The sequence below is a fragment of the Pelmatolapia mariae genome, linkage group LG16_19 (genome assembly GCF_036321145.2).
Source record: "Pelmatolapia mariae isolate MD_Pm_ZW linkage group LG16_19, Pm_UMD_F_2, whole genome shotgun sequence".
In the NCBI taxonomy this organism is placed as follows: domain Eukaryota; kingdom Metazoa; phylum Chordata; class Actinopteri; order Cichliformes; family Cichlidae; genus Pelmatolapia; species Pelmatolapia mariae.
The window spans coordinates 15,492,607-15,780,964 of NC_086241.1; the positions used below are offsets into that span (position 1 = coordinate 15,492,607).

At 38.0% G+C, this 288,358-nt stretch overlaps 8 protein-coding genes and 1 pseudogene across 21 annotated transcripts; 4 read left to right on the top strand and 5 right to left on the bottom strand.

Annotated features, from left to right (window-relative positions):
• Window positions 1-31,263: 31,263 nt before the first annotated feature.
• On the bottom strand, window positions 31,264-53,863 carry fign (fidgetin). Of its 3 annotated transcripts, XM_063498904.1 has the most exons (3): window positions 53,737-53,863; window positions 52,855-52,889; window positions 31,264-33,817 (listed from the first exon to the last, which is right to left on the bottom strand). In XM_063498904.1, the coding sequence occupies exons 2-3, from the start codon at window positions 52,877-52,879 to the stop codon at window positions 31,581-31,583; spliced, it is 2,262 nt and encodes a 753-aa protein (XP_063354974.1). In that variant the 5' UTR covers window positions 52,880-52,889; window positions 53,737-53,863; the 3' UTR covers window positions 31,264-31,580. The 3 variants fall into 3 exon arrangements, with proteins under 3 accessions (XP_063354974.1, XP_063354976.1, XP_063354975.1); XM_063498906.1 differs by lacking the exon at window positions 52,855-52,889; XM_063498905.1 differs by lacking the exon at window positions 53,737-53,863 and having other exon boundaries at window positions 52,855-53,202.
• A 36,628-nt stretch (window positions 53,864-90,491) lies between these two features.
• On the bottom strand, window positions 90,492-118,566 carry grb14 (growth factor receptor-bound protein 14). The gene is made up of 14 exons (XM_063499714.1): window positions 118,310-118,566; window positions 117,328-117,445; window positions 106,433-106,589; window positions 104,977-105,098; window positions 104,776-104,850; window positions 104,515-104,652; window positions 102,111-102,221; window positions 101,882-101,977; window positions 101,457-101,519; window positions 93,301-93,417; window positions 92,920-92,989; window positions 92,758-92,845; window positions 92,428-92,521; window positions 90,492-91,872 (listed from the first exon to the last, which is right to left on the bottom strand). Exons 1-14 carry the CDS (start codon window positions 118,495-118,497, stop codon window positions 91,726-91,728), a joined length of 1,584 nt encoding a protein of 527 aa, XP_063355784.1. The 5' UTR covers window positions 118,498-118,566; the 3' UTR covers window positions 90,492-91,725.
• Window positions 118,567-122,262: 3,696 nt separating this feature from the next.
• cobll1b (cordon-bleu WH2 repeat protein-like 1b) lies at window positions 122,263-144,643 on the bottom strand. Of its 7 annotated transcripts, none has more exons than XM_063499428.1 (14): window positions 144,216-144,643; window positions 143,904-143,984; window positions 131,620-131,808; window positions 129,479-129,683; window positions 129,168-129,393; window positions 128,971-129,015; window positions 128,776-128,870; window positions 128,359-128,595; window positions 128,100-128,229; window positions 126,152-126,359; window positions 125,982-126,067; window positions 124,459-125,858; window positions 122,831-122,974; window positions 122,263-122,749 (listed from the first exon to the last, which is right to left on the bottom strand). In XM_063499428.1, the coding sequence occupies exons 1-13, from the start codon at window positions 144,254-144,256 to the stop codon at window positions 122,867-122,869; spliced, it is 3,051 nt and encodes a 1,016-aa protein (XP_063355498.1). In that variant the 5' UTR covers window positions 144,257-144,643; the 3' UTR covers window positions 122,263-122,749; window positions 122,831-122,866. The 7 variants fall into 7 exon arrangements, with proteins under 7 accessions (XP_063355498.1, XP_063355493.1, XP_063355492.1 ...); XM_063499423.1 differs by having other exon boundaries at window positions 126,152-126,362; XM_063499422.1 differs by having other exon boundaries at window positions 128,776-128,891.
• A 6,546-nt stretch (window positions 144,644-151,189) lies between these two features.
• Window positions 151,190-187,021, top strand: LOC134644087 (sodium channel protein type 3 subunit alpha-like; annotated as a pseudogene).
• Window positions 187,022-195,072: 8,051 nt separating this feature from the next.
• slc38a11 (solute carrier family 38 member 11) lies at window positions 195,073-199,394 on the bottom strand. 2 transcript variants are annotated; one of them, XM_063498631.1, is made up of 12 exons: window positions 199,273-199,394; window positions 199,046-199,166; window positions 198,530-198,604; window positions 198,274-198,408; window positions 198,057-198,122; window positions 197,856-197,962; window positions 197,696-197,775; window positions 197,458-197,528; window positions 196,541-196,702; window positions 196,336-196,448; window positions 195,935-196,066; window positions 195,073-195,846 (listed from the first exon to the last, which is right to left on the bottom strand). In XM_063498631.1, the coding sequence occupies exons 1-12, from the start codon at window positions 199,282-199,284 to the stop codon at window positions 195,607-195,609; spliced, it is 1,314 nt and encodes a 437-aa protein (XP_063354701.1). In that variant the 5' UTR covers window positions 199,285-199,394; the 3' UTR covers window positions 195,073-195,606. The 2 variants fall into 2 exon arrangements, with proteins under 2 accessions (XP_063354701.1, XP_063354702.1); XM_063498632.1 differs by lacking the exon at window positions 198,274-198,408 and having other exon boundaries at window positions 195,074-195,846.
• Window positions 199,395-200,529: 1,135 nt separating this feature from the next.
• Window positions 200,530-230,438, top strand: LOC134644319 (sodium channel protein type 2 subunit alpha-like). 2 transcript variants are annotated; one of them, XM_063497244.1, is made up of 27 exons: window positions 200,530-200,649; window positions 205,483-205,799; window positions 206,194-206,312; window positions 206,480-206,569; window positions 206,649-206,777; window positions 207,182-207,273; window positions 207,741-207,944; window positions 208,201-208,267; window positions 208,550-208,691; window positions 210,462-210,668; window positions 211,269-211,538; window positions 213,011-213,382; window positions 214,032-214,164; window positions 214,265-214,503; window positions 214,696-214,869; window positions 215,744-216,100; window positions 216,257-216,712; window positions 222,994-223,132; window positions 223,221-223,375; window positions 223,664-223,837; window positions 223,977-224,099; window positions 225,435-225,701; window positions 225,808-225,864; window positions 226,404-226,541; window positions 226,634-226,738; window positions 226,844-227,114; window positions 227,211-230,438. In XM_063497244.1, the coding sequence occupies exons 2-27, from the start codon at window positions 205,536-205,538 to the stop codon at window positions 228,407-228,409; spliced, it is 5,943 nt and encodes a 1,980-aa protein (XP_063353314.1). In that variant the 5' UTR covers window positions 200,530-200,649; window positions 205,483-205,535; the 3' UTR covers window positions 228,410-230,438. The 2 variants fall into 2 exon arrangements, with proteins under 2 accessions (XP_063353314.1, XP_063353313.1); XM_063497243.1 differs by lacking the exons at window positions 200,530-200,649; window positions 205,483-205,799; window positions 206,194-206,312; window positions 213,011-213,382 and having other exon boundaries at window positions 206,478-206,569.
• Window positions 230,439-238,134: 7,696 nt separating this feature from the next.
• On the top strand, window positions 238,135-248,618 carry ttc21b (tetratricopeptide repeat domain 21B). 2 transcript variants are annotated; one of them, XM_063499231.1, is made up of 29 exons: window positions 238,135-238,290; window positions 238,592-238,721; window positions 238,808-238,918; window positions 239,023-239,189; window positions 239,326-239,448; window positions 239,699-239,856; window positions 240,526-240,610; window positions 240,729-240,827; window positions 240,926-241,121; window positions 241,220-241,317; window positions 241,557-241,757; window positions 241,962-242,091; window positions 242,171-242,328; window positions 242,576-242,800; window positions 242,919-243,157; window positions 243,584-243,656; window positions 244,767-244,877; window positions 244,962-245,100; window positions 245,347-245,453; window positions 245,609-245,797; window positions 246,022-246,132; window positions 246,232-246,313; window positions 246,415-246,565; window positions 246,646-246,807; window positions 246,924-247,119; window positions 247,423-247,647; window positions 247,820-247,940; window positions 248,030-248,097; window positions 248,177-248,618. In XM_063499231.1, the coding sequence occupies exons 1-29, from the start codon at window positions 238,267-238,269 to the stop codon at window positions 248,252-248,254; spliced, it is 3,957 nt and encodes a 1,318-aa protein (XP_063355301.1). In that variant the 5' UTR covers window positions 238,135-238,266; the 3' UTR covers window positions 248,255-248,618. The 2 variants fall into 2 exon arrangements, with proteins under 2 accessions (XP_063355301.1, XP_063355303.1); XM_063499233.1 differs by lacking the exons at window positions 238,135-238,290; window positions 238,592-238,721; window positions 238,808-238,918; window positions 239,023-239,189; window positions 239,699-239,856 and having other exon boundaries at window positions 239,423-239,448; window positions 248,177-248,617.
• A 333-nt stretch (window positions 248,619-248,951) lies between these two features.
• galnt3 (UDP-N-acetyl-alpha-D-galactosamine:polypeptide N-acetylgalactosaminyltransferase 3 (GalNAc-T3)) lies at window positions 248,952-256,746 on the top strand. Its single transcript, XM_063498390.1, has 12 exons — window positions 248,952-249,072; window positions 249,564-249,986; window positions 250,134-250,673; window positions 251,370-251,542; window positions 252,143-252,292; window positions 252,496-252,730; window positions 252,827-252,944; window positions 253,062-253,262; window positions 254,707-254,838; window positions 255,064-255,165; window positions 255,250-255,402; window positions 255,511-256,746. The coding sequence occupies exons 3-12, from the start codon at window positions 250,177-250,179 to the stop codon at window positions 255,622-255,624; spliced, it is 1,875 nt and encodes a 624-aa protein (XP_063354460.1). The 5' UTR covers window positions 248,952-249,072; window positions 249,564-249,986; window positions 250,134-250,176; the 3' UTR covers window positions 255,625-256,746.
• A 678-nt stretch (window positions 256,747-257,424) lies between these two features.
• Window positions 257,425-282,282, bottom strand: csrnp3 (cysteine-serine-rich nuclear protein 3). 3 transcript variants are annotated; one of them, XM_063499890.1, is made up of 6 exons: window positions 282,053-282,282; window positions 281,109-281,148; window positions 264,002-264,170; window positions 261,178-261,437; window positions 260,697-260,993; window positions 257,425-260,502 (listed from the first exon to the last, which is right to left on the bottom strand). In XM_063499890.1, the coding sequence occupies exons 3-6, from the start codon at window positions 264,162-264,164 to the stop codon at window positions 259,366-259,368; spliced, it is 1,857 nt and encodes a 618-aa protein (XP_063355960.1). In that variant the 5' UTR covers window positions 264,165-264,170; window positions 281,109-281,148; window positions 282,053-282,282; the 3' UTR covers window positions 257,425-259,365. The 3 variants fall into 3 exon arrangements, with proteins under 3 accessions (XP_063355960.1, XP_063355959.1, XP_063355963.1); XM_063499889.1 differs by lacking the exon at window positions 281,109-281,148; XM_063499893.1 differs by lacking the exons at window positions 281,109-281,148; window positions 282,053-282,282 and adding an exon at window positions 267,517-267,873.
• Window positions 282,283-288,358: the final 6,076 nt, after the last annotated feature.

The window sequence follows — 288,358 nt, forward strand, 5'->3', positions numbered from 1 at the left end:
AATCCAGACACTTTGCTCTATCAGTTTAACATGACACTAATGTGTTTTTATTCCTGTTTAACCCAGCCAGAGATGAATCTGTTGGCAGGCCAAGAAGGAGATGGCGAGAAGCAGACTGCCCTTGATTAGCTGGGGAACACATGTCAACATGCAGAGGCTGATGCAGTGGCGTGTCATGAAGGCAGTGACCTATCAGTTTTCAAGTTTCCTGCTGGGGATTGTTTATCCACTGTTTATTCATTCCGAGAGAAATCGGCAAATTTAATCGCAGTGCCTGATAGTGTATCAAATGAAATAATGGCAGTGTACTTGAATGTGTATCCCACTCATTGCTGTCTTAAGCAAATTAGAATGAATTCAGGTTTCTTCAGTTCGGCCCGTGGGGAGTGTTCACTAGCCAACCTAAGCGGCCCACTTTATTCTTGATGCCATCAGCTCTGATTTCATTAATGTTGCTTGTCAACCATACGCAAAAAAAGGACACACACCTGGCAGAACACTCACTGCAAACAATTCCAGAGTAAATTGTTGTACAGTAGGAATCCTCTTACAAGCTGGCAGGCCAATAATGTAAAATTTGTTTAATGTCTTCCCCGCTTTCCATGTTAAAGGGGGAAATTGGAAAGTGACATGAGTGACGGGTGGTATTCTCTGAGCATTGACCAGCAGGCACAATAGAGGAGTTGAGTCTGGTGCCAAGTTCTATTTCAGGGGCTGCATTCCAATTGATTAGGAGGCTTGTGAAACAAACGGTGGTGACAGAAACAAGAGTATGGCCTTGGCAACTGTTGGGCAGAATGCCAGGTGTGCAGTCTTTCCTTGCAGCAACTCTCTTACTCGCTCTGTCTCTCATACACACATTAACAGCACATTAACGACACCCACAATGTGACCATTGGGATAACTTAGCGGCATTATCTCTCTGCATGTCATTATGCATTGGGCCAGCTTTTGCTTATTTTCTCTCACCGGCACAAAATGCGATTGCTAGGACTCTTCAAATGAACAACCTCTATTTTAAGAGAAAAAACTATTTTGCAGGACTCATGAAATGCACAAATATTTCCAGAATTGCATAAAACTTGGTCCTTCACAGTGAGTACTGAATTATGCTTCAGTCAAGTATAGTTCTGAAGTACTTTGAGTACTTTTGCACTAAACTTCAAACTATATAAATTTTTGTATGTGTATGAGTGTGTGAATATGTGTGCGCGAGGGCAAGTGGGTGCATTTGTCCGTGCATATGCCTGGTCTTAGCGGCAGCACCCTGTAAACCCCAGCTTGTCTTTATAGTGAAGTTGATGATTGGATAAACAGTCTGAGTCTGGATTATTGTACTGGAAAATGAAAGCATATGCACAATTTGCATTTTAATGAGCAAGTAAGCATTATAAAACAAATTGTCCTGGCAACAGCAACTCTTACAATAAAGCTGTGGCTTAGTATAGCAATGAAATATTTTATTAACCCATTTATAGATAAGTTATCATCATAATTCTATTTTAAAGTGCTTTTAGAGTTTATTTAAAATTAATTTGAGTGCGCAAAAGCTTTTTTCTTTTTGATTTCTGTTTTGGCTCATTGTATGTTCAACCTACACCCAGTCACGTGTTGAGTCTTGCTCTTTGTAAATCTGCTTTGATTGGGACACGTATGAGGAAGCCATGCATAAAATTTATGCATGACTGATGCAAAGTTCAGTAGGCCTGGGCCAAACAAAACACTGTTCAATTAAAAGGGAAGTAATGGCATCCTATATAATAAAGGATATCTGAGCATACATAAACTGACAGAAAAGCATGATGGCTTATTCATGTCATGCTATGTAATTTAGTTAATGCATTTCCCCTTGCTCTTTAAAACACTTGCACATTCAAATTTGCCATCATAATCTCTATGACAGAGGACATTAATTATGTTCGTCGGCTGATCTCTGTTTCTTCACAACATCTCTGATTAAAATTTCACACACTGTAATGATGTGCTTCAGAGGTAGAAGCTGTGAAATTTACAAAGCAGTCAGTGGGCTCGCGTTCCTATTCTTGGGAGGTTCATTCAGCACACAAAATTTACACATGCACACACACATTCACACAAAGTATTTTTAAAAAAAAAAGAAGCAGTGCAAAAAACAATGCATATAATACAAATCAAAGCTGTTAAGTGCTTGAGGAAAAGCTTTATTTACATGCAAATGGCAATATATCTTAGCAACTTGTTCATTAAAATATTGTGCAAATGAGGGAACAACAAAGCAGTAACTTCTCTCCAGATATGTGGGTTCAAATTTCATATTTGGGAAGTTTAATTAAGCAATAGATTATATTTTGAAAGGAGTGTTCACTTTAATGAATCCCTAGGGACTGTAGATAAACACTGCAATGGTATCAAAGCATTCATCTATTTAATGGATGTGAAAATTAGGGATGTAAATGGCTTTGAGCCTTTATTCTCATTGCTCGTGGGAATATTTACCAGGTAAAGACGACACTTATGTAACCCACATTATACATATACTTTCATTTTTGGAAACCATATGAATACTGCTGAACCATTTTCAAGGACAAACAGCAAACACTTATTTAAAGCATGCTTTTAACAGCCGCACCTGACAAAAAAATTGAAGCTAGCAGTTATTTTTTTTCCTTTTACCATTAAAAAAACAAAACAAAACCCAGTTCCATGTAGATTAAATTACGCATACTTATCTTTAACATCACGGTACAACAACACTACTGCTACAGTATCTGATTTTCACTCTTCTGTTTGGGTGAACTGTTGTCCGAGCGAAGAGCATATCTTCACAGAACCACTGGTCATTTCAGCTTTCTCAATAAGATGTTTGCCTGAGTGTGGCTCTCTATTCTGCAATCCCGAAACAGTGCAGAGTCAGTGAACCCTGGTACATTGTGTGATGGAGGAGTGCTACGTGCCCAACATTCACCTCTGTGAGGCCGGCTGTTGTTTATCCCTGTAATGTCCATTTTATTGGGAATCTCAGCGAGCCTTCACACTACCTGCTGTGCTCAGCAGTGTGGAGAAGCCAGGGCCAGTAGAGTGGTGGTCAGTGTCTGTCAATCACAATCACAAGGATCAGTTAGCAGCCATCATTCTGAGAAGCCGTACCCAGATGTTGCCTGTCTTCCATCTCCTCATGCTCTACCTCCACATTCTATCCATTTTCCATTATTTGCAGTTTGAGCTTTCTGCCTTTACAGATCATAAACTAATGTGGTCTGACACTTTTGATCATTTTATTATGTGTTTGCGTTGGGTTATTTATTATTTAGAAATATAGAATGAAACATATTCCTGCTCCTAAAACGGCTGCAGACAATGTGTTATTTTCGACCTCATGGGAGGCTGTTTGTTTCTATGTTTGTGTTGGAGTCTATAAAAGGGAGGGCTGATGTTGGGGAAGAGAGCAGTCAGAGGTGATAAGACGGGAACACCACAATATACTCCAGCTGTTAGAAAACAAACACAAAACATTGATTTTATCATCTTTACAGACACCCAAAGCTCACAGTGGTTGATGTTTACGTGACACGAAGTAAACAGCATATTGGACTGTAGACTTCTACTCTGCATTTCATTTGCTGCCTTGCCCTCAGTATATGTATGTCTTTGACCTGTTCCCGCCCCTAATTTTCCCCATCACATTCAGAACAGACCTGCCAACGGTCAGCTTCATTACAGCCAATATCTTAAATCACCTCTCATGTGTTACCCACCAGTTTGGAGCTTGGTCTCCTCTGAATCGCAGTCATTTAAATGTTCCTGTGCTGATTGTGGGTGCAGGTGGTAATACATTAAGGGACTGAGACAGCCAGCGGCACAGTGCTGAAAGACCTTTATCCATTTGCACTAAGTTTTCCCTCACATTCGGAGGCATGTCGGTCTAATTAGGCCAATGGTTTTGACTGTGGCCATATTCATATGGGACAGCTCACTTTAAGTTGTACAACAAGGTGATTCTACATCATATATACTCTACCAGGCCAATAGATTATGCCATAGTCTAGGGAATTTTAAGAAGAAATTGAACATTAATGAAAGCAGAGAATGGCTGTGGAGAAGCATTGTGACAGGGTTATTGCTCTTTTCCTCAACATCCTTTTAGTAGACGAGTCTCAGATCTCACGAGAGGTGAAGATGTCTGCGGTACAAAACATTAGTTTTCTATTTGTGTAGATGAAAAAATGAAAATTGCTTCAAACTACTTCAGCAGAAGGTCAATTTAAAGTATATAAAATTAAATTTCTGCACCTTAATAAAAAGAGAGATGAATGTTTTACAGTGCTGAGTGTCAAGCCAATGGCGCTGGTTCAGTTTTATAAAAACAACTTGTCTCTGTGTTTGAAGCACATTGAGTTCTCAGTATGTCTCTGTCTCTCAATGATGAGCTCTTCAAGCAGGTAAAAGCTTCAGAAAGCCCTCGGTCCATTTCCATTCTTGCTTCCAGCAGTGTGAGTGGTGTGACAGCCTCTTGGGGCAAAGGGATTATTGAGATCAGGCCTCCCCCAGCTCTATGCCTCTGGCCCAGCCAGCCAAGCCAACCCAGTCAGTTCCTTGAGCCCCCCGGTGCCTTACGGAGCAGCCCACCAGGCGCACAGAGAGCAAAGAGGCACCAGGGACCCCTCTAATTGTCCATGCTTTGGGCAGCTCTCCGGCAAGCCAGCATGAAGAAGGCCCCCAGTCCCAAGGCTGTTCCACTGCTCCCCACTCAACCCTCACTCAGAGATTCTGAGGACGATATAGCGTCTGCTTTGAGGCTTTACGTTTCTGTGGCTGTCTTATAGCACAGCTGGCAATTTAAAATGTCTTTGAAAGGCTGCTTTCAACATGACCAGTGCTAGTATTACTATATAGCCCCATATAAACATATATATATTGTAGCTAAGAGGAACACTAAACCTGGTACTTAATTGATTATTAATTTTTTACATTGATACTTGTTTACCCAACTTATTTTTTAATAAGAAGTACAAATATATTGTGGAACACTACCAGCAGAAAAAGTAGGACCCTAATAATTGAGAAATCAGTAAAAGTTGTCTCGTGGTATAGTTATGTATTTCTTTTTTTCATCAGTCTTTAAATATTGCATATACATTTGTGCTTTTTGTAAGTGGAGCGCTAAAGCCTTGAGCAGCTCATATAATTAAACCACATATCCACATGCTATAAGGAAAAAAAAATGTTAATTTAATATATCTCTTTGTATTGTATCTTGGAAAACACGTTTTCAAGAGAAGCGGCTGTTAACCTACTGGAGGAATAGTAGAGGCCATGGCTGCTGGAAACTGGATGACAAGGCCACCCAGACAAAGAAAGGGGCAGCGTGTAGTCAGTCGGTGGGGGGATGGGCTGGAAAATGAACGTGTACAGAACACAGTAAACAGAAAATTACTTTGATACCCACTGAGTGGTTCATTTATGACTGTGGTTCTTTATCAGTCTCAATGGGTGTGAAACTATTGTCTTTATTTAATAGCATCAGAATATTAGAAAATGACGTTTCTAATAACTTCTGTTAACAGTTTAGAGATTCTAATTATTAAATCATTTTCTGTATTCAGGGAGTACTGGACAGTGCTCTAAAAAGAAATTGGTGAATATATATATATATATTTTTATAGGTGCAGATTAAAAATATCGAGTCATATGCTAAGAGTGACACAAAATACACAAACACAGTGGTAAACACTTAAGCACTTTGTTATGCTTAAGCAATTATTGTGTATGCTCTAGCAGCTCATTAGCAACACAACATCAGTCAGTTAAAATGATTTCAGCATTTACAATGTTGAATTTATAAATAGAAAAACCTTGCACCTCACACGACATGCAGCATGTTTCTGATGTTGTTTCACTTCTGTCATTTCCTTTCCAAACCCTTCATTGGGTATTGCACACACACAGTATTAAAAGGTGTTTGGGCAGGGCTGTGCTTTCTGTTTTTTTTTGCCTTTATCTTTCGTTCTTTCTCTACATAATGTCTACATAATAGCAAATGCGCCTGTGCTTTGAATATTGTGCAACTATTGGAAAAGTTATGAGCTCACTAAATAGGTAGTTAAGCATGCTGGTCATGCCAGTAAGAGCTACGCAAAGGATAGCTAGACAATAGCCCCTAACTGGACTGTGACAGGGTAATTACCGAGCTCACATAATAAAATTCTCTTTACATAGGTCACTCGGAAAGTGTAATTTAAAAAGCGTTATAGATTATTTTTATTGAAGCAATTAAATCAAAAAGCAAAAAAAGTAATTAAGTGTGGAGGTAATAATAGTGTTGGTCAACAGCATTTGTTTTGAAAGAGGGATTTGTCAGCCTCACCTCTCTAATGCAGTACAGACATCCTTTAATTTGCAATCTAGCATTTTATTATATTAAACCCTTTTTTTTATTGTAATTACAAGTATGTTATAATGCCAAAAACTAAGCAGGATTTAATGAAATCATTATCATGGGTGATAATTGTGAGTAAATGCTAGATGTGAATTTTCTTCCTCTAAATTAATGAATCGTTACTATTCATACTACTGGTTTATAATTATGTTAAATTGGCTGTCTTATCAGCAGTCAAAGACTTAGGATTATCAGCGTCTTGACTATGTGGACTGTGCCAAATTCCTTGTGGATATACGCCTGTTCCCTGCACAAAGAAAAAAGGAGAGATAATATTGGGAGGTTAAACTCCACAATTTTCTTTTAAAAGATGTAAGGAGAGCTATTGCACAAATGCTCTCCTGCGTTATGAGGGAAATCAGACTGACGGGTCTGTGGGGCATTAACATCCACTTGACTTTCAGTGCAGCCTATTTTACGTACCAACACATACATGTAGCTGACACATCAACAGTGTTGATCTCTGCAATTGTGTCAGGTAACCGAATTCAGATTATATGTTAATGTGAAGGGGAAATATTTTGCCCTCGTTAGCATATGGGCCACTTGCATTTCAGGAACATATTATCATTCAGCCTGCACATTTGTGAAATAACAGTAATAATCTAGTTGTCATAGAAAAAAATATTTAATGGACTAGGGGCCAAAGATAAATTGGTAGAAAAAAAAGTCTTTGTTAATCAAACTCAAAGAATTTTTGCTTGGTGGAATATTATTTTACATGTTTCATTTCTGTTATAAAGGACATAGCTTTGCTGAAATGTATTAAAAAATGTGACTGTTTAACACTGGGAAGCTCTATATGTATACAACACTAATATCAGATCTTCCGATGCTTGAAAATACCAGGAAAGCTTTACCAGCTGTGTAGCTTCCACTTTATGTTTATATTACCCACCTCTTCAACCTCAGTGTTGCCAATCACATGAAGAAAAACAGGTGTAAAGTGTCACGTGCCTTTTGATTGCTCTACATTTAAGTAACTGTGACACACAGTAATAGAAGCTTAACATAGCTCAATACAATATTTTTTAAAAATCGTGAATCAAGCTAAGGAACAGGAAAGAAAGCTGAAGACTGCTAAATATTTCACATGTCAGACTTTGGACATAATAGTTGTGATTTCACGCAAAACTTTGTGATATCCCTTTGTTCCATCTGCTGTCATTGGTAATGCGAACAGCAGAGGGCAGCTTGAATACATAAATACAAACTAGAAGGGCGCATCTCCCAGTTATCAAAGGCATGCTCTCTTTTACATCGCTGGTTTCCCAGCACACAGATCAGCTCCTGTCTGACAGCTGGCTGGTCCGCAGAGAGCCAGGGACTCTGATCAGCATCAGCCCTATCACAATACCACACTGGGGACACAGTGGAGGAAGTGGAGAATAAAAGAATTGAGAAATGTCAGGTAATTGACCAACACCGTCCAAGTAGCAGGTAATATTTTGAAAGCCCTGTGTCAATTTGGAAGGCATATCAAATCTCGAGCTCTCTCTGTTGTTTTCTCGCTCTCTCTCTCTCTTCCTCTCACTCTCCACCTCACTCTTTCCTGCAGGTTGCAGAGAGTTACAGCACCTGCTGCTGAAGAACAAACCTCAAAGACAACACTCTATGCTGCTTTTTTTGTTAAACCTGTGTTCAGCCATTGTCTACCCCCCTCCTCCCCCTTCCTGAGCTTCAACTCTCCTCCTCCTCCCTCTCTCTCACTCCCTCTCTTTCTCTCAAACACACACACCACCTCTCTCTAACCCTCTCTCCCTCTCTCACTGTGGCTCAAGATGAATCTGCCAGCATGTGCCCATGCTCTTCATCACTGTCAGGTGCCCCATGGTGGTCCTCCTCCTCTTTCTCAAACTGGGCACCAACCGCTGGCTAGAATTATTCCTCACCTCCAAAACTCTCCCCACTGTTTCTAAATAAATGTGGCTGTAGTAACCGAGGAGTGTTGCTCATCCATCTTTACCATGTTGTGTGTGGAGTGTGCAGTGTTTACTGAACTAGACAGAGACCCTAATAAGCCACACAGTAAGTGTAAAGACACAAAGTAAAGAACGCAGCACAAAGTATCAGATTTTTGGCATTGGCTTAGAGTACTCATTTGTTCCACATGACAATTTAAAGAAATTAGATTTATTTATTAGTGCCAGCAGCCGAATTTGCATTGCGATCCTTTAAAAAATGATACAGAGACATCCACAGTGACTATCAGGTTCGTAGCAGCTCATTAGCAGATATTTGACCAGTTATATTAGACTCATCGAAAGGGTTTATTGATAGATAAGAGACTGTTTTTGTTACATTTGACACGAGAATAACTGCTAATGTTAAATTTGTAATTAAGGCACAAAACATAGCTGCACCATCTGTTGTCAGAATTTGTAAGTGTCAGAATGCCCGATAAAGATGCAACACTGTGCCCCAGCTTAATGTTTAAGCAGAAGACACCTACACATGATGTATCATGGTGCATGCAGCTGTTGAACAATGTGTGCAGCGATTTCTTTCTTCTGTGCCGATGATCAGCAGACAATTAAAGCGGAAGCATTAATTTGTTTTTCTTTGAGGTAATTAAGCTCTTCCACTTGAGTGGTATTGTCTTTATTGTCTCCAGCTTCACGCAAATGTGCTTTCCTTTCAATCTTTTGTTGCATTTACTGTAACGTCTTTCATGCAGCCAACATTAAATAATGAGGGAATGCAGACAACACAAACGATTTTGTATTTTACCTAAAAAATAAAACGAACAGGGGTTCCGAGTCGCTTAAATGAGCAAAGCACCTGGAATGCAACTTAACTTGCAGTTAAGTCAAATGACCTGCAGTACCAGACCTTTAGTTGATCTCTGGTGGAGCACATTAGCTGGGATTCTTTTTCTTTTCAGAGTGAATCTCATTCCTCAACACAAATGCACATACTAAGTTCCTAAAGTTCAATTTTAAATGGTTTCGTAATTAACAAGTAAGCCAAGCTTTAAAATGTCACATTTATTGTATTTTCATATCTCTGAAATTCAGTCCTGAAACAGAATGATGTGTGTTTTATAGTGGTTATGATAAGAGGCTTACACAGTCAAAATCTCAATATAGATCATTTTGACAAACGTCTTTGGTGGCCACTCGTTAAATTGGTTTCACCCGCATATTTGGGCCTTATTTAAAAGATATCTTTGAATAATGGTAAGCAGTTTAGCTCCTCTGAAAAGAGGAGGGTGAAGCAAATGAACTCCATTTCAGTCTGTTTTGTTTAATCTATAACGTTGTAGGTTTTCTGCAGTCTTTTCTCACTGAGTTTATAGCTTCCATATTCTAGTACAGATTAATACGGCTTAGGCATACCTATCTCGAATTTAAGGCAGTCAAATACTCCTTGTTGCATATCAAGGACGCAAGAACATATTATCTGATCACTCCTTGCATTCATTATATTAATGAATCAAACATGAATAAGTGTTCCTCTTCAAAAAAACAAAAAAAAAAAAAAGCGCATTACCATAAACATTAATATTAATGCCATTATGTGGTGATGCTGAGCTAAAATATCTAATGACATGTTTCAATATGCCAGTGTTTGCAAAAATAGAAAGAAATTCAAATAAATATAATTGCTTCTTCAGCATTTATGACAATGATGTCTTTTTGTGAACGCAAACATGTTTTACTCATCTTTAAAAAAATGCTACAATGTGTTGTTTGTCAGGCAGGTAAGATCTACAATATATTCTCCACCTTCAGTGTTTTTGCTTCTCACAGGCATAGCTGTTTAGAATAACAATGTACATCTGCTAGAACTTAACAGATTTTAAAATGCTGCATTTTGGTTGTACATGGGAGCAAAAAAAAAAGGACCAAACAAAAAAACCCCATTAAATATTCTGTGAAAATATATCATGACATTTCTAGAGGGCGAATAAAAAAGTATACCATATATTTCAGCAACATGGAGCCACACGTTGATATCGACACACAGTGACTGCGTTATATATCTTTAGCTTTTCCTCTGGAGAGAACAAGAAAAACTCTGTGCAGTTAATCATAAAGAAAACAACAAACTGTGGCATACATCTGAAGAATGTGGCCCAAATATTTTGAAAAGCTGTTGCATGGTCACTTTTTTGGTACCAACAGGCTGGTTGTATTTTACTCCTGCTGCAACGTTGGCTGTCAACAGAGCTCCCATCAAAAGCAGCAGTACCATCCAGCGCCTAGAGCGTCTGGCTCTGTCCTCTTTTTCAGCCAGACCGGTCTCTGGCAGCTGCACGCATGCACACTGGCCGAGGTCAAAGCTGTCACTTCAGAGGGCACTGTCAAATCTCAGCCAACGCTGGATGATGTGGGAGTGCTCCCTACAATCACCCAGATGTTTCCAATCAGCTGGACTTCTCCAATACTCCTCCACCACTTTCTGTACTGAGTGTGGAGTGTCACCCTCTACCACTGGAAACATTTTATGAAAGTGTGTGAATGAGAAAATCAGATTAATTGAAAGCTCTGGTGACATTTCAAATAATAATTTGCATTTTTCCCCCCAACTCATCACCTGATCCCTTGCCACATTCCACTCCTTTAAAAGAATAAAAAGCCACAGTTAATACAAGTTTTCAGTGTAATGTTTCAGTGTAAGATTTTTAACCAATAACGGTGACGAGAATATAATAACTCACTGACAGAATTTCAGGTGCCTTATATTGCTTTATCTCTTCTTAACCCTATTATTTAACTGAACTATATTTGTTTTCTGTCCATTTTAATAAATGGTAAGACAAATAATTTTACATCCTTCAAGGCTATTTTCAAAAGGACTGATAATTAATTGGCTTAATTAATATAACTGTTGTGCTGTAGTATGTATGGCTGCACAGTAAAAAAAAAAGCCACATGTTTTTACAGCTTGTAGTATCTAAAACATAAAATATGATAACAGAAAATCTGTTAGTTTACAACTTCGCACTTAAGTAGGAAAACTGACATATTCTGCTTTGTCACCTTGTCTCCATGTCAGACGAAAATAGCACATGTACTTATAAATTAGAATAGCAGGATAAAAGGAACCAGGACAGATGTAGAGGACTTTGGTGTTAACCAGTTTTCACAATAAACTGGAAGAGACAAACTGTAGCTATATAGGCAAATGAGTGTTAGATTGTAAAGTGTTTAGAGAACTGTAAGGTCCTTTGTGTCCAAAAGTAATAAAAAATAATGAGCACTGAGAAGAAAAGACACAAAGTAAATCTTTGATTAGGCACAAATTGGGCAACTTTTAGGATTAAAACCCCCCAAAAAAGACGAAAAGGGAAAAAATCAGAATATTTGTAATTAAAAGCCAATTTTTTATGTCAAAAATGACTGGTCTTAATTTTGGTTGGGCTGTATTGCATTACCTTTAAAGGCATTTCATTTAGTTTAACTCATGGTGTATATGCCAAACCAAAGTTACAAAAAACCCCTATTTTAATATAAATCCCAGACCATTATTTGGCATAGGTAAAGTGGCGTAAGTCAGTAGGTCAGATATATAGTCCAGTGTGTCCAGTGTGCTTCAGAGTGGACCAAGTAAGGGGATTTAGGATCTGAGAAGCAGGTTTCCCCCTATGGGCTTTAACAGGTTATTCTAGTTATTCAAAAAACCACACAAGCTTGCCTATTACAGTTTGTCAGTTGCTCTGAAACTCAAAGTGAATCCACAAGTCTTTTATTTATTTTAACTGTAGGAATTACACCCCCTGCAAAAGCAAATGTGTTAAACGTGCCGAATGGCATTATTTAATTCTAGATGTTTGTACCTCGAGGAGCAAAAATGAATGATCCTTGACTTCGCAACAGCACAACAGCGAGACAAGGCGTGCCTCAACCATCCAATGCAAATTACCACAATTTAGAGTGTTATATTCAGCGGGAGACCATTGCTAAATGGTCAGACAAGCTAGTCACAGATATTAAAATAAATTATGTCTAATTTGAATTTTAGTCACGCTACATTAACTAATAGAAAGTTATTAACATTTCAAAAGACAGAAAAAAAGCTTTTGCCTGCAAAATTAACAGTGGCTGGGCTGACCTGTAAGCCATGCTGTCTGATCACTGTAATGACAGTGTAATGGCATATTTACATTAAAATCTGGTCTGCTAATATGGGATTCAAAATGGGAGGCTCAGTCAAGGATTATTTAGTCTGCCCTGTTGGCCTCTCGCTGAATGTTTCTTCCTTAACTTCAATACAAAGCAAAAAGTTCTCATTTCATGACTATTTATGTGGCTGGTCTCTGTGCTTTGCCTTCCCTCTCACCACCCTAATGTTCTCTTTAGTTCCAACCTTTTATCTTTCATCTCCTCTCTCTTTCCTCTCCTTGGTCTTTAAAGGCAATAATTATTTCACTTCAGAAATGTCAAAATACTATACTTCAGTTGTATCTTAAGGAGCCTTGTTGGGATGAATGGAATTCTTCACCGACACAGATGAGTAGCCCTCTCCCACCATCCCTGAACCGTCTGATATTGCAGTCTTTGAAACAAGAGAATTTCTTTGCATTTTAAATATTCCCAATTCATTTCCCTCTACTTTGATATTCTCCAAGAAACCGCTGCGCTATTTCAAGATAGAGGATGTGAGCAAAGCAGTGATAGGATCACAGTGGTGGAGAGGCTTTAGGTTTAAGGTTTAATTGGTGTGAAAGCAGTGATGGAATGAATTTCTTGTAATGTTGACTATATTTTAGCTTTGAATTAGCCCGGCTCTGCACGAGTGCAAGGCTGAATATGAACGGAAACAACTTGGGCTGCAATTAATGATTAACCTGCAGATTTCTTTAGTTAATTAATCAAATCTTTAGATGAAAAAGAGTCAGAAAAAGCTGTGAGAAATACTGAAGACAGGTTCGAACAACACACCATGACCTTTTCAGATGTTTAATTTAAAATTTTGAGAAGCTTGGATTTGCAAATGTTAAAAAACATTAAAAAAAAGTTCAGTATTTATATTTGACAGTTTATATCCAAAATGATTTTATTGACCATACATGGTTGTTTCATTTTCCCTAAAACAAAACAAATAAAAATAATGATAAAAAAACGCTCGATATGACTACTAAAGCTAGAGTCATACTAAGGACAGTGGTCTGAGAGTGTGGATTGACCAAAATTAGTATTTGAGTATGCAAAAAACTTGCATTCTCATTTCTTTAAAATAATTGTGTTGAAGATGGAAACCAGGTTTGTAATCACCTGCACTGAGTTGACATCTTAAAAACAACTTTGGTGGATCAAGACAGCGATAAAACAGCATTATGAAGGAATTAGTCTGTTATCTGTTTATGACTAAATATATTCAAGTTGGCATTTACAGTGATTTATTTTTTCTTTATTTTCACACTTCATTAAACAAATTGTAAAGTTAGACAAAGATGACCCAGTGACCCTCTTATATGATAATTTTATGTATTAAAAGAAAAAAAATGTTTCCAGACTTACCGGCCACAATGTTAAGGAGTAATTTGCCCCAATCTAAAGACAACATCTAAGGAACAGCAGGTCTCAATTATCTCAAGGCCAACGCTCATGATTTAACAATAAGAAAGAGGCTGAAAATGACATTTATGGAGGAGTTCCAGGGCAAAAACTACTGCTCACCAATAAGAACAATAAGGACTCATTTTACCCCCCCTGTTACATGTGACGTAAAACTAACATTGCATTTCATAAAAAGAACATCACACCAGCAGTCAAACAAGGTGCTGATATTGTGAGCGGGGCTGCTTTGCTGGTTCAGAACCGTAATTGATGGAACCATGAATTCTGATGTCTACCAGAAAATCCTGAAGCAGAATGTCCGGCCATCAGTTTGTGTCTAATGAATTGAATTAATGCTCAAAACCCCTTAAATGTAGTTTAATTAAAACTATTCTGCAAGGAAGAGTGGTCTAATATTCCTCCACAGCAGTGTAAAAGACTCACTGCCAGTTATCAAAAATACAAAATTTCAGTTCTTGCTGCCTAATAACAAATCAGGCTATTAGGTTTACAGGGGAAATGATGTTTACACATGGGCAAGGTAGGTCTGGTAGCTTTTTTCCTTAATCATTTTAAAACTGCATTTTGTATTTACATGCTAAAAATTGTAACTCTATTGCCATCTACGTATACAGAAATTCATATTAGACAGAAAATCACACTGTTTACAATCAGAAATTCTGAAATTTTTCCATGAATAGTGACACAAATAGTTGCTGCAGGATATTTAAGAGCAAAACCATGCACTTGGCAATCCTGCTTTTATATGGGAATAGAACCAGAATAAAACCAGATGCCAACCAGCTGATGTGAGTCTCTTATTGCAAAGAGACAGATGGGTTGAGCTCATCAGTGCAGACTGACTCAGACTGATTGCAATGTGTTGCCAATCTGTTTTTGTTTATTAGTATGATGACAGTTATTTGCAAATCTTTGCCAATCTATCTGAGAGCGATTGTTTGGAGATAGGTTTCCCACCAGGTGACATGTGTGATCACTTTGCAATTGAGAGTTGGAACCCAGAGTTTGAGGGTGTTACATGCTTAACTTCTGAGCAACCGGTTGCTCTACTACATACAGTCGGTTATTTCTAGTTGCAAGGAGGTTGCTGACTTATTTTTAATCCAGAACGATTGAGTATTAAAATACTGCACTAAGATATGATTACAGCATGGAAAATAATCAAATAAAAAGCTACTCGAGTCATGTTTACTTTGTAACAGTAAGGAAAATATAAACTAATTACTAGCCCATACAACAGAGTATTGGAGACTGAAAACAAAGGCAGAATCCATTCATTTAAAAGCATGCATCAAAGCCAGAATCAATGGTATTTAACACTCCACAAGTAAAAAAAATGGATATGTCAATCAAAATAGCAAATTTCTGAACGTTGAGTAAATTTAACTAAAAGCATTAAATAGATCTTAAATCTTATAATCATTTGAATTCCTATTAGAGGGAAAACAATTGCCTTTGTTTTATTTGTGCAAGAGTTTTTACATTCAATAAATGCTTTATAAAAACCTTCATCTACATCATATCATATTCTTGTGTACATAATTTCCACAGCTTTGTTATGTGTACTTAACTACAAATAGGTAAGCTTGAGTGCTTTAAAAAAGTCTTTGTTATTTTATTAACTTTTTAGGATTTAGAATTTATTTTCTGCTTTATTTATACTGGATACTTCAACTGAACACTAACAGGAGGTGTTAAAATAAAATGTTACTCAGAAGACTTTAATGGTGCTTTGACTTTGCTGTCCTTGCTTTACTTTGTTGCCTTTTAGAAACAAATCCATTATTGCCACATGGACTCCACATGACTGTTGGCTGTGAATGTTGGACTCTTCCTTCCTGCAGGTGGGAGGAGGTGATATGTATTTAAAAAAGCAAAATGACATCTAATATTTAGCATTAGTGCTTGTTTCCCAGACCCAGAGTGGACCTGACCATCTGCTCCCCTGGTCAGATGGAGCTATGATTTTTGGCAGTACTCAGAGCTATTCCATTGGCCTCCATCTCAAAGGACACCAAGTATTATCAGATTTCTCTTTCCTAGAAAAACTGAGACAGTGGCACTATAAGAATAACAATATGCTTAGAGGAGGAAGGGGGTGGAGGATAAAATGGGTAGAACGGAGGGAGTGGGACAACAATAACAACAAGTTGTCTTGGTAGCAGCCAGATACAGTCACATTACGGATGGATTCACTTCAGAAACGGGGAGAATTAATATCCTAATGAAGCTTCGAGTGGCTATTAGGTGTGTGTAATGTGGCTCCAGGGGGCTGGGATAGATGTCCAGCAGCTTTAGGCCCTTATTTGCGCGCGGTCACCTCAGCGGTTGCTTTTATTAGGGTAACATTAGAGGAAAAGGGAGAATGCCACAGAAAGATAGCGTTTTATTACTCTGGTTCCCAGGGAGCCATGCTCTACCTGTCAGAGGCACACAAAGCATGCTGTTTTAGTTCATTTTACAGCTAAATATCTCTGTTACAAATGTTTCTGTCTGTGGAACAACATTTGGGCTATTATCACCAAAGTGGTCCGGTGTTGCAGAAATGAGTTATTTGGTGTAATGTTTCAAACTGTGCGAAAGGATTTCGGTGCCGACAGCTGTGAATAAAAATTTCATTCACATTTTTCATTCGCATTAATATACTCACTTTCTCTCTTTTCTCCACCTCTCTCTCCCTCTCTTTCTCCTTCTTTTGACAGGCCAATTGCATGCCTCTGCTTTTTATCTCTTTACATTTTCGGGGAACGAATTGCTCTCCACTGTCACTGGGCTCTGGCCAAGAATTCATTTTTAGTGGGTCAAATGTTTCAGAATGTCATTTTTGACAGGAACCAACCAGCACAATGAATACAAGGGAAGACACGGCCTGCTGAGTTTTTTTTTTTTCTTTCTCGATCACTGCATACACTTACAGCATGGCAACCATGTACTACACAAAGCACAGGCACAAATTGTCTATGTAGAAATCAATATTGAATTAAAACACTCCCCACTCATGAATAAAAAAAAATGAATAATGGTAAGTGGCTATTGGAACAGCAGGACTCTACAGTCAGCTAATGAAGGTTATGTTGCATGGCAGAATTCAGTAATTGCGAAGCACAAGTGAGGTATTAGACAGGATGTAGCTAATGGAAAACAATCACATTTAACATGGCTCCTTGGTTCTAGCTGTTCAATAAGTGAGCAGCAGGCTGGCTCACAGCAAACAGTAGGCAGGGGGAGGGTGGGGGGGTGTTCTCAGACAGCACAGGGTTTTAATGTGATCGGACTATAACAGACAATCTATTTACAGTGTGCTCTGGGGAGCTAATAAACAAATGTTGAGTAATTTCAGCCAGCAGTAATTACCCTTGCAGCTGACAAGGAGAGTGTGATACTCTCTCCTTCACCTCCGGCTCAGTCCACGAGGTGTGGGCTCTTTGGAGCGGTCCTCCTCACCTCATAGATGTGGCTGCTGGCCAACAGTTAAACATACAGGATCATTTACAGTACACTTCTCTCTGAGCAGTGGAGTGTCATATCTTACACGCCTCAGTTCTTGGTAATTGCAATGCAGAAAGGAACAGTATGTACAGCAAGGTAGAGATTCACAAATTACAGAAAATTTAAAAGCATGTGTTTCCATATAATCCAAATAGCCACAGAGTTGTGGAGAAGGTTGCGAGATAATTAATACTGGTCCGTGTTTTCATTGAGACTCCTCAGTTTAGCCACATGCTAATGCACTCTAACCTCATTTATAAATCAGCCATGGAAGAAAACAAATATTAAGTTTAGAAAGCAAATAAATTACTTTGCAGGTTAGAATGGAGCGAAGGCCAAAGGCATCTTTATCCAGAGAGCACGGACTTGACACTAACAGTTAGGTGAAATAGATTTTTATGCAAATATGTCTATTGATCTCTCTGCCTATCTTTGACAGAAAGGGATGGAGAGACTGCTTGTAGTTGGATCGAGATAATCATTATGGAATAAACATTAATGTGCCATGTTTACAACGGCATATAAAGGTAGCTGTGTTTCATATAGATTCCCAAAATTTGGAACACTCTTGACAATTATTACCCGTTTGAGCACATTTGAACACAGATTAAACATACAACAAATTTCCTGTTCAGTTATTTACTGTGTGTGTTGCGAGCAACTTGTATCAAACACTGATGTTTCCTGTTGCAGATAGTGCCTACAGTGCATTAGCCTTAGCCCCCTCTGTCTTTCTGACCAGTCTGCCACAAACAATGCCGCATATCAGATCCCTGCGTTCTCTCCAGAATAACAAGGAGGGAGTGGAGCAGTGACGTGAGGGGTCCAGTCTGAGGGGCTGACAGACGGATAGTGAGCCAGCCTGTCCCTTATCCTCAGACAGGCAGATGTCCCCTCTCCCCGCGTGGCCGGCTGCTGACCAGGGGAGAGCCAGGCGGCTGCTGAAATGAAGAAACTTGAGAGCTCCTCAGGGGGTGAGCTGGTCATTTGATGTCCAGCACAAGGGCAGAGTGTGATGCTGAATGAGCTGAGAGAGAGAGACGCAGCCTCTGCAGTCTGTTACAAAGGCCGGTCTGATAGGTTGGGAAGGAGGGAAAAATACTGTGCACAGACAGACCATTACTACATTTCATCCATTTTGTCAGAGAAAATGGTCACATAGAACTTGTGAGAATTTGGTGTGAGGCAAACATGGATAAACATTACAGAAAATGATTTCACAAAATCAATTAAGAAAAATTTCTAACTCTGTATGTTTCACAACTGTTTTATCTATTAGCCTTTGTAAAACTTTACCAATTATCAGCTTTGTTATGGCTCATGATAACTCACTGGGCAGGGGGGAGTGATACTAACACAATCTACAACTGAAGTCCCATTGAAATATGTGAAGTACAGTCACTGAGGAACCATGGCATCTTTCTTACCTGGCCTAGGTTCAGTCTTGCAGGCAGTAGAGAGTCCTTTGAAAGCTACAGAGGGGAGATGAGAGGAAGCCCTGCCTGTAGAGGGATCAGCTCTGCCTAAGTGCCAGCACCACAGTGCTGTAATTAATCGCCAGCAATGGTAGTCTCAGTCTTGCAGCCTCGCTCAACTTTTCCCTCACGACAAAACCTGCGGTCAGGAGATGTTAGGCAACATTAACTGCCTGTACCATTTCCATTTTCTGAGACAGGGCGGGGGTATGTAGCGGGGGCGTCTGGTGTTGTGGGGTAGGTCTGTAGATATAGGACTACTGCGGGGGCTCAGGTGAGAAGAGCGACGGTGCATAAGCCATGGCTATGTACCTTTCATCTTGGAGGAGATTTGGAGAGGTTTCAGACCACAGAGACTTCTTAATTCTCACTAATTCATTTGCGTTCCAGATTCACTGGGCCTGGGATAACCTGAGAATGATAATGAACTCGCAAGGGGAGTGCATGGTCCCTTGCCTTTGAATGTGCTCAGAATAGATTCAGATAATCTTTCCTTTTGAATCTTTCTCGAGGAGAAGAATCCTATTAAGAGTGATTGCTTGTCATGAGATGTTCTCTAAGTTGGGGAGGTTTGGCCACAGATACACCCTGCTCTCTGAAGATATAACCTTAACTTTGCGCTTCTTTTAAATCACAGAAATACAATATATCTGTGCTAAGTTTTCGATTTGAAAATCATACTTTATAATGAATATTTACTTGCAAGCAGCACAATCCTCAATCAATACATTCTACCCACCAGCTCATAGAAAAAGTCTGGCTGTTTTTTTCCTCCCTGGAAATCCAGCCTCAACCAAACACTATATTATCATTACAAATGAGGTAGCTATCTATTTACAATTATGGATTAAAAATGCCACATTTTCAATACTGTACACAAACAACTAGGCTTGTCTGTTTAATGGCAAGAAAAGTTTGCTCTTCAGAAATTACTTGCGCCATTTTTTCCCTGTGTTTCTTCTGCATTTACCATTGAAATACAGAATGTTTACAGTTACAGTTGTTCAATAGAAAAAAAAAAATCCTTTACAAATAAAACTCTTTTTTTTTTGCAACTGCACTCCTGACATTCACAAGCAAACAGTGTTTGTCCTTTGCTGTCAGATCATGACTGATATTTGGATTGAAAGAATTTTTTATATGCTTCTTTATAGCAGGCTGACAATGAATAGAGAGATTTTCAAGAGATTTATAGGTCTGTGGAGTTCTGAGGGATAGATCGCAAACTCTTGTGAAAAAAGGGAGGGAAAGCTGCCTTACTTCAGGGCTGGTCTCATCTTTGGTCAAACAGAAGTGAGCTTAATTTGTGGGTCTGCCTGGGGAATTTCAAAGGAAAAAGGCTTTGAGTGACGCCAAGCTTGAGCTCCCTGATGTTAGTGAGATGAATGAAAGCAGGGTCTAGAGGCTACGGGCCTTCTCACACTCTCACATTAACAAAGGTCTTTTAAATTCTCATCAGGGTAATTGTATAGGATGCAGTAATATGCAAACCAACGCTTTTGAGGAGACAGGGAGCACTTGTCTTATGTGTGATAATACTGACACATTAGAAAGTAACCAGCGACAACACACAGTATATTGTAATAGATTACTGGTTTAAAATAACTAGTGGTTATAAACAGCCAAAACATGTCACAACACTAGTCGCACATAAACTCACATTGTGTCACATAACTTTTGAAGCTATGCACATTAACTATACATTAAAATGCAGTTTAACTGGATATCTGATCATGCACAACACAACAGTTTTTCTAATTTTGTCCTTTATGTACATTTGGCGGAGAAATGACCTGATCTAAAATATAGCAGACTTTTATGATTTACTCACAATAAAGCTATAATATCTAGTTGTCAAAATAAAACAACTCTTATTTCCTAGCTGGTTCGTATTGCTGAGAATACAAAAAATTCATTCTTTGGCTCTTGGTGTTTTTCAACAGAAGACTTACTGTGCTATTGTATAGAACTGACTGGCCTTGATAGAATGACCTAACATTTTGACAGGACAAAATATAAAGCTGCTCTTTATTCTGTGGACAATTCACCAGATGCAGGCATGTGAATAGTTTTAATCAATAGAAATGTGGGTGTACTCTATGATTTATTCCAGGCTTTGCTTTATGTACAAAGAAACCGCGGACATTGCTAAGAGTGCAAGCTGTAATGGGACCCACTCAATTTTCCCTGAAAGCTCGTGTTGTGATGGTTGTTGCCGTGAAGTATTTACAAGTGCTATCTGATCAGCCTCAGAAGGTTGCCAACGTGACAGATGATTAGGTATGGCAAACGAGCCTCATCACCAGCTAAATTGATGACTCAATGCTCGATGACAGACAACTCTATTTGTATCTAGATAAGGCCCTGGCAGCCCTGTAACAATCAAAATGGAGTTATTATTGAGCATAAAGAAAAGCATTTGTAATATCATTAAATCCAGATATGCCTCTCTTCACATCTGGCAGGCAGCCATGCATGTGAAGAAAGGGTGGAGGGAGAGGGGGGCTTTAAGGGACAGAAAGAGAAAAGCAAGGCAAGAAAAAAACACTCGGGGCAATCATTCCTGGCAGTGTGCTGGCAGCTGCAGTGTTTTTTTGTAATTTCAATATGTTTCTCTGCACCTCAAGCGTGGGTGCAATAACTGCTTACAGATTGCTTATGTCATCAAATTTTGACAAACTTCTCAATTGCTTTTGGCCTTCGTCTGTAGCCATCTGCTTTCTCCTCTTCCTCCTTATCTCCCCCTGACCTCCATAGTCTATTTCACCTGACAGTAACTATACTTGAAATGGGAAATGGTTGAAAACAAACCATTTTTGAAAGCAACAATTAGTTGTTATTTATCTTAGACTTGCAATGACTGGTGCAGGCGCAACAGAGAAAAGCTAACACAAGAACTGACATCTGATCCATGTGCTCAACTTTTAAGCACAGTTGAATTAGACTTGATTTGAAGCTCGGGATCAACACAACACCCTTGCAATCATTTTGTGATCAAAATAAATTATAGTTGAGCATAAAAATGGGTAAACTCATCAAATCCAATTAAACCAAAATCAAACCCTAGGTTACTGTTTTACAGATATACAGAAAGCATTGATATGGAGAAAATTTGGTTTTGGGAAATTGTCTTATGCACCAAACAGCTGAAAAATGCAGTTTGCTTGGTTTGTGATCTTCAGCATCGTCTGAGGGCAACATCTCAAAGTTAAATTGTAGCCAATTCCAGGTAGCTGCTTGTTACCTCCTGTAATGGAATATGAACTATAAAAGCAGCAAGGCTAAAGTTGTAGGTTAAAATCCAAAATAATAAGCTTTAATACCCTAAAAATCCCTGTAGGGTTGAGTGGAATTGCAGGTCAGTCGATTGCTGGCTCACGCAAATTATTATGGCTGCTTTAGTATGATTATATATATGTAAGAGCCCTTTACATTACTTGTCTATATTCCTGTTAATCAAGTCAGTCAGTTTATTCCAATGTCGGAGATTTCCCGTACTTGCACAGACTCAAAGCGTAATAGAGACCTCTTAAATTGTAAACTCACCATGCGGCATTAAGATGTATCTTGTTCCATGAGCCGGTGATCAGAGTAAACAACACGTTCCGTATAATATAGTCAATCCACAGTTTGACATTTCCCTCTGCTTTTCATATCTTTGCTTGAAATGACAGTCTGTGTAACATGTGGAGGCTTTAAAAATGCCATGGCTGATATGAAATCAATTTGCATTTCCCCAGTGCCTGGATAACATGGCCCTGTCAGAGGACCCTGCAGATCTGCTGGAGATAATGACGTTATAGAGGGCGGCTTGCACTGTGAAGAGGATGAAATTGAAAGAGTGACGCTCTGTGTTTCCCATGATTGCCTTGACAGGGGGATGTGTGGCTATTGGACATGTACTCTTCTGTCTTTGCTCCCCATTAGGTCCACTTGTTCCCAGTCAGGGGTTAAGACAGACTAAAGAGATCCACCAATCTGACCAGTCAAAGGCTCTGTGTGTCAGTGATGGTATTTCAACAATATGAACTTTTATCCAAAGGAATGGTAAAAAACTGTCAACCTTATTAATGTTACAGTGCTGATTGTCGCTCAACAAATATCACAAATAATTATTTAAAATCAGAATTTAGACAGCTTTCAGCATTATATACTATGGATGTAACTTAATACACTGACTAGTGAGCACTGAAAAAGAAAAGAATCTCAGGAGCTAAGGCCAGTTTAAAGGTATTACTGTTTAATGGTTAAAAGAGAAGAGAAAAATAAAAAGGGTCTCTCCCTTCTGCTCACTGTTATCCCACTGATTTTAGACAGCTTTATAGCTAGCCTGGTATTCCAGGAGTAATTTGTGAGCCCATCATTATATTTTTCAAAAGAACTCCTCTAATGGCAATACCAGTTTGGCTACTTTATGAAAATGTGTAAAGAAATTATCCACATACAGAGGTATACAACAGTATGCAACCTAGAATTTGTTTTGGAAACTGGAAGCAGAGAGCTGATGATACTGACCTGAGGACATGTAAACTTGATGACACCTGTGCAGGGGGTCTGCTTGTTATCGAGCCCAGTGTATGGTAAAACAGAGGGACATCTCTCCCACTGCTGCAACACTAATTTAAATTGATATAAACTATAGGTAATTCCAGCTGAGTTTTTCCTCACTTTGCCCGTTTCAGGCCACCGAATCTGAAAAACTCTGACCTCAACACTGGAGTCAGCCTCTCTCTCTCTCTGCGGTGGCTGAAAAAGAAAATGTTATGATCGCTTCAGCTGCTATCTATTGTCAGCATCGATTAATGCGCTTTAGCAAAGAATCAAATGCTATTTGTTTCTCATGTGTGTGCATTCTTCTTACCACCATTAATAATCATAACCATCATCAACACGTAAATTCATGACAATCACAAATGTTAGACCAACTGGCAAATGCAGAGCCTTCAAAAATCATCCAATGGGATGATGTTACAGAGTTTATTTATTCAAATGTTACTTGTTTTTTTTCTTTATTTATATTGCTTCCTCGGTTCCACTGAAGTCACGACTGTCCTTTGCAATCAGTTTTTTCAAATGCAAAGCATGAGAGAACTGATAAACCAAAGCAAAACAGCTAAAAGTCATTTCTTGATAATTAGAACTGACAGTCTGAAAAGCTTCTATAGTAAATATTAGGAGTTCAAAATGTTTGCAAAAAAAAAAAAAAAAAAGAAATCACATGGAAGACATACACATGCTAATTATATTTGTGCATTGCAGACCAACTTATTTTCTGGGTTTCCATACGCCCAATTATTATTGCTATTATTTTTTTCAAATCGAGACAGAAATGCGTTGAATGCCTGGGGATTAAAAGGGTCATAGTATAAGTATTTAAGAGTGTATGGTGGGTGTGATGCAGCAGTGGGATCAGTGAAGTAGAAAATGTGATGCGCTATTACAATAAATACAAAAAGTCGACAATGTATGCACAAGTGGTCCGCTGGGCCTTATGTCTACCTTTGGCAAGCTGTCATCTATATTTAAAATACACTGCAGTACACTGGGATGCCAATGTATAATAAGGAGTATACTTACAATATATGAGGGAGACAGGCTTATAATGAGACATCCTGGCTCTAATCAACCTTATAAAAGTCTGAAGAGGAACAGAGCTGCGTCTGCCACACCAACAGTTTTCACACCCAGTTTTCAATTAATGAAAACATAATTTTGTTCAGTCCTCCAGGACGGGGATAACTTGAGGGCCTTCCATGTGGTGTGAACAAACCTTTGCGCTCTGTAGCTCTGTTGGTGTGTGCGAGACACATACACAGTCTTACCCAATTGTACTCAAAGACACACACATGCGCGTACACACAAAGCAAGAATTTATACTTGTCTGTATGGTTTGTTAGCACTCAAGAGATAAAACTTTACATGTTGCTCCCAATTAGCACAGCAGTGACCGTGCACTGTCTCCTGTGCTCAGCTTCCCTTCTGAAGAGGGTCTATTTATGTGAAGACTCATGAGAATGTGAGAATTGAGGCGAGAGAGAGGAGATATGGACTGTGTGAGATAGAGGGTGTGTGTGTGTGTGTGTGTGTGTGTGTGTGTGTGTGTGTGTGTGTGTGTGTGTGTGTGTGTGTTATGAAGGAAACAGGGTGAGAGAGAGGGAGTGAAAGAACGAGATAGAGAGAAAGGGAGAATTGAAATGGCTTAAGCATTCATTTTGAGTGGAGAGACAGGTCCTATTAACATTTAACAGCATTTGTGCAACTTGGTGCCGAGGTTATGATGCAAATGAGGAGGAATTAAAACTGGCCAGAGGTTTGTCATTGATGGATTGCAGTCTGGCAGTGTTCACACTTCCTCGTGTCCATCAGAAGCGATTACTGTGTAATTAAACCTTATTTCTGGACTTTCTAGTGCATAATTACTTTGTGAATGTAACCATCATCTAAAAGCTACAAAAATGCTTTACCATTTACTCTAGCAGTCAGTTTCATGGGCTTGTGTCAGATATAGCCATCAGACAGAGCAAAAGAACTGTCACTTTTAATAAGAGGAAAAAAATTAAATGAAACAGTATGCTTATTACAGAAAAATTAGGCTTTCAAGAGTCCTTTCTGTTATTTGCATAATTTATCCCCCACCCCACCTACCACACATACACACACTGCAAGCTTTAGGCAATTTCCCTCACATTTAAATAGATTGCACATTTAAGGCTACTTAAGGAAAATTATCACTTTGCATATTTTAATTGTTATGAAGGAAGTGATTTGAGAGAGGTCTGTGGCTCATCCTCTTGAGCCATGCGGTTGCGAAGCTGTCTGATTCGGCTGCTCAGCGCTGCAGCTCCACAGATAACCTCCGAGTTCACACACATCCACTCCAGTTTCATCAGAATGCAAATGAAGCACAGAACACTGGGACAAGTGGATCTTTGATATTTACAAAATAGCCACTAATAACTTGAGTGTAATTTGTTTGACTCAACTTTATTTTTCTCTTATCTGTCCTGATTTTTTTTTTCCTGGTCAAATGCCTCTTGTTTAAAAATTCAGAGGGAAGAAACAAAGGGCATGTTTGGTGCTAGAATTTCAGAGCTCACAACACTCTATCTATCTATCTATCTATCTATCTATCTATCTATCTATCTATCTATCTATCTATCTATCTATCTATCCATCCATCCATCCATCCATCCATCCATCCATCCAATTAAACAAAGAGGGCACAATAAATGAGGCAAAGGAAATAAATCTGAAGAGTATTTTTGTCATTCAGCCATAAATTAGATAAAATTATCTTGACTAAATTACTAAAGAATTATTTCCAGGTAATGTGCTAAAGCATAAGACCCATGCTGAATAATGCCTGAAAACAATTCCGTCCTCCAAGGACAGTTCTCCATGGGAGACTGCAGTGTTTTAAGTGTTAGTATTCTTGCCTTGACAAGCTTATCAGTCCTTATGAAGTCAGATAGTGACAGGCACTGATAATACGAAATTCATTTTTTTTAAAAAACATCTTTTTGTTGGGTAATTTTACTAATTTAAATAACGCAAATCTCAAATCTTCATTTAGAACAGCTATATGGAAATTTACAAAATGTATGTTTCTCCAAATAATAAGGAATGAAGGACATAATACAAGCAGAATGTTTTTCACCCTGTAAAACCAGTGTTACTATCTTTATGTTTATAGTAATGAGAAAGACACATGTTAGATTTCATGATAAACTCACACACAAATAATATTAACATGCATACACAATTTAAAAAAAGAGAAAATAACCAGTGCTAATAAAGTATCTTTCCTCATTCATGTTAATTGCACAGAACCTTCCCACGCATGTACCACCTACATCTTAATGACACCATAAAGTGGAACTTTAGCATACCTGTTTGCTTTCTACTAAAAAAACATCAATTATGAATTTATAAATGTTCATGGATCACGAAAGGTGTTATTGATGGGCGGAGCGTAATAAAAAAGTAAGTTTTGAACTGCTGCTAACTGATTTATTTTACTCTAAAACACCAGTTAACTTAAAAAAATTATCACGCTGTAATTGATTTAACATTGTCTTTCAAAATGAATAACTCGAAAAAGAAATAGCACAGTCTATCACACCGTTGCAAATTTAATCAAGTAAGTTTAAGTACAAAATGCATTCAGAGTTCAGGAAAAAAAGAAAACACCTTTATTCAGTATTCAATAACCTTTATGTACCTTGAAATTAAAATACATTTAAATCGACTGTACTGTAAGTATGGCAATACATACACACATATAAACATGTATGTGGTGCACTTCCGTATGTACGCTGTATATCATTAGCAAATGTACAATACATACAGCTATGTGCAAGTTTGTTTTCTGTACAGGTATATGAAAAGTAAAAATTCAGAACTTTCATATTTTAATGTTATCCCTCACACTTGCATGTAGAATTGCAAGTGCACAGATATACACAATAACATGCGCACTACAACAATTCACAAAAGATTAAAGCAAGTCGTTATTTTTTAGGAAAAGAATTTGCATTGGGGACCTTGCAAGAGACAAGGTTAATGGAAACATGATATTGTGAATATACTGAACGTCAGTACTGTATGTGCAGGTTAACGTCATCTTTGTTTTCAAGGTGCCTTTTTTTTTCTGTGACTAGTTCTTGACAGCGTAAAGACAGTCTCTTTGAGGTAGACTGCTCAAATTCAAGGGCAAGCTTTTATTTTATGCATTTTTTTGTTTGTTTTAAATTTTTATCCACAAATGCATGACATTCAAAATGACAGGACATGAGTACTACATGTAAAATATGTAGCAATGAGGTAGAAAAGGTTATAAAGAATGCCAGACTGAAAAAACTCATGATGGAAACACCATTTTAAGCAGTTCAGCAAAATCAAATCACAGAAAAACTGAAAGATATCGAAAAAGATGATACAAGTGACTGAGAGTCAATGTGCTTATCAAAGGTTCTGCTGACATGTTGTGACTGTATACCCACATCACCTTCAATACTGAATGATTTATAATAACATCTACAACATCTGAACTTTACAATGTATTTTGATAAATGTGTCTAAGTTTTCCTCATATCAGATCTTTGTCAAAGAATGTTTACCGTTTAGCTGTCATGACAAATAAAAACATAGAAATGTAACATTTTATGTGCCTTGTGTTACATTGTGCTCTATTACACATTGTTTGGGAGACAGCTTTCTCTAAAATGCACGAAAGATTACCTACATACAACTTAATTTGAGTGGACTATTCCCCCTTTCAATGTACATCTCTGCTGCTTGTGAACAGTTGATCTTTTGTACTTGTGAAATCTGTGCTTGTAAATCGTGCTTCTTAGTACCTACTTGTTAAAAAAACACAACAACAACAACAACAAGAAAAAAACTTCTATATTCAGTCTCATATTCCAGTGTGTCATTTTCTACCAAACTCTGTAATAAACAAGTTAACCATATTTGTATTTGTCTTTCATGCAGATATGATATGTCCATTCACTTTGATGGGGTGAGACTTGAAACTTATTATTTCACAAGCTCATGTATCTCTTAAACATTTAACATACTGTGATTCTGTAACTTAACAATGCCCAGTGAGATGGCTAGAGATTTTCCAATTATACATAAATACATCCGGCAATAAAGGTAAATTCGCAGCTTCCTTAAAACTGTTTTCATCTTATATAGGAGAGAAAAGAGATGTTTTAATCTGAATTTTTAAACAAAACAAAACAAAACCAACAGACGCATAAAAGGCAGTAAATACTTGATGTGTAAGGGCTTTTATGAGTAGCATCAACTTTTTCCAATTTCATGTGTTTGCCCTGAGCAGTGGCCGAATTTCATGTAACAATGTTACAATGTTTTAGGATCATTTCATTTGAGAAAAATTGCATGTGACTGGTGAGTATGACTGTTACAATTGACATAATGCGACAATTATTACTACTAGTGTACTTACAATGAATGTATGTTTATTTTTTTTTATAACTTCAGGGTAATTCCAGTCCCTTCAAAGAACTGGTGTTGGAAATTACCATTGGTATTACATGTAGAGAACATGATTGATCCTGACTGTAGTCGTCCGTTACAAACAAACTACTGAATATAATAAATAAGTGAAGAGGGCATGAATATTCTTTATTACTGTTTCTCCAAATATGTGTAGGTCTACAATTTTCAAACTTAACAAATGCAATGATTCTGTCCCTAAGTTGATCAAAATGTGTCGGGTTTAGTTACCGTTTTACCAGTTACAATGACTTGTATGGATTTAATTAAACTGCCTAGATTACTCTTCTGTAAAGTGTTACATAGATTATATGAAACTAGAAACAGACTTTTGGTGCAGCTTGTAGATTTCTTGCTCTGTAATTGTTCTAAATGCTTTAAAAACATCCTGATATGGATCTTCAAAAATTAATGATATCATACCAGGTAGCAGTGATCATTGTGAATGTTGTCTAATAAAAGATAAAAGATAAAATATGTGCAATAGACAACAACAAAAAAATACGGTCCTTAAGTGCCTCTACGCACCTACATCTACATCTACTTCAGTGGCATTTGTCAATGTGCGAGTGCTTTGCTTTCCTTACTACTATGAGTACATAATACATTCAATACTTTTACTTGCCAATTCAGCTACCAGATTGGCTCTTTTATTGTTGGAAATGTTGCATGGGCATGTACTGATAAATGGCAGCAAATAGTGATTGAAAACATTGTACCAGTTTAAGTGTGAAAATGATAATGAAATAAAAACAATTTACCAGACAATGCAAGACTAGCCTTCGAAAAATGTCCCTAAAAGGGAATGCCACTCAATTCATGGATGTTACAGTTATAGCTTAAGAAGGAAAAGTAAACTTCAAAATAATGGAATCATTTTTAAGACAAAACATGTGCAGGCTTACACACGTCTATGTTAGAGACAGATTCAGGGGTCTAGCAAGGTACAGCAACAAGATCACTGGTGAATCTTGGCTAACACAGAGCAAAGTATCCTTAAGGCAAAGGCATAGTGTATCACAAACCTGACATTCAGTGGCATTCCCCTTTACGTATATCATAGGGTGAGTAACAAGGTTCTTGGCAGTTATCAAAATGTAAAGCTAATGGATTTTTTTTTTCAGAAACTGTTTTGTTTGTTTTCAAAGGGTTTTCTAATCGAACAAGCAGAAGAGATGCTGACATTTTGCTGTCCCTATGAATTTGTCTTTCAGAGATAACAAAGAAACTGAGGTAGAAAGAAACTTGGGCTATACATAATCCTTAGGTTTCATTAATGATAAAACAGCAGCAAGATGGAATGAAATAGCTTGGGGCAGTCGTCATTCTCAACCCCAAGATGTTTGTCTACACCCTTTGTATTTCTTTCAGTTCTGCATAACCACAAGCTGGGAATTTGTGTCTGCAAACTGGGAACTAAACAACAGGATCATTTTATTTGATGTAAATGAAGATTTTTTTTTTCTTATGACAGCCAAAAGGGGAAAAAATGCTCCAAACAGAAATTTCTTTAAGGCTATAATTCAAGATACACAATGATTCCATTATTTTCAAAGGCAATTGTCTGATCATAGAACAAGTTTCCATTTCAAACTAATTTCAAAGTTAAAGAATCCTAGACAAATAAATGAGAATTACTCTCAAACATTCATTGCAGGAAACTTCTCATTTTGAGGTATTAAATAGCCTTTCATGGTTAGATGATGCGATTTTAAATGCAAGTCAGATGCTTGTGTATTGTGTAGTGCTTTGATACAAGCTCATGAGGTACTAGACATATCATCAACATCATCATCACTTTCCTGAGTTGTCAAATAGAGAACATCAAAAGAAAAAATGGTAGAATTTTACATTGTGACTATTCTGATATTTTAACAAGAATTACATAGTAATTTAATGTTGAAATTGAATTCACTGTGTCAGCTTTTTTTCAAAAAATTTAACTGTCATTTTTATTTATAGCACATCAACCAAATTTAAGTTGAGTGAAAAACAAACAAACAAACATATTCTCCACCAAAAAATAATGGATATACCAAAGTTATGGTAAGTAAATGACTTACACATGCATAAAATCTGTGTAAGGTAATGAACCCCAACTAAAATTATGCCAGTAAATTTAATTCAGCTCAAATTAACCACGAGTGTTCACAGAGAGCACAAAACAGACACAGCTGAAGAACACTGTTCAATAATAAAGAGAAAGCAAGGTTTTGTCACATTGTAAAGCTTTTTTTTGTATTAGCACATTTCACCAATGAAGATTGTGAGGCAAAAAAATACAACAAAAAACTTAAACAGCACCACCTCAGGCACTTGATAGCAACTAAATCTCAAGATCAGCAGAATAGTATATATATATTTAAATATATATATATGTATATACAAAAATGTGGGGCATCTTCTCCAAGCTGTTTGAGTTGTCGTTAACACATGGATTTAGCCATATAAAGTGTTTTTCTGATTTTAACCAAAGTCTGACGTCCAGACTGATAACTTCTGTCAGAAGCCAAAAAAGGAAATTTCCTTTACTCTATATAGCATGTTCATGTCATCACTGTTTGGGTTTTTTTTCTTCCTCACTGAAGGCTAAACACTTATTTGTACTCAACAACTGGTTTTAAAGAAACTGTGTTTGATAGATTGATTTCATTGACTACAACCAAACATTTTATTCCACTCAGTGTACATATCAAGTTCTTTTTGTGATATGCTGGGCTGGAATTTGCAAAACACATTGTCAAAGTCTTGGTAAGAGATTGGCCTCATCTGACTGGGGTGGATATTTGACAGGTCAGTACCAGGCATGCCATGGAGTGGACCTACGACAGCCTCTTGACAGAGTTGGACCACATCCAGTCCTGAAAAGCCTTCTGTCCTTTGAACAAGTAGTGACATCTCTTTGTCACTAAGACAGTAGTTATGCTGTGAGAGCAACTGACTGATTATCTGATGGCGTGCAGATCCATCAGGCAAGGGAATTAACAATCTCTTGGTAAAGTACCTCCGCAGGGACTCTGGGATCTCTTCAGGCTTACTTGTGGAGCAGACCACAAGAACATGGTCCTCTGTAGAGGTCAAAATACTGTCAAGCTGTATGAGAAGCTCAGCCTTCAGGTGATTCACAGGACTCTCCTCACTGAGCTGGGCTGACAGCAGTAGGTCCACCTCACTGATGAAGACTACTGCTGGTTGGCGACAACGTGCCATGAGAAAAGAAGCCTGGATGATCTTGTCCCCTTCTCCCAACCACTTGGTCACCAGTGCTGAACTGCTTAATCGCAAGAAGGCAGCCCCCAGTTGGTTGGCCATGCAGCGTGCCAGAAGTGTCCTACCAGTTCCCTGAGGTCCAAATAAAAGGAGGCTCCGAGGTAACGTGGCCAGTCCGCTGAACATATCTGGCCTTAAAATGGGCCATAGTATCTCCTCTTTTATGGCTGCTTTGGCCATATCCAGACCTGCAATGTCACTCCAGTCCACTGGGGAGCCTTGCTGAAGGATTTCTGTGGTTACCAGCTCTACAAGGTTGGAATCACTATTCTTCAGCTGTTCCTCTGCAGCATGGATAGAGGAGGTAGCTGTACCTATATCAGACCCCGTTAGGGAGTGAGAGAGGTGCTGTCTGTGCTCTTCGGTTTGCTCGCTCATCATGGGAGATTCAAACTTGCTGTAGGGCTCAGTAGTTCTAAGATCACCTGCAGAGCTTTTTGTTGAGCCGTATGATGGAGGAGTTAGTGCTCTGCCAGAGTGCAAGTTAAATTTTCTTTGCTGATCAGAAGATATTGGCTGTTTCGTTGGTTTAAAAGCTAAAGATGTCGCTTCAGCATTTCTTTCAAAGCCACTGCCCCTGTTTGAGTCTGAGATGCTGCTATCTACTATTCTGTACATGGGGCTCTGTGCAGAGCGCTGTTGGTTGTAGCTGAAATTACCATAGCTTGAGTCCATATCTCCATGTCCACTCATGTAGAAAGCTTTTCGTTTTAATGAGTTGGATGTGCTGCCATTCAAAGGTGTTGGTGCAATTGGGGTATGATTATTGGACTGGTAGGTGTAGCCAGGCAATGTGGAGGGAGGGATTGGTGTAGGAGCTGCAATACCAGACGGCAGATAAGCAGAAGGAGGGGGTGCTCCCCCAGGGCTATAACCAGGGCCAACTGCAGCCTGCGAAGCATACCCTGTTGGAGGATAATTGTAGTTGGGAAGGTTTGGAGACCCAGTGTTGTAGCTCGGCACTAAACTAGGAGGAGGAGGCGGGGGAGGGGGTTGTAATAGCCCAGCGCTGTGCAAAGGAGAAGGATGTGGGGATGGGAGGGCGGGGGTACTCTGGCCGCTGTAGCTAGAATGCAGGTAGGAACCGTTGTAGCTGGCAGTATATTCCTGAGAGGGGAGGCCCGAGTGGAGAGTAGTGGCTGTGTGACTTCCACAGTTACTACTGGAATAGCTAGGCTCAGACAAACTGCTGGCCACCCCTGGGGAGCTGCCTATGCTAGCTGACACATCTGTAGGGGGTAGGGCAGCTGTCATTCCAGCTTTGCTCACAGATATAACATCTGGAGCACAGTTCATTGGGTAAATCCCCTCCTGCCAGGACTCATTCTCTGACTTTCGTCCATTCATGAGTCCAGTAGTGCTATCAGAGTAGGAGCACAGCAGGGTTCTTTCATTTGGGCCTTCTAGGATCCCAGAGTACTTCTCTGCATATTTCTTAAGCAGATTGGAGGCAGTCAGCGCAGAGATGTCATCATTTGCCCACGCATACTGGTATGTTCGCTGTAAGTGCCCCCGGTAGGCCTCTACTTTGTGTGCTGGCGAGCGAGTAGTGGATGAGATGTCAAAGTGTTGCTCTGCCCATTGTGTGTGCTCTGGGGTCCACTGCATCTTTAGACCTGGATATTTCACATAGGGAAGAAATATATCAATGTAAGCACTGAATTGTGGTTTATCATCATTTAAATGCAATAATATTCTACAGTCAAATTGTAAAAATTCAAACACACTGAAGTCCATAGGTGTTTTTCTGAACATTTTGTAAGAGGAGTAAAAAAAACGTACAAAGTAAAAAAAAGAAAGAAGAAGATATATTTGTTTAACCTATGTACTAAGTACATTTTATACAATATCAGAAATATAATTTTTAATACTATTTGCTTCGTAATCTCTACATGTCTCTTATGACAGAAAACACTATCTGAATACACATCACAGACACTATGAGGATGTGGGACCCATCACTTGGTAACAGTGGTATAATCCACCCAACACAGAGCAGAATGACACAGACATTGCAGGTCAGTCTATAATCCAACTCTCATCTGAGGCATTCTGAGACAGTTTCAAATCTGCTTGGAGGACAGCAGCAAAGCAATCTTCCTTGGCAGCGCTCTGTTGCTTTCATCACACAAACCCCTCAGCCCAGCATGAATTACATCCACATCGAGTCTGCCTACTGCTCCCTCATCGGCAGAGTGAGGATGAGGGAAAAAAAAACAAAAAAACCCCCATGCTTCACTTGTCTTTTTCTCCCCAGCCTCTCTATATAGCTTTAAAGGTTTGAATGACAGAAATAATCAAGTTAAATACTAAAGTAAATCTGCAAATAAAAGTTTTTACTCACGCTGTCATCTATTACTCTGAGATTATCAGAGGACGTACTATATCCCCAAAGAATTTAGACTACTAGAGATTACAGCTCAAGACAATCTGATAGTGTACACAGTCTCACATCTCTCATGAACACTAATCTGACCAAATGCCACAAGAAGATATGAGAGAGGATGCATTCAACTCAACTGTTTCTGCCCATTAGAATGTCTGTCTTTGTTAAAGAGGCAGTGTAGTGTTATACTGTATATTTCAGTAGGTTAAGTCCATACCACAGGATTTGAGCAACAATCAGCTAATGTCCAGATTACAAATGCTGTTGATTCCCTTCTGACTCCCTCCCAGCTATTTGCCCACCAGCAACTCTAGACACCAGCAGCTAATTAGCTGGATGATGCTGCACTAATTGTGTTAATTTACAAGGTTTTAGTCAAAGAGATCCATGCTATAGCTCACATGGTTGTCAACCATCCAAGCTAATCATAAAGGAAAGAAAACCTGAGGCAAAAAGCCAATACATAAAAATAGCATAGCTATACTGTAGTTGAATAGAAATGTTTACCAATATGCAGAAAATGACAAGTAAAAACAAATCCTGTTACTATGGAGAACAGTGATAAACTTTAAAATCTGAAACAATAAAATAAAAAAAGTCATACATGTCATACCACAAAATCTCGCAAAAAGTGTATTTAATCTAATATTTCTAATATTAATGAACTTAAAATGAAGCGTCTACACTCTTGAGAATTCCAAAAGTAGTTACTGACTAACACTACTGTGTTAGTCACTCATTATATTCCAGATCAACTGTTTTGCTAGGTATGTAGGTGGGTCAAATGCAAATTAAAGAGTCAGAGGAAAAAATATTTTTCCATTACAGTCTGACACCCCTTTTCTTTATTCCTCTCTGCTAATGTGTTTTCTACTATATATATATATATACATATATATATATATATATATGTATACATATATATATATTTTTCTTTTTCTAAAGAAAATATCACATAATGAAGACCTTGTTTTGAAAGTAGCAACTACCACTGCAGTAACCACAAGTATCATGACGATGGTCTCTGTAAAATCATTCAGTAGATTTCTTTAACACTCAAGGCACATTTTGTCAATAACAAAATTGCACGCAGCTTATTGAGTGAGCCTTTTCTATTACAGCTAATCCTCTCTGAACAATGTGCCACTTTGGACAAGCAAAGAAGTGCTTCTAGCGAAGCATACTTGAGATCACTGAACATCAAGTATTTTATAAAAAGGAGACCATTCAAGATGATCAAAATTCAACGCACTGCTAAAATAAAGTAGATTTGCACTTACAAAAAAAAGAAAAAGAAAAACTTACACCTAAACCTGGCCTAAATAAATGGGTATTACATACACAAGCAATAACACGACACATTCCAGTCTTAATTGGTATCACTGGGTGTCTAAATTGTTTGAATGCATCAACCAGTTTAATTATACTGAGACATTTATAAAGAATAGTATTTTAACAAAAATCAGAGAATGGCTTGATAAAGAACAAATGTTATAGAATGGATGATCAATGCATCCCAAGAGAAAGCATATGAATAAATACTATATATAAATAAACACAGGCAAATAATTACACATATAGACACTAATCCATCAAGAGGCATAAATTCATGTGTACACACACATAGCAAATTAATATAATAAGCTCCTACTTTGGTTTTACATTACAACGTTGTTCTTTATTCTACCCTCATAGAAATTCAAATACAACATCCACAAGATCCTTTGTCCTTCTTTGAAATGGTATAATTACAGAGAACTCTATTAGAGGAATGTTTTCAGATAGCCTCAGGGCTTGAGCTCAAATTCCACTCATCAGCGACTCACAAATAAGGCCTTTGTTAGACTTTTCTCTGTTTGTTAATTCATTGGTTTCAATAATCCTCTATGTTATATTTAAGATGATCATTGTAAGTAAACATTTGTATTGAAAATGTGTCCAATTCTGGAGTTATTTAGTTCATAAGACATCTGACTGACCCCATGATAAAAGCAAGAATTATCTGATAAAAAACATAATTGTCCTGCACAGAATAATATAGAACAATTTTAGTTATACATTATAAATAAAATATCATCAGAGAAGATCAGAAAATACATTCGGCATGTTATGCCATGCTGCGTTATGGTGTTTAATTTCAAGTTGAGTGATCATCATCGATGAAACAGAGATGCTGACCTTTTTGGGAACTATTAATCTGGTAGCCTAGGCCGTTTTTAAGCAAACAAGAGTGGGCCTCCACTCTGTCCATCCAATTTCCTAGTGCGTAAATTGGACCACCGCTTGCACAATTCTCTATTCATTACTGTGCTGCTGAAAGGAAGCACAGAGGTGGCAGAGTGGTTTTCTTTTCCTTTTTCTGTCTATGTGTGTGAGTGTGAGCGAGAGAGAGAAAGCAAAATGCCTTCCAGGAGGGTTCCCAAGCATAAAGAGCTGGACTTTCCTTCCTCTTTTTGGTTTTGGGGGAGGGGAAATCAGGGGGTTGGGGAGGTGGGGGGGGGGGGGGGGGGGGGTGAAAGCTGTCGTAATTGAAACGCAGCCTAATCAGACTCATTACCATTTTTACCAATTTGCACCACCAAAGATGCTTATTAGGTAACTGTGTTTAATAAGCCGCTCTTTAGAAAACTAACTGTAATGAGCTCTTTAAAGTCAAACTTGAGTGTGATTATGCACTGGAAGTGTTTTGCAGAGCTAAAGCAGACTGGTACATTTAGTCATGTACAATGTCATAATTAAGCTGCACAAACTCTGCACTTCACACCACACAATAGTCCCAGCTGAGGCAGTAGACATGCTGAAAAGTATTTATAATTACTGATCATTACAACCCTGGGGTTTTCATCGCTGGACGTAAACATAATTATGGGAGCTTTTGCTTTTATTCTGCACACAGAGCTCTCTACTTGACAAGCGTGAAAATATTGCAGACAGACAGTAATTATGTTTATAAATAAAAACAAGCTGATATTCATATTCAAATTCACTGGAGATATTCTAAGTAGGGGTGGGGCAAAACATTCTAATACAATGTGAAATGGTAATCGGTATAGCTACAGTCATTCATCTCACATATCAAGTTAAGACTATTTAAACTCAATTTAGAGCTCCATGTAGCAGTAGCTCCAATCTGTGGATGGCAGAGTGCCATTTAACCCCTCATTTAGAAACGATATGCCTTCGTCAGTCACCGTCTTTTCCGCAGCTACTGCCTATACATTTCAGTCTGTCCATCCATAGTAGCAAATTACTACAGGTCTCCAGACTATCAAAGTCAAATGATGCCATATGATTCTATTCTACTCCAAACTTAAAAGGAGGAAAATGACTGTACAATGCGCTTATAGTATGTTTATGGCATCTTTTGAAAGAGTGTTTTTATAATGCCAATAATACAGGAAGATATGAGCTTGAAACCCATTGCAACAGAGCAAGCACCATTTCAAAGTAGCAAACAGGAAAACGTGTCTGACTTTAGCCTGAGCACATGTATTAACATTATCTATCTAAAACTACCCAATGCTGAGCCATTTGCACAGTTCAGATAACTAGAAACAATGTAATTTATCAATGAACCAGCTGATTTGATAGATTAACAATGAATGAGATAATTTATGTATATTACAATAATACATAATATATTATATCTCCTGTCAAAATAAAATAAATAATGGAAAAAAACAGGTTTAAAGGAGGATTTTTAAAATTCACATTTTATTATTTATTATACTACTTTTTATCCATTTATTATTGTACTTAACTGGGTTGTTTCTGGAATATCAAAAAAAGACACTGACACCGAAAATTTAAAGAAAATGTATTGAATCGTGTTAAGAATCAAATTTTAAAAGGCAATAAAAATGTAGAAACATCTTCCACACAAAAAGTTTTGCAAATTAAGTTTATTATTAAGTACTGAAATTAATTTGATATTTATTAAAAAATGTTGTAACTGAAATTACTAGGGCAAGTTGTCTTATGAGCTGGTCAGTAATTCAAACAGCTACCCTAACTTCACATGAAATAGTCTTTATTAACAAGAATTAAGAATTAATGTAATGTGGATAACACACACACACACACACACACACACACACACACACACACACACACACACACACACACACACACACACACACACACACACACACACACAAGTTGCCATAATTCAAATTGCAAGTTTCTTTAAATAGGAGTAGTAGCATTTAAGAAAATTAAACTTGTGTGATTTAATTTCAGTCACGTATTATTCAGATAAATTAAGTACAAAGATATAAAACACTTCACTTTACTTAGAGAAAAACATTTAATGCATCCAGGACATTTAACTTGAAATACTTTATAAAGGCCGGCAATGAGAACTCAAAGAAATTAAAACTTTAATATAATGTTGGTGAAGTAATATATAAATATGGCATCAAGAATACATTTCATATATAAATTAATTATGCCATTATTATAACTTATGGGACAAACAATTCTTTCTCGTATATGTCCATAGACATCTAATATGAAATTTAGAGGTACAAGATTAGTTAACATTTTCTTAGTTTCGAAATTGCACAAAGACTTCTCTAGGCTTTTTTTTCATAATTTAGTTTTCTATTGACCTTGTCACTGCTAGCTCCTCCCGGGAAGGGCAGCAAACAGACAGCTTACCTCCTTCACACATAACTACAAAGTCATCTTTTTCTTTGCACCTGCAAAAAGGGCACTTCACCAAAGGCTTAACACACACACAAAATTCATTTTACTCCATAAGATCTCAGTCCACTCTGTTCAGGCATCCTCACCTACCACAAAGAGTTTGTTGCGCATCATCATCATCATCCCTCACTGGTGTCCCACATGTAATCACTGCCTATCGTGAAAACACATAACCAAACTGCATGTACTATTCCCCCCACTGAGTGACATTGTCTGTGGTGGGCAAAATAACATGTGGCCTTGAATAGGAATTCACCCAAAACAATAAGATCCATCCATTTTCTTGATCGCTTGTACAGCTTAGGTTTGTGGGAAGCCTGGAGCCTGTCCTTGTTGTCACAGGCGGGGTACACCCTAGACAGGTCATCGGTCCATTAGAGGCCTAACATAGAGAGACAGACAGCCACACATCTACACACCAACTCACTTGTATTAGCTAGTGTAGAGATGGCTGTCTGCTAAGATTACTTGGAATTAAGACTGTCATTACCAGTAGATTTTAATTAATAAAACTTTCAAATCTAGAATTTTTGTAACTTATCAAAACTATTTTATGTCTGACAATTTCTAAATTGCAAAGTCATGTGGTGCACCAAAGCAAACCCTCTTTTGGACTATTGCTAGGTCCAAGTCTGCATGTTTTGCACCCCTAATCTAATGCACTGGTTGCTTATTAGGTTTTTACATAAGATTATCGGATTACCATTATGAGCCAGGCATGTTAGCTAAATTATCTCAAACACTGGTGTGGTCTATTTTGCAGAGATATAAACTAGCTGAACAAATGTGGGGCATGCTACTTGTCTTTAAAGTCATACATAATATTTAATTTAAAAAACGGTATTAATGCCAGGCATAAAATTACCATTATAATACTAGTAGACCACCTATCAATAGTCATCACTACAGTAATAGCTTAACCAAAGTGGCCTCAGTAGTTGCAATCACCATTACTGAGGTAGCATTCATTGTATGTTACTAACACTAAAGCAGACATTTAAAAACTACATCTTTCTCTATTGCTGTTATAATTGACAGTAAATTTGTCGCTTACAACAAAATCACCGGTGTTGTGATTTGGCACTATATAAATAAAACTGAACTGAACTGAACTAAGTCTAGACCTTCAAATCTGTCCATTCCATTACTCATTTGGGATCATAACATGGAACAGCGGTTTCTTAATCATGTAACTAGTGGTCTAGTGAGGGCTTTTAACATGAAGCCAGTCAGGATTGTCAAATATTTTGTCTTTACAGCTACATTTCAAACAACCAGTGGTCACTTGATTTCTGCATTACCAAGGCATGTAGAAGAACAAATGGAAGAACACCTCGTACCATCTTTACTTCCATGAAATATTGAAAATCCCAGCAAAACCAGGATTTCAAATTACAAAAACATTTTATATAAGTGCATATGTATCACTTTAACAGCATCAGACAAAGCAATTGTTAAAAGGAGCAAGAGTTTGTACTTGATGACATCTGAGTAAATGGATGGATCAACAAAACAATTAAAATAGACTGTTGGTTTTTTTCTGCTTTGAACCAGAATTTGAAGCTTCTTTTGAATACATGTTTATTAACGTAACCATAAAAAAGGTCAATAATGTCATCTGATCTGTATTCCCTGCTTACATGGCATGATGACATAATCGTCACATGTTTATCTTTATTCAGTGTAAATCTCTATAATTTTGAAATTCAAATCTAAAAGCGTAATGCATTTTTACTATGTACTCTAAATATTCGCTCTAGGGTAACATGTATTCCACATATTTCTTTGCAATTCAGTAAATCATAGGTTGAGAAAATCTCTGAGCTGTCATTTCTTCGTCTAAATGATGCTCATTAAACCATAAGTCTTCAGGCCAAGAAGCCCCTGAGGCTACATCTTCCATTACTACCCTAAGTATAGCTAAATCCACACATATGCTAAACTAACAGCCCTCCATGCACAAGTAAAACTTGTACAGTGAATATAACTAAGACAATTACAGGAGAGAGCCTTCATAGTGTTCTGTAGTGCATAATACTGATGAATACTCAAATGGCTTGTTAGCCAAAAGAACACAGTCATTGAACTCAAGCACTGGGTGAAGCTTGTTTAACCATAGAGCACACATACAGTAGAAGCAGTGATCTTGCAAGCCTATATGAACTTGGCTACTCCACTCCTCAAGGGATCACTTACACACTTCAAAAGAGAAGAGAGGCAGATTGTGACCTTGCTACACGAAGGCTCATTGACCAAAAGCTATTCAGTAACATTTTCATTCCCAAAAGTCCTGTTACCCCAAGGAACTCCCCAGTCAAAGAGGAACAAGTGTATGGAAAAAAGCAAACAGGAAGGTGTAAATTTGGGTTATTTATTTATTAGCTTGTTTTCTTGTTTCTGGGATTTTTATCACTTGTACTTTACTGTAAGGTATTGAATAGGTCTCGCCGAAAACCTGCTACTTGAATTACAAACCAACAAGCTAAGCCCCTTTGGAAATTAACAGATTATCTTGTTCACTGGTCCAGTCACAACTGTGATTGCTTTCCACTTCCAAATATTAGGCTTTTAGCCATATTAACCTGGTTAAGACATCAATGCAATGACATTATTAAAAAAAGGTCATTGTTCCCAATGCTGCGGCACAAATCAGAATTGTTTTTTGTTTTCCTTTTGATCAAATTCCAAATGACACAATCAGTTGGAGTATTTGAACCATTCATTGGATGGCCGCTGTTTCAAATCGCTAGACTGCCAATGGAGAGCCATCCATTTTGTATATATTACTGCTCAAAAAAACCAAAAAACAAACCAAAAATCAAAACCCTAAAACAAATCAAAAAAGGAGCGACAAAACGTATTTAAATTTGCCCCAAGTCATTCCCTACAGAATTCAATCCAAAAGCACTTATGGAAAAGGAAATGGCCGTTATTTTTGCATACACTAGAAATCCAAGGCCATCTGTTGTTCTATTTACCATTTCTTACACATTGAAGTGATTAAAAGTTCAAATTGAACTCTAATTGAAAATACCCAAGTGAACAGAAAAAGGATGTTTGCCTGTAACTGCTGTCAGCCTTTCGCTGAAGCATTCTGAAGCATTCTGTGATATCGACTGCAAGTCTCAAAGAAGGTCACTTCTCCAACACAGGCCAGACAAAAGGTGAAATGAGACAACTGAAGCAATCTTAGGTCAATATGAAATAGAAATCTCTCAGCTATACTGTAATAAAGTTACTGAAGTGAAGTAGTGAAGGGGAACTTTTACAAGGAAAGAGCTGTCCAGGAGATTGGTTCGCCCACTGGCAAACAATGGCTTCTACTGTAAGAGCTAAGGTGGCATGGTGAGCACAGTACCCTGGAAATGCAATAGGACATTTGTTTTTAAAAGTGTGTTTGAATTCAAATGGAATTTGGAAGTTTTATGCAAGTGTAGAAAGCAATGCTCTGGAAAAAAAAGGGTGTAAATCTTTTAATATTCCACTGTAGTGGTTTTAAAGTGACAAACCAAGAATACCTGCTTAGATCAGCACTTATTGCAGCTGCACCGTAAAAACAAATCCAATGACAGTATAGGAGACATTTTGTTCAGTGTTTTATACAAATAACTTTAATATGACTGCTATATTTAAATATTGGTAATATTTACAGTGATGCGAGGGAGGATACCAACATCTTTCACTTAACAGCAAACAAATATTGGAACAAGCAAAACATAAAGACACTGACAACTTTATGAAGTATCCATTCCTCCTTATAGAGTTCAGAACTTGAAACGTGAAAAATAAAAGACAGCACAACTATTTTTATCTTCAAGCATATTCAGCTTAGATTATATACACAAACACCTGATGAGTAAAATGCAGAGACACTGAGTGAACGTGATTTTCAACCTGCCCTTTGATGCACAGTGTTCTCCAACATACTTCCAGAATAAAATTCTATGGCTTGTTCATAACCAGAGTTTTGTAAGTTTTCAAGCTGGCCTTGACACGACCTCTTTAAGTAATCCAATGTGAAACAAATGAAAAAGGAAGAACTTTTTTAAAAAATCAAGTGAAGAAAATAGTTCTTTTTTAAAATCTGATATCAATTTAGAAAACACCTAAAATCCTTTTGCTGCCAGATCTCTGGATTGTTTGTTATGTGTTAGGGTTTCTCCATAAAGCAGCATCATATTTCGTCAAATGACATTTTTAAATCTTCTTGCTTTAATATAAAAATCAATTTAGAAAAAAAACATTTTGATATAATTTTTGCACGTGACAATAGTAGGATAATATGACTTTCGACATAAGGTAACGTTACAGAAAACGCATTTTGGATTATTGAAAAAGTCCATATTAGCATTCATTTTGTGTCTCTGTACAGTACATATCATCATTTAAAATGCCCATTACAATGGTACTACGGAAATTTCATGACATCAAATGAAGATCAGCCCTGTAAAACTCAAAATCATGAAATTATTTTATAGGGCTTAGACGTTTATAATAGGGTTTAAATCCCAGATATCTGTGGTTGGAATAAATGCTTATCTTCTGTATAGATGACTGTTGCAACTATATCCATGCTTAAGAAGGGTAATAGTGTAGTGTAGTTTAGTGTAATTCTAATACTTTACTTTTTATAAATGGCAAAAATGAGTGAGGCAGTATAGTGCAAGCAATTGTAAACCAGTGTGAGGAAAGTGGGAGATGGGGAGCCTTCAGAGTGTTTTGACATAAATGAGACATAAATGCAGAAAGGGATGTGAAATGAGAATTATTCCAGAGCATTCCTTAATAGATTATGAAATGAAGGAAAGAAAAAAGGTCAATCTGTGTCACAAAGCAACTGTGAAAAATAAATGAGGTAATTAATAGAAATTGAGAGCTGCGCATTAAAAATATTTCTACATTTTCTTTGTTCGACTAACACTTTTCAAGGGTTATAAATCCATTCCTTGAGAAAGTTCAGAGATGTGAATTATACACTACAATGCGTTAAGTATCACAAACAGGATAAACAGACACAAAGATCTCCAGCATTTCATTATGTCGACTTAATATGCGGTTCTTTATACCGTTTAAAATAATGATTGTTCCGCATTGTGCTGTATTCGCATGTTCAGAGTTCAACCAATTTAAAGCTAATTAATTAGACACAATTCTATTAAGAAACAAATCCCACTCATCAATATACACAACCTAGGGTCACCCATTGCTCAAATGTGAATTGGATCTTTGGACCACACGGACTAGAGAATAGCACAATAGCACTATTAGACCTCACAATAAACAGTTTGGCATGGATATATTCGATGGAGCACGAACTCATCAGTGCTGATGGATTTTACTTCCCTTGACATAAAGCAGAACCGTCGCTTGGAAATATAGCTTTCTCTCCAATGGTCACTGTAAGGAAATTGGCGAGGAGTTTGATATCCAAGCTAACAAATGGCCGTGTCTTACTATATACATAACAGCAGTACTGTGCTTTATGTTATTCATCATCAAATATTGAGAGACAACTGTTCGTCCCTCTGCTATTGTAAACATGTGCTAAGATTCTTCCTGCAATGTGCCAAACTACACAAAGAGCATTACATTTAAAAAGAAAGAAATGAGTTAATTAATTGAATTAATGTTAATTCAAGTTAAACACCTTAATTAATTTGCACATATTGTTATAATGTGTCTGAATTTAGAAAAGATGGGTGACTAAAAGTCTTTTCAAAAAATACTGAGGATATATTCAATAATCTGCGTGATGTTGTGTCTTACGTCTTTTGTTCTTAAGTTTTTCTTAACAACTATTGTGTCCTAAAATATAATTAATCTGATTTATGTTGATACAGCCAAAAAAAATAAATAAATAACTAAACAAACAAGCAAACAACAAAAAAACAGCTTTGATTGTTAAATGTTCTCTGCTTTTGCCCATCGCCCATGTGCTGCTTGTTCTATTCCAATGAATGTTTGAAAGAGGAAAGTAGGCACAAGTCCTTCTGGCAGAAATGTGCAATAAAAAAACATTTACTCCTCTGTTTATTTGTTTTATTTTTGTTTGTTTTTTTCTTTTTTTTTCTCCTTTTTTCCAGGTTTATGTGTGGATAGTTAAATAAATCTGCCTCTGGCTAGTATGAGCTCCCATGATGAATGGTGCACAGAGTGAACATACAGTAAAGTATACTGGTCCACTTTGTAGAAGGCAGATTGTACAGCCGTGCTCATTTGGGTATGCATGAAATAACATACTCTACTGGGAGCATTCTAACTTTCAAACACTTGGGGTCAACTACATGAGCAGATTCCACATGTGCAGCCTGTGGCCACTGAGGTCTGGAATCTACCTCCCTCCTGGCTGGGTGACGTTGCATGTTCTATTTCAAGACCGAGGGTTGAAGTGAGGCTGCAGGGAGTGTAACACTGACCCATATGACCTGTGGCCTAGAAAAGCTGCCTGAAGCTCTGCACACTAAAAACTCCTCACTCCTTTGCTACAGCTTTTCAAAGGCAAACAAAACCTTTGCACATAGCATGTGTCTTTTCATGCCAAATGATTTGCATCCTTTTTATTCACATCTTTGAACTGTTGTCACTGTATTCCGCGCTGTTGTGGAGCCTGATGCTCACTCTCTGAGGTCTCAAGTGGGAAGAAAGAAAGGAAGCCAAAGCAAAACTGCTTTACTTTCAGGCTCAGTGTCTACAGGCCACATGTCTCCAGTCATCTGTCACTAGTTTACATACATACTATGACACTTCCTCTCTCTGTGGGAACCCGTTGTCACCACTTGGCCGCCAGCAGAGGCTGACTGGGTGCTAGATGGGTCTCCCCCAGGTACCTCTAGGGAGCCACATTAGGCCTAACTGACAGACTGACAGGCGCGCGCGCACACATACACACACACACGCGCATACACACATACAGTCCATCCCTTGCCCAAAACACTCCCTCCTCCTACAGTACACCAGCTCGCATGCTCCCAAGGCATGGCACACTTTGCATGAAGCAGTGACTTTGCTTTACATCAATTTTTTCAGACATAAAATTATTTTTTCACCCCTCTAGCCTCTCCATGCTACATGGAAGTTTTGAAATGAATAATGGAAACAACAGAGCTGAAGACTCATGGGATCCATTTAAAGATGTGGGAGAGGCGATGCAGTCAGGGGCTTGTGCTGCAGAAACATCACGCTCCAAGTAAATGAATTTACTATTGTTCCGTACCATATAGAAATGCTGCGTGCAGGTCGAATAAAGCCAACAATGATATAATAATATATTTTCCTTCCAAAGGACAACATTAGAGTAAATATATATCAATAAAAACACTTCAAACTTATATTTCCACCAATTAAAAAGATAATCTGTGACTTGGATCCAGTGCAGCAAACGCCATCTAAAAGTATGAAACCATTCTGCCGTCTACAGTAACAAGACTATACTACAAGCAGGTATCACAAACAGAACACAAGGTTTTCTTTACTGACAGCAACATCCTAGACAGACAAATGGACAAATGGCTTGATTTCCGTTGCAAAAGTGGGAGTTTCAACTATGTTTAGCTATTCTCAGCGAAACCTTCGTTTGGCATTTCCACCTTGCCTCCCCAGATACTTGCGGTGGAAGTGAGCAAGCGAGTGTGGGGCAGTCCACTATAACAGCTATTTTAGAGCATGCAAAGTCAACACGACTCCCTGAGGTGATTTCCTGATAATGAACACAAAAGAAGTGTCAGCCCTCATAAAGCTCAGTGATGATGCTGAACTCTTGAACGTTCATTTCTTGCGCTCCTTCGTCTCCTGATTTAAATTAATCTAATACCAGGCGGACTCTAAGAGGGACTGTCAAATAGGCCATATGCAAGACAACAAGGCTTTCCGGGACTATTCACTTAAGAGTTAGAAACAGCTTTATGAATTTAACTTATCTACATTTATTATTAAACAATAGTCACACAACCAGTATTTTTTTTTCTTTCTTTCCCCACGTATCCAGTCTTCCTGATTTACTTCTGCGCAGACTGCTGTGGTCGCACTACAGTGTCACTGCAGACACCTGCTGCCTTTGCCGCAGCCTGACACCTTAAACCTTCATGGCAGCATATACTCAACCTTCTATCCCCCCTTCCCCTTCCCTCCACTCATCCTCATCTCCCTCCTCTCCACATCATCAGGCAAACTTCAACGCGCGCTCTCGACCCTGGCACTCAAGGCTCCCACTGCTAGCTCCTGGCACAATGCCAGCCCGGCAGTCACCGGACTCCACGGAGGATGAATGAGTCGCTAAGAACTTTAAGGAAACCACTGATAGCTCACATCTCATCTGATCATCGTTTTAGCTAAATGCCTCAAATTGATATCTGAGACAATTAGCCTGAGGTGTGATGAAAAGGGGATGAAAAAAAAAAACAGTAAAAAAGATGAACTTTTATATTCAGAGCGAATGTGTGCATGCTCTTGAATATAAATTTTGAAGTTAATACAAGGATGTATTCCAGTCTATGAATTATAACACTATTATATTGTCATTATGACAATTGCAAAGTAAAATGGTTTTGACACATTGTTAGTCTGTGAGAGAAATGTATTTAAAATGACTTAAAAAAAAGAAATCCAAATTAAATTTAGAGCAAGCTACATTTAGAATCACAGTAGCAGGATCAAAGCCAGTCAGCTGTTATCACAATTAAATATTGATTAAGACAAGCCAACACCAAGACAAATGTGACAATTTACATAAAACAAGTAGGGTATTTACCACTAGGAATAACCTATAATGAGTCTGACAAACGTGGTGAAATGAAATAGTATTTAAGGTTGTCTAGTTGCATGGGCTTTCAGTGAAATCAGTAGAATGATGGCCTCGATTACCAGTTTAATCAGACACTGGTTTGTGAGAACACAAGTGGAATTTCAATACAGCAAAAATATTGAGTTTTTTTCTTATCCTCTAGTGAAAGCCTTGCTCCTCTTTCACAATAAAAAAAACTCCCCAACAGCAAGCACAAAAAAGAAAACACCTTGGAAGAAGGACAGGAACAAACACCACTCTTCACCAAGGTTATTCAGTGATAAGCAACAGTACTCAGGCACACAATGACAGCTCAGAGTGCCAGCTATTTTCAAAAGTCATAGAATTGTAGATTTTGTTAATCATACTCCTTGAGTGTTGGGTATTCACTGCCTCTGAGTAGCAGTAAATTATCTGGCTAAAGAAATAAATTAAAGTTATGGAAGCAGATTCAGTCATAAGGACATAATGTTGTTATTTCTCAGAGATGAATAACATCCTCGAGCTGTCATCCAGAGTTGTCTGCTGCCTCTTCATTCAGACCTTGCTCATAAAGCACCTGAATGACATTCTCAGTCAATCAATTATAATTTGTATTATAAATGTAATTATAAAACACTTTTAAAAAGATGTAAAGAAAGCTACATTAAGAGATGGAAAACGTGGGAAAGCAACAGTTCTCTTTGCAAGACGCAGACACTATTCAGAAAGAGCCACAAAACAGTCTGGGCAGAAACCAAATCTTTTTGGTCAGTTAGAAATAAAGAATTTTGCATGACTAATTAAAATGTAAACAGTGTAATGAGGACATCAGTGATTTAGGCAAACGTCTCTGTGGCTGCCACTGGGGGTATGATAATTACAAAGGCAAATCTATGAATGCACATGAATCTCCTACAAGTCCAGATTAAAAGCCTTAGTGCTAAACCTAGTTTAGTACACCTGGGAATTGTCTATTCTAGCCAATCCCCAACAGGCGCTGAACTGCCTTCTCTTCTTATGAGTGTAGAGACACCTCATGTGAAGGAGATGAAACAAAGCCCTTGTTTCAGTGTGCTGGAAATGAGAAGAACAAGGACTTTAAGGCAACAAATGCTATACTGTGTAAATAAGATGCCTGGCAATGAGGGCCTAGACAAACCTGCCCCTGCAACGTACCCTATGAAAGTGTTGCCATTATAATTAGCCATTTGCTGAATCCTAAGCTCTGTAATCATATTATGCTTTATGGTATGGATCATAATGATATTATAGCATGTATATGTGAGGGACCAGTATCTTTAAAGATAGAACAGGGCACCGTGTCCATCCTCAAACTGGTCCTCAATATACACAAAGAAAAACAGGCTGGCTGACCTGCAAGCACACAGACACACAAAAGCGCCACTGCACATTTTTTTTTTGACTGAAAAAATAAAACAAGCTGCAATAAACAAAGGAACTCTAAAGGGCCATTTAAATTACAGACAGTAGTAAAGCAGACTCTGAATATCTGTTCGCTTCTTTAATATAAAGCCAGCATTGTTTTATCAATTACTACCTGTTAAACTAAATTAATGTCAGAGTATTTTGTTAGAATTAGAAAAAAATGTGACAGGCCTGCAGCTAAGAGACATATGAAGGGTAAGTACAAGCAGCCAATAGTAGGCACATGCATTTTAGAAAATGTCTATGCCATATGCTGTCACTCAGAGGGAAAAAAAACAAGTCTGAGCAGACAGTCACTGTGTCTAAATGAGATGGTAGGAGGAGGAGGAGGGAAGAGAGAGGGAGGATGTCAAGGATTCACGGTCCTTCATCTTTGCAGTAGAGCAAACACGTCCCTCAGTATAGCAACAGACAGCTGCCTCCACCTTCTAATGCAGTCCAACTTAAATCACTGCAAGAATTGTCAGTGTAGAGTGAAACACACACAGATAACATAGCAAGCTGCCATAAGGGAAACGACAGAGATGTGGATACAAGTGAGGAGACGAACAGAGAAAGAAACAAAGAGAGAGGAGGGGGAACATGTTAAAGATTGGAGGGATTTTTTTTCTGTCCCTTTGGCTTGAGTCTTACTCCGTTGGGGACTCCCTTGCTTTTTATATGAAAAACAGGAAAGACACCACTTAACATATTTTCTGAAAGATGACAATCCTGCACTGATCTGGTACAACACACTGTAGTCAAGGGGCTGAATGGGATTTCATCTAGTTACCGACAAATAGATCAGTCTGTAAAGATGAGCATTTCATCTATTTACAAAAGCCCTGCAGACATCCCACGGGGTGTTTACAGAGAGTCAGCTCAAGGTATTCAAGAGCTGGCTTTAATTGTTGTGATTAGTACATATATAAAGTGTCAGTTCCACCACACACCACTTCCCTAAGGTAATAGTTTAAACCGTGCTGTCAATTTTAGTGATCACTAGTAATGTTACACACTTTAGATTATAGACAGAACATTTAGAGATTTAGAGAAGCTAAATTGATTCACAAGGACAAGATGCATTCACAAGATGCACAGTCATAATTATTTTTTGCTTTATGTTTGTGTACTTATATTACTTAATTATAGATGTACTCAACAAGAAATCAAGAAATCACCTGTTGTTTTAATTTGTTTACACTGTGTTTCAGGAAACCTGTTTAGATTTATGTGACGCTATTAGCACATATAAAGAAGCAGCAGTAAAATAAGCAAGAAAAAAAAAGTGAAATATCCAAGTTGTTTTTAAAGTATGATTAAAAAACCCAAACATTTTATTACATTGCACTGCAGTGTGGAAAAGAAATGTATTTCTTTGACCACCATTAGCAAGGAATCCTTTTGTCAATATTCCTATATCCTTCGGTCATAAAGTACATGCAGTTTTTTTTAGTTTACTTCATGCAACTTCTTGTTATTCTTTGCACTCACTCTTAAAAGTGTGAACATGTGTGACATAAGGCAAAGTAGGTGATGAAAACAGGAGTCAAAACTGAGACTTGTGTCAAATAGCAGCTTAGGTTGTTATCATAAGTGCTATCCTATCAGAAATAAACAGAGCTGTCAGCTTCTTTTCCATGCACAACAGAGGTGTCTGGGGTTAAGTAAGGATCTGCAAGAATCGGCTAACACGCTGCAGGAGCTCATACATGGAACCCTTCCAGGGTTTGAATTCTGATAAGTATGCTCAGGGCGAGTAAGAAGGCCATTTTGTGTGTATAAATACTGTAAATTTATCAAGATAAAACCATAAACCCACCTCTGAAGTCATAACATCCACAAAAATTATACTGTAGGTGTAAACCTCCAGGAAAATGCACGTGTTGCAATATATATATTTTTTTAAATTGTCAGTTAAATTAAACAAGTCTATCATTTGAAATCATACATTTAAAGATCATATACACTGTAAATGGCATTTAGATTACAAGCTCTGGCTACAGATTAAATAAAATATATTTTTTAATGTTTAAAACAAAGTGTAGTCTCAGCCAGTGTGCTTGTCAGAGAAGCTCAGACCAAAAGTCTGCAATAAAAATACCTACCACACATGGGGTATAAATATGAAAAACATTTTTTAAAAAAATCAAACCGACAAAATTAATACCCACTTAAAAAAAACCACATTACAACCAAACACTCAAACATAATGAACGTGGCGGTAATGTACATTTTTTCCACTGAGTGACGGATGCTGGAATGCTGTTATTTTTGAAGAGGAATGAAAACATACTTCAGCTCACTGCTGATGATGTTAATTTCCTCTCAAAGCAAAACATGCAAATGAAATGTGCGAACACAATTAAGTAAATTGTTCTATGGAGGTGGAAAAGGTTCACTTAGGACAAAGTGTTTGCAAAAGAGAGAAAGCACACAACTTGTTACTTCACTGACTTTGCGTCCATTTACTGGCTTTTCACAAATCATTTCCACTTTATCATAAATGACAGCATTTTTTTATACATTGCTTGTGAACTAATTTGTGAGGAAATACGATATTGTTTCACCTGTAGGTCTTTTTGGATTGTGACAGCTAAAGATAAAAGCAGTGTGTGTTTTCCTTAAACTTGGGTTACTTGGGTTATCTCATCAGGTATTTGTAATGTTGAAACAAGACAGCAAGCTTGTATTACCAGTAGTTTTGTTGTATAAATTATTTTAGATCATGCTTCATAACAATAGTATATTTGTGATGCAACCTGATTACTGTGGAACCATGACAATATATTTATGTTCTAACAACTCTAAAGACACCCATTAATTCAATGCCATGTCATAAATCTGAAAATAAACTATGTTTAAAAAAATGCAATTTTCTAGAAAAATCTTTATGGGCAAATATTTCTATTTATGGTTAAACTATACTATAAAATCAGACTCCATATAAGAATTGCTGGTAGGTTTGAAATGAGAGCTCTTAATACTAATTTGTAACCCTAACAAAAGAAGTCAAATTGTTAGAGTTAAGCATGCAAGGAAATGAAAGCAGGGAAAGGACAAAGAAAAATGAAAACTGGACATCAAGTATGTCAATTACAGAAACCAAACCAATTAAAAAGGGGGCAAATTTCTTAACCTACACAAGGCACTTTGAACTTAATTGATAATGCCACTTGTACAAAATTAATATCACAATGTGCCCTCGTCTATGATCTACAGTCATTAAATTATTTAACCTAAATCAAGTAAACTTCTGTAGATGAACCAGGCATGCACAAAGAAAAAAACACACATTTACTGCAATGGAAGCCATTTTTCAAATATGACAATTAAAAATAATAATATTAAAGATAATTACAAATTGAACATACCATATATACTGGTGCTAGTGATCATGTCTTCAAGCCTAAAAACAAGAGGAGAGGGAAAACAGCAGAAACGGAATTTTCACGAGGAGGAATTCCAAAGGTTGCTTCTCATTACAGCCACTTTTTGCTCAGCTATCGGATTTCACAACTTTCAAAACGCACGGTCCCTTTTTCTTCCTGTAGGTATTCATTTAGAGCGTATAATTAAGAATAAGAAAAACGAAGAAGAACGCATCGTGCGACTCATATTTTTCGAAGCAAAAAAAAAAGAAAAGAAAAAAAGAAAAAGCCCTGGAAGGAGACGCAAAAGCCACACAGGCGCGGCTGGAGACTGTCACTTCTTGCGCGAGTTGAAACAAGAGAATAGGAAGCATGTGAGAGACTGTGGATGACACAAAACACACATTCTTCATGCCGCCCATTAGAGGAAGAGGCTAAACCAGCGTGATGCCCCCTCCCTTTACTTTTAAAATAGATTACTTGCCAGCAGTTGTCCCACTAAGCGCGCAATGACAACCCATCTATTAACCACCCGCCTGCGGTTATCGCGGCAAGTTTTATTCAGGCTGACATGCAAAAACTTCTCGTTGCAGGGAAGTTATTTTGGAGACTGGATTCAGCCGTGCGTGTAACCTTCGCTTCACACAACGGAGTGTTGCACGTTAATTGTAAAGTCCCTTTCCAACTTCATAATCTTCTTTTGGTATTTTCTAAAGCAGCGGCCGGTAATTTTGCTTCGAAGAACGCAGAATGATTGGCCACAGACTGCGCTGCAGCTCTGTGACGCGCGACACCGTCTCTCTCGCTGCGAGCATTTGTGCGTGCAGAGCTGCTCCGTTTCTCTTTTTAATTGTTCGCATCACTGAGAGACATAACAGGACTTACCTGTGTAGGTGACAGGGCAGCGTCAGGGTTTATAGTACCATCGATCCAGTGAGCGTGCAGATGAATGGCTCGCTGGGGTTAAGCGTGGCTGCTCACGATTTGAAACCATTCCAAGTTAGTGAGGTGAAGACTGACCACAGCCTCTGCCATGTTGGAATTCCAAACCCTGGACAGCTGCTCCACTGACTGAAGGCAGTACGCTGCACACTGCGCATGTTCTGTCCGGCGAGAGCCAAATTCAAAGAGAATGAGCCTTAATGAGCAGCAGTTCACTTGTAGCCTATCATGGCAAAAATTTTGCTTTGGGGCAATTTGACGTATTAACTATCTAATTATACTTCTGCAAGCGCTGCTGAGAACTCGTTGGCACTGTGTATGTGTGCTGCTGTAAACACTCTTCTGAGCCACATGTGTATTTGCACATTTATTCAGCTGTAGGTATGATGCGTCATTCGTTTGGCTTTGCATACATTTTACATATACACAGTCAACAGTGAGAATGAAGAGCATCTGTTGTTTTCCAGGTCATACACCAAGTGTTGTTTTAAAAGTATCAGCTGCTATTTCTGCCATTGTTGATCCAAATGATGGGATGATAACTGCATGTTCCTCAGTGTGAATAACCACATGCAGTGCATTAACAGTGCATTGGTTTAGGGTAAGAAAATATTAAGCAATACGTAGACATATGCATGTTTGCTGGGAGTACGAATTTACAGCCAGCAGCAGGTAGTTGGACACTGTAGTCTATGCAAAGTGCCTTGCAACCCCACACTGAAAAGAAGACTGGAAACCATTACATCAAGCCTAGAAGAAATCACATCTTTACCCTTCACATAAAACCCCATGAAACTGAAATTAATTTACACTATTAGGTATATATAGAGATCTATATATCGTATATATATATATATATATATCGTATATAGATATATAGATCGATACAAATCAATGAGCAATCAGTGCTGGTGCTGGTAAATCTTTTTAATTTCAAACAGAACTAACATAGTTGCTTCCCCTTGTTTCCTAAAATGAACTAAAAGCCATCTTATTGTAATTTTGTATCAAACTGGCAACTACCAAGGCATGTTTTTGTGTGGCGTAACTCTAAAAAACTGGCGTATAAATCTTAAAACTGTCATCTTCCTTTCATTGTCATGATGTATATTTTAGCAGGTTACTCTCAAACTATTCACTATGATCTGTACTATCTGTGGCCTTGAAAAAGGAAGGTGATCTCTTTCCGTTGGGGTAGTGCTGCAGAAAGACCCTGGTTAGACACATGATATGAGGTTTGGCACCAGAAGTCGCATTATGCCCTCTCATCTCCATACTCAAGGCCCTGGGAGTGATGCATTGATTTAGCCTTCAGTACTCCCTTGACTGCACCATGCTAATTCCAACTGCATAAACTCTTTGGAGAAATCCTACCCATAAGGCAGGACATGGAGCAGCCACTTAAATTCTCTGGTGAAATGTCAGTTTAAGCTCATACACTCCAGAATCGTTTGCTACTGCTGCACTGAAGTCTATTCTGTTAGAGATGATATGAAGAAAAATGCCTTGATGACAGAATTCAATTCAAATACATTCTGCTGCTGATTATTGACAGAGGGGGCTCAGATAATTTTCTAATAATAGGAGAACAATGTCTCAGATTACCAAAACTGAGTGTCCATGCTTGTAGGAGCGGCCAGTGAAAATCTCTGTGTGTTGTGGAGGTCACGGTGAAAACAACAGCAGTGCATATCCATGTGTAGCTTTGTCCGGTGTCTCCTTCCTCATATGGGCATGTTCAGTATGTGCCTTTGTCCTTGTGTCAGCAGGCAGGACATTCTAAATTATTTTGCTCAGCTGCCTCCCTGAACTCTTGCTACAGCACGTCAATACACACATCATGCAGACACCTGCACATACAGCTACATGGAGCACAGTTCATGTCCATCACACACTTGAATCCTTGACACATATCAAACCCTCAGAAAAAATAAGGTTAGCCAGATATGATTTTATCTATCTATCTATCTATCTATCTATCTATCTATCTATCTATCTATCTATCTATCTATCTATCTATCTATCTATCTATCTATCTATCTATCTATCTATCTATCTATCTATCTATCTATCTATCTATCTATCTATCTATCTATCTATCTATCTATCTATCTATCTATCTATCTATCTATCTATCTATCTAATTTATAATGCTATAAATTTGTATGGATGTATTTGAGTTTCTAAAAAGGATATATTCAATATATTCATTTATCTCACAGATTAACATCAGTTTAAAAATTATTATGCTCATGCTTGAACACTTTTGAAGTATAAAAAGTTTATAAATTTAACATGCTCACACAGACACACAAAAATGCACACACACACATAAGTGCACGCACGCACACGCACACACACACATGCAAGCTGAAATTGTTCATTTCCCCAGGAATGAGGTTAGGGGTTTACATGGCATGTGACTGGCTGTTTTTTAACCTTCTGCCTACAGACTCTTATGTCATGTGTGATCACTTCAGCAATGTTGCTGGGCATTTATTTTTCTCTGCCATGAAACACTGACTCTGGAGAAACCAGCTGCATGCACTGGGGCATACAACTTGATGTAACAGTTTAAATTCCCCAGATCAGTGGTTTGGAGAGTTATTGACTGAGCTTTACTGCGATTGTTGTTTCACAATAACCATAGAAGCCACGGTAGTGTCACATCTTCTAACAAATGTAAAAATATACTGAGTTCTTCTACCAGCTCTCAAACAAAATGTTTTCCTTGCTTCACACTGTGTTTATGTTCTCTATCATTACACGAATTAACCAAATTTGATTTGGGGCTCTTCATAGTGTAAACAACATAATTTGCAGAGCTACTGTACAATATCTCTGGGCTATCAGAGTCAGTAATTCTCATCTTCAGTAGAGATTTTACACACACTTAAGATGCTGTAGTCCATTTGCAGCATTGAAACATTTGGCTATTATAGGGAGAAAGATGTGTAAATAGTGAAAAATTACAGACTTGATTTCCCACAATATTTCAAGATGTGTATCCAAGCCCCTTTATAGACTTAGGCTAAAATCCTAATAGCGACAAGCTTGAAGTGAATAGAGCCCACAAGAGGATAAGCTACTAAATCTTGCAATAAAAGCAATGTGATTTACAGTAAATTCCGCAAGGCTGACAGTGCCAAAGCTGAGGGCATAAACACTCTTTTCAATGCTGCGCCTCAGTTCTGTCTGCTGTGAACTACAATCACACAGGCATGCTGCTCAGCAGCAGTGACTTTGATAAATCACCAGGAAGTCCCACTGTTGGCTTAAAACTAGAACTTGTTCAGTTGCAATTCTGCATTTGTCCCTCTTTAATGTGTATGGAAGTGGCTTTAGCAGTAATCTGTCAGTGATTGATTAGGTGTGGCCAAATCCCCTTTCCGTTCTCCTCTGTTGACTAACTGTTCAGCTACTGCAGTGTATTTACAGAAAGATGGCAATATTAAGGAAGAGACTGCCTTATTTACCTGCAGCATAAACAGAGTTACTTCCACTTGGGGGACTATACACTCAAGATGCCTACAAGTTAAAGAAGAAACAAAGAGTGACATGTGTTGTTGTTGCTAAATTTATGCACCAATAGATAAAGAAATAGGCTTATAGACCTATGACTCAGTTCCTTTGGGAAGCAATAGAGTCTGAAGCTGTCATTCATGCTTGTAACAGCAGAAAAAGTTCAAATTATATCTCAGTGCGTCACAACCACGGTTTATCCTGTGTTATAAAAACAGAAGTGGAACATGTATGCAAAGACTGAAATATATTTATTTTGTATGTGACTCGAGAGGTTGAAAAAGCAATTTAGACAGGGTGCTGGATATTGATCACACTTACCAGCAGATCCATTTTAATTAAATATTAAGAGAGTGTGCTGCATTGATAGCAACTGAGCAGCAACTGTTTCTCGCTTTTCTTTTGTCATCACTTAAAAAAAAATAAAAAAACATACAAACTAAAAAAGACTGCATTCTAATAGCATCCATGTAATTATTTTTGAAGTGTGAAAGCAAGGCTGTGTTATATCTGATGCATTTTGTATTCAATGAATACTTTAGTTATTTTTAAAAGAAGGTCTGAGTATGAACATCCGTGCATGAATTTTAATGGAGATACTTAAATGGTAATTATTCCACTCAGGCTCAAACGTAGGTAACAAATGGAATTCAATCAGTGTCCGTGCATAATGATGGTCATTAGGAGAAAGAAAATAATAATGACATCCTATCTGCATTAAACCTGCAGACACTTTACACAATGATCCTGCAGCCATTATTGATCTCCATGGAGATAAGCAATTGTCACTTTTCAACATTGTGCCTGAATGTTAAATACAGCTCATTTTGTTTTTCCCGCAAACTATTTCAGCCAACACTAAATTTTCATTTAATTTACTTCACTACTTGAAATCTGTGGTCTAGTTTCACATGATTGTAATTTGGGTTCATTGTCACAGCTACCTCTCCAGTTCTCACTAGTTTTTTTCCCTCGAATTCAAGGCTTACATGAAAAGAACATCACACCTGTATGTGGCTGTAGTCATATTTCATGATCTACTCTTGTGTGTTCGAAAAATGTTCGTATGTTATATGCAATGCAATGCTGCTTTCACAAAATCAATGCACACATAGGAAATGCTGTAGCTCCCTCCTACTCACTGCTGAATTATGTTTTGCTAAGTAAAAGTGAAGACAAAATGCCAAATGGTTAAACCAGCAATCATTAGCGCTTAAATTGGGATTTAAAAATGAAGCAAGAGCACATTTCCAGCATTTTATGTTTGCTTTTTTAAATATATACTCCCCCCCCCAAGAAAAAAAAACAGTGCATAAAACACAATTAGTTTTAAGTAACTCATTATTAGTTGAAGATTGTAACAGTTGCTTACACATATTGTACAGTAGACAGCATGTATTGAGTCTTAGCCAAAACGGCCACTTGGTTGAATAATTAAATAAGAACTCCAATCAAATGATCCATGATTTGCATGCCTTCTGTTGCCAACTAGCTCCATCTGTTTGGTTTTCAGAGCTCTGACACAGTGGCTCGTGTGAGTGAAACAGCAATAATGTAATTGTGGATGTGACAGATACACCAGATGATGCAGGGACTGTTTGGAAGTCTGGTCCAAGGCATACTGTACAGCATGGTGTCATATGGTCTGCAAGAAAGCATGACAAAAACAGTTTCATAAAGACTCTCTACTGTCTACTGATCCTGATTAACTTTAAAGAGCCTCTACAGTGACTGGCTCATTCATTCAAATGCACAGTCCTAATATTGGAACTGCGCTTAAAGCCTCTCTTGAAGCATGCATTACAAAGTTACTGTATCTTAATTGAATAGCAGGCTTCAGAGCTTGGAGGGTGAAGGACAATAGGAGTAGGGCCAGTCTGGCTGGGTGCCAGTGGACAATGCAGAGCCGGCCTCAGCTCTCAGCAGCAGGCAGAACCCACGCTGAAGTCCACATCAGGAGAGACAGCCTCTGCTGCTTTGATGGATCTGTCATAGCAGCCAGTGTCTGCCCTCAGCTGGAGTTCAGGTATTCACCACCAATAACATGTTACTATAGTAGGATAGGCTCTTATTCAGTATTCAGTATTTTTTTTTTCACATATCATGATGTGTTTGGAGGACAGCGTGGCATCTCTGATTATATTATTATTAAGACATCCTGTTAGCGATCTTATTAGCAGTCCATTAAAACTGGTGTTCACTCAGTTTTAACCCAGTTTCATCTGAACATTAAGACACTCTTGTGTCATAAATTACTGAAATCTACACTAACATTTCTATATTTTTTCCGATCACACAACAATTAAACAAAGCTTTCACCGACAATAAACAACATTCAAGACACTGTCAAAGACCTCAGTGATAAAATAGCCAATGAGGCACAACTTTCTCCAGTTTTATTCTTTTTCCATTGAAGTGCATTTGCTTAATAAACCAGTAATGCCAAGGTCATTCAATTAATGTCTCTCCCTTTTTATCAGCTTCAGAGTAACTGAGTGCCACTTTGCCCATCACACTTAAGTGCTTTTGTGTCCAAGTAGAATGATCATACAGTGCAATTTTTCTTTATTCTGGCTGATGGAAATGGAGTGAAATAATTAAGATATCTGAATTGAAATTTTTCTCCTTTTGTACAAACTGGGTGTTATTTTCACAGCTATCATTTGTATTTGCCATGAAAACATTTGAATCAGGAGATACACAAAATGAGATACAACGCCATGTTTTTTTTATATCTTATTTCATGGTTGTTTTTTTTTGGAAAATCATAGATGATATTAAAATTATGACAATAATTTCTCAGTCCACATGTTCAACCCTGTATGCTGACAATAGCTCTTGTAGATATTTGTCATTCACTTTGCAGATTATGCTCAAAAACATATGACATCATAACTAGTTTGCAAGCTAAAGGTCACGTAAGCAAATAAGCATTAGTTAAATATGGAATGGAGACCCAGATAATACATTGAGGATGGTCTTTTTTATCTAGTAGTTATATTTTGACAAGTAGTTAAACAAATGTGTAAGGAGTGGTAGTTTTTAAAACTTTACACGCATACTTTAGATCATACTCCATGCGCCACAAACAATTATGTCATTTTAGAAAAAACTCACAATATTCCAGTTTATTTATTTATTTATTTTTAAAAGCCCTTTCTGTGACCCTGACACAATGAATAAAGACAATTTCTTTAACAGCACATTGTCACAAGAATAATATGCCAGGTTCACTGTAGAGTTACACTTTTTTTTCCTTTTTTGGATGCCTCTGTTAACAGGAACTCTGAAAATGAAGATAAGGCTGAAGCACGTGATAATGAGGATTATACTTTTTGTGAAAAGTAATCAGTCAAATATTTCAGACATACTTGGTGTTGGAGAATGAGTATTTTAATACTAGCTCAAAGGTCAAGAGTTTAAAACTGTCAAAAACTGCAACCCACATATGCACAACAAGTAATGTGACAATAAGTGTGATTTGTCATTATGCAGACAAAATTTAATTGGCTCTATCTATCTATCTATCTATCTATCTATCTATCTATCTATCTATCTATCTATCTATCTATCTATCTATCTATCTATCTATCTATCTATCTATCTATCTATCTATCTATCTATCTATCTATCTATCTATCTATCTATCTATCTATCTATCTATCTGCCTGCCAGACCATATCCACAGCTGCCTACTATAGTGCAGACAAATGTAAGAGAAGCAGATATTAGTGAAACACAGTGCCCAGAGTTGGATTCATTTTGCAAGGCAATGCTTTTCCAAACAGCTCCAAGACTTCCTGATCAGCTGTAATCCCCAGCTTTCACACATAAGTCATTGAGAGCGATGGAGTCCCCTCTGTTTACTCACTCCAAACCAAATGATCTTTCACAAGTAGACCACTTCAGATGTGAAATGGAATTTGCCAGGGTGTTCTATCCCAGGTCCATTTCTCTGTACGCTTTACCAATTCCCAAATAGGGTTCAGTCGCTCACAGATAATGTCTGTGAGGATTGAGCCTGGCTCCTCTGTTGTTTTAATGGCCCACGGGAAAAGGTATTTGACGGAAGTAAAGAAGTTCTTTTAAGCACATACACGGCGTTGAATTTCATTTTGTTTTAGTTGCTGTAATGCTTTTGTTCATGGGACAGTAGGGAATGTTTATGATAGTGAGTGAGCTTATTATAATATAGCATTATTGTTCACACTGAGTAACTATATATATATATATATATATATATATATATATATATATATATATATATATATATATATATACATATTTATATATCAGTATATATATATAGAAACAGTAGGTGTTTACTCTAGCTTATACTCTTATACTTGCATGTTAGAGTTTAGAGCATTTAGAACTGATGGCTTTATCTTCGCAGTCATTGACAGTGTTATTGCTGTGGTACATAGTTATGATAAATGGTTGTTTTAGGAGGGCTGCATTTACTTTGTGGAGTCATTATGAGAATATTATGTATGAGAAAACAGTCATTAATATTCATTATAATTGCAAACTACTGAGCTGAATGCTGATGGAGTCTGCTCAGTTGCCAACACGGTCCTGCTTTTTCACTCATTGCATTTGTATGGCATTCAGTGTAGGTGTTTAAGAAGATGTCTGTAACATAATATGACTTTTTTTCCCCCGTAAGCTCATGACACCCTTGTGGGAAGTAGAAATTAATACAGTTATCATACCATTCTCTTGCAGTACACTGCAGTTCAGAAAGATGACATGAGATTATCAGAAAAAGATCCGTTTTTCTTTTTTTCTTAAATTGTTTTGTGATATATTTGACTGACTTTTGTGAAAATCAGTGCATTAGCTGCCTCATATTCTCCAAAGGATTCAGTGTTCCTATTCCAGTTGATAAGGGCTCCAATTTTGTTTGTGTCTGGTAATTGGAGCAATGTTGAAGCGAGGAGCACTGATACATTTCCCAGTCTATGTGTGAATGAGGCTGGCTATGGAAGGGAAAGGTCAGGCCCTGGACTTGCCTTCCTCCCTCAGGGCCCTGAGCAGTAGGGGCCGGAGAACACCACAAACAATTAAACATGTTGCTTCTCAGGGTAGAGCAGTCCGACTCCTGTTGGTTAGAGAAGTTTTTACCTCAGCGGGTTGTTGTTGGTCACTCTTCAGAGCAATAATCTGCAGGTCTGAGCAATCAATACAGCTACGACAGCTTCAGCCTCCATTAGTGCAGGCATCTCTTGAGTGCCTGTGCATGAGCAGAAGAGCACAGAATAGACATCAACAAGCACTTCCGTGCACGAAAACACATATACACATACAAACATATATTCAAGCTCATGCTCTGAATTGCTCTTCACACATGTACGCACACTCACACACAGACACTGATACAGGGATACAGGGATGCAAAGACCCTTCACAAATTCACATTACATTTATATTCAACTGCAGCATTTTAATTCAATTTCCACAACATTTTGATGCAACGCATCAAACACATGCATCAGATGGCAGATTATTTAGATTTATATTTGTTTAGATTAGGTTTAGTTTAACAACATAAGATTTTCTCCATCATAATTCCTCTTCACTGCACTGGCTGAACTCGACTGTAACAATGCATTATCCTGAGCACAGAATGAAATTACTGATGCTGTCGTTTTCTTGGAGGGGCAGCCTTTTTTTCCTCTGGTGTAAGGAAAGATTGCGGTCGTTATTAATAGCTATACGAGTCAAACAACATGAGATTACATTATCACCCTTATTTAAACAAAAGCACAATTCTGTAACCAAGCCCTTATCAAATGGCTTTTGTTTGTTCTGTCCCACCCCTCACTCTGAAAAGATTTTCTGTAGTATCTACCTCAACACATTCCTGTGAATTCCTGTGCACATTTACTACAAGACTCTTTATTTCATCAGTACTATAAAAACTCAATAGAAAATCTAAGCGCATAAAAAGTACAAAATTAACCAAATCTAAAGACTGAAATAATAACAATAATGATAATAATTAATGGGCCAATACAAAACCTTAAGCACTGGACCCAAGACCATAACAATTTTTGAAAACCATTATCTGTTCTCCTATTCCTGCTCTTGGCTGCTTTTTAGGTAGAACAATTATAGACTCAACAAGTGGAACGGCACTAGAATATCTCCAGCAAAATCTAGTACAACAGTAACTTTACATTTATGCAAACACAGACACACCCTGCTAAATGCTTCCTAGTTGAAAATCACAAAAAAGACATTTTTTCTTTAGTCCTTGACATGAGAGAAAATACCGGTTTCTCTGCCTTTAATTCTTGCTACTTGTAAGGTCCAAAGGCTAACTATTACAATAACATTATTACTGCAACAGCAACAAAGAGTAAGAATAGGATGCACCACATGTTTCAATGGCAGACCTTGCTGATCACGTAAATAATATAAGCACAATGAAAAAATAATTTTAAAAAATATGTTTCCTTTATTTTGGGGGTCTTTCGTTTTTCTTTCATTAACAGCACGGCATGCTAACGAACAGAAGAACACATTTTGGGCAAAATTCATTGCAATTGATTGTTGGAGACAAATCCTGTATGTGGAAAATTCTCAAGGTTGGTTTAAAAGAGAGATTTTTTTTTCATTTGCATTCTTCTTTATACTTGGTGATGAAAAAAGCCCTTTAGCAAGGCGATCAACGATCTGGGTGTATGCATCAGAATGACACGTTTACATAGTGCAGAACAGATAATGATTAACAAGAGATTAATAGAGTCAATAGATCCAAACACACCTTACAAATCTATTTTGAGAGGACAGGTGTGACCGCAGATTTTAAGGAAGCCAGCTCTCTTTTTTGTCATTATATACTCATTGTCCAAGAATTACCTTAAGGAAACTGTAGCTTTAAATGTCAAAAGATACATGGGGTAAAACCAATGTGATTGCTTTAAAAATTGTTTGTGATTTGTGTCAGTGTAGTTGTCTCTTTTTTGATTTCATTCAATTCTTAAGATACTGCAGTTTTTATTTTTCTCGCTTAAGACGAGTCAGCCTTTGTCTTTTGACTTTTTCCCCCTATCAGCTGTGTGTAGTCACAGTTCCCTGCAGGTTCAATTTCCCTTAATTGTTCAGTGACCTTTCTATATACCCTTAGCAATTAGCTGATGAGTTTGTCTGTACAGTGGGTCAGTATCACCGAGTTGTAATCAACACAAACGCAAGGAGGTTGCTCAGAAGAGAGACGAGCTTGGCATTCAATGGCTCTTACCTCACTATACTTTATTAATTACAAAACAATAATCAAATGGTTTTTGATGAAAGGGAGGTACATAACAAATGCTAACCAAAATGGCGGATAGAAAAAATACAAGCAGAATAATCAGAATTAACCCTACATGTTGTCCCTGTAATTATTTGCCACTCCAAATGTGTGTATGATCAAGAATGCTTCAACTCATAATCATACACACTGATATCCATTACCATCAACATTCTTGTAGCAAAAATACTTCAAAATGTTTTACATCTCTGGCCTCATGTTTAAAATCTAAGGAACATAAGGAATCGTGCATTTACTTTCAGGTAAATAGTTGTGAAATGACACACAACCAAACTTTTTAAAAAAAGAAAGAAAGAAAAAAAGAACAACAATTTTATAACTCAATTCCATTCAGTTTTTATTTATAAAGCACCAAATCACAACAACATCGTCTCAAGGTGCTTTATAATGTAAGGTAAAGACCCTACATGATTCCCTGTATCACTTCTCGTGGCGGCACAGCTGAATGAGTGAGCTAGAAAGGGTGCTCTGCTGCCTGTCCAGTCAGTTGTGCAGAGGATGGTCACTTTATCTATGATAAATAACAATATTTTCAGTGACTTTCTCTCCACCACAGCTTCAAAAGTGTCCAGTTTGCAATCAAAGAGCTGCCTCACTCATTAGTTTATTCAGTCTGTTGGTGTCACCAGGTCAGATGCTGCTCCCCCAACAGACCCCAACACACGCCGCTCGCCACAACTGAGTGATGGAAAATCAACATTTTGCTGCACACACTGAATGATCTCTTTAGGAAATAGAACCTGCTCGTCCCCTTTATCTATACAGCTTCTTGATCTGAACGCCCAGTTGTCTCAGCATCCAGATCAACAAAAGGCTGAAGTGGCAACTGGGAGATATTTCTTCCCAGACCACTCCATTGTATAGTAAATAATAATACTAAAACCATTTTACAGATAATTTTACTTTCTTGTAGTTGTAATTTATTGTTGTGTTCGATTTGTAGAGTTTCATCATAAATTTTCTTGTTGGTAGTGTGCTATGTCCTGAGGCCAACACACTGATCCCTGACAAAAACATACTATGAATAAGAAACACGTGTTCTGGAGTGATACTAGTACCAGTTTGGAGTTGAACTGGCTCATTCTCCATTTACTAGAGAGCCACCATGAAAGCACATCATTATTTCACCCTATATGTGTATTTGAAAGCTCGTTAGGTTATTGAAGCCCACTTTCGTTTATTTTATTTTCCCTTCTGTTAAATGTTTTAATATCACCAGTTGGCATTTATAAACGCTGTTGCAAAGGGTGCCTTCCATTTGCATAAACACCGACTGGTGATATTTAAACAAGACAATCCCGCTCCCAGTCCCTGACATAAGTGGTTCTTGGTTCTAGACCAACAAAGTGTTTGTGCCGCTCTCGAAATAGTTTTCCTGGCCCAGAGCCATCAAAATGTGAAGGACTGGTTCAAGAACAGGCTGTACTCATTATTGACTAATTCAGCATTTACCATTTTGTACAGTGATAGAATTGATTATTCAAATCAAGCCTTTGGCAGCAGAAAGAGAGTGGTCATGGTTTCCAGATTTCCTCTTTGGGGCTCTGGAATCTGGCACATAGTGTCACCACATAGTACCTTACTCCTACTTGAAGGGCACCAAACACACACTGTTCTGGTTCTGGTGAGACAGCGAGATACTCATTTATGTGTAACCATTGAAAATGGATTTTAAATGGATTTAACAAGGATGTACAGCTGTAGAAACTATTAACTGAGCTACTGTAACCAAGCCAAACTGCAGTACTGCAGCCAACATATAATTGTCTACATTCCATAAAATATCACTTACTAAATATATATATAAAACTTTTGGTTATTAGACATGGGGAGATGTTTGTCAACGTGACACACTGTGATCAAGTACACCGGTAGTTCTCCCACCACCTGAGTTGTGATATTCCTTTAAAGCTGCAATTATCAGAAGATTAACAAGTTCATGCTGCTACAACAGAATGCTGTGGGAATGGATTTTGGTTCCAAGAGAACTTGGCTGTTTGCCATCGCTGAAGGTGACAGAAATCTTGCCGATCTTGCACGACTCTGAAGGGGGATGGACAGAGCTGGCTGGGTGGAGCTTATGAATTTGAAAGTCATTACTGTTTGGGCTTCCACTCTGCCCTGACTGCCCCAGTCCACCAGATCAGCTTTACTCAGCAGATTCTTTTCCTGTGGGAAACAGAGGAGAGGCAGCAGACAGCTCAAAGCGCTCTAACCTAACACGTGGCTAAAGCTCCTACTGTCCTAACGCTAATTATTGATCAGATGATTAAGGCAGATGAAGAGATATTTTTTTTTGAAAGCGAGAGCTGTGATTGTGCATCTCACAGTTGTCTAGAGCTGCAAAACATCAATACTTTCAATCAAGCCAGAGACCTCTTCTGTCAGTCACACTGAGTGAGATGATTACAACTGAGTCTTAAGACAATGAAGAACTTTATGGGGCTTCCTTAGGCACACTTTGACTCCTTGCAGGGATTCTAATGAACTCAGACCTGCTAAAGAGGTCTTCAAACCACTTCAAAGATCCTGAGATACTGGCCCAGCAGCACTACTTCCAAATTCACAAGCTCTCCTTTGAGGATATGCATTGCACACACACACTGAGCACACACAAAGAGAAGAAGCAGCTAAACTGCATCCTTTCATGATTAAAAAAGAGAAATAGCACCAGTGTGTATTGAAACATAAAGTGCTGCCAACATTTGAAATGCTAAGAAACAGAAATAAAAAAAAGAAAAAAAGAAAAGAAATTAGATAGAATGACTGAAATTGCACATTTGTAGAACGGTTAAAGCAACCACTATTGTTTTTCTATTTGCTAAAGTAATAAGTAGACAAACAGAGTATTGGGATTTCTTTTTCTATTCAAGCCCATGGCTGCTGTGCTTTCACTTGTTTTGACCTGAAATGGAATGTATCCAGGCAGTGGACAATTTAAAATAAGGTAAAAAATAAAACAAACAAAAACATTAAGGGTTAGGGGGGAAAATTGTTACATTTTTCCCTCTGGAAAGATATTAAATGATTTTGCGTCACTGGAATCTCAAGTATTATAGGTTTGCTTTTTACTTTTTTTCTTTCTGGGAAGGAAAAATGCTTTTCCACTTTTCGGCGCAGAAAAAAGTCTATGCAATGATTTAAGAAATTTAAAACGACATTCCTTTGTTGCACACATTTTTAATTTACCATCATGCTGAGTAAAGACACCTGCAAGTTTTGTGTTGGGAATCTTTCTGTCTTTAACAGGCCACATGTAACAGCATTCATCCCTCTGTGGCTGACACCAGCCTTTCAGGGAGCAGGTGACTTGTTAGTACTCTAAGCAACAACGGGAACAGATGTGTCCCTGACAGTGGATGGATGGTCAGGGTCCATCTGGTCAGTGCAGCCCTGGACAGGAATGATGAATACAGCTTCATCAGTGAATAGCTGTCATCAATCGCATAGCGTAGCGATGGCCGGTGACAGCCACACGCCAGCCCTGGGCCCCAGGTGTGGTGAGGAGAGAGCTGGCTGGCTCTGGAATGCAGGTCAATCAGGCAAGTCTGAGCCAATGATACATATTGCAATGTAAAGTGCATGCGTTACAAAGCGGATAAGTGCATTGCTTAGTTGGAGTGCAACGAATCTGCTAGTTCTTTGATGCATATAGGCAGAATGGGTCACAGATTTATTTCACCACAGGGCTGTTACTGAGCCATTGAGCTAAGGACGAGTACCAGGCGTCTAGACAAGTCATGGCTCTACATTGTCTTCCCTGGCGGTCCCAGATGAAATGTGCTGCATCCTTGTCTGCTTCAGCGCATAGACATGGAGAGGTACTAAAGCACTGACCTTGCTCCAGACCATTCTGAATATGTTATGGCTTTCGGTTCCCTTGAACTGTCACAACTTTAAATCGACCACTTCTAATGGTTTCATACACTGTATGGTAATATCCGAACAGAACTCGTACTGTACATCCTTGCAGTGGTTTTAAAAAATAATTATTTAATAAATGATAGTTGTAAAAAAAGTGGATAATGTTTCCCACTAAAAGCACAAGGAAGTAAAGAATGAACACTGAACATAAAGAAAAGATCTGAAACAAATCCCTCTACACAGAAACTTGAATGCTCATTCATTTATTTATTTTTTTCAGTCACAGATTGATAGTTATCTTTACACAGCTGTCACTGATGATAGATCTCAGTGTGAGGATATAAATAGCCTGGCCATGTGGCACACTGTCGAGGAGAGGGCCTAAACACAAGTGCACATATGAATGGCCTATTAGAGAGCAGAGAAGTAATACATATTTATTGGCACATTTCACCTTTACTCTTGCTGAACACAAGGCTCAGCTACTTCTAATGCCTTCACATGTGTTGAAAGGCTCAATCATTTCATGATAACCCAAATGACAGTTATACAGTTAAATCAATACAGACTTTAAAAAGCCTTTTTTCATGTGTTGTTTGTTAATATTGAAACGTAAGCCTCTCTTGTTCTTATGTATATGTATATATGTATAAGGGCCAGGTTTGTTGATAATTGGGTTTTCTCAATTATCTAAATATTTATTCATTAACCTAGTGAGATTTGTGTTTAACACCATCACTGTCCATTTTATTCCGAATGAAAATACTCAAAAACCACTTAACAGTAAAGCAATTGTTCGAAGCAACAGCACACTCTCTATTACATTACAGGGGAAGCATATTTTCTCACAAATATAAGAATTTTACAATTAAAAACCAACAAAGCTGATATTAGCAGAAGTGACATAATTCATAAGATTTTCACCCAGGAGAACAGGGTTTGACTCCCATGGGTATTACGTTTCAGCTACTTTAAAGTTATTATAATATATACCAAATGAGGTCAGGTAACTGTTGCTCAAGCCTGCTTTGAAATGCATGCTTAATGTTTTTTATTGTAACTGAATGATGTCAATATATAATACAGATGGCAAAATCCCTTAATAAATTACTGTTGTGTGATTACTAAATTATATAATAAAGACATTTGATTACAGTATAAAATACATTACTTTGTAATGTTTTATGTCTATAGATAGATAGATAGATAGATAGATAGACAGATAGATAGATAGATAGATAGATAGATAGATAGATAGATAGATAGATAGATAGATAGATAGATAGATAGATAGATAGATAGATAGATAGATAGATGACAGGGAAAAGGGTTGCCCATCCTTTTTTATTCCCGTGGTTTGATTCTCTTTTAGCAAAGAAAGGTGGCGTAAGCCGGCAGAGAGCCTGTTTTGTACGTTTTAGCTGCCCTGTCCTTTCCTCAGCAGGGTGTCTCTTGGGAAAATCAAGGGGAGGAGAAGGCCATGGGGGAGGGTCTCGGAGAAAACATACACACAAGCATTACATCTCCAAAGCACATTGAGGTGTCGGTTGTCTGATGCCGCTTACATTTAATTAAACCCCTTCTCTTAACATGCTAGTTTGGTTATTATGCAGCTGGTGTGTTGTATTGTCTCCCCATTTCTCTCTGTCTTCCTCTGTTTTTCCCTTCCCTCTTACAGATGCTGCAGATGACCATCTCAACAAGAATCACTCTCATGTTTAAAGCTACACTTTGCTTTGTGAGGCTCCTTGGAACTGACATTAATCCACTTTTTCTTCTATAGACTGACAAGAGCATGGAATGGAGGTGTCACACTTGCAGACAGTGGAGGGGGCAGTTCAGCTTTGACGGCCCTGCTAAAGCACTGCAGCTGCCTGTAACAGTCAGAGCGCTGCAAATTGGAAATCCAGAGGAGATCATCTGTAAAGAACACGTCTACCAGTGGTGTAGGATACAGCCATATCAGAGAGGGAAGATGAGAAAAAGGCACAGCAAAGCAAGCAGGCTGGTATAAAACAAATAAAAGCATTCCGCTCATTCTTGCAGAATAGAAAAATAATTTTGCACATAAGTGTCATTGTGTCAAGACCAGCCATTCTTGCACTCATCAAGAATGTGCGGTTCACATCTTGCTGATCTTGACAAAGAAATTACTTACGTTCGCTGGAGTCTATAGTTTTGCCAGGATACTCAAGTATTTATTGGAGCAAATAGAACATGTGGAGCAAATTGCATTACTTAAAGTAATTTGACCAGGTCAGATGCAAAGATTGACTACACGTATTAAAGTAATTCTTTTCTTTGGAAGGAACATATTGGCTTCTTAGCAGGAATGCTCGTTATGAGTTCATTCAATCACTGACCAGTATCTTGGGATTTCTGAGGCTTCACTTTTCTCTTACAGGATGTTATACAGCTTGTTGGCTTGATAAAAGGGTCAAAAGTGTTGCTTATTCATACCTCACATCAGTAAAACACACTGCATCTTAGACTTGTTGAAAACAAAGTGTAAAATTTTTTTTAAAAAATTAAAAAAAAAAATTAGAAAATTTGTCATTCACTGATTTATAAAAATATTTAACAAACAACAATGACAGTTTCACTGTGCGACTACAGTTTTAAATTTCCATTAAATATTTACTTTTAAAAATAATTTAAAAAAGTTTTTCAATACAGGAAATCCTTTGTTTCTAGCAAATCTATTCTGTGGTTTGATTCCCTGTGTCTTGTGGACCACCAGCTACAGTGACAGCTTTCGTCTGTGATCTAGGTCGAGATCTTTGCTGTTGGGTAGAATCAGTTGAATCATTTGGATGCCTTGCTTATCTAATGGTTTGGTGATGGCAGAAGCCTTCAGCTTGCATTAAAGTAGACATCAGCCTACAAGAGAGACTGGCCCGGGAGAGAGAACTACAGTACAAACTAACAATGGCAGCTCCAGTTTTTTTATATTTATAGCGCCCAGCAGGTGTCAGCCACAGCAGTCTCTCTGCCCCCTTTGACACCCCATGGCTGCTGTGCTCCACCATATGAAAGAAAAGCGAGGGGGAGGGTGGGCAGCTGCCGCCTGGGATTAGGTACCTGAATCCAATCTTGAGGAGCAGTGGGCTCCAGTGGCGTTAAAGTGTTTTCTGGAGAATTTCTCATGTTCCCCACTAGCTGATTATTTCCAGATTTTAGTTCTGCCTCAACGGAGATGAGCTCCACACAGTTTTGCCAGTTGTGGTTAAGATGTAGCTTGACACTCACAGGGCACAATCAGATGAGTTGTGTAATCCCACTTAAGGAACGTCCCACAGGCAAAAAAAGAAAACAAATCCTGATATTAGTATTTGTCAACACACCTGAGTACATTAAATGTTAATATTACATTTAAGGTATATAGAAAATAAGTTAGCATTTTTTTTTACCATTCATTTCTTCTTCAACCAAAAACAAAACAAAACAAAGGCTTTCCTCTTCACCCCTCTTTGCCTTCGTCTTTCAGTGTCAGCACTGCTCTGTCTACTCTTGCTCATTAACCTTGCTTGTTCTTCCACTTCATAGCCCAGCTAATATGACCCCCCTCTTCCACCCCTAACTCTTAGAAGACCCTCAAACCCTTTGAATAACCAAAGGAAAGGGGGTAGTTTTGCAGTATTTTGAAGCAACTTCTTTCTATGTTTTTGTTTTAGTTTGATTTCATCCTGAAGTGTAATTACACAGGACCATTTCTGGGAATGTGTTTACATAGATTTGTTTAGCTAAAACTTGAATCATAAGACTGCATGTGCTGCATGAACTGTATTTTGGCATTTAAATTACTGACATTATGGCAGATTGCATCCATTTGAAGAGGTATCTTTACATAGTATTTTTCAATACAACTGCAGACGTTTTCACATGTTAAAGGATGAAAACCACAGCTGTTAGCAATATTAATTATGGCTCTGTTAAGTGCCAAAGTGTTTGGAGTGTTAAAGTTAGCTAGCAGAACTAGATTACCAAAATAGAAATACACAAATATCGATTAGAAGACATTTGCATTTTTGAAACCTTTTTGAAGCTTTTCTACTAAATGATAACAAAATGTCTTATTTGAAAAGAGCTGACCACATGTTAATGACAGTGCAGCCTTTTGTCATTTATCATTTTATAACTTACCATGTGGATTGACATTAATATTTTACTGGTCTCATTTGATAACCAATCTTTCTAAAAATAGAAAGAAAGTAACAAATAATTTTAAGCAGAGGTTTATGGCCCTACATCTATCAGTTTACCTCAGAATATCTTTTTGATATATGACAAATAATTACATTTGATCTTGGTAACTTGCCGCATTGATCAAAAGTTCAGGACCATTCGAGTGAACTGTGACTATCATTATCATTTTCTAATTTGCTTGTTTGTTTTTCTAATTTTTATGTCTTTTTGTTTGTTTTATTTTGCATGAGCAAAATTTCCAACTAGGGTGAGCAGACAAAGAGTATAATGACACCTATAGGCAGTTAAACAGTTCTGTGTAATTGCCAAGCCAAGTGATTGTAAAGGAAACTCTAAGTAGGTGTAAAACATCATTGCTCATGTGTTGGGTAGCATGGCAACTGCATAACCTAGACCTGGGAGCTGTCATTACAATTAACCTCTTTCAGCTTTTTACATTTAGAAAATTTCTTATTGTGTAATAAGATGTAGCCCTTTCACCTTTTGAATTCATTAGCATGTCTTTCATTTATACATTTGGTTTGTTAGATGTACATACATGCTATTCTTGAAAGATCAGACACCTGGAATAGAAAATGTGAAATACTCATGACACAACTAAACCTTGTTAGACCTTGTAGCTTTAAATTATTTCCATTACCTGAGTGTGACTGAAAGCAGAATAACAAAAACATTTTTTATACACAATTAATTTGGAAAGAAACATTGCTGATGATTGCTATAAATCCTAATTATTAGTAATACAATTATTTTTCATGACATCCTGGAACCTTCCTGTCCTCACTTTATTAGCTTCAGCTACCTGCTATTTCAGTCAAACAGAGAAAGTAAAACAGGCAAAATACCTTACTGGCACTCAAATTAAATATAATTATTGTAGCATAGTGGGAAAATATTATATTAGCCCTGTTTAGTCAAGGTCAATTTTGTCTTGTACATTTACAATTCCTCTTGTTGCCAGTGTATTTTTGTAATTTTAATAACTTTATGATAATTTGTGATTTTAACATAAAACACAATCCGAAACCTTTAAACACCTAAAATTACTTTAGTCCAAGCCACAAACCAGAGAATGTGTTACAACACATCTATGGAATGAGCCATCGTTCTTGATGAGCGGTCACATTAATGAAATAGTTAGCCACACTTGTACATTTCAAGTTGTACAATGCATATTGCTGTAGTTTCTCACTTCTAATGAAATGAATCGAAGAAATGCTCAATGATCTGTCCAAGTGCTAGACAGACCACCTTCGCATTCAACTGCCCAGTAATAATAAGTTTAGCTCTAGCTTACTGGTTTTGTTTAGAAAATAGTTTTAAATCTACATCATTTGTATTCACATGCATTACTTCGCACTTACAGTTCATCATTCAAACATTGTATAAAATAACACTTAAAGAGCTCCCTGTAATTCTTTTAGAAATAGGAAAGCCTTGAGGAACATTTGTGTTATTAAAGGAGCTTTTCTCACTTTGGGGTTTCCCTGAGGAACCTTTAAGTCTCAATTTAGAGGAAAATATTGCTTTTAAAAGGGGACTCTTAATAATTGCCAATGTACACGTGTTTCATGGGTTTTTTTTTATTAAATTTTTGCTTTAGGCATTGAAGTATAAATAAAGATCACAGTAATAACTATAGTGTTGAACCTATATACATAACTGCTGTTTTTGACTGTAACCGACAGGTGCAATCAGTAAAAAATTTCCAAAAGGTATGCAGTGGACTCAAGTGAACACAGTAAAGGACTGAGATTCATCAAGTGGACAGAAATATGACTTTTATGTGCAAAAAAGGAATTATTTGCAAACTATTTCAGCACACCAGCTTAAAATGTGCTAAAATATTGATCGCGTACTTCACACACTTGCAAGAATTTATAGTCTCATCTCACCAAAAAAAAAAAAAACTGTTTGAAGAAACATTAACAATACTATTTTCTTCACACAGCTGGCCGACATACGCAGTTATTTTACCTATTTGCTGTAGAGCTGAACACTAATTTGATATTGCAGCTTTAGCGTTAACCGTTTGATTTCCATGTCATATGTTCTTTTCCATGAGCCGTTGACTCCCACACATTGCTTCATTTTCTGTTGGTAAGTGTGCAGGAGATTTAATCGTTTTGTTTTTTTTAGTTTTTTCTGTCACCCATTAAGGCATGTATATATTGCATCAGATGTTTGTAAGACAAGCGGTGGAGAAAATGGATGGATGAATGCTTGGTTTTAATGCAGTTTAATGTAATATAACTTCAGTGGTTTATTAGATTGAATATGTGGTGTATCCTAGAATAATATTGACCTCGAACAGTGAACACCTAATAAATTCCAACAAGCTAACATCTATTTTAGTGTCAAAAAGGATAATATGGAAATTTAAAGCCTGTGATTGCATTTTTATAACACATATCTTTTGTGAACTCTATGTGTTTTGGGACTTTTTTTACTGACTGTGAGTGTAAATCTAGTTTATATTAATTCAGACTGAGCGCTAAACCTCATCAGCACGATTGAAAGTTTCCGTAAGGAACATGTTAACATGTAACCGTTGTCTTATAATAGAAGTTCTCCTCTTTGAGGTGTCTAGTTAAATGACTTGTCTGAACAATGACAAAAGAATGTAATTAGTAGGTACTAATTTGTGAAAGTCATATTGATACAGATGACTGAGTCAGAAATAAGATCCAAGAGGCCAAGACATCTATACAGAGCTTGAATTCTTGGCTTTCATGAGCATTAACAATATGAAAGCCAAGAATTGAAGCTCTTTGATGTCACTCTTCATTGCAAGGTGGTGGCACATTCAACACAGTGAAGCATCAGTGTTCTTGCTAATGATGACAGAGGAGGCCAGGATGCCAACAAGATCCAGGGGAATTCAACAAAAATCCCCATTAAAAGGTCTAATAATTAAAATATTGATTAATTAGTCTTACATTGATTTACAGTCACACTATATCAAACCGTGAGTCTCTAATTACTGTGCCATTATGCCACAGGCTGACCTACTCATTTTTTGTCACATGTAATGAAAAAGAACATTTCTTTAACTGCCTTTTAAATTTTTGACCTGTAAAATTTTAATGGGGAGTACAGTGGGTGTCGAATCTGGATTGGCAGTAAAGTCATGGGTGGCTAATGTCTGTGAGTCTGGTTAAGTGGCTGTACACACCGGGAGCTGAAACACCTCTCTAGAGGGATTGGTCAGGGTTACTCTGTTTAAACAAAATTGCATCCACCAGTCTCTGCAAAGGCACAATGAATAATTACACCAAACTTGACTTTTCTAGTGTTTCAGTGCACTTTTTTCCCAAAGCATTAAAACATCTGTGAAATATTCCCCGAAATGTTTTTAAGAAGCATGGAAATGAAGTTATCAAAGTTCTTTGATACAAGCACTTTTTGTGGTTGGCATTTGGTGGTTAGTTAATGAAGAGGTGTTGAACAGGAATTGAATCCTATTTTCCACTCCATAAAGTCAGAAAATGGTACTTCAGACACTTAGGAATCCTAATTTTCCTCCTGAAATTGGAAATGTGTAGACATGAGAGTGAGGTGCAAATCATCAACAAAGTTTTGGTTGACCAGTAGAAGGGTGCAGTGCTGGATTCAACTGTCCACAGTTCCATCTATCTATCAGTATGGGACAAGTAATGCTACACAAAGTAATTTTCCCCAATCGGTATAAAATGTCAGTGCAGTTTTGCTTGTTTCAGAGTGTACTCCACAGATTTAGCATTGCACTCCCGTAACATTTGTGGACTCGGGGTGGATTTTATATTTAATTAATGTAGGAGAAGTGGAGTCATTTTTTATTCCTCATATTGTTCCATTTTATCAAAACTCTGGCCGCTGGACCACCAACAGTTTGAGGTGAGATGCATCACAGTTGTGTATTCCTAGTAGTTACTGATGGAGCCATAATGCTTTTATACACTGTGTTGAAGTGTTTACAGTAGAAATGAGGTCCAGCTACAAAGGTCTGCTAAACTTCTAGCTAATTTTTTTTAAGCCAAACTTTGTCTTAATTTATTTACACAACATCCAATAATATTCAGAGTATTCAACATGAATATATTTGTAAAATGGGTGTTGTTGTTTAATACGACTGATTTCCTGCGACTTATGTTAGAGTTTCTCTGAAAAACTGCATTAAACTTCACAAGGATTGTATTTTAAAAGTATATTTGCCATTTTTAGATTTTTACAGAGCAAAGCCATTTGAGAAAGAAGTAAAAAGGAATTACTTCAAGCGCCTCATGGTGGTAAGTGTTTGACACGTGAGTTCAAGACTAGAAGATCTTTTCAAAAAGCAAAAGGCTATAGCAACAATTGAACCACCATCAAAGCAGACAGCAAACCAAACATAGCGCAGAAGATAATCCTCACTCCAGTGAGCCATACAGGATCCGTTCAGGACTTAAACGGAATCAAGGGGTGGTTGTTTATTTACTTTAATGTGACTTATCCACATGTTGTCAACTGTAAAAAAAAAAAAAGAAGAAGAAAAAAAACATAAATAAAAATTCTAGTTGTAACAGATTTTCATAACCACCCATTATGCTAATACATCAGGTCTCCCACCAACCTCCCATCCAACTTAAAATGCTTCAGAGCAGCCTGTTTATAAGAACCGCCGAAATACAGTTAGCTGTAACCTCAGATAAACAAAGAAAGAAAGGAAGCTGGAAACATCTTTTTAATGTAAAATGTGACACACAAAATGTTCTCCTCTTTATAAAGGTTGAAATTAAACAAACAAACAAAAAAAGTCACATGACAAAACGCCTAAATCACATCAACTCCATAAAAAAAAGACTGGGGTAACATAAATGATATTTTTTAAATATTTTAATGAGATGTGAACAGTCAGTAATACACCTCTATGATTTTGCTGCATCAGAACATATATCCTCCCTACCTTTGTTTGCACCCTGTATTTGCATTTCAAAGGGAGCCCCTGGGAAGCTGCTTTGCATATTTACATCTGATTAACAACTTTAAATTAACATGTCAAAATCTAAAGAAAAAAAATGTTCATCACTGACAGAAGACTGCACAGTTTTTGTACAAAATAATGGAACATAAGAATGAACACAAACTGTGATTATAGGCTGTATGGAATTAGTGTAAATGAAAACTAGAACTCCTAGCATTATATTAATTTTATATTTTTCTAGTAGAGTGTATATTTGAAAAAAAAAATAGAAACTCAGACAAGAGGATTGTGGATGTGGAAATTTTGAACACTGCATGAAAGCAAGTAAGCAAAATGCAGTATGAATAGAAGGATAATATTGCTTTCTTGTGCAGTTGTTTATAAACTACAAATTTAAAACTGTAACTGAACTATTAACTAATGGGAACTACTAATCATGTGGAAAGGACTTAACTGCTCCAAAGATGGCTCTAAAGCAATGCTTTAATTATTTAGCTATATGTTTTATTTCATGACGTATTCCTCCAACACTCATTGAGATTTCATGACCATTCCTTAGTGGTCCCATTATTATGTATTTTTTACACATCTGCCCATAATGGTGAATTAAAAGGAGGGTGAAAGAATGGTCAACCCAGCACATCATTAAAAAAAAACCCTCAAAATCTAGCATTCAGAGGAAAGGAAAACACAAAGTTCACAGTGTTAAGGTAAAGCTCGGTCATGGTTAGGAAAAAACAGGTTTTAAATTTCTTTGTTCTACTGAGCTCTCTATAAGATATAAAATATGAACTAACTATGTGATTATTAATTGGACCCATTGTAATTTGAGGATTCTGGACTGCATATTGTTGGCAGCTCTCCATGGGGTCTATCTGTGCAGGAACGTGTCGAGGGGGTACCAGCCAGGATGCCTCAGCCATTTAGAGAGCAGCTTGCCACTTGCGCATCAGCATACAAATGAGTGGGGTTAAAAAGGCACGGCTCCTCTCAGAGACAGCCCTCCTTCTCCAGCTCAGCTCCAAAGGGTCTCCATGGACTAATTTCCAAAACCATCTCTTAATGTGGGCTTGTGTCAATCACCTGAACAGACAGCTTTATCCCCTGATATGGAGTAGTCACGGAGTAGAGCCTAGCAGACCAAAGAAATACAGTATTGCTTTACAGTAGCAGTCAAATAAAAAATAAAGAAAACTATTTAATGGCAAATAGATTATTATTAAAAAACTATGTAAAAAAATATTGTATTAAGTGTATTAAGAATATGAGCTCTTACTGCATAGTGCATACTATCATGTTTACAACAACATTTGTATCATAACTGTCTTCTGTACTAACATACATTTTGTCATTTTTGTCATAACTGGCCTTGTGATAACAATGACACGCAGTGCATCACAGTACAAAAGAGCTATACATAGAAGTCGACAGCAGTAGGCTGAATAGAGATACAGTTATCTTCCCTGATTCACAAACAGCAACACATGCCACTTAACTCCTAAATACAACTTATCTCACACTTCATCTGAAACCCTTTCACGCTCTGGCTTCGGTGAACATTGAATAGCCGAGAAACCGTCCCTCATACCGAGTTTTGCTTTTTGTGTTACAATCCAAGATGACATACGACACAAGAAATGATGAGAAAACTGTGGGGAGGCTTACTGTAGATTGATTCTCCCATTGCTTCATTCTTTTCTAGTTAGTCTTTTATTGGCTACAAAGGTAGAGTCGTTGTGAAGCTGAGTGAGAGAGGAGTGAACCAGCCTGCCCTGCTTAATCCATGGGGCATTGAAGGAGGGTGATCACTTCTTAAGAGCACAAAGGCCTACAAGGAAATCAGTGCAGTCTATGAGATCCCAAAGCTGATTTAAAGGGGAGATGTCCCAGCTTGGGCTCCAGGCCTTTAGCAAGAATAAGGCCATCCGGTACAATAACAATCCAGGGCTCCAGAGGGTAGCACTATTCATGGTCAAATAAGAAGATTTCAGGTATGGATGGAAACCCTGTGTCCCTTATAGAAATAAAGATGTTTGCTTCTTAAGAAAAAAAAAGTAGATCTGAATGATTAACTTGCAGCATCACACACAGCATTTCCAGATTTGCTTAAATCTGCTGAAGTAATGTAGTTAGATTATATGGATTTGGGGTGTATACTGCATAATACAAATCCAATTACATGTACAGTATGTTCAGGCAAGAGGCAAATTATGTGTAGTCATTTCTCTCTTTCTTATAAGGCGGATCAAGTCTATCTTTATCCAAGCATCAAAATGAAAACTTACATCTTCCATTAAGCAACAGAAGAGGCAACAGAAGATAAGGTTTTTCCTTGTTTGACTGTATGATTAAGCGAAATACATGGTCTTCAGATGTAAAAAGATTAGTGACACAACTGTTAGCTTTACTGCCAGCGGCAGTTTTAGGAGATAATCATTGCTCTGGGTTTTCCTGAGGCTTTCCTGTTTTTATTTCAAAGGCACTGATTGCACTTCGGAGCGTTTATCTACCTGATGATGTGTATTCATTCACACAAAGTTAACATTATCCCTGGTTTGTCATCTATGTAATTTATTGAAACTAACCCATGTGGACAAAACCAGCTTTAAGGCAAACACACAACAAAGAGGACAAATTTAGTCAATTCTTTCACAGTTCTAAAGACCAACTGCAAAATTAATGAAGCAGATCTCTGATTTTTAGTCATTGTAAAAATGTCATTAATGTTATTATTCAGTCACCTCTGTGGTTCTGAATTTATATCATAGTCCCTTCATCTGTTGAATCTTGATAGTATGCATTTCCATTTTCGCCACACATCGTGGGACACTGAGAGCTGAGAGAGGGACACCCGGGATGCTCTGTATGGGAAAGGCATTAGTGAGATCAGTGCACTGCACAGGGTTTTCTTTTCTGTGTTTTATTCTACCCATGTAATCCAGAAATTTCCCTTTAACATGCCTTTGTTTGATTCAATGATCAATTTTGTTTGTCACAGTATTTGAAGTGGAAGCATTCACACTCCTTTACTTGTTGCATGCTTTCCCTTTCACACTTTTAGCACTTAGTGGTAAATTGTAGAATGTACAATCTATATGATTAATGAAACTATCTTTTGGTGCTGCTACAGAATGAAAGCAGTGGGTTGTCTGGTGGAGACCAACGTGAGTTAGACTTGACTAGACCATGAGTCAAAAATGTATGACACATTAGACTAAAAACCAAAAAAGAAAAATTTAGGAAAAGTATTTTTACAAGCTATATAATCTCTTAAAACACTATTTAGTCACACATGTATTAAGACAGTAGCTTACACAAAATTAATTTTTGAAAACATTTTCTGTATGAGAAGTGTTATGTGCTTAACATAACAATCTAAAAGCTGAAACCTTTAGAAACTCCAAGTACAGCTGTTCAACACAACCTTCTGCATCACCTTTAAACATCATTACTCGTCTGGCTCTCTACATGTCTCTTTATTACTTTACAGCCCTGCACAACTCACCATAGTTACAATCGGGACACTGTGTGGAGAACATCTAGTCCAAATGGCCTTATAAATTTGAATGTGGTAAATACTTATAGGTCAGGTGTTTGTTAAATGTTTCTCTTTTTGTTGAGTATGCATTTTTATCATCTTTTTTTTTAATGTTTTCCAGGTTCTCCATCCTTTGTAAGTAGCAAGGTCACATTCCTTTTAACTGTGAAGTGATGCACATTAGAGGAACTGAAAATATTTTTTTCTTACAAATAAATTATTTTTAATATAAAAGGAAAAAAAATATGATCATCGGTGGAACTTCTTTGTAAGACACTTCACGGTGTCAAATGGACAATATTAGAAATGGATTATAGACTTTGTGCTAACAAAATTATGGAATGTATTTGGATATGCTGTAGGTTCACCTACTTTAGCTTTACTAAATAGCCAAAATCATTGTGTGGCTCTGTAAGATGACCCCTTGAGCCAGTTTTTCACACTTTCAGGGTAAATTTCATTAAATCTTCTAAATATTAATGAATAAATTCTGCTCAGACAGGTGCAAAATTATTTGGAAATTTGGTTGTTTTACTTCATTTGAAACATACATCGTCACCTTTTGAACTAATGAAAAAAAAAAGTTGTGTTTGTAACCTCAGAGAACAAGCATACAAGACGATCTGCATTTGCAAAGTATGACTGATAATAACTGTGAAATTTGACATCTGGCACAATTTGCAATTTATATGTAAGCAGTGCTTACACGTTATCTTTGTCAAAAAGGCCCCTGTGCAGCCAAAAACAGACCTGCATTAAATAGTTCTCTCGTGAGTTCTCATGAGAAGCATTTGAGGTTTTAAGCTGTATGTTAAATGTAATAAATGAATCATTATCTTTGTAATAATTAGGTGTGCAGATGTGCAATACATGCATTTACTCTGATTTGTTCTGACTCAAACATAACAAGATATCAGCAACGGGTAAAACATGAATGTGTTCACATACCATTATAATTTAAGGGATCATTTCAAAGTCCCTGCACCATCCAGTTTCCAATGAGTGGTATTTAACTTTGACAATGATCAAAATATTCAGGAGTGCCTGAAATCTACATTAAACACTTTCAATTTGAGGACTAATTCCTTTGGCAGTGCTAAAACGGCGCTATCCTAACCTCAGCTTGCTTATTTCAACTCAACGACTGCTTCATACACTAGATGTGAGCATGAGGAACAACCTGCTGTGGGAAAAAAACACAAACAAAAAGCATTAAATTATTAATTTTGTGGCTCTCCAACACCTATAGAAAAGGTAAAGAGTACCCATAGATACTTGATTGAATAGAAAAACCCAAATTTTGTTTGTTACATCCTCATAATTCGCACATCTCAGAAGGTAAATTTAAAAGCATAAAGTCATGAATTTGTCATCTGCCATAAAAATGCTGACCAGGCGTACAATTTTCAAAGTTCTGTTATTTTTGCTGTGTACAATACAGAGCTGGAAGAGAACACACTATACATGAAACAGCTTTGTAGCCGTACATAACTCCTTATATAGCAGCACCGAGAACACAGTACGTTGCACATTAATTGACATGAACATCTCTAGTCATGGCACTATTTCCATGTTTTAAATAACACACAGTGGCCAAAAACTGTATTAGCAAATTGATTTGAACATTTAAAGTTTCAACTTTAAATGTTCTAGAAGTATGAGGCATTCCAGTTTGTGGTAAGAAGAATAAAAACACGTTTATATAGAGACACGCATTAATTTCAAAAGCAGAAAGTCATTCCCATTTATTGTCATAGTCAACATTCACAATACGTTGTATTTCTCATCATGTTCTTTGTTCAAACCTGCAGCCTTTGGGTCCATTTAACTTTCAGGTAAAGAGTACTTTGAGAAACTAAAAACAAACTATTATAGACTAGACCTCCGTCAGTTACACTGAGGGACACACAAACATGTATTGGCAAAGATTATAGCCAGTAAATTTTTATTGCCATGTTTCAGCCGTTGCAGAAATATGAGAGCAATTACTCCACCACCATGTGAATTGACCACCTCTGCAATCCATTACACATAAATATGTTGTGATCCCTGTGTTCAACAGCCTGTTATGGACAGAGATGCATTCCTTTCCTTCTAGTGTGCAGACATGTCTGAGGTCATGGCCATTTTGTCCATATCCCATTTCTTGGTGTATCTTTAGCAAGCAAAGCAAACCATGTGCTGTAGCTCAGATTGAAGCCTTTCTCTGTTCTTGGTATATATGGGTCAAAGAGGAATCTTTTGAAAAACAGGAAGATAGGAAAACTGCCCAGCACTAAATGAAAGGGGTTTACAAAGCGGGAACTATTCTCTTAAATGTCTGACCAGAGCGAACTGATAGTCAGAGGAAATACTCTAAGTGCAAATATTGCTACACCTGCTACATCACTTTTGTACCTTCATACACACAGAAGCATCTGGAAGGCAATACTGGACTGAGATTCAATTAACTTGTGTTATAATAAGGGGCAAAGACTGGGAGTTAGCAGTACACAACTAAGGTCCAGAGGTATGATTGACGTTCGCCTTCATTCAACCTCAGCATGAAAGGAAGCGCTAAGTAAACAAATAGCATGCAATCAAAACATTTTCTGTGTATCAAATTGTCCAAAAAACCCAAAGATTTTTTGGAAACATGAAATGATGTTTGCACAGGATTATAAGGTACTGTTGCTGTCTGCAAGATCAGAGCTGGAATGTGTATGCATTGTGGTTTGTTGATGAATTGAATAAGTCTGCGAGCTGTGCTGTAAATCTTTGAGTTGAAGGACGAACAGTATCTCATAAGAGTACTGGCCGCTATCTGAGGGAAGAGAAAGCCTCTAGGCGATGATAGAGAGGTAGAGGGGGCAGTGGAGGGGACAATTGGTAATTTCAATAGTATCTTATTTTGAATATATTTCTTTATGGGAATAAAACATTGCCCCTGTTGTCTTCTCTTATGGCTTATTATTTGCTGTTAAAATCAAAATCTGGTGAGGTATAGTGAGAAATTATGATGGCCTTGCATAGAATATAACCCAGTGAATTGCTGCTGATATACTGTATTGTTGATCATTTTTGTTACAAGAAATAGTGTAATTTACTCAGGCAACAGTAAATGCTTACTTATCCAACTAATTACATCAAATAACAATTTTCATAGTTGCAGATGAAAACAAGCTTTTAGTTCCGGGCTATCCGAGGGTCGTGCTAAGACCCAGACTACTTAGTTGCAACCCTTGCTAAATGACTGACAGTGTCAAATCCTATCTTGAAGTTTTTATGTTTCACTTCACTGCACATATGTCAGAGAATATTTTGATCTTAACACGGCTGCTAAGAGGAAACACTTTGCACACAGCATAATGAAAACTTTTAACAAAGCATCACTTGAACAGTAATTCCAGTGAAATTTCAGTCAATAATATTATGACAGCATTGCTTTCACTACTAAAAGGGTAGTAAAAAGTAAAAGGCAGCCACTAAGTGTGTAAAATAGATTCAAACACTATACCTCCACGATTTTAGCTTTAACAATAAAGTTGTCAGTCAGGTATTGCAGGTATGCAGTGTAGGTCATAGCTAATCAGTGGGTCTGTGTTACATATATCAGTGCTACTTTAATTGTCCCAAATTGCTGTAGAGCTTATGGGAGAGCACCTACCCCAGGAAGTATTGATCAGCATTAAAGTGGTGATTAGTCAGCAAAGTCTCAGCTCTGCAGACTAAAGAAATGGCATCACCAACTGATTGCATGACTCCTATTTAAGGTTTTATTGGAATTTATTTAATCTACAGTCAGTTACATCTTCATTTTATTTGTTTGTCCCTGTACAGCTCTTTCCCAAATTTTAGCTAGAATTCCAAGAATTAAATATGATATATCTACTGTATAAATTCTCCAATACCATCTGGCCACTGTTACTAATTTTAATCAGAAGTCACATTTATATTTACATGTATCATTTTAATGCCACTGACATTTTACAGATTGTTTTCATTTTGTTTCCAGTTAGACTTTGATCTTGTGAAAATATTTTTATTTTTGTCTGCTTTATTTTCCTGTTCTTTAATAAATATTATTTGAAATTAATACAGACACTAAATGAGTGTACTTGCATCTCATTATCGCCATAAAAAATACTGATAGTAAACTTTGATGGCATTATCATAAGTGTCTGCCTGTACTGATTAATAACATTTTCTTCACAGTACTACTATCGTACTCTCTTGAAAATAAGTAAATGTATAGAATAAATTATTTGGGAGTTTATCTAATAAATTTGAAATTTATTAGATTATGTACTTGGACACTTTCTGCCCTCTTGTGGTGGTATTTTGTAGAAGAAGGACTCTCTCAAATCTTCATCAGTTAGAAGATCCGAGTTACTAAAAATTAAATAACTAGCAGTATTTCTACACATGAGTATGAATGTATATATATTTTAGATTTATGAAAAATATAAAGAATTGAATTATTTTTAATCATGGAGTTTATATTTGTAAAAGCGGAATAAATATTCCTGCATTACATAAAATCCATTTATAAATCCTATAGGCAGCTCTCTGTTTTATAGCACATGCACTCTTGTCCATTTAGTGTCAGTTTAATTTTTAGGTTCTTGTTTTGTCAAATTTGTGGTATACAACCCTGACTGTAAAACAAAAGATTTTAATAAAGACATCAAAGAAAAAGTATGAGCAGAATAGATTACCATAATTTAAAATCAACAACATGATATAGTAACACCAATCTTCCCTGACTCTGAGCCAGATTAAACAGAGAGTGAATCTGCTCACAAATGCCCAGCAAAAGGTCAGCACGGTATTGAATTTTTCAAAATACCTCCTGGCATTGCAAATATTTTTGACCACTGCGTAATACTTTGGGGAAGGATGAATCCCCACTCCTCCATGCCCCCATCTCTCCCTCTCTCTTACACACTCACACACATACACACGGATACCGCTACACAACGGCTGCCAGTCTGCACAGAAAAACACCGCTCTGGGTTATTCATCGATTGACCATTCAAATCCCAACATATGCTGCTCTGCCTCTATTCCGCTGTGTTCTCAGAAATGGACCATTTCCTAATTCTTCCACAAGGCTTCCTACTCTGTTCAGGAGTCTCTCACACATCATGTAAATGAGAAAATGTAGGAAGGAATTTAAATTGATCCAGTACGTGTGCAAATGCGCTGGTGAACGTGTAAATGTGTATCTGTGTGTAGCACGGTGAACATTTTGACCTATTTTGCAGAAAAAAAATACCAGTACAATATATCATCCTAATTTGTGCCCTTGGAGTAAATTGTCCCATGATATATATCACATGAATGGAATGAATGGAATGATAGCTAAAATAAGAAAGGGAACCTGAGAGTTTCGGTGTACTTTTTCAGTGTACAAAAATATTCACCCCAAGTGCTGCACGGTCAAGCATATCAGCTGTACTTTGCTTTTCATGTCTTTCTAGCTTTAGTCCAAAATGTTTTCCTCTCCAAGACCCCCTCCTGGTTTTACCCCTGTCGTTTTCCTTTTCTTATCCATCCTTTTGATCACCTAAAACATCAGTCCATCACCACCAGAAGCTGTGGTTTATGTCTCCCTGCTGTCCAAAGCTTGCTGTCTGCCTTCCAGTGAGAGCTCCTCCCTGCTGAGCAGCTGCCCGTTTGCCAAACTCAAGAGTTTGTGGGAAAAGTGAGCAGGTTTTACATGGAGGACTGCCTTAATGTTGTTCAGTTGGTGGGAAGCCACACAGGGCGCTGCACTTCAGATTCTCTGTTTGTTCAACTGTGCAGGGCCAACTCAGTCCCGGTCTCTCTCCTGCTCTCCACCTCACTCCCTGTTCACGAGCACTTTGTTCTGTCCCAGTGTACGTTAATCACAAAGAGATTAATGTAGATTAATGAGATCTGGATAAAACAGTCAGAATGAAATGAAATGTTTCATGTCGTGATATATGATGGGATGTGTAGAGACACGAAACATTTTCATCTAAGTAAATGTTTCACATTTCGTGTACTTAGATAAGAAATACTTTTCATGTATACATTTCATGTAAATACTTGACTTGCTGCATTGTTTCTGTTTTCTCTGAGCAGTAGAGGTATGCCTTTCAACTGGGGATTAGGAGGGGACGTGGCCTCTATAGGACTCCCTCAGAGCAAAGCCAGTCCTCCCATGTTAATTTCTCAAGGTCAAGAAGAACCTCTGCAATGTTTCAGCTTTGAAGGTGGACTGCATATACAATAACAGGAACCCTGCTGTATAGGAAAAAAACAACAACAAAAAATGATTCAATACCACTACGTTCTTGTTTTTAAAGATCAAAAAGGCCACATTCAGAGGCGTTTCAGGCCTAAAAAGAAAGAAAAAACAGATTTGTCTGCTGAATGCGAGTTCATATAGGACTTGGTGCTAAATGAAACTTCTGGCTTTGACATAATAAAAGTGGTAACTTTACTGTGCCGCAACATCTCTGTTCCTTTATGAAGAAGCATTAATATGACAATTTACCACACTATTATTTTTCAGGAACAGAGCAATACACTGTCTATGTATAACTGGGCTACTTTACATTGTAATAAGGCAACAAAATTCAACACATTAAAGCACACCGTGTTCCCTTATGTATTTAAAAATAGGGCTTGGGAAAAAGCTACATAGTATGTGTCCCGCCTTTTGAGATTTAATGACTATCCTGTGACTCCACAGAGAATTACTGCCAGTAATTGATTATTAAAACTTGAAATTGCCAACCACATCCATTATTTGACAAGTGCATTTGTTATCCTTGTAATTAACAAAGCTTGGCACTTACCGTTTGCCAGTTCCAAGACCCCCAGAAAAATATATCAGAGGTTAGAAAGGCTACTTATAGAGCAAGCACTGTCTGAGCAATTATCTGAGACATAATACATTACCAAAGATGCTCAATACACCAAGAAATTCCGCCTCACACCACGGCACAAACCACGCTGTCAAATCTCACACAGTCTGTAAGAAAGTATAGAAGATGCAAACTGGTATAGCAGCTACTGATTAACAACAAATGTATTCCCATTGTTGTTGCTGTGCTAATGTATAAATTTAACAACCCACAAATTATAACTTAGAAGTCTTATTAGTCTTAATTACTTGTTTTTTATTTTTTTTTAATTAATTATCCAATGTTTGAGTCCAATGTTTGTTTTGTGAAATCATAATTCTAAACAAGAAATAAACAAAATACTGAATGACCTTTCAGACATACAGTACAGAGAACAAATATCATCTTAACAATTAATAATAAGTTAATAGAATTTAAACTAAAACTAGTTACTATTTAAAACCATCTACATGAGCCGGTCTGCATACTCTCTAATAAATCTCACATATATAGCTTTATAGTTACCAGTCCTATCTGTTTGCATGACCCCCAACAGCTTCTGATTTTATTTTAAATGGCAATTACTTTATTTATTTTTACTAAGAATAATTTTCCTCTTTACAACATTAACATACAGAAAAAGCAAAAACACTAGAGACCAAATAACACTCAGTCTAAATATTGTAAATTATTCAATATAAGTAAAACAAGGAGTCCAGCATATTTTAATATGTATTTTACCCTGTATCTGTAATAATACCATATATTTCATAGTTTTTTTTTTTCAAACTGACCCATAATTATTGTTGCCTAAGTCCACTGTAGCCACCGTAGTGCTTCTGGATTTGCTTCTGGCTTTAGATATTTATGATGGGAATTCCTTTTGCAAAAGAACAGTTAAACCCTCTAACTGTTACGCATCCCTGAAACAAAACTATTTTCATTTCCTTATAGACTCTGCCTGGACTCAAAACCAAGCTGAGATAATGCCCTTTTGTTGATCAAGAGCAAAGCAAACAGCAAGGTCTTCATTTCATTGGAGATAATCAGTAACTGGCTGAAATCAGATAATTGAATCCAGACTTGGGGAATGCAACATGAGGGTCATTTAAGAACAGAGCAAAGTTGACAGCTCTCAAGTACAAAACCTGAAGTCATAAGAGTAAAAGTGCACGCAGGAGTAAATTCAGTGCAGTAGCATGAAGTGTTAGGAACACTGGTGGTTGTCCATGAGGGCCAAGACATGGCAGAGAGAGGTTTTCTTTACTGGGAGAGATGGTGTATCCACAGGCCGTTTGGGCAGGATAGAGGAGGATGAATTCATTAAAGGAAGCGCAGTCTCTCCCAGCTGCCATCTCTCCCCCTCCAGCCAGACTCCGATCAATGGCAGGAATACATCCAAAACAACATTTAGCACAAGACCTCGGAAGCAGGGGTGCATTTAAGACTTCTCTGTGTGCACACATCTCCCTTGGATGTGCGCACTGTTTCAAAATGTGCTACTGAAGTAGAACAGGGGAGGTATGGGGGCAATGTGTTTGTATCACAACAGAGAAGATTGTTTAACACAGATGCTTCGAGACAATTTTGTTCTGTTTCATTTACTGCACAGCCGTCACGATCCCTTATCCTTTGCAAAATTTTACTAATTCTATTAATCCTTTAAAGTCAATTGTAGGTGACATAATTACCTCAAATACATTACTTGAAACTGATATTAATTCACTAACCACTGGTGTATACAGGCAGTCAGTGGTATCCAGTCAGTGTAAAATTCATTGAATTATTGCAATATATATCAACATTTTGATATTTCTTCATGCATTTTAGCATTATTAGCAGATTAATGCAATAACAGTTAATGATTTTCAGTAATTAAAGTGTCTTAGTTCTATGTCTTAAGCAACTTTAATTTTACACAACCCCAAATAGCATCTTTATCACAAACTGTATATGTATTATGTAACTAGGATTGCACCTGACCTATTATTTCAAACATAAACTTCCACAAGCAAAAGTAAAATGCTTCTAGTACCATCTAGTGGTTGTAAAAGTCAGCCAGTGCTGTTGAGAGAAAAATTACATATATACATATTGCCCCAAAAGTTCAATAATTCATTCCAGACAGTATTAGCCTGATGAGAGCCATATGCAGACTATATAGTGTGGCTAAATTTAACTCTGAGCTGGATTCCATTAGAAAATCACGACTTACGTTGGCACAATAAAAATCTTTCTGAACAGAGCAGCACCCCTCTGTGTGCTGATGAGTCGGCTCAGGAGGAATCTTATACTTTGCTCGAGTTTAACTGCATTTATATGATAACCCTGTATGCCCTATATTACTCAAAAAGACAATAATATATTGTTCCAGTGTACTGTCATATGTTACTGCTATTTAAAGAAAGGGTGAGTTTATTAGCATAGTGGTTCCTGCACACAATACCAGATCTTATCTTTACAGGTATATGTATAATCAGCAATAAAGATTATGTACAGACCATGCATAAACATTAAGTGAATTTCTAAGCATCAATTTGACCTACTTTATGGTGGTTTAACAAGCCATGTGTTTGCCTTGCAGCCTGTTGTTAAAACAACCAAAACAATCATACAAAAATCACACCTTACAACAGACAAGTTTATATGAGTTTATAGCTACTGTGATTTAAAATACCTTGTTCTTACATTGTTGCTGTTACAAAAAAAGATTGTATGAAGCTGAATATCAATTTTAGAAGGACTAACATCATTAAAAAAAACAACAAGTATCTGACACCGTATATCCACAGATGTGGCTATAACATCAAAAAATACAATCAGCCCAGGTGTTGCAAATTGTCTGACTGAACCTAAATTTCAATTTACAGTGAATTCAAATATCAGTCATTTCTGATTACATGTAAAAAAAAAAAAAAATCTTTAGGATTTATTTCATTGCTCTTACTTCAGGGGAACTTTTTCACTGATTCCATGGATACAAACAGTTCACTTAATCATAACTGTATGTATATAGTTTATGCAGTGCACAATGCAAAGTCAGTGAGGTTGGAACCTCTTTACCGGGGCATTACAGCTCTTTGTCAATCCCTTGTAAGGCAGTGAAACTTGCTCAGAGGTAATTTTATTACTTCAAATTAAAAAAAGAAACAACCAAAAATATAAGTAACTTTCTTAAAAAATACGAATACCTAGCAAAAAAAATAGCTTAGTATAATAATAGCTTAGTTGTTCCCAGATTTGACAGCGTAGAGCCATACTACAGGTTTCCACAAGCATGTCCTTGTAGGGATTCAGTCATCATTTACTTTTAACAGACCGTAAATGTCACTTATTTACAGCATTTTTGCTCTATACATACTGCAGCACACGTTCTGCTTGATTATTTTCAATGAACACTCAAATTCCTGCTGCTGTATCTCAACTACTACTACCACCACATACTTACACCAATACATTAACGGGCCAAAATGTATTCCACACGATCTTCAGCACCAGTAGTTATTTATTTTATTGTGAAATTCACCTTTTTCTGAATAAGAAAAAATAAGGCTGAGTCATGTACCACATTATGAAAACAACTATTATTCCCCCCCAAGGCACAAAAACACCATTGTGTTTCTCCAGAAGAACCAGGAATTAAGGTGCATGTGGGACCTCAGCTGTCTTTTGGGTCCCTTGTTCACAGGGTTATCCGAGCACAGTGATGTCTGAGCTTGCATGGAAGCACCCCACGGTTTAGCTGGTAAAAATCCACCAACTGGATCAAGTCAGTGAACCGTGTTTGACCATCATCAAGACTGTAAAACAACTCCCCTCCATCGTCCACCTACAGTGAAGCATGCACACAGACATATACAAATCCATGTAGAAATGAATGACACACAAAAAAACAGGTGACTTGGTGCAAATGAGTTTAAATATTTCAGATAATTTTTCAGAGATTAATGAAAAACATGCAAAAATACTATGTACTATGCAAAAGTTATAGGTAATTTAGTTGTTCCAGGTATAATCAGGTATCTAATCTGATCAGTCCAAAATTTATTCTACTGTGCTATTCTACAGAGGATGCTAGTTGTTAATGTCCAGGAAAACACTGAGACAGCCTGACTCATCAGAAGAACTGTGGCAAGTTTTTGAGGATGCTTAAAATAACCCACGTGCTGAGTACTTTGAAACGACTGTAAGTTTACCAAGGTACACTGCGTTTAGAATGCAAATATATTTAATACAGTTATCTCCTTTCTGTTGTATGAAGGTCACGAATGAATAAATGGAAAAATATTTCAGGGGTTCTTTTTTTTGTAATCAAGAACCACTTTATTTTTGAACCTAAAACTTTTGCACAGTAACTTTAATTCAAATGGTTAATTATACTCACTGGTAATATTTGAAAATGTTTAATTTTTTGCGTGTAGCACAGTGAGAGTACAAATGTCTTAGGGTTGCTCTGGCTGTCCCTCAGAAGAAACACTCTGAAACAAAGAGAATAAAAAGTATAGCAGTCATTATAAAGACTTACCAACATTAAACGGACAGAGTCAACTGCCTGATATAGTCTTGTAAATTACATCACATTAGAGAATATTGTGTTGCTTTGCTTTAGTGCAAACATGCTCATGTTGATGAAAAAATTATATATATATATCTGCAAATCAAGTTTAATGTCTTAAATGAGCCAAAGCACAAATAGAAGTGTATAACTGTTTACCCATCAATAAGACCCTGTTGAGCAATTAGACGGTGAGACTCTTCACGAGACAGTTTGCCATGAAACCACGGCTGAGCCATGTGGATAGCTGAAGCAGAGATGCTACGTCAGAAAATATCTTTCAGTTGTACATTAAAAAAGTGAAATTGATGTTTCACACACCTATGTTTAGCACAGAGCTCTGGGCTGTGGAAGGGCTCCCATGACCACTCAAGCGGTGGCAGCTTTTCCTCTGTGGGCGAAAAGAATTACAACTAATATATGAGTGAAAATAATGTTAATATATAGTTAATTTATGATGTTTCATTTTGCATAACATTCTAGCTCATTTGCAAGTTGCTTGAGGCATTAAGATTTTCTCACGCTTGACAGTCGCATTTACTTTTGGGAAATATTATTAAAATTAACATATTATTTGAATATATTTAATGAATAAAACAACAGAAAGATGTTTAAACTAAAGTGAAGCATTATTAGTTATTAGCCTAAATTTTATGCTTTCTTTCTGTTAATAGAACCAGATTAAGCGACATTAAGACTTACCCTCCACGACAAGCCTTCCTCTACAGCTACTGAGAGCACCTCGGATGGGTTCTCGATCACCCGACTCTTTTGGCCAGAAAAGTCCATAGCCACCAGAGAGTTCTCTGATATGCTTCTCTGAAATGGCACAGTTTGCACTGATGTGTATTTTAAAAATATTAATACATTTTTTCAGGACTTTTCACACACCTGTATATGTGGTCATATAAAACTAAATTCAAGTCACATGATGCGTAATTCAAAATACCCCAAATTCTTGCTATTATTTTGGTTCACTCTCTATTTTGTACTATGAAAAGGGAGTAGATTTACTTCTCCTGCCTTGTGGTATTGCATTGCCATCTAGTGTTTGAGTAACATGACTCCATCTTCATATTTTCTAGATGATTCCAGACACACACACACACACGCACACACACACACACACACACACACACACACACACACACACACACACACACACACACACACTCAACTGAAAAGGGATTAGAGAGGTTTTGAAAGGAATTACACTTGGGCACATGTTAGTCATTTAAGCTGTGTAAGGAAGAGGACTCCCTTACTACATTTATTTATATTATATTCTCTGTATAGCACTTTAGAGCACACTTTTCACTTTATTAAAAGCACCTTATCAAGCACTTTATTTAGCATTGCACTTTAGGCATGGATTTGCACAGTAAAACATTTGCACACAAGAAGTTTAAATATTTATTGATTATTTATTGGGAATTTTAAAATCAGTTGGTAGCCTTGTTTCAGATCCTGCACAGCTGCTCCTCATCAAGGAATGTGGTGGTTGTCTGTCAGGAGAGAAGGGTGATTGAGATTATGATTAAGGTTTACCAGTAAGGAAAACTAATGCAAATGTGTGTGTGAAATCTAGGAATAAAAGTGGTGCAAATAAGTGTTTGTAAGATAATGATTACTCACCTTTCTTGCCTGTGTCCTCTTCAGGGTGTTTGGGCAAATGTTTCCCCGGGGGTCCAGACACCATTTAAAGGTTCCGGGAGAGACCATTGGTAAAGAGAGTGTGGTGAATCTTTTTGTGCTTGGGTTTCTGGGTTTTTATAATATTGGGTTTGGTGTAAAATTAAAGTGTGAAATATTTATTAATATGAAAATGTGAAATGTATTTATGTATTTATTTAATATAGTTGATATATTGTATACTGTGGTGGAAGGTTGGGATTTAAGAATTTACCTAAGAGTGGAATAATGGTTTGGTCTGTGACAGCTGAACATATTTAAGGCTGCTGGTTGTCATTAGAGGAGGATATATTGTGCTGTGAAGAAGCTCGAAGTGAATTGTTGTAAGGAGAGCTGTATGGCAAATAAATACTTTGTTCCACTGCACTTGCCTTAGTCCAACTCACTGTGTTTCCAGCCGCTAAGGGCCGCCCTATTACAAGTGGTGTCAGAAGTGTGTCACTCATGCCACAGTGAGAAGATGATGACAAGAGGTGGAAGAAAGCCAGGCCAAGAGGAGCAGCCTGATGAAGGAGTTGGAGCTTCATCTGAGCTAGAGGCCATGGCAGCAATAAGCCCTGAGGACAAATTGGAGGAGTTGACAGGGTTGGTGAAATCTCTTATGCGGTCTCAAGCAGCCAGAGACCAAAAGTGGGAGAAGGATTTGTCACGTCAGGAGCAAAGGTGGAAAGGCATGCAGCATCAATTTCAGCAAATCCAGCTACAAGTTAATGCTGTAATTGATAAGCCTGATCCACCAGAGGCGCCAGCGCCCCCTACAACATCTGACGAACAAGAACATGGATTCAATGGTGAAGACATTTCAGTGGCCAGTGGGTCCAGGTCTTTAATTGAACCAAAACTTTTTCCTCTGTCACCAGAAGATGACATTGAACATTTTCTGACTACATTTGAAAGAATGGCAAATGTGTGTCGATGGCCTAGAGATGAGTGGGCTATTCGTCTGGTTCCCCTGTTGACAGGTAAAGCCCGCACAGCCTACATTCTTATGGATTTAACAGACTCTGAGAACTATGATAAAGTGAAAGAGGCAATTCTGGCAAAATATGAGATCACTGCTGACACCTACAGATGCCGCTTCAGATCCCTGAAAGTTGAACCAGGTGAGACGCCACGTGAACTTTATGTAAGATTGAAAGACTTGTTTTCAAGATGGATTAAACCTGAGAAATCAACTGTAGAAGAAATATCTGAGCAGATAATTCTGGAGCAGTTTTTAAGAATGGTTAACCCAGAGCTGGAAATCTGGATACGTGAGCATGACCCGAAGACGGCAAAGGAAGCAGCTAGCCTCGCAGAGGTTTTCACTTCAGCCAGAAAAGGAAGCAAGAGCACCTACTTCAGCCGGGAGACCCACTACGCCCAACCAAGTAAGTCCATTGGGGGTGAACAGGGTTCTGGTCAAGTTCAGACTAGAAATCTTTCTAGTTCCAAGCAGCTCCCTTCCCATAGACCTCACAATGTGAAGAAATCCTTTAAGTCTTCAGTTCAGGATATTAAATGTTATCACTGTCATAACTTTGGCCATACACAACAATTTTGTCCTGCCCTTAAGTCAAAACCATCTCTTTTGTGTGCAGTTCCAAGACCAGCCACAGAGCCAGTAGGAAAGAAAGCTTGTACTGTCCCTGTTTTAATTAATGGGCGCAAAGAAGAAGCTTTGCTTGACTCTGGGTGCTTCCAAACTCTTGTACATTCTAGCATAATTTCAGGAGAAAAGCTAAGTGGGGTTGGGGCTACAATAAGTTGTGTGCATGGGGATGAACACAGGTACCCCACTGCTGAGGTTTACCTGACAGTGGGAGGTCAAACTTACTTGTTAGTGGTAGCTGTGGTTCCCAGTTTGCCATATTCAGTGATACTTGGTAATGACATCCCCACTCTCTTTGATCTAATACATCAGTCAGATTATGACCCTCAAGTGAGTGCTGAGGAAGACATTCTAGGTGATGAATCTGGAGGCTCACTTCCTCTAGATATGACAGTTGAACCATTTAAACCCTGTCATGTAGTCACAAGAGCACAAAGTGCAACGGAAATGATGCAAGAGCTACCCTTTTTTGAGGAGTCTCTCGAAACAGAGCCAGGGAAGATTAGAAAGTCTAGGGCTCAGAAAAGAAGAGAAAAGTTCAAAGGCTCAGGGGAAAAAGGTACAGCATTGTTTCCTAAGCCGAATAACCAGCTTGAGTTTGATGTTCCCTCAGATTTAGGTGCACTCCAAAGAAGCGACCCTACTCTAAAACCCTGGTTTGAGAAGGTAACAGAGGTAGAGGGGGCTAGTCAAGGTCAGGTAAGCTGTCTTGCAGATACTGTTTACCTAATTAAAGGAGGCATCTTGTACCAGAGAAAGGGGAAGTGTGAAGCTGTAGCACTCCCACAACAGTTCAGAAACAAAGTTATGGATTTGGGTCATTCAATTCCATGGGCAGGTCATATGGCTTTTCACAAAACATTGAATAGGATCAGCAGCCGTTTTGTTTGGCCAGGGATGTATGTCCAGGTTTCTGAGTTTTGCCGTTCCTGTGAAAAATGTCAGTTGACCTCAGGCAAAGGAGTAGCACGAGCCCAGTTGCAACCACTGCCAATTATTGAAACACCGTTTGAGAGGCTAGGCATGGATATTGTGGGCCCTTTAGAGAGGAGCTCCACAGGTCATCGCTACATATTAGTCATATGTGATTATGCAACACGGTTTCCTGAGGCCTTCCCACTCAGATCAATTAAAGCCCGTTACATTGCTAATTGTCTTCTGCAGCTTTTCTCTAGGGTGGGCATACCAAGAGAAATTCTGACAGATTGTGGAACGAACTTTCTATCCAAGTTGTTGCAGCAGGTTTATACGCTGTTAGGGATAAAGGGACTTAAGACCACCCCTTATCACCCCCAAACGGACGGGCTAGTGGAGAGATACAACCAGACTCTCAAAAGTATGCTGCGCAAGTTTGTCTCTGACACAGGTGCTGACTGGGATCAATGGCTGCCATACCTTCTGTTCGCCTACCGGGAGGTCCCGCAGGTTTCCACTGGCTTTTCGCCTTTTGAACTTTTGTACGGCCGCCAAGTGAGAGGCCCCCTGGATCTGCTTAAGGACTGTTGGGAGGACCCCAAAGCAGAGGGCGAAAACATCGCAGCCTACGTCATCACCATGAGAGAGAGGTTGGAGAAGATGGCATCATTGGTGCAAGACAACATGAAAACTGCACAAAAACATCAAAAGACATGGTATGATCAGAAGGCCAGGGATAGGGTCTTCCTTCCAGGTCAGAAAGTACTGTTATTGCTCCCCACCAGCGATAACAAGCTGCTGACAAAATGGCATGGACCATATGAGATCGTCAGACAAGTGAGTAAAGTCACTTATGAACTGAATATGCCAGAAAGAGTTAAAAAATATCAGACATTTCATGTGAACTTGTTGAAGGAATTCCACAGCCGACAAGAGCCGGTCCATCAGTTACTGGTGCGTTCAGTTAAGGATGAGGAGGTGACTGAGAAGTTCTTTCCAACTAACATTCAAGTTTGTGCTTCAGTCGACCTTTCTCATTTGTCTCATACTGAGCAGGCTGATATTAAACCACTCGTGGACCAACAGCTCTTTCGAGAAACACCAGGCTTCACATCACTGGTTCAGCACAAGATACGGGTGAAGGAGGATGCACCCGTTCGACAAAAGAGCTACAGAATTCCAGAACGGTTGGTGCCAGTGCTGCAGAAAGAAATAAAACTGATGTTGGATCTGGGAATCATTGAGGTGTCAAGTAGTGAGTGGTGCAGCCCGATTGTTTTGGTACCAAAGAAAGATGACACCCTGAGATTCTGTATTGATTTCAGATATTTGAATGCAGTATCCAAGTTTGATCCCTACCCAATGCCCAGGGTGGATGACCTGCTGGAGAGAGTTGGAGCAGCAAGGTACATTACGACACTCGATCTGTGTAAAGGATACTGGCAAGTGGCTTTGGCACCAGAAGCGAAAGAGCTGACAGCCTTCAAAACTCCTTTTGGTATGTACCAATTTAAAGTCATGCCATTTGGGCTTCAAGGTGCACCAGCGACATTCCAACGATTAATGGACCATGTACTGAGAGATGTGTCAGCATTCTCTGCAGCATATCTGGATGACGTGGTGGTGTACAGCCAGTCCTGGGAAGAGCATGTCATTCACCTACAGAAGGTGCTATATTCCATCAGAATGGCTGGACTGACTATTAACCCCAAGAAGTGTTCCATAGCCAAGAGAGAAGTGGAGTACTTGGGCTTTGTGGTTGGCTCTGGGAAGATAAAGCCGCAGGTTGGAAAGATTGAAGCAATTCAGTCCTTCCCAGTTCCGACAACAAAAAGGAAGGTGAGAGGTTTTCTTGGTCTAGTAGGCTGGTACAGGAAATTCATACCTTCTTTTGCAGAGCGATCCACTGCACTGAATGATCTCACAAAGGGCTCAGCCCCCAACAAAGTGCGTTGGACAGAAGAATGTGACCAAGCATTCAGAGACCTCAAGGAAGCAGTTTGCACACATCCAGTTCTACACAGCCCAGACTTCAACAAGCCATTCATCTTGCAAACTGATGCTTCGGGAGTTGGCCTTGGGGCTGTCCTTCAGCAAGAGGTGGATGGTGAAAGAAGGCCTGTGGTGTTTCTGAGTCGGAAACTACTCGACAGGGAGACGAGGTATTCGACGGTGGAGAAAGAGTGCTTGGCCATGAAATGGGCTATGGAGGCCTTGAGGTATTATCTTCTGGGACGTCACTTCACTCTAGAGACGGATCATCGTGCCCTCCAGTGGTTGAACCGCATGAGGGATGCGAATGCCCGCATTGCAGGATGGTACCTGTCTCTGCAGCCTTATGACTTTACGGTCCAGTATAGGCCAGGGAAGTCAAATGTGGTTGCTGACTGTTTATCTAGGATGACAGAGGACTAAAGCACTTCGCGCTTAAGAGAGGGAGGAGGAAATGTAAGGAAGAGGACTCCCTTACTACATTTATTTATATTATATTCTCTGTATAGCACTTTAGAGCACACTTTTCACTTTATTAAAAGCACCTTATCAAGCACTTTATTTAGCATTGCACTTTAGGCATGGATTTGCACAGTAAAACATTTGCACACAAGAAGTTTAAATATTTATTGATTATTTATTGGGAATTTTAAAATCAGTTGGTAGCCTTGTTTCAGATCCTGCACAGCTGCTCCTCATCAAGGAATGTGGTGGTTGTCTGTCAGGAGAGAAGGGTGATTGAGATTATGATTAAGGTTTACCAGTAAGGAAAACTAATGCAAATGTGTGTGTGAAATCTAGGAATAAAAGTGGTGCAAATAAGTGTTTGTAAGATAATGATTACTCACCTTTCTTGCCTGTGTCCTCTTCAGGGTGTTTGGGCAAATGTTTCCCCGGGGGTCCAGACACCATTTAAAGGTTCCGGGAGAGACCATTGGTAAAGAGAGTGTGGTGAATCTTTTTGTGCTTGGGTTTCTGGGTTTTTATAATATTGGGTTTGGTGTAAAATTAAAGTGTGAAATATTTATTAATATGAAAATGTGAAATGTATTTATGTATTTATTTAATATAGTTGATATATTGTATACTGTGGTGGAAGGTTGGGATTTAAGAATTTACCTAAGAGTGGAATAATGGTTTGGTCTGTGACAGCTGAACATATTTAAGGCTGCTGGTTGTCATTAGAGGAGGATATATTGTGCTGTGAAGAAGCTCGAAGTGAATTGTTGTAAGGAGAGCTGTATGGCAAATAAATACTTTGTTCCACTGCACTTGCCTTAGTCCAACTCACTGTGTTTCCAGCCGCTAAGGGCCGCCCTGTTACAAGCTGCAATATAGTGAGTGTCTCTAAATGAAACTGCAAACACACCTAAGAAAATTCTTCTTATCAGGATTACAAAGATGCTTTTAAATACTAGATTCATTCCCATGCTGGCCAGTAAGTTTGCAATTTAAGCAAGTAGCTAAAACAAAATTATTACTTTTAAAGCCTGTCCTATTAACAATGCTGCACTTGAAATGATATAAAGATAAATCCTATTATTTATAAATGTGCTAATCAGCATAAGAGCAGGGCTTTGTTTTTAACTCAGTGCAATGAAGCAGTAATCTAGTATTCTAGTTTGTCTAGCCAAATATATCTTTTAAAGCACCTAAGATTCAATAGCCTGACATTACATTTAAGATATTCACTTATTCTCCTGTCTTTCTAGCAAATCCTCTCAGTAAAGTTGTTGGCAACACATGACACTCCAACACTAGAGAAGAGGTGACAAGTTGTTAAATCTGTGGACAGCTGATCACTATGTATTTTTAGAAAGCGAGTAGTTCGTGAACATGTTCATTACCCATAAATAGACTGTGTCTGCTGTTGCAAAAATACTCTCAGTAGAGTCTAAGGCTATTCTGGGACACCACAGATTCCTCATTTGCTCCATACAATTATATTGCTACACCACTATTTGCTGGCTCATGTTATTTTTGTGTCTTTCAAGCTACATCAGCTACATCAGTCAGAGGGGCATCATTTTGGAGTTTTATATTTCACCAAATGAATGTATGTCCAATGCACTTTTCTTTTTTTTTTTAGCTTTCGTAGAATCTGATAACTTTTTACCTGCTAAATATAATACTGTACTTCCTAACTGTTTGCTAATGTTATCTGTTTGTTTGAATTTTGTAGGCTGTAGATTCTGCGCTAACAGGATTGTGGGCTAGAGCAACAAAAGCATGAGCTTAACTTGGGCAAATAAAGCTTTTTAAAAGGTTCCTTATTATTGAAGAAAACTGAAAGTTTGTCAGTTATAGAAATACTTCACAGGAGTCACACTAAGAAAAGCAAAAGGTGTATTGATGATGGCTAGATTCTACTTAAGTCTTGCTTTTGTGGATGGCGTTTTAATGTCAAGGGTTACTGGGGCACAAAATTGAAGTGAACCATTATTATTTCACCTGCTGTTTGCTTACTGTGACAAGTCAAAATGTCTGCAGTGAAAAGGTCCATGTAGGGTTGCCACACTAACCTGCTGGTTCACACAATCATTTGAGTTGTTGCTAACCAAAATTGTGTTTAAAGTTGCTTTAAAAACAGGTACATTGCCACATATGAGACAAAATAATAAAATATAAAGCTAGTATAATTATTGAAACAAGAAAAACTTTAACTAACCATTGGTGAGGCTTTTTGCTTCTGGTGTGGCTGAATGAAATTTTGGTAAAGTTGCATCCCAAACTAAAACACAGGAAAAAAGGAGTGATTAAAATTGTGCAATTTAATCCAAACATTTGTTGTGTGTTAACCTAAAATCCTTCCAGACCAATGGTGTAGTGATTACAAATGGCAGGTACAAGTAAATATGTTGTAATGCACTGTGTATATAATTTGTGGACTAGCAGGGGTGAGTAATGCTCTAAATTGTATCCAGATTATATCCAGACAATGAACACATGCTGCTTCTATCAAGAGTGGGAGTGATTTTCCAGCATCACTCAAAAGCTTCCCTTGACCTCCTCCCAAAGCTAAATCTGATTCAAACACTGACTCAGCATTCCTACTCTTAGATATCACCCAGAGTTATTTATCAGCAAGCCAACCTTTAACAAGCGCATGGCTGTAATCCAGCAGGTCCTGGTCTGCTCGTCATCTGCACAAAGCAGCTTCAAGTCCCGGGCAGAACTGCATTTTGTGGACTGAGGTGAGAAGTTGGAAGAAAACAAAACAGCCCTGTGAATCAGCGTGCATCTGCTCCTTCTATACAGTTTTGGCATGTCTCTGTTTTATAGTAACAACATCAGTTACAGTACTTGTAAGTGCTGCTCTTACCTTCACACAGAAGCCAAATTCTGTAGGTGCCCCGTGTAGTTTTTTGGCTGCCAAAACAGTGTAGACATCACTGTCACTGAAGTCAGCAAAGAACTGGAGATGTCTTGGTTCCTGTTAAACACAGAGAGGTCATACTAAGACAAAGGTACAGAACAGGTATGGACTGGAGGTGTGAAGTATAAAACAGCACATGAAATAATCTTAAGCCTTCATGTCTATACTTGGAATACAGAAACATCTCAGGTGAGTGCTGAGTGTATCTGTATTTGAACATTTCTGTGGTTTTTTGATGTGATCACAAATACAAAAAAAATTAAATACTAAAATAATTGAAAATTACAAAATAATTAAAAGTCTTAAAAAGGAAAAACTTTTATATATTTAAAAATATTCACATTTTGAATTCCATGTCAGCAACACGAGTTTGGAAACTGAGATCATTTTTGAAAAGCAAAATGTTTTTTCCACTCTGTCTTAATACAGAAAGTCAGCTACTCAAAAGTTTGCATCTTATTGTGCCATATTTTCAGTATCATAATGCACCAAATGCTTTTAGTGTCTGGCAAGTCTGGATATCAAGAAGGCCAATCTAGCCTCTGGATGCTTCGAGGTCCACTCTTACTTAAGATTCCTAGAGTTTCCAAGAGTAAACGTTCTTTGGGAGGTAGGGCCTTTAGTTATCAGGCTCCACTCCTGAATCAGGTGACCCTGAATGACCTCTTATTATGCTGTCATAGAATCCACATGCTGGGAACACTTCTTCTCATTTACCAAACAGATATTAACTTATTACATTGTTCTCCAGTAGTTTGAATTGTATGTTGTATCTATGATCTTCATTGCAGTTGAGTTACATGGTTGCCCATCCCTGAGCCTGCTTAGTTGTAGATTTTTTCCAGTTAAACAGTAAAACAGAGTTCTTCCTCTTCACTGTTGCCAAGTGTTTGGTCATAGTGGATTTTGGGGAGTTCTCCTACAACATTGTAGGGTCTTTAATTTACAATATAAAGCTTCTCTGCAATATTGTTGAGGTAAACTGGGGCTATTTGTAAACAAAATTATTAGTTATATATGCAAACTGACAAAGGGCAGAAATTAGAGGCATGACATGGACAGAGGGACTGAGTGACAAAACAAAAAGCGCTGAGCGAAAAGGGACAGAAGAGGGAAACAACAGAGGCAAAACAATCAAAGACACACAAGCTAACTATTTTAAAATGTAACAGAAAATAATCCAAATAACACTGAAACACACAAACTCAACAGCAGATTTTTCAAATGCAGAAACCTTTAGTGACGTGATGAACTGCTGACTGTGTGTCTTATCATTAAGTTTTTAACATTGGACAAATTTGCACAGGTACTTTGTTGCCTACTAGTTTTATTTTTTTCATGTTGCTAGGGTTGATTTCAAAATGAGCTATTTTCCAAAGACAGGATTTAAGCAATTCATGTTATCTTTGGATTGCAATGTAATTAAAAGACCATAACATATTTGTTTTACAAGAGTAAACGATAAATGCTATCTACATTTATATCAAAGCATGCTTTGGATGATTGTATATGATTGTATATGATCTAAAAATAACACATTATCAGTCATTCTGGGTGTGGTTACTCTCTTAATGTAATCAAAAAGATAAGGATAAATTTAGATATGTTGATAGGGGCTGTATTGAGATGGTATCAATAGCTATTTTGTTTCAAGGATAACTTTACCAAAAAAAACCTCACAGACTTTCATTGTCCTGCTTTCATGTGACTCACTATTCCTACGTCTTTTTTTAATGTTACGCCACAGTCATTAGTGTCTGTGGTAACTGACTAGCAAACATCTGACCAAAACCAAAGAAGAAGGGTAAACACGATAGACTAAAAGTGGGCGCCTTGCCAAGGTCAACCTGCACTTAACAACAAAAGGTCTACTGTTGTAGAAAATGAAAGGAGTTGAAAAGTGGATGTGTTGGCGTGCCTGGTGGCTAGGTATAAGCTTCAATTGTCAGCAGCATTGTGAGTACAGTTTCTGCATGGCTGCTGTGCCAGCTGACCTAATGAAAATCCAGCTCAACCTGTTTCACTCTCCTCTCACAACATGAGTGAGATGTAGCCAGAACATGAAGAGGTGGCCCAAAATGCACAAACAGAGGTCTTGTATCAATCCCTAGAAATTTAAACAACAGTATAGTTTTCCATTTGGAACAATGCATTTTTCAACCTATATCTTTCTTCTGTAAAGTACCCCTCATCCAATGTACAGATGTGGATTTTTAGAAAATGAACTGGTGTAATGCAATAAGATTGGTTGTATGGAATAGCCCACTTAATAATATGCCTTTTTAAACAACCTGTGATTTTCCCATAATTCATAATACATTCTGTGGAGAAGTTATTTTGTTCTACAAACCTTGGAAGTCCCCTTATTGGAGAAATAAAGCCCTGATCGCCGCAAAACAAAATAAGACTTCTTCCAAGACTTCCTGCTTAGCTCTTTGGCGTGAAGGTATCCATGGATCTCAGGACAAGTGCTGGAATTCAGAAAGGTCTGCGTTGGGTAGAGGAATATTTGTCCTTAGATGGGTGTGTGCATTAAATAATCACAGTAACAATCTCCACTACAGGGCAGAGAGAGTGCAGTGCAAACATAAAGAACCTAAGAACCTGATACCTGTATAAGGTCACAGTGATCCACCATCCCATTGGTTTCACTCGATATGGAAACCATGTGATCTGGGAAAAAGTCCTATGAATATGAAAGAGACATCAGTTATTAACTTCTTCCACCCACATAATTGTGGGCTAGTACAAAGAGACTTGATGTGTATGACTATAGATATGTATACATAGAATTGTATAATTACTAACTCACCAGTGGTTTCCTAAAGAATTCATATTTAGCATAATTCTTCCTAAAATACAACCGGCTGTCTGTGTCCATCGCCCAGCTTGAAAGCACTTCCATAACGTACTCATGGTCTTCCAGAGCTCTTTCTAGTGAGAGCAAGAACAAAGAAATGACATGTTAACCTGTTTTGCTGTTGCTGTTTTTCCTGTTCTTTGTTTTCCCTCTTATTAAAATATACTATCTAGAATCAGGTCAAAGCAAGGTTGAGGACATGGAATTAAATGTTCTTGAAATTAAAATAGAGTAATCTCTGAAAATGATTCCCCAGCAAAAGTTGCATTGAGGAAAAGAGTTTGATTATTAACCTTACATTAATGTGTAACCTCCAGCTACGGGCATGGCTCTAAAGTCAAGAGGTACAACATAAACAGTTATTTCCTAGAACTTAATTATTTCCTAGAATTTTAACCGATTGTTGAATAACTGGAAGACATATTGTATTCAGCCAGCAGTGTGAGTTGAATAAATATCAGTGCAAGAATGTTATCAGATGAATATACTTGTTACTGACAATAATCTTGATTTAATTCAGGTTAAAAAAAAGGCATGCTTAATAAACAAAACCCACACTCACTGACAACATCTACAGAACAGATTACCAAATGATGAAACAAATGATGAAATTAGTTTGTCTAAAAATGGCTAAATATGTGTTCTCATCTACAGCAAATTAGGTGTATCCCTGGCAAATTCACATGTACAGGCACACATAGATGGATAACTGTATATTGTATACAGTATCTAACAGTAAATAATAAAGTACTATGTTAAATAAATAATTACAGTTACGGTCATAGTCCATGGTTACATAACATTATTTATTCTGTGTCTTTCTTTCTGACAGCTTATCATAACTAGTGTTGAGTCATTCAGGAATTTGTTGTTGTTTGTTTGTTTTGGCTCTTCTTTTTGACCCCATAAGCATCATTTAACCTTGGCCCTCATTCCCCAGTCACCAGTTTCCCAGTTGTCCTACCTTAGACCACTCTGGGTAGTTATTGCACACTGCAAAGTGTAAAAGCAAAGACCTCCTGCTTTGGATATGTCCGGGTCTAGTTACCTAGACATGGCAATTTAGCCTTTATAAAAAGGTCCACTTACTACAAAACATATCAACAGGTTCCAATGTTAGTGGTTTTAGTGGTACAGCTTATTGGTGTATTTTTTCATCCTTCACTATTAGAACTAAAATGCTGAGATCAATCTGATATTTGTGAGTTTTAACTGCATTGAAAAGTACAACTGATTTTTTTAAAACTTTGAAACGGAATGTTAAAAATAAAAAGAATCATTTTGATAGGATTATTGCAAGACTTATGGGTAAACTTGACTGAAAATGCTGCAAATAATTTTTTGCCATCATTGTTTTTAAATTTAGTATGATGTAAATAACTGGGTAGCTGTTACACCATCATCTTACCTATTCCTAGATGGGAGAGGTGTTCAAAAAGTGTCCAGGCATGGTCATCAATGCAGTGATTCTTCAAGACAAACAGCTGACATACATCCTGGGCAGTTACATCAGAAGGAACTTCTACAGCTTTGCTGGTATTATCTTCACTATAAACTTTAATTACCTGAAGCAGAAACATTAAATTACCAACCATTTCAGGCAAGCAGGGAGAGACATTAGTGACTTTTAAAGATACACAAGTTATGTTTTCAGATAGGACATACTGTAAAGGATTGTGTTATAAGTACCATACAACCCAATCAGTTTGACCTTCATATAGTAAACAGGTAGCTCATTTGCCTATTTGAACAACATAAGAGGTAAGAAAAAAAAGACACAACACAAATGTCCTAAAAAGCAGAAAACAGAATATAAAGACTCAAGCCTGCAGAGAAACACAAAGAACACAAGACACATTAAACAGGAACTTACCCGCTTGTTTGGAGCCAAGCATAGTATTGAGTTTGGGCTAGTTCTGTAGCCAAAACATGGCTGAGTACAAAGCATTGCAAATGAGAGCTTTTGTGAGAAATATAAACACTCTCATCAGACAGCGCAGCAAGTGTCAGCTGTCACAAGCAGCCTTTCTCCCGCTCTCTCCTTATCTTGCTCTGTGCCACAGTGAAGCTGAAATTAGGCAATTAGATAAAACTCCCTCTCAGCAGATTTCTTTTCTGAATCCACATATGTGTATCACTGGTGCTCGATACCAAATCACCTGCCTCCTTTTCTCACCACTAAGAGTCAGGAAGCCAGAGATCAATCTGCTTATTTACTAGAGGGTGGAGAGAGAGAGTCACATGGCTCCAACCCCCTTAGAATTGACATGCACACACCCAAGGCAAGCAGATCTCCTACATAATGCCCTGTGTGAGCCCAAGAGCAATTACAAAGGTGCTGGTTCAAGTCAGTCTAAAGCTGTCAGAGGCAGGTATGGAAAGGGAAAGTGTAGGAGCAAAGACCAAATGGCTGTCTCTTTTCTCTGAGTGAGGTCAATTGGTAGCTTAAACCTGGACAGGAAAAGCCTGACACCTTTTCTGTAGAGATAGGTCAGAGCTTTTCAACAGGGCTGAGGTTCAGCAAATGGGCCCTCCACCTATGACATCACCTCTTAGTGTAAACCACTTTGTAATCAATCAGGTCACGCAGAGAGTATAAGAGAACTATCTTTTAAGAATGGTTTATTTCATCACTCATTGTTTAATGTAGTCATTGCTGTATATTAGCACTACAGGTTTGTTTTCTAAAATGGTTTTGACCCGAATAAAAGAAAAAGAGAAGAATTGATAATAAAGTGCAAAATCATATGCATTTACAATGAACAAATTGATTTGTTCATTGTAATGAACAAATGAACAAATTGATTTGTTCATTGTAGTTCATATATATATAGTTCACTGATTTTAATAAGATGTGCATTTACTGCACTGCTGGAGGTGACTGTATCAGGGGCTTTAGCTGAGTTGCTTCAAGGATGTGGCTTTCTGAAAATTGGCCAAATCAAATCATCTGGGTATCAGATTTCACCAAGAACAGGGTAGGGTCTGTCAGAGGCGAAGGAGTCTTTGTGGGCCATTAGCATTGCAGATGTGCTTTATGTTTGCATTACTCAGCAGAAAGTTGCTTTCATGAACAGTTTAGGTTGGACGACAAGACGCAGTATATACAATGAATAAATATACCCTTCGAAAGGGTAATTTTATCTGAACCATGAGACACTTGTATTGAAAGAGTCTATATACTCAACTGCCTTACAACTTTTTTTTATTTCACAAGTGCTAACTGTATGTCAGAGACACTGAGGAGACTGTACATACAATGTAACTAAAAGCAGAATAGTACAACTGCAGCCAATACATATAAAACAATAAACAGTGTTTTTCTTTATTTAAAACAGAAAATAATTCATTAAATAATAACTCGTGCATTTAGTTTGACTACTCTAAACTAATTATGTTGCATGATTTGGCAGTACTGTTAATCATTAGTAAAGTGTTTCCAATAAATGACCAGGCCTCACACCCTGCTGCAGGAGCCATTGATGCCTTTATCAGTAAACACAGAGTTGCAGCCATGAGCAGGTAACCCTGATGCAAATGCCCACATGTTTTCATCTGGAAAACATTTACGTTCTCCTTCATGTCTGTCATGCCAATCAAGTACAACTTGTGTGTTACAGTGTGCAAAAACAGAGAAAATTACCTGGAGAATATTTTTTCTGCTCTCCTATTTCAAGATGGAAAATAAGAAAGCGCCATGACTGCCTAACTAAAAGTATCAATTTACTCAGTATAGCAAAAATTATGGGTACAGTTATAAGGAGAGGAGATGCCAGTTAAAGTGATGCTATAAAAAGTGCAGCAATCAAAATATTCTCAGAAGTGCATTTACATGTGTGAAGACTTTGAGTTTGATCTTATATTTATCTGAATGAATTAAAGCTAAAAAACTGATGCTGCCACACAAAAACTGCTATCGTGGTATCACTATATATAGTTCTGATTTATAAAAGTAAAATCCACATAAATGTGAATAGCCAAGGTTTCCCAGAAGAACTTTCAATTATAATGAGATGGTCATTGCTACTAACTTCAACTGCCAGTAGTCTGTTTGATCAGTGCATGTGGTGCACTGAGACAGCTATTTTCTTTTCAAGTTGGAATAGTAAAATTTTCAATTCACTTAAAAAATCTGCATAGTAAGTCCAAATTAAGGCAACCTTACTATTTATACACGTATATGTATACGTACTTACACATATGAATAGGTGGTAAGCCACTACTGATCCACCAAATTATTGTTGAGGATACACTGGCACAATTTCCCAATATAAGCTGCATTTATCAAACTATGATGGCAACAAGGCTGTTGATTTCAAGAGTTGTATCACAAGGGTGAGAACACAACGTGCTGTGTCATAAAGGTCTGTGATGAAAAGTAAAAAAGAAAAAAAAAGAGTCTGGAACAGGAAGAATAAGTCCAGATACTGGGTATGCAGCACTAAATATAGTCTTATTGAACATAAACTTCTCTATTAGACCTTCTTATCCCAAGGACAGGACAGAGTGATCCATTTTACCAATTAGCCTTCTCTGGTTAAACCTTGAAGTGCACTCCCACAGCTGCAGCTATATCACTGAGTGGTGGTAAAAAGTTGGCCTCCAGCCTTGTCTATATAAGAAAACGACAGAGAATAGTTCTCTTAGCTATCCACTAAAATAAAACTTGAAAATAAAGAGTTTTAAATTATTATAAAACCTCCTTTCTGGTAGGTAAACCTGTTTACAACTGGATCATCACTTATAAGATTACATGTCCAAAACGTTACTATTGTCCCGAGACCTAGAAGGAATTAGATCATTTGGAAAGTATTTTTTAGACCGGTGGAGTCACTGTGCAACAATAAGGAGATGAATTAGAACACCAGCCAAATGTTATCAGCCAACACTGATAAGCCTGCTGGAAAGCTGTAGTTGCTACTTTGTAAATTACAGTGGCTGCTAAAGGACTGGGCTCAGGTATTTCACATTAAACTTAAAAATATGTAATTGTGGTTTTGCTTGTGAATAGTCTACATTCTAATTAGATATATCCTATAGGATTCTGAAACACTTTGTACTGATGTCTAAATTAAAGTATGAACATCCCTGCTTTCCCTTGTTCAGCACTGATATTCCCGATTAAAGAAAAGTGACACTTCACCAGATTCCATTTGTGATATGAAAGTGCGGGCTACTTTCTGCTTTTAATACATCTTAAAATCTTCAAAAGGCTACTGTAGTATTGATGTATAATTAATAGCAAGAATGTGTTTTATGGCACAATAATTTTTTTTTAACAAAGTACTGCAAATATCTCAGTTTAAATAAGTAACAATAGCACAGCCGAAGCACTGTGAACACCATATGTGAACAGAACATTTATGAAGATTAAATCTTTGAGAAGTTTTAAACATTGTAAGCCTTTACATAGTGGTCACGGGAGACTGGATCTAATCCAGCACCATCTGGAAAAACAGCTTAAATTTAGAACACTAAACAGAAACAAAAAGCAGCCCTTCGCTAACACAGAGGGAGACAATACAAAAAAAAATCCATATAAGATTCCTACCCGCTTCTGCAGACAAAGAGGTGTGATGGCAGGCAACGTGACTCTTCTTGCATGGAAATTCATGCTTCTGCCTTACCTGCACAATTAACTATGAAAAGAAATATCCATGCATAGTAACTGAAAGTAAGGCTAATGTATAAATTATCGTTGGATATAATATGATAGTATTAAAAATAGTATATATATATATTTCTTTTCTGAGCCTTTTCAGTGCTAACAGTGTGATTCATCAAATTGCAAGTGTGAGAAACCAAATGTTGTTTCCTCAACACAGCACAAACTCCTCCTCTGTCCTTGGGGATGTAAAATCTCTTTCCTTTTCTTTCCTTGTAGAAAGGGAGTTTCTCAAAGTAAAACGTTTCTCATGGTGAACACAGTTAAAATATACAGTCCAAGGCCAAAGAAACGTTAAATATTTATTTTTAAAAAGAGCAATTTTAGCCTAGCGATAATGTAAAACCAAAACAAGAAGCTGAAGATTTCCCAGAAAGCACATGTATCACATTTTTTCATTCTTACTTTGTAGCCAGACACTACACTGCTATTTTTAGTCTGTGATCCACTTTTTTTTTATAGAGAACATTCACAAGCATTAATATATTCTTGCTAATTATCAATGTTCAGTTTCCTTCTGAGACAAGGAATTTGGAAATGAGTAGCTATCAAAACAACAAAACTACAAAAACAAGCTTGTGATGGACTGAGCAGTGAAGGAAACTTAGGCACAGGTTAAAGTCAAAAAAATGATTTTTCATTTAACCCAAAAAACATAAGTGGTTAAATTATGCAAAAAGAATCAAAATCTTGGGTCCATAAAAGAGGTCAAAATAACAGAACTCTACTCAAAGTTGACAGCACTACTGTTAACTCAAACAAACTGACCTAACTTAAGAGACAAAGGTGAAACTTAAATAGTGGCTGATCAGCCCACAAAAACAGGAGAAGGGGTAAAACACACAAAACCTAACTAAACCTAACATAATGAACTCCAATCCCCCCCCCCCCCGGTCCCGAGTTATGGCATGAACCAATTTGCAGTCTTCCATCAAAGCTCGCTCCGCCCCTTTTCCACCTCTTGGCTCCTCAATCAAGGGACTGCAGCAGCTGCCAATGATGGTATTACCACTGTGTGGCTGTAAGTGCAGCCATCACAAAGCCCATAAAAACTAGGTTAATGTAGATCCATAAAAGTACATCAGATCTCAGATTAGTTGTTTTCTCATTTTAAAATGCTGTTAAAATCTGTGAATAACATTTACAACCTGCCTGGTGACTTTATGGAATGGATGAGCGTCCGTACAATAATAACATTGTTATAAGCCCTGTTTTAGTATTTTCCATTGTTAAGAACTGTGCACCAAAGTCAAATTTAGCAAAACTATACATTTAAACTGACTATTTTTGTGATAAATTATACTACATCTAAATGGTACTGTATTAGAAACACCTATTCAGTTGTTTGTCAATAAAAATATTTCAGAATGAAGAAGAAAGGCGATTTAAATGACTCTGAATGTCACATTGTTATTGGTGTGAGACTGGCTGCTATGAGTAGTTAAGAAACTGCTGATCTACTGGGCTTTTACATAAAACCATAGCTAAAGTTTAGAGAGAGTGGTCCGATACGAAAATGTCCAGTGGGCAGCAGTTCTCCAGGAGAAAGTGCCTTGATGATGTCAAAGGTGAGAGGAGAGTGGCAGACTGCTTCAAGCAGACAGGAAAGCAACAGTAACTCAAAGAATCACTGGTTATAAAACAAGTATGCAGAACAGCATGTCTGAATGCACAACAACGTTAAACCATAAGGCAGAGGGGCGCCAGCAGCAGAAGAGCACATCAAATGGCAAAGTGTCAGTAGTTCAGACTGCTGTAATGGCATGGGATACATTTCTTAACTTTGGGCGAGATAAGGATTGTTGAAACTCATTTCATTAAACTGTACTCAAATGTGACAAGATCTCAATCTAAAAGGCTAGATGTGAAGTCGACTAATCTGCAGCAACTTTCTAATGCTATCAAGTCAAAATATTAAATTTTGAGGAATGTTTCTGGCATCTGTGCCATGAGTAATTCAGGCAGTTTTGAAGGCCAAAGCCTCCAACCCACTACTAGCAAGGTGTGCCTAAAAAAACGTGGTCAGTGAGTACATAACTAGACTCTACTAGACTTTTCATTTCACAAATTACACCCACCATGATTTGTGCATTCATCTGAAAGGAGGAAACAGTTGCAAACCTCCAGGATGCTGGAATTCATTATCTGATAAAAGTCACACACATACTGATGTGTTATTGTTGGATATCTGGTCAACTTCAAGGTAATGTGTGGATTCATGATTAAATATAGTTTATGTTTCATTAAAAAAAAAAAAATCCTGGCCAGCGCTATCCCTCAGCCTTCTCGCAGATACACCTGTGGTAAATAATTTCAAAATGTTACATCACCTTGCTCTCGAGTCATCACGTTCACACGATTTTTCAGAAAACTTGACCTCTGACCTTGAGGCCCTGCCTGCCTGCCTACCTGGAGGGGCGATGACATTATCCCATCAGCCTTTTACAGCTAAGGGGTAAAAATGATAAAATCCTTTTTTTTAAACGGTAGTTTTAGGTATAGTTCTCTGCGTGACACAACCTGGGAGCTTCTCCTACACTGAGATAAAGCTGTGACTTCTTAAATCCTTGAAAAAGAATTTAATTTTCTGCATCTACAATAAATTTCTTGTATCTCTTCTCATCGCTATATTTCATCACATTTACCCTCATAGCATGAAACATGGCGGTTTGGCTAAAGTTACTGTACTCTCACGCTCTCATGAGAACACACAGGAAAAGAAGAACCGCCAACAACAGACTTCATGTTTATCTTGAAACACAGCACATTGACTTGTGAGAGCACAGACAAGCAGACGCTGCTAGTTATCACGCTGCTAAAATGAATTGGAATTAATGGACCCAGAATGATAACAGAGTCGCCACAACTCCCATAACAAAGCTAGCGCCAGACACATTGTCCTTGACCATAGCTGTTTCAGACAAGACCCCTTGCAGGCTCTGTCAGAGTAAGACAACAGCCAGCAATGCAGCAGGCCAGTGGTGCATATATGAAGGTATATAGTGCATGCTAACCTCTGGGAAGGGAGATTTTTAGTGCAAAGCAAGGACACCGCTGTCCATGTTTCATCGCTATGTTACTTTGTTACTTCTTAGGTTGCAAGGAAAAAGGAACAGCTTCTGCTTTTTTACATTTTATTTTATTTTTTGGATCCATCCATCCATTCATTACCTCCTGTTTATCCAGTTCAGAGTTCTGGTGGGGCTGGAGCACATTGCAGCTGTCAGGGCGAGGGACAAGCAACACCCGCAACATGCTGCAAATCTATCACACATTCATGCTATGAACTATATGTCAGAAACTGCTGAGGCAGCATAGGAAATTTGTTCACCGTTATAAACATCAGTCCAAGAAATCACAAGGTAAACAATATTTTCGTATTACCTCTGTAATTCATTCATTTAGAACTCTATTTTTTATCTTGTGGAGTCATAATCTATTTTTTGCTTGTTTTTTAAAATACAATGAAAGTACAACAGCAGTGCTAAACAAAGCGATGTCAAGCATTGGGTCTTGCCACAATTCTGCAAAACCATTCAATTAAGAGAAAATGTGGTAAGTTAGAGAAGTACCACAATGGCAAGACTCAGTATCATTTTCCTTGGCTGCCTGTTTTATAATCGAATGCCATCTCTAGAGGAATATTATTATCTTTAGATAATTATGATTGATGATAAAAATTACTACCCAGAAAGGCTCACTGGAAAGCCAAATGGACAATTTTGCGGGTGAATGGTGGATGAGGGGACAAGTGCAGCACAGTTGGAACAATGATGTCATTGGCTTTTTGAGTGCCTCTAAAAGGAGGTCACCATGCTGTGCCATTAGGACAGTGACATAAAAACAGCTGTTCAGCCTAACATACTGTCTTTATCATCCCAAGGATCCTGGTGAGACTAAGAATAAGCACATGGATATACTGCTGGTGTTACACTATTAAACATGGCCAAGTTTTAAATAATGAGGCCAGTGTAAGCAAAACCTAAGAACTGACACTTCTTTAAACATTTGGTTTCCAACAATTTCTTTCTACTCTTGAATCTATTTAATGCCAATGCGAGGGTGTCCTTATAGCTTTGATGGAAAAATAAAAGAATAAAAATATGGTCTTGAAAATTATTACAACAGGTTCCCTTTAACTTGATTTGCAGAGAGCGAACTGTTTCTCTCTCTCGCTCTGAGAAAATAATTTTATTTTCAGTCTAATAATGGCATCCTTCACTTTCATTAACATGTCTTTGAAACTCATATTGAGAACACCAGTGAACAGCTATCAAATTTAAATTCATTATTTTGAGTCAACTCCTGATCTTTTATCTGTTTAATGTGTCACATAATAATGAGGAAATAGGTTTCACCTGGCCATGAAACTGCTTAACTCAGTTGTCCAATTACTCTGAAAATAGGGAACTATGTAGGAAAAAAATGGACTGAAACAGTTGACCCAGTAAAGCCTGAACTATGAAATAATTCCCAGAAACAAGTGTTTATTTGACCTTCAGACAATTTTGTAATAAATAAATAAATTAGTAATTTGAATATATGAGTTTGAATTTGTATCACATTTAATATGCTGATGACGTAGAAGTCTCAAAAACCCATGCATCATATATAATACTCTAGGCATTAAGGGCTTAATGCAGTGCAATAAGTACTGGATGTCTGCACTTCAATCATGTATTCAGTTTTTTTTAAACAATTCACTGGCAGCACCATTGTCCCAATATTAACTCTAGACACTTAGCTTAAAAGACTAAACCATGCATTTCTGTGCATATATTTCATCAACGGCAACAGACACATGAACACATAGATAAAGGGCTCACACTTACCAGCAGCTATACTGCTGATAGCTGCTGGTGAGTACAGAGTGCTATAATTTTTATGTTTTCCGATGAGTCATTGCTGTGAGGCGACCCCCGCTGCTACACACACACACACACACACACACACACACACACACACACACACACACATGTGTGTATTTATATCCTTGTGGGGACATTTCATTGACACAATGCTTTCCCTAGCCCCTTACCCTAACCCTAACCATCAAAAATGAATGCCTAACCCTGACCCTTACCCTAAACCTAACCATAACCTAATTGTAACCCTGACACTAAAACCACATTTTGAGGCTCAAAAATGCCTTCAAACTCGTGGGGACCGGGATTTTGGTCCCCACAAGGGCTGTTTGTCCCCATAAGTATAGTAAACTACCAATTTTTGGTCCCCATGAAGATGTTAATACCCGTCCACACACACACACACACACACACACACACACACACACACACACACACACACACACACACCACAATGATAATGAGAAACAGTCAACTCCAGCTTAGAGTATAGGGGCTTTTGGTTGGCAAACCAAACTAATTTAACAGCCCTGGAAAATATATAGGCAAACTCACTTCACATTTGAGGCAGACCAATGATTGCTAGCTTCCCAAAGCAATGAATGTGCTCTTGTTTCTGAATGTGCCAGTGAGTTTTTAAAATGCATAGTCAACTACAAATCAATTTTTGCTTTGCTTGATAAAAAAAAAAAAGTTTTCTGCTGAGTTGTATGAACTGACTAAAAAAGAGTAGAAAAGAAAGTCTTCATAAGCTATTAATTCCTTGCATCTGTACAATTTGTTGTAGCCTGATCTGTGACTAAACTCATAAGGTGAGGAGCAAGCAACAATGATTGCAGTGTTAATAAGGCAAAAATACTTTAATTATGGGAAAAAATGGTCATTGTCTATACGTAGTCTCAGTAGTCATCCAAACAGCCTGTGAGACTAAAGTGGGGGAAAATCCGAGAGGAATAAACGTTAATATTGCAGAAAAATACTTTAAGGATTTTTACTGACAGCAAAAAAAAGTCCTGCCAGCATAATTCTGCTGCCCTACAATAAGCTGCAAATAAACTATGTACATCTATCTTGCTCACTGTATAAAATAACTTAAACCCACAACTTAATGCACTATATTATAATGCAGCACTTCACATTACATTATTTTAGGCCATGGTTCTTCGCATAAGACTAACAACATTTTCAAACTAGTCAAGAATTCTATGCTACCAACACACAAGTTTTAACTACTGAGTTTTTCAGTATCAGTAGGTACTTCCTGATTTTCAGTGCAAAGTAATCACACACCCTGTGCTAAAACAAACAATAGCACTGTTAGGCTCCAGACCTGATAATTGTAAACCATAAAAGTTCTTCTGAAAAATCTAAAGGTGATGTGAAACACTCATTGTCCATTTTGTAGTGGCTGCTGCTTTCAAATACTACGGTATAAAAACCTGACATTATTAAAAACATAAAATCACAGACTATGTGGCTTATCTAAGCATGCTGACACAGCATTTTTAACTCCTGACAGCAACTAATTTCCTTACTCACATAACAGGTTGGACCATTCATATGGTGCTAAGGTCAGATGACTTCGGCAAGCTAAACATTGCATTTTTTCAATTATTCAACTTTAACAAAATGTTGTGCAATTTTGTTTTCTGACATTTGATCCACTTAAAAATCGGCATTAAGTGAGTACGTGAAATAAAATATCTAAGAGGACATGACACAGGTCTTGTATCATGATAATCATGGACCAAAAACTGTCAATATGACACTAACCTGAGATGTACAGCTTTTGGTCCATGGTAATAAACATTCAGAAGCAAGAGGGGTCAGGGTTGAGGTGAGAAGCTCAGGAAGAGGGGAAGAGAATGATGCCTCGCTCTCTTTAGTGCTCCTGAAGGATAAAAACAAAGAAACAAGAGACAGAAACAAACTTCAACGAAGTAAAACTGTGTGAATTTTCAGACAACAAGCATATTTTGATGACTCAGCCATAATATACAACAGTTTCACAGAAGAGTTGTATGAAGCACATGTTATCTGTCATATTTTGCCTGCCAGCCCATGCTTCAACATTGTAATGAGCCATTTCTTGGGTGAAGGCATAGGGAGATCTGACCAAAACAAAAGACATGGCTCCATTCTCCTCTAACCAACCTGATTCACATTTTTTAATACCAGGTGCCTGCTTTCACCACATCACCAAAACTCACATTCAAAGGTTTATTTCTAAGCCTTATGTGTACTGTTGACATCATTTTGAGGTCATAAAGGAGTGAAATATCCCCCACAAGAGGAAGAAACCCCCCTAAAGAGACCACCCTTAGGACATATAACTCCACCCCACCTGTTTGAAGTAGTTCAGATTAAAGGATGTGACAAGACATGCATACAAAGAGTTCTTTCTTAATGACTAAATGCTATGATAAAGTAAGAATAAATTAGATTTCAGCATGCTTGCATGGTATGAGGTGTATTTTAACATGCATTTCTTTAGTACAAAAAAGTTAACAATTATTATGTTATCATCTTATCTCTCTTAAAGTTAAAATTACATGTTGCACTGCACTACACATTGCAGCTTTTAAACAGAGATCTACCTCTTCTGCAAATAAGACTGTGCTATTCTTGTGCAAAGCAGCTTACACTGTAAAGTGTAGAGTAGAATACACTTCTTGTGGTTTAGTGCAAATTAAACAAGCCTGATTAAATTTTATAAACAAACTTCTTGTCAAGTATAAAGGAAAATGAGACCTACCTGTTCCCCCTGCAGAGTTTAATGCTGATCTTCTGTTTATTTGGTGTTATTAAAGGCTCTTGCAACGGGAAGAGATCTGCGCTGGGAAAGCCACTCACATTACCCTTGTCACTCTGAAAAATCTCTGCTTTCTGTCCGAGGCTTTGAGAAGTGTGTATCTCGTCCAGTGCCTTATTCATATCACTCATGTGGGCCAGCTAAATCCAAGGCATCATCTGGAGCAAATAGAAGAGACAAGCTTTTAGACTGGAGTATGTGCAGACCACAGTTGGAGCAAGCTGCCTGGCGGGGCTCATCTGCTCACAGCTCAGCAGAGCACACACATACATACACACAAGTCTCATCTGCTGCCCACGGGGCTGGCCCAGTGGGGCAAAACGATCCCTCCTACCCAAACATGATCCACCACATAAAGATATTTTTAACACAATGACTCCCGAAACAATCATCCTCGCTCTGACGCAGTCAAGTATTATCAATCATTAAAATTTGCTCTGCCACCTGTTTTTTGTTTTTTCTTTTTATTGCTTGCCTTTGATAATGTTTATATGCACACTGGAAAGCAATAAATTACCACACAAAGCAGACTCTCACAAAAAGGGGTTGGTATTGAGTACAGGTGGGTTATGACTAGAGATGGCACGATACCACTTTTTTATGTCCGATACCGATATCGATATCATAAATTTGGATATCTGCCGATACTGATATGAATCCGATATAGTGTGTTTTTTAATTAATAAAACTGTTTTTTTAATATCTTGCTGCATTTTGTATAAGTTCATACTCAAGTTTTTAAAAAAAACCCCACTAAAGCTATTCTGTTATACCTGTATGCAAAAAATACACTGCACCCAAAATATTTCATAGTTCAGCAATACTGATCAATCTAATAAACTTAAACCTGCACCATCCTCCCTATTCTGGTATTTTAAAGAGTACTTAGCAGAAATATTAAACAACCTAACTAATAGGGTTGCCAACTCCCAGCAAAAAAAATAGGGAACCACCCCCACCCTCCACCTCCTGATGCTTAATCGACGTAATCAACTTTAATTTGATGCAGGGTGAAAAAAATGCACAGAAATAAATTATTTTTCAAGGATAATTAAATAGATTCAACATCTTTCTTCAACAGAATTGCAGACTGCACAGATGGTACCTTCCCAAAGGAAAAAGTAGTATAGCATACTAGGGTATATTAGACTTAATAGTTACTATATACAGTAATGGACATCTATACATTTTACATCAGATTAAAACTTTCGGTGTAAGATTCAGATAATTATTTATTAAAAGCTAGACATTTTAAATGAGAATAAGAAAGAAAAGTATTTCTTTGTATCCCCCTTTTCCCTGTTAATACCCTACCTGCCCCCCTGGCTAAACTTTACTAGACCCCGTTGCTACTTCAATCATGATTGAAATAGCAACAGGAGAGGGAGGGGAGAGAGAAGAGGCAGTCGCTCCATATATCGGTTGTTAAGCTTAACATGGGAACGCTTTACAAACATTCAGAGATGAACTTAAACACTTGCTTTACTTCTCTCTGGGATAACTTTCTCGGAGGTGAAATGCCAGTTTGGTAGCGAAGCTCCAAATCCTCAACCAGACCGCCAACAGGTCTCGCACGCCACAGCCGCTCTATCACGTGACGCATACTACTCCGACGTGCTAAGGTTATGAGCTGAGTTACACCATGTCGCAAGTTTTGTGAGGTGCTTTCGTGATATTTAATGGATGGGATTACATTTTTTATTTCTCTCCAATATCCGATCCAGTAATTTAGGTCAGTATCGGACCGATACGATACGTAATATCGGATCGGTCCATCTCTAGTTATGACTACTATAAAATGAACTGCTCTTTTGTTATGGACTTTGCACAAAGATTGCATAACATAGTACACTGTAGAATGCCTGTGGTTGTAAAGAGTAGCCAGCCCAACAGAATGGCTGTGTGGTTGGCAGTGTCATTCAGAGACTGGCTCTGTGTGGGGGATGGTGGGGATGATAACATCATTCTCAAAGGTAATGTGTAACAGAGTTTGACCAAGGGAGGACAGGCTACTGAAGGAACTTACTAACAGGCAGCATGGGGAAAGCAATAACTCACCACCCAAGGCTTACTTAATAATGTCAGAACCTAGTTTTGTTTTTTTAAAGGAAGAAATACAGAAAATGTATAATATAGTATAATGCTCCACCTCAAAATGATAAGGGACCAAGGGGAAAGGTTTTACTAGACTGACTGTTTTACCTGTCTGGCTCCGTTCTTACGATCTACCTCAGCATCCGTTACAATAACCCACTATACATGCTTGTTTTTTATATTATGCAAGTAGGCTATAACCATGGTGTCCTGTAGATACACATTAATTGACTACACTTATCTGAATGTTTGTATACCAATTTATTACAAGTGGCAACTTTATGAAAACATATAACATAAATGAACTTTATATGAACCCGCCCCCCACCCCGCCCTCACTGTGGTCATAAAGGGATGCCCAACAGATTCTTCTTCTGTTGGTGAGCATGTGTGAATTAAAGTTGGTGCCATTCCCTTTAGCTGAAAGGAGTGGCACCAACTGAATTTGTGGTCTTGTCCAGGTGCTGTAGCCCATCGGCTTCACAGTTCATGTGTTGTGCACATTCAGAGATTCTCTTCTGCATACTGTGGTTGCAGCCAGTGGCTCTTTGAGTTACTGTTGCCTTCCTATCAGCTCAATACAGTCTGGCCATTCTCCTCTGTCATCTCGTATCAACAGGGTGTTTTCTCCCAGAAAATGCTGCTCGCTGGATTTTTTTTTTCCTTCTAGCTATCACTAAACGCCTAGTAGCAGCAACCCCAGTTTGAAGTTTGCTCAGTTTAACTGCACCAGGTCATCTTGACCATGTCTACACACCTAAATCTTGGAAGCTGCTGCCATATGATAGGCTGATTCTTCAGCCACTCCTACATTTGAGAGTGCTGCAACCTACTTAAAAACCAGAAAATCCTAATTTTAATTTTTACTATGATTAAAATATTTTTTCCTTAAAAAAATAATTAAAAAACATAAATGACACAGTCTGTTAGCTATAAATTGCTAATGCTACCAAGTCATATGTAAAGTGTTAAAACCAACATGTGACCCACCTACCACTGGGACACAAAAAAATCAATACAATAGCAGTGAATTTAGCTCAAAGTGGTGAGCAATACCACAAAAAAATCCACACCTATTACCAGTTTTAATTTACTTTTTATATTAATAAACATGGTTCAATAAACACTTAACTGTACATGCTTAGGAGTAATTTCTTCTTAGGAGTTTCTGCTATTACTGCTGCCCACCAGGGGGCCCCGGCCCACACTTTGGAAGTCATTGAGATATTTGTATTACACTGAACAGGTGTACCTAACAAAGTGGCCGTTAGGCGTATATTCACATGGATTCTAGTAGTAAAATGCTTTTTTCTTAAATATTTGCTCTGATAGCGCTGGAGAAAATCATTAGCCACATAGTCCAAGGTTTATTTTCTAAAGAAATCTTATTTGTTAATTCTGAAACAACGATCTTCTTCTTTTAAGTAAATAAGTATAATTGCTTTGTCCACAAAGCAACACTTCAAACTTAAAACTTATGGAGCAGGGTGATTCTGTCTGCTTTTCCTGCGCCCTGTACACTAGCATGAAGAGACATAAGTTTAGAAGGGTTACCTTTATACCTCCTTAAATGGGGCTGATAATGCAAGCACTCAAGCAGGTCCCAGTATCCCAGCAAGGAATGAAACTCACTGGACTCACATGTAAGAGAAGCTACAGGTAAAGTACAAGCTGCTTTAAGTCATGAAGTGGGATCCGGTTTTACCTGTTGTGAGCGAGTGACTGTTTTCAGTCGGATCCAATTTCACTCTGCATCATGTGTGCAGAAATCAAAGCAATGATTATAATAATAAAGGCAACCGGCTTGATAAAAGCTTTATTCATAACACTGCTTGCCAGTGACAATAAGTATACTGTACACATCAGTGTCTTTCTGCATATAGATTAAACAAAACTCTGTAATACTTAAATATAGACAGGTCAGTCCTGGTCTAAACATCCAGTATTATTTAGATAATACATTTTCTTAATAAACCCAATAATATTACAACTCAGGAAATCACTAATAATTTATAGAATTGTTCTTATTTATCATCTCTGAGCACTTGAGTGAAAACAAAATAAAAATAGAATCATTAAACTGTGCAGCCGGGGATATCGCTTAATGATATGAGAAAATAAACCAAAATTTAGCAATTGTTAATTATCAAAATATATGATTTTATGTATGCTGTTGGAAACTACTAAAAAAAAAAAATTTAAAAAAAAAAGGGAGGGGGGGGACTTTCTTCTTCTTTGTCCTGGGATAAAGGGCTCCAGAGAAGTCAAAGCAGGCAGGACAAGTTTCTCCTGAAAGAGAAAAATATGTTTCATTCAAGTGTTGTGGAAACATTCAAGAACTTCTATTGTCAAGTGTTGGATTCTGCTTACTGTAAATGATATGCAGTCAGAAGAATTAAGGCACTGCTATGGACCGGACTCTCCCGTTTGAACATTGTCACTATTAGATGGCGGTTCACCCTCTTCGCTCTGTAAGGTAGAGCCATTGCTATCCACCTCGCTATGTTCACAGTCCTGTAATGCATGGAAAAGAAACAAAGTGCAATCACTGGAGACTTGCTGTTTCAGACAAGATAAAAGAGCTAAAAGACTGCAATATCTTTTAAGGTATTTCCTTAAGATGTGGGCTACAAGTGGGATTTGTTGTAGAGAGGGAAAAAGGATCGTCCCTACACAGTATAATACAAAAAAGTCATACCAGCCATTATGTCTTTTAAGTATAGCTATATACATCATTGAAGAAAGAAAGCACACAACACTGCACCATTAAAATGTGGACTATTTCCTGAGGGCTTGAAATTGTTACACGTTTCACTGAGTTGAAAGCAGAGTGACACAAAAGTAGAATTAACCTTGATTTTTCATCTACGTAGCACAATAGTCCTTTTTATTTACTGCCTATTGAGAAAAGTTAAAGATTAAAAAGGAATTCACAACTTAACTCTGTTCAGGATGCATAATCTGATTTGTGAATTAATAGCAATATAGCCAAACATTTCTATCATGTGGCATGCAAAAAACAAATAAATGTATTAAATTTATGTATTTATTTACTTTGTTATTTGCCTAATAAATCATTTTTTTAATTTTAAACTAAACTTGAAAGTTTTTGACAGATTTCTAGGATGTTTTCCTATTTTTTATGAAAGGCAGAAAAATAAATTTGTTAGTTACATACTGGTTAGTATTAACTGATTATTTGTGCTTTTAATGTACTGGGAGTGGCAAACAAACCAAATTCTATATTTGTTGCTCAGTTATTAGAAAATTGTTGTCTTAGGCCACAGTTACAAATCGCACTGATCAAAACTCAGACAGCATGCGGTTATGAAACATGCAGTCTCATCATGTCCACAACATCCCGCACAAATAATTAAGAAACCGTAAAGTGGCTTGAATTGTTTAGTTATTCATTGCCAGTGGATTGCGCCCCTCACTCATCCTCGTCTCGCTCACAGCTTCTCTTATCATTTCCTGAAATTAACTATTAACATACAAAATGCTACACCACAACCTTACTGATCTTTAATTTCAACAGGACAAGATAAACATACAGTCAGGTAACACGCAAATCCCTATGCTTTGCCTTTAAAGGCTTTGGGAATATAGCAGGTAATCTATATTAAAACCAAAATTGAGTTTTAAAAATGGGTCACATGAACTATATAACAGTATTCCATTATTCATCAGAGGTTATAATATTTCTGAGACTCCCCACGGGCCAAAGCGTAACTGCCTTACACAATACCAAACCAAAAAGCCCAACAGCATTTGGAAAACAATATTGTTGTAAGACGAATGTCTTGACACTTGTCTACATCTGTAAACCTCTTAAGGGAAAACCAAGTGGATGTGTTAACCATCATAAAGGAGGCTATATGTAGTTTAAACAAGCTACAAATAATAACTGTAGTCACATAAGTAGGTGATAAACTTATTTTACTTTAACTTTTTACTTACATATTTTAATGTCAGTGTGAAGCACTATGAACACTAACCTTGAGTTTAGATAACTGCTTTGACTCTGTGACAGATGAGAGACTTTGAGTTGGAGAGACAGGTGGTAACACAGGTGAGAGAGGTGGCTTTGGCCGATAGGTTACAGAATGACTCCTTTTCACAGCCGAGGACACTGCCTGAGCAAAGCGGGACGGGGTGGCAGGAGAATAAGGCCTGGGTGCTGCAAAGCTTCGAAATTTTTCCAAGCTTAGCCCAGTGCTTGGCTCTCTAGCTGGCAGACTACTTTGCCTTGTCATTCTCATGAGGGGCACATTCTTGTTGACCTGTTTAGGGCTCAGCTGAATATTAGTGGCCCCTGTTGTCTCCTCGTCACACTGCGCAGGAGGAGGAAGAGGAGGGGGTGGCAAGTTTGCTCTTTCTGCACTTCCTTGAACTTCCCTCAGGCCAGAGCTAGAGTTGGCGCCAAGACTCTTCTCTGCTGCTGAAGTTACATAATACCCAGGTGTTTTTTTGTGCTGTGACAAGCGGAAAGAAGCAGGCTTAGGTTTCGTTGCAGGTGGAATTTTCATTTCCTTGACCTCTGCTGGGGACCCAGCTGGAGATGCCCCAGCTGAGGATGACACCTTGTCTGTGTTACATAAACTTGTCGGTGATGACAAATGAGTAGATTCAGGTATACCTCCATTAACAGTGTGTTGATTAGTAGCAGTGTTAGGCAGTCCATCTTCCCTGTGTAAAGTAGAATGCGGCTCACTTTTTTCCTTTGAGACTTCCTGTTCCATCTGTCTTGTGCTCTCATCTGAATGAGCAGAACCAGTATTGAGTACCTGTTGTGAGGCTTCAGTAGGCGTCTCCAGTGTCAATGCAACTTCAAAATATCTCAGTTTCTCCTGAGATTTCGGAGGCACAATAGTATACGTCGTCATCCCCACCTTGGGGATGTAGTCCCTTGTAAGTTCGTTGGAAGGCTTAGGCTTTGGCTCAGAGTCTGTGGCATACATAGGTGGCACTTTTGCTGTGACGGGGGCACTTGGTGTTGAATCTTGGCGTAATGAGGTCTCCGAGGTGAGGGGTAATGCTTGCTCAAGCTCAGGAGGTCCCAGATCCTCCGTCAAAGTGGCCATATCTTTCTTCCCAGGTGATTCACAGACGGGGGCAATTGCTGGTGAGGAATCTTCGTCCACGTGTTCTGGCGGGGGCACGGGGAGCTGTGTGAAATTCGATTGCACTTGAGCATCTTCTCCAGTGGAGCATGATGTGCTGGTGGCCACCGAATTCTCCCTGAGGCTTTCAGCGTTTGCTTGAACAGAGGCCTGTGTCTCCGCATCCAGCATTACAGGTGGTGGGAGGCTGCTAGTTGTAGTACTGCATTCGGTTTCAACACTGTGAGTTGCAGACTCCTGACAGATGGAATTTTCAACTTGAAGTGGGACACAATCTGTACAGAAGGGAGAATTTTTCATGTGAAACAGGCATTTTGACCTTCTTTAAGAGCAGACTTGCTTAATTAAGGCAAAATGTAGAAAAAAAAGTAGAAAACAATATTGCAGTGCAAACCCACTAGTATCTGCCAGTTCAGATGAGTCTGCACCATCAGTTTTCCTCACAGTCTGAGTTACAGAATCATTCACTGTGCTCTGCTGTTGACTGGGAAAATAAAACAAAGAATTAAAGGTATTGCCAATGCAAACATGTCAGACTTGAGTTTCATTACTAGAGTTCGTTTCGTACTTGCCATCTGAAGACAGATCAGGGGACTGATCTTCCACTGACATCATGCTCTGTATCTCAACATCTGGGGACGGGGAATGTGGTGAAACATCAGATGACGTGTTGAGGCTGTCGTCTACTCCTTGCATTTTACTAGCAGTTGCAGACATTACAGATGCAGTCATCTCCTCTTGCTCCCTTATTTCTTCCAGTCTGTGAGCAGCATCACCTGCTGGAAAGCATGATTAAAAAAAAGCAAGGTCAGTCAAAGGCCTATTCTAATACAGAAAGGACTCTAGTAGCGTATCCAACATCACGTATTTATAAAACAATATTTGGCCAAAGGGATGTGTTGGCTGTAAATTACACACAATTTTTAATACAACTAATGCTATTATAAACTCAATCTGCCACAAGGAAGGTGCCAAGTTTCTAATTTAAATGGTTCTGATAAATAAACTCCACTGAACGATCCTTTACACTTCATTCTCCCTTCTCCAGTTCTTAATTTAGCGCTACGGGAAGCACTCGCACAGGGGCACTGAGCAAAAGGAATTTCAAGGCCATTTAAACAAAGCTTACTGTTCTCAGCCTCTGATCTCAGCAGCCACTGAGCCACACTAAGCTACAGAGCAGACGACCTCTCTCTGTGAAGTTAGCGCTGGGAAACATCAAGAGCAACCAATGGATGAAATGATAAAATGTTTAGAAGGAGAAAGCAGTTATATAAATGTGTGACTGTGCATTCTGTAGCTGTGAGTTATGACTGGGGGATATGTGGCGAGTGAAGGGATTTTGGATAATAATAAAAAAAAGGAGTTCTGAGACTTTTTAACGTCAAAGTAAAAGTAAAGAAAACAAAAAGAATCACAAAGACAGCAACTTAAAAAGGATAGACATCAAAGGAAACCACAATCTATTAAGACAGAGGACACTAGTTTTGTTTTTTATCTTGTGTTTTTTTCAAAACTGACTATAGTTCATGGTGCTTAAAACATTTGAAAAACCTTGGACTTATTCACACAAACCCTGTAAACAGATTTCAGGATTTCCTATTAATTAACTAAAATGAGTTCACTGAAATAAAGCAATGCGGTGAAAAGATGGTCTGCCTGAACACGGTTTCTACCATGCAGTTTTAGTGGTCTGAGCATCCCAATATACTTTGCACTTGACAGATAGAAAACTTACTTTAATAAAAGCACACCACTAGATATCACCAAAATATGGAAGCTAGAAAATAAGCTGTGATCTTCGTCCTATCTTTATAACTGAAGAATATAAGCCAACCTTTTTTTCCCTCAACGTCAAATAACAATATTTTTTGGTTTTGCTTTAAATTGATCTATATACAGGACGGGCGGAGTTTCCCCTCACAGGACAAATACAGCAAAGGTTCACTGTGTCTACACAATCGCAGGAAAGTATTTCTCAACCATGAGAAAAAATGTTAAAGAATTCAAAACCTGCAGAGATTTGGAAAATAAGAAAAAAGCTTCCTTGTGTATTTTCAAAATATACATGCTTTGATATTTTCAAAAAGGAATTTACAGGTGTTTGAGGACAAAATACTAAATATAGTCAGGAAAACAGGGAGAATAAGCTCAAGAGCAAAAACACTAAACCACAGTAGAAAAGCAGAGAATGTGCAAGCAACACCATACTGGCACAAACTCTTGTTCACAAATGAAAAATAAGACATGCCAAAAGAGCCACTTTTAGTGTGTAATTGTGCATGCTCTGAACAGTGCATACAGAGGTTCTCAGGCTGTAAAATGAAGCACTTTGCAATAAACACCACTAGGAGGCACACAAACCAAATGAACAAAAAACAAGCTTTAACAAAATTCACTGTTGAGCCCTTTGCACACATGCCAAAATGTCACACATTTAATCCAAATCTACACTACAAAGTCACTTTTATTTATTTTTCATTATCACTCAATGTAATGTAAATAAAAGACCAAACCTTGCACATTTTCATCTGGAAAAACAGGTTCTTGAGCAACTGCACTTGGAGATGCAGGAGGAGGAGGCGCCTTGCGTTTGGTTCTCTTCAGTGAAGACTCTGCTGACGACCCACGACTCAGGCCACACACCTACATAAAAACATGTTTATTTTAATCAGCGCTCAAAAATAAAAGACATCGCCTTTTATCTTGTCAATTTCAAATTTTTGTCAGAGGTTTGCTCAGATATCAGACATACCATGTTAACAGTGGCCTCACCTGATCACCGTCCAGTCGAAAATTCGGTTCAGAGTAGAGCCTCTGGCGAGTCCTAGGGTCAGAGGTGCAGCTCTGAGATACGAGGATCGGAGGCTGGGGTGCACGCCTCTTCTTTGGCGCATCAGTCGAGATTGTCGGAGAGCCGAGCGGAGACGAGTTGGAGCTGGGCAAAGCCATACTGAGTGGTCGAGGCTTGCTCACGAGAACAGGAGAAGCTGGGGCACTGGCTGTCGTTGGCTTTAAAGAACAAACATCCAATCAGAACATGATAAGAAACCTGTTTCCAAACAACACAGTGAACATTAACTAATAGCAAACCAAAGTAAACAAACCTCCCTCTAAAGATTTCAATGTACTCTGTGATACAGCAACATCCCAATTAGTAAAATTAAGATACTTTTTCTAAGTCACATTTACCTGGTCAGATTTTTTCTTGCTTTTTCTGAACACGCCAAAGAGGCCTTTATTTTCCTTTTCTTTTTGAGTTTTATCTTTGCCCGGTGTGACTGTTCCTGAGAAACAAAGAACAACCCCTAAAAAACATGCTGTTGTAAAAACAGAGAGAAATGTGATGACTCTGTTGGTGGCGATCATGTGGTGAAACTGAAATACCTGCATAAGTCGGTGAGCCTGGACACACAGGCGTAGCAGGTTGTGCTGTCAAGTCAAAAAGCATGAGGTTTAGTGCAGAACGTGAAACACACAACAATGACACACAACAAGCAAGCTGGAGAGGTAGAGTAAGAAACACATAGGATAGCAAATATGCAAAACCAGTGAGTTTGGCCTTTTACTATATTAGCACTCACCTTGTGTGTCTCTTGCATAAACCTCCCGTATTGCATAATCATTAAGAGAATTGGACAAGTTTAAAGGGGTCATTGATTGGACATCTTTCAACAGGATTGTTGCCTCTACGTCAAATTCGCATTTCTCACAGATTGCTGGTAAGAGTTCAGCAAGGGGGACTCGAGGATTTACTCGCAATATAGTTTTCTGGGTCTTTTTGTAGTTTATCACCATCCGAACAGTTGCCTGGAGAACACAGAAGGAGACAGCTTGATAATCTGTTGTGGTATTTACTGTGTGTGAGAATATAACGTTCAGTGTATTCATGTACCTCGGGCATCTGAGGACCTGCCTTCTTATTTTTATCCTCCCCTTTAGGTTTAAGTATGATCTTCTCTGCATCTAAAGTTCCTATGAGAGCATTGGGTTTGAGCTTAATGCTGTTCTTGTTGGAAGTAACCAGTTCTAAAGTGTGACTTGAGGGGTTCAAGCGATACTTTGCACAAAGTGTCACCAGGAGATCCATTAGGGGTTCGCTGAAAGATACACAGAAATAAATATGTATGATTAGTTCAGCATAAGGAAAAGGAGACATATCATAAAGAAGTAAATGAAAGTTCATTTGAAAAAATGTGACATAAAGTCTCAAAAAAAAGTAATGAAAACTATTTTTAAATCAATTTTTTTTCCACTGTAAGTCCTTCATGTTGTTTCTAGAAAAATTGCTTTAAAAAATATCAGCAAAAACATAAAAAAAAAAAGGTTGAAACTTTAAATCCCTTATTGAAAAGGTTACTAAAATTTGAAGATGATCATCTAATAATCTGTTTACCGCGGCAGATTCAAATCATCCATGTAAAAAAATAAACAAAACAAACAACAAAACTTATGTCACGCAGTGATAGAACTGATTAAAAAGCTGCAAGAAACAGTGCAATGGAGAAATACAGGGATTTAAGTCAGCAACAGTCATGCAACATTGTAGCTTTACTGACACTGTCAATATTGTCACAATGTACCTTGAAAATAACCTCTGTTGTGTAGCGACTCTAAAGAGGCTTAGACACAGGAAAAAAAAGTTCAATTTAATCTGATCACACTGGATTAGTTTCGGTCATTTCTCAACACACAGTGCGAAGTGCAAAAGATAACTCTGAAAGAATAGTTATAAACTGTGTGCACTGTGAGAAAGATAGTGATAGCTTAAGTAAACGCTTGACTAAAAGTTTGACACACATGTGATTACAATCATGCAAGTCAGACTTAAGAGTCTGAATTTAGGTGTATTTAAATGCTGCATGGTGCTATACTAACTCATCCAGGACCACAAAACTACGCTTTTGAGAAAAAAAAATTACATTAATGCAAAAAATTAATGAGGAAAAACTGTATCTTAATTTAACTGGACAAAACAGGATCATTTATATTTACATGAAGATTGGTTGCGAGAAAGAAACACAGACTTTCAGTCACAGAGCTCATTTTTTAAAATAGTACAATGACGATTTTCATTTCCAATTTTTAGGGAAGGGTTAATATTCACTGAAGGATGTAAAAACCTTCAAATATAATCATTTTACAAAATAGCCTTTTTTTTGGTAAGTGGATTTTTGGATATTGCTTTTCTACTCTGGCTGAGTACTTTTGTAATGTAGTACTTCTATTCACCCATTCAAAACATACAAAAAAACTCACATTGTACAGTGTAATATTTTATGTCACGTTTAACCATCACACACACACACACACACACGAGCTATTTAAGGGTCAGTCTCTTGCACAAGGACACTTTATAAACTGAAGGTGCCCGGGGTCAAACCACCAGCCTTCAGTTTAGAAAACCTCACATACTTCCTGAGCTACAGCCTCACCAGAGAGTACATGTGACTCTGTAATATGTATTCCTTTGAATTCTATTTGGTAGGCATTTGCACTCTTTTGACTTCATGGGTTTGGATCTCAAGGCAATACCTATTGAGTCAGTTTTTTATTGGGTTCTAGAAATTTGCAAGTTGCAGCTTGCAATGCTGCCGTTTGTTTCTAATTAGATGATGTCATCTTGTTCCATGTATCTGCACAAAATCTCATCTCATTTTATTAGCTCAGCACGCACACGGCACATCATTTCGCAATTTTAATTTAATCTTTTTTTTTACTAATTTCTCACATAATTGCCTACAGGCATTAGTAAACCATGCAGTATGCAAAAAAACAACACTCAGTACATTGAGTTAATCCAGACTGATGTCTGAATAAAAATAAAGAGACACAAACATGCCGTCTAAAACCACAGCCTGCAGCTATCCCACCTGTTTGACTCATGGACTTCATGCACTGACTTAGTTTACATCAGTGTCACGATTTAGTGCTTAATGTTTTGAGTATTAACACACACCACGTGGAAGCAAATAACAAAAATCATCCTTTACATGCACACTAAGTATATACAGATATAGATAAAGTGATCTGTACCTTCCATGAACTATGGCCGTTTTTTCCACTCCACCAGGCAGAACCACGGTCAGAGAGAGTTCTTTATCAATAAGGTTCTCCTTCTGGTCCATCTTTAAATAAGGGTTTCCTGGGTACCGCTGGGAGAAACCTGGGGACTCCAGCCTCTTTAATCCAGGCGGGGATGGTGCTTTGCTTTTGGTCGACACCCTGAAGTTGGACAAGAAACAGTAAATTATTTTCAGGATGGCTTCATTATTCATAAAAAGTCTGGCTTTTGCTCTGACACAGCCAGACAAATGAACATTTTAGAGTTTACTGGGGTTGCTTTCCCTACTTGCGTGTGCATTATAAGAAATGTCATTAAATGGTTTCTGGTACTTCAGACAATATTCTGATTGAAAATCAAAACGCACTAGACAGCATGAAAGAAATCCTTTCTTCCTCAGGTTTTCACTAAGCAATGAGGGTAATACATGAAAGAGATCAAGTTCACTTTGCAAACAAGTCACAAGACAACCAAGTGGACAGATTTACTCATTGAGCCTGAAGAAATGGCTCTGAATGGACAGACATGTGAGAGACTGATAAAAAAGATGCAAGCTACAGAGCTCAATTTCAGTCACAGAAACTGCGCAAGGGCAAATGTAGTTTTATAGTGAAGTGCTGTTCCGAGTGTAGAAGACTGTGCATTAGTGTACAGCACTTGGTACAGTTAGAAAATTTCTCTCCAATGTGTGCAAATATGACAAACACAATTTGAGTGTTTGTCAAGGCTCAACATTCCTGAAAACTGGACATAAAGTGTGGTAGAGAGCAGTCATGTGAGCTTTACAGGCTGATCTGGCTGCCCCCCCCCACACACACACACACACACACACACACACACACACCTTTTATTCAAAGACTTTCTGTCAGCTGGCCATCTGTTAGACATATTTAAAACATCTGTGACAAGTAGAATTTCAAATAATGACACCATTTCCACAAAGCTTTTCACTATAAATTAAAATGTTTTGATTTGATTTGTCATTATAAGGTTTAAAGATTAACTGTAACACATTTTGTTTTGTATTGCCTTTTGTCTGAAGAGAAAAACAGCAGATGCTGTCATAAGAAAGTCGAATAAACAGCACATCCAATCAGTGAGTCAGTCAAGATTCACTAACTTTAGAAACTTCCAGGTGTCATTTTTTATTCAGTTGGTGTAAGCATAGATTAATAAAGTTCTGCAGACCAAGCGCTGTGATTTACAGCCTGCAAAGTCTTACGTGGGGGCACATCTTATTCAAACAAAGGAATCCGAGCAATGCAAGGTCACTTGCTCCACTCAGCCGAGTCTACCAAAGGACTATTAGTATCGCTCTGGGGGTGGATGTCCTTAAACACTATGACATTTATATACACCACAAACACACACATTTACAAAAAGAAAAAAAAAAAAAAGAAAAATACAAGAGTAATGATACTCTTCAGACACTATAAATCATAAAGTAACATATAGGACTTTACTTATACTAAGTTGTATATTATGAAGTGCAGAATCTTTAGAATGAAATTTTAAAAAGAATACATTGAAAATGAAACATGCTAATAAACAGCGCTGAAAACATATATTATATGACTATGATTATGAGCCTAAAAACTGTTCTAAGACTGTGAAGCTGGAAAAATGCATCTGCAGCCAGGGGCTAAGAAAACTAATTTTTAATATAGTAGATACCAAGACCTCCAGGACTGATGACTGACAATATTCAAAGTTTACAGAATCCTCCGTATGCCTGCTATGTAGCGTTGCTCAAATTCTCCAGTTATCAAAATTGCCACAATGCAATGTAAAAAGAAATCCGCGAGTGATGGTTACTGACAAAATGGCTGATAGGAGAAGCTTGCCTTCAAGGCTTCCAGGCAGGAAGATTCCTTTTCTTTTATATTAGTCTTGGTTTTCAGCTGCAGTTGTGTTAGGTTTAGAAGGATCATGATTTGGGTTGAAACACACCCTTTAAACAATGTTTATCACACCCCAGAGAGCCTGCCTGGCATGAAAGCCTTCAAGGCAAACTTCTCCCATGTGCAACAAACCCTACCATCACAGTGAGTGCTTTTGAAAACTGACAACACATTGCATGGTTTCCTAGTGAATACTGCGCAGCATTTACAGCATTACTGTTTAATAGTTCCAAAAGCATACACTTGACAGGATGTATTACCTTTAAAACTGAAAGGAACAAATAAATTCTGAGTGAACAAAACAAGAAGGTCAACTGCATACCTCGCTAAGATCAATGTTGGTTTCAGCAGGTTTTCCTAAATCCATTAGTTTGTGTGCAAAGTCCTTTTCTGACCTGTTGGGATTGCTAACCAGTTTCAAACTTGTGATTTACTTAATCAAATACATTATTAAAATACAACCTTGAGATAATGCCAATCAAAGTCTCTTATTCAAGTATACTAACCAATGCTGTGTTGTTATTTAGCTTTAGCATTACTGTCTATGTACAGCGTGTATTATGAGAAAAAAAAAAAAAAAAGCTCCCTTGTGCATCATCACTAAACAGCTATTTTATGTCCTGTTAGATATCTCCACCACCGCTTTGTCTCTTAAATCTTCAGCTGATTCAGTTACTGTAACAGTTTGTACCTATAACAGACTTATTAAAACTTTGTCCATTAGAAAGATGTGCACATACAGACTTTACATTAAGGCCAAATTTGTACTTAAGAGTATAACATAACAGTAAATCCTCTCAAATATAGTTTAGAGCAGGGGTGGGCAACTCCAGGCCTCGGGGGCCGGTGTACTACAGGTTTTAGATGTGTCCTTGAACCAACACAGCTGATTTAAATGGCTAAATGACCTTCAACATTTCCTGAAGTTCTTCAGAGGACTGGTAATGAACTAATCATGTGATTCAGGTGTGCTGACCCAGCGTGATATCTAAAACCTGCAGGACACCGGCCCTCGAGGCCTGGAGTTGCCCACCACTGTTTTAGAGTCTTGAAATAAACATGTGATCTGCACTTCAACCAGACTTGAATACCAACGTCTAACTTGCTTTCACAATACACATCTGAAAATGTTAACATCTAAGTAGGCAAAGGGCCTTTTTAACAACACAGTGAAAGAGTTTGGCAATGCTGTGAGATTAAGTTCTCTTGCTGTCCTGACTTTGCTTGTCTTTCCACAACACACATTTAACTGCACTGAATTACATTGATGTCATCATCTTCACCAAATAAAATCTGGAAAAACCTGTTCCGGTGACTATGCAGCCTTTTAAAATCCATAGACCAGAGCACAGAAAGAAAGGACTGCACTGATCCATCTTAAGTAAGAACCAAATTATATTTACTTTTTTACACTTTTAGACCTCTTCTACTTTGAGAAAAGAAAAAGAAGGGTTTATTAAATTTAGTGTTTGACCTTTGACCAAAATTCCTATTAGAAAACAATGCATCAATCTTATATTAGAATGATTAAATTAAAAGCTAAAATGACTTCACATGCTTTAATCACTGACTGTTTGGATTTTAACCAGACAAATCAATACAGTTCAAAGTTCAGAGGCGTAGTCTGCTGATTTTAAAGCTTTGTGTCGACACCATTTTTCTAAACACGCACATCCTCCCCATCTTTGTGTGTTTGGTCACATTAGAATTGTGATTTTGTTGTGAGTAAATCTTCAGTAATTGTACAAATTTGCCACGTACACCAGTCCCTCTGCATGTTTCTAAACTGACAGGTACATGTGTCCCAGTGGAGACAAGCTGTCGCTTCTGCAGCACCTGGAGCAAATCTGCATTTGTCACACTCCTTTTGCATGAATATTGCCATCTTTACTTTGGGTTTTGCAGGACACAGAGCAGTAATGAACAGTGTTAGATGAAAAATAATAAGCAGGCTACAAAGATGGTCCCGGATCACCACGTGTAACTCAGGAAATCCCTACAAATGACAATAGAAATTCTAGATAAACAGACATTCACACTGTTCTCTGCTCTGTGTACAAAGTGCTGATTCCATTAGTTGGGGTTACTCATTTGGCAAAACTTTTGCAGGATATCTAAACCTTTTTTAGATACCCTGTAAATGAACCCAATAGCAAGATAACTAGTTTTACTCATATGCCTTGTTCAGTGGAAAAATGCATCATGTGATATTTGACTGAATGCTCCAAACAGAAGCAATTAATAAACCCCTATGGAAAAATACACAACAGCTTCGCACCGGTTCCAGAGTCAGCTCGGTTTATACAGCTGTGTCATCAGTGATCTTTATCATCACATATTAGGCAGGTGACAAACTCAAGACACACAAGCTGGTTGGTTTGTGTCATCCCAGCCTGCGTTGATGAGTGGCTGAATGAGACGGAGACATGTTGAAGCTTGACTGTGCTGATGTTTCATTTACAGGTTTCTCTGGGAGGTCCAGACTCAAAAACAAGCCCATTTAGCACCTGAGAACAAGCTTAATAGACATGATCACAGACTACCAGGAAATGATAAAAACCTGTTGTTGCTGTGCCATGTCTTCTACTTTATCATAAGATAGTCTTGTAAACTTTAACAGCAAAAACAAATGAACTGGAACATTCACTATGCCTTGCCTTCTTTCTCGATATAACGACAACAAATTTGCAATTGGAATGTGTGCAACACTAAAACAAATAAAGACAGACACGTGGCAAATTAAAATAAATAACAACACAAACTATCTTAATGAGGTGTTAGGCCACCATCTGCCACTAAAAACACAAACTAGTTCTTCCTTGGCTTTGACTCTGAGTTTCTTGATCTCCACTGACAGGATATTCTGTCATTTGGTGTTGTTATGACGGTGTTGGTGAAGAAGAAGGCAGACCACAACGTCAGTTGAAAATCTCCCTATTGTTCAACTAGGTTTTTATCTGGGGATTTGGAAAGCCATAGCACATGATTCACTCATTCATACTCATCAAACTATTCAGTGCCTGCCCAAGGGATGGACACGCACTCATCTTAGAAGAAATCACTCCCATTTGGCAGTCTTTCTATTATAATATAAAAGGGTAATCACTCAAAACTCCTTTTTTACTGACTTACAGTACAATACAGTCTTCAAGCATGATAAAGTCATCAAAACCCCTCAAAGGTTTCCAGTTCTCCGGTTTAATATGTCAATAACAGACATAAACAAAAAGTTATGGTTAAAGGCCTTTTCGCCATGTTTCATACAAGATATCTGGTGCTAGAACACATGCAAGATACATAAATTTATATCTCCTTGATTAGATTTGGGAAAACAATAAAGAGAGATGTAGGCATAGAATAAAATCTTAATTAAATCTGTCATGCAAGTACTTCTACAAATTGTTCTGCAGGTCATGTATGGAAAATATTTTTTAAAAGACAGACATCAGATAAGAAAGATAGTGTATATAGACACTTAGCTGTGCTTTACAATAAACAGCCAAACATGAAAAACATAATCTGACCATCAGCAGGAGCAAACCAGATGAACAAAAGGATACCCAGATTCCCCACATACCATACATGCTAGGCCACACTTTTACCAGGAAAAAAATGTAATTGCATATGTATATTTGTTTTCTACTAAAGTCAATTAAATGGAAGAAGGATCAAATAGGACTAACTCTGAATAAACTAAACCAAGAATAATCAAAACAAACACACAAAAACGTATAATAATAATAATAATGATAATAATAATAAAATACTACTGTGCTGTACTAGCAGCTGCTGGGTAGCTGGATGGCCCCTTAGGGAATGATGGGTTCATGCACGAGGAAGCAAACTGTTTTTCTTTTTCTTTTTTTTTCCCCTTCTTTTTCATAGAAGCCCTTTGGTCACACTTTCAGACAACACCCTGATTATTTTAAGAAGCAAGAGCAACAATTCAATGCTCCAATGACCAAAACACCCCAGATCTCTACCAGCAGTAGCTTACTAGCAGTCAAAAGTACAGGCTCAAACATGCCACAATGCAGGAAGTCCCACACACCCTCAACTTCAAGTCAGAACACACATACTGCTAATAGTCTGAATGCAAAAACAGTGAGTACACAAAAGCCTTTCAGGGTCCTCTCCAACGCCCTAAGAACACTTAAGTAGCAGCAGTGTTATGGTGTACAGATAATCACACAGACGGAGCAATGAGAAGCAGAAATTAGAAGAGCAGGTGAGAGACCTGCTTTTCCTCTCAGTGTGCCAGCAGTTCATTCCAGGCTCTTACCTCTTCACCTAAAGTTGTTCCCGCTCAAATAACTTCCATTACGCTGTGTGTCTCCCATGAGTAGTCAGACAGACTAAAATCTAACAGTATAGCTTTAAAGGGCCCACCTTAAAGCCACGCCCAAAGCTGTGACATCAGAAATCTGCCTCCTGTACCCAAATCCTGTCAGCCCTCTTGCTGTGCCTCTGAGAGTTTTAGCACTCTCCCAGTGGCCATGAGCAGAAAGGTAAGCAGCTTTGCCTCCCTTGGCAGAATCCGTGGGCGGAGCCAATGGACAGTCTACTGGCACAGGCTGCAGCATGTGTGCTCACAGTGGACTTGGTAAATATGCTGAATTGTCATGTGTTTTAATCATGAATGATCTACTCATGACGGCAATGATGCAATTATGGCAGTAAACAAACGAGGGAAGTCAAAGGGATTGCATGCTAATTTATTTTATCTTCTCACTGGGGCTTAAACCCATCCTGGAAATTTCCCTGCTCACTAATTTCCTCAGGTGGTGCTGCTGTGTTTACTTTTCATTAAGACATTGCCAACTGTTCAAAACCACACCTTACTTCTGCAGAACTGACTCACTCCCAAACCATGTTAGACGACTTGACAGTTACGCAAAACAATAATGATAGTGCTACTTGATAATCAAAGGTATGAAAATAACATGTGCTTTGTAACAGCATGTAGTTCCTCTTCATAAAAACCGAGAAGCCCAGGATTTGGATTGCATTGAAGCATTAAGTTCTGAAGTTTCACCTACTTTTCATCACTTCAAGAATAAAACTCTGAACACACACTAAGTATACAACACTAAAACTAACAATATTCTAAAATAAATAGAGATTTCCTGTGTTAATTTGCTCCAAACAGTATGACCGATTTGAAACTCTTTTTTTTTTTTTTTTTGCTTTATTTAGAAAACTGTATACTGTCTGGTACGGAATACATTTGACTTTCTATTGTGAAATGAGTGCTTATTGCCAGTGCTTTATCAGCAGGTCTACACTTTCACTTTAGAATGTGCAATCCACTCTACAAACACCACCACCAAATACCATCGAATGATAAGGAGGATAAGAGATGAATGGAGATGTTGGTGTGTAGCAGACTGGAAGGACAGAGTTAGGGAGTTAGCAAAAAGATTAGTTGCTGCATCTGAGAATCTCAATCTAATTACATCATCAATGCATCAATACTCCTACACTTACATAATCCGCATACAGTCACACAAGTGATTCTCTCTAAACACAAACCTATTATGACAAACTTGTTCCATTTTCAACATTCCCCACCCTCATTTCTGCCTTCTTTACTCTATGTTTTGTCTCCCAGTCACTCAAGGACAGCCTAATAGATGTTGGGGCTCCCCCACAGTCAAGCTGTCTGTCGACTGCCACTAAAATATTTCATTACTAGAGAAGGCAAACACAGTGGGTCATCTCTACAGATGGCGGCTAGGTGACCTAGCCATCACATTCAGTGTCCTCGCCGTGAAGGAAAAATCCCTCCTTAGTGGGGTGGCAGCTCCCCCATGCTGGATTTTCAGCCAATTTGTTAAAGACGGTCTGATTTATTCCTTCGCACTGCAATCCTAATATAGCCAACCCCCATCTGTTACCTGCAATTTGTGACTTTGAGCTGCACCTTCCTGCACCAACCCATTTTTCAGCCCACATTAAACAGAGTCCCTTATCTTCATCCGCTTCATCTCCCCTATTCCCCCTTCACAGAGAAATCATGACAACTGCATTCACCCATTCAAAAGACCACACCTACACTTACCTCCTTGCTCAAAATATCTTTTTATCACTTGTATAACAATTTTTTATCGCAAAAAAAGTTATAGAGGCGCATAGCTGGAGAGGTGGCAGTTCCTGAAGAAAGACAAAACACAGGGCCAGAGCTGCAGCTGGTAATTTGGTAAGAGGTCACTCACTGTAAACACAAGCTTTTTAAGGAGGGTCTGGAAAGGCCATTACTTCCTAAGCAATGTGGGATGGAAAGAAATTAGGAGGAAAAAGAGCACATGGACCCTATGAGAACTTGCCACCTCCTATGTGTATCGTTTATTACTGCAAGCAAAACAAAAACTTGTTCCCACAGCGCTTTTTTATATCACCTGATCTAACTCAAATTCTCCAGTGTCATTAACATAAATTTGCAAACTTCTAAAAATATCTAAAGACCAACCTTGTGACATTATTAGCATTTTGCTGTAGTGTATAATGTCCGCTTGTCACAATCTGTGTAGGCAGTTTGCATGTTCACCCTGTGCCTAATGCTACTGCAGAGCCAGAGTAAGTTTGCGGGTCAGTTAGATAATGACATCTGGGTCCATTCAGTGTGATTTCTCGACATAATTCCAGCAGTGAACTGGACCTGCTATGGTACATTACCCTCACTTTATCACTAAGCAGTTCAAATATTTTCACACCAAACATTGCACCATAACAAAGCCACGACTATGTAAAGAAAAATATGTGTGCCAACCATAAAAGAAAGAACGCAGAGCTTTTTTTTCAGGCTGTCTGTGTTTAAATGAATATATTTCAATTTAATAAATCTGTCAGAAAGGTGAACATGAAAGAAGTTGACTGGGCTGCCAGGAATTCTTTTCAAGATACACATAATAGCCCCACTCTGGAAACTGCACAGAAAAGATAAGGCCCAGTAATTATTACTTCAGTCTCTGTAGATTTCACTAAACGCAGTTTTATTATTTTTGTTTTTTAAAGGGACACTTTAAATAAAGTTACTTAGCGAGAGAGCAAACGTCCCCCTCGAGTCATAATTTTAACTATCACACTGTGTCCTCTTTTCTGAAACAATGCAGCGTTGTTTTCAGTAGGGGTTCTTTCAAAAGCACGGCATGCATTTGATTTTTTGCTGATCACATGAACTGAGACTCTTTACAGCATGGAGTAAATATACTATGTCTAACTGCAGTTTTTACAAAAACATGCCACAAAAAGCACCACAGCTAGAACGGCCACACTGCCTGGATCCATACTCCAAAGTATTTCAACTTCCTGCTCAGTGTGAGTGTGAATGCCCTCGCTGAAACTCCTTATGTGCTTGTTTGTGTCACGCTGCGGTTCATTAAGTTGCTACACTGTATGCTCGGAGATGATAAGGCTCACAAGAATATCAATTCATTAGCAGTCTGACAACAAGTAAAATTCAACACAGGAACTGTGTAGTGCTTCAACGCGCATATGCACGACAAACATACTGTATGCACAGTGATAGTGCCCTCTAGAGAAATATATCATGGTGTACAACTTCATATTTCCTATTTTACACCTGCCTTTTATTGTCCTGATGCCAGTTTGTCAATGTCTTGTTAAACAGATCTGCAGTAAACTTAACTCACGCCTGTTGTGATTTGCTGGGCTTTTTCTATATCTCATCTAAACAACACAAACACTGATAATGAAGGTCATGCAAATGAAGGGAAATTGTTCTTTGTGACATAAAATGCCTGAATGTTGTTGGAGATATGTAAAAGTTTCTATTGAGGCCACACAAAGGCCTGATTCATGCGAGGTCACCCTGAATGTTACACAGGCTGAGAGTGGGAGGCATCCAACTGTTATGCCCTGGAAAAGTGCATAACAGAAACAAAGAGGGGCTATATACAGGCAAGATCTGTGCACTAAACTCACTTAAACAGGTTGGTGTGAACCTCAGTGTTTTAAAACTAGAAAAATATGAGGTTTTTTGGTGTTGTTTTTTTTAAAGAGAAGAAAAAATTTGAACTAATATTCTTGTCTGTTTATTAAGAAGCTTTGCTGGTATTTACGGTCAGTGCGTTGGATTCAGTCTGGTAACAAAGACGAGCCATTCTTCCCTGTTTTCTGGATGATAGCCATTTTGTCTGGTTTAGCCTCTTCAGTCTGAAAGCATCCATGAGATAAAACACCCAGTATTCAAACACACACTAGCTCATTACCCGTAACAGCTTGTCGTTTTCTCATTTTCCTTTTGCTTCATCGCATCTAGTGGGTGGATATCTTTAAATCACACCCTTTACCTTGCCGTTTGAGCACACAGAATCTGAGTGGGACTTCTGATGGCAGCATGCTGTAGGCCAAATTATAGATTTTTCTAAAAGACGACAGACTTGTTGTCTCTAGGTATAATTTCAACAAAGAAAGGGGGGGGAAAAGACTCTAGTCTATTTGAGGCCCTGTTTTCTGTACCTTTACTTTGGTCACTGTGTTTCAAATTCCACATGCCTGCATTCTTCAAGGGTCTCAGTTTGATCTGTCAGTCTTGTCATAGTTTTCATCTGTAACTCATGTGAGCAGCTGTGCCCTATGACTGCCTGCACGTCAGGGAAACAGCTGTGGCAATTCACAATACCTTAACTAATTCCACATTTTACCCTGAGGGAAGCCAGCCATGTGAGATCATGGTTTAAGGTGTGTCCAATTAGTGGGGCCAGCTCCAAGCAGTCCACTGCTGGAGTAGGTAGGAATTAAAAATCCTTCTTACTGGACATAATAGTGATGATTACAGTTAGAAATGGTTTTCAAAACTGCGTTACTGAAATACTAAGAGAAGACACTAAGAACTGGAGGAAGAAAGAAACACTACCTATTGTCAAAATAACATGTGTATGTGCTAGCAACATCTCTGCTTGAAAACAAATCACACATAGGTTTTGTGGTCAGTGCAGTCACACATAAAATCTTCATGTATGACTGTGTTTGAAAAAGCAAGAAGCAGTGGGTTAAGTCACCCCAATTCTAATAAGCCAGAAATAAGACAGGGAACACATGTCTTCATCCACACCCCAGCAGCTTATGGAGGAGTGTGGTTTACTTTTCCAAATAATACTCAAACCACAGAGAGATTTAGGTAGTCTGCTACTCCCCATTGCCAAGGAGTGTGGCTGTGCTCTCAGATGACACAATACTTATGAAATATGAATAAAAGTCAGACTGAAAGAGCTGTGTTTTTTTTTTTTTTTTTTTGCTTTTTTTCAGTGAACTATAATGTGCCGGAATGCTATTTTAACAAATGAGGAAATCACAGTATGCAGGGCAGGACTGGAAACTTTGTATAGCTATCGTGGAAGACTGAATTGGAAACTGTCATATGCTCAAATTCTCCATCTCACCTCTAATTTCAATCTGAAAATCTCGGCAGATCGCCTCTGAATGCCAAAAGAGTGAGGAGCGGCTGTAAAAAAGCTCTGGAAACTCACTCTCCCCTTTTAATGATTCCAACCACTGGAATACAAGCAGCTGACATCATCTCCAAGGCTATGAACCAAAAGCTGATGGGAAATTCCATCCTGTCATATATGCACAGCATTTTTTAACTTCAATTCTAACGTAACAAATCAGTGTTTGCATTACAGAATATCAGTTTCAACCCCAACACACACGGGAAAAAAAACACACACGCAACCCCCCCCCCCAAAAAAAAAAAACCCCCAAAAAAACCCCACACAAAACGCCACCAGGCTCATCACAGAGACAGAGGAGGCAGAATGTTTTGCCTGCAAAATAGTTCCCATGACCTCTGCATATGGTCAAGGCAATTTCTCAGTAAAACTCAGAGAGCAGGAAATGAAGAGCGTTCAAAGGTTGAAACGTCTACAACAACTGTGACTCTGCTAAGATGTACTGAGTGATAGGAATGTTAGCTGAAAGTTTCTTATGCAGATGCATTAATTTACAATGGTCTTTGAAAAACAGCTGGCTGTGAGCAGCCAGTTGTTGTCAGAACCCTATTTGCTAGCATTAGGTGGAAGGGTATCACTGTGATATTATATTTCTCCACAATGGGAAAACTGATACACAATTCCATGTCATTATTTTAGTCTTTCCTACTTCTGTTTTCTTTATTCATTATTTTTATTATTATTATTATTATTATTATTTATGTATTTATTTATTTTTTGCAGATCAGCACCATGGAGATTGTTCAGTTTAAAAAAAACAATAAAACATGATTAATAGGCATAAAACCTCTGCTGGAACACGTTAGATCCCAATGATTTCTGTGTTGGCTGACAGATAAAACAGTTATTACAGCTGGCAATCCAAATGACTGCTCTACATACCTCAAACCAGAGCTCCGTGGATGAGACTGGGATCCATGATCATCCATTACTAAATTCATTGGTTTGACAAACTCTCCCGGACTAGTCAAACACAAACAAAAAGCACAATTCATTTTTAGTGGGAGCGAGCATACTAAACGTACCAGCGAGTCAAACCTGCTGCTTTCAAGTGATGCAATCGGGCAAATACTGAAATATGGGCGAATCCCACATGAGGTCATCAAATTATCATTTGCATGCAGTCGTTTTCCTCCTTTCTTTTTATAAAGAAGATGGCATTATGATTTAAACTGATTACTAATCACGCCTTACCATGAATGCAGCTGGTTTTCTAAGCAGCTTCCAACTTCCATCGGTGTTAAAAAAAAAAAAAAGAAAAAAAAAGTTAACCTTAGTTGTGGAGTCCTACTGTCTCGATAAATGATCCATAACCCCGTTTTGCAGTGCGGTCGTTCATTTTTCTGCGGACCATCCTAAAGTAGTTTATCCTCCTCCGTCCCTCTTTCCCTATGAACCGCATGCAGTCATATATGTGTGTCTATTGACACAGTGCACAACTCTGCCAACTTTTCTGTGTACATGACGCTGCATCGCAACACTGAAGCGCAAAAACGGGGCGTTTCTCTCATTTGCTCCCTAGTACTAATGTGGCTTTCAGCATATAACGGTAGCGCATTCAACTTACAACTTGGCATGAACACGTAAAGAAACAACCCAGCACGACCATCCCTTAATAAAATCCACAAGCGTAGCCCGTCAAAAGACTCAAGAAGCCTTGTTGTTTTTTACTTCCTTTTAATAAACTCTTTATTTGTCTGCAGCGACATCATGAGGGTAAATGTGGAAGCCAATAATCCCCCATCCATGCATATAATAAAGTTAAAAGTTCCAGTCTGTTAAAAGTCTGTTAAGTCTTAAAAATAAATAAATAAATACTGTAAAGCGTATCTTGGAAAATATATGGCGTTTTCAGTTTCTGAAAGATCTTGACTGCAAATGACATTAAATCACACCTGAAAAATAAATGAGAGTGAGAAAAGTATTGTATTTAAATCTATGCATTTTCCAGGGCTCGTAAAAACAAACAAACAAACAAAACATAACTACACTCAGGAAGCTGCTGAAGTATTTCATAGACGTTGCTTGTCTTCCTTTCTCCAGTCTTCCTGGAGCATTTGGGTGCAAAGTGTCTAAAACCCTTAGAATATCACTCCCCAGCATATGTAATCATTTAAATATTACATTTTTCTGACTGATGAAGCATGGAGCTTCATCTGGAGCTTCATCAGTAGAAGCTCCATGCACACAAACTCAACAAAAGACATTACACATAATGCAAATGCCCATCAAGAATCAAGAATCCAGTACAGGATTCTTGATATTCTTGACACCCTTAGAAAAGAGATCACAGGGCACTTCATCCATTAAACACAAGAATAACAAATAACAGCACTAAAAAAGCCCATGTTGTTAGGAACGAAAGCAACAAGAGAAATAACAAAATAGAAAAAGATATACCACTCATTAATTATTTATGTCTTACTGATTGACCTACTTGATACCCACAGTAATTCCCACCATGATAATTTCTAGCATCTCTGTCCTTATTTGCTACTTGAGAAGATTCCCGTAACCACTTCAGTACAGTACTCCCTCCGGCACGCTGGGGCAGACACAGTCTCTTTCTCTCTCAGGGTTTTCCAACAGGAGTCTGCGCCAGGAGAAGCGTGAAACATCATAATCGGATAGAAAGGCTTATTTTAAATAATTTCTAAAAAAAAAAAGAAGAAAAAAGTTCTGCTTTTCAAGTAATTTTCAAAGTGAAGTCTGCACCTGTTGAGGATGGAAAACTAATGGTGAGTTGAAATCACAGTGACTTTTTGTCCTAAAAAAAAACTTTCCAAGGGGTCTCCTGTAGTTAGACTCCTAGAAGAATTCACCTGCTTCTTCAGATATTAGTGGGGCTGGCTCAGTGTCAGGAGTGCATGGGGAGATGAGAGTGGGACAGCTAAGCCTGAGCCAGTCTGTTTGGCCTGGCAGCAGGTCAAGTAATTTATTTTACATCTGTACAAAGGGTCTGCTTGCACCAATTACATGTTGGCTAAAATAAAACAAACACATTATTTTTTGTTAGAAATGAAATAAGTTTCTTTTTGCTCTCTCTCCTTTTGCTGTCTTCCTAAAAGTCTTTCTCCTTCTGTAGTTTAAACCAAAAGATTACATAATCTGTCTGTACAGTAAACATTACTCATATCAGCTTTTATAACAGCTTTGGAAGGCCTGGAGGATGGAGGGGGGTTCCTGAGAAGTCAGTGTTACATTTAAGAGACTATCTTTCTTGGTATTTTAATCTAAATTTATTGTTCATATGTGCACATGATTTTTCAACCTTGGCAGTGCGGCAGTCTTCATAGCTACATACACATTATCGATATCAGTTTTTATGACAGTAAACGCATCGGAAGCTCTGTATAGAAAAGCATGATGTCTAATAGTTGGGCAACAACTAGAGTGCAGATTGTGGTTCACAATATTACAAAAGCAAATGGGTATGGCAGCATTTACTCATTTCATCTTAGATGACTTCCTGTTTGCCTCACTGTTCATGTCATTATTAGATTGTTGTCAGTTAGAGATGGGAGTGTCCTGTTTGGTCCTATCCACACTGTATTGCAGTCTGGCAGTTTTTTCATGAAAGCATTTATTTCAGAGATTGTTAACAGCTGATATTACTCTGTATCTAGGCATGTTTAAGCTGGAGGAATATATTATTTGAATGTAATGAAATTATATAAATCACTAACCTCATTTTAGTCATCTCCAGGTGTGCAGTATAATAGGTGAGGGCTGACCAAAACTGAATATTTAGCTATGTTGAAGAACACTCTGTGACCTATATTTTTTATGTACACTTCACAAAAGACAAGGATTAAGATAACAAGTAAAACTTTATTAGTACACTGCTTTTCTTTTCCAGTTAGTTCATGTGGCCTTAAGTACAATGATCGACTGACTGCAGTTGTTCCTCGTCTCTGTGCTGGCCTTTCCTCATCTGACTTCTAGGAAATTTCTCAGAAGTTAAATTCTCATTCTGTGTGACAGTTTGTACAGTGTGAACTCTCATCCCCAAAACCACTGCCCTGTTGCACAAATATTTGCCTTAAAAATGTTTTTGGAAGCATGTAAGTAATTAAAAAATGTAGATGTAGTGCTTCAGGTGGAATACAGTAAAACTTTAATATTATAACTCTTTTTGATTACTATGTTTGTATTTTATTAAGGGCAGTAATTCTAGTAATTCAAATAATTTGATTATAAAAAAAAAGTCTCGACCCAAATTCATTGCTTTGATGCGTTGTTTAGCAAATGTGTTAAACAATGTAAACGTGAGCCAACAATACAAATACAATACTGCAATACAAACATCTTTAGGGGAAGAGTCTGAATCAGGGGCGTAATTTCCAGGGGGGTTAGGGGGGTTATGACCCCCCCCAATAATCAGACTCAACCAATATAACCCCCCCCCCCCCCCCCCCCCCAATAAAATTATGAATTATCTTGTATAAATAGGCTGTTAATTTTCTTTACTCATTTCTCATTTCAGTTATTGCCAGCAAAGTAGTTGCATGTTTAACCATCTGGGAATTTACCCAGATTTATATGGTCTGAAAAGTTTAGCCCACACAGCCCCCAATTTTAAACCAAATCACTGATAACAAATCGATATTAGCAATATAGGACTAATACTTTATCCTACAAGTTTAGTATGTGGCCCAACTAAATAAAAAAAAATTTAAGAAAAGAGTAGATATTCTTCAAACATGCACTATGAAAAATATCTGAATCAATATCTGAACTGTCACGTCTATTTTATTTAGAGCTCATAGCCCAATTAAATAACAGATGATGAACCGAAGCACTTTAAAGACGGGCACATTTACATTCCAGGTCTTCAAAAAACCCAGTTTCAAAATGCATGAAAGGTATTGATACTGGCAATACTGGCCATGTATTTATTTGGAATCCGATCGATGCCATACTGTGCAGTATCTCACAGCACTAGTCGGAGTCTGTTTACACACATGCACCGCGAAGAGCAAAGAGGCGGAGCCGTTACCGACATGGTGAGCTGAGCTCAGAGTGAATGAAAACATGATTCTAGCGTCCATAACAGCAGCGCTGTTCCTGTAATCACCACTAAAACCTTTACTGGGAAAATGCTAGCGGGAGTTATTCATCAAAGCACCTCATCAAGAAACGTCGAGGCGAAAAAAAGCAAATTTTGTTGCTGCTCCATCCACTGCCCTTTGTTTTTACACAGCGAAAAATCTGCAGTAAGCCATTAAGATGTTGTATTAAAATATGCAGATGAACAAACAGGGGGGAGTATAAAGGCATATTAATTTCAAAGCTTTCTTAACATTTTTCAGATTGAAAGTGAAATTATATTATATATTTTTAATGTATGAAATTTAATTAAATGGCATTAATATTTAAAAATATTAAAAAAGAGGTTTGTTAGGCTGGACACTGAATTATTATTAATATTAATTAACGTGTAAAACATCATAAAGTCTGTTTTCAGCAACACAAAAAAATTGCCTCCTATTAAGAGACGACAGAGAAAAGCTAAATTGTTTATGCCTTAGTTTACATTGCATATATTTCTTATTTTATTTGACTTTGACCTTTGACTGTACTTGATATTATTTATAGATTTTTGCCTTTTCTGTTTTCTTTAAAAAAAATGTGATATGGGATGTACATACAATCAAAGGGTTTAGTTTTTGGTTTTATTGTTGTTTTTTGACATATGTTGCATGCAGTTGAAATCTATCACAAACCACGTCTTATCTCATCTAAGTACAAAAACGCACTTTGAGGTCATACAAATTAAGTTACATTAATTTACGTTAAATATTAAAGACTGGTTACTGATAAACTAAAGAAGGCATACTGAAGCTTTGAAGTGGCTCATATCTTAAGCTGTGCATAATGAGCTGGACACTGACAGAATGATGCATTCCTGTTTAGAGGTTACTCACTGCAGGCTGAGCTACAGGAAATCAAGGTTTATTTTATGTTTGCAGAAAATCATGTTTCTGTTTTTTAATTCCCTTTATACAGTATTGGTTTATTTATATAATACAGCAGCTGGACCTTTAGCTACCAACTCACTGTGCGACAAAATGCACCCAAACAGTTTGTCTATTTACTGATGTTTGTTAAGCTGATAGAAATGCTGAATTTAAAATTACCTGCCAGTTAAAAAGAAACATCACTCACTTCATGCTTCCTCCTCTTCTGTAGAGCTAGCTAGATGCTGAAGTAGTGTAAACACAACTTACAGTCACCTGAACTTTTTTAAACTATAAATGATGCTCTTGAACCTAAAGTAACAAGTCCATATTGAAAATGTAGTAGAAAGTACAGATATTTGTTTATAAAGGTAGGGAGTAAAATTAAAGAGTTATCAGAAAAACAAATACTCCAGTAATGTACAGATAAAAAGTGTATCTACTTCGGTTATTTCTGCCCTCTGACAACAAAACACCACTTTCTACAGTAAAATATTATTCAAATACTGCTCGTGAGGGTATTGGACTACGGTGTGGTCCAACACTACCTGTTTATGCCCTGTCCTTATCTTCAACATCATGCTGCTCTGTTGTATCTTAATTGCACCTTGGGGATAAATAAATTCTTTCTGATTCTGACTACTTTTACAACATCAACAACAAAATAAAAACCCTCTAGAATGAAGGAGGACATTACATGAAAGCTTCCAGTTCATCAAATCTCACTGAGCAGTCCTTACCTTTAAAAACAATCACTTTTCTTCCTTGCCTGTTCTGTCTGTATTATATGTTTCTTAATCTCTGGTGAAGTTATAGCACATTTTCTAAAAAAGTAACTTTTAGCTGCCCCCTTATTAATAGGGGGTCATCCCCTATATATGATGTGTTAGATTTCTACACCAGATGTAAACTACTACACAATAGAGCTACTATCTGACTTTCTTTCAACTCCCAAGGAAATAAAGCAGCTGTACCTTTAGCTAGCAGATAGATTGTGCAACACACTGCACAGAAACAGCGTGTGCGTTTTTTGACATTTGTTGAGCTGTTTGAAAGTTGCTTTCAAGTTTAATTGCCACTTAAAAAAACATTACTCCCTTTTATCCTCTTGTGTGACCCTAGAGAGATGTGTAAGTGCCATGACCACAAGCTACTGAGATCAGTACCAAAACGCTGTTCTGGATCATTCCAGCCCACTTTAACCCCTGAATGTACTTCTATAAATGATGCATAAATTATGTGGGGTTTTTTGGTTGTTTGTTTTTTCCCCTTTTTCTTTTCTTAATTGAGATAAGAACTGGTGATGGATACACTAGAGGCTGTCTTTTACACGTTGTGGCTTCCTCCGTTTAGGTTCAAATTAGTCTGATGCTTGAAAGTGTCCAGTGAAGCGCAATTACTCCCAGCAAATGTCTTAAACCGAAAGTACAAAGTAACAAAGTATTTGTATTTCATTACTACCCATTTCTGCTCCTCGAGAAAGAGAGTACATTCAAACTTAATGCTTTTTTTTGTTGCCTCTCCTTTCACACACACATTAAACCACAAAGGTAAAACCGAGTAATGAGGACAACTGATAGACCATTGAGTTTGTAATTGACTTCTTGCACGTGTTTTATCACTGCACAACATGTTTAAGTTTTCTTTGATTCTCTTGCATTTGGATCATGCTAAAGCCAGAGAGAGGAACCCAGACAGATACTAAGCAATCTGTGGGGCTTTTTAGTTCAGCTGAATTCAACTCAACTTAATTCAGTTCAATTACATTTTATTTATATAGCACCAAATCACAACCCCAGCATTCATATTTAATAGTGCATAGGTATTTCTAACACATCGTACCAGTGAGACCTATTAGTAGAATGACAAGCAGGTAGTTAGATCTAATTTTACCACAGCTGAAAGGAACTTGACAGGTGCATGACAGCTCATAATACCCCCAGTTTTCCTCCAATCAAAGAAGAGAAACAAACCTACCTTCCTCTATTTTGCATTAAAACAATTGGTCAGTAAAAATCTGTTGTATTGCAAATGATTAGAGAGGAAAGCCATAACATAACAAGTTTTCATTTGCATTTTTAAGCCAAATAATGGATGTAAAGACAATATAACTCTGCTGTTTACGTTGTTCTGTTTATCATATATTTTCTAACCCTACAGACTTTTTTCTTGTTGAAGGCTAGCTGTTCATTCTGAAGGTGCAGAAAGATGCAAAATGTGGCACAGTTGTTTGTGCCACCAAGTCCAGACAGCTTCCGTCCCTTTAGTCGCGAGTCCCTTAAAGCCATCAAAAGAAGGATTGCTGAAGAGAATGCCAAGAAACCCAAACAAAAGAAGGAAAAATGCAAAAATGAAATTAAGCTTACACCCAGCCGTGACCTAAAGGAAGGCAAATCACTCCCCCTTGTGTATGGGGACATTCCAGACGGCCTGGTGTCGATACCACTGGAAGACCTGGATCCCTACTACAATAATCAGAAGGTAGGTTTGTTTGAATTGAACCTTGAGCACTAAGCTCAAAGTTTAGATCAATGCTCTGAACAGAATCAGAATTGGATTGTGCCTCATAGGAATGAAGGCTATTGTGACAAAGAAAACATTTTTCCGTGTTTAGATTAAGTCATCATTTTTGACACTGCATGCAGGTATTATCATGGCACGTTTGGCTTTAAAATGTAAAAATGATTTTAATGACATTTGTCATAAATATACAAAGGTGCTTATTCATTATTGCTGAAATTTAGTAAGCAAGATATAACTACTCTTATATCTTAGACAGCTGGCAGCAATGTGCAAAAGTCTTGAATCACACTTTATTAACACTGCAAAGGAGGTAATGTTTTTGATAGCATGTGCATGTGTCATTCTGTCTGTAAACACTTTTGATCTGAACCTCTGTTTCAATATTGATCTGAAGGTTAAAATAAAAATACTGCTATATAGAGCTATTTAAAATTCAAAACTACATTTCTTGCTGGCACTGATGGTATCGACAACATATAGGTATACAGGGAATGATACATGGTAATATCACATTACTTTGACCTTATTTGACCTCTAATTAGAGGTCAGATGTTTGAACTTTCATAAAATGTTTGTATTAGGAAAATTTAGGAAAGGACGCTGGTATATGGGGATTCTAAATTTCACATTACTTCATACTTTATTTGACCTCTGATCTCACTTTTACGTTTTCATCATTTTACATCATGTGATATAGAATGTATTATATTTATAAAGAAAGTATTGTCAGTGAAAGAAAATTAGTCTACATAGATTAAAAAAGAATAGAAAATAAGTATGTTTTACATTATGCCAAGTACATTAAAATGCATTTCAACAGGGCAAATAACAAATGGCTGCACTATGTACTTGCTTTTACCACACTAAAAACGTCTTAAAATACATTTAAAAAGAAGAAAGAAAATAAAATGAAGATGTACAAACATAATACGGTTTCCTTAATAGTAAATAACTGCACAGAGCTGCCTTAGTGGAGGTTTGGACTTCTTGCTTTCAAGGAATCAGACTTTCTTGTCACTTGTAATTCTTGCAAGTGGTGTTGAGCAATAGTTCTCAAGGCTTACTGAAATTTTTTCTTTGGTCATTGGCTGGTTTTACACTCATTTTCAGTCCAGTCTTTGTATTTGATCATTTTCCAGAGAGTCTGTGTTGTTTGGGGGGTTGTTCCCATTTCTTTACCTCAATCTTTTACAAATCCTGTAAATATATTACAGCTTGACAGACTCACAGTGGTGTGAAAAGTGTTCGCCCCCTTCCTGATTTAATATTTTTTAGTACATTTGTCACATTTAAATGTTTCAGATTACCAAACAAATTTAAATCTTAGACAAAGATAACACAAGTAAAACCAAAATGCAATTTCTAAATGAAGGTGTTTATTATTAAGAAGGAAAAAATCCAAACCTATATGGTCATGTATGAAAAACTGATTGCCCCGTAAACTTAATAACTGATGACAAAATTACCCCAAGAGCACATCGATGATTCATGAAAGAGGTCACAAAAGACCCCAGAATACGTCCAAAGAACCGCAGGTCTTATTTTCCCCACTTAAGGTCAGTGTTCATGACTCCACCATAAGAATAGAAAAAGAATAAAATAGAATAGCCCTTTATTGTCATTGTACATGTACAATGAAGTTATGGGTGCTCCAAGCAAACTGTGCAGAAATTCAACATAAATAGTAAGATGAGGAATAAATAACAAACAGGAGAAATACACACAATCAAGAGGGAAATATACAAACTAGAGGAATATATACAGGGGTGCACATAAGTGGTCCGCAGGTGCACATTCGCTGACAAAATAAAAGACTCCCACCAGATAAGAAGTTGCAACACGCGTTTGCGTACATAAGATTTTCTGGAGGAGGACAGATATTTGTTTAGAACTCTTAAAGATGTCGAAGAAGCAAGCTCCTTTAGGCAATTACTTTGGTGTTCCTCCACCTCCAAAGAAATGTCAGAAGGAGTCAGAACCGCAAAAGAAGCGCGTATTCTCGGAAAAGTGATGAACGCACAGAGATGTGGTGCAGAATATGCCGTGAAAATCCCACTCTAGCAGACAAAAACAGTGCCTTTTATATGTACGCAAACGCGCATTGCAACTTCTTATCTGGTCCGCGTCTTTTATGTTGACAGCGAATGCGCACCTGCGGACCACTTATGTGCACCCCTGAATATACAGGGTGGGCCATTTATATGGATACACCGTAATAACATGGGAATGGTTGGTGATATTAAAGTCCTGTTTGTGGCACATTAGTATATGTGAGGGGGCAAACTCCCCAAGATGGGTGGTGTCCATGTGGGCCATTTAGAAGTCGGCCATCTTGCATACAACTTTTGTTTTTTCAATAGGAAGAGGGCCATGTGACACATCACACTTATTGGTAATGTCACAAGAAAAACAATGGTGTGCTTGGTTTCAACGTAACTTTGTTCTTTCATGAGTTGTTTACAAGTTTCTGACCACTTATAAAATGTGTTCAATGTGCTGCCCATTGTGTTGGATTGTCAATGCAACCCTCTTCTCCCACTCTTCACACACTGATAGCAACACCGCAGGAGAAATGCCAGCACAGGCATCCAGTATCCGTAGTTTCAGGTGCTGCACATCTCGTATCTTCACACCATAGACAATTGCCTTCAGATGACCCCAAAGATAAAAGTCTAAAGGGGTCAGATCGGGAGACCTTGGGGGCCATTCAACTGGCCCACGATGACCAATCCACTTTCCAGGAAACTGTTCATCTACGAATGATCGGACCTGGCCCCCATAATGTGGTGGTGCACCATCTTGCTGGAAAAACTCAGGGAACGTGCCAGCTTCAGTGCATAAAGAGGGAAACACATCATCATGTAGCAATTTCAAATATCCAGTGGCCTTGAGGTTTCCATTGATGAAGAATGGACCCACTATCGTTGTACCCCATATACCACACCAAACCATCACTTTTTTGTTCCAACAGTCTTGGAGGGATCCATCCAATGTGGGTTAGTGTCAGACCAATAGCGGTGGTTTTGTTTGTTAACTTCACCATTCACATAAAAGTTTGCACAAGTTTGAACAAAATCTTCTGCGTGAACTGAGGGTCCTGTTCCAATTTTTGTTTTGCCCATTCTGCAAATTCTGTGCGCCGATCTGGGTCATCCTCGTTGAGATGCTGCAGTAGCTGGAGTTTGTAAGGGTGCCATTTGTGAGTAGCTAATATCCGCCGAAGGGATGTTCAACTAATGCCACTCTCCAGTGACATGCGGCGAGTGCTACGCTGTGGGCTCTTGCTGAATGAAGCTAGGACAGCCACTGATGCTTCTTCATTAGTGACAGTTTTCTTGCGTCCACATTTTGGCAAATCCAACACTGAACCAGTTTCACGAAACTTAGCAAGCAGTTTGCTAACTGTAGCATGGGAGATGGGTGGTCTCGTAGGGTGTCTTGCATTGAAATCTGCTACAATGACCCGGTTACTGCGTTCACCAGATATCAACACAATTTCGATCCGCTCCTCATGTGTTAACCTCTTCGACATGTCAATGGCTGTGAACAAAGAGAAACTTGTAAATAACTCATGAAAGAACAAAGTTACATTGAAACCAAGCACACCATTGTTTTTCTTGTGACATTACCAATAAGTGTGATGTGTCACATGGCCCTCTTCCTATTGAAAAAACAAAAGTTGTATCCAAGATGGCCGACTTCTAAATGGCCGCCATGGCCACCACCCATCTTGAGGAGTTTGCCCCCTCACATATACTAATGTGCCACAAACAGGACTTTAATATCACCAACCATTCCCATTTTATTACGGTGTATCCATATAAATGGCCCACCCTGTATACAAAAACAAGACAAACCACACAATGGAAAAGGCACACTGTGAGGGACCAAGTGGCAAAGGCATTGAGGTCACAGGAGAAATGTCTTCAAAATGCCTTGGAAATAGTGACAAGGTTTGAGTATAAAGTCCATGTGTAGGTGCCTTGAGTGATGGAGGGTTACTCAGACCGTGGCTCAGATTGGTGAGGTGAGTGGGCAGGGTTAGGGTGTAGAGGGATAGTGTTTGCTAACAGTTTGAATGGCCCAAGGGAATAAGTTGTTTGTGAGTCTGGAGGTGTGGGATCTGATTGACCTGAGGCACAGACGAGAGGTCAGCTGGTCAAACGGGTGGTGGGTGGGGTAAAAAGGGTCACCTGTGATGGCCCTGGTTTTCCTGAGACAGGAGGATCTGGCAATGGCCTCCAGGGGTTGCTTTCTTTTCATCATCACCCTTCATCTCTGTTTGTCACGTCACGTCTGCCCTTAACAAATAGGAAAAAATCCAGCCAGAAAAATCCTGACACAGGACCTGAGCAAAGCATCTGGCTGTTGACTTGATAGACAGTGAGCATATACAGTCATCTGTAAAACATGGTGAAGTCTCTGTCAGAGCTACATTTCAGCCAGTGGTGGTGGAGATCTTGTCAAATTTAATGTAATTATGAACACAGAAATGTACTGACAGATTTTCTTATACCTTCCTATACCATCTGGAAAGCGCATGATTAGTAATCATTTACATTTTTCTGCATAACAATGATCCCAAACACACTAACAATGAAGTAAAAGCATACCCAGATTGGAAAACATGCAGTGAAATACTATCAGGCCTCCTAGGAGCCCAAAGCTTAAGATTACTGAAGCAGTTTGGGATCATCTTGACAGAACAGAAGAAAAAGCAGCCAACATCCGAAGAAGAGTGTTGGAAGCTCCCTCAAGAACTATGTCTGAAGACTACTTAAAGAAATTCCAATGAAAGCTTGCCTAAGACATTTCAAGCTGTAAAATAAAGGTGGTCATACCAAATATTGACTAACTCTGCACAAACTCTGTTTTTGCCTTATATATTGTATTTCTATATATGTTTGCAGATGTCTCAATAAATCTCTCAATATTTAAAAATTTTTAAATATAAAAAGTGGCTCAACACTTTTGCAAGTACTATATAATGTTATATATTTTGTAAATTATAATGAGACAATGCAAGACAGCCAAAGAGTATCCGTATGTATAAGAGTATAAAGATGCATAAATGTCTGTCTGTTTCTCTCCCAGACTTTCATTGTATTAAACAAAGGAAAGGTCATTTTTCGCTTCAATGCCAGTCCAGCCTTGTACCTCCTGAGTGCCTTCAACCCTATACGAAGGCTATCAATTCAGATTCTGGTACACTCATATCCTTTTATTGGGATATGAATCTGATACGCATGAATAATGTTGATGCTGGGCTGACTGCTGACCTAAGCCCAGGGTTACATGTTCACATTGTTACTTTATTTATACGGAAAAAAAAAGTACTTTCACAACAAAATCAGTTACTTCCTTGACAACAGCCTGTAAATTGTTTAGCATGGTGATCATGTGCACTATTCTTACTAACTGTGCATTTATGACACTGAGCGAACCCCCTGACTGGACAAAGAACGTGGAGTAAGTGTTCTCCAAACATACATAACATACACACAGTGTAGATACTGTGAAGAGTAACTGGTGTTCCTTTTTCTAACAGGTACACATTTACAGCGATTTACACCTTTGAATCCCTCGTTAAAATTTTAGCTCGGGGGTTCTGTATAGGAAAGTTCACATTTCTAAGAGATCCCTGGAATTGGCTGGATTTCTCTGTCATTGTCATGGCGTAAGTACAGAGCTTTTTCATTATTTTTGTAGTTTTTGTCACACATTTGGAATTGACTCACCAAAGAAAAAAATTATCAGGCTTTCATAAACAGAGACGTTGCTTGTTGGCGTTATTTTTTGGTACTGATTGTAGCTTCATTATTGCTGTTTTTGCATGGTTCTATGTTACACCTACTGTCATCTCTGTAAATTTTCTAAAATAATTATATTTTTTCTTGCAGGTATGTAACAGAGTTTGTACCCCTGGGCAATGTTTCAGTCCTTCGGACATTCAGAGTATTAAGAGCTTTCAAAGCAATTTCTGTCATTCCAGGTAAGCAGTTACCTTTTTTTTTGTTCTTTCATGGTTTAACAATTATATATAATAATTAATTAGATCCCTTTTGGTGCGTGGATATTTTCCTCTTGCTTAACTGTGGACCTTTCTGTGAGCTATACAAGAAGAGCTAATTTTGTTTGCGCAGTTACTCTGTGAGCTCTGTGCAATTTTGTTTGTCCATGGAGCAAAATGCAAAACCATGTACTGCTCTACCACTTGGATCTCTACATAGTTTATAGTATAATTTAGCCTCCACCCACTTTTCATATGGTTAAAGAAGCCATACTATTCCATAAAGGGTGGTCTTATTAGTGTCTTATTGGTGAATGCATGTCTTCCATTTTACCATTTTCTGGCTTACAGACACATTCAGATTTCTTAGATAAATCAATCTCGTGTTAGAAAATACATGTTAATAAATGATGGCTTGGTTGACTTAGGATGCATGTCATTTTATGACTGGTTCCATAGATGGCAATAAAAAACACACAAAGAGTGCTCTCATTCCCACTCCATTCATGCTCAAAGTAAATATGCTACAAATATAGCTGCAAAGCATACCACTCCAAAATTTCCAAAAAATGGACTGAATAATGGCGGCACCATTGAACAAGGAAAAATAATATATTGAATAAACAGGTCATTGTTGACACTAAGTGCTTCTAAAGATAAAACCCACTGGCATCACTTTGTATTGTTTGCTTATACATGCTAATAATATTAACTGTTTCTTAACTGACTGTAAGCAATTTTGTGTTTGACAGGCATAAAAGCCATTATTAGTGCATTGTTCCAGTCTGTGAAGAAACTCACTGATGTGATGAGTCTCACCGTTTTCTGCTTGAGCGTCTTTGCCCTAATAGGGTTACAACTGTTTATGGGCAATCTGAAAAATAAGTGCATACAAGAAAATTTTTTAAATAGCTATTTGAATAACACAAATGTGACTGTGGACTTTGAAAACATGAGTGAGTATTTGATTTTCCTCTTTAATGCTTTTTTAACACTGTCACAGTACACACACACAAATATATATAAATATTATATAAAGAGAGAGAGAGAGAGAGAGAGAGTCAGATTTAACAGGGGAAGGTGGCATGCTCCTCTCTGCCTGTTTATGTAACAGACCACTGTTGAATTGTCCATCCTGACTAAGACATACTTAGTTTTTCTGAACTGGAAAAAAAAAATCTTGGGAGTTTCTGGTGACTTTCTGACTTTCAGTTGGCCATTCCACCATATGCGGGGGCATTTGTAGCTGATCAAGCGCTACGACAAAACTGGCTTACATGAGGACCACTCCAGGAAAGAAAGACCAAGAGCCACCTCTGCTGCTGAGGGAAAAAGTCATCTGAGTCACCAGCCTCAGAGTTGTGCTTATTTGTAGTATGCTTTCATTTCAGAGTGGAAAGAGACATTAATCTGCATAATTTTCAATAAAAAATTAGGGTGTTTTAAAACTTTTGACTGGTAGTGTAGTAGTGGTGGGCAAGCAGAGGAAGACAGCTGTAGTGATAAATGTAGCTATACCGAGTGAGAGCAAAATCAGGAAGAAGAAAGCTTGAGGGTCCTGATCAGTATCTTTGCTGCTTCTAGGACTGCACTCTTCCCAGCAGAGACCTAGGATGATGTTCCTGGGATCTGCTGGAGCCACTCATCTAGCTTGGTGGTCACTGTACCAAAATAGTTTGATAGTAATAGTGATAGATGTCTTCCTAATTCAAATAAATCCTGGGCCACAGAGTAAGAATGTCACAGTACTGGGTCTGTGACCCGGTATTTGTGTTCAGGTTCTGAATGAATATTCTTTGATTTAGTGTTATTCATGTTTTCCTTATTTGTCTCCGTGTGTTATATACTTTTCTGTAGCCTTTAGTTTCCCTATGTGCCACATATAGTTACTCTCATCTCCGTGTTTCATGTTCCCTCTGTTCCCCTCGTCAGTCATGTCTCTATGTCCCAGTGTCAAGTCTGGGTCTTTATGAATGTCTCATATTTCCTATTTTATTTTGATAGTTCCTTGTCCTGTGTGCAGTGTATTCAGTTTTGCTTCCTTCCCATCTCTTTATGTGTGATTCCCAGCTGTGCTCTCCTCCTGTGTCAGATTCCCTTGTTACTCCCATGTGTATTTAAGCCCAGTGTTTTCCTCAGTCTGTTGTCGCGTCATATCCTCTTTGCTGTGTGTTTTCTTCGTGCTCCTGGTTTTTTCATCCTTCTTCTCCAGTTTCCAGCTTCCTAGTTTTATAGCCTCCCAGTGTTTAGTTTTTAGTTTCCATGTTCAAGTATTGGTTTGGTTTTTGTAAGTTTATTTCATGGATTATTTTTCCCAGCAAATAAAGGTGCCATTTTGAGTTTACTTTTCCATGTCCGAGTCCTGCATTTGGGTCGTTCATCCTGCCTGCCACACAGCTTACCATGCCAAAAAGTCCTTATAGCTTGTTGTTGGGCTGTGTATGCTAAGCTCTTAATATGTATTTCACTCTTCTCTGATTCAATAAAACATTTGCAATACAAGAGTGAAGCACTCTTGTTGTCTTCTACATTGTATAATTGTAACCTAATTCTACTTCTGATGTTCTATGTATTGTTTTGGACCTCTAACAAACCATTCTTGTCATAGTCTCCCCATAAATTGCATGCAATAATAAATAACTGCTATTTTCCTTCTTTCCCCATCAGGTCTTTATTATTACCTGCCTGACAACAAAAAACATCCATTACTTTGTGGCAGCAGCATTGGAGCTGGGTAAGCAAGTTGGCTCTCCAGTTATAAGAGAACTGAATAAAATACAAAATGAACACAATCCTGGTACAGCCCAAGTTTTACAAAAATGTCAGTATTGTGCATGTGTAAAAAACAGACTGCAGTAAATTTCTAATGTAATAAAAATATATTTTATCTACAACAGAAAATAGAAAAAGTATCACCGTGTAGCATCCCCTCATCTTTAACAATAATCAATAAATGTCTGGGAACTGAGAAGGCCAGCTGCTGAAATTCTGGAGAGGAATATTGTCCATAGTTTTTTTTTTTTGGTTTGTTTGTTTTGTTTTGTTTGTTTTTTTCATTTTAGGATGCACGGAATGTTTTCAATAGGTGAAAGGTCTGCACTGCAAGCAGGCTGTTTCAGCTGAAATATGCAAGGCCTTCCCTGAACATGATGCCATCTGGATGGGGGCATACACTACTCTAAATCATTTTCAAATCTCAAAGCATTTTCTGGATCATGTTCACATATAGCTTCTTCTTTTTTATTTGTGGATGACAATGATGTCTGGGAGTGTTCCTGAATCTTTTGAGGATTATGTAATGTGGATGATAAGATATTCAAAGTCTTTCAGGTCAATTTTAAGTAGAGGAACATTTTTCTGGCCAGGCAATGAATGCAGCACAATGAATGTCATTAAATCATTGCATTTTGTTTTGATTTACATTTTGCACATTTTTTAAATTATTTATTTATTTATTTATTTTTTATTGTTTATTTATTAGTATGTTTTGCTTTTGTTGTAACTTCCACTATCTGCTAGGCAGCAGGGGGAAAATAAATCCCATTCGGCACATCACCAAATGAAAAATACAACAACAAAGATGTAGAATTGCTAGAATGCTAAATCAGCCAAGAATGGGACAACGTCCCTTTCCCAGAAGTCCAGCAACTGGTCTGTTCAGCACCCAACTTTTATGGAATTAGTGTTGTTTCATGCATTCTTTCATAGTATTGCATTGGCAATTCTTTCAGATCTTAACAGATGCTTTCTTGCAGGCAGTGTCCAGAGGGGTATAAGTGCTACAATGTGGGAAATAACCCAGACAATGGTTATACCAGCTTTGACACATTTGGCTGGGCCTTCCTTTCTCTTTTCAGACTGATGACACAGGATTGTTGGGAAAAGCTGTACCAGCAGGTAGGCTAAAAAGGGAAACTAAAAGACAATAAAAATGTAAAATGATTGCGTACAATTTTAGTAATGCTCATTTTGGTAAATTTTCAGTGTGTTTAACTTTTGCATTATTCAGGCTATTGGTCAGTTTTCTAATAAAATCCATTGTTTTAATATAAAATTGAACGTTTAAGATTTAATTTACTTTATTCCTATTGCTGATCACTAACCCTGTGAGAATATGTTTGGTTGATTTTGATAAGACATTTAACCTGTAGGTTCAGATTACTCCTTCTCTTGCAATATGAAGAGGCAGGGCTTGCTGTGTTTGCAGGAAAAGCATTCATCCACCACCATATTAGCTTTAAAGACAATATTTAGAGCTTTCTGTATAACACTCTCACTTTTAGCACTCTTTGCAATTAAGTAGCAAAACTGAGACTATTAACAAGCTCTCTAATGACAGTATTTCTTGGTCATGATATGAAACAGAGGTAGTTTTAGTTGTTCAGTAACAATATGTTAAGTCAAATTTGACACATGTAACAAATAAAAAGTAAAAACGATTGTAAGAAAATATGCCTTTTTCAGACCTTTATCATATTTCCCTCTCTACTTCTAAAGTCAGCACTGCTGAGGGTAAATGACACAAAAGGTTTATACTAGCATGGTGGATCATTCTGGACACCAAATTTACGAGAATGGCCCAGTGTGTCTCTGTAAATAATTGTATTTGTCACTATATATAACTGTATTTATTTAATAAGTTTTATATTTTGCAAAATTTCTTGTAGGTTTGTTACTCTTGAATATACTTCAGGTTAATATGGCTAATATAGTTTTGGTCACAGACTAAACTATTGTTTTGTCTGTGACTGCTGTTGTGATTTGGCACTGTATAAATAAATAAATAAATAATAATTTATACAGCATTTTAACAAACAATATTATTTATGATTCAGCATAACTGCATTTATTGAAAGGAAAGATTTTACCAAAAAGTTTACACAGAAGCTATTTCAGTTGTAGAGCAATATTTAGCAGACTCAGAACAAAAATGGTAGGTCTTATTAAATTCTAGGTTTGTGGTAAAAGGTATTTAGTAGCAAATGAGTTGCTCATCTTCATTTCTATTACTTTGTATCCAGAGATAGGCAGTAACTCGTAATCCGATTACTTTTTTCAAGTACTTTTTTCATCGAGTAAAGTAAGGGATTACACTTGAAAAAAAGGTAATTAGATTACTGTTACTTTCCCGTAAGCACGCTGCGTTACTGCGTTACTAAAACCGTGATTCTTTTGTGAGTGTCTCATGACAATGACGTAAGCGAGTGCGACGTTCGTGGCAACAGCTGTGTGCAGATCAACAAATCGAGTGTGGGAGAGAGTATGATCGTGCAGCGTTTAAAGCGTGGAAGTACTGACCTTACTTTGAGTTTGATTCCGTAAAAAGTGACAAAAACATTAGCGTCTGCTGTTCACTACGTGGGAAGAAAACTTCTTTTTACAGCAAAAAAACCCCTAAACCTCCGAGCAAGCACCGAGTACGCTACCAGGGAATGGGAAATTCACAGACAAACTCGCAGATTCTTCCACTGACCGCTGCGGCACACCTGCACCAGGGTAAACATCCGCCTGCTATACAGGTGACAATAGAGCAACAGGACCGCTGAGTCTTTGATCTATTTGTTTTCTGCTGTGTTTTATTTGCATCTATTTGAAAGACTGAGTGTAAACACAAAAAACTATTTTATTTTATGTGCTGGAATATGCAGAAAATAGGTTTAAATTTTAAACAAATTTCTTCCAGTCAGAGAATGTTGCATATAATTTAATTTTTGCTTGATGCATGAAGTTAAAAGATTAAAACTAATAAAACAAGTTTTAAAAAGAGACTTCCATTTGATTACATTTTGTATGATGGATTATGCACAAAAAGTAGAATTGGGCTGAAAGATCTATTGCTTTATTACCTATTCAGGTTGTAAATCGTGTTTTTAAAAAGTAACTAAGTAATTAATTACTTTTGAAAATAAGTAATCAGTAAAGTAACGGGATTACTTTTGGGGGGAAGTAATTAGTAATTAGTTACTGATTACTTTTTTCAAGTAACTTGACCAACACTGTTTGTATCATATATATTAAATTGGTGCAGTTTTGCCACTGAAACTATGATACATCTCATGATAATGACACTCAAAGTTGGTTAGACAATAGACCATGGACCAAGACCAAGACATTGGCTTTAGATTTGGACATTTGAAATGGTTAATAAATTGACTTGTTTGGAGTTTGGAACCAAGCTCAACTAGGTTTTTTATTCATTGTTATTTGCTCTAGGAAATTAAGACAGCTCAAAAATTATCTTGATGCATGCCCAATCAAACAGGTAAGGAGATCCCAAAGAGTTGAATCTGTTCATCAGGATGTAGCGTTTTTAGTGGGAGAAATGTTTCACCACTCATCATCAGTTTTGGTCAAGTTACTTGACAATAGTAATTAGTTACTAATTACTGATTACTTGTCCAAGAAAGTAATTTTGTTACTTTACTGATTACTTATTTTCAAAAGTAATTACTTACTTTAATACTTAGTCACTTTAAAAAAAAACAAAAAACCACGATACACAACCTGATTACGTAATAATGCAATAGACCTTTCAGGCCAATTCTATTTTTTCTGCATAATCCACCATAAAAAAATTGAAAAAAGTCAATTTTTAAAACTTGTTTAATTAGTTTTAATCTTTTAATTTTATGCACATTGCATCAAGCAAAAATTTAATTATATGCAACAGTCTTCGACTTGAAGAAATTTCTTTAACATTTAAACCTATTTTCTGCATATTCCAGAATATAAAATACATTAATTTTTTGTGTTTATACTCACTCTTTCAAATAGATGCAAGTAAAGCACAGCAAAAAATAAATAAAATCAAAGATTCCTCAGCACAAAGTCCTGTCATTCTGAAATCTATTTTCACCTGTTCAGTGGGGGTGTGGCTGGTGGAAGTTTGCCCAGTGCCACAGCGTTCATGTCAGTGGGGGGATCCCACAATCCCATGGCAGCATGCTAGGTATTTGCTGAGATTTGAAGTTCAATTTTTCACTGTAGAATTTTTCTTCCCACGCAGAGTGTACAGCACACGCTTTTGACACTTTTTACGGAATCAAACTCAAGGTAGCGTCAGCACTTTCAAGCTTTAAAAGCTGCATGGTTGTAATCTCTCTGACACTATTATCCATTGTTGATCGACACACTGTCGACTGTGTACTGTGGGAGTGTCTGGTTGGGTATGAAACGAGTTCCAGTTTTCCGTCTCCAGTTCTCTCCAGATCCATCTCCTGCTGTGCATATCAGCAGCGCTGGTCTCATTTCCACCCAGTTCTCGGGTCTACCTGCAGACTAAAGATTTCACTCTCACCTACTCCTCCATCCCCTGGACACTCTCACAGCTACCCCTCCTATGCCAACCAGCCTGCATCTACAATTAAGCAAACACCCTCCACATGTACTACTTACCTCAGCCCTATCTCTCATTTCCCAGTTCAGTGATACTTCTCTCCTCTGTTGCAGAAGTTCCTGCCTGTGCTTTCTTTGTGTTCTACATGACCAAACATTTCTCCGTCCCCTGGTTTCCCACGGCACCTATTTATAGTTTCTGTTAATACCCGTGCTCTTAAGTTGATTACTCCTGTAAATAAACCTTGTAAACTGAGTGTGTTCTTGGATCTAAACTTCCCTCATGTTTCCAGTTTGTGACACACGTATCTGTTGCTGCCACAGACGTTTCACGCTTCTACGTCATTGTCACGAGACATACTCATTTACAGAAAAGTAACAGTAATAATTACTTTTTTTGAAATAGTAATCCCTTACTTTACTCATTACTTGAAAAAAGTAATTGGATTACAGTAATATATTACTTGTTATTGCCCATCTCTGCTCATCATTGTGCAAAGGTACTGTTTATAAGGTTGGGGAAACCTGCAGTCAGCTCACACTGAAGAAGTCACTTGGATGAGTGACAACACGTTTCTCCCGCTGAAAACGCTACATCCAGATGAACAGAACAACTTTTTTGGGAGCTCAAAAATTAGTGTCATATTCTTTTGTATAATTTGATTTTTGGGCTTTATTGACAGATACAGTGAAGAAATGACAGGAAAGCAGAGGGAGAAAGATGAAGACAAGGCCTGCGGGTCAGATTCGAACCCAAGCTGGCCCGCAGGCCTTGTTCTCAGCCATATGGTCACCTGCTCAACACTCTGAGCTAGCTAGCTAGCTTTTTCTGGTCTTGTCTCTGTCTTGTCATCAGCATCTCCTGTTGTAGTCTGTCTAGTCTCCATGTTTTTGTTATCCTTTGCTTCCTTTGTCATGTTCCTGTGTCTGTCTGGTCTCTCTGTGTTCTATTTGGTTTGCCAATGTCAAATTCATTCAGTCATTCATGCATGCATTCATTCATTCATTCACTTCCTGATTTATTTAGTGTCCTGCTTCAAGTATATTATGTTCAATTTCGCTTCCACTCTGTCTCGTCAGTTAGATTCTGTTCAGCTGTGTTCCTTGTTGTTTCCCATCTCTCCGATTACCTGCTGTGTGTGTAGTCTCCCCTTTGGTAATTGTTACATTATCCCTCAAACTGTGTGTGGCCCTCTTCCATTTCAGTTACTGCTTGTCAGATTATGTGCTCTGAATTTAAGTTGTTATTGTTATAAGACTTTGGCAACGAAGCTGCTTTGAGGTTTACACATTGTTTTCAGAGTCTTGCATTTTGGGTCCAATTCCTGCCTGCCACACAACTGAGACTTGACGATTACTTTGAAAAAAATGAAAGTGACAAATTTAGAGGCACCTCAAATTTGAGCTTCTAAAATAGAAAGTATTCACTGTAAAACGATAGAATTTTGTAGTCACATATGCCAAGTATGAATACTGTATTTTAAGTAACTGTAAAAACACCAAAATCTTGTTTGTTTTTCCAGACTTTGCGGACATCTGGGAAGCCATACGTGATCTTTTTTATGCTTGTAATATTCCTTGGTTCCTTCTACTTGATCAACCTGATCCTGGGTGTTGTAGCTATGGCCTATGACGAGGAGAACCAGATTGTCAAAAAGGAAGCTCAGGACAAGGAGGAGAAGTTTCAGGCCATGCTTGAACAGCTGAGAGAGCAATATAAGGAAGCTCAGGTACATTGACTAACTCCTTTATTTTTCCCAAGATATAATTTGGCAAGTAGCCTTTGGTAATAGTAATAAATCACACAGCAATAGTACATTCATGTAGTTGTAAAAAGCATGAAAGTATATTAAGTAATTGAAATTATTCCGAATACGTTACTCTCATTGAGAAACGTAACAGAATACGTTACAATATTCATTTTGGGGCATGTATTCTGTAATCTGTAGTGGAATAAAAGTAACCTTCCCAACACTGTTTAACACAAAGCCCGGGCTGACCCAGGACCATTGCTCACACTGCGCAGCATAAAGGCCCTTTCGTATCGGATGCAGCATGCGCTGCACTCACCGCTAACTAAGAGCAAAGGATCCAAAATTTGTTGTGCTGGCTGCTACGCTCTGCTTAGATGTCGTTTTCTTGCAGCCACGCTACATGTACTAGCCTGGTCCTGGTCATTTCAAAAAATGTATCTCTTTGACTTTATATCCTCTACAGAAGTTTGTGTTGTATTATGTTCAAATGTTTAATACAAGTATGGATTGCTTATTCATAACGAAGAAAGCTTTGTAACTATCCCGACTAGTTAAGAGTGTGTCATTTCCACAACACTGCTTTCCCCCCGAGGTCTGCAGAGCTGTTAAAAAAGTTCTAGAGGTCCCTGTATAAGCAAATAAACCTGTGACAAAAAATCCACTGAACTCGGACATGCACAGAATGTTTTCCTTGGTGGTGTTGTGATGAAAACGCTGGGACGTGAATGGGCCTTTACCCTTCCAGGACCAAAATTTGTATTTGCAAGCTGAAACTCACACACAAGCAGGGAACTTGAGCCCAGAGTTTTACACTTAGTCTTTTGTTTTGTGTCTGTAAACAGACCTTAACAAAAACAACTTGTGTAAATACATTTTACAAACACAAATCCTATTTATACACACAAATTCCCATCTACAGATGCACAAACATAAAGGTTTCAGATATTTTGGTTTACAAGGTTACAAAACTCAGTTCACAACTACGATTTACAAGTACAAAATATTAATGACTACAATTTGAGAGAATATGCAGGTCACTGTGCCACGTGATCTGATTACCACTGGGACTACTGTTGTTTACCAAAGCCCCATCGAGTTCCTGATGAAGGTTCTTAGGGTCGAGTTGATCTTGCATAGTTCTAGACATTCCATGATCCATGTGTGGTGCATTGTCTCATAGGTTTTCTTGTAGTCAATCGAGGTGGTGCACAGGTTGGTCAGTCTGGTCTTGCAGTCTCGGGTGATGGCAGGAATACCACAGCAGTTAAACACTAGCTACTGGTAGATAGCAAATACCTTTCTGTGTCTTGCTCATGTTTTGAGCCATGTGCCTGTATTATCCATATCCATAGGTAATATGGACTGAAGAATCACAAGTTGAAATCTTTGATTCATCACACAGAATCATTGTATGCCATCGAGTAAACGAAAGGATGATTCCACAGTATGTGGCATCAAATGTCAAACATGGAGGAAGAACTGTGAAGGTCTGGGCTGTTTTCCTGAATCCAGGGCCAGTGACTTGTACAGAATGAGAGGCACCCTGAACCAAAACAGCTACCACAGCATTCTGCAGCGCCATTCAGTACCCTCTGATATGCGCCTAAGTGCAAATTATGCAGTTATGCAAATCCAAGTTATTCCAGAACTACCTCAGGAAAAAAAGAACAAGACGATAAGCTTGAAAACATGCAGTGGCCAGCACAGTCTCCAGACTTAAACCCCATCGAGCTGGTTTGGGATAAACTAGACACAAGAGTGAAAGCAAAGCAACCTACAAGTGCCATATATATATATATATACATATATATATATATATATGTATACATAGGCACAGGCAGAACATGACCAAGAGCTTTATACCAATAATTGATAATCAAACATCAATGGTCTGTTTACTATCATTGTCTTATCTTCCCACTTCTAGGCAGCAATAGCTGCTGCTGAAGAAGGAGCCACCGAGACCAGTGATAAAGTTGGTGGCAAAGAGAGTTTCTCTAAGACCTTCAGGATGAGCTCCAAAAGGGCAAAAGAGAGACGCAGCAGGCGAAAACAAAGAAAGGAAGAAGAGAAAGTGGCTGAGAGTAAGCCTCCTAAATCTGAGTCAAAGGACAATATACAGATGGCTTGCAGGAGGTCATCTACACATCAGGTAATTTTCTATGTGGTATGATGTGATATGAAAGTGTTATATAAGTGATCTTTTCAGTTCTAAAGTCCCTTTCACTTCTTCATTGGTTACTTCATTGCACTTTGTTACTGTTATTCATTACTGCATCTTTACTACATTTATTGTAAATTACAATATGACCTAATACCAAAAGGTTTGGACACCATTTAAAATGTAAATAAAAACAGAATTCAATGAATGTAAATCTCATGAACCCATATTTTTAGTCACAAAAGAACACAGAAAACATACCAGATGGCTAAACATAGACATTTTACAATGACTTTGACACTTTAATGTTGAAAATTAGGAATTTCCTGTTTCATTTGTTTCATCTACTGTCAGGTTTATTGTCTGGAAGCATTGTTACAACAAAAAAGTAAATTACCAAACACAAATTTCCTTACTCTGTGCTGAGTTTTTATTCAGAAAGCACTTTATAACCCTTGTCAACAAGAAGATTCTCTGGCTTTTGTCACCTCTTGCAGGGCTCCTGACAGGCAAGAAAAGCAATTGGATTGATAATCTGACTATCCAGTTCTGAATTATGTGTAGCCATTTGAGATAACTTTTTAATTTTTTGGATTTTAGGACATTCAGCATGTTTTGTGTGGTTAATTACAATATAAATGTACTAACTTTTCTACATATTCATGTGCTTTTATGACACGCTATTAATCCCAATGCAACTTTTTTTTCACTGCTACCCCACTTTTATTCTCATTGGTCTCGTTGCCCTTATCATCTTCTTTGTTTATCAAAATTTTAAGTTTTTTATAATTGTATATGCCATCATCAGCATGTTCATCCAACAATTCATCACAATGATCATCATCCCTACCTGCAGCATAATAATAATTTCCATGGTGAAGCGTAGGATGTGGGCTCATAAAATGAATTGGCTTATAATAGCAGCAGTTTTGAGGACAGACTGAGTCGGAGGGGCTCCCCCCCCAAAAAAAAAAATTTCTTTTCACGTTCTAGTTTTCAGTCCTGTGAGATTAGGTACAGCTCTGTAAACTGCAATGGGATTTCTCTGGCCCTCATCACCTGCAGGACTTCCACTTAAAGTGATGTTAGATATGGCCTCCACTGAAGACAAGAAGAATGAAACAGTTCTGTAGACGAGTCAGGCAACTTAATTTGCTCATAATATTGTTCTGTTTCTGTTTGTTTATTTTCTTTTTGATCATTCCATCTCAAGTTATCAAAGGTTGGAAATACATTCTGCTTGATTATATCTGATTTACAGAATAACTTTATGGTACAGAGTTTGAACGTATTTAATGAGTGCTTTGAAATTTTAGCTTTATATATCAAATACTTTTCAAGACACATTTTTATTTTATTTTATTATTTATGTTTTTCTATTGACCGACTTTGATGTACACTGAAATCTGAGACAACACTTGAACATTAATATCTCAAAACTGTTACAGGTGTACAAGCCATCCTTTTTTCACTGGTTTCTCTTACCAGAAAAAAAACAGTGATTTGGGACATGATGCATCAAAATATATCAGAGTATCTGCTAGTTAAATTGAAAGCAAAAAAAATCATGCTGTCCTGTAAAGCCCCATATTAAGCACATACTAATAAAAAAAAGTCTCATTGCAAAAGTCAACTGGCATTCCTGAATGTTATAATTATATTTCACAATAATGCAAAATGAAACATGTAGACTATAACAAAAAAAATGTAGTTTTAGTCACAAAAATGAAGAAAATGCTATTTTCAATCAACTTTCATAGTGGACTGAGCAAATATAAGTTGTACGAGAAAAATAAGTAGTCAGTCTAATTGAAGTAGAATATAATTCTTGAGTTGCCTGATGGTACTCTAATTATAAGTACTCTAATAATTTTTTATTATTATAAATAATGAAAAAATAATTTTGTTTAACCTTGTAAGACCCGAACTCTTTCACGGCATGCGTTTTTAATTTCTCTTTGATATTTGGGCATATTGGGACCTGATGAATGTAAAAAAAAGAATTACCAGATTTTTTTTTTTTACCTAATTTTTGTTTCTAAGAAAAATGAGAGCCACATATGAAGATATTTGTTTAAAATTTCGATAGAACAGTAGCAGTATAATGTCCTCGTAAGTGGATATCAGGCCCTTGTAGAGCAAAATTGAGTATTTTGGTCTAAAGAACCCAAAATGTAGTGTCCACATATGTGGATGCCAGGTCCTAGGAGGTTAAATATCTAAATATTTTTCATTACAGCAACCTGGGTGATTCCATCTCATATTTTAAAACACTCTTTCTTAAACCATCTCCAATTTGTGTTAAAAATTTTATCTTTCAGAATTTTGACATATATAATGAAATTTTAGGTTACTTACACTAACCAGTTAAGTAAGTTTAGCTTAGTCTAATTAGTTCCTGCAATAGAAGTAGCTACTGCTACTGCTGGGGTCTGATAAACAAAAAACTTTTTCATACATAAAACATGTACTACATGACAGACAAAAAAGGCTCATAAACAACAGAACAGCACAATTAAAAACAACATTAAACATACATTAATTGACACAAATAAATATCTATATGATTCACAATAGTTAATTTTTGCTTATTTTAATTATTAACTCCGTCCCTAGGGACCAACATGCTTATCACATTAAAAGTCCAAGACCTAACAAAAAATAACAAAATCTAAGGATTATTCCTATGTAAATGTCATTTGTCTCAATTTCTTACAAAAAATTGTGTTCCTTCCTAAAATCAAAAACTGTGGAAGTGAGTTCCATGCCACCATTACTTTATACTGCGCTGTCCTCTGCATTAGATTAGTTCGACAAGGAGTTAACTAAAAAATGCCTGTCTGTTGACTGAGAATATTGATGTACATTGGAAGAAAAAACAATTTGATATCCAGAATTTCAGGCACTTGTGCTATAATGATTTTTCTAGTTTAACTTAGCCAAACCAGCCTTGCATTCATTTCTCTAACACTTTTCCTGAATGGGCAGATTAGAACTAAACAAGTGGCTTTCTTTTGAGCAATTTGCAATGTATACAAATTTATTTCAGTATTCACTGAACAATAATTTAAATGAGACAAAACTAATGATTTAACAAGTGTTTTCATCACTCTATTAGAAATAAAATTTGTCATATACTCCTACCCATTTTGATTATTAATATTTGATTTATATCACTATTCCTATTTAATATACTGTCAACAGTTACACCGAGTAACTTTGTCTCAGAGACCTGTTCAATGACAGTACCTACCACTGTCAAACTTAGCACAGGTGGATGTTTTAAAAGGTATTTGTATCCTAACATATGTCTGTGAAGGTTCTCAGTCATCCAGGTCATCGTAGTCAAAGGAGTTTGCAAAGAAAAGCGTCTGGACTTCTTTAAGTTGCTTGAAGACGTTTCACCTCTCATCCGAGAAGCTTCTTCAGTTCTAAGGTTAAATGGCCGAGAGTCCCAGATTTAAACCCAGTGGGAGTATCCCCCCAAAGAGGGACAAAGGACCCCCTGGTGATCCTCTAATCACATGAGCCAAGGTGTGAAAGCGGGTGTGGGACCTAATCAGCCAGGGTTTCGGGTGGGCTCATTGTGAAACCTGGCCTCACCTTGTCATGTGAATTCCTGAGGTCAGATGGCCCAGGATGTGAGTGGGCATTAAGGCGTCTGGGGAGAGAACTCAAAACTGGATTATAGATGGCAGACAGTTGGTGTCGTAAACCACCGCCTCTGTTCAAAGATGGTCGCTCACAGTGGACATAGATGACCTCTTTCACTCCTCTTTCAAACCATCTGTCCTCTCTGTCCAAAATGTGAACATTGGCATCCTCGAAAGAGTGACCTTTATCCTTAAGATGCAGATGAACTGCTGAGTCTTGTCCCGTGGAGGTGGCTCTTCTGTGTTGTGCCATGCGCTTGTGAAGTGGCTGTTTGGTCTCTCCAATGTAGAGGTCTGGGCATTCCTCGCTGCACTGTACAGCATACACCACGTTGTTAAGTCTGTGTTTTGGAGTTTTGTCTTTCGGGTGAACCAGTTTCTGTCTGAGTGTGTTGCTGGGTCTGAAGTACACTGGGATGTTGTGCTTGGAGAAAACTCTCCTGAGTTTCTCTGATACACCGGCTACATAGGGGATGACAACGTTGTTGCGTCTGTCTTTCTTAACCTCCCTCGCTGGTGTCTGATCTTCTTTTCTGTGCCTCTTTGCTGACTTTATGAACGCCCAGTTAGGATAACCGCATGTTTTGAGTGCTTCCTTTACGTGTGTGTGTTCCTTCTTTTTTCCCTCAGGCTTAGAGGGAACATGTTCTGCCCGGTGGTGTAGGGTCCTAATTACTCCAAGTTTGTGTTCCAGAGGGTGATGGGAGTCAAAGAGGAGGTACTGGTCTGTGTGTGTGGGTTTCCGGTAAACTTCGATGTTGAGGTTGCCATTCTCTTCAATGTGCACAGCACAGTCCAGGAAAGGCAAACAGTTATCCTTTGTGTCTTCCCTGGTGAACTTGATGTTTTTATCCACGGCGTTAATGTGCGCAGTGAAGGATTCCACTTCTTGTGTCTTGATTTTGACCCAGGTGTCATCTACATATCAGATATGTAGAAGATATGTACGGACCAGTACCTCCTCTTTGACTCCCATCACCCTCTGGTGGGGCCAGGTTTCACAATGAGCCCACCCGAAACCCTGGCTGATTAGGTCCCACACCCGCTTTCACACCTTGGCTCATGTGATTAGAGGATCACCAGGGGGTCCTTTGTCCCTCTTTGGGGGGATACTCCCACTGGGTTTAAATCTGGGACTCTCGGCCATTTGACCTTAGAACTGAAGAAGCTTCTCGGATGAGAGGTGAAACGTCTTCAAGCAACTTAAAGAAGTCCAGACGCTTTTCTTTGCAAACTCCTTTGAGTATCCTAACATAGATTTACTCTTCTCCGCATTAATTACCATTTTATTTTCCTTTACCCAATTTTCTATTAATTTTAATTCAACATTTAAAATATTGTTTCATTTAACTGGGTTTTGTGCGGATGAATAAATCGTGGAATCACCTGCATATAGGACAATGGTGAAATTCTCCAAAGCAAAAGGCAAATCATTTGTGAAAATAGAAAATGAAAGTGGGCCTAGGCTGCTGACTTGAGGCACACCACAACAAAGAGTCTGTATGTCAGAGTTACCCCTACTAAATGTTACAGCAAATTGTCTATTGGTTAAATAACTCTTAATCCATTGAACAGCAGACCTTTCAAACCATAACAATTAAAGCTGGGCGATAGAACGATAACGATATGTATTGCGAAATAACTTTTTCTCAATAGAAAAATTAAACTATTGCGATAGGCCTCATCTCTCTTGTCCTCTTAAAAAAAAAAAAGAACAGCCAATCCAAATTAAGTAGCGCAGAGCCGAACCAATCACAGCCGCAGCGTCACGTCACGTGACTTGTTACGTACAGCACAAGGCCAAGGCGCACATGTGTATTTGTTTTTGCAGCCGGGCCGCCCGGGTAATGAAGGAAATGAGTTTGCCGACTAGAGAAAAATCAACCGAGAGCGTGAGCGAAGGTTACCAAAGAAAAAACAGATGATGGTTCCAATTCCGGAGAGATTGTCGAACGGAAGGGCCATAGAAGTTCCGTAGTGTGAAGATATTTCGGGTATTTCAAGTCTGACAAAAAACAGAGTAGCGCGCACTGTAAATTGTGCCGAAAGCAAGTCTGGAAATACAATAAACCGGTGCATGTTCAATCTCTGACTGAAAGCGCTAATTCGTCATTTGGCTTTTGTCAGACTAAAGTCACTGTTAAAACTGTTTGAAAAGCTAAGCTATACAACAAGCAGAGATTGAGAATTTCCATTTAGTTCTCAGTTTATTTGATATTGACAAAAGTCAGTCAATTTTGTCTGTTCTTCTGTAAAACAAACTAAGATTTATTTTTAGAATTAATATTTTGTTTCTAAGTGGAATTGACAATTTAGTAGTCTGTTTTGTTTGTTCTATTTTGAAACTTAAACGCTTTAGCGCCTGCCTTTTGTGTAGTTTGCAATATTTGCCTTTATTTATCTGAAACTGAAGTCTCATGTTCCTTAAGTACATCTACCCTGTTGAACTTATTATGGGAAATAAATATTTAAATCAAAACAAGCTGCAGATTATTTCACATTTTACTTGTGAGCAACGGCACATTTAAATCTTACAAATATAGTTATTTGGCTTATATCGTGATATATATCGTTATCGCCTGAAATGGAAAAACATATCGTGATATGAAAAAATCTTATATCGCCCAGCTCTAATAACAATTTAATTTATCCAATAAGATTTAATGATCAACTGCATCAAACGCTGCGCTCAGATCTAGCGACACTGTTCCAACAATCTTTTTATCTTCAATATCGCTTATTCAGTCGTCAGTTATCTGAGCCAAAGGCGTAGTTGTAGAATGTTCTTTTTTATATGCACGATGATAAGCAGAATTTCATTCATTAGTCCCAAAAGGTTGATTCTTCCAAGTGAAGTCCAAGTGACTTCTTGCCACAACACGAGCCGTCAGACACAGATTGGACCCAAAAGACAGATTCAACAAAGATGCTCAAGATACGTGACATGACTTTTACTTACAAGACCTGAACAGCGGCAGTGCTTGTGAACATAAACAGTGACTATATACAAGGATAAGTGACACTATTATGGCAGTAAATATATTGGTCAACACTAGTGCAAGGGCAGGTACTATATACAGGGGCAAGAGCAGAACACTACTAAAAACAGTGACAAACCCTGAGCTGTGACGATCATAAAATGCTATAACTATGAAGACTATACACAGGAATATGAGCTAGAGCCAGAGCTATGACATGGGCAAAAATACTACAACTATGCTATATACAGAAATGATGCAAGAAGAACGGGAACTAGACACTGATAACCGAGATGCAAGATAAATACTGTGAGTAACTGGGGTGGACATGAGCAAGTCAGCGGGGTCCTAGAGTTAGATGAGATGTCGAAGGAATATAGGGTCAGGAATGTGAGTGGGAGGACCAGTGATCAGAGTCACTGATCACTGGTCCTTTTTCAACAACAGAAGAAGTGAGTTAGAAAAGAGTAAGGAAAAGACTGAAGAGGTAGATCCAATTGAGGATATTTCATAGCTTACTTGTCTGCAGGTGGAGGTCTGTGAGAGGGGGAGGGAAGGTCATGAAAGTCTTGGTGAGTATGTGAATGATCCACTCCAGAAAGGTTCCAGTGGTGAGACAGGGAGGCAGGCAGATGAGAGTGTGCTAGTTTCATTTATTGCGCAAATGTACTGTTTATACAGTTGGGGAAACCTGCAGTCAGCTGAGACTGAAGTAGTCCCTTGAATGAGTGACGAAACATTTCTCCCACTGCAAACGCTACGTCCAGATGAACAGAATCAACCTTTTGGGACACTGACAGTGATTTATGTTAGTGCTGTTGTTTATCCATGGCGAAATACAACACATTTTTGTATGGTTACATTTCATATATAACAATCTATCCCCAGGCTGACACTACTGACACAGACTACAGGCAAAGCACTGGAGGAATAAACCAGGAATATATGGACTTCCTTAAGAGCCGAGAGGCCAGACAGAGAGCTCTAAGTCTCACTAGTGTAATTACGGAAACAATAGAGGGTAGGTGTTTTTCACAGTCGCGTGAATTGTCATTCCTGACTTGACTACATCTACAATGTCATTGTAGCTTCACACAAACTATTTTGATCACTTTGTCATCAGAACTTGAAGAGTCAAGGCAGAAATGTCCTACTTGGTGGTACGATTTTGCCTACACTTTCCTCATCTGGGAGTGGTGCCCAGGGTGGCTGAAATTCAAGAAAATCATTCATCTAATTGTGATGGACCCATTTATGGACCTATTCATTACTATTTGCATTGCACTCAACACATTGTTTATGGCCATGGAGCATCATTCAATGACCCATAACTTCCAGAACATGCTTAATATCGGCAATAAGGTAAGTCAAATTAAGAGCTGATTATTTTTAATCAAATATTTGTTGTTTTATCAGTGTTCATTATTTGTATTTGTGTGTGTGTGTGTGTGTGTGTGTACGTGTGTGTGTGCATGCATGTGTGTATGCATAAAGATATTCACTGCCATCTTCACAGCTGAAATGGTCTTCAAGGTTATTGCACTGGACCCATTCTATTACTTTCAGAAGAAATGGAATATCTTTGATGCGATCATTGTTAGTTTAAGCTTGATAGAGCTTTGTTTGGAAAAAATGAAGAATATGACTATATTGAGATCATTCAGATTGGTAAGTATATATATGCACATCTATGATGGCAAGCAGTAGTAAGTGAAACCTTTGGAATTGTTAGCATCTATGTATAAATTTGTCATAAATTAGCACACCTGGGAGCACCTGGCCAGCCTCCCTGGAGCCTGTCTCAGTTTTTGATTGGTTTTCATCCACTCAGCAACATGCCAATTATGTAGTTGGCTTTGGTCATGTTACCTAATGCTACAGTCAGACTAGGGAAAATAGTGGTTGGAGACATGAACAAAGTTATTGCAACTGGGTGTAATGAATTTGTAATCTCATGGCGATCAAATTCAGAATGAGAATACTCTACTAATCCCAAAGAAAATTATGTGGTCACAATTGCTCCAAGACACCAAGAGAAGTAACCAAACAAAATTAAATAATACTATGTATTACAAAGTTGCAAAATATAACAAACTAGATCTTAATACAAATACCTCTAATTATAAATATCCCAGTCTATTACCTAAAATTAAATATATATAGTTGACACTGAGGTGCCCTTCTAATCATATTGACTTTGTAATTTTCTTTGTTGAGGATATGATGTTGAGGGTGTTCAACTATTGTAACTATTGTATTGTGTGCTTTAAATGGAGGAATGGTACAGCGAGATAGAAAATTATTTCTGCCTGTGGCTATGTTGTTCAGTGGTGCATTTGGGCAATCTCAATCTCTTACTGAACGTGCTCCTGTGAGTGGCAAGCAGGACATGGAGAGGGTGGGAGGTATTGTCCAGTATTGCCTTTAGAGTCCAGTATCCCAATCACAAAGGTAGGAGCCAAGCTATGTTAATTGTTTATGACAACTCAATTTCGCTGTGGGATGAATACAGTTTCTCTGATTCTGCCTTCAGCTGCTCCCTTAAGTAGTGACTCCATCGAGTTCATCAAAGATAGATTACCAGCAGATGTCCAGAAGCCAGAAGGCAGGAACCTGAGATGAGTCCCTCCACTACACAAAAACCAACAAACCAATACATACACACACAGGGATAGAGGAGACGAGAGGTAGAAAGCATAAAAGGGAGAGACAGACGAAAATGTAAGGACAGAGGGACCATGAAACTGCAATTGTTGGGATAAGGGTTGCTTCCCAACTTTTTAAACATAGTTCCAAAGGACTCACATGCTTTTTCTTGCCACTATACATCATGACCTGTATGTTCTGGTGTTTTTTGAGTTAGGAAATGACTTTTTTTTTGTTGTTGTTTTGTTTTTGTTTACAGCTTAGAGTATTCAAGTTGGCTAAATCCTGGCCCACTCTAAATAAACTGATCAAAATAATTGGTAATTCAGTGGGGGCTTTGGGCAACTTGACTGTATGACAGTGGTTAATGAACACATGTGCATCACTTTCTACATGATGATCCTGATTATGGGAAACCTTGTGGTAAAACTTTCAATGGTCAATTCATTAATTTAAACTCAATAAACGGATTAAAAATGTAATTCTTAATTTAAGTAATTGTACATTTTACACACAGTTTTACAGTAATATGTGTTTTGTTGTAATCAGTATATAATAGTTTCAGTATAAATTTTACCTGTCTATGTCATTACCTGGCAGGTCCTGAACCTCTTCTTGGCCCTGCTGCTGAGTTCATTCAGTGCTGACAACCTAGCAGTGGCAAAAGATGACAAAGAGACAAACAATTTGCAAATTGCCATTGCACGTATATACGAAAGCATTTCCTTCGGCACTAGCTGCAGCAGTGCCTGCCTTAGAGAGAAGAAACAAAAGAAGGATGAGGAAAAATCTCTGGATGAACTCCACAAACCTTTAGGTCCGAACAGTATCCTCAACCATGGCAATGGGGAGGTGATCGGCGTAGAAAAAACTGGGGACAAATACATAGTCAGCAGCAAAAGCAATGATTCCAACCCATCTTTCATCAACAACCCTAGTGTGACAGTCACCATCTCTATGGCTATGAAAGAATCTGACTTTGAAAATCCCAATACTGAGGATTTCAACAGTGATTCATCAGATGAAGTAGGATGCCCTGTGGTAAGGATGTTCTTGGTCTCACTAATCTCTATAGATGCCTGATTTTTATTTTAAACCAAGCCTTACAAAAGTTGAATATTTATGACACGCAATGCAACCACATAGTGTGAGAGAACACTGTTGTTGGCGTAAGTTAGGTATTTCATTAGTAAAGGTGAAGGGATCAGCCTAAAATCTATAATCATGGCAATGACATGTATCGTACACACTTGATTCAAAATCAACCAAAAAACATAAAATCCAATTAGGAAAAAGGTATTCTTTACTGTAAAAACCACAGACATGTTTATCAAATCATTTTCATAACTTGAAATGCAAATATAAGTTGTAAATTTGATTTTATTTATTATTTTTTGTAAACTTATTCACAAATTTTGAAAATAGCAAAGTCATATACAAATAATTACCTAAAAATGCAGGCAGTGCCTCAGGTGTTTTTTGTACAACTATTTAAAATTACTACTAAAATGACAGAACAATCTGTCATTTTAGTAGTTTTCACAATTTCTTTGTGAAACTAGTCTTAGTCAATGGCTTTGTTATATCAGCTCATCCAAGATTTTCATCTACACTCTTGATTTCATCCACAGATTATCATTGATGATGGACAGTTCAGCTGCTCAGATGCAAGCACAGTGGATGATGTACCAGCTGGAAAGAGAGGAATTTCTGCAGACTTTGAATTAGAAGATGATATAGATCCTAATGCTTGTTTCTCTGCTGGTGAAACTAACACCTGCTATAACTTTTTTTAAAATTTGAATCTGCATTTTCCATGACTAAAACACCATCTAACCATTGTCTCTTTTCAGTCTGTGTGCAGACGTTCCATTGTTGTCAAGTAAATGTAGATGTGGGCTGGGGTAAAATATGGTGGGCACTACGAAAAACCTGTTATCAGATAGTGGAACACAACTGGTTTGAGAGCTTTATCATCTTCATGATCCTGCTTAGCAGTGGGGCTCTTGTAAGTATTTACATAAAAACATCTGGCATCTAATCAGGCAGTTCTTAACTGCTCATGTTTAAAAAGTTTTTCATTTAATATTACTGAATCAGTCTCTTTCAGTGATCTGTTCTCACGTCTGTTTTGGAACAAATCCTGAGATATTGTCTGCAAAGTACTATCGATATTTTTAATGGAAATTTCATTATGTGCATGTTTGGCATTAATACACTTTCCATTTGTATTTACACTTACCTGTCTTTTTCCTCACATTTAGGCATTTGAAGATATCTACAATGAGCAGAGGAAGACTATTAAAACAGTTTTGGAGTTTGCAGACAAAATTTTCACTTGCATCTTTATTCTGGAGATGTTACTGAAGTGGATGGCATATGGATTTGCTAAATATTTCTCAAACGCCTGGTGCTGGTTGGACTTCCTAATTGCTAATGTACATTGAAATGCTGCTTACACAGAAACACACAGTTTAATATATCTTTGCCGCTTATAACGTATTTGTAATTGTATGTTTTCTAGATCTCACTTGCCGATCTGGTAGCCAACACATTAAGTGCTAATAATTTCGGTCCCATGAAGTCTTTGAGAACCCTACGAGCTCTAAGGCCACTAAGAGCCCTGTCACGCTTTGAGGGCATAAGGGTAAGAGCTGTTGGAACCACCTATCCATTCAGAGTCATGTTGAACTATCTACCACTAATTCAGTAAACTAGACTACAACCTAAATCTCTTCTTTTCCACTTCATTAGGTACACCTTGCTAGTTCTGTGTGGGCCTCCTTTAGCCTTCAGAACTGCCTTTATTCACTTTGTCATAGATTAAACAAGGTGCTGGAAACATTCCTCTGAGACTTTGGGTCCATACTGACATGATAAAATCACGCGGATGCTGCAGATTTATTAGCTGCGTATCCAGAGTACAAATCTATGGTTCAAACACATCCAAAACTTGCTCTGTTGGATTTAGATATGGTGACTGTGTAGATCAGTCTGAGATTATTTGAGGTTTGTGGGACATTATCTTGTTGGAAGCAGCCACAAGAAGATGAATACAGTGTGGTCATAAAGGAATGGTCATGGTTGCTTATAATACTCAAGTAGGCTGCGGCATTTAGGCAATACTTAATTGGATGGCTCGATTAATCGGTACTGAGAAGCCTAAAGTCTGTCGAGATAATATCCCCCACACCCTTGCACTACGACCACCAGACTGAACTACTGGTATAAGGAAGAATGAATCTAGGCTTTCAACTTTTTGTCCTATCATCCAAATGTCACAACAAAAATCAAGACTCAACCCGGCAGCTTTTTTCCAGTCTTCTTTAGTCCAATTTTGGTAAACCAATTTGAATTCTTGCTCAGTTTTCTTTGTTTAACTGAAGTAGTGGCATCTGATGTAATCTTCAGCTTCTATACCCCATCTGTTTCAAGGTTGGATGTGTTGTGTGTTAAGAGTTGCTCTTTTGTTCACCTTGGTTACAAAAACTGGTCGTTTGAGTTACTATTGCTAACCTGTAAACTAAGCAGTCTGGTCATTCTCTGACCTTTAGCATCAAAAAGGCATCTTTACCCAGAGATTCGGCTCACTGGATATTTTCTCTTTTTCAAAACATTTTCTCTATTTTTTCTCTTATGAATCCTAGCAATGGCTGTAAGGTCATCAATTTCTGAATTTTTTCTCAGCTAATCTCATGAAACAAGAGAAATCCCAAGATACTGTTCGAAACCATAAACTCTGTTGTTTCCCCCATGGTCCCACCAGTAGCCATTTCTTCTATATCTGACAGTAATGACTTTCTAAATTTGTTTGTGGATAAAGTTAATAATGTCCAAATGAGCGTTTGTCCTTCAATACCATCTGTTTGTGTCTCTGGTCCACCTCCCCCTCATTCACTGTCGGTGTTTAACCCAATGACCATACATGATCTTTCACTTCTGCTGGATAAAATGAAAATCACCACTTGTCCAAATGACATTCTACCTGCTGGGCTGTTTTCAAAATGTTCTCTCTGCCATTGGCTCCTCTATTGTAGAGATATGCAACACCTCTCTTTTAACAGCGTGGTGCCTAGGTTCTGTAAATATGCTGTTGTTGAGCCAATATTAAAAAACAGCAGTTCAAATCTAACACAGCTTAAGAATTACAGGCTTATCTCTAAGCTAAAATTGTGGCTCTGAGTGGTTTCAGTCATACCTTTCCAATAGATCTTTTAGCTTTTGTGCAAATCAGTTTATGTCAAACCTGACGCGTGGAGTACCGCAGGGTTCAGTTCTGGGACCTATTCTTTTTCTCCTGTGCATTTTACCTCTAGGACTTATAATTAGGCAGTTCCCTGATGTGTCTTATCACTTCTAGACTGATGATATTCAGCTCTGCTGCTCTTTTAAGCCAATGGAAGTCCAGAAGTTGTTCTCTTTAATAAAATGTTTAGCTTCCATTGAACAATGGCTTGGTGACAACTACTTGCGACTGCACTCAGAGAAGTCAGAAAGGGTAATTATTGCTCCCAACAGCCAAATATCTGTAATCAAGCAGCATCTTGGTTCTCTTGGCTCCTCTGTTCAGCCGAGCCTCAGGTACCTCGATGTTATTTTTGATTCTGCCATGTCCCTAGAGCAACACTCTCAACAGCTAATTAGGAACTGCCTTTTTCAACTAAGGATTATCTACAAAATACGAACATTGTTGTCTGAATTGGAAATACTGATTCGTGCTTTTATTTCATCTCGCTTAGATTATTGTAACAGCCTTTTGTCTTTGTTTGAGCAAAAAGAATCCTAACCGTCTCCAATCAGTCCAGAATTCTGCTGCAAAGCTCTTAACAAAGACACAAAAATAGAGAGCACATTACACCGGTTTTATTCCCATTACATTGGCTTCCAGTACATTTTAGAATTCACTACAAAATTTTAGTACTGACTTTTAAAGCTCTCAGTCAATCCTGCCTACATCTCGGATCTTATAGAACCCCATGCTCTCCCTTGCAGCCTGAGATCATCAAAGGCTGTTGGTAGTTTTAAGACCAGAGGAGATCGATCTTTTAGAGCACCAGCCCCCAGGTTGTGGATTGCTTTGCCTCCATCTTAAAGTTGCCTTGATTTTATTTATTCTTTCAAACAGCAGCTAAAAGCTCAGTTATTTAGACTGGCTTTCGACTAGAGTTGTGCTGTAGGATTGATTGTGTTTTTTTATGTACATCTGTTTTATATTATTGTGAAGCACTTTGTGTTTCTTATCATATGAAGATAAGTTATCACAAATCTCCCTTATTGAGTTACCGCGGATTGCCCCGTGCGTGGGGCTGCACAGCATCAATGCGTTAACTAGTTAACCGCGCTAACCCATTGATGCCGTGCAGCCCCACGTCATCAATGATGTCGACAATAAAAATTCATCTACGTGGAATTTTATTTTTGACTTGTCATATACCAATACCACATAAATGGACAAGACAACAGGGTAATAATCACAGGTTGTCAGATGTGAGCAGGTGAGGTACTGGAGCCTAGAACAGGAGGTTAGCTCACAGAAAGTGGAGACAGGATTTATTAAAGTAATCGTTAACTATTTGACTAATCTAAGAAAAATTGGCAGATTTGTCAACTACCAAAATAAACTTTAGTTGCAGCTCAACACAATGGCACTTAAAATGTGTTTTTTCCTGTTTTTTTATTTATTCATTTATTTTTAACCATTACCAAAGTGTACAATATCATGCATCAGTTTACAATTCTGTGATCTCTGTCTGCTTTACAGATATTTTATGTTATGTGATTTGTGTATTGGTGTGCAGGTGGTTGTCAATTCCCTAATGGCAGCCATTCCCTCCATCTTCAATGTGCTGCTGGTATGCCTCATCTTCTGGCTGATCTTCAGTATCATGGGAGTCAACTTATTTGCGGGAAAGTTCTACTACTGTGTCAACACAACCACAAATAAAAATTTCCCGGTATCAGAAGTGAAAAATATGACAGACTGTCACTGGCAAATGGAAAATGGAAGAGCTCGAGTGATGAATCTTAAGGTCAACTTTGATAATGTTGGCATGGGATACCTTGCACTGTTGCAAGTAGTAAGTAAATCAGTATTTTGTTGCAAATTTTGTAATAGAAGAACATGTTTTTCTACCGTTGTCACTTGCTGTATTTTTTTCTATAGGCTACATTTAAGGGTTGGATGGACATCATGTATGCCGCTGTTGATTCTCAAACCAAGGTGGTGATTTTTTTTGAACTATCTCACCATATAAATGCTTTAACTCCTCTAAAATGTCAATGTTTTATTAAAATCATATTACACTTTCTTTTGCTGAGGCGGTGACACATTTCTGATGAAAAATTTCTAACAATGTAAAATATATTTTTTGAAGTGAAGGGTGGTCTAACATGAGCAAGAGCTAGCTTTATCTTAAAGATCTGGATGACCTCTACTGTAATTTCCAGCTTCTAAATTGAGATAAAACAGGTTATTCTACCGGCCCTAATAATCTTAGAAATATGGTGTCTAACAAAATGTTAACTCTGGATGGCATTACGGTGGCCTCCAATAACATTGTGAGGAATCTTGAAGTCATTTTTGGCCAGGTAATGCACATATTAAACAAATATGTAGGACTGCTTTCTTTCATTTGCGCAATATCTCTAAAAATTAGAGACATCCAAAACTAGTTTATGCATTCATTACTTCTAGGATGTACCACTGTAATTCATTATCATCAGAATGTTCTAAAAACTCCCTGAAAAGCCTTTAGTTGATCCAAAATGCTGCAGCTCGAGTTTTTGACAGATACTGACAGGGACTAGGAAGACAGAATATTTTACACACTGTACACACAATGCTAAGTAAGCAAATACCACCAAGGCAGAGTTTCCTGTAGAATTAAATTACTTAAGGCACACATCCGCTTGGCCAGAACTGTAATCTAAAGGACGTCTCTGTTTCAATGTCTTGTTTTTTTGTTATCATTATAGCCAGAAGAACAACCAGAGTATGAGGTCAACCTATATATGTACTGCTATTTTGTTGTTTTCATCATATTTGGAGCCTTTTTCACACTCAATCTTTTCACTGGTGTTGTTATTGACAACTTCAATCAGCAAAGGAAAAAGATAAGTATCAAACCTTTTTTGTAAAAAAAAGAATTGGTATTTTCTCTTTTTTGATTTAAGTGATTTAAAGTGCCTATCATGTTTTCTTTACTTAGGAGGTCAAGACATCTTTATGACTGAAGAACAAAAGAAATACTACAATGCCATGAAAAAACTGGCGTCAAAGAAACCACAAAAACCGATTCCTAGACCATCAGTATGTGACTCAAACTTTGACTGCATTCAATATGAATTAAAAATCTTATTGTTTTTCTTCTAAAATGTATTCTTGTTTATTTTACCCATGTCTATCTGTTTCAGAACAAGATTCTAGGATATATTTTTGATTTTACCACCAAGCAATCTTTTGATATTGTGATTATGGTTCTAATATCACTTAATATGATCGCTATGATGCTGGAAACTGATGAACAATTAGAGTACAAGAAAAAGGTTCTCCACATAATAAATGTGGTATTCGTTGGCATCTTCACTGGAGAGTGCTTATTGAAGATGGTCTCGCTCCGGCACTACTTTTTCATGAATGGCTGGAATATATTTGATTTCATCGTTGTTATTCTGTCAATCATCGGTATGACTCACATCTATTTACAGTTTATCTCTGACAAGTTTTAATATTGCAGTAATCTGTCATCCAGTGTTTAATCCTTTCATTTCTTTCTTTAGGTTTGTTTCTTACTGAGATAATAGAAAAATACTTTCTTTCACCAACCTTGTTCCGAGTCATCCGACTGGCACGGATTGGCCGCGTCCTCCGCCTTATCAAACGCGCCAAAAGAATCCGCACACTCTTGTTTGCCTTGATGATGTCACTCCCTGCCTTGTTCAACATTGGTCTCTTGCTCTTCTTGGTGATGTTCATCTATGCCATCATTGGCATGTCAAACTTTGCATATGTCAAGAAGGAAAAAGGTATTGATGATCTTTTCAATTTTGAGACTTTTGCCAACAGCATGATCTGTCTGTTCCAGATCACCACCTCAGGTGGTTGGGATACCCTACTACATCCCATTCTCAACAAAAATGGAGATGACTGTGACCCTGAGATGGAGAATCCTGGTAGTACTTTTAAAGGAAACTGTGGAAATCCTACACTGGGAATTACTTTCTTTGTGAGCTACATCATTATCTCTTTCCTTATTGTGGTGAATATGTACATTGCAGTCATCCTGGAAAACTTTGGTGTAGCTACTGAAGAGAGCGCTGACCCACTGAGTGAGGATGATTTTGAAATGTTTTATGAGGTCTGGGAAAGGTTTGATCCTCATGCAACACAGTTCATTGAGTATAAAAATCTTTCAGAATTTGCAGATGCATTGGAACCACCATTGCGCATAGCCAAGCCTAACAAGTTTGATCTGATCTCTATGGACTTACCCATCGTCAGTGGTGACCGCATTCACTGCCTAGACATCCTGTTTGCATTCACAAAGCGCGTTCTAGGTGAGGGTGGAGAAATGGACATTCTAAAGGAGCAAATGGAAGAGCGCTTCATGGCTTCGAATCTTTCAAAGGTGTCCTACGAACCCATCAGTACCACCATCCGGCGCAGACAGGAGGCTGTTTCAGTTGTTGTCATCCAGAGAGCATTCCGGAAGTATGTATGGAAAAGTCTAAGAAAAGACACAAGACTCCATGAGACATCAAGTATTAACAATCAAAAGGATGAAAAGCTCATTTACATGGAAAAGGATAACACAGACAAACTTTAAGAAAAACTTCTAGTGCCGATAAAAACAAACTGACACTTTCTGCGGCCTCTCAGCCTTCATGTCACAGTGTGACAACAAATAGAAAAAACAAATATGAAAAAGACAAAAGTGAAAAGGAAGTTGTGAATAAAGATGTCAAAGAACAAGATATATAAAAGGAAATCTGTGCTACACCAAAGACACTGTAGTGAATGCAAAATGTTTACAACCTTTCACAGTGATCATGATATCCACTGGAGTCTCTTTTTTAATATGGATATCTGCTATTTCAAACTGACTGTGTTTTTTTTATTTTAGAGGAGAGTTTCTAAAATAGACAAGTGTCATTTCGGCTATAGTAAGACTCACTTGGAAGGATTAAGGAGCAAGGATCCCTTATGTCTGCTAAGGATGGGCAACATTACTTAAAGTGTTATGAAACGCATATAAGTTAATCCTTTAACTTGAATTGCAGCTAATTTTGCTACCTGGTGTCTTTAATTCACTAGCTGTGACCTGACTAACCTAAATGGATCCTGATTAAGGTCTGACAGCATTCCGAATAGATAATGGCAGATGGCAGAGCAACAATTAAGGCTGAGGTTTTGGGGAAGGCTTCAGAGAGGAATGGTGGCAGTCGTATATAGTCGTATACAGAGAACTAGAAGGGGAGTGTTTGTCCCCGCTTCAAAATTCAGATAAATTATCTCCAATTCACTAGCTGGGACAGCATCCTCATTTAGATATGACAGCATTTCTAGTGGAAATAAATTGAGGCTGCTGCTTGGGGAAGGCCCCAGAAGAGACTGGCTGCAGCTCCTGGGCTAGGCAGATCCCCAAAGAAGGCATGCCCAGGAAGCAGTGATGAAAATGTGTGTTGCAAATGTCAAAGATGGTTGCAAATACATGATTGGTAGATTGACCTCATGACCTCAAACCGGTGATCTGTGATTTCACTGACTGAAGTGGATCTAATGGCAGAAATGCAGAAAGAATAACTGGAGAAGAGATCAGAAGGATTCCCGATGATGAGAGAACTTGAAGCTGAAAGTAATGGATCAAAGGCTTGTAAGGGCTTAGGGGTGAGTCTATCTTGAAATAGAATATGAAATCGGGATTACCTGGCTGGGTAGTTTACTTCATTTTGCGTTAGGCATTGATGACTACTGGGTAGATTTCGTCAAATAATCAAGGTGACAATAAGTAGTTTTGTAAACACTGGTTGAATTTGGAAGAACAATTAGAGGAGAACCACCTTCCATGACAACCCCATGATAACATCTATGATAACCGAAAGAACTAGGAGAAGGGGTAGAGTCAAATGTTGTCAAGTGGGAAAGCTGATAATCATATAAGAAAACAATGCCAATTGAGATGGCTAGCAGATATTGCCAGAACCAAATTTCAGCTTGGACAAGCTATCCACAATGATTGTGTCAAGAAGGGAGGATTTAAATGATGAAAGTGAGAAATGAAGGGAGGCCTTGAGGAGTCATGCACAGGGTAGAGTTCAGATGTCCTAAAAGGGGGGAGTAGCTATTTGTTTACGAGAGGAGCAAGAAAATGCTTCTGGAGGAGTAAATTAATGTCACTGGGTTTCCCCATGGGCAGAGAAAACTGGAACCAGATGATGTTGAGGGTCAGTGGGGTTGTGTAGGCATGCTGGGCAGGAATGACGGTGTCTGTAGAATGAGCAGGAGTCCAGGTAGCGGCACAGACATAGAACTTGTGAAGTCATTGAAATAATTGCAAACTGTGCAGTCTCCTAGTTGAATGACGAGTCTACCCTTACTATCTATGCCAGGTGGCAATTGAATGCTCGCAAAAGATTGTGTGGGTTTGAATTTTTGGAGGAGCGGCTGGAGCTAAGTAGGTGCGACCAGATGTGCAGCTTATGAGCTGTGAGTTATTTTGGGCTGGGATGATATAAGGTGAAGTGGGATATCAAGGTGCTCCACATATCAAACAAAATGAGAATAAACAGCTTGTAGTACAGGAGGATCTTTATATAGCCAAAGAACCAGAAAGGGCGTATTTGAGGTGTGATTTTGCTCCTGAAATTCTAAATAATTATCTCCAATTGTTGTTATACTACTGACTGTTATTTTACGCAAGCAGGGAAAAAAGGTTATATGCTATTACTGAAAAAAATCATGATTTGGTTAATTTTCTTTCTATATTTATTTTTCTTTTTTTTTTACTCTTTCAAAATGGTTCTAACTTCAGGTATAGGCTTTCCACCAAAAATCTGCTTTAAAAGAAAACTAATGGCACAGTATCAATGATTATGCATGCCAGAGTGTGCTCCATGATTTGTCCCAGTCCATCGGATGCAAAAATGTCATTGGGAGGCTGTTTTTTATACGTTACAGAAGCTTTCCTTGTAGTCCAAACAAATTCAAGCTTGTTGATTATCTTTGATTATCAGTGTCAGAGCAGAAAACCTAGAAAAATACGTTGCAAATCATTTTTCAAATTGTTGACATCACTGTGTTCTAGCTATCTAAAATTTAGACTATTGCTAAACATGTATACATTTTACCATTAAAGGCTCTATACAATATGAAGTAAATGTGTATGTTTAACTGCAGTTTTTACAAAAGCATTCACTACAGCTGGAAGAGCCACAAAAAATGTCAACTTTCTGGTCAGTGTCAGTGTGAATGCCCTCACTAAAACTGTTTACATGCTTGTTTGTGTCATGCTGTGGTTCAGTAAGTTGGTACGATGTATGTTAGAAGATGATAAGCTTTACTACAATATTAGTTCCCTCTAGCAGTCTGACATTAGACAAAATTAAACACAGGAACCAGTGCTTCAATAGGAGTACGCATGGGTAGATGACAAACATATGGTATGCATAGTAATAGTGCACTTTAGAGAAATTTGACATGGTATGCAACTTCATATTACCCATTTTATACCGCTTTTTGTTATCCTGGTACCAGTTTAAGTCTGTCACAGGCAAAAAAAAAAAAACTGTGTAAGCAGCTTATTAAACTAAACTCATGCTTGTTGGGATTTGTTGGGATTTTCTGTATCTCATAAAACAAGACTGATAATGAAGGTCACATAAATCAAGGCAGTCCATTTTTTGTTACATAAAATGTCTGAATGTTGATGGAAACTTGTAAACGTTTCTATTAAGAATGCACAAAGGCCTAAATCATACAGTTCATTTTTAATGTTCACAGGCTGAGAATGGGAGTGCTCCAACTGTTGTATAAAAGACACAAAGAAGCACTATAGCCAGTATACAGGCAGGATCCACACACTACTGTAAATTTAAACAGGCTAGTTTGAACTTCAGTGTTGTATAAATAGACAACCATGAGGTGTTTAAGGACAAAAAGAAAAATTTGAAAGACCATAAATGAATATTTACTGAGAAGTTTCACTGGTACTTAGAGTTATTGCATTGGAATCAGTCTGGTAACAAAGACAAGTCATTCGTCTGTTTCCTGGATGAAGCAGAGATGCCTCTCTTCAGCTTTTCTCCTCCTGTTATCCCTCTGCTCCCAGACCACCAAAAAAACCAAACCAAAAATAAGCAAAAAACCAATTTAAACTAGATCAATTTAAACAATTAGAGCATGCTCTAGATATTTAAGGAACTGTGCTGCAGTGGTTTGAATCATATCTATCTAATAGACTCCCGTTTGTTTGTGTAAATAGGGAGTCCTTTTCACACACTAACGTTAATTATGGAGTTCCACAGGGTTCCATGCTAGGACCAATTCTATTTACATTATGCATGCAAATGTAAATAGCTCTAGTAATATTGGAAATATGTTGCTTAACCAGATGTTTACTTTGGATGACATTACGGTGGCCTCCAGTAACATTATTATAAGGATGTCATAAAAACTCCCTGAAAAGCCTTCAGTTGATCAAAAATGCTACAGCTAGAGTACTGACAGGGACTAGAAAGCAAGAGCATATTTCTCCTATACTGGCTTCTCTTCATTGGTTTCCTGTTAAATACATAATTGAATTCAAAATCCTTCTCATGATATAAAACGTCTTGAATAGGATGCAGAGCCCTTAGCTTTCAGACACCTCTTCTGTGAAACCAGCTCACAGTTTGGATTTGGAAGACAGACACTAGCTCTACTTTTAAGATTAGGCTTAAAACTTTCCTTTTTGACAAAGCATATAGTTAGGGCTGGATCAGGTGACCCTGAATCCTCCCTTAGTTACGCTGCAATAGGCTTAGGCTGCTGGGGGCTTCCCATGATGCACTGACTGTTTCTCTTTCACTCACTATGTGCTAAAAACACCACTGTGTATTTAATTGCTAGTTAATGTTAATCTCTGGCTCTATTCCACAGTATGTCTTTAACCTGTCTTCCTACCAGTAGCGGTTTTAGATACGGGCGACACGGGCGGTTGCCCGGGGCGGCATCGTGGTGGGGGGCGGCATCACGGGCATCGGCAAAAAAAAAAAAATAGCTCGTACTCATGCTGCCCTGACATCATGCCAGCGCATACTGGGGATGGCATAGGCACCGATCGGTTTTCTATCGCCCATTTGCTGGGAGTAAGGGCGCCCTCCGTTTGCGAGGTGCGCCTGCTGCTTGCGGCACAGGGGGGCAGGGCGGCGGGGGATTCACTGTCTGGCTGGAGCAGCATCTAATAACCAACTCGCAAAATAAAACAAAATAAAAACAAACCACCAAACACGAAAACAGCAGACATTATGATACAGACTTATAATTTGCACCGATGTTTTTTCAAAATTCTATACGCGAAAAGTGAGCGCGAGAGCCCTCGGTGTGCCTGCGCGCTGCTGAAGTCAAAGTAAACTTTATTGTCATCTCCGCTACATACAGTCCAGTATATAGAGAGACGAGACGACGAGGCTCCAGTTACAACAGTGCAAGTAAACAAACAATAAATATTTAAGAGTAAAAAAATAAATATACACTTTAGGACCAGGGGTAAAGGGATCAATAACAATTTAACATTTATATTTTATATTTTGTTGATTTAAAGTCTCACACACAACCCGTTTTTAAAGTTTAAAAAAAAGAGAAAAGAAGAGGAGGAGTGTAGCGACTTCCACAGTCGCTAGAGACCGGGGATTGAGCCTGCCTATTTGCCTGACGCGCTGTCAACTTTACGCAATAATGCGGGAGGTGGAATTGCTTGCTTGTTTATCAAAGTGCTTGAAAAGTTTACAGAGCAATGTGATCGGCTCGCGATTCAAACTCTTAAAACATCACAGCTCTAATGCAACAAGGGGAAACTCGTTGTGCTGCGGTCAACAAAAACTACGGCTACCCAGCCCTCCTCTCTGTCAAAATCAAACCAGTGAAAGACAGACTGACAACGTCCTCTTAATGTCACCGCTAGCACCCACGTGACTCCCATTACACATCACCATAGCAACCAAACAAATGAAAACCCAGTGATCATTAAAATTCAATACATTTAATTATGGCTCCTACAAGGAGAAACGAGCAAAAGATACAGGTAAGCAGATGTGTCATTGGATAATGGCAGGTCATGTATCCTAAAACATTAAGAATCAGAATACTTTCTTAATCCCTAAGGAAATTATGTGGGTTACAGTTCCTCCAAGAAGAAATGGTAAAAATAGTAACAGTAACAGACTAAACTCCAAACAATACATTATGTTACAGATTTTAATATTAATTAGTCAGTGTCAATTGTTGATTTGTCCTGTTCTCATTGTATGACGAATTATGATGTCTGTTTAGTAGCCGTTTGCATACAATGCATACTCTCTCTCTCTTCGTGTGTGTGTGTGTGTGCGTGTGTGTGTGTGTGGGGGGGGGGGGGGCAGAGGGAGTGTTCGCCCAGGGCGCCAAACAGGCTAGGACCGCCACTGCTTCCTACCCTTGCCCACAACCAGTGGCAGCAGATGAATGACCCTTCCTGAGTCTGGTCCTGCAGGAGGCTTCTTTCTTTTAATTATTATTATTATTATTATTATTATTATTATTTTCATTATTATTTTCATTATTATTCTAATTATTTTTTATTATTATTTTATTCTGTCCCACTGTTGCCAAGTGGTTGCTCAAAGGGGGTTGTTTAATTTTTCGGTTTTCTCTCTATTATTGTAGGGTTTAACCTGCAAAATAAAAGGCCTTGAAGCAACATCTGGTTTAGCTTCTTCAGTCTCAAAACATCCAGTCCAGTATTAAAACACACCCTAGCTCATTATCAGTAGGCCTTAATGCTCTGTATTGCATCTGCTTGGTGGATATTGTTAAATCATACCCAAAAATTTGCCTTTTGAACACAGAGAATCTACGTGGGACTTCTGATAGCAGCATGACATTTCTGGACAATTAGCAGTATCATTCAATGACACAATAGTGATGGTTACAGTAAGAAATGCTTTTTTTTTTTTTTGCTTTTTTAAAAAAATGGTTATTTAATTGCCTATAGAAGACTGAAGCAAGAAATAAATGATACCTATTGTTAAATAATATACGTGTATGTGTTAGCAACAACTGTGCTTGAAAACAGTCAGCCTGATCACTCTGGCATGGTTAGGATTTGGACAACAAATGACACATAGTTTTGAAAGTCACATAAATCTTCACATATGACTGAGTTTGAAAAAGTGAGAGGCAGTGGCTTAAGTCACCCCAAATATAAAAAGCCAGAAAAAAGAAACGTCTTCATCCACACCCCAGCAGTTTATAAAATAATGTAATTTATTTTTCCAAATAATACTCAAACCACAGAAAGATATAGGTAGTCTGCTACTCTCTATTGTCAAGGAGTGTGGCTGTGCTTTCAGATGACACAATACTTATGGAATATGAATAAAATTCAGACTGAGAGAGCTGTGTTTTGTTTTGGTGTATTTTGTCTTGTTTTTTTTGAGAACTATAATGTGCCTGAATGCTATTTTAACAAATGGGGAAATCACAGCGTGCAGGTCAGGACTTGAAACTTTGTACAGCTATTGTGGAAGACTTGGAAGCTGTCATATGCTCAAATTCTCCATCTCACCTCTAGTTTCAATCTGAAAATCTCATGAGATGGCCTCTAAATGCCAAGAAAATAAAGACCAACTATAAAAAGCTAATTTTTATGATTCCAACACTGGATTACAAGCAGCTGACACCATCTCCAAGGCTATAAACCAAAAGCTGATATGAAATTTTATCCTATAATGTATTCACAGCATCTTTAACTGGAATTTGGACAGAACAAAACAACATTTGTATTACAGAATATCAAACCAACAAACTCAATCCATGCACCATTTGCAAAAACAACAACAACAACAAAAAATGCCACCAGGCTCATCACAGAGACAGAGGAGGTAGAATGTTTTACCTTCAAAACTGTTCCCATGAGCTCGACATATGGTCAAGGCAATTTCTCAGTAAAACTTTGGAAATGAAAAGAGTTCAAAGGTTGAAACATTTCCAACTGTGACTCAGCTGAGATGTACTATGGAAGAGATTCAGGGCCACTGGGGAAAAAAAAGTGGGCACGTCTTTTTTTCTTTACTCAGAATTCTGAGAAAAAAGTCTGAATTCTGAGATTAACAGTTATTACAGCTGGCAATCCAGATGACTGATCTACTTAACTTAGACCAGAGCTCCATGGATGAGACTGGCAGTCAAACCTGCTTTTTTCAAGTGATGCAATCGGGCAAATATTGAAATACGGGCGAAAACCACACGAGGTCATCAGATTATAATTTGCATGCAGCTTCCTCCTTTCTTTTAATGAAAAAGATAGTATTGTAATTAAACGTTTTACTGATCACGCCTTGCTGGTTTTCTAAGCAGCTTCAAACTTCCATCACCATCAGTATTAAAAAAAAAAGTTAACCTTGGTTGTAGAGTACTGTCTCGATAGATGATCCATAACTCCGTTTTGCAGTCCATCCTAGAGTAGTTTATCCTCCCCCCTCCCTCCCTATGAACCACATGCAGTCATATATGTGTGTCTATTAACACAGTGCACAACTCTGCCAACTTTTCTGTGTACATCTCTGACGCTGCATCGCAACACTGAAGCGCAAAAACGGGGCGTTTCTCTCATTTGCTCCCTAGTACTAATGTGGCTTTCTGCACATAACGGTAGCGCATTCTAGTAAACTGACAACTTTACATTACCACGTAAAGTAACAACTTAGCTCAACCACCTATTAATAAAATCCACAAGCGACTGTGTCCACTTAGTGAAATAAAGCGTAGTCCGCCAAAAGACACAAGAAGCCTTGTTGTTTTTTACTTCCTTTTAATAAACGCTTTATTTGTCTACAGCGACATCATGCGGGAATATGCGGAAGCCAACAATTTCCCTTCCGTGTATATAATAAACACAAGTACCACGAAAAGTCTGTAAAGTCTAAAATAATCATAATAATAATGATAACTTAAATTAATTTATTAGAATAAAGTAAAACTAAAAGGATTTGAATACCTTAATATCAGACTCATCCGTGAGTATTCCCAAGAACAACAGTCAGCCACCTACAGTAGGTTGTAGCCACCATTAAAAATTCTCCCTTAAAGTTTTTTTTTCTTTTTATGACAAAAGTTTGAAAAACCTATATAACCCGATTTTGCTCTAAAATGTAAAATCATGTTAATGGAGGGTCCTTCCTCTTCCACCCTACAGTCTGAAATATAAGGCAAAGCACCAATAACCTAACAGCCAATAAACATATAACAGAATTGAGGAAAGTGTGTCCGTAAACATTGGGAAAACAAAAAAGTTGGGGTTTTTTTAAGACATCTAACTATTTGACACATTATTTTCATACAGGTGGTACAGTGCTAGAGGCATTGGCATCTGCACAGTAGAACATCTCCACTCCATGTGAACAGCCCTGTGGGTAGATGCCAGTCATGATCAAACCAGTGATCATGATGAACAAGCCGATTATTATTAACACCGCAGGTATCAAGTTTTCACCATCGAACCAGCGGCCAGAGGAAAGCTTCAGGAAGCAGGCGGATGGGATGATGAAGATCAGAGGTGTGGCACTCAGAGCACCCTGGATGGAAGAAGATAATATCAGTAAGATAAAGAGAAGAATGAATTAGCATACCTAAATAAATAATTTTATGTCAGTGCAGACTTACATTCAGTTCCAAAACAACTCCTAGACAGTCATAGGCCAAAGATATTGATGTGCAGACTGCAACTATGAGCATGGTTATGGCTGCATGTTCAGTTTTTGAAAGATCTCGACTGCAAATGACATTAGATACCACCTGAAAAATACATTTGTGAGAAAATGAATATATTTAAATATATATGCATTTTCTACAGCTGTTAAAAGATTTTTAAAAACTAAAACAAAATTACACTCAGGAAGCTGCTGAAGTATTTAAAAGACGTTGCTGTAGTCTTTCTATTTGAGAAGTCTTGCTGGAGCATTTGTGTGCAAAGTGGCTAAAACCCTTAGAATATCATTTCCCCACATATGTAATCATTTAACAGTTAATTTTTTCTGATTGGCCTGTCAAATAGTATTACTTACTTCTCGTGTCACAAAGCACTCCAGTGGGAATGTCGTTATTATACTGATGCCAAAACAGAAGCGACCAAATGTTGCCAGGTTATCATTTCTACAGTAGTTCTCAAATATGTCTCCTAAAAAGCATAAATTCTGATATAATTAAACATGTTTTTTTTGGCATTTAAATTGCTCAGACACCTGCTATACATTATGTACTGCATGGTACCTTGTGTGTAGCCAGTGAAAGTTGTATAGCCAGCAACGGCAAATCCAGCACTGATTATTAGTGCTGAGCCTACGGAGATGTGAGTGACTTGAGACCAGTTAGCAAGAGTGGGCTGCTCCAGTGAGCCATAGATAAGAAAACTGTTGTGGTGGCAAATAAAGGCTAAGGACAAAAACAGAGCAGAATATTGAAGTTCAGCTGACAAAAAACCACGCTTAAGAACAGTTTGAGGTGTTTCCCACATGTGATATTAATGGTAAACTGAGCGTATTATTTATGTTACACTTTTACTTGTCCTAGCTTTCCAGCATATTAAAAAAAAACATCAGAGGCTGACAAGAATGCAGCTTTCTGGTAACAGCATATTTTTTTCTTTGGCTGATTGTGTCAAAATAATAGGCTTGATCTTCTTACAGTAAAGCTGTGTTGCAGGAAGCCCGGGCTATGATGGATTTTGAAATTCTGAGCCTTAGCACTTGGATACTGATGAATAAGCAGTAATTAATACATTTTGGTCCCTTTTGATCAGGAAAACATGTAAATACATGAGGATCACAGTGTTATTGCCATGTAATGATCTAGTGACCAACAATTTTACAAAAGAAAGAAAATGTTGCAAGAAGACAGTCAGCAATAAGCCATCATGTTTCTGGTTTCATAATTAGTCCATTATCTATAAGCCTTAACTTGTTTGGTCTCTAACACTTCCTGAAAAAGTCTCAACCACCAATCAAACTCATGTTGGTGTCAATCAAATGACACACTCTTTCATGAAATTCCTGATGTCATAAGGCTGGCATGCATGCTGTGCTTTTATTGTACTATTTTCTTTTCTTGTCTGGTGGTAACATACAATACTACTAAAAGTGTTCTAGAGATGTACAATATCTGTAGAAGCTCAATGCACACAAACTCACCAAAAGACATTACACCTACTGCCTGAATCGCATTCCACTTTGCAAATGCCCATGCATCATCTGTGGGGAGGCTAGAGGGTACATTTATATATTCAGTCATCAAAGGACACAAACATACATCAGTTTGTCTGTAAAATTGATAAATAGGTGATTTTAAAAAGAACCCCATGTTTCACACACAAATGCAATTAAGCAAAAATCTACGTGGATTAGCAAACTACAGAGTATTCATCCATACATTTGGGGTCCAAAGGTAGCTGCTCTGATGATTACAATGATGAGGATGATAACTGTCAGCACCATTGACAGGAAGGACACCTGGTAACACATGTGAATATTTTATAAGCTGCTTTAACATCACCACAATGCGCTGGATGCTATAGAAAAACCAGACTTACCTTCCCAAGTCGCTCTATGTTTCGATAAAGCGAGAGGGGGAGCGTGAAAACAACAGTTGATAATATGATCACAAAGTGACGCTCCGCGAGTATGTGATCTGGGCCAACTGTAACACAATAAATGTGAATACAATAAATGTCAGTGTTTATTTATTGCACGTTTTCTTATTTTATAGGCAGAGATTTCACGTTTCACTACACCTCCAGGAATTCTTTGAAAGACTTTGGTCAGTGTGTCACCGATTGTGATGTTGTAGCTGATCATCGCTGAAGGAGAAAAGTTCATTTTATTATTCCAATTCATTTTTGTTAACCAAAAGTCAATAGATGAACAGTAACAGGAATACTGCACTAAACAAATACTTTTCAGAGCATTAGACAGAACATGCTAAAGGGCATGATTTAATACTGAACTTACCAATGAAAGGATAAAGAAACTGCAGTCCAGATAAAATTACAAATCCAGGGAAACCAAATGTGCTGTGTACAAGTGACTGATAACTGTTTGTCCCTGACAGGTTTCCTCCTTTTATAAGTAGAATGATTGAGTAATCTTCCATGAAAGACAAAGTAAAAATATGTTATTTGTATTGGTTGCTTTTGTTTTGACTCATGTTTTGTTTGTTTTTTCCCCCATAAAGATAAAAAATAAAATACATCTTTAGTAGGCCTACCTGTGATGAATCCAACAACTATCAAAAGAAGAAGGCCAAAGGGAAGCCCTGCCTGGTTCAATGCGTATGGTAAACCTAGTTAAATAAATAAATAAATAAATAGGAAAATGTACTGCTGCAGCTGATAATGTGTATAATTTAAATTTAACATCTCCAGAAAGCAAAAACTGCAGAGTACAGAAGCAGCACAACATCTGCACTGGTTCTCAACAAACACATTTCAGTCTTTTTATTACTCATTTTTAATGGTGTAAGTATAACAAAGAGTTAAATTTATGAAAGAGGGCAACAGGCGCTAGTCATATGATACAGCTGTGGGGCTTGAACAGTATGAAAGCTTCTCCTTGTTACACTGAAATGAGCAAAACTAACTGATTATTCAACAATAGTTTTACAGAAATAACAGTTTGAAGTCTTTCAAAGGTTATCATCCAAGTAATTGTTTGCATATAATTTAGTTAACTTTTGTTTAAGGCAGTGTGATAAAAGCTAAAGGCATCTCAATTAAATATTTACCTATTATTCCAGATCCTATAATAGAATTGATAAAATTAAAAGATGCAGATATCATTGAACTTCTCGACTTTCTGGCATCTTTTTGTAGAGGAATTAATGTGGTCCCTTCTTCAGAGTTTAACTGAAATTAATTTTTAAATGAAGACAAAGAAGAAGAAGAGAAAATCAGTTAACAAGAAAGACTTTAGTCTGCTATTAAAATCCTGCAAGCATCATTTTAGACATACCTGCTGAGCCATTTTTGAACACCTGTTGTTCTCAGTCGTCTCATTCTCGCTTCTGTCTGTTTAGCGGTTAACTCTCACATATTTGTGGGTGAAGTTTGTAAAAACGCCTCTCTGTTTCAGTAACTCGATTCAAAGCAAAAACGAAAATAACTCAACAGCGCCCTGGGTCGGTCGTTGGAATACGCTGCAAATTAAGCGTAGGAAATGCAGTGATGCAGAATAGGGGAGATTCAGATATATTAATTTTGTCAATGAGCCAAACTTTCAGTAACTCAATTCTTAGGGGAGGAGTAGTTTGCACTTTGACACTTGTGCCGAAATTGCGAATTAAAAGATTTGTTAAAGGATTAAAGGCTCTGTTAAAGCGCCCGTTATTGAGAAAAAAAGATATACTGTACAGTACGTGTTTGTCTGACATTGTGGGTTGTAAATATGAGATCAGGCGCTTTATTTCTTTTATATGCTAAACAACACCCCCCCCAAAGGATACTGCGGCTACCACAGCAGAATCAGACGTGAAGGAAAATGTGCTCGTAACGATAACTGGTACCCGTATTTATTTATTTATTTATTTATTTTCAAGCTTAAACAGGAATAACGAGTTTAATATTGTTGAAAGTCTGATGAAAAAAGCAGGTGTCAAATTTCGAGTAACAATTTTTTGTATTAAAACATTTATTTCTCCTTTTAGCCAAAATTCAAAAGCCATTAGAAACACCCCATACTATACCACTATATGTATCCACCAGAGGGTATCAGACTGACTTACTGACTCTTAAAACTCCTGACTCACACTCATCCACCCAAATTTATACAATAATTTCTTGCAAGGAAAACGACGATGGTGCATAGTCTCCTGCAGCGCTACCATGAAGCGACATAAACAGCTTTTTTGTGTGTTTTTTCAGTGATTGCAGCATTTCGGACAGAACAAACCTGCCACCAATGACATCACGCCTCTTGGGCGCAAAGAGAGTTGTAGAACACAATCAGATCTGTTACTGTGGCTTAAGTTGTTACTTTCTGACTGAACTCCAGAATCTTATTCTGGACAATTACACGCAGTGATTTTCACCATAATAATATCTGGTATCTGCCCTTACTCGGTATTATGGAAGCTCCCCGGAACCGCTTTACTACAGTACTCCCTCCTGCGCGGAGGGGCGGACACGGTCTCGCTCTCTCTCTCTCTCTCACTCTCTCTCTCTCTCTCAGGGTTTTCCTACCGGAATCGTGGAAATGACCAGGTCTGCGTCGGGAGAAGCGTCAAACACCATAATCGGATTGACAGGCTTATTTTAAATCATTCTAAAAAGTTTCACTTTTTCAAGATATTCTCCAGAGAAATCTCCACCTGGCAAGGATGGAAAACTAATGGTGAGTGGTAAACACGGCAACTTTTTATCCTAAATGTCCTAAAAAAAAAGAAGAAGAAGAAGAAGAAGAAGAAAAAAAGTGGGTTTTTTTTGTTTTTGTTATTGTATTTTTAAGTGGTCCTAATTATGAGAATTGTTTTCAAATTTATTTTATTTTGGTTAATCATATAGAGAAGGTGGTGATTGAGAAGTCTTACAGTGTTACATTTAAGAGACTATCTATCTATCTATCTATCTATCTATCTATCTATCTATCTATCTATCTATCTATCTTGGTGCCTTTATCTAAATTGAAGGTTATCCATATATCTGCACAATATTTTTCAACCTTGGAAGTATGGCAAAGTCTTTGTAGCTACATAAATGTTACTGATATCAGTTTTTATGGAAGCCCTGTGTACATGATTGAGCTCTCAAGACAAGACAAGACAACAGATTGCGGTTTACAATATATTACAAACGTTAATGGCCATGGCAGCAATTATTAACCCACACTCCATCTTAGATGACTTCCTGTTTCCCCTACTGTCAACATCTTTATTAGATTGTTGTCAATTAGAGATGAGAGTGTTCTGTTCAGTCCTATCCGCACCGTATGGTAGTCTGACAGGTTGTTCACAAAAGCATTTACTTCAGAGATTGTTAACAGCTATTCTGCCAACGCCCTGGATATGCCAGACTGAATCTTGACTCCGTACCCCGTTGGAGACAGCAGCAGGCATTAGTTGTGAGCTAGAAATGTGAGTGTGTCACAAACCACCTCTTATCTCATCTAAGTACTAAGATGCACTTTGAGGTCATACAAATTAAGTTGCAGTAATGTACATAAAATATTAAAGCTGCACTTCTGTTTGACACTGTGTTTAATAGACAAGGTCAGTCATCTATTGAAACTTATTACCACGAGTCAGTCTAATGTTTGGCGACTAATCAACTCCAAATACATTTTTTGGCATTCTATTCTGTTGGGGGAACAAATTTCTCTATCTTAGGTCAGTACGCAAACGACCATAATGCAGACTGGTTACTGATAAACTAAAGTGGGCACACTGAAGCTTTGAAGTGGTAGTGGCTCATATCTCAAGTTATGTATAATGAGTTGGGAACAGACTGACAGAATGATGCATGCCTCTTTAGAGGTTACTCACTGCAGGCTGAGGTACAGGAAATCAAGGTTTATTTTGTGTTTGCAGATAATCATGAGACTTTTGGTAAGTTTGTCTTACTTTTGCAGCTGTTTTTTTAATTATCGCTTTATAGAGTATTTAGACCATCAATTATTATTTTGTGTCAAATAACTAAAAAATGTATGGTACGCGTACTGAGTGATTTACTTTTATATTGTGAAAGAACATGTCTCAATGCTATAGTCTATGAGCTGTCAAAGGCTTAATAGCTTAATAATAACTTAGGGAGCCAGAATATGGTAGGGCTACATGGATACAATAAACAAAAAAATATCTTTATTTTCATCCCTTTCTTATGTATCTTTCTTACTAGTACAGGTTTGAAATCCACTTTGCATTCAGAACTGCCTTAATTTTACATGGCATAGTGTCAAGGTCCTGAAAACATTCCTGAGAGATTTTGGTCCATTTTGTATGGAAGCCCATATGTATATGTATATATACATATGGGATATGTATATATATATATATATATATATATATATATATATATATATATATATATATATATATATATATATGTATATGTATATATATATATATATATATATATATATATATGTAGATATGTAATATATCCATAACTTGAAGTTTTGACTTATTAACTCGAAATTTTGAGAGAAATAACTCGAAATTTCGAGTTAGCTCTGCCGATCCGTAATCTACGTGGAATGCACACTCAAAACCAGATCGCAAATTGGCGCTTTCGAGAGTACGTTTGCTGATAGTAACGCCATGTGATTCAGCTAATACCACAAGGATTTCATCATTCGTGAAGCCACGCTGAAAATAATCAGCAATTTGTGCATTCATGAGTGGCTGTAATACTGGTAGCTTAGCTGTAGCATTTGTAGCTGTGGGCTTCAGCTTCTGGGTAACAAGGAAATTATGTCATTCACGTAGATTACCGATTGGCAGCGCTAACTCGAAATTTCGAGAAAGATGGATACTTTTTTTTGTTGTTTTTTAGTGGCGGAAACGGGCTTCCATAGTTTTGACATCATAGTGTCACACAGTTGTTGCAGATTTGTCAGCTGCTCATCCAGGATGCAAATCTCCCATTTCACCACATCCTAAAGGTGCTCTGTTGGATTGAGAGGTGGTGACTGTGGAGGTCGTTTGAGTGCAGTGAACTGATTGTCTTGTTCAAGTGACTAGTTTGAGGTTATTTGAGCTTTCTGACACTGCATTACCCTGCTGAAAGCAGGCAACAGAAGATGGGTCTACTGTGGTCACAAATGGATGGACATGGGTCATCATCAATGGTCAGGTAGCCCGTAGCCTATAAAACCATGCTCATTTGGCCCAATATTAAGAAATACCATTGCATCACCATCTGCAGCCATAAACGTTAATACGAAGCAGGATGGATCCATGATTTTGTATTGTTTATGCCAAAATCAAATGAGTGTCTAATGACTGTAGTTATTTAAGGAATAGTGAGGTTATTGTTAGATTTCAGCATCACCTATACAGTATTTATAAATATTAGGAAGGTTTAGCTTAGTGTGATGGCCAGAACATAAGAGAAGTGCTCTTTGGATCTTGTTTTGTGCTAAACATTTCCTCCTCAAGATAAGAAGGAACTTATCTTCACCATATAAAAGACAGTAGCAGAGAGTTGCCACTGGCCTGATGGTTTTACTTTGGAAACTCTGGCCTAAATTTCTTTTATCTGAATTTGGATTTTGAGCTGACAGATGAAAACCACAGATGAACTTTAGTTCAACCTGAATTCTAATTCTGATGAACATCTGTTATTTAGTACAAGAGTAGAGAAAAACACATTTAAAATGTTGTATCTACTCTTGCCCACATATAGGCAGATGTTACATGAGTTATCTTCTACTCTATGACCTGTCTAGCTGATTTCCTTGAAAGTATAAAGCCAAGGTGGAATTCAGTGAGTGAATCTAATTAGCATCATCATCTTAAATTTAATTTGATGTCTGGTACCCTTGATGTGACCTAACACTGACCATGAACACCACACCTGCTCTACACCAGTCCAACATAATGCATTACTGTAAACTTAACAACAGAGATGCAAACTAACCAGCATAGCCTGCATTAAATCCCATAGTATATTTTATTCAACCTTTGAATAACAGAAAGTTAATATACTTCAATTTCCTTTGCAGGAAGTTTCCCAATGTGGAGAAAACATACTGAAACTTCAGCAACACACTGTGTACAGATCAAGTATTTAAAATGATTGAGGAAATTACAAGCTTTACATTTCCAATTCATCAAATGTCACTGAGCAGTCTTTACCTTTAAAAATAATCACATTTCTTCCTCTCCTGGTCTAGTCATTTTTACAACTTCATTATATCAGACCAGCTACTGCCCCTTGTTCACAAGGGGTTTGCCTGTATGTTTGATTTAGAAGATTTTTACACCAGCTTTCCTGTGTCTCCTTCCAGTAATGAAGCAGGAGTCTTTTGCTTGTTTCACAAAGATTTCCTGAGAAATAAAGCAGCTGTATCTTTAGCTAGCAGACATACTCTATGACATGCTGCACAGAAACAGCTTATGTGTTTGTTGATGTTTGCTGAGCTGTTTGAATGTTTCATTTGAAATTTCCTGCCACTTAAAGAAACATTACTCGGTTTTATCTTCTACTGTGACACTAGAGAGATGCTTAAGTACCATGACTGCAACTTATTGGCATCGGCCCCAAAACACTGTTCTGGATCATTCCAGCCAACTTTAACCCTGAACATACTGCTATGATGATACATTAATTTATTTTTTTTACCTTTTTCTGTATGTGCAGTAAGCAACAGGAATGGATATGCCAATAGGGTTTTCATGTATATTTTACTTTTTCCTCCATTTAGGTTCAAATCAGTTTAATGTTTGAAAGTGTGCAATGAAGGGAAATAATAATGTTCCTCAAATTTCTCATTTGATTATTTTATGAAGTAGAGACAAGAGACATTTAAAATGTAGGGAGTAAAAGTAAAAACTTCTCTCTTGATTGTTATAATTACATCACACATGTATAACTCGATGATAGGAACAGCTGATTGACCACTGATTTAGGGATTGATTTCTTGCATGTGTTTGATCACTGCACAACATGTCGAAGTTGTCTTTGACACTGTTGCATTTGGATCATTCTGAAACTCTCTGGCAGGGAACCCAGAGAGGGATACGGCACAGTCTATGGGGCATTCATATTTAATAGTGCATAGGTCTTTGTAACACATCATATTAGTCAGGCCTATTAGTAGGATGGATCTTTTCCTCTCACTGCTCTGTCTCAGTGAGGGAAAAGCAGACTTTTTCCATTTTGAGGGATGGAAGAGGAGTTGAGTCTCACCTGGAATTGATCATTGTCATGTAAAATCTTAATTTTATCTACTGACGAGCAGGTAATTAGATCTAATTTTACCATAGCTGAAAGGAATTTATATGTATGACAGCCAACTCTAGGCTCATTATAGCTTCCTTTTTCCTCTGACCTAAGAGCAGAAACAAACACACTGTTCTTTCTTCTCGATTGAAAATTATTAGTGAGAGGCAGGTCATAACAAAATTAATTTTAATTTGCATTTTTTAGCCAAATAATGTTGGATGTAAGAAAAATATAACTCTGCTATTTAAACTGCTCCCTATATTGTGTCTTTTTAATGCCACAGGCCTTTCTGTTGCTGGAGGCTAGCTGCTCACTCTGAAGGTGCAGCATGAAAAGATGGAACAGCTGCTTGTACCACCAGGTCCAGACAGCTTCCGTCCCTTTACCCGTGAGTCACTTAAAGCCATCGAAAAACGGATTACTGAAGAGAATGCCAAGAAACCCAAGGGAGAGAAGAAAAAGCGCAAAAATGAAATTAAGCTCAGACCAAACCGTGACCTGGAGGCAGGCAAACCACTCCCCCTTGTATATGGAGACATTCCTCAAGGTCTGGTGTCGATACCACTGGAGGACCTGGATCCCACCTACAGTAATCAGAAGGTAGGTTTGCTTGAATTTAAACTTGAACACTAAGCTCCAAGTTTAGATCTTTTCTCTGTAGTGTTCGGGTTTACATTAATTCATTATTTATGAAATTGCACGCAGCTATTAAAATTCCACTGTTAGCTTTAAATCTTAGATGAGAAGCCAATAAAAATGATTCATATGAAATTTGTCAGCAGTATATAAAGTTGTTAGCAAAATTCTTGAACCACCCTTAATTTCTTTATGTTTAAAATGCTTTAAAAATAAAGAAATGAGGAGTGGCCCAAGAGTTTTGCACAGTGTTGTATGATGTTATATATTTTTGTAAACTATAATGCAAGACAGCCAAAGAGTGTCCATATAAGAGCATAAAGATATATAAATGTCTGTCTGTCTGTTTCTCTCCCAGACTTTCATTGTATTAAACAAAGGAAAGGTCATTTTTCGCTTCAATGCCAGTCCAGCCTTGTACCTCCTGAGTGCCTTCAACCCTCTACGAAGGCTATCAATTCAGATTCTGGTACACTCATATCCTTTCATTAGGATATGAATCTGATATGCATGAATAATGTTGATGTTGAGCTGACTGCTGACCTAAGCCCAGGATTACATGTTCACATTGTTCCTTTATTTACATGAAAAAAATATTTTACTTTCACAATAAAATCAGTTACTTCCTTGACAACAGCCTGTAAATTGTTCAACATGGTGATCATGTGCACTATTCTCACTAACTGTGCATTTATGACACTGAGCCAACCACCTGACTGGGCAAAGAACGTGGAGTAAGTGTTCTACAAACATACATAACATACATACAGTGTAGATACTGTGAAGAGTAACTAGTGTTCCTTTTTCTAACAGGTACACATTTACAGCGATTTACACCTTTGAATCCCTCGTTAAAATTTTAGCTCGGGGGTTCTGTATAGGAAAGTTCACATTTCTAAGAGATCCCTGGAACTGGCTGGATTTCTCTGTCATTGTCATGGCGTAAGTACAGAGCTTTTTCATTATTTTTGTAGTTTTTGTCACACATTTGGAATTGACTCACCAAAGAAAAAAATAATCAGGCTTTCATAAACAGAGACGTTGCTTGTTGGCGTTATTTTTTGGTACTGATTGTAGCTTCATTATTGCTTTTGTTTTGTATGACTCTATGTTACACCTATTGTCATCTCTTTAAATAATAATAATAATGGATTGCATTTATATAGCGCTTTTCGAGACCCTCAAAGCACTTTACAATTCCACTATTCATTCACTCTCACATTCACACACTGGTGGAGGTAAGCTACAGTTGTAGTTGTGCCCTGGGGCAGACTAACAGAAGCGAGGCTGCCATATCGCGCCGTCAGCCCCTCTGAATTCTAAAATAATTATAATTTTTCTTGCAGGTATGTAACAGAGTTTGTACCCCTGGGCAATGTTTCAGTCCTTCGGACATTCAGAGTATTAAGAGCTTTCAAAGCAATTTCTGTCATTCCAGGTAAGCAGTTACCATTTTTGTTTTGTTCTTTCATAGTTTAACAGTACGCTCATCCTATTGCCCACCCTTGAGCAGCTATGGACCCACCAGTGCCAAATTTATATTATCACACCTATTTCACAGAGTTGTTTCACCAGTATGAAAATGAACAATCCTTAACAATCCCAACCTATAAGATGCATGTCATCTTATAGGTGGTTCTATAGATGGTAATGAAAAAAGAGAGAGAGAATCTGCTCTTATTCTAACTTCATTTATTTCCAAAAGATCAACAAGATGGATTAAATAGTGCTGGCACTGGGTTTAGGCAAACAAACAAACAAAAAAATATACAAAAAAAAACATGGATGCCTTTCTAAGTGGATTACCACTAAAGGAAAAGCTCACTGGTATCCCTTTGTATTTGTTTTCCTGGTACAAATATTTACTGTCTCTTGACTGACTGCAAATGATTTTGTGTTTGACAGGCCTAAAGACCATTGTTGCTGCATTGTTCCAGTCAGTGAAGAAGCTTGCTGATGTGATGATTCTCACAGTTTTCTGCCTGAGTGTCTTTGCCCTAATAGGTTTACAACTGTTTATGGGCAATCTGAAAAATAAGTGCATACGAGAAGATTTTTTACAAAGCTATTTGAATAACACAAATGTGACTGTGGACTTTGAAAATAAAAGTAAGTATTTGATCCCAAAAAAAAAAAGAAATTTAAAAATTAACACTCAAATCTCAAATTAACACATAAAAATTTAAATGAAAAGTGTATATTGCAATACAGAAATCACAGCTAGTAGAGATAATTTACTCAATCACTGCTGTACATTGCAGAGCTGTACCCCATTTCTACTGTTGATACTTAGATCAGTATTTGTGATTGACCTCCATCAAACCACTGCTATTAAATACTACTATTTTCTCTCTGTTCCAATCAGGTCTTTATTATTACCTTCCTTCGAATAGCAAAGATCCACTGCTTTGTGGAAACAGCAGTGGAGCTGGGTAAGCAAGCTTCCTCTCCAGTTACCAGAGTACTGAATAAAGTCCATATTAAACACAACCCCAATGCCAAACAAGGTTGAGACGATGTGTAAAATATAACTAATAACAGAATGTAACAATTTCCTCATATAACCAAATTTTATCAACATGGATAACATAGAAAACACATCACAACTTTAAAATGAGAAAATGTGCCATTTTAAGAAAAATACTGGCTCATTTTGAATATGATGCGTTGTGGTACCAGTTCCTTTAGAGCCTAACAGAGTCGATTTCTTGCAGGCATTGTCCAGAGGGGTACGTGTGCTACAGAGCGGGGAAGAACCCAGACTATGGTTATACCAGTTTTGACTCATTTGGTTGGGCCTTCCTTTCACTGTTCAGACTGATGACCCAGGATTATTGGGAAAACCTTTACCAGCAGGTACATTAAAAATGTTATTGTTGTCAGTGATCTTTGTTCTTCTTCCCTGGCCAACTAGTCTGATAGCATTTGTTGTAGACAGACTGTTGATACATCAAAAGACCAGCTTGATTGTGCTCTCGGTGCTTCTATTAAGATTTTTGAAATTTTAGACTATTTCAGAAATATTCCAACCTCTTTACTTTCAATTTGTTTTCTGCTCCAGAAGCAAACTACAATCAACAATGCCACTGCAGTTTCTCCAGAAATTGTGTTTAGTTAACTTTGTTTCTATGAAAACATCTTTGGTTGTTTTTAAAAACACTTTTAACCTCACATGGTTCAGATTGCTCCATATTTTCTTCTCTGAGGACAAGAAATGGCAGTGCCTGCTATGTTTATGGGAAAAGCATTCTCCTACCACAGTATTATAGAGAGTATTCAGAGCTTTCTGTTTAAACAAACATCTAAATGCCGTGCAGGTGCATCTTGGTCAAAGGAAAACAAGAGTCCCACTGAGGCAAACATAGGCAAACATAGTTTCAATGGCTGCAAAAAAAAACATGTAGGTGTACAGCAAATAGGCTACTGCCTACATTGTACTATCAAGAAAAGCAAACAGTAATACAATAAGACTCCCATAAGCAGGTCTTTTAAGCACTCTCCGCAGTTAGGTAGCGCTAACTTTGACTAATAATAAGCTATCAAATGATTGCATTTCTTGAATGTGAAATGGAACAGAGACGGTTTTCTTTGTTTGATAGTTATATGTAAAGTCACATTAACATATTTCCATATACACATAGGGATTTGACAATCCAACAAATAAAAAAGTACTTAATATATATTACTGAAGAAAAAAATGTAAGCAATATGCAACTTTATTAAACTTTTATGATATTCCCCTTCTCTCCATGAGACATGTGACAATAGCATCATGGATGATTTATAACACTAAACACTAGAGTCCAGTGTGTCACTGTAACTAATTTTGCAGTGTATTTATGTCATAACTTTTGTATTTTGGTTTTTTACATGTACTACCAGATAATTTGGCTAATACAGTTTTGGTCTCAGGCAAATGAATATAAGAGCAATTATGTTTTGTTGCTATAGCATAATTACATAGATGGTAAAGTGGCTATTTCAGTTTTAGAGCAAGAAATAACATAAATGCAAAATGTGGAATTCAAAGTTTAAGGTTTTTACACACGCTGAATATGAAAACATGGAGTTTAGAGGAGTTAAATGGAGAGAAGTGACAGGCGAGATTTGTAGTAAATTAGCTGACAAGTTATTAATCTTCGTTTCGTTGTTTCTATTACTCTATAACAATGATGAATGAAAGAAAATCAATGTGAAGATCAATGAAAGACATTAACTTTAGATTTTGAAATTTGAAACGGTAATGAAAGTGATTTGTTTGAGGTTTTACCAAGCTCAGCTGTGATTTTCTTTTATACCTAGAAAATTCACTTTTATCATCTTTACTTCTGAGTTGAGAAATTCTGCAAATATAAGTTAACATGTGCAATCTTTAGATACACCTCTATTTGAAGGCCCTCTAACTTTTAAAATATCCACTGTATTAGGGTGGATTTTTGCATGTCTCCACACTTTAGCACAGTGTAGTCATGTCAGGCAAAGGCAGGGATATAAAAACATTGTGAAAATTTTTAAAAAGTTAGAATAAAAATAGAAATACAGGAGCCTAGTGTTTTATGTTAAGTATAAATACTTTATTTGAAAAAGTGCAAGTTCACCAAAATCTTGTTTGTTTTTTCATTGCAGACTTTGCGTGTATCTGGGAAGCCCTACATGATTTTTTTTTTGCTCATTATATTCCTTGGTTCCTTCTACTTGATCAACCTGATTTTGGCGGTTGTAGCCATGGCCTATGAGGAGCAGAACCAGGCCGCTGCAAAGGAAGCTCAGGAGAAGGAGGAGGAGTTTAAGGCCATGATTGAGCAGCTGAGACAACAACAAGAGGAAGCTCAGGTACATTGATTGAGTCCTTAAATTTCTCTCAAGATATAATTTTAGTTAAGTCAAAATGCATCTTCTTTGAAGTACTGTAAATTCAATCAGTTTTGCAATTTTGTATTTTATATAACTGTATACTGGTTGTGTAGTAATTTTATATAATATCTACACATTTAAGTGGTAAGTGTGATTTATTACCTATATAGTCATTCGAAGGCTTTTCCCTTTTTTTTTTATTTAGGGCACTTTTTCTTTATATGTTTATTTTTTACCAGTAGAGAAATCTATCCACACATTCTCATGACCATTTATTCAGCTAAGGTCTCTGGATTTGGGCTCCTGTTTCATTTAAGACTTGCCTCTCTCTTGGGAGGTCCATGTTTTGACAGGTTGCAAATCTATCACTATCAACAAAACAACTATTTACACCTACAGCACATTTTAAATCTCAACCAATAACATTTGGAGGCAATTGGATTTCGTGGAGGAAGCTTGCACAGGCAGACTGGCAGAATGCACACATGCAGAATGGGCCTAACTATCCAGGAGGTTCACATCAAGAATCAGACATTTATCAGCCTGTTTACCATCAGTGTCTTATCTTCCCTCTTCTAGGCAGCACTAGCTGCTGCAGCAGCAGTGGGTGGGGAGGCCGGTGATAAAGTTGGTGGCACAGAGAGTTCCTCTGATGCCTCTAAGCTGAGCTCCAAAAGTGCAAAGGAGAGACGTAACAGGCGAAAGAAAAAGAAGGAGGAAGAAGGAAAAGAGACAGAGGGAAAACTTCCCAAATCTGAGTCACAGGACAGTATACAGAGGGCTCGCAGTCGCTTCTCTGTGGATGCAAACCTGCTCAACTATGACATGAAATGCTCATCTGCACATCAGGTATTTTTCTATGCTATGAAAGCGATATTATCTTTTTGGTTCTAAAGCTCCTTTCACATCTTCATGGTGTATTGTATTGTATTACTATACGGTACTTCATTACGGTAGCTTTACTACACTTATTGTAAATTACTCTTGAATGAAACAATCCTAAACAGTTGGGACCCTTTACAAAATGCAAATAAATACAGGATGCAATGTTTACAAATCTCATATTTTATTCACAATAGAACACAGGAAACATATCATCTGTTTAAACTGAGGCATTTTACTATTTAATGAAAATTACTGTCTCATTTTGATGGCAGCAACATGTTTCAAAACTGGAGGTCCTACTTGTTTTTAGATATATTGCTGGCATTGAATTTCCGATTTAGCCATTATATTTCTTAAATGGCACCTTTTCAGATCAGACTTTTGTTATGTTTTCGATCTTCTACTGTGAATACAATTTGGGTTTATGTGCTTTGCAAATTAGTGTATTCTATTATAGGTTATATTTGTTCCAACTCGGCTTGTACAAATCCATTTTTTTTTCATAATTTAAATTAATCCTTTTTTTATTTATTTAAATTGCCAAATTATAGTGGCATTTAATGCGGTGTTCAATATGGTGAAATATTCACTGTTAACATTTTTCAATATAACTTTATTTCAAAATTATGTAAAAATACTGACAGTACCAGTTTTAAATTCACTCCAGTTTCAGTAATTTATTAAAAGACAATTCAAAATGACAGTCTGTGATCACTCTCTTTAATTTGAATGACAGATATATATTCAGAAAGCTCTTTGTAAGCCTTGTCAGCGAGAAGATCGACTGACTTTTGTCAAACTCTTGCAGGGCTCAAAATGACTGAAAGACAGGAGAAGCAAATGGACTGACAATGTGGCTACTAAATTTAAACTTACACATTGCAGCCATTTGATTTTTTAGGTTGTATGTTTATGTATTATAAATTTTTAGGATATTTGGTATGGATTTACTAACTTTTCTAAACATTCATGAGCTGCTAACAAATTGTTTTGATTTCTTTTATCTCATGTCATTAATCTGAGTGCAACCTTTTCTTTACTGCCATCACACTTTTATTGCCATCGGTTTCATCACTTTCATCATCATCTTCTGTCTTCATCAAATTCTTTAGTTCCTATCATATGCCATCATCAGGATATATTTTTTATGACCGATTTCCTTCTTGCAACAATTCGTCATGATCATCGTCATCATCCCCATAATCATCATGCTTTCCTTCTCCACTATCATGATCATTATCATGACCTTTACTGTTTTCATTAACAGTTTTAATTTTGCATTTTTATTGAAATCATCATCATCGTGAAGTTTTTCTCACCAAAGAAATCTTTCCTTTTTTTCTTCATTTGTACATATGAAGATCGTTGTCTCTCTCTTCTGTCCTCTTTTTGATTGTCATATATCACATCCATCGGAGACTATCTTTCTCTCCTAGTCCTTTCTGAGTTTTCATGGACCCCTCTTCTCACCCAGAAGGAATAGCAAGACCAGCCTTTTCAGTTTCCAAAGTCAAGCCCAGGATGTGGGCTCAGAAAATGAATTTGCTGATGATGAGAACAGCATTTTTGAGGACACCCTGAGTCGGAGGGGCTCTTTTTTTCTTCCCCAAAGGTGTGATCGACGCAGCAGCAGTATGAGCCAGTGCAGCTTCTTTTCACATCGCAGATTTCAGCCCCGTGAGATCAGGCACAGCTCTGTAGACTGCAATGGCGTTGTGTCTCTGGTGGGTAGGAATGCACTCCCTTCATCACCCGGGGGGCTCCTTCCACCTAAAGTGACGTTAGATATGGCCTCCACTGGAGACAATGTAAGAAAGGGTTCTGTAGCCCAGACAGCCCAATAACTTGCTTACTGTATTGCTCTGTTTTTGTTTGTTTATTTTGGCCTTTTCCTCTTTCTGACTCTTATACACACACGCTGTATTACACAAGTATGTCAAAAACTATGCTTGTCATTTTGACTAGTTTTATTGTGTGCTAGTTTTTTGTTTTGTTTGTTTCTCAGTTATTTTAGAAGGCTATGCAGCTTAGCATGTCAGAAAATATAAGTCACAACTTTTCAAAACTCAAATAAACCTTGGAATTCTAACTTAACCTTAAACTCTTCGTGGGTCTATCAATGATACAATGATGGACTCTTGGTCATTGAAATGGCTCAAGTACTTTTGATTTATACTGCTGCTTTGTGCTTTTGGACAATGATAGGCAGAGCTGTAGCTTCTAACTATATGATCAATGTACCAATACTATGTCAGTTATCCCAGAGCTTTACTGTAAGATATTCTTTTTGGATAGTTTAAAGATATGCAGCTTTCAGTGGAACAGTTTCCTCTGCTTTTTTTTTTTTCATTTATTTATTAAATGTTATGCGATGATAAATATTTATGTTTGTACTGTAAAATGCAACATATTTTTGTATGGTTACATTTTATGTGTAAAAATTGTTTCTATCCCTAGGCTGACACTACTGACACAGAATATAGACAGAGCACTGGAGGAATAAACCAGGGATATATGGACTACCTTCAGAGCCCAGAGGCCAGACAGAGAGCTCATAGTATTGCTAGTGTCATAACCACCACAATGGAGGGTAGGTGTTTTTCACCATGGCATGAATAGCCAATCCTGACTATATCTGTGGTGTTAAAAAGTTAAATTGTACTTTCACACAAAATATTTTTTGCAATCAGAACTTGAAGAGTCACGGCAGAAGTGTCCTCCTTGCTGGTATGATTTTGCCCACACCTTCCTAATCTGGGAGTGTTGTCCAGGATGGCTGAAATTTAAAAAAATTGTCAAGCTAATTGTGATGGACCCGTTTGTGGATCTATTCATCACCATCTGCATTGCACTAAACACATTGTTTATGGCCATGGAACATTATCCAATGAGTGATGGGTTCCAAAACATGCTTGCTGTTGGCAATAAGGTAAGTTCAATTAAGAGAATATTTTTTTAAATATAAATATCTATTGATTTTATTAATCTTCACTGGTTTGTGTTGTGTGTGTGTGTGTGTGTGTGTGTGTGTGTGTGTGTGTGTGTGTGTGTGTGTGTGTGTGTGTGTGTGTGTGTGTGTGTGTGTGTGTGTGCCTGTGCCTGTGCCTGTGCCTGTGTAAAGATATTCACTGGCATCTTCACGGCTGAAATGGTCTTCAAGGTGATTGCACTGGATCCATACTATTACTTTCAGGAGAGATGGAATATCTTTGATGGGATCATTGTCAGTTTAAGCTTGATAGAGCTTTGTTTGGAAAATTTGAAGAACATGTCTGTTTTGAGATCATTCCGATTGGTAAGTCTAAATGTAATCTAAACTTGCATCAAGAAGCAAGCGAAACCTTTGAAATTATCTGTATCTATGTATAAATGTGTCATAAAGTTTGGTAACGCTTCATAAAAGTTATAAACAATACAAACAGTGTATTTCAACTGACAACACATACATTTATTACAGTGTTTGCCTGTGTTCAGTATATTCAAACTTGCAGTCACTTGGCAAATAATACCAAAAAATTTGAGTTGGTTAGGATATACCAAACCTGAAGAGCAGGTTTACTCTGCTATAATTAAATAAATAATCAAACAATATGTTACAAGATCCACTCATCCACTCAGCACCATGCTGTTTATTTGGTTAGCTTTGGCCTTGTTACCTAATGCTATAATCAGACTATGAAAATAGTGGTCGGAGACTGTGGCATGACCAAAATTATTGCAAATAAGTGCAATGAACTTACTCATTGCCTTTGAAATGGTTAGTTCTATGCAATTACTGGGCAACCACAGATTTTTTTCCCACTCTCAGTCAGAGGTTGTCATCCTATTTTTACTCTAGTGTGACTCAGCCATTCGATTTCACACCCATGATATGCTGACAGAAAGAACATGCAGCACAGCATACAATGTAAAAATCCCAATGTATACCATTATAAAAACATTTGATAATAAAAATAATTTTAGCTGTGAGGGAGCAATATAATTTGAGGCTGGTTTACTGCCGCTATCTCTGGTTAAGCACTTAAAAAAACAAACAAAAAGAAAGACAAAACTTGGATCTACATAGTTCCTAAGGATTTATATGCTTCTATTTGTCACAAATGCAATAGCCTGTATGTTGTGTTGCGTTTTGAGTTAGGAAATAACTTCTGTTTCCTCTTCTTTTACAGCTTAGAGTATTCAAGTTGGCTAAATCCTGGCCCACTCTAAATAAACTGATCAAAATAATTGGTAATTCAGTGGGGGCTTTGGGCAACCTGACACTGGTCTTGGCTATTATCGTCTTCATCTTTGCTGTGGTGGGCATGCAGCTATTTGGAAAAAAATACAAGGACTGTGTATGTAAAATTTCTGAAGACTGCACTCTTCCTCGATGGCACATGAATGACTTCTTCCATTCATTCCTCATTGTTTTCCGTGTGCTTTGTGGAGAGTGGATAGAAACCATGTGGGACTGTATGGAAGTGGCTGGGATTCCCAAGTGTCTCACTCTCTACATGATGGTCATGGTTATAGGAAACCTTGTGGTACATTACATTTTATGGTCAATTCATTAATTCATTAATCTGTTTAAAAATGTATTTCCTAATTTAGTAACCTGTTCATTATTCAATTTTACAGTAATATGTACTCTTTTGTTATTATCAGTTACAAATCTTATCTTGTATATCATTACCTTATAGGTATTGAACCTCTTCTTGGCCCTTTTGCTGAGTTCATTCAGTGCTGACAACCTGGCAAAGCAAGAAGATGACCCTGAGTCAAACAATTTGCAAATTGCCATTGCACGCATACACAAAGGCATTGCCTTCACAAAGTCGGTGCTTCGAAGCACCTGCAGCAGCGCCTGCCTCAGAGATAAGAAACAAAAGAAGGATGAGGAAAAATCTCTGGATGAACTCCACAAACCTTTAGGGTCAAACGGAATCTCCAATCATGGCAATGGAGAGGTGATTGGCGTGGACAAAACTGGGGACAAATACATAGTCAGCAGCAGGAGTGATGATTCCATAATGTCGTTCATCAACAACCCTAGTGTGACTGTCACTGTTCCTATTGCTATCGGAGAGTCTGACTTTGAAAATCTTAACACTGAGGACTTCAGCAGTGCATCATCAGATGCAGCAGGATGCCCTGTGGTAAGGATCCTGTTGGTCAAACTGCTCTCTCTAGATTCCTGATTTCTGTTTTAAAGCACATTTTTTAAATGACATTGCAAGTTAAATGTTTATGACATGTAATACAGTCACATAGGACTTTGGTTTAAAAGAACACTGTTGGTGAGGTAAATTAGGTATTCATTACCATACAGCAAAGGACAGAATTGTTAGTCGTCTATAACTTTTCACAAATTTTTCCAAGTCCTGTTTAACAGAGAAAGGAATTTTAACACATCCTAGTGTTCATTTCCAAACATCCTTTCCAAACATCCTAGTTATTTTTTTATTCTTACATTATTTTACTTTGCACACAGAAACAAAATTATTTCACAAAAACTTAAAAATACCAGGTTCAAAATTCCAGAGTATTTGAAATTCTTCTCTTGCTACATCTGCCAGGTTTGTTCTGTACTGTGTGGCTCTCTTTGAATTTCTTGATGAAATTTCTTCCGTTCTGACACTTGGAAATGCAGTGATCACTTTGTATATCCATCTCCTGAGCATGAACAATTGCTTTTCTCTAAATTCTTTTGTCTAAACTCATTTATTTTGTTTTTGGTAAGATGCTGTCTCAAGGGATAGCTCAAGCCCTACCTGAGGTTTTCATACTGTGTGTAAATTAGAAGATAACCTTCAGGTTTAACTGAATTTTACAAGCTTTGAACATGAAAAAGCTCAAGCACCTTATTGCACAGCAGAGGTTTGTAGTATGGCTCAATAAAAAAGGTCAGTTTTTCGGGGCACTCATAATATTGACACTGGTCATTTGGGGTTTTTTCCATTCTTGTATTGTGTGCAAATAGAAGAAGTGAAGTGAAGGACTTAGCCTACAATCTACAGTCATGGCAATGACATGTATCATGATGCTTTCCCTAACTGCCCATATACCATAGCCTTTTAACAAGAAGAGACCATATAGATGAGAAAATACCAGTGTGCACATTACATTATGAGCCATTTAAGTCTGAGTGCTAGGGAGCTTAATCCTCCCTCTAAGAGGACGGTGTTTTGTGTTGTAGGAAAGGAATATATTGAGTCTCTATAATATTACTGTTGCATTGTTATTGCTGCTGTCCGTGTATGTATTTATTATTTGGATGGGTAACAGAAAAAAATAATATTTCTTGGCAGTTTCTTGGCATTTTATAGGAAGGGTTGTATTGTTTCTGCTTACTTGTTGTTGCTTGATACAGATGCTGTAAGAACTCCTTACAATACATCAGACTCATTAAAGAGGGCCCTGCTTATGACAAGAATCAAATAACCCTTTAACAGATCGGTTATAATTCTTTGATGACTTTAATTCACTCACTTGATTTGTTTTTTCTAATGTGTTTCCCCCTCCCTCGTGTATGTTAATGATTAAACAAAATATTAAGAACACATTATGGTAAAGAAAGACCCTTTGTCAAGCTTTTACACTGTGGAACATAAGGGGAAAACAGAAATAGATAATCAGGTTACCAGGTCATAAAATTAAACAACCTCAGATGTTATATTACACAGTGTCATTATTTATTTAACAAAAACTAAGTCAAAATACAGAAGTAGCATGTGACATGTATACCCCATGATTCAATAACTTACTGAACCACTTTTAGCAGCAATAACTTGAAATAACTGTTTTCTGTATGACTTGAGAAATTTTAGCCCACGTGTTTACAACAGTGCTTTCAAGGCCTTCATTTATGGACACATTTTTTATAGCCATTATGTTGTAGATCTGTTGATGTGGTAGGGACAATTTTCCTATTTGGGCCACGTTTTAGCTGTTGGACAGATGCACTCAAATTTGACTGCAGAATACTTATAAAAAGTAGTTTATGTTGGACTCTATGACTCTTTGGCAGTTGGTATGATGTGTTTGCTTTTCACCAAACAAGGCACCGTGAATTATGAGCTAACATCTCCAGTTTGGTTTAGTCTTTCTGAAGGTCATTGCATCAGAAGACTTGTAGTTTGTTAAAATTCAGTTTTTCAAGAGTTTTTCAAGCCATACTGGCACATTGTTTTTAAAGACCAGAGGCTTTCTCATGGCAATCCTTCCAAACACGTCATAATTGTTTAGTCTTTATTTAATTGTACTTTCATACTGTCAAACCTCTTGGGTTTTTTGTAGTTTCCCTGAGCATTGCATGGCCTGACTTTGGGGTGAATTTACTGAGATGTCCACTCCTGGCAAGCTCAGCCAGGAGTGGATGGTCTAAAATGATTTCCACTTGTGGTTAAACTTTCTGACTGTAGAATGATGGACTTCATACTTGTTCAAAATGGTCTTATAATCCTTCCCAGATTTATGGGAAGTAAAAAATGCTTCTCTAACTTCACTGCTGATGCCTTTCCTCCTTGGCATTGTGTTAACACATGCCTGAGTGCTCAGACCAGCAAACTGCCAAAACGTCTGCTTTTATAGATGTGCTCACACCTGGAAGTGTGTCATATATAATGTTTTGTAGTTCATCTGAGGTTGTATTAATTAATTAATGTGTTATTATGTCCTGATACACATCACCTAAAAGGAGTACTTTCTTTTTACAGTGACTATACTGATAGTCTATAGCCCAGTGTACCACTAAACATAAAGGATATTTTTAATGATAAATATCCTGTAAGGTGTTAATATGGGGCCTATGATTTTTAAGGATTAATAAAACACAGTGGTAATTAGCCATTATTTCTGGATTTCAGTACACAATGAGTTAGCTTTGCTATAATACTGTTGATTATTCAAAATAGCTTGTATTTTAAAATCAACCATATTGTGTTGATTTGTGACTCTTTGTTTTCCACAAATGTAACATTAAGCTCCCTTTTTCAGATTTACAGTTGTAGAATGGATGCACAAAGCATCATTACATTAACAGTAGGGCATACAATGTATCAGAGTAACATGCTTACATTATTCCCTGTTCTGCATTAGCTGGTCCCAGGGCAGCCAAGTGCTTCTGCATTCTCCAGGAAGACATTCAAGCTGTTTTCATATTAGCTATTAGGAGACACGCCCTGCAGATAGATATACAACAACAGGCTGAAGGAGCGAACTTATGGCTACTGCAAAGCATTGTCAGGCTTTAAATTTACCAGTCTATCTATCTATCTATCTATCTATCTATCTATCTATCTATCTATCTATCTATCTATCTATCTATCTATCTACCTACCTACCTACCTACCTACCTACCTACCTACCTACCTATCTACCTACCTACCTACCTACCTACCTACCTACCTACCTATCTATCTATCTATCTATCTATCTATCTATCTATCTATCTATCTATCTACCTACCTACCTACCTACCTATCTATCTATCTATCTATCTATGCTCTTCCTCCAGTAATAGGGAACTGAGCAGAAAAACAGTATAAACTGTAATGCAGACTTCTTGGTGCCTTTGCTGTTGAGAACCACTCAACTGTTCTCTGGAGTCAACTCACTAATAGTTTGTTGTTTTGGCTAAAGTTTTGCATGCGTTTGTGTGTGATCATATATCTGCTTTAATTTACAGTTTTTCTCAGTCGCTTTGGTGCGTTTCTCAGAACACCATCAACATTTGCACAGCAGTTAGTGCATTTCCCAAAACAATTAGTGCAAACTGCAAAACCTAGTGGATAGCCTGCAAAAGCACGTCACATGCACAGAATTGATTATCCATACCGCAAAAGCAAGTATCCATGTCAATGAAACTGCCAGTGCCATCAAAATGAAAAGTCTTGACACCATCTGTATGAACAAGATAGTCAAATGGCATTGTCATGTTTCCACTATGACAGTTTATAATTTCAGTGTTTCCCATTGCAAAAACAATTGGTGACACCTGAAAATGCTGACGACAGCACTATGGCCTACCTGTACAGCCATCTGAAATGTGCAGTGAAGTCACTGTAGATGTTATGGAAGTCTTGGGAGTAACTGAGACACTGAATACGTACGTTTCACATTTCCATTGTGTTGAAGTGTTTGTAATCCTACAGAATTGTGCAAAAGAAAAATATGCTACAGTCACTTGTTCACTGTAGAATACATGTAAACATCACCCATTTGGTAGAGCTGTGCACTAATGTGAACAATAAACAGCACATGTAACAGTACAGTAAATCATTCTGGCACATCCAGACGTTCCTGTCTGTCTGGCCACATATTTTCATCTACATCACAACAGATGTTATCCCTCGCAATGCAGCGAGGAAAGTATCTCCTGGAGTGGCGAATCCATCCTCTGCAGGACCCTGCTGTGATGTCGTCACATGCTGCATCCATGGCTGCTAGCAGGGCCATTTGCTCATGTGGATGCCGGTCATAAACTTTCCACCTCCAGGCAGAGAAAAACTCCTCTATTGGATTAAGGAATGGGGAATATGGAGGGAGATATTCAACCAGAATTCTGTCATGTGCTGCAAACCACTCTCTGACCTGATGGGAGTGGTGAAAACGGACATTATCCCAGACAACAACATACTTGCTGAGTTGGCCTCCACCTCTCTCATTCTCAGGGACTAGGTCCCTGTAAAGAGTGTCTAAAAATGTCAGGAGATGTTGGGTATTGTATGGACCAAGAAGGGGGATATGGGTGAGGACGCCGTTGTCTGAGATGGCTGCACACATGGTAATATTCCCTCCGCGCTGACCAGGGACTTCAGTGGTTGCCCTCTGTCCAATGCGATTTCTTCCACGCCTTCTGCCTTTGGCCAGATTGAAACCTGCCTCATCAACATATATGAATGTGTGCAGTGTTTCCCTGGCTTCCAGCTCCAGTACACGCTTTAGAGAGAGACAGAAATGCAATGTCACAATATGCCTGTGTACAGTAACAAACAGTAATGCATGCATTTGGTAAAACACATTGTAGAGTATGTGCTGTGGAATTGCAAGTGTACTGCATGAAACTACGAAGTACTGTAAAACAGTTTGCAGTGCAGAACATAGAAGACCAGCTTTACCTGCACATACTGGTGACGGATCTCCTTCACCCTTTCACTGTTTCGTTCAAATGGCACTTTATACAATTGCTTCATGTGGATTTCATTCTTCTTGAGTACTCTGTCAATTGTTGAAATTGAAACAGATTCAATATTGCCAAATACCGTGTAGTTCTCTATGACAGCGCTTTGTATTTCTCTCAGCTTTATTGCATTGTTTGCAATGACCATTGCACAAATGGCTTCTTCTTGCTGTGGGGTAAAAAGGGGCCCTCTTCCGCCTCCGCGAGGTTGTCTGACAATCCTATGTGGTGCAGAGTGGACTTTTTGTGAATTTGCAAATACAGTACAGTAACATGTGATGTGTCTGAGATGGCACAGTACAGTACAGTGAATTACTGTTTGCATACCTGTTTTCCCTACGGAATGTTTGAATGATTGAACTGACAGTAGTTCTTCCAATATTGGGTTGCACCCTTCGACCAGCCTCCTCCATGGTGAGGCCGTGATTGACAACATGGTCCACAATTGTAGCCCTTATTTCATTAGGAATCCGCCTATATCTGCCTCTTCTCCCTCTTCCCCTTCCCCTTCCCCTTCCTCCCCGCATCCTCACCCCTCTTCCACGGTGCTGACCTTCCATTTTGTGTCACAGAAGTGTAGAAATGGTACACACTAGCTCCTGCGCAGTTTATATATGCTTGCCAATTGGGGATTCACAGGATTCATCCATAATTGACAGTGAACAAGTTGTTTGTCATTGGTTACAACTGAACTTTCACACGCCTCCTCATGAGTGACAGCTGTAATTCACCTGAGATCAATTGTTCAATTTCGGAGCCATTTCCAGGAAAAATGATACAGAAAGGTATAGGATTTGCTTGACAGATGGCCAATATTTGGCATGTGATAACTAGTTCAACAATTTTGTGTGTGATGACTCAAGCAATGGATGTATGACTATTAGTTTTATTGGGAACGACTATTCAGCATCCATAGGTATGATTACTTTTGACTGACATGACATAAGCAAATGGAAATGTCAGGAAGCAGCAGGGAAATGTATGGAAGCAACTGATTCATGTCCAAGATCATTTGCAGTTTGTTCAGAGAGGGGAGAAATTGCTACTATGATGTGCACAAATGACTGAGTGTTGTGGAGGTTGAACTAATAGTTATGAGAATTTCAATTCTGATCTGAGAAACGCACCAAAGCGACTGAGAAAAACTGTAACCATCATATGTTATAACTATTTCTGTGTGAAAATAGTGCTGCTCAATAGCTTTGTTGTATTTGTTCACCCAACACTTGTTTTTCATCCACATTCTCTCATAAACAGATTGTTGAAGATGAAGATGATGGACAGTTCAGCTCTTCAGAGGGAAGCACAGTGGATGGTCTTCCAGCTGGGGAGGGAGCAATTTCTGTAGACTTTGAATTAGAAGACACTATGGAGCCCGATCCCTGTTTCCCTGCTGGTGAATTCACCACCTACCTAACCTTAAATTTAATTTGAATCTGCATTTTCCATGACTAAAACCCCATCTGCCCATTGTCTTTTTTCAGCCTGTGTGCAGACATTCCATTGTTGTCAAGTAAATGTAGATGTGGGCTGGTGGAAAACATGGTGGACACTACGAAAAACCTGTTATCGGATAGTGGAGCACAACTGGTTTGAGAGCTTTATTATCTTCATGATCCTGCTTAGCAGTGGGGCCCTTGTAAGTATTTACATGAAGAAAGCAAATGTTGCATTTGGATGACTAATTTGGTTTCTTTTGTGGATTTATGTGAGATATTTTATCTAGGATCTCTCATCAAGCAATAGATTCTCAAACTGCTCATGTTTGAATAGTTTTTCATTCAATATTACTGAATCAGCCTCTTTAATGGTTTGTTTTCACACTTGTTTTGGGACAAATCCTGAGATATTTCCTGTAGTGTATTATGGAAATTTCATTATGTGCACGTTTGGCATTACTAAAGGTTGTCTTTTTCCACACATTTAGGCATTTGAGGATATTTACATTGAGCAGAGGAAGACTATTAAAACAGTTTTGGAGTATGCAGACAAAATTTTCACCTACATCTTTATTCTGGAGATGTTACTGAAGTGGGTGGCATATGGATTTGCCAAGTATTTCACAAATGCCTGGTGCTGGTTGGACTTCCTAATTGTTGATGTAGGTTGAAACTCTGCTTACACAGTGCTCAATCCGTTCTTTTTTGTGTTGAGACGTAGAATGAAACTGCACTGTCTTTGATTAATGTGTGTAATAATTCTTCTTTGCTCACGACATGTTTGTGTTGCATGTGTTCTAGGTCTCACTGGTCAGTCTGGTAGCCAACGCATTAGGTGCTAATGAACTTGGTGCCATCAAGTCTCTGAGAACTCTAAGAGCTCTGAGGCCACTGAGAGCCCTGTCACGCTTTGAGGGCATGAGGGTAAGAGTTGTTGAAAGTACTTATCCATTCAGAGTCATGCTGTCTAGCACTAGCTCAATATACTAGTACAGAACACTTCCACTTCATTAGGTACAGCTTGTTAGACCACCTTTTTGCCATCAGAAATTGATTAATTATTGTAGCACAGATTCAACAATAAAACATAAAATTTGTTGCATGCAAGCATTCCTGTCTTTCCCCAATTCCCTTTCTCCTGCCTTCATTTGTCATCCTGGTAAGCTTAAGTATTTTGTTCTCCAAGTTGAAAAAAATCACTTTTACTTCCAATAACTCCTCAAATATACACAGGTGATGCAGAATTTTGATAAAAGGAATAGTTTGACATTGCGGGAATTTCTTGCTGAGAATACAACCCCATTATATAGTGCTTTTCATAAGTAAAAAAAAATGCTGTTTTTAATATTGTAAATTTGTTTTCATTGACTCAAGAAATGTGTTTGTTTTTTACAGAGCTAATACACAGCATCTAATAATGAAAATAAATCAATTCAAAATCAAAAGTAATACAAAACATAAAATAAAATCCTGTAACTCGAAGGTACATAGAACTTAAATAAATAAAAACAACAGCTGCGAAATAAATAAAGTCAAATAAAGTGCTACTATAAAGTGCTACTCTAACTCTCAAGAAACAAAAAATAAATAAATACCAAAATATCAAATTATTCTTATATCACTTTTCTCTTGTGATATCTCACAGCATTAGAGTTTTTTACCGTGCTATGCAAGCATGGTCTTATCAGGTTGGTAACTTATGTAACTGAAGAGACAGCTTTGTCGGCTGCTGAAATCAATAAGGCAGGTATTGATTAGTTGCCTTCATATTGTGGTGGTCTAGATTTACAGCACTGCTACAGTGATCATCTTTCCTCACGTGGTAGCCAGAGTATTCCCTGATTTGCATGCACAAATTCTCATGTGCGTCAGTAGTGCCATAATAGCTTCCATGCCAGTATCGCTGTTTTGATATTGTTTGTTGCGTATGTAACATGATTTCTTTATGTTTTATGTATTTTTCTTTTTACAGTAATCAAATTTTGCGGCATCCTCCTTTCTCTACAAGGTGTTCATTTCAATGTTTATCTAAAATTTAAAACTCATCTGCTGACTCCTCTCCTGATTCTGTTCCCACCTTTACCATGTAGTTGTGTTGGATCTTTGGTGTTAGTCATAGCTGTGATGAGGTGTGATGTCAATATGCATGTTGGCACACATTTGTTTTTTCCCATTGCCAGAGTATACAGTGTGGTACATCACTTTAAGATTCTGTGATCCCTGTCAGCTTTACAGATATGTCATGATTTGTGTGTGCAGGTGGTTGTCAATGCCCTATTGGGAGCCATTCCCTCTATCTTCAATGTGCTGCTGGTATGCCTCATCTTCTGGCTCATTTTCAGCATCATGGGGGTCAACTTATTTGCGGGAAAATTCTACTATTGTGTCAACACAACCACAAATGAGCCGTTCCCTGTATCACAAGTGAAAAATATGAAAAAGTGTAATTACACGGATTCTAGTGTGAAGAACGTCAAGGTCAACTTTGATAATGTTGGCATGGGTTACCTTGCCCTGTTGCAAGTGGTAAGTAACTCAGTATTGTGTTTCATAATTAGTGTCACATTTTGTGCCAGTTTTGTAATACAACAATATGTGTTTTTAATGTCACTTGCTGTATTCTTTTCTACAGGCTACATTTAAGGGTTGGATGGACATCATGTATGCTGCTGTTGATTCTCAAAGCAAGGTGGTGATTTTTTTTAGTATTTCAGTGTTGAAATGCTTGAACTCCAATAAAATATCCATGTTTAATTAAATCATATTACACCTTGTTTTTTTGTGGAGATGACACGTTGTTCACGAAAAACATATAACACTGTTAAATTAATTTTAGATTATCCTATTTTGTTTGGCCACGTTAAAGCTGTGGAACACTACACCTGATGCATACCAAACATTTCCTGCTGTTGCTGCTTAATCATGATCAAAATGCTTAACCTGTATTTACAGATCATAATCTTGGTAAAGATAAAATAGTCCAGTTAGCTGTTAGATCAAAGTTTGAAGGTGACAAACTGCATTAGGCTTTGAAGTCCTTTTTATTTGAACAAAATTGTTTGTTTTTTTTTTGGGGTGGGGTGGGGGGGGGGGGGGGGGGGGGGGGGCTTTGCAGTAATCTAAATGCCACACAAGTAGGGCCACTCCTCATGAGGCACACATGAACTCGTACAGAAATTCAAAGGATGACTCTGTTTTAATGTCTTGTTTTTTCTGTCATCTATGTAGCCAGAAGAACAACCAGAGTATGAGGTCAACCTATATATGTACTGTTATTTTGTTGTTTTCATCATATTTGGAGCATTTTTCACACTCAATCTCTTCATTGGTGTCATTATAGACAACTTCAATCAGCAAAAGAAAAAGATAAGTATCAAATCTGCTTTGTAAACTAATTTGTAGTATTTTGGCTTCCAACATGTTGTTGTGATTCAACATGCCTATCATGCTTTCTTTACTTCGGAGGTCAAGACATCTTTATGACTGAAGAACAAAAGAAATACTACAATGCCATGAAAAAGCTGGGGTCAAAAAAACCACAAAAACCAATCCCTAGACCATCGGTATGTAACTCAAACCTTCACTGCATTCAGTATGAATTAAAACCCTCACTTTTATTTAATCCAAAATTTATTGTTGTTTATATTTCCTATGTATGTCTGTTTTAGAACAAGATTCAAGGATACATCTTCGATTTTACCACCAAGCAATCTTTTGATATTGTGATCATGATTCTAATATCGCTTAATATGATCACTATGATGGTGGAAACTGATGAACAGTCAGACTACAAGAAAAATGTTCTCTACTATATAAATGTGGTATTCATTGTCGTCTTCACTGGAGAGTGCTTATTGAAGATGATCTCGCTCCGGCACTACTTTTTCATGAATGGCTGGAATATATTTGATTTCATCGTTGTTATTCTGTCAATCATCGGTATGACTCACCTCCATTTACAGTTTCTCTCTGATACATTTTTAATATTGCAGTAATCTGTCTTCCAGTGTTTAATCTTTTCATTTCTTCCTTTAGGCATGTTTCTCGCCGAGATAATAGAAAAATATTTTCTTTCACCAACCTTGTTCAGAGTCATCCGACTGGCACGGATTGGCCGCGTCCTCCGCCTTATTAAAAGTGCCAAAGGAATACGCACACTCTTGTTTGCCTTGATGATGTCACTCCCTGCCTTGTTCAACATTGGTCTCTTGCTCTTCTTGGTGATGTTCATCTATGCCATCTTTGCCATGTCAAACTTTGCATATGTCAAGAAGGAAAGAGGTATTGATGATCTTTTCAATTTTGAGACTTTTGCAAATAGCATGATCTGTCTGTTCCAAATCACCACCTCTGGTGGCTGGGATACCCTACTATATCCCATTCTCAACAAAAATGGAGATGACTGTGACCCTGAGATGGAGAATCCTGGTAGTACTTTTAAAGGAAACTGTGGAAATCCTACACTGGGAATTACCTTCTTTGTGAGCTACATCATCATCTGTTTCCTTATTGTGGTGAATATGTATATTGCAGTCATCCTGGAAAACTTTGGTGTAGCTACTGAAGAGAGCGCTGACCCACTGAGTGAGGATGATTTTGAAATGTTTTATGAGGTCTGGGAAAGGTTTGATCCTCATGCAACACAGTTCATTGAGTATAAAAAGCTTTCAGAATTTGCAGATAATCTGGAACCACCATTGCGCATAGCCAAGCCTAACAAGTTTGACCTGATCTCTATGGACTTACCCATGGTGAGTGGGGACCGCATTCACTGCCTAGACATCCTGTTTGCATTCACAAAGCGTGTTCTAGGTGAGGGTGGAGAAATGGACATTCTAAAGGAGCAAATGGAAGAGCGCTTCATGGCCTCAAATCCTTCCAAGGTGTCCTACGAACCCATCACTACCACCCTCCGTCGCAAACAGGAGGAGGTTTCAGCTGCTGTCATCCAGAGAGCATTCAGGCATTATACAAGGAAGTGTCCAGGAAAAGACAGAAGGTCCCATGACACATCCAATATTAACAATCAAAAGGATAAAAAGCTCATTAACAAGGGAAAGCATGACACAGACAAACTTAAAAACACGTCTAGTGCCGATAAAAGCAAACTGACACCTTCTGCAGCCTCTCAACCTTCATGTAACAGTGTGACAACAAATGGAAAAAACAAATATGAAAAAGACAAAAGTGAAAAGGAGGTTGTGAGCAAAGATGTCAAAGAACAAGATATGTAAAGGAAATCTGTGCTACACCAAAGACATTGTAGTGAATGCAAAATGTTTACAACCTTCCACAGTAACTAAGACTTCCAGTGGATTCTCTTCTTTAGTATGGATATCTACTATGCCAAACTGACTGTGCTTGCTTGAGTCTAGAGGAGAGTTTCTAAAATAGAAAAGAGCCATTCAGGCTACAGTATGACTCACTTGGATGAATTGAGGAGCAAGGATCCATTATGTCTGCTTGTGAGGTGAGGCAACATTACTTAGTGTTCTGAAAGGCATATTAGTTAATGCTTTACTTGTATTGCAGCTAGTTCTGCTACCCAGTGTCTTGAATTGTTGTTATATCACTGATTGGTGTATTACTCAACTTAATTTTTCAAGCAGGAAAAAAAGAGAGTTATATGCTATTGCTGAAAAAAAAAATCATAGTTTGATTAATTGTCTTTTTATACATTTTTTTACTCTTCAGAAAGGGTTGTATCTTCAGGTATAGGCTTTACACAGAAATGCACTGCTTTAAGGTTATTTTTGCTTGTCACTAATAGCACTTCAAATCCTAGAGACAATGTCAGTGATTATACATGCTAGAGTGTGCGCCATGATTTGTCCACCAGATGCAAAGAAGCCTTGGTAAGGCTGCTTTTTTATTACAATACAGAAACTTACCCTTCAATTGAAACAAATCACAAAGAAGTTTGCTGATTATATTTGATTATGAGTGTCAGAGCAGTAACCCTTGAAAAATACTTTGTACACTGTTAAATCGTTTTTCAAATCATTCTCCATATGTTGTTGTATTTGGCCAACAGGGGTTTGATGCATCCAATAGGAGCTATAAGGTGAAAAATGCAATTGTTTATAAAAAAAACCTTAAATATGGTTGGAAATTCTTATTTATGAGACACATGGATACTGTTGTCGTTATATGTCCCTCCTGTTAAGCTGTTTTTACATAATCCTCAATGGACATTTTTGTAAATTATAACTGTAAAAGGGGTGGGGTTTTTGTTTTATTTTATGTAAAAAGTTTTCTCAGAGTGCACCATTAAATCTTTTTATGTTTATTGTCTAAGCCAAGTGAAATATGGCTCACAATATTCTGAATGACCTCAAGGATATGGCTTTTCACATCTCACATGTCCTAAGCTATTTCCTACTTCTGTTTACATTTTATATTGTTGTGTTCATTTTTTTTCAGTTATTCACACATCCCATCACATCCATCCTAAACTGTGTCATAAACTTTTCTCGTTCTGTGTTATAAAAGTATAAATCCATTCATGTAATTACATTCTGCATGTAATTAAAACGTTCAACATAAAGGTATACTGTATGCATAATGCAAGAATGTTTTGATTACAAAGACTTTAACAACTCCCATCATTTATATGCATAATGCTTGTAGTGTATAAATTACCTGCATGCAAGACAACAATGCTATAACCTATTTCACTGAAAAGCTAAAGGAATAAAGATTACATTTAAGTCAAGTATGCCTACAACATTCATTTATTTTATCACGGAAAGTAAAGTATGAGCGGCATTATTTAATTCATGACTGTTTAAGTGGAGTGTGAGGTGTGAGGGTGGAACTGGAAAGGGATTATGGGAAAAGCTATTCAGTGAGACGATTTGATTGCATGAGATTATAACATTTGTCTTCTTATCATTCACAGTATTTCCTGGAATAGCAGTGTACTACTTTCTGCCTTTTGTCCAGTCAAATGTGTTTGTTAAGAACTACTTCCATTTTTATTTATTTTTGTTATGTGTAATATGCTTTGTTTACCCATCTACAGCCCTTATATTTTTGAGATTTTAGAATGACTTTTTTGTTGTTCTCTAAAATGTACTTTAAAAAAAAAATTATATATATATAAATACCACTATACCATATATAGCAATTCCTAAATAAAATGACCAGTAAGAACAGCAATGACCACAACAACATGCATGTTTATCTTATGAACAGAGAACATATGCTTTGTTTGTTTTATGGGGGAATAAAACTGCCAGTATGAAAAGAAAAAAAAAAGACTTGGTTAAAAAAATATATTAAATTGCTTTTATTATGTAGCAAAAGTAATATTAAAACTATTTGTATGTAATAATTATTTTATATAATGTGATATAAAATGATATTTATCATTTATTTTGGTTCTGTATCCATTTGTTTTCATTCCTCTTTTTATTTATTCACTATTCCCCCAAAATTTCTGTGTTCTTATTTTTTGCATCCAGCTATATTTACATTTGTATTATTTTATCTTTGTAATTTACCACTGCATGTTTTTACAACTCAAAAAACAAAACAAAACAAAAAATCAGCTTAAAACGCTGACTTTAACTAATTTAATTACATGTCAATTTTCCATAAATTGACTGGTATACATTAAGTTTATACATTCAGTTTATTTTAGGCACATTTTCTTTCATTATTAATTTCCATGATTAATTATTTGAATAAATAAAACGTTGATTTTGTATATTTCTGTTGCATTTTACTCAGAATTTTTGCTTCATGTTTATTGGGGGTGAGGAATCATTTCTGACTGCATTTATTTATGTACTTCAGTATTCATTTCTTGTCCTTCAATATGCAAATAAGGAGGGGGGCATGCAAGGTTGGTCATGGAGTAAACCTTTTACTTGTTGACTGATCGACACATTAATGCATATTAACATGTCTCGTTCAAACGCAACCTGTTCACCAATCTCATGACACAAATGGTTTCCTCTCATAATGAGAGGAAGCCATTTGTGCTAGTGAACTGAGGCACTTAAATAATCTAGCTGAAAACAATACTGTCTGTGAGAGGCCTTTTTTCATCTCTGGTGGTACAAGGCAGATTAATCATACTATATCTCAAAGAGATCTTGTTTAAATAAGTTTTAAATTTGTATTGTTGGGCTATATTTTATGTAAACATCTGAAAGTTGCAAAGTGAGAAAGTCAAACCACACCTACACACCCACTTGCCTATCAAAATTTAGTTAACAAAATCTTTGATGTTGAAATTTATGAAAGCCAGTTGCCTACTTTGGTTTAATTTTATTTGTATTTATTTACCGTTGTCACTGGCATCAGGCTTGCCAGTTGAATGAAGCTGATGAGTACTTTTCAGTTGCATGAGAGTATTTCATTTTGAAAAACTGCTCTAAAGTGCAATAATGATTCAAAGGCATTAAGCATCAGCTTTTACAGTAATAGGCTGTAGAACATTAACAGTGCTGACAATTACTGAGCCACGATCAACATCTATGTTACTTGAGGACCGGTAAAATGGTGAAGCTATCATGATCTCTCGCAAATGCAAGATGTAATAAGAACTCTAACTGTAAATTGGACATCTTAATGTTTTGTATTTATTGGGATATTGAAAGCAATTGTGGATTTATGAATATCAGAAAACAATCTTGAGTGATCGAGTGGCTTGCAAAGCTTTTTTTAAAGTTTTTTAGCCCGTTGTTGCCAAGAAGGAAGCTTCACAACTTAAAATATGTACACTAAAAGTTGATGATATTTTCATTTAAATGCAGTGTTTCAGAAAACATCAATGAAAGAAACTAGAATCTGCTTTTTGAGAGTGCTTTGTGGCTTCTGCCGGAAACTATTAGCATCTTAAGTGTGTGGAACATTTTATTAATTATTAATGACAGTCCAAATATTCATTATAGTCCAACATTGATTTTGCCTACTGTGGCTGCCTAACCCTGTGGGAAGTAAACAAGAGGCTGATGGCAAAGTGCTGATTATTCCTGCCATTCTGTCTAATAATGGTTATGTGATTATTACTTTAGGCCACACCCACTACCAGTAACTACACTATGGTAAAAATTTGGTTCCTTTGACACTCCAAAATAATCATTTAGCTCTTAATAGCTGTTTATAAATAAATTTTTCCTAACGTTGCTCTCAGAACATCACAATTTATTAACTGTAAATGGCAAATGTCAAGATTTCTTTTCTTTAAAAAACAAACAAGCATTTAACTTAATATGAAATGTATTTTATTAGAAAATGCCAGCTTAATATGAAATGTAGCCAAAGATTGAAACTGGCATCTTCACTCACAGCAACAAGTGGAGTTAGGCCTTCAGTTTGCCTGTTTTAATGACGAGTAAATCAAGAGTGATTCTGCAGATTCTCCTTGCTGGTTGCCAAGCAACATGACATCAGCCTCCTTTGTTAAACCATATTATGGTGGAAGGTCGGAAGTCGGTCTGGTGCCCCCACCCCTGGAGCCTCACAAGATGGGCTATAACACATGGGCATGTTTTACGTGAAAGGATGTATTGGGCTTAATATTTCGCCACTGGTATGCACAGAGGAGAGTAGTAAAAGAAAAAAAAATCATTTGAGAGAGAAATCTGAGAATGCTACCCATTACAGCTTTGTAATTGTATTTTCTGTGGATAGATGGGAAGAAAATCCTATTAGATTATATAGTGGTGAGTTCCCCTTCCCCTCCCCCCACCTTCCCACTGCGCTAATAGAACGACACACAGACAGACAACCACACACGGACACTCACTGTTTATCTCAACCTCTAAATCGCACACACCTATATGCACACACAGACACACACTTTGTTTCCAGTGAATCACTCCCAACTCAGAATAACAACTATCACAGTTTACAGACAAAGAGTGGACCATTTCCTCCTTCATTTCCTTTTTAATTATTACAAGAACAAAATTACTGCAAATGTTGACTCACTGGACACTTTATTGGGAAGATGTTGCTAGCACTGGGTTGGACCTCTTTTTGGCTTTAGAACTGCCTTAATTCTTTATGGTGTAGATTCAACAAGGTGATGGCAACATCCCTCGGAGATTTTGGTACATTTATAAGATATTTATAAGATATTTACATTAATTAGTAGTAGAACAGATATACCTAATGTACTGTTTGGTTAATATAGGCCTATATACACATACATGTAAAATAAATGTTGAATTGTAAGGCTCCATTTCTATTTATCACCTGTTTTGTCAGTCAGCACTCTACCTGAAGGTGTATATGTGGTTACATAAACACAGAAATTGGTACAGTAATCAAGTTACTATTAAATATTGGAATACAGTGGTTAATGCAACATTTTCTAAGAACCTCAGCTCACTAGTGTCCATGAGAGACCATGAGATAAGCACAAAACTTGTACGTTTATCTCAAAGACACCTCACCTACATCTTGGTGCTACTGCTATAAGGTATGATCAGCTCAAAGAGATTGTACCAAAGCACTATTTGCTCTACATCCTATGGTCAATGGAAAAGTAAAAGATCAACCCAAATGTTTATTCAGAACTTTCCAACTGGTCCTGTGCAAGCTATTCAGCAGTCTAAAAGTAACCTTCAGGAAATGTTCATGTGATGACCTCATTACTCACCTAAGGAACTAGTCCAACTGAAGACAGGAAGACTCTTAGTTTGTCCACCAAGCATCTCACCTTTGCAGGAGTTGGCAGATTTTAAAAGCAATTAGACACATGGAAGCGTCTCTAGACACACTATTAAGTCCCTCTTACTTCTGAAACAAAACTTAAAGAAGAGCATGCCAGAACATACTTTTTATGCACCCACTTAAAGTTTTCAAATAACAAAGAACCTTAAGAGTTTCCCAGCCAAAGTTGGGCCAGGCGAAAGATACTTCCAAACATTTTGGCCTGGCTCCTAGACAGAGCAGCATAATACAAGACAATGCTTTATACTATAGCTGACAAGATGGTGACTGACAAATTTTGTTCTTTGAACATAATGTCCAAAATCCTGCCACATTTCCTTTATTCATCAAAGAGGGAACAAGTTCGATGTCAAACCCAGGCTGAATCACTTTCTCAATGTCTGTTCACCACATATGGACTCTCTCTCTGGGTTTCTCTGGAGTCTTGTCACTACACTTCCTGCTCTACTTGAAGTAAATGCCATACAGTAGTGCCCACACAGGTGAAGATGACAACTTCGACCATGTGTTTACAATATACTTGGATTCTGGGTCTATATTAAGGGTTTTTAAAGCAATATTTATGCTGGATTCTTAAAGATGACATTTTACAAGGTCCACTGTATCCTTAATGATAGGTTCTGACACCTTAATATACACTACCAGTCAAAAGTTTGGACACACCTTCTCATTTAATGGTTTTTCTTACTTTCCATGACATATTGTAGATTCCATTCTCAAATCTCTTCTGCTTGTTGCTTTGCCTTAGTAGTGGTTTCTTAGCAGCTATTTGACCATAAAGGCCTGATTCAGTCTCCTCTAAATAGTTGATGTAGAGATGTGTCTGCTACTGAAACTCTGTGTGGCATTTATCTGGGCTCTAATCTGAGGTGCTGTTAATTTGCAATTTCTGAGGCTGGTGACTCAGAAGACTTTATCCTCAGCAGCAGAGCTGACTCTTTGTCTTCCTTTTCTGGGGCGGTCCTCATGTGAGTTTCGTCATAGCGCTCGATGGTTTTGTGACTGTACTTGGGGACACATTCAAAGTTTTAGCAATTTGCAAGACTGACTGACATTCAGTTCTTAAAGTAATGATGGACTGTTGTTTCTTTTTACTTAGCTGATTGGTTCTTGCCATTATATGAATTCTAACAGTTGTCATATAGGGCTGTCAGCTGTGTACCAACCCAACTTCTGCACAACACAACTGATTGTCCCAGCCCCATTAAGAAGGCAAGAAATTCCACAAATGAACCCTGATAAGGCACACCTCTGAAGTGAAAATGATTTCAGATGACTACATCATGAAGCTCATTGACAGAAGGTCAAGGGTTTGCAGCACTGCCAACCAAGCAAAGGGTGGCTATTTTCAGGAATCTCAAATATAAGACATATTTAGAGTTATTTATCATTTTTTTCTTTGCTACATAATTCCATATATCTTGCTTCATATATTTAATGTCTTCAGTATGTATCTACAATGGAGAAAGTAGTAAAAATGAAAAAAAAAAAAAGATTAAATGAGAAGGCGTGTCCAAACTTTTGACTGATTGTGTATATCAATAAGGACGTGTTTTGATGACCATTAGAACAGGTAGCCCTAGTAAGCTGTATAAGCAGAGATCACCCACACTAACCTTTGATGGCCACTCAGAGAAGGCTTGAAATATGACAGAAACCAAGTTTCAGCTGGTAGACATGCAAGGGAGAAAGAGTTAAAGGCCATTTCCCTGCTTTAAAATGTCTATGATTACTTCTTATAAGTACAACTGTCTCAGTCTACTCAGTCTAACACGGAACATGGAATCTGCTCTTATGTTATCGATGCACAACTCAAATGAGAAAACACTCCGTTAATAAGTGGAACTATACAAACCAATTAAGGAGTTGCTTATTTGTTTGTTTTACAGCTGAACTGACAGCAAAATAAGAAACAATATCTACATTAAAGGATGGTTATATGACATACTGTATAAACCTTTAAAAAAAAAAAAACAATGTCTAAATAAGAAAGATATTCAGTGATTCGAAATGAATAGATTAAAAAGTCAGACTTCTTCAGATAAAAATTTCAGAGTACATTACAGCTATTGATATGCATTTGCTGTTATAAATTGTATAAACTGTTAAGAGGAAAATGTTAAAGAAGTTGAGAATTTGATCAAATAAAAGTTTAGCAATAGCGCATGAATTGTTTTCATTGCATCCAGTGCAAGAGATCATGTCTTTTACTTCAATATCAATAATTTATTTTGTTTTCTACAATATGTCAGCCATAAAACAACTGAGCTATACCTTCCTGCTCAAATTAGACTGATCTTTAGGATTTTGAAATCTTGACATTTGTGGGATATATGTTAATATTTTCAAAAGTAATTCCTATATTTTTTGTACGCATGATATAGTATCTACAGTAGAAGGATCAAACAACGCCTTCTGCTAGTTAATGTCTATATAATGAGAATACCAATAACATTTCTCAGACTGTGTTATTTTCTTAGTATTGTTGAAACATTTTCATATACATTTGTTGCTCCAAACAACAATTGCATTAAATGTATTCAGGTCTAAAAATCTTTTATTGCCTTTAAAATGTACTGGGAAGCACCGTGTTGACGTCACTACTACCCTCAATCAGACTGCTACCTCAAGAAACATAACAAAACATAAAATACAATCTGTAGGCCAGAGTTCTATAAGAAAAGCGGTGGAAAGAGTGCATGCATATAAGTGCAAAGCAATCATCAAATTTCAGGCAACTTTTTTTTCTTATTGCAACACTTGTGGAAAAAGAAATAAAGGGCTCATTAGCAAGTGAGCTGCTTGTATTAGTGGGCATGGTGCTTTGATCAATAATGGTCTGTACAAACCACAATGGATACAGCCATTAGAATGCTATAGCAGCATATCCCAGGGGGTCCATATTCCGTCGTCTTTCACTAATAGGTTTTCAGATGCATTCTCTGGATGTGCAACAACACATGCAGTATTTATTGCTCTTTGCTAAGTACAACACCTCAACTTTCTACCATGTAAGTGCAATTACAATATTACTATCAATTCTATATACTTTGTTTGGATTTATACAATAACAAAAGGTGCTATTAATAACAATAGATGCTAAATTCTTGGTAAAATTGTTTAGCATTTGTGTTAAATAATCTCTGTGAGTAAAACTGTGTGGTGCACTACACAGACATTTCCCATTGCTGCACATGCACAGAGCTCAATACCAACCTGATTTACTCTACCATTGATGTGTGCTGTAGAGAGTAATGATTATGTGCCAGAGTCAGTGCTAAACAGTATCTGACAAGGCATGGAAAGGTCTCTCTTGGAACAGTTGCACCCATGCTCCTGCCGTGGATTCAACACTGCATACTTCATACAGCTGATGAATAGTGTTGCATAACACTGGGCCACCAATTATCACTGTGTGCATGTGCGTGTTTTTATTGCAGAGAGTAAACTAAGTAAAATGTGCTAATGGGTGAGACATTTTAGCATGAGCTGAACAATTATAGTTTATAATACACAAATAATAATAATACAATTGATAAGACTTTAAGATTAGCCTTAATTGATGTAAAATTGTCATGGAAAACTGTAAATATCTAGCAAAAAGAAGGCCAGCCACACACACACCAACCGCATTAACCTAAGCTGTAACATCAAAATGTAATTCAATCCATGGAGCTCGCACACATTATTTCCATATATTCAAAGCAGGTTAAACTTATTTTACATTTCACATGGTCTATTTTTTTTTTTCTTCAAACGCATAGCTTCGAAGGTGGGACCAGCTGAATAACTGGTGAAACTGGTATCTGATATTTTTAAACTTGCAGTTCAAAATATTTTAACACTTACTGGAACAAACTCACTTAGCTTATGTTAATTTGCTTATACCAGTGGCAGCAGAATAGATCACTTTTTATAAAAGGGATGATTGCGCCACCTTGAGATACAAAGGGGGAAATGGCGAGTCCAAAACGTGAAAATGGCGTTAATAGTATGTTTTTATTACCCTGAGTATTGTCTGTGAGGCTTCATACACGCCCTAGATACCTTTGCTACTTTGCCAGTCGTCGCCCGAAAGACTTTTCTTAAAAATACTTTTTAAATTACAAAGAGGGTATGAACAATGTAAGGCTTTTGATCTGTTTCTTACTTTACAATGCTAAGGAAAAACAAGAAGCTGTGGACTAAAAAAATGCCTGGCAGAAATAAAGTAGGGATTAATTACCTTCATTTCGCCACGCTCCTAAGTTACCAGGCAACAGTAAATGCGTTAGTGCAAGATGGCGAAAACCCAAACTAACAGTACAATAACATCCTTTTTACCCTAAAATAAAGTGTAGTTCCCGATTATTTCCAACTGTTATACTGAAGTCTGTTACTGTTGCCACTTGAAGCGAACATGGAGGATGAAGAGACAACCCTGGTAAGCAAATTTGATAAATGCTACACCGTCCAAGGCTTCAAATGAAAGCGAATGGCGTATTTAAGCTAAGATACGAAACAAAAGTAACATATATAACGTGTGGTTGACGTATATATATCTCCAAAAAGTTCAACAGTGATAACAGCATTTGCACCGGCTAACGTTTAATGTCGTTGCGCTTACTAGCTAACGGAGGAGCTATCTATTTTAGTTTGCATTTGATATTTGGTCTGCTAGTTGGAAAATGGTTTACAAACCGCTGTTGCTAACACCACGGTGTCCTCCGTATGCTTTTCCACAGGCTCTGATTAAGTACTATTGCTATGAGAAGTATTTCAATCACGCGGTGAACGCTGCAGCGGCTGCTCAAAAGAAATACAGCAACGATGCTGTCTATACTTTCTTTCACGCATACGGTAACCTCATGCAAGGTAAGCTCGAAAAAAATCTAATTAAAAGTTTTCAGGTCGGATTTGTCGCCTCTCATTAGTGCATTTCTGTTATTATTTGTTTACAGATCAAATTCAAGAAGCCAAGGTAGAACTGGACACTATAAGAGATCATCGAGAGCTCGCTCTTTGCACATTAATGGCTCTTGTATATGCAGAGAAAAAAAAGACAAACCCAGGTAAGACAACATTTTCACACCATTCATTTATTTTTCCATGGATTCTTGTGGAAATGGATTGCCAACAAGTGCTTCCAGTCTTATGTGTCTCTTTGTGTTCCCAGACAGAGAAGTTATTCAAGAACTTGATGCTAAGGTAAAAGAGGATCGTAAAAGTGCACCTCCCAAGAGTCTGTACTATGCTGGCACCTTTCTTTGGCTATTAGGGCGAAATGATAAGGCAAGAGAGTACACAGAGAGAATGATCAAACTTTCCAATGGCTCGAAAGAGGTGAGATCGACATATCTATTTATTTAGTTATTGTTTCAGTTTGAGAAATCAGCATTATTCTTCAATTTTTATAAAACATTTAAGCCTGATAAGTGTTTGCACATTTGCCAAATGTGGACTGATACGTATTCTTTAGGGATTAATCCTCAAAGCCTGGATTGATGTGACATCTGGTAAAGATGCCTACGCCAGAAAGGCTGGGAAATACTTTGATGAGGGGCTGAAAGAGAGAGCAGATGTTTTCGCCATGATGGGAAAGGTGACATGGGAAATACAGATCCACATTACATAGTCTTCCTTAACCACAGCTACATATGTTAGCATGTTATTGTTTCTCTAGTTATTCTTACAGGCCCTGTAAATCTAACATTACTTATTGCATCATTATTTTAGTTATTCATTTGACAGATTGTCGTTTGTGATATGATTATTACCTTAAGATTTTCTGATTACTCATTAGTAATGATTATAGTGATTTTAACCACTCAGTGATGCTTCATGTATCCCAGGCACAATACTGTGAATATCACCAGATCTACTCTGGAGCATTGGAGATCATTAACCAAGTGATTGTGAGCTTCCCTGTGTTTTTACCTGCTCTCACCAAGAAAATGAAACTGCTGCTGAGCCTACAAGACTGGGACCAAACCATAGATGTAGCACACAGGTGATTAAGATAGTTCAGAGCTTTCTCCCAAATCAAATGTAGGAATAATCTTTCATTTTGTTTTGCAAGCTTATTTCTGCTCATTTCCTCTTTCTTTTTTTTTAAAGAAATGGTATTATCTCTGTAAGATCAGGAAGTGCAATAAAATTTATAATCACCAGGCATATAAGAAAACACAGTTTGCCTTTACAAATGGCTCAGCATTCAAGTGCAAATGAAACACCAACGTGATGCCTCAAACCAGTGCACACTGACTAAGCCATTGTTTGTGCTTGCCCCCCACTCCCCACCCTCCCGGACTTTAGCAAGTGGCACATAGTATAAAAAGTCCTTTGAGCCAAAGTGTTGGAAAGACATACAATTCCAAGGAGTTGCGGTTCAGGTTTGCAGAACAGGAGGAAGAGTGATTACTCAGGTTGCACCATGTTCTGAGCCTCTGTGGTGCCTTAACTGTGATGTTATGAAATGGGAGGGGTGCAGGCAGCAAACAGTATTCATTACATCCTTCAAACGCCTTCACAAGTCTTTTTATCTTTAATGTTATTTGCCTGGGAGCTCAACACACTACTGCAGCAGTATCAGATATTCTATTACTACCAATAAAAGAAGTCCAACCTTATTAAGTGTAGGAGATGGACTTTATTCACATCTCCTTGTGTCATGTTTCAGGCTTTTACAGAAAGATAAAAATAACCTGGAGGCACTTCGGATGTTAGCCCTGCATTCTTTATGCCGAGACGGCAATATTATCGAGGTAGAACTTACACATTTTCGCACATTCATACTTTCATTTCATATTGCAGAAATTGGACACAAATACAGATCAAATATTTGTTTTCATTAGTTTGTATAAATTGTTTTTATGTTCCCAGTCAGTAAAGCATCTTTCAAACCTCATCAGCAGCTTGGAGATTTTGGAGCCACGCAACCCTGAGCTTTTGTACCAAATGTCACTGGCCTTCACTCGGGTCGTAAGACAACTTTCAGTGCTCTTTCTAAAATCACAATGGTATAATTTATTTGAATTACAGCACTTTGTTGGCTTGTTCTTTAATTATTATCATTACAGTGTGGACGAAATGAGAAAGTGATTGAGCAGACTTTCAGAATGGTGGAAAGAGCCTTTTCTCTGGCACAAGGGGATTCAGACTTAGCCACAGAGCTGGGCTACCAGATGGTGCTTCAGGGCAGAATCAAGGAGGCAATGAAGTGGTATAAGACTCCTTTTACCAACAGGGATCACAGTAGTGTTTCTGCTTTGACTGGTAATGTGTTCAGATTATTTTTCTGTATGTTAATTTGGATCAGTATGTCACAGATTTCAAAAATATCTTTGGAAATAACATTTTTTTTCCTTAATTAGGTATGATTCATTGCCAGCTGATAGAGGGAAATCTTGAAGATGCAGAACAACAGTTGGAATTTCTGACAGAGTTTCAGCAGTCTATTGGAAAATCAGCGGTAGGATTTTTTTCTGCAGGAATACGCAAATTCTGGTCGAATGTTTTGACTTCTGGCAGGATAAGCAATGGCGGCTTCATTGGGTCTTTCAGTGACTTTTCACTGTTTTCCAGAGTGACTGTTTAATTTCACAGTGATGCCTCTTATTCATCTTGTACTCTTGTCAGTTTGTTTGCAGTACTTTCTGTTAATTTATATCTATTTCTCTTTCATTCTTTAAAAATATATATGTGTTAAAGGAATTATTATACCTACGTGCTGTGCTGGCAATGAAACGCCACCGGTCCCAGGAAGAGATCACCAACTTGCTGAATGATGCAGTGGATGCACACTTCTCCTCCTTACATGGGCTGCCTCTTGGAGTAGAGTACCTAGAGAAACTGAATCCTGACTTCCTGTTGGAGATTGTCAAAGCATATCTTACCCTCTGCCCTGCTAAGGTACAGCTGGAAGAATCATAAGGGACAGGATGTTTGTGGGTCCTACAAATGTTTATGTGAATTCTTTGCCTCAAGTTTGTGCATTCCCAAAATAGATACATGGATACAGATGTGGATTCTAAGAATATAATAATGAGGCTTAAAATAAAATTAAAAAAACAACAACAATACATTAAAAACAAACTTTTTATTTTTTTGCCAAAGCCTCCTGCTCCGGGCCAGCCTGCTGCTCCTCAGCTCCAGCACTGTGCTACTGTGTTGGATAAAGTAGTAAAAATTGTGCCAGGTCTTCTTCAAGCAGTGTTCTTGCTTGCCAAAGTTAAATATCAGTCAGGTGAGTACTGCAGTTAAAATATTTGTGTTTACTTTTCTTAGATAGCTTTTTAAATTGCATTGCTTCTGTGTTCATTCAGGTGACATTGATGCTGCTCAGAGTACTTTACAACACTGCCTGGACCAGTGTCCTTCTCATGCAGATGCTCATCTGTTAATGGCACAGATCCATCTACTGCAGGGTAATGTGAGGCTGTGCTCTCAGTCCCTTGAACTCTGCCTCAGCCATAACTTCGAGGTAAAATCACCATTAACACCACAGTTTTATTGGCAGCTAAATCTGTATAATACACTGTTTCCATGGCTTATTTGACCTGCTGCCAGATAATTAATATTCTATTTTTATAATAACTTATATAATTATGAAGCAAGGCGTTGTCACTAGCAGTCATAGGATTTGAAGTGTATGCCGCTAAAAGTATTGCCTTGATTTTTTTATGCATGCATAATAACAGTAAGGAGTCTTGAATTTTTTCCAATTCCAGATTCGAGACCACCCACTGTATCACCTGATCAAAGCTCAGACTAAGAAGAAAACAGGTGAGCTTACTGAGGCTATTCAGACATTGCAGATAGCCATGAATCTTCCAGGTGTCCGCAGAGCTGGATCCTCGTCCAAGTCCAAAAACAAGAAGCCAGAACTGAGCTCTGCGGACTGTGTCTCTGTCTTCTTGGAATTAGCTGAGGCCCTTTGGCTCAATGAAGAACAGGTAAAATAGTGTATTTTGACTGGCTAGTCAAGGCTGGTGCACTTACTTTGGGTTTCAACATACATCAAAAAAGATGGAAGAATTCAGTATAAGCTCATGAATGGATTTCATATTTCAGCATGAAGCAGCAAAAGTGATGCAGGATGCCATCAATGAGTTTTCAGGAACACCTGAGGAGCTACGAGTCACTATTGCTAATGCGGACCTGGCTCTGCTGCGTGGTGACACAGAACTGGCACTGAGTATGCTCAGAAATATTACCCCGGAGCAGCCCTATTACATCCAAGCTAAGGAGAAAATGGCAGACATATATCTGAACCACAGAAAAGAGAAACGCCTGTATGCAAGCTGTTACAGGTGAGCACTAAATCTGGACTCCAGTGAGCAAAATACAGAAATATTAGGCAGTAGTTGAATATATGAAGACACATTCTATCTGAAACACAATGTGAATTTTTAAAGAGAAATAGTTGAAGTAGTTTAAGTTGATTGATCACATAACCTTGTAATATCTTCAGAAAACAGCTGCTACCTGTCATCAAGTTAAGTCTGTAGTACAATTTATAACATCACAAGATTAAACTAAATGAAATAAAGGCAACCAAAGCCATTCAGCTGAGAGGAAATGAGCAGTTTCCTCAAGTCTTGAAACTGGTCTCAGATGATACTTATTATTGACAGCTGAGACTTAGTAAAGTGTGACTGAATCACAGACCAGCGCAGACATATGTCTGCATAATGAAGCACGCCATATGTGATATGATACCTCTATCTTTTCTCCAGAGAAATGATAGAAAAGCTGCCCAGCTCTCACACATATGTCTTACTTGGTGATGCCTACATGAAGATTCAAGAAGTAAGTGCAAGATGTGTTTCATCTGTGTCTTTTGGACAATATAACAACCAACTCAAGTTTGGCTTTGAAATGCTTGTTTTTAATGTAATCGAGGTATTCGAGAACAACAAGAATAACAAAAAGGTAGATTATGCTGATTGTGCACTTGCTGTGCAGTTTTGAGCATAATGATGAAGCATAGTTTTACTAAAGCTTCATTGCTAAAGCTATAAAACCTAAAAGCCTTGCTCGGTAGCCACTTTAAGGTGGTTTAGGAAAGGCCACGTCTTGTGAAATGAGCTACTGAACCAAGAGTTTATCCCTTGAACGATATTGTGTACAGTTTGCATAACATTATTAAAATCACAGGACATCGCAACTTTAAATACTTAAACAGGGAACTGACTCAGAGGCTGAGGGGGTGTAAATAGTCATCCCTGTTGCTGGAAAGGAAATGTAATTCTCATTTTTGTAATGCTGAAATTTCATAATAATTTATCATCAAGTATTTTCAAACCACATGATTCATGTATGTTCACTAGGGATCATTGGCAGCATAGAAAGTCATCTAATCATCTCCCTACTGTTTTTAATGTGAATATGGTGCACCGGATATTTGCAAGTTCACATACACCTCCATCAAATAGCAGCTGAATTCAGTGTGTCATAATTGCATCAAGGACATGTTCTCCATTATCACCACTAACCACTGATTAACAACAGCAGCGTAACTCTCACTGATCAATTAAAGTTAAACAACAACAGCAGGTCTCTTCATAAAGTTCTTCATTAGAGATTAACAATGGAAGAGAACAGACTATCCCAGTGACAGATTAATCCTCTGCTCAACTGATTAGTAACCTACATAATTTTATAGGTGGCAGCTTAATCCTGCAATGATTACTTGTGTTACACATATTTTGGTTATGTTGATAAGTGAGATGACATCATTGAAGGTTAAAATGCACATTCCCAACCTGGTTATCAGAAACTGTATTTTGAATCAGTTTCCTCTAACAGCTCCTACTCATGCAACAGCTTCTAAAGTTTTTACCACATGTTTATAGCTGTTTCTAATATTTACAAAAACTTAAAGCAACACCACTTATCTGCATGTGTGTTTATCCTCAGCCACAGAAAGCAATTGAGGCTTACGAGCAAGCGCTGAAGAAGAACCCTAAAGATGGTGCTTTAGCCAGCAAGATAGGGAAAGCCCTGGTGAAGACTCATCACTACATCAAGGTTTGTGTCATAAACTTATTTAAAAGATAAAATACAAGTCAAGTGGAGACAGTCTATTGTTGACTCTAGTTTGCTTTTACGCAGGCAATAAATTACTACGAAGAGGCCCTGAAGACTGAGCAACAGAACTTCCTGCGTTATGACCTGGCAGAGCTGCTGATGAAAATGAAGCAATATGAGCGCTGTGAAAGGGTCCTGCATGATGCTCTGGCCCATGAACAAGGTGCTTAAGACGTCACACTATTTTATATACAGTGAAGTCTTGACGTTAACAGCGAAATAAACAAGAGAACCTAGTCATGATCATATTTTGTCCATAGCCATGACGATACAGGTAGTGTTGATTGTGGAAATTCCACACTGCTTAAATTTTATAAAACAAATCAAAACATTTCTCTGTTGGTTTTTTGAAAATGCTTTTACTAATTGTTGCGATTTTCATTATGCATTTCGAACTTCTTACACACAGTGAATGAACTACCTGTGCTCTCAGACGACTGCCGTTATCTGGTCCTGTTAGCCAAAGTCCAAAACAAAGTTGAGAAAACAGAGGAGTCTATACTTTCACTACAAAGAGTAAGTAGGCCCAGGCATTTGGCTTTCTCTTGGTCCTCTTTACACACAAAAACATCTTAACCATTGTAAGACATGTGTCTTCCCTTCTTTTTTTTCTAATAATAATGATGATGCTGATTGATGTTATTTCCATAATGATGATGTTCTGTTCATAGGCTCGGGATGTACAGGCCAAAGTGCTGAAACGCATGCAGTTGGAGCAGCCTGACGCTGTCCCCATGCAGAAGCAACTTGCTGCTGAGATCTGTGCTGAGATCGCCAAACACTACACAAGTCAGAGGGGCTATGAGAGAGCAGTCAAATTCTACAAAGAGGCTCTTGTGTATTGTGAGACAGATCGCAAGGTCAGTGCAGCTGAATCAAAACGTTCTGTGTACTTACTGCAGCTGTGGTTAACAAGCACTGGTGTCCTTTTGAGTCTTGCCCAAGTGTTTTAAATTTTTAAATTGTGATCTTAGTTGTTGATAGGTTTATCTAGACAAAATGACTCATTACAGTATATAGTCATCACTGTACCAGTAAGTTTGGTACATCGACTTCATTATTAGAATGTTTCCCCTGTTCTTAGGTGATGCTGGAGTTGGCATGCTTGTACCTTACTTTAGGTGAGACTGATGCATGCCAGGAGCAGTGCAGCGTCATTTTGAAGAATGACCAATTTAATGAAGATGCGACTCTGGTTTGTTCTGATCTTTTGCCACTACAATTTTGACCATAACCATAAATTTTTTTCTGAACCATAAATAAGAACCTGTTTCTTAAATATGTCTGTCCTTAGATGTTGGCAGACATTATGCTTAGGAAGGAGAACAAGGAGAAGGCAGTTTTCCATTTTCAGCAACTGCTTGAACGCACACCAGGTATAACAGGGCCATCTTTCTCTTTTTTTATATACATAAATCAAATGTGATTTGGCATTGTCTAAATGGAAGCCATAATATCTTGCCTGTGTTGTTTTCAGACAACTACCACATTCTGTCACGTCTTATTGAATTGATGAGAAGGGCTGGGAAGCTGGAAGACGCCTCTAGATTTCTTGATATGGCAGAAAAACATTCTTCAAGGTCTCGATTTGACCCTGGGTTTAACTACTGCAAAGGACTTCATCTTTGGTAAGTTACAACAGTGTCTTCCAGAGATTACAGGAACATTTGTGTCAAACTCAATGACTAAACTTGTGCTTATTGGTCAGGTACACAGGACAACCTAATGATGCTCTGCGACACTTTAATAAGGCACGAAAAGACAATGATTGGGGCCAAAATGCTGTATATAACATGATTGAAATCTACCTAAACCCTGACAATGACACGGTTGGAGGAGAGCTATTTGAGACTTTAGATGGTGAAATTGGGTAAGTGGTCTTAATTAAGAAAATGTAATACATTAGGGAAGAAATACAGTTTCATATACTATGCAGTGTAAGCTTCTGTTATAACAGATTTCCATTTGCTTGGTGTCGCTCTCCAGGAACTCAACAGAGAAGCAGGAGTCAGAGCAGCTTGCTGTGAGGACAGCTGAGAAGCTGCTGAAGGAGTTAAAGCCTCAGACTCAGAGTGGACACGTACAGCTCCGCATCCTGGAGAACTACTGCCTTCTGGCAACTAAACAGAAGGCCAACATAGAGAAAGCCCTCAGTGTTTTCACAGATATTGCCAACAATGAGGTAAGTAAGTTCTACGTCGAGCATGACTCTCTCGTAGACGTTATAGCCAAAGTAGAAGCTGTTCTTCCTTCTCTTTCTTCAGGCTCTCTTTTGTGCATATACACTGTACATTACACTGTATCCAACTAAGTATTCATTTAATATTTGGTAAATGTTAATGGATTGTCATCCATACGTGTCATCTGTTGTATGGAACTATAAATGAAGCCATTGACAATTTGAGTGCAAACAATTAGAAGTGGCATAGTGGTGCAGTGTTGTCAGATTCATCTCGTCTCACCGATATTCTTGGTTTCCATTCAGAAAGACCATGTGCCAGCCTTGTTGGCAATGGCAACAGCTTACATGATCCTAAAGCAAACTCCTCGTGCCAGGAACCAGCTCAAACGTGTAGCTAAGATGAGTTGGAGCATTGCTGATGCAGATGAGTTTGAGAAAAGCTGGCTACTCCTGGCAGACATCTACATCCATTCAGGGAAGTACGAGATGGCCCTGGAACTCCTAAACAAATGCATCGCTCATAACAAGGTGAGCCTGAAAATGTCGTCACTATTGAAATATGAAATGAGGACAGTCCAGTTAACATACATATCTGTTTTTCTGTGTGCTTTTTTTCAAAATTTGTTTCTTTGTTATCCAGAAACTGACTTAAGTAAATTTATAATTGCACAGTTGTTGTTTTTTTGTTTTTCTTCCCCAGTCATGCAGTAAAGCATATGAATATAGGGGCTATATAATGGAAAAAGAGCAGTCATTCCGCGATGCTGCATTGAACTATGAAATGGCTTGGAAACATGGAAATCAAACCAACCCAACTATTGGTATGTCAAAGTCACACGTCTAGCTCTCTTACTAAGGACAAAGATTCAAAGGCTCACATTTCTAACATGTATGTCCATTTTTATTTCAGGGTACAAGCTTGCTTTTAACTACTTGAAAGCGAAGCGATATGTCGATGCCATAGACGTCTGTCATAAGGTGAGACACGTTTGGATGTTAATAGTTTATATCTTCAACATGTTTCTGTCCTGTTAATCTTGTTAATTTTTGTTCACAGGTTCTGGCTGCTCATCCAAATTATCCAAGAATAAGAAAGGACATCCTGGACAAAGCTCGGGCCTCCCTGAGATCATAGTTTTGGACCTGTATTTTTTTGTGATAGAGAAATATTTTCTGTAACTATTTGATTGAATCCACATGTATTGTTTTGAATTTTCTGTCAAGTTTTCTGACCATGTAAATAGTTGGTAGCTGACCATCAAAAGAGAGGGTGGAAAAAAGTGTAAAGATATTCAAGCACAACTTAAGGGATTTTTTTTTCCATAGACAGAAAGAGAAAGCTCCTGCAGTTTATAGTCTTTACGAAGTCTGTATGAAAGTATCTTTGAAGTTTATTAAGATGTAAATGTGCTTCTGCATCTGTTACAATCTATCATAACTGGATAACAATAGTGATTTACTGACTTATTTTCTCAAGTATAAAACAGAAATGTAGACAACTGTCTTTGTCTTTTTCTCCAAATAAAGTTATTTCTGATATGGTGTTGCTGTGGCCTGGCTTTTATCCCCCTTCAAACTTTGATTTATTGTTCAGAAAGCATGGATACCTGCCTAACAGAATGAAAACACAATATGACTAGACGGTTTACATCACCGGTGCTGACACAGAAAAACAGTTACAAGCGTGACTAGAATAGGACACACGGTAAGCATTTTAATGGACATAATAAACTGGCTGCCTGCCGTGGGTAGCGAGCTGCGGAGAACACAGTCACTACAGATGGAGTCACTGCGAGTCAAAAAACAGAAAGACTTCAAACTGGGCACCAGAGCAAGCTCCCTGCAGGCGGAATCCACGTCTTTACTCCTGCAAGCATCCAACTCTTTATGAACACCATCCGTTGTGGGAAACGTGGGACATTTCAAGGATTAGACAAGCTGCAGTGTGCGGTGGTGAGTTTCTAAGCTTTTTAGCCAACAACTTTTATTCGGAATACGGAAAGCTTTTAATAATTATTCGCATCTTCGCTGGGAGGGATGCGTAACTTTTCCAGATTCTTGTGTACCATGTGCGTTTTCCGTTCCTCTTGAGTTCATAAGTTTAAGCTCTATGGCCAATATGCGGCGTTTCTCAGAGACTTGATTGGATGCGGTGGGATATATCGCGTTCCTCCGTTATTTGTAACCCAGCAACTGTCCCAGTGAATGACCACTAGAACAAATCCTATTAATGACACCTTTAAGCAGCTCCGCGCAGAGGAGTCTCAAACATTTCTCAAGGAGCTCCAGACCACTTTAACGTATTTATATAATAGTTTGTCGCGATAGCCTAAATGTTTCATTCAGCAGTGATTGTCAAATCTTTGATTTATTAAATTTTTTATCTCTAAAGGTTTTAGCGAGTTTTCTTCTGTCGTAATGGCCTTTTTTGGTTTTTATTTCAGGTGTGGATTGTGTCCTGATGCACTATTTTGATACGCAGAAGTTTTCTCTGCGCAAGCGCACAAGTACGTCATAGCCTTTTACCTGAGAGGAGCACACCTGGATCCAACGAGACGGAAGTTCACTGAGGCAATCTTTGAACAAATCTTTTGACTTTTTTTGGCTTCACCAGGAAGAAAAGTTTTGTTTGAATTGAAAGCGATGGTTTCCAGGTAAAGCGAGATGGCGTTTGTTTAATTTTCAAAGAGCAGTTTAAAGGACGTTGTTAGCCTTAACTTGTGGGTCAGCGATTCATGGTACGTTGTATTTTTTTGCTGAGGGAATCCAGACCCGAGGTTGTTTGCTGATTTCACCAGCCGGTTTTAAATATGTGATTTTTCAATGGAGCACAGGAAGCTTCACGCCTACTTTTTTATTACCAAAAGGTAAAATATGCCTGAAGTATGCAGGCAGTATTTCATTATGTTCTCTCTGTGTGTGTTTTTTCAACCCTTTATGTCATAAATCCTGAAGCCACATAAATACTGTTTACTCATCAGTGTTTGGATTATGAATATGATTGTTTGTTACAGCTGAATCTTAATCCAAAGCCAGCCTGCTCTACATTAAAAAAGAATGCCAGTTCTTCGCAGAGTACTCCGAAGGCGCCTGCACCCACTGAAACTTCTCATAGTGGCTCTTGTCTTTGTCACATTTGTGTTCTTCATACAATGGGAAGTCGGAAGCCAAAGCCAACAGGAGGACCCGTGGCTGAAGGAAATGGCAGTGAAGCGGGATGCCATGCTGGGAATGGTGATGGGAGCTGTCAATAACTTCAGGGATGCAATGCCAAAGATGCAGATCAGAGCCCCTGTACGTCATCAGGAGAAAGCAGACGGCACGTCTTGTCTGCCAGGTCACTACACTGCTGCTGAGCTCAGGCCAGCTCTGGAGCGGCCACCCCAGAACCCTCTTGCCCCCGGAGCTGCTGGGAAACCTTTCAACACTGACTCGCTGAGCCCCAATGAGCAAAAGGAGAAGGAGAGGGGTGAAGAGAAACACTGCTTTAACTTGTATGCAAGTGACCACATCTCTCTGAGCAGAGACCTGGGTGCAGACACAAGACCACCAGAGTATGTGTACACTCTCCAGGCTTCTGATGAACCTATGTAAAATAACAATTTTAAAAGATCGTGTTATTAAGGGACATATTAGATCAAACATTGAATTTATTTTAAAAAAATCAAGTATTTATCTATCCTGTGGATATGAATTCAGTATTGATGCTACTCTTTCTGTCTAAAATATAGTTGCACTCTGAAAAATACCCATATAAATTATTTTAAAAGTAGATTTCTTAATGCAACAGCGACCATCTAACCCGAACAAATTTCTCTCAATTTCTGTTTTTTGTAACTGGGGAAAATGTCAGGCAGAAACCACAGAGATGATTACTGTGAGAGAGACTTTGTTTCAGCATGCCTGGCCAATTATTGTGGTTAAAATTTCAGGAAGAAGCAACGTTTTGCTTGGCTTGCTGCAGTACATCCAAACACATGGAAATCCACATAGTCTTCTCATGTCAGTTTAGTCGATACAAGGCAGACGCATAAAGCCGGTCCATGTTCTGGCAATCTCCCTAGGCTGAATTACAAAGTCTGTCCTACTCTAATATGGCAGGTATTTCAAAGGCTGCCACACATGCAGTGTCACAGCTGAAATGGACTCCCCACAGGGGAGAGCCTGGAGATGTAATAACTAAACTACTGTGCCACTCAGGAACTGTACAGGATAGTCAGATCTTTGTGCTCTTTTTCCTCCTTGTACAGATGTATTGAGCAAACCTTCAAGCGATGCCCCCCCTTGCCGACCACCAGTGTGATAATTGTGTTTCACAATGAGGCCTGGAGCACTCTGCTAAGGACGGTATACAGTGTCCTTCACACCTCCCCCGCCATTCTCCTCAAAGAGATCATCCTGGTGGATGATGCCAGCGTAGATGGTAATACCTCAATGGGCTCCTTCATGACTGTCCTGCTCACTTTTGGGTTCAATTTCGTGCAGCGTGTTGGGTGGGCAACTCACTGTGTGCCATGAAACATGCAGAGGGGAGCTCCCTGCTTCTTCTTTTGTGGCACCTGATGTGGGTTAACAACAGGAAGCAAGGGGCCCCGCGGTGAATACTTTCCTAAGAGGAATTAGCAGTGGTTGAGCTTAGAGATGAGTCAGAGTTAACCATTATAAATGGGTCAGATGTAGGAAGGAAACGTAATCCTGGAAAGGACAGAGGTTTCAAAGAATGAAGTTCAGCTGACACCTAAGCTCAGCTATTTGCTGTGAGCAGGCAGATTGAGTCCTGCAGTGCAGCAGATTTCTTGAAAGCCAGCCCAGTTAAACATGGAAGGAACATAAATTTGTTCTTTATCTGTTTAAGTCTTCTTTTTCAGGCTAGGGCCTGTGAGATTAACTAGTAAGCAGTTAAGCAATTATTGTTATTTGATTTGTTTTGGAGTATTTTGTGTTGTTTTTTATCTTGTATTCATCAAATTAATCATCTCTGTATCTCTAACTCTAATGTCTAATGGATATCCCACGCTTTCAGAGGAGTTAAAGGACAAGCTGGATGATTATTTGAAGCAGCTGAACATTGTACGAGTCATGCGCCAGCGAGAGAGAAAAGGACTCATAACTGCTCGGCTCCTGGGTGCCTCCGTGGCGACCGGTGACACACTCACCTTTCTGGATGCTCATTGTTAGTCACCACCACTGACACTGCTCACACATTTAAAAACTGGTTTGCACACCCTTAAACACACACCCACACCATTTGTAAACACTGCTTACTCCCTTATAAAGCCATTTTTCATATGGATTTGTGTTCTAAACAAAGTAGTTTAGTGCTTTTTGCAGAGAAAGTAGTAAGTGATGCATTTCCCTATGTGGGTGTATTAACAGGTGAATGCTTTAATGGATGGCTGGAACCTCTGCTGGCTAGGATAGCGGAAAACTACACTGCAGTAGTGAGTCCTGATATTACCACTATTGATCTCAATACTTTTGAGTTCATGAAACCATCCCCTTATGGCCAGAATCACAATCGGGGGAACTTTGATTGGAGTCTTTCATTTGGTTGGGAGAGCCTACCAGATCATGAGAAGCGAAGGAGGAAGGATGAAACGTATCCAATCAAGTGAGTCAAAGTTGTGCATGTATACTGGATATCGACTTCATCTGAAACCCAATCTTGTTTTGAAGCTTATAAACATTTAACAAAATGCATCCACAGGACTCCCACGTTTGCTGGTGGGCTCTTCTCCATCTCCAAAGAATATTTCTACCGTATCGGAAGCTATGATGAAGAAATGGAAATCTGGGGCGGGGAGAATATCGAAATGTCCTTTAGGGTAAGGTATTTCCAAGCTGTCATTATGTGTGCAAATATCTTTTACCCTTGGAGCCATTCAGTTATTCAAACTGTTGTATGGGCGTGTGCTTCTGTTTTGTCAATCATTCATTTGAAGGTATGGCAGTGTGGAGGACAGTTGGAGATAATTCCTTGTTCCATTGTTGGTCATGTTTTCCGCACCAAAAGTCCACACACCTTTCCTAAGGGCACACAAGTGATTGCTCGCAATCAGGTGAGACTGGCTGAAGTCTGGATGGATGACTACAAAGAGATCTTTTACCGACGTAACCAGCAAGCTGCACAGATCGCAAAAGATGTACGTATAGCTTCTTACTCCCCTTTTCCCCCCCAGATGTTAGAATTATTTTATTTTTAGTTTAGTAGACACCCAAACCTTACAACAGACAACTGGTATTTAGAGTTGAATACATTTTAAAATCATGATCTGGAACAGTCTTTAGGATCTCCATGAATGGCATCAACATGCTCATCCAGATGTTTCTGCTCCTGGTGAAAGGCTCGCATTTTCCTCCTGAATTCGATATTTATTTATTTATTTTGCATTTGAAGTCCTATTCTATTCTATTCTACTCTGTTATGTGATTCTTTGAATTTTCTTGTTTTTTTTAAAAAAAACGGCAGCAACTTGCAAATTGGTCTGCAGCAGAAATTTTTCCATCTGCTTTTATCTAAGTGTTTTAAGGCCACTCATTACTGTCCCAAAAACACACAAAAGAAGTTTGAGCAAATCCAGCTCTTGTCCAATGTTTTGCATAGAAGAGGCATTATGTCTGCTTATCAATAACTTCAGATACTCTGCAGAAAAAAGCATACCTCTCCGCTTACCAGGGCAATCACTGCAGAGTAAATTGAAATATTCCTTAAAAGCTGTGGGTGTGTGGGTGCTATGGGGGGTGTGGGGCACGTTTTTGGGGGTAAAAACCAACAGGAAAAAGAGGCCTAGAAGGAGTCATCTCTGGTAAATGACACTGTCTCTCAGGGTTTCCCAACATGTGGTCCTATAAACATTTCCCTCCGGGCGACACCTCACAGAGCAGGCCAGCCCTCACCCACTGGCTTCAGACAGACACGGCTTTGTCAACAGCATCACAGAATCCACTGTAGTAGCTATCAGTAAGCACTAGTGTGAGAAGCATCCTTGTCATTATAGTAAAGCCCTCATTATTTAGGTGAGTTAGGCGCCTGCAAATCCTTTGAAATGAGTCATTACTCTCCACTCGCCACTCCCAGTTTAAAAAGTACAGTGATCAAATACTTGTCTGTAGTTAATTTATCAAATGAGTAATTATACTACCGAAATATACCTGCTGACTTGAGAAAAACAAGTATGATAATAATCAGCAATATTTTTATTTATTTTAAACAGAGTAATATTACTATTTTTGTTTAGGTCATATGTTTTTGTATAAAGAAGTAATGTGTCTTTTCCATAATGTAATTTTATAAAAGTATGTAGTGTGAAAATGCAGTATCTATACTATTAGATGGTGTGAAATTTCATACAGAGATTCACACAAGGCTTAGGTTTTAGCATCAGGTCAGATGTTCACTGAATATACTGCTTTTTGATACTGAGGAATGTTTTTGTCAGATATCTAACAGCAGGAATAGAAGCTAAATAGAATATAAGAAGCCAGTCTGGGGCATTGTTGCTTTGCAGCAAAGCCAAGGTAGCATTAAATATGCCAGAAGTGTGCTTTGACAGTTTAAAAAAAAGTTTTGCCTCTCTGTTATAACAGGGAGCTTTTGGCGATATCTCCAAACGTGTGGAACTCCGTGAAAAGCTGCAGTGCAAGAGCTTCTCCTGGTATTTGCAGAACGTTTATCCAGAAGTCTTCATGCCTGATCTCAACCCACTTCGCTTTGGCTCAGTAAGATCACACACCAGACCACCAGCTCTCCTTTTCAAACCTCACAGCACACTGTCTAGCCACTGTGGGTTTCCACTTAGGATCTCCAGAGGGTACTGAGCAGTTCCAATTTAACACCACTGAAAGCACTCTAGAGGCTAAAGTTGTTTGAACAGCTTGCACTGGATGTTAGTTTTTCATTTTGTTTCCTCTCATTGCTTTCCCCTTCCCTCCTCTTCTCTGTAGGTGAAAAATGTGGGCAAGGACTCATGTCTGGATGCTGGGGAGAACAATGAGGGTGGGAAACAGCTGATCATGTACCCATGTCATGGTCTAGGAGGAAACCAGGTCAGTGGGAACACGTCTGTTTTATCTCTTTTTGACAAGTTGAGCAGGTTTACTTAAAATACATTATTTGTTTCTATGCCGTAGTATTTTGAGTACTCCACACATCACGAGATTAGACACAACATTCAGAAGGAGCTGTGTTTGCACGGCGCGGAGGGGGCTGTGAAGCTGGAGGACTGCCAATACAAAGGCAAAAAGACAGTGGTGGGAGCAGAGCAAAAATGGGAACTGAAGGATGTGAGTTTAGTCTTTTTAGTGTACACTAATTTCACGATCCCTGCATTATATTATTGTTAAAGTAAAATTATTGTGTGTGTATATATGCATTTTTAAATTTTCATATAGAACCAGTTATTCTACAATCCCGGATGGAACATGTGTCTGAGTGCCCGTCACGAGCATCCTTCTCTGGCTCTTTGCAATCCTTCTGACAGATACCAGCATTGGTCCTTCGTCTGAGTGCGCAAAATACCACTTTAGAAAAAGCTACTCTGTGTGAGGGACAAGCTAGGACAAAAAAAAAAAAAAACTATATGCAGTTTCCATGCTGATTTTTTTTTTCCTTTTTTAATTATTTTTAGATAAATTATCACACTGATTTTTTATTTATTTTTATACAGAGATGAGCTGAAGGAAAGTTTGGGCTGAGTATATGAACAATGAAGATGCACTTTGCTGACAAGTGCCTCTTTTGTGTTTGACATGTTTTCACCACTCCAAGTCTTCACAACCGAAACACACAGTTTTGGGTATTTAAAGCTAACACTAATAAGTTCCAGAGACAACTATCTATAGGAAAGAAATGGGGAGGAAAAATAACACGTGTTATAGGGTTAAGGTCTTGGGCACAAGATCAATTGGTTCATCAGGTCTCCGCAGCTCTACTTGACTGATTGAACTCTGTTCTTCCTAAAGGTAGTCCCTGATTTATATTGTGATGCAGTGCAGAACAGACATCCAAAGCCTCCTATAGAAGTCAAACTGGATAAAGGGACTCCAAAGGCAATATGTGATTCACATCATTTTAATAGTAACTAAAATGTCCGTTGTATTACTATCCTGGAAGAAACCTACTTTAAAATGTTGTCACAGTGGGCTAAAAGGTGATTACTCATGACAATTTTGCATTGCTTTGCAGTGACTCTTTTCTCCAATAGTTTAAGTGGACCCTAATCATGCCCGAAAACAGTCTCTCACTGTATAACTAAGCCAAGGGATCCCCTCTGTGTAGGGTGAAAAGGGTTTTTCTTTTAATCTATCAACTAATATATGAATCTAAAATAAAGAAAAAATTGTGTATTGTGTAGATCATAAAGATTCAAAATGACAAGTCAAAAACACATTTTAGGACAAGCAGTGAAAACATGACACTCACAAGAATGATGTACATTGTGCCTTTTTAAAAATGTGTTTCTTGGACTGAAAAACCTCGTATTCAGTACCGTCCAGTGCCTTGGATATTTTTTGTTTGTTTTTTATTTCCCCTTGGACAGGAATGTGTTGTCAGTGTTGTCAGTGTGGGTGATGGTTTGAGGTTATGGTTAACAGATTTTATTTTTTTTTTAATCAAAAGGGCCTTCAGAGCAGGACTGAACTTTATACACTTCAGTTGATTCTGAAAGTATCTTTTTTTATTATTATTATTATTATTATTATATATATATTTTTTTTTTTTTGAGGGAAAGTAAGTTGGGTCTTAAACATGTATTTCAGTCAGTTAGTGCATAGGTTTTTGTTTTTTAGCATCATGTATGCAGTAATGAATACTGTCTTCTGAGATATATTATTTTTAACTGCAGCACAGTTTTCCTGTATTATTTAAGTTTGTGCTTTGGTAGTTTTCTTTGTTTTGTTTTTTTGTTAAGGAAACTGTGAATGGAAAATATTGTGCCCAAGGGACTCCATTTTTACAGCAGGGGTTCTCAAATGAATTTCTGGTGCAGGCACTAGTGTTTAGATGGCTGTGGATTAATGTAAATTTGTTTTAGTGGCGGAAGAATGGATACAAATGTTCTGTGTTAGAGTGCCTTGGTCTAATGATTTTATTTTGAACTCAATAAATTCAGTTGGGTCCCACTTAGAGCTATTGCATTTCAGTTTTTCATTTAGCCTGCAGAGGGCGCTTTGCAACTAGAAATTCAACTTTGCCACTGTTTCAGTAACCTCCTCACTTTGTGTGCTTGAATATGAAAATATATCAAAAGTGATTTAGATACAAAAGAAATTTTAATATTTATTTCAAAATCATGTCAAGTGAAGTTGTCTATCTACAGTTTGAAACCAAACACAATGAAAAAGAAAAATTACCATTTTGTGCAAAACATTTGCATTTCACAGAATATGAAATCGAATTAAATAAATCAGGCACATGATGTTTTACAACTCACAACCAGCATGAAACAGAAGACATTTTTTTAAGATAGAGAAGCAATTTACTCAATACAGACTTTTAATAAACCACAATAAATACACATTTCATTATATCATTCGTAATAAATACTGGAACATAAAACCAAACACAGGATTCCCACATGGATGTCATCATATTAGCCTTCTCACACTGTATGCTTTGGCACAGTTAATCAGAACTATTGGCTTTGCCGATGCCACCGATTGCCTGAAAGCAGTCTGTATGCTTCCTTTGTGGCACGTGGCATGACAGGTCCCAGCTACTCGAGTGTCGCACAAAACCACCCAAACTCTTGTGCCGAGTCTTCTGATTATAGTGATGTTGCGGATATTTGCAGCTTGGAAGTGGGACAAATATCAGTATTCATGCAGGAGCAGAGAGCTCAAGGTAACACCAGCATTACAGCAGCGCTATTCACTGAAGTATTGCAGTCCTCCACTTGTTGAGCAGTCACTTCAATTTCCATCTTGTCTGTGATTTTAAAGGTTTTTATACATTTCTGGTAAATATTCTTTCCGTATCTGGCTGTCATTTTTGATGGCTTACAGAACTCCAGGAGCCCTACTGTGTACTATTTGAAGATAAGTTTTGATTGTCAACCCTGAACATGTTTACCCCTTATAGTTTTAATAACTGTATATTTTTAACCAAACGAACAATGCTTAAAATACAAATATAAAGCACTGTTAAAGCGATGAAATGCCCCATCGGCTGATTTTACTAAGGATTTTCTGTAGAAGAGAAAATCTGTTTAAACCATTAGTCGTACAAAACAAAAATTAAAATCTTTATGGGATTTACGTAAATAAACATCTAAGTTGTTAGACAGTATGATGTTGAAATCCCATAAGCATTACTGGCACATTTCTAGAGTACATATTTTGTCCACTAGACCAGTTACTGTTCAAATTAATTCTATTTTACTGATAAATATTTCATAGTTTTTGGACATATGTCAAAGTATGACTTCATTAATATCCCTGTATTTAAAAAAAAAAAAGTCTTCACATTAAAAATCTTCTTTCATAGTGACACATGCTAATTGTGTTATTCTAAGAGTAAACAGCGGGGAAAAAACTGAAGTCATTTCAAACCAACTGCATGCCACTGGACCCCAACACAGCCCCAACAAGGCTGTGAATTGATTTTGACATTTCTATTGATATCATATTCCAAACATACAAATAAGTTTTCAGGCTTTTTCATGCTTTTCAAAACCATAGAAAAGCATATAATTGTGACAAAAACAAGAAGAAAAAAAATGTACATTATGTATACAACACTTTTTTTTTTAAATATAAAACAATGGCGTTTTTTCCCAAACATCACTGAGATTCCGAAAACGGCATGCGTATTGTTATCAAAACATTTACAATATAAGTATACACATACTTCAGAAACAATAAATAAATTGACAATAAGCCTTTTTTTGCACATTTGACACATTTAGCAGACATAGAAAAGTTCCATCTACAGTACAATATCTGCTTAAAACTAGAACTTTACATCTGAAATTACAGGATACATTGCACAGCGTGACATAAATTATGCTTTGATGTTTTTTTGATACGTTCGATTTTGCAGTTAAGCACACAATGTACTGGAGACAGCGAAAAGCACCTCAAACCCTTTTACATAATGAACTTGTGGCTTTATAGTTACAGATGAAAATGCATTACGGCGCTGTGAATTGCTTTGAAATTTAAGGTCAGATAATCCAAAAAGGCCATGATTATGTCCCTCTTGAAGACGTAATACTACTTAAAGAATACTTCAAAAGGTGAGGCACACTAAATGGCTGTGACCTCAGGGCAGTGGTCTGGTAAAGGCAGATTCTTAGTGTTGTTTGCTAGTAAGGTCAGGTCAGAATGTCCGTTGAGACTTGACTCTTGTGGTGGCTGCTCAGTTGTCATACATGAGCTGTGACTGCTGTAGGAACCCTGATTGTTATTGTTCAGGTAGTTTTGAAATGGAGCCTGGTTCTCGTTTTCTGCCTGGTCCTCAAACGCCGCTTTGGACAAAACTTTATTCTTCGGGTCAGGTGTATAACAGGTCAGCGGGGTGGTAGGGGCACCACCGCTCAGAGTAAAATGGTGATTGACTGCGTATTGTTCTTCAGCATGATTAGAGTAGTCTGTGTACTGCTCAGCAGTGACGCTGAAAGGTCTCTGGGCCACGTTGCCGTTGGTCGTACTAACTGGATCTTGGAATGCCAAGTTTTCCCCATAAGGTTCACTAGGCTGGCTGGTTTGGCCGTTGGAGATGGCGCTCGTGCCCCCCAGCTGATAGTACTCAGCCGGAGAGGAGTTCATTAAATAAGTGTTCCCATTAATGTGGTTGTCATGTCCCACAGAGCCATCACTGTAACACAGCACAGAGGATAAGGGCACAACTTCGGTATGAGAAACCGACGGTGTCGTCATGTCGTCATCAAAATTCTCAGACTTCTCTTCATCATCGTCGTCCCCCTCCTCATCCTCAGAGTCGCTGTTAGCTAAGCTTTGTGTGCTGGAATCAGACAGCCCGCTGCAAACGCTGCTACTGTCCTCCTCATCGTCCTCATCTTCGTCGTTTTCCTCCTCCTCCTCCTCATCCTCTTCTTCCTCGTCTTCATCATCTAGTGTCTCCTCCATGTCGTCTGCAGCTTGAAGGTGCATGCTGGCCGCCTGTGGAACTGCATCTGACAGAGAGTACTCCAGCCTGTGCTGTGATTGAGCAAAAGGGTTTCCACTTCCCAGGTCGCTTGCTTCGCCATGGTACCCGTTGGTTGGGGACGGCTGCTGCTGCTCGCGACTCTTCTCCAGTTCGAGTTTCATTATAGTGTGCAAGAAATGCGTTCGAACGCGAATGGGATTGAACTCCACTCTTCCAGTTGAATTGCTGCAACCTTCTTTTGTGCAGCCACATGGAAATGACATACGATCCACCTGAAAACAGAAAAGCAAAAAAATGTACAGATTTTGTTTTAAAATAACACGTAAGCAAGTTCTTTCATGTAGTCTATAAATTATTCATGTAAGCACATTCTCTTTAAATGGGCCGCATGTTTTTGTTGTTTTTTTTCTGTTTACAAGTCAGAAAATGTAACGTGAAGCTGCAGCATGTGTGTCATAGGATTTACCTGGCATTTGATCCCTGCAATGCTGCAGGCGCAGGTCTCAGGGTCACAGAAAACCCTGCAATCACAGCCACAGTCCTCTCTGGACATGCGAATAGCCCGAAGTTCATGTTTTTCTTCCACATCAATCTTCTTTACCCCAGAGGAGCGCAGCAGTGCCCGACGCTTTTTAGTGGTAAGAGGCTGCAGGAAGAAGTACTCGTCTACTTCTGTGTTGTCCAGATCAATGTCATCATCAGATATGTCCTCTGCTGTGAGTGTGTTGGCCTCTTCAGACTCCACTGTGCCATTCTTAGTCAGCTTTAAAAACAAAAAGGAAAAAAATATTCAAGCACAAATAACAATCTGGTTTATTTTAAACGATAAATCATTCAGGAAAAATTCATCACAAACAATGACATCTGCTGAATGTAGGTCATGAACTCCACAGTAAAAAAGATTTACAGGTAGGATTTTGTTCAGAAACTAATAAAAATGCTTTCACCTTGAGTTTGATTGAGTTGAGTTTCTCCTCCTTCAAGTGGTCTCTGAGCATGTCTCTGTGGATCCTCTTCTGCTCTAGGGCAAATTCACCCACGGAGTACTGCCTGATCCAGCTGTGCCTGCTGGACATGCCCAGTGTGCTGCCTCCCTGGCTGGGCACGCTGGTGAAGCCCTGCCGTCGGCTGAAGTAGTACACTGTCACATTCTCAAAATGCACCCTTCTCGTCCGCAAGCGCTTCTCCCTCTTCAATATTGAGTTAGCTGAAAAGGAAAACAGGAAGTCTGAACACAGTACAGTGCATGCATGCAATTCTTCTTTTTGTTGTAAAGTGGTTTTGATAATTAACTTACGCCACGTGGAAAGGATTATAAGCTCTTGAAGTAGAGCTGTAACTGCTGATTTTTTCAAATATATTTTACCATTTTTTCTGCTACAGTAGAACTATTTTACAGCCATGTAAAATAGCCTCTCTCTCTTATATGTCTATATCTATCTTTTATATATAGAGATATAGACATATAATTTACTATAGCAGTGTAGTGAATTAGCACAGATTTTCATCATGTCTCTGTGCTTCCACTTGGCATGCAAGTCTTTAGTGTGTCTTTTTAAGGAGAGCTCTACAAGGGGGAGGTGCAGAGAAGAGGGCAACACTGGAGCATAAATAATCCCCTGCCTGGCCCAGAGATGGAGAGAGCTGGTTCACAGGAGCAGTGTTCCCAGCATTCACCCCCCTATCAGACAGACAGGACAAATAGAAACCATCTGGTTCCAACAGCTCTCCACCCCATGCAAAAGCGGACAATGCATTTCATTACACGTGTAGAGCTAAGAGAGCAAGACTGCTGAGAAGAGCAGAAGAGAAGAGTAGCATTACCTATAAAAACAATAGATAAACAATTAACAGATGTTAAGAGCTATGTAATCAGATTTCATATGATGAATATATTTCATATATGAAATTTGTCCTAACAGTTCTTCTTTTAAATGCCCCAAGACTCTGATCTGACTCTTTCGTAGACACTCTAAAAGACAAACAGACTACAGATGTTTTTCTTCTTCTCTGCCCAACACCACAGCAAAGGATGTAAAGCAAAGCCACTCAGGACTTAAGTGTTTCATCCGTCTGCCAAGATACTCAATCACTACATGCATGTTACTTCACAAGAGCGCTGTCTCCCAGTGCGCAGCTTTCTTGTTGCTGTTAGCTGACCTTCGAGGCCCCAGTTACCGGCAGCTATGGTTGACACAGAGGCCAAGAGGAACCTCAAGAGCGGCAGTACAAAACTTCTGTCTCTAAGCCCCCTTACTGAGGAAACGGCCCCCGTCCCTATGTATGTCATTCATACACGCAAAAAGGCATCATCAAAAACTCTTATTTCACATTGTTTTCTTGCTACCTGGCTTTAAAAAATTCAGTTATTTATTTACTTATATAGCACCAAAATCCCAACAACACACACATCAAAATGCTGTATATTGGAAGACCCAACAATAATAGTAAAACCAAATTAACCAAGTAAGCAAACTGTGCAGATACACAGGAACACAAAGATGCTGTCCAAACGTGGCTCTTTTCTTTTGCTTTTTAAGAATCAAATTACTGAGATTTTTCAGCCAGCATCTGAATGTTTTCAATATCCCCCAAAGTATTAATGACCTAGTATTGTTTAATCTATTTCATTTACATTCAGTCGCACGTCTTTAACCGTAAGATTCACATGTGCACCATGTCCTTTATTAGAAGTGACTTCAGTATCCTTTGAAACCTGGAGAGACGTGTCTTTTGTGATAGGTTTCTCTGAGACTGATTTCTTTTATTCAAAGTCGTTTTTAAGCCCAAACATACTGTGAGATCTTTTAACAAGGGGGTTCCTCTGAGTCACCTATAAAATCCCAGCTCAAAATTATATTTGCATATCTTTAGTGGCTTCTTCATTTCACTTGTCTACTTGTATCTCACCCCTATCCTATCAATATTGGACTCTAAACTACAGCTGAGGAAACTCATTACTTGACTTACAGAAAAATAATCTGCAAATGTTTCAATGGATTCATCATAAATATTTTAAAGTGCATTTGATGATTTCCTCTTTCTGTCTAGAAATGTGCTGGGTTTTTTGTTATTTACATATATTTTGAACTGAATATGTTATATTTTTGCTGATTTTATATTTTAAGAAAAGACTAAAAAAGAGTTACACTGGGATCTAGAAATCGTTTTATCTATTTTAAAGACTAAACAATTAACTGATTAGTCAGCTGATTTCAAACAATTAATAATGCATAACCCACTATGCATGAGTCTGTTCTCAACGGGGCTGCTCTCATTAAAAACAAACAAACAAAAAAAAACTAGATTGCAATAAGCAGATCATTATTTAAAACAATAAACTTGTTTTTAGATACATTAGATAGATATTGCATTTACATGTGCAGTACCAGCAATGTTGCACTCATGCAGCTTGATACAAAATCAGCTATTTCCTCTGGCTGGGCCAGTACACTGATGATGTTACTAATGAGGGAGGCTGCCTGTGCATGCTTCCCTTTTATTACAGCACCAGACTCTTTGCCTCCTCTCCTCTCTAATGCACAGCCATGACTGTAAATTCATATTACATTCCGCTATCGACAGACATGCACATTTGTCTTCTTTGAGCAGCATCCTGCAATAACTGTAGGCTGAAAAATAAGGCTGCCTCAGATTTTGCGTAAAAATCCCTTTCAGTCCTTTAGCTTTGTCTATCACGAGGCAAAATGATGACATTAATCTTACTGTCACTGAATATAATGCACAAATTTAAAAGATGCAGGCACTCACAGGTGAAAGGGCCTGAAGCGGAGGGGTTGACACTGTCGCTGCTATCCCCACTCTCACTGTAGGAGACCTCATCATCAGACTCCCGCACGGAAGAGCACGGGGAGGAGGAGGCTTCCACCTCCTCAAATTTCCTCTTCAGTATTCCGCTCATGGCCCGCCGCATCTGCACCTGAAACCGACAGACAGCAGAGGGGCCACACATTATTTAATATCCAGTTCGGAGCCCTCATAATCTTCAACTCGCTCAATTAGCAACCAGCCAGACTCTCCCACCATCACTTTCACTAAAACATGCACAAAATCTCTACTGCCACTGTCTCAGCTCCCAGGCACTCTCTCGGCAATTGATCACTTAGCACAAAGGGGCAGAAAAAGAAAGGCGAAAGCTGCGAATAATATACTATGTCTTCCTTACAGGAAGTTCATTCCACTCTCTTTGATTGAGAGGTTGAACAAAAAGAGAAAATGGACCAACTTGTCTAGCGTTTTTACTTGTCAGGTTGAAATTATGTACAATATGCAAAATCTAAGGTGTCTGCAATTTAATTGCTGCTATAAAACACAGAAGTGATTAAAAATATATGCACTAGTCTAAAATGATGGCTTTCTCTTAAAAGAATACACTAAAATTTTCACTTGCATGGGATGTGGAATTTTAATACAGGTGCAAACCCAAAGATGTTCATTTTCATGTACAAGTATGAGAACAATTTCGTGTCTAGTTTCCATTCCCCTCTGTACTATGGGCTAATCTTGCCGCTCTTGTTTTCCTCTATCACTTCTGTTTTCCCACACGTTCAGATTCACCTCATTCAAAAATGTCAACATCGGTACTCTGGTCCACTGAGCTACCTTCTTCAAACAAAACTTAGTCCTTGGTCTATAAAGTGATTGTAATCTGTCACACTCCCTTTCAAGACGTCAATCGTGCATCACTCCTCCTCCTCCTCCTCCTCCCCCCCCCTCCCCCCCCCATCTGAATGTCCACCATCAAAATCTAGACCCTGGGACATCCAGTTATCTCCAAAAAAACCCCCAAAACAAACAACAAAAACAACTTCAATTTTGCATGTTCCAATTTCCTGCATAAATTTTGTTCCTCTCTTCAAAATGGTCTGCCCTTATTTAGAAAAAAAAAGAAGGCTCCATTCAAAAGGGAGCTACAGTTAACGCATATACTTCCTACAGAGGATAAAGAAAAGGCCTCAGGTGAATGCAGTTAGAGCCATCGCAAATTGGAGTGAAAATCTATACTGTGAAAAGCTGTAACTGCTGAAACAGTGTTGAAAAATGCACTCTGTAATCATGCATCATAAAGCACCGCAAAGATATTAGCAAAAATGGAATAATAGACATGATCACTGCAACAAATCTTCCAGAGAAAGCCGCCACAGCGCTGCTATGAAAACATATTTTAAACATGAGCTCTACAGTAATATTGGACAGCAATGTTATGCACAGTTTGTTATCTGCGTGTAGGTTCAGCTGGCTGTTTGTGGTTAGCATGTCATGCTGTGTTGTAGTGTTCCAGACCACTTCAATGTCAACTGAGAGGGTCCATTAACTCCCCTGAGTGATGATGCAATTAGACAAATAAACAAGAACAAGCTCATCAGTCAAATAAAATAAAACTAATTATGATTACAGAAACTGGCAATACGACACTGCAATAACTATCAGTTGCTCCTTTTTCCTTCTTTTTTTGATAAATATCATGCCATTATTCTTTAGTGTGTAATTAATGGCCTGCAACATTGTAGGACTTGTTTAGTGGTAATCAGTATTTACATGACATTGTTAAAATTTTGTTCCTAATCATAGTAAATTACTTGTTTTCCGCTGCTTTAACAGCAGTAGTTGGAACGTCATGTCACATTTCAAAATAAGGCCAGTGAAATAGTGCTGCAGTAGCACAGCAAGGATTGCTATGACTGGCAGCTTTTCCCTTGCTGCCTTTCTCTCTGAGAACCTGGAATCAGTAAAGACAGTGTGCATCTTCACCCAGTCCCACTCCGTCTATCTGCCAGAGCAGCTTGTGGGGGAGTTCCATTCACAGACAGCCTCAGTGTTTCATCTGGGCTCTGCTATCAAATCATTACAGATGCAAATGCTGCCTGAGAGACATGCTGCCTGTGAAAGAGGTGCAACCCAGAGAGGACTAGCATTGCCAGCAAGAGGGTCATTGTTCCCGGGAGGATGTGCTTGTTCAGTGCAGTGACATGGCACCACCAGCATTTGGAGAACCTCCAAAGTCAACAGCTCTACCTACAACTAAGGAATGTGAGGCGTCCTCCATCTGGGAGAATGTGAAGAGGAGAGGAGTCAGTCAGGGTAACCTCACTGAAAAGATTTCTCACCAAAGAGAAATATATATTTATTTATTTTAAATAGAAATAGGAGTCTGTATCCTGAGCTTGTAGATTTTTAAAAAAGTGAATGAATGGCTGATAGGAAACTCAAGATCAAAATACTCACTTTTATTACAAGAATAAAATTAACTGAAGACAGACTAGATTACACGAGCCTGCCCTGTGATATTTTACATTTTCATTAACAGAATCTGCTGGTCTCAAATCAAAAACAGCAAAGAAACTGGTTTATTTCACAAGCCACTTAATTTGTCAGCCAACAGGAATGGAAATTTCCACCAGAAATGACCTGTGCAATTTTAGTCCATTTCCTACTGAGGGTCCTAATTAGACACTATTGTTGGAAACCTATTCGTATGCTTAGCCCATAGATGATGCTGCACTAGGCTTTGATACCAAAAGCGGTTTCCATGGAGATTCTAATGTACTCTCACAACTAGTGCTTTCCCATATGGCAATGTTTCCAGTCTAACATACTGTGTACAATAAAACTCTGACGTTAGAGAATGAAGTTAATATTTAAGCAAATTCTGCTGATGCATTTATACACAGTTTCTCCTTCAGACGAGTGTATAATAGTTCATCTGTATTCAGCTGTGATAGCATGAAAAGTTAAAATCTTAACACTGCATACAAATGACATCATAAACCACAGAGCTGTGGGTAACATGGGGTGAACCTCTCTCATCGTGGCTAAATAAAAAACAGAGATGGTTGCTGCTCTCCAACAGCTCTTTCTTTGTCTTCACTGTTGCCTTACCACTAATCATGGCTGGGCAGCACACACTATGGTACAAGAGAGAAAATCCCAGAGAAAATAATGCAGCAAAAAAGCCAGCTTGGAAAGCCCCTCCCTGTGTTTGCCTGTCGGCACACACATCAACTGTGGAACCCAACTCTTATCCTTAATCAGCTGCGCGCACAGCACTGTAGCACACTTGCATTATGAATACAATTATTTACCCATCATCATTCACAAGGTTCCCACAATAACAATAAGCCGACTTGACAACGCGAAGCTCAAAACACTCATCCCAAGTGATGCCAATAAGCCTGTGGCATCTGGAGCAAGTCATGACACATCAATCCTACAGTGGCCACATTTCACTTCTGTGCATGGCCTGCCCCCTCACAGGAACAACTGACCTGTATCCACTGGCTGAGTGTGACTCCGTTCACCTCTTCTCACAGCAGTACGGCAGCACAGTCACAAATGTGGCTATTCAAAAAAAGTGAAACATGATGAATGAAGAGAGTCCCATTTTGTTTCAGTCCACTGACTTGCAACGACCCCTGAGCTCCACGGGCATGAGAAAAAAGGGTGCAGGAGTGTGAGACAGACTGGTAATTTTCCTGTTCTGACTGCACTGTCGGTACCATATGCTTTATTGTTGCAAGATGACAGTCTATCTCATTTTAACTGCCTCTCTCTCTCTCTTCTTCTCTTTCTCTGTCTCTTGCTGTCTTTTTTGGCCACACAAAGGCTCATTAGCTGCAGCCGGCTGAAAGGCAGGAGCCTGACTGGAGAAGAGTGGAGCAGAGCAGAGGCAGTCTGTGAGATCACATGGGTGGGATGTCTGAGAGAGAGAGGGGGGGGGAGGGGGGGAGGGAGAGAGGGGGAGAGAGTCAGGCGTGCCTCTGCTCCTGCTGTCTGCAGATATTTTTACCAACATGAGCTGGAGAGAGGAGGGGGCAGGGAGCAGGGAGTGAGGTGGGAGAGGTATGAGGGGGGTGAGTAAAAAGGAGAATGAAAAAGTATGGGAGAAATTTATAAGGGTCGGTGGTGTGGTGGGGGGGCTATGTGAAAGATGCTGGCCAGTGGGAAAATGGGATGGGGGGGGGGGGGGGGGATGCAGAGAGCATATCGAGAAGGGAAGGGTGAGGGGGAGAAGGATAACGAGGAAGAGGTGGAGGGAGGGAGAGGTGAAAAAGAAACAGAGTGAGGCAACAAAAAGGATAAGAGGAAATGTTCAATGCCAAGAACAACACAGCAGAGAAAGATGGAAAAAAGAAAGCATTAAACTACACAATCAAAATGTGCTGATTTGTAAAGACTATCCTGGATAAAGGTAGCAAAAATAGATCGTTATCTGTCTGCAAGTAGCTTGGAGCTATAAAGATGCTGTGTACCTGAAAGAGGCTGACAAGTGAGATCCACAGGAAACAAGATTTGTCAGTGCTGTAGAGAGCGTGCTCCTAACACTTCCTATGCCAGGAAGTTCTGCTGAAGAGTCAGTGAGGCCTCGGCTAGTGCAGTCGAGGAGCCACAATATCATTCTCGCACTCAAACGGATCGTATGTCAACATAAAAGTCCTGCACTTCCTCTTACAGGATAGTTTTAAGACAAGAGGCTTTTTTCCCTCCCAGATAATACAGTATCGAGATCGTAAAACAAACAGCTATTTCTGGACACAAACCCCACATACAGTGCAGTGGAAATAATAGTATGTTATAGACTCTGAAAATCTACAACCACAGGACAGACAAATGGTGGAAATATTGAGTTAGCAACATTGTTTGCATCATTGACAATATTAAAGAAATCCTCATACTCCTCAGCTTTTTTAAGCTATGAAGTGGATATTATTTAAATACTGAGTTAATTTATACAGTTTCAATTAAACTTATTAGTTGATAATATCATGTCAGTGAGTCTCTGCTGTTTCTTTGATGTGAATTCAAGGAAACAGAACTAATCTGCTCCTGCAATTTTTTGTATCGTCATCTGTGTCCTCGCTGAACCTCAGCTTGACAGCACTGTGCTCCTCCTACTCTACAGATCTCTGCTGTCTCCTCACCTCTTTCTTCCATACTCTGCCACATTATTTTCATGCACATTCAAAGACCACAATTGGTATTTTATGACTTTTATAACTATGAACTCACATACTACTTAATAAGGAACACGTTTTGTTATTTTATCATGTTTTGGTGATGTTTTAAGACCTGATTGATGATTTTTCCCTTACCATATAACATGCTACACTATGGAAAACAGCAGTAGCTGCATTAGTAGTAGTATTAGAGTGATTACACTGAGGATTGATATTGGGGGTCAAAATCTTTTTCTAGAATGGAAGTGGTCATTGAATTGGCTCATTTTTTATATGTGGTTACTTACTGCAGACAGGAAGCCAGAGGAAGAGTACCAACAGTACTCTGGCAGACTTTAACAATGCACTCAGAGATTACAGTCCACCATTATGGTTGAATTAGAAGGACCAAAGAACAAGCAAGCATTTTAACAACTGCACCAGCAAAAAAGGTACAAATAACACGCAGACACAACAACAGGGTGACCTGTTCAATCTAATAAGCCCAGTAAGACCATAGTCTGGTGAAAAAGCAATATTTCTAATTCTTAACTGCCTTCTTCTAAAAGCAGGACGACAATAAGAAAGTTCATTCATTTTTAAATCTGTCATTTTATATTTTGCAGCCTTCATTTTCCTTGATTGAGATAATTTTCTTATTTTTTAAAACATGGATTGCATCCATTGCATGGTTACTGTACTGAATTGGAAAACTGCATCTACTCGTATATGCTCTTCTTTGATATAACTGAGCGTACTAATGGAAAGCCTGAACTACTTATCCTCATACTTTGTTAAATATAAAAATGATTGCTCTGCTAACGACTCTGAGAAAATAAATGTCAATATATGCCAAATGACTTGGCATATATTGTTATATTGATAGGTGGGCACATGAGAAACACTGATTTATGCCTGCTGGCATCAAATTCTGTGTTGCAAAGCAAGTCTTAAAAGCAAAGCTACTAAATTTACTATCTTTTCCACTGTAACTTAAAAAACATCTATATGAATATTTCTGTAAAAGAGGCAGGTGGCGATATACCTACATCAGGTTTTATTTTATTCAAATCCAACATGAATTTTAAATAAATCACATTTACACCTTTGGTATTTATGTATTTTTTTTTTAAATTAAAGCTCTGTTACAATACCAGTGTATACTACTTCTACCAGTGGGTGTAATATCTAATACAGAATAATTTAATAATTTATTAATAATAAAGCAAGATTCCTCTCTTAAACAAAAGCTTTGACATATTTCATTACAGTGGTTTGCTCCATCCATTGATCCATTTTCTTCTGCTTATTCAATTTAGGGTTGTGGGGGGTCTGGAGTCTGTCCCAGCTGTCACTGGACGAGCGGCGCAGTACATTCTTTACAGGTTGCCATTCTATCACAGGGCTAACACAGAAAGACAGAGAATCATTCACTCCTACGGCCACTTCAGAATCACCAATTAGCCTAAAAGGCATGTCTCTGGACTGTGGGAGGAAGCAGGAGTTCCCGGAGAGAACCCATGCGCACTCTACACAGAAAGCCTCAGCCAGCCAGTCTATTCAAACCCTGAAATTCCTTGCTATGATGGGACCACTAGCCACCTCATTACTCTTCTATCATTGCTAGAATAAGTAACCTGAAAACACTGACACAGCAACTTATAAAAATCAGGACTTTCTTCAACCTGGATGCCATGGATGTCTTATCTTTGCAGCATGTTTAGCTATATTTTCTACTTTACCAGCTTCTTTCTGAAAATGGGAACAAAGAAACTAACCAACCTGTCCCATTTCCAAATTTTGTTTTTGTTTTGTCAGAACATAACATGTCATAACAAAATACTAAAGTAATATTTTGGCTGCAACAATAAAAATATGTCCTATCGTTATAATGCATACACATACAATTGTTAGTTTTAGCTGTTCTTATTATCACTTTCTACAGAACGTTTCATGAAATATGCCATTTACAGCCTTATCTATATTCCTTTAATGATTTACCCATGAGCATTATGGATACTGTATATGCTCCTCTATTACACAGAATAAGCCACAGAGTTGGCATTTGTTACACCATTGCACCAGTGATGGTGACCTATATTTGCTCTGACTCCAACAGCCTTTTTCATTTATCTCAATGAAGGAAACTGAAGAATAAAAAGAAACTGAAAAATACAAAAAAAGAAAGGTTTAGAAATAATTGAACTGCCTTAATGCAGCCCTGTTGTAATTATAGACAACATGAAAAGCTTCAACTGTAGCGAATTAAAAGTAAATCACGACATCTTAAAGTCCTGCTTTTTAAATTTAGCAGCTATAGTGGAGTAGGCAAATCACTGTTGCCAGGGCCTTGCAGACAGGACCTGGATATGCATGTTTTCAGTTAACATCCAACATTTAAAACTAACAATTACATAAATTCTTCAGTAATCTCACTAAAACATTTGGCTTTGAACTGTCTGTCTTCATGAAAACATATCAACAATTCGTTGGCAACGGTGGCCATGAATCACAACCTTTATTTGAGGAAAATGGAGTGAACCAAGGATGAATTATTGCACTCACCTTGTTCATCACCTTCATCACAGTCATTATCCTTCTCGGCACCCAACAGAACTATCTCACAGTATGTTCAGATACATAAAGACCAAATGGTTGATTCTTCAGCCTGTGAGATCAACAATGACCAAGTATCTCCCTCAGGTGTATCAGCAGGGCAGATCACAATGTTATCTACTGTCAATCACAACAAGTACTTCAGTGCTTCCATTATGCTTTTCCAAAGGCAAACAACAATAAAACAACAACAACAAAAACAATATGTTGAGTAGATTAAAATTTTCAGTATAGCTTCATATCCAAGTAGTTAGCAGTTTGCCTCCAAAGCTAATACTGACAATTGATGTGAGGGTGCATAAGCAAGCACTACCACTGTTATGTGTTGCAAAAAGAATAAAGAATAGCAAGTCACCCTATCTTTACTGTACGCAAGGTGTCCCTCAGGGTTCAATTCTAGGCCCCCTTGTATTTTCACTTTATGTAAATGACTTGCCCAATGTGTGCAAAAATGTGGACACGATTATGTATGCTGATGATACGGTAATTTTTACACAAGCCAAAACTGCTGAAGATGCAGCCCATCAGCTTTCATTGGCATTACATGATTTACAAAAATGGCTGAATGACTCATGCCTGTGCCTTAATGTTAAAAAGACCATATTAATGTTTTTTAGTAAACCTAAAACAACCGTGGCTGCAGTAAAAGTTTGCTTGGGTGCACAAGAACTAATTAATGTTGAGGAATTTAAGTATTTGGGAGTGCTACTAGACTCAAAATTATCCTTAAAAAAAAAAAAAAAAAAACACGTTAAAAAAGTAGTGAAAACTGTAAATGTTAATATACAGAACCGCACATCATTAACAGACACAGCAGCGATTACATTCCTGCACTCTATGATACTGGCTCATATTGAATACTGTATTGCAAGTTGGGCCTATACGAGCTTTGCTGCTACTGGGCCAATCGAAGTATGCTACAAAAGAGCATTGAAAATATTAGATAAAAAAACTTTTTCATATCACCATTGTCAAATTTTAGATAAATACAAGTTTCTAAATCTTACTAATTTCAAATTATTTAAAATTGCCTGTCTAATATACAAAGTTATACATGGTCTGGCGCCTCCACCAATGAGTGATTTTATTAAACAAAAGTCTAGCAGTGTTGCCGGGTCTCAACTGACTCAAGCCACTGTTAGAGGTGATTGTGAATTGACCTTTAGATGGACCACCTTTTCACAGAATGCTCTGTCATATCAGGGAGTGAGCTTCTGGAATAGTCCTCCACTGTCAGTGAGGGAAAGTACAAGTCACCCCTCTTTAAGAGTCACTTAAAAGGGAGGCTGAGGGACACACAAACATGTGATCATGTTTAATAATCATGCTTTATATTGGACGTGAAAAAGGGTTAGTGTATTACAAAAAGGGAAACAACTATTAGTGTAATGGGTCAGTGTAATATCAGGACAGTCAGGGCATGTGCAATACTGGGGTTTGTGCAATATAATTGATGTGTTTCCGTTATTGTTATCTATATTGTCCTCTGTGTCCACTCTTCTTGTCATTGTTTGTTCTAGTAAAATGTGATCACCGTTTTTGTCCTTGTCACATGACCTGTAAATAGTGTCTCTGTATGTTTTTACTAACTTGTGTTTAACACCAACCTGCCAGAGGGTCTGCAGATGGAAATTAGTCCAAGGCTATAATCTGGCATATTTACATTAGTTAAAATGTTCATTAATATGTATTGCCCCTCTTTCTAAATAAAATAAAATAAATAAATAAAATAAAAAGCATAGAAAGAAAAGTATTTGCTAAGAAAAGACAAAATGAAAAAACACCAGATAAGGTAGGTACCCCACTCACATCTGCAAAGAATGCAAAGATCAACGCACCAAGAAATATGCACATCGGCGCTGATGGAATCACTGGAAAAGCACATCTTAATGGAGAATAGTTCGTAAAGAAACAATACTGAATGATGGATGACTCCAACAGGCAGCAGCAGACAAGGCAGATCGATGTTACATCACCACCACATCTGCAGTGGAACCCATAATTTCAATGCACAATAGGGCTCTCTTAGTTGATTCATGGAACAATTTGTATTAGCACAATACAGTGTACCACAACCGGTTGATTAAGGTTAGAAACGACTGTCAGTGTCATTTTGACAGTCTTATCTAACAATTTGACTTTTCTGCAACTTAACTACTTAACCACTGAGTGACATGCATATGTAAGTTGAAGGAGATAACTACCTGTACATGCAAAGAGCACACACCAAAGATTAATAAAGAAAAATTGAAACCAAGATCCAAAATGGTACACTGTTCATTTCTATGACTGCTCAGTGGGCACATACGCTGAAAAGCTTTTTAGGCATTTTTGAGCTTTTATGTTTTTGGGGTCTACAGAGAAATGTCCCGTGGCTGTTCTACTTATTTACAGTTTTACTGGAATCAAAATGATTACAGAGTGTAATCAGTGCAACAGCCAGTACAGGCCTTTTTTTATAATAGCAGTTGGCAGAAACCAAAAAGACAAGTGCAGATTGGATTGACAATAGTCAAGAAGCCAAAAATGTGATTCTTGTGAAATGGCCAGATAATAAAGTTATATAGGCTAAGGCTAAATTTGACAAAAAGCTGCCTTAATGACTGCATACACATACAAAGGTTGTCAAATGGGTTAATAGGAGAAAGGTTGGGTGAGTACAGACCGCATACACGCTTGGAAATCTTGCTTTCTTATTCCGTCTGCATCCATAAAATGCCCATGATATTCAATATGGCTGGTAGCATCACAGCCTACTAGAATTTCCGCAGTGATGAAGTCCACATTTATACAGCCCAGATGGCTTGGCAGATCGTTTTATTCATTTTTTTTCTTTCCATCTTTCTTTCTTGATTATCAGATACATTTATTTTCATTGCAGCAAACTCTGTCTGGGTGACTGAGGGAGCATTCCAGCAGAACCAATTGAGGGGGATCACAAAGCACAGAAAAATCCTGGAACCACAAAAGATCCTCAGCCATGCAGGCAGTCTGACGTTGTGTTCGAAGTCATCTATCACTGGTGTCACACTCAACCATAAACGGCAACCTTGAAACAGAGAAAGAAAGCTTGGCAAAGAAAGAGAGAGGAATAAATAGATAGAGGCAGAAAGAGAGAGAGACCAGGTCTCAGCTGGACTCCCCCGAGGAGAGGCTGTGGCCTGGATGATTATACAGTTACAGATGATGTCAGTGGAGGATCCCTGCCACCGAGTGACACAAATGCAATGCTCACATATTCCTATTTTTTAAAACGTTTTCTAGATTAGAGAATACAGTAGAATATTTTTGTGTGGGGTGAAGTGTCGTTTCTCCTAAATAAACATACTCAGTAATAAACATACTAATTTCCATTCTGTATTTGGAGACCACACAGTCACAGGGATCACACACCAAACATAATCAATACAGTGGGTGGTTAGAATAAAAAAAAAAAAGAAAAAAAAACTATCTTTACTGAAAAAGAACTAAATGTTAACATAAAAAGAAAATAAGTCATTATAAGTTGTCTTTTTTATATAATGGAACTCTCTTAGATCATGGAGCTGTTTAACATATAAAAAATGATGCGCATACGCTGCAGTCAAGCTTAAGCTTTGTTATATTTGCAGTTGGTCTGCCATGACACAGGTTAGGTGCAGAGCAGTAAGCAAACATCTCATTAATTTTTCCATTGCAGTGCAATAAAGGTCAGGTGGACAAATTTTGCAAATAATTGATCAGTTGTCAAATAGAGTCGTTCCTATTCTCAATCATCTTTGAAAGACGCACACAAGAATGCACATGAGGTGGGGGGAAAAATATCCCCAATTAAACACAAAGGAATCCGTTTAAGGAAATGTTGCGACATCTCCAGATTTATGCAAATGAGACTTCGCATGCGCTCTGTACATTTGTTAACTTGCACTTGCCTCGGGCTGCAGACAGATCTGCTTCACACACATGAAAAAAAAGGGTGGGGGTGGGGGGTTGGGGTGGTGGAGTTAGAAGAAAGAGAGGGGAAAGGCAGGGTAAGGGGAGAGGGAGTGTAGCCCACTGCTCAGCACTCAGCACACGGAGGAGCTACAGCCTGGTGATGCCTGCTGCAGCCTCTGCAGCTACAGTACAGCCCGATGTTGGGAATCATTGATCCGTTCTTCCTCCTTGTACAAGAATACAGGAAGCATGGATCCTGATTAAACGCATGGGTCGAAAGAAAAGGGTGCTCTAATGTAGCACATTTAAATGCACCAATATTCAGTCACAAAGAGGTGGAAATAATTGGCAGTCATATGAATGACTGTGTAATTATCGTTGTTGCAAATTACTGTTGGGAATATTCTAGGTATAGCTTCATGGGAGCTTCACACCAAACAATATTAACAGTGTTTTAATAAAGCAAAACTACAGGACTGAACTGAAATTGAATCTTTAAGAAAACATCTCACGATAACTCCTTTTGTTGTTGTTGTTGTTTAGTGTTAATGATCAAAACACAGCACAGCAGACAAGTATGAAGACGAAGACGCTCCACATTCAGACTGATGTTTTGATTTGCTGTAATTCAAGTCTCACACTGTGGAGGCACAATCAGGTACCCTCACCCTCACGTCAATCACAATGATGAGCTAAATTATTCATGCCTTTATATTTTATTTATGACTGTATTTTCCCATGCCTCCTGAAAGTTCGCAAAAGCCGGTTTGTTGGCAGAAACAGAGCTGCCGAAGCATTTCATAGAGACAGGGCTGCTTTTATCTTTCACGCAGGCTGGGAAAGCTGTGGGATGTGGAGTTCATATTCTGCAGACAAGCCTTATCATTTATATATAGCCAGTATCATGTTGAGATCTTGAATATTTTTTTATATGCAAAACATTCACACTGTTATCTGAGAAAAACGGTTAAGTAGGCCAGCTTTGAATGCAATTACTATATGTGGTGACTTTGAGTAAAAGAAAAAAAAAAAAGACACAAAATATCTCTTGATAGAAATATGTATTAATTAGCATCCAGGATACACACCTAATTAAATTTTGTTTTAAGGTATTGTTACTTAGGATTATAAATTCTTATATAACACATTTAATTTATAATATACATTTTAAATAATATATCCTAGCTTTCACTGAGAGTAACTCCACCACAGACATCCATTCACAGATGCTGTCTTATGTACACCAGTTCAACTGTTATTAAACACAAATATCTAATCAGCCAATTACATGGCAGCAACTCACTGCATCATGCAGCAGAAGACACATCGTTTGCCACTCTTATCAGCTAAAAACAGGGAACTGAAGCTACAATTCAGACCAAAATTGGACAACAGAAGCTTGACAAAATGTTGCCTGGTCTGATGAGTCTCTGATGAGTTCTGCTGCAACATTCAGATGGTAGTGGTGTAATGTGTGGGATATTTTTTTTGGCATACTTTGGCCCTCTTAGTACCAACTGAGCATTGTTTAAATGCCACAGCCTCTCTGAGTACTGTTGCTGACCATCCATCCCTTTATGACCACAGTGTACCCATCTTATGATAGCTGCTTTCAGCAGGATAAAGCACCATGAAGCTCAAATCATCTTATCACAGTCCGTCCAGCAGAGCATCTTTTGGATGTGATGGAACCATAGATTTGCGTCATGGACACGCAACCAACAAATCTATAGCAACTCTCTATAGCAATGCTCTCATATCAGTATGGACCAAAATATCTGAGGAAGTTTTCCAGCACTGTGCTGAACGCCACAAAGAATTCTGAAGAGGGTCCAGCTGGTACTAGCAAAGTGTACTTAACAAAGTGACTAGTGAATGTGTATTGCTAGTCACATGTAGTTCCCACCTTTTGACATAAAAACATTTATATTCTAGATTCTGCCATTCACAATTATAGGAACAGATAATATGCAAATGATTTAAACCAGCTTTATAACTGAAAATAGCACAAAGACACCATATTGGGTTTTATATGTAAAATATATGCTCATGCAGTATGGTGGTGCAGTGGTTAGCACTAATCCTAGAAAAAGAAGATCCTGGGTTTGAATCAAGATGCCAGTTAGGGCATTTCTTCATGTTCTCTGTGTGAGTTCCTCAGCCAATCACACCACTCCAAACACATGCTTGTTAGGCTAATTGGTGATTCTGAATTGACCATAGGTGTGCATGCTTGTCGGTCTCTGTGTTAGCCTTACAACAGACTGGCAGCCTGTCCAGAGTGTACCCTGCCTCTTGCACTGTGACAGCTGTGACAGGATTCGGTTCTACTGCAATCCTAAATTGTATAAGCAGAAGAAAATATTTGGATGGGTGCTCATTTTAAAATTGAAGCCAGCAACACATTTCTCACAAGTTGAGAAAGAGCCAACAAAACACACAGATACATACCTGATGTAACTGTCAGTAAACAAAGCTTGTAACTACATCCTCAAAACACTCCAACAAGCAAAGAAATAAATATAAGTTATTTATTTAAAAATTATGGAGGCGCTCTCCCCACAAGAGGTTGGCAATATCCCATAGTTTAGAAGCCACTGCTGCTATGTGGTGGTGCGTTAGTGCGTATAGGAGGGGCACTTTACTGTACACATATGTGATAGCACCAGTTAATGCTGAATTATATCAAGCACATATGCTGCCATCCAAATGTCTTATACAAGTAAGGCCTTGCTTATTTCAGTATGCGGAATAATACCAAACCACATTGTGTGTCAAGGTGCTAATCCAGCCTGTCACCTGTCAGCCATTCACAATATTATGAAATGAAAACTGCTCCAAAGGACTGCTGAGCTTTCGAGCAGCTGAAAAGCTATATCAAGCAAAAATAGGGAAACATTTTGCTTTTAAAAGTACAGGAATTGGTTTCTTCAGTTCAGAGAGATGATGCAACACAGACGCAAACATGCCAAAGTCTCAACTTTAAAAAAAACTTCTTTTTTTTCTTTTTTTTTTTCTTTTTAAACATCACCATTTCTTAATTTCAACATTTGCTACATTTTTCCACCATTTTCATGTAAACAAACTCTTAATGATTTGGAAATGATTGTTTTCTCTTTTCAATAGTCGTTTTACATTGAAAACAGCATTTATTTTCAATTAAAACTGAAATATATCCTGTAGTAATGAAATGAAATGTAAAGTTAAAGCACATAATTACAGGCTCACTTAATTCACTTAATTCTGTTGAAATGGCTGCATTCACACTGGATATATAAAAGCATTTATATAATGGTTTACTTTTCACTAACAAATAAAACTCATTAAGCCAGAAAGATGCGTCTTTTTTTTTTTTCTTGACATTCGATTAGCTGGCAACAGACAAAAGATTCCAAATAGGTGTCATGGCAACATCTCAAGAGAGCACAATCCTGAACCGTGAAAACTCGGCACAGCGCAGCCAGGAAGGAGCCAAAGGCACACAAAAAAAAAAAATCACTTCAAAAGCTTCTAAATTGGAACCACAAACCCTGCTGAGGGACACAAAGCTGCTATGTAATCTAAAAGGTTGATATTAGTTCAGACTCCATTCCTTCTATACAAACTGTCGATGTTATGATTTAAATTCTGTGTTTGTGAAGAAGAGAGGCATCAATTAACACGTGCAATTAATGAAAAACTCATTCAACAACATGAGGAAGGCAGAATTACTGAGTAAGCCAATTGGTTTTTGTTGCCAGAAGGTAAACTGTGTATAACATACAAGAAAGACACCAAAAAATGTTACATTTTCTAATTCCTGCAATGTGCACACACCTTTTATATCTTCTGTTTGTGAGGCCACTAAGGAAAGGCTGTCTAGTGTGCCTGTATATTGTAAATGAGCTGCATCAAGACATAGTTTATGTATAAAGTAATGCATTTATTTTGAGAGTCCGTTATTTTAAATTTAAATTTAAATTTAGTGTTTAGCCTGATGGGAATGGGAGGGTGGATGACTTTTTTCAGATATTTCGGAAACCTTGGAAAATAGAAAAAAAAAGAGAGAAAGAATTGCACATAGTCCAAAAATTACGATGTTAATGAAGAATTAACAGAAATGAGAGGACTGAAAAGCAAAATAATATATTTCGAATTTCAGCATATTCTTTGATTTTTGTTTAACAAACACTTAAAAAAAAACCAACAACCCACAAACTTGTTAATCCTCAATGCAACAGCTTAGAGTTTGACCCTTAACCCAACTCAGAACATCTCACCTAACCTTAAGGTCAAATTTAAAGCCACAAATTCTTGCTGTTAAAAGGACACAAAATTGATTTAAACGTGCATGTGAACTTTGTGTGCAGACAGCTCACCCACACCAGCCTCCTGCTGAGAGACTCCTCTAAGTGCTGCTAAGCCATCACACCTTTCCTGCGAATCTTCAATGGACTACATTTACTGTTATCGAGCTTTAGCCATCTGTGCTACAGTATGTAATACCAGCATGGCTGAATCAGTTATTCAAATAAGCCAGCTTAATGATACAGCTTTTCACAAGTAAATACATCGACTTAATGTTTCAGTGTCCTTTCACTCTGTGCCACATGTACTAATTAAATTCTGTTCCTCTGAGGACTGGATGCTGATCGGCTGAAACAGATGGATTGAGGAAGAAAAATACACAGACACAAGAAGAGAGGCCCCATTCCCCAAACACACACTCGCACACACGCACACGCACACACACACACACACACACACACACACACACACACACACACACACACAAAGCCCACCTCCTCACCTTTCAGATCTCAACCGCAAATATGAAAAATGGTTGCATGTACAGTCCATGGCCGCATGCTGGAGTGCATGCTTGGACACGGCTACAAACTGTTGGACTTTTGACTAAAAAAAGAATGGCAGATGAACAAAAAAGGAGGCTGTGCTGGATAATGATGCTGCCATGTTCAAGTCTGATGTAAAAAAAAAATCTGACAGTTCAAATAAGGATAGATTTGCATTACATACAAATACATTAGAGCTGCATGGCGAGGTCTTTGTTTGCTCTTTTTGATTGGTGATTTATTGAGAAAAAATAAAGACGAAATATGAAAAATAGCATATTCCATAAAGAATATGTCCCCTTTTCATCACAGTGATATCAGAGGCATCTCTCTCTAGTATAAACCAAAGAGAATAGCGCAGCTGTCTGTATTCACTAAACACTGTTGTCTGCATCAACATCACATCATATCTTGTTATTAGAGGGTCTTTTGTGGCAGCATAGCAACAGTTGTGTGAGCTTTGAGCACCGTCTATTTCACAGGCATAGATTCAGTATGTTAATGTGTTGTGAAAACTGGCAATATGATGTTTCAAATAGCATAAGCAAGATTTTCTCTTACCTTTAGCTAGAATATCAGACTGCAACGACCCGCTTCTGTTCTGTAAGGAATAAAGACGAGAGATGTGCATAGTATTTGATCCTCTGCAGCAAATCTAATCTGTCTTTAGGACAGCTAGAAAATCTATAGAGACTGTGCAAAATGTGCCCTTAAGAAATATGTTTTTATGGAGTTTGCTGTATCATCTGATGTAAAGTGCATCACAATATTTACTAGTTTTTTCTCCTTTCTTGTTGTTATCACAGCAGCCGTACACAGGCTTCGCCAGGGAAACTTTGCCATATCAGCACTGACATATGAATGATTGACAGAGCTTTATCTAAATCTCTTTGTGAGCCACTCTTTCCTTTTATAGTTGGGAGGCAGAGGGGAGGTGGGGGTATCCCTGGGGAGGAAGGAGGGGAAGAGCCTCACTGCCTCCCCTGCCTGTTCCGCACAAGGCTCTGCAGGGGACTAGACTCTCTTCCTCTAGCAGTCCACATGAGAGGACAGTTGGCCATATACCAGTCTGCCTGTGTTACACACATGTGCTCACTCAAAAGTGACGCACAAAAAGGAGCTGTAACCTGCATGTCCGCTTTAGCTCATAGTATTTTTTTTTATCTAAACACTGAGCTGAACTCTTTGTGCGCAAAGCGTTTGAGCAATAAAATGGACACCAGTTTAATTTGAAGAAAAAGTATTAAATCGCTCCTAAATTTTAATGACTATTTAGTTGTAGCAGATGTCCTAAGCAGAGTGACTGTTGAGCTGTGATGCCCAGTGTAGTTAAACAAATGTACCATCCAGTGCACTGACAAACAGCAGGCAAACGTAAAATCGTCAATTTACCTCAGGAAATAGTAAAAAGACGTGAGCAACAAATATAATCCGTCTGTTCATAATTTCATCAAATATGCAAGTGTTCAAATATAGGCCTGTTACCTGTGATTGATAATACTCACCATTCATTTCGTTACTATCATCAGTATCCAGTCAGTCAATGACGCCCTTTTCTCAATGGATTTCACAGTTTTGCCCCCAGCACCATGTCACGGCTTTGCCTCTGCGGAAATCACCCACCAGTGTGAGACCGTTAAACCCGGCCCCGGATTCCCGAATGATACTGGAAGTATCGGCACAACTGAGGTGTACAGCGGTGCTTAGACAGGCACTCCTTCCGGCTGCTCGGAGAACAATGGTGCAGCATCAGACTGACAGCTTCACGGCCAACGTGACTTACTCCGTCCAATCAAGGTTTTATAAACCAGGAATCAGCCGCAGAGCGCTGCTGCTGCCTGCCCACTGGAGCCTCAATGCAAATCGCCGTGTATCACCAGTGGAAAGACTGTGGCCGTAAAAGGTGTGTTTGATGATGAAAACATATCAGGAGATATTAGAGTGCTTATAATCCAGGCAGAGTTCCTGAAATGAAGCTAAAACTGAAAGAAAAATAAATATAGCCTAAACACTTCTCACACTATTATCACCAATACGTGTACAACCATATAATATTTTACCATAAATGTAGTCTAGAAATATAAATTTGCTAGGGTTAGAGTGACTTTTTAGCTTAATACAGCTGCAGCATTTGTGTAACATCCTTCATGTATTGTGTTACTGCGGCCTGTGGAATAATTATGGTTTTCAAACATGTCACACGTGGTAATGAAACTGATCGAGTTAAGAGGCTTATAAAAAGAAACAGCTGCCTTGACAAACACCCGTAGTCCAATGCATTTCAAATTTAATTAGTCTGTGCTTGGTTATGTAAGGTAAGATGGTCTCTATAAAGGAAATAAAAGGACGTAAAAAAACAAACAAAAAGGGGGTCTCTGACAGGTCAGCGCGGGATGCAGTTGAAAAGCTCTGTTAATTTTTATGTTAATTTATTAAAATAAATCAAATATTCATCATAAAGTCCTCATCATGGGCTCTCTTGAGGGTTGGGGTAATATAAATCAGTAAAGCACACTGCCATCTTGTGGCAAAACTACTGTTTTTCAGTCTCAAGCAAAAAGAAAAAAAAAAAAGGGGGGGGGGGGGGGGGGGGGGGAGAAGTCACGTTCATTTACCAGCTGACCCAAAATGAGGTAGACCGGCCTCCATCAATACCATTACTATTAACCAGTACCCTAATTGTCATATGTGAGTATTTGGTCATACATTTTTGGTCATACACTATACATTTTTGTGCTGCAGATTAATGGTTACCTTTATTTTATAATGTATCAATTTAGTAGAGGTTTCATAAATTATGCTGTACAAAGATTATCAATAGTTAGACATAAAGGTCACCAGTATTTATATGTAAAGCTCAACCTGTCGCTTCTTTATTTATTTATTTTGTTTGTTTGTTTTCCCCAGTATGGATAATCCAGATTAATCATCACGACTGTAGATGTGCCAGCATTGGGCAATGATTAAATGTTTTCCCCTAACCTTATTTTACTGCACCATATATATATAATATGTGAAATGCAAATATAATTTTCCAACTTTGCTCCAGTCTCGTATGTTATTTCATATATTTTGGCTTCTAAATACTTTGCTCTCTTCCAAGAGAGTGCCACTATAGTTTCACTAAACTCTAACATGGCAGTGTACCTGATATGACACCTTTCAAAGGTTTATATCCTGACCCTGTACAACATGTGGCACTGACAATAATGTATGATACCTTTTAACTGCTACAGGCTAAGTGTACCCAGACACTACTGTACCTGATACCTGTTATATAGACTAATATGATTGTATACTACAATAACCATAATTTTCTAGAGTAAACATGTTTATATCCTTCCCATACACTAAGTATGTATGGCAAGTATGCTGTATGTATAGGAAGTGCTGGGTTTTGTATAAGGCTGGTTCTCCGTCTGCCAAGATTAAGAGGAGAGAAAGTAACATTATTTCAGTGCTTTTGGTTCTGATTTATGCACATCAAGGAAAACTAAATGACAGCTTTTCAGAATTATACTTCAAACCTCTATTTATCCAGTGAAAGGCCTTTTTAAAACCAGACATTATGAGTCATTGTAAAATCACAGGCAGTACTAGAAAATTGACTTTGTTCTGTTGAATATCCCAGTCAGCCATGAAAGCGTGACAGTGAGCATCCATCCATCCATCCATCCATCCATCCATCCACTTTCTTAACTGCTTATCCAACTAGATAATTGGGCAAGAGTGTACTCCCTCTAAATGCAGCTCAGCCATTATTAATCATTTTATGCACACTTGCTTGTCCTGCTGTGACAATACAGAATGTCTTCAGTGAAAAGGGCTATATTGTCAAAACTATTAATACACAAAGCTGGCACTCCCCACCTTTTCCACCCACTCGCTTCCTTAAACCTATCTCGTCAGTCCATTATCCCATTTGCTCTCCTGCTTCCACAGATGTCTGAATAATGCTGACCTGATTTAACAAGATCAGACCAAATCCCTGCTCTCCTCACAGAGAACAGCAGAGGATGCTAAAGAGCTCACTCTGGGATACATTTATGGTGAGCGTTAAATGGAGAAAACACAGGCACAAGGTTAACAGAGACAGTGCAGTGCAGCTGTGCACAGAGGCAGCCACGCTCTGATATCCTCTGATTCACATTATGTTGAAACAGGGACAACCCTGTTTGCTTATTTCAGAGTACACTCAAGTGTTTGCACAGATGCCACTTTTAATAAGGCGGTGTTCAAACACAGCCTATCCTCTCGGTAAGGAGTATTAAATGCACCGGCGTTTCAAATCGTCTGTCTTTGGTAGCAGCAAGCTGAAAAATATTCACAGGCTTTATATAGAAAACAGCACTACCCACTTAAACGTTTATGTATATCACATTATGTTATGTTCATGGCTTTAGATTAATAAAATAGTCCCTGAGGGCCAAGCAGCTTTGATAAAAAATTAACCTATTACTACTTTATTACTACTGTTATGCTCTGGTAGCCAAAATACCCACAGGATTTGGTTAAAACAAGCAGTATGAATATGTCATCTTCTGCTTAAGAACTCTGTTACATGTTTTTTTCTTCTGTTTTGGATCCATGTTGAGACGCAGTATTCAGTTACAGCCTTCCATATGACTGTCTTTCTTATATGTCAGATAAAAAATTGTGATAATAAACCAAAATGAAAGAGCCTGGGTACTGAAAATGCATCTACACCAAAAACAGCACAATTATTCACCATAAATGAGCCTTTATCACAGCACATTATTTAAAAAAGAAACACTGTCAGTACATTTTAATGGGAGATAAAAATGACACTGATCCAACTTGTCTGACTTAAATGGATTCAGATGTGTTTCAAAAGTTTTTAAATTCCCATATATTACTACGAGCCCAGCTCTGTTTCCGCATGCTAATGAGCATTTTCTGTTCCTGTGAAATTAAGATGACTACTATGATTTGGTGCTATATAAATAAAACCGAAATGAACTGAAATTAATATTGCCTGTTATGTTATCACAAAATACAGTAATGAGAAATGTGAGTAGCATGAAATCACAGTTGAAAGGCAGTGTGTCATTCACCGATCCCCCTCATCAGCAAGGTTTACTCTAAAGGAAAGTGATCAGCTGTCTGTCAAAAGCACCAGTGTAACCTGATGGCTGTGAATGGACAAAGGACCAGGCTGCATGTGACACTCTGCTCTGACCTGTTCTGAATTATGCATTCCGCTCAGGTTAACAGCCGATATCCTGTGTCCTTCATTTAACATAACCCAGAGGATATATTTATCGTGAGTATTTTCCGGAAGGTTTTAATGTGCGCATCTACATGCCCATTCATATTTCTGCCTTGTGTTATTCTATTTTGTCTGTGTTACTAGGATGTGATAATGTGCACATGTCTGTGCTTGTTTGGGTGTTTGCATGTGTGTATAAGGATATTTGTAGTACCAGAAACATTAACTGAGGCTTTCTTCAGAAAGCTCTAGAGAGCTTTTGTGCACAGTCTGCCAATTCTCTGCCTTTATAAAGCTGCTGATAGAAGCCCCTAAGGCTGCAAATAAAGTAGAACCCTGTCGAGTGTGGTGACCTGTGTCCACTCCCTCCTGCAGTTTGAGCACCTGGTGATACAATTGCACCACACTGGAAATTCAATCAAGAGATGGACCGGAGTGACTAGCAACCGCTTTCCTGTCTCTTTCTCTTGCTGGCCCGCTAATCGATCAATTATTTTAAAGGGGAACTTTAAACACGTCCGATTTAAAGAGACTTCAGTATTGGAAGGTGGACTGGGGAGAAGAACATCAACTTCACTTTCCCCAACTGTGAGTACAGTTATTGATTTATTTATGTGTGCCTGTGAATGCAGTGAAGCTGATAATGGTGTCAGGTCATTCTATTGGTACTAATTACCACTTGGAGTCAAAGGCTGATATAGTAAAACATTGCTAATACCATGCAGTCAGTCAGTGTTGGATTTATTGCTACTGCTGTACCCCAGTTATTTTCAGTAATGAATGTGATTTAGTGAATGGGTAACCTTGACATACTGTGCTTAGTTGCATTAGATTTGTTTCTAATGTCATAGAAATCCACATGTGGGATCATTTAATTAAAATTATCATTTTAAATCTGAGATTTATGTAGCAGATGGTTAGGCTTGTAGCAAAATGGCAAAACTCAACTAAAAGGCACCACAGGTGCATTTCTGACAATACACACACACACACACACACACACACACACACACACACACACACACAAGAGCTGTTTGTGCTTCAGGAATGAATTTTCACTTGTCAGTTTCTCTATTTTTTGTCAAAACATGTGTAAGCTTGTTTCTGTCACTGAAAAATATTAAATTTTATTTTTACAGCATTTATCAGTTCCGCCTACAGTTTATAATATTTAAACCTTATATAAAGCTTCTGAATGCAACCTCTCATACAGAAAACTCCAAATAGCAAAGTGAGCACTAGCCAGGCTAACATAGGAGCAGTTAGATGCTAAGGAGTCAGATATTTTTCTCAGTACTCAGTGGATGTCCAAACAGAACTGTAGAGGAGGTGAAAATATGACATTTTTCAGTCTGAAAGACCCCTAGCAGATGCCATTTTTGCGGTTCTGATTATAGCTTTCTTACTGCCTCCATGTGACTAAAACATATTGGATGCTTCATAAACTGTTTGGATGTCCTCTAAATGCTCCATGAGACCAAAATGTAACAAGATGCTCAGATGGTCAAAACTATTTAACTTTATAAGGTTTCCTTTGCTTTCAGCATGTGATGTCCTGTGCATGCCAGTTAACACTGATTGATAATTCAGTGCCACCTGACAGCCCTTATTATGATAGATTCCCAATACAAACATGGGAACTCAATATCTTAAGAGGGCTGTGGTAGGATCCAACCCTGGATACTTTAGCCTTGTATACATATATTAGGAGTGTCTCTGCACAGTGAGCACAAATGTAGAGTAGTTCATTTTTTAATCTCTTTTAGTTTTGGCAATACCAAACAACGGGTCTGATGAATGTCCTACAGCTAACATGATTTTGTAAAATGTGAGTAATGGCAACTTCTCATTGCATGCTATTGTTCCCGGTAATTTTACACTGTGAGAAGAACAATGAGCATAATCAGTCCAACGTGAGCGATTCTAATAGAGGAAGACAATCTAGCAGAGCACAAAAATGCATGATTAGCAGTGAGTGGGAGCCAGTCATGTCACATTCCAACACTGTGGACTCCTGATGAATTCGAATGACAGCGTATCCGTCTATCTTTTACAAATTAATGTCTGCATGGTGCTAAATCCACATTTAGAGAACAGATGTGGGCCTTGTAGAGTACTAGCCTCTTGGACTGACATTTTTCACATCTTTCAGGTCATCTAACAGCATGCTGCCAGTTCCTCTTTTATATAAATAACTGAACCAGATTAACACTATACTGTGTGTGGCTTGCTATTATAGGAAGAAACTGTAGGATCTGAATTATTGCTAAAGCAGATTGGCTAGATTTATATAAATGTGGCTCATCTGTGTTGAGACTGGATGAGAACAGGCATGAGATTCAATATAATAACTGATATATATGCAGACTTCCTGGTCCTGTAATAGAAGTTTGTTTCCAAAATCCTGCAAACTTTTGTGGGTCAGTGTTGTATAACCAAAAGGGTGTTTATGGTTAGGGTTCAGTAACTAGCACCTTACGGTTATGAGAACAACATTTCCCAAGTTGATCTTATTCTCGCATTAGCTGTGCAGCTGTCTCTTTGTGTTTATTGTTAAGTATGTGGGAAAAGACTCCCAAGG

Bases quoted from the DNA above. Each gene is read 5' to 3' on its own strand.
- fign (XM_063498904.1), bottom strand. From the start codon at position 52,879: ATGATCACTAGCACCAGTATATATG. The intron at 33,818-52,854 runs GTATGTTCAATT...TGAAATATCCAG, and splicing joins CACTAGCACCAGTATATATG to GTCTAAAGATGCAGTGGACC.
- grb14 (XM_063499714.1), bottom strand. From the start codon at position 118,497: ATGAGTGATATGAATAAGGCACTGGACGAGATACACACTTCTCAAAGC. The intron at 101,520-101,881 runs GTTGGCTTGCTG...CCTGTGTTTTAG, and splicing joins CAGCCATGCGCTTGTTAAAG to TTTGGGATGCAACTTTACCA. The intron at 93,418-101,456 runs GTTAGTTAAAGT...GTGCCATTTCAG, and splicing joins AGCAAAAAGCCTCACCAATG to AGAAGCATATCAGAGAACTC.
- cobll1b (XM_063499421.1), bottom strand. From the start codon at position 144,256: ATGGAAGTTGGAAGCTGCTTAGAAAACCAGCTGCATTCATG. The intron at 128,892-128,970 runs GTATTTCAGTTT...CATGTTTTTTAG, and splicing joins AGGCTCACCGACTTATGCAG to GGGTTGTTCTTTGTTTCTCA. The intron at 128,230-128,358 runs GTGAGGCCACTG...GTTTTTATGTAG, and splicing joins TTCGACTGGACGGTGATCAG to GTGTGTGGCCTGAGTCGTGG.
- slc38a11 (XM_063498631.1), bottom strand. The intron at 198,409-198,529 runs GTAGGCCTACTA...CTTTCATGGAAG, and splicing joins AGTTGTTGGATTCATCACAG to ATTACTCAATCATTCTACTT. The intron at 196,703-197,457 runs GTGAGTTTGTGT...TTTTGTCCTTAG, and splicing joins AGTAGGTGTAATGTCTTTTG to CCTTTATTTGCCACCACAAC.
- LOC134644319 (XM_063497244.1), top strand. From the start codon at position 205,536: ATGGAACAGCTGCTTGTACCACCAGGTCCAGACAGCTTCCGTCCCTTT. The intron at 206,570-206,648 runs GTAAGTGTTCTA...TTTTTCTAACAG, and splicing joins GACTGGGCAAAGAACGTGGA to GTACACATTTACAGCGATTT. The intron at 208,268-208,549 runs GTAAGCAAGCTT...GATTTCTTGCAG, and splicing joins GGAAACAGCAGTGGAGCTGG to GCATTGTCCAGAGGGGTACG.
- ttc21b (XM_063499231.1), top strand. From the start codon at position 238,267: ATGGAGGATGAAGAGACAACCCTG. The intron at 241,122-241,219 runs GTAATGTGTTCA...TTCCTTAATTAG, and splicing joins TAGTGTTTCTGCTTTGACTG to GTATGATTCATTGCCAGCTG. The intron at 246,133-246,231 runs GTTTGTTCTGAT...GTCTGTCCTTAG, and splicing joins TTAATGAAGATGCGACTCTG to ATGTTGGCAGACATTATGCT.
- galnt3 (XM_063498390.1), top strand. From the start codon at position 250,177: ATGCCAGTTCTTCGCAGAGTACTCCGAAGGCGCCTGCACCCACTGAAA. The intron at 252,293-252,495 runs GTTAGTCACCAC...GTGTATTAACAG, and splicing joins CACCTTTCTGGATGCTCATT to GTGAATGCTTTAATGGATGG. The intron at 254,839-255,063 runs GTAAGATCACAC...TCTTCTCTGTAG, and splicing joins ACCCACTTCGCTTTGGCTCA to GTGAAAAATGTGGGCAAGGA.
- csrnp3 (XM_063499889.1), bottom strand. The intron at 261,438-264,001 runs GTGAGTGCCTGC...TTTCCTTTTCAG, and splicing joins CGCTTCAGGCCCTTTCACCT to CTAACTCAATATTGAAGAGG. The intron at 260,994-261,177 runs GTGAAAGCATTT...TTGTTTTTAAAG, and splicing joins TCAACTCAATCAAACTCAAG to CTGACTAAGAATGGCACAGT.